We start from the raw sequence: 288,358 nt of genomic DNA, 5'->3' as shown, positions 1-288,358 counted from the left end.
AACTTATAGAATCCACTGAATGACTGGCAGCCCACATTAAATTTGTTGTCTTGAATCAATTGAGAGACCCCACAAGGGATATTATTCTGTTTGGCCTTGAGCCACTCACTGGAAAATGTGCATATTGGAGGTGAAATAGTATTGCATATATTTGTCTTCTAAACATTCACCATATGCTCTCATAAAAATAAGCACCAGCACCATTATAAAAATAAATTGTTTATTGTGTAGCTGTTTTCTTTAGGCTTTGTTTCAAATCCTCAGTATACAACATAAGTTCTATAAACATTTGTCAGATACTAGATGTTAAATGAGTTTATTCCAAATCTTTAGAAAGCAAGCCTTGATAGACTGAATGCTTGTTTGTACATTGATTGTGCTGATTTATGTAATTGCAGTCATGCTCCAGTCCTTCAGCAGTTTCGGTTTCTTTCTGTCTGTCTTAAACTAATTTGTAGTGTCTCAGTTATCATAAACAAAGGTAAGAAGAGACCTCAGTTCTGTTGGCATTAATAAACTTGTAACTCAGAAAAGTAGCACAACCTATTCTCAAGTTAATAACATCTTGTGTGGTCTATAGAAAGCTGGTGAGACAGACTGAGATTGTGAGCTGCACAGAACATATGTACAACTGCTATCTACTAAAACAATGTGAGTGTTTTAGTAGCTCCAGCTGCACTGAGTAGCAACACCAGAAAAACACTTTAATGACCTCAACACCTTGGCTACACAAAGCTAAAAGATGCTGCAGGGTCTCTGTGTGTGAGATGTCAAGGCAAATAGAAAGAACTTTCACTGTGGATAGGCTTGGCTTATGTTAAACTCCTACGTTACTCGTAACCTTGTCTCTGAGTCTTGTTAAAATAAGATTTGTTTGGTTTGCACATAATGTTTGGAGTGAGGGGAGATGTGAATGATAAAGAAACTCCATGGACTAATGGAGCAATGTCTTCCTGAAGCAGCTTGCAGTATGCCCAGCCAGAAGTGAGGAACTGACATCTAAGGGCATAGACAAGGATGACAGGTGCTGAACAGAAAGTCATGGATGCATGTACTTTCAGACAAGAGGTACTTGTATGAAGGAGCAGGCATTGTAGCTATTCTTGGAAGTAGCAGACAGTAGAGATAGTTCACATTTTCATGCAGAAATACAGAATGTCAAAGTTTTCCTTTCTGAAGCACTTCTAAAAGTTATCTACAAAGATTGGTGGGAGGCTGAACCCCAAACATCAGCTCCTGTGAGAATGAAAGGCAATTTTGTCTACCAGATGCCGAACATCTGGGCCACCTTATTACAAAGGATATTGGCTCTCTTTGAAGGAAGCCTCTAATGGACTCTGAGAATGTCTTGCTGCAAGTTTTAAGACATGCTTTGGGTGAAGAGTGGGCAAGGGCCATGTCTTGGGAAAAGAGATGCTGCTTCTTCCCTTCTACCTCTTCCCTTAAGTACAAGTAACAAAGCTTAAGACTTCATAAGTCTTTCTGCATGAAGTCAGACTAGGAATGCTTCCATATTTCAGGGGGAAACTTTCCTTTGCAGGACTTGTAGCCAACCTCTCACATCAAACACATCATATCAGTGTATTGTGCCTTGTGCTTGGCGGTTTTTGTTACTGTGATTCTTGACTTCTGGCACTGTTCTTGGAAGGCATTTCTCCTCCAACACAAGGTAAGAGTTCAGAAGCAGAGAAACAGGTGTTTTTTAATAAAAGAGGGGAGGTTATCCCTTAGAGGAACATTTTGCTTTATTGCACGATGCTTACTCTGCAAATTATTTGATATTTTTCTTCTTTTGTTCACCCCATTACTGAGAAGGTTCCCAGAAAAAAACACTAAGAAGGATGGCTTGGGAACATTATCTTGAGGGGCAAATACTTGCCTACGTTGGTTCTGTTCTCTTTTTATTGTAAAAGATATTTTTGCTTATTATGGATACTAGCCACGTAGTATCTCTTGGTGCATTATTGAGCTAACATGTTTTACTTAGTATTCTCCTAATTCTCTCTTGAGAGCTTAAGTACTTAAAATATTCAACATCAGAAACAAAACAAAAACAAAACAAAAATCCACAACCAACAAAAAGCCCAACAACACTCAGATTTCAGAGCAACATCATTAGTAGAGATCAGATGATTTGCTTTGGGTCATCTGAAATCAGCATATGAATTGTCATATAGTCAAGTCAATTGTTAAAGTTATTGCATGGACTTCAAAATATGATGTTTTCAAACCTAAGCCAGGCAGATGCCTGTCTCCAAAAGGTGCTGTGTAGGTGACTTGATTTCCCAAGTTAGTCATCATTCTTGTGCCCAAAAACAATATTCGATCAGGAAGATTGAATGGTATTCCTGTACTTAAAGGGAGCTTATAAACAGGAGGGAGGCCAACTTTTTACACTGTGTGACAATGACAGGACAAGAGGAATGGCTTTAAAATAAGAGATTTTTCATTCAGAGGGTGGTGAGACGCTGGCACAGCTGCCCAGAGAGGATGTGGTTCCCCCTGGCCCCCCCCCTGGAGGCACTCAAGGCCTGGTTGGATGGGGCCCTGGGCAGCTGAGCTGCTGGGGGCAGCCCTGCCCATGGCATGGGGTGGGACTGGGTGGGCTTTGAGATCCTGAGTATTTCAAGTTCCTGAGTGGTGAAACAGAAGGAAAGAAATGGAGAAAAGATGAAACTAACCCTGGAAGGAAGTACCTTGAGCTATGAAGAGCTGAAGAAATGTTTACTTGATCTTCCTATTTCCTACAGAATGAAGACAAATAGTCTTTACAAATTTACCAGGAATGCAAGAGTGATTCACTGCACCAAACTGCCCTTGTGCAATCATGAAAACAAAATCTCTTTGAAAATGGAGAGAAGAAAAGATAAAGCAAGAATCCGAGGCTGGCACATAGAGCAAGGAGATCATCTCAAAAGACTAGGAAATTTGTGTGCAGCTATATTTATCTTCAATTAAATCTCACTTCTATCCATTTTACTCTGTTGAGAGGAAGGAAAAAACCACAGCTCTGTAACAGACTGAAGTACCTACTCATTTCCAGAAACATCCATGAGGTGAACATTACGTGATGAAATGTTCTCGGCATCAGCGCTGCCTGTATAACAGAAGGTGCACAGGGATTGTTCCAGCAAATTATTCATGGGCAATAAATAATGTATAACATGTCTCAAAGGCAAGGGAAGTGCACCTCTCTGCAATGTACACAAAATTTTGATTCCAGAAGGCGTTCTTACTGTGGTTTGTGTTATTTTTTTCTCAACATTAGCTAAATTTGGATAAGTCTGGCCTTGCATAAGGTTTTCTCCACGTCATCTGACCATTCCCCCATCTACTACATGAGCTGAAAGAAAACACATTTTCTTCTTGATCCCGACTGCGCTAGGATTTATTAAGTTAATATATAACCAGGCTTATTTGTTAGCTCTGTATGTACATGTGTTTTCCTGGGGGTAATATTGTCTCCAATACAATACTTCTGTTGGGATTAGTGGCAGTACTAGTGTTAACAATGTCTGTTATAGAGCAGGCTCCATAGTAGTAAGTACTGTATCAGCCTCATATAAAATATGCTCTCCGACTCTGGGAGCTTATCGACTAAGTTATGATAAGTTGCAGCTGGCTGATGAGGTAACAAGTGAACAAGATATCATATCCTAATTAAAGGAGTTGGCTTGCTTTCCACTTGGCTACTGTAGTAAAGGGAGTTATTCGGAAAGCTGCTCATTTTCCTACCTTGTGTTTATATAATCATTGCTGATTTCTCAGTGCAGTTCTTCCCCCCACACCCCATGAAACATGGGAAGGTCTTTCTCTTTCCCTTTTAGAATGAGGTTGGCAGCCTGGGTAACTCAGGGTGAGTTTTATTCTTCTTCATTTCAGGTGATGTGTTTACCACATTCTGGACTGGTCTGCAGACAGCCCCACCTTTCTTATTCAGAAACATGCTAGACTAAACTAATGGGTACTTTTGTCTAAGATTCCCAAAAGCTATTTCATTTTTATTATCTTTACAGCAGTTGAGAAGTGAGGTGATATAGTTCAGATACTCTTTCAGAGGGACAAACAAACTTACTTTGAAGACATAACTGTCCTGTAAGAAATTTTTCCAGTAGAAAGCCTCTAATCCAATTTTCCATTTCTTTAAGGCTCTCAGATATTAGGATTTATTTTGCCTTTCTGTTTATTTAGTACATCTAGGTAAGGAAGTGGGAGTTCTTTTGTACACCAATCTTAATATATTATAAATCTTGGCACAAGTATTTGAACAGTGTCTGACTACTCTCCAGAATTAAACTGGTAATCATGAGCAGAGCAGGCTTACAATTGTGAATTCTAAACTATGCTTAATCCAAACCTCATAAATGCCAGTGATTCACCTAGTAAAGACACAGCAACAATAATATATAACCAATAGAACGGAACAGAGTACAGATTTTTCATTTGAGAATACATCATCTGAATCACCCCATTTAAGCATTAAGTGGGTTGATTTTACAGGTAATTCCAGAATTTTTCAGCGTAGATGCACTGAAAAGAAAAGGAAAATTTATTTAACAAAAAGACAAAGTGAGTTGATTTGTTTTAACCATGAATTATTTGTTAATATTGAGTCATCAGACTGCAGCTGTAGACATCCAGGGCATTTTTGAGTTTTCAAATTTGTCTTTTATGAGTGTTTTGAAGACCTTTTCTCTTGCTGAAGGGCACACATGCAGTTAATGAGACTGTTGTCTCATGCTATTGTTACCTACTCCATGTTCCAGACTACTCTCCAATTGACTTGTTTTACACTCCAAACTTAGGAAAGTGCAAAGTAATTGTCATGCCTGGTAATATGAAATATCAAACTTAGTGGAATGTAAAAGTTTGAAAGAAAGGTACGCCTTTTATTAGAACAATGAAGTACTTCAGGTAGTTTACTTTGGTGGAACTGCTCTAGGAGAGAGTACTCCCTGGAAGAGCTAGATGGAAAAAGTACCTAATAAGTCGTTATACCTAAAAGTTATCAATGGAAAGTTAGATGGTAACCAGTAAGCATGTGCCTCTCCCACGTTGATAAGACTTTTACCTCTCCAAGACCACAAAATGTGTGACCCATCCTTTGCTTGTTCTAATAAGTCAGCAGATGCAAAAATACTTCCACAGGTTTCAGATATATTTCTAAGACTACATTATGGCAATCTACCATGAACAGGGTCAAAGTAAGAATTTTGATAAGGATCCAGTTTGGTCACTCATAGAATCACAGATATCAGATATCTTCTCAGTTGGCACCAAGTTCATTCCATCTCTGCTGACTGGGTGAAAAAAAGGCATAAAATGCGGCTCTTCGAACCACTGGCACACTGAACAGAAATAGTGAAAAGGCTAAAGATGATGATACTCCACACACAAATTTCAGACTAGGCAGTCCTTGGTCTCATTTTATCTTCTCACTCTCTATGCAAGCCTTGGCACAGCAGAATAGAGAGGCTGTGGGGTCTCCTCTTGGAGATCTTCAGAAGCTACCAGCACATGGGCCTGGGCACCTTGCTCTGGGTGGCCTTGCTGGAGCAGAGGGTAGGTCAGACAGACACAAGCCATGCTGCAGTTCTGGGATTTTGTGAAATGAAACCTCCCACCTCGTATTCTCCCGATTTGATTTTTCTCTCCTGGACTAATTGCCATCACTTAAATCTTGCCATACCTTCAGGCTACAGCATCACACCTACTCATTAAAAAGAGCAATCATATTAAAATCATCTTCTGCAGACGTAAAGACTGTGACTAAGTAACCTCTAATTTAGCACAATACTCCTATTTTTCAAATGACATGACAGCGCTAAAAGAAACTGCTGCTGTAAGCCCTTGATCAAACAAAAAATATTCTTATACCTCCATACTGTTTTTTTTTTGGTCCGTCCTGGTGTATTCCATGAAGAGTTGTCATAACATTACCCAGGTAAAAAATTCACCTGGAAGATTTAACATACTGCATGAAAAACAAGCAGTGTTCAGCTAAAAACTGTCAAACTGGGAAGCTGTTACTCATAATGGTGAGCAGCTGCAGTAACTGCAATGATTCACACGAGTCAGTCACTGCTCATCTATGCTAGTAAAGATTTCACAATTTTGCTCAGAGCCCATGGAGACCTTATAGAAGATTTCCAACTCCTGATGTATGTGGTATGGCATGCTTTCGGAGAACAGATGCATGTGCTGCAGAGAGAATGGCTGGTCACAAACAGACAAACTGCTTTATTCAGTGTGACAGTATCCATGTTCCCGAGTACTCTTCAGCACTTGCCAGATGTTGTCAGTTCTCTCTTCAGAAGATGAAAGGACTAAGAAGATACATAAATCATAGATGATAAGAGGATGCGACTACAACCCTTGGGCCTGACAGTTGATATTAGGCTGCTCCCATGCCTTTGCCATCCTCAGTACATTGCTCTCCACAGGGCCTAATAACAGATCCTCCTGGTTTTCACACTCATAGAACAAATTCAGCTTGGCATGTAATTTACAAAGAAGTAACATACTAGTATGAGAATGAGCTTGTACCTCAGGAAAGTCAAGATTTTGAAATGAATAATATTTTTTCAGATGCCGTTGAGTTTCACAGCGCTTTGAAGTACAGATCAATCTGCCATGTATCAGTGGGCATAGAAGAGTAGCAGGACATGGCTCCCCAGCATGTTTTATCATTTGTTCAGACAGGTTAATTAAAAAATTCTTACTGAAATCTCTTTTGTGTGCTCTGCCTGTTGGTCATAGCCAAGAGCATTAGCATGAAATACATACTTATCTAGAAATATGGAATTTCATTATAAAAATGAAATCTATTTGTCCTGCAAGATCTGAAGCAACATTGGAAAACCTGGATTTCGTGTTCAGCCCTGAAGAAAACTGTGCTGGAGGGTGTGTTCTTCCTGACCATTCCCTCCCTTCCTCCATCCCGTTTAATGTGTCCTTGAAATTCCTTAGAAAAAATGACCTTAAAGCTAAAAGCTCATCATTTCATTTTGAGAATGAAATGCATCAACATAATGATACTACTGTGGCTCCACCAGCGGGTGCTTCTCATTGTCTGAGTGCTAGGGAATCTTATTTGCTATTTGTGAACCAGTAAACCCACTAATAAAGCTATGATCTATGCAAATCCCTTTAGTATACAGCGTTCTCCTCTCCTTTTCCTAATTCTTAAATATGTTTTACAGAGGAAATCAGTGCATGTTATGTATGAAAAAGGAGTATGTCACTCCCCTTATAGAAAGGGACAAACTGAAATTTCAAGAGAACTTGACTATGCTTTTATTTTAAAACAAACTTCGGATTTAATGTACCAAGTTACCTTTTTTTTTTCCCTTTTGTGCACTAGATATCTGAAGCCTGTTGACCTCTGTATGGGAGCTGGTGAATCACAGCCTGAACCTCTGATTGATCACCTGAGGCGAGCAATGAGTCAGCCACGGGAGCACAGGTGAAGGCAATTCTCCTGTGCTGCCGGAAGGGGTGGAGCCTGGCTCCACCTCTCCTGGACCAATTTAAGAGCTGACTGCCAGAGGGGAAGGATCTCTTTCTGGAGATTCCTTCTCTGGAGTTTTATTGTGAGCCCAGGATACAGGTAAGCTTTCTATCTATTCTTTTTAGTATAACAGCTGCTTAGCCAACCTCTCTGGTGTATTTTGTAATTATAACATCTGTACATTTATTGACTATATGGCCTCCTATCGCTTCAACACAGTGTCTCCAAACAGTCCAGCCATAGTCTCCAAATCTTAAACTTACCTTTCTTAGCTGTTTAGAGGTATGGTTCTGCTGATATGTCTGTCAGCTGAAACAGAATTAAGTAGGTAGTCTAGCAGCTCTTTATTTATGTCCTCAAATGTTTGGCATAAACAGAATTTCTCAGTGAAACTAGACAGAGCTAGGAGAATTCACCTCATATAACATCAGATGCAGTATAAAAGGGTGCATCTCACGGAAACAGAAGCTTTCAAGCTTATTTTTCCAAGCACAGAGCTGAGGTAGGGAGAACAGTATCTGATCCATCACCCCAAGGAGTATGGTTGAGGTTTTGCCCTTCACTGGGAACTTCTGATGTAGCAGCGAGATGTCTGGGGGCTGGCTGACTGAGGTGTGTCAAGTGTGTTGAATGTGTTCATGTGTCTCATCTTCAAGTGAGATTTGATGGAAATGTACATAATTCAAAACTAATCCAAGGATAAAAATAATTCACCTGGGGCTCAAGGTATACAATATATCAAGGTACTGTTTCTGAGACGATAGATTAGCCCTACATCAAGTCTAATTCCTCTCATACATCCATTATTTGTGTTAAAGAGACATTTTGCAAGTGAAAAATGAAAACATACACACCTTGTGCAGCAAAAGCTTTTCTCTGCAGGGTACGGTGAGTAGGGAATCTATCTTATTTCAAGGAAAGAAGAATCAGCATGGCTCAGATAGGGACAGATCCATTTTACTTCCCTGAAACTTGAAACAAAGACAAGAAAGAAGTCAGTGGAAGGGAATAAAGAGACACTTCAGGAAACTTAAGCCTACATTTTGTGCACTGTGGTGAGTTCAGAGAAGCAGTGTGCTTATCTCTGTGATGACAAATGACGATTAAATGAAGATATTCACCAGAAAATTCCTTCATGTTCCGTGATCTGAAACACACGCTGAACATTGTGGAAGTTGGCTTAGCACTTCTGGCTCAGTGGAAGGAAAGCCTGCAGCTCTGGCAGCATCAAGGAGCTAAACAAAACTAAGTCTGGAACATCCTCACTCTCATGCTTCCAGATTGGCTGAAGTCTTGCATGGAGCCTGTTCCCATGCTGAGATCTGTGTTTTCCATGGAGAAAGAGGCACATCTGGCATTGGGTGCAATCTGGAGCTTCCCAGCAGCTTCTGAGACTCTCAAACTTTTTGGTGCTCTTATAGCACTTAAAGCTATGGCACTCTGCACAAGTAGAAAACTTGCTTTAATAAAAAATATGGATGATAGGTTTTATTTTCATGGCCAGCCGCTGACTCTAACAAGGCATGCTTTCATTTTTGTGAAATGCATTTTGGTTTTGGGAGAATCCAGGAAATCCTACTATGTAACTCCCCTTTCTAGTTTCTTACCAAGGCCATGCTTCAAGGTAGCTCCAGGTTTAGCTTCAGCTATTCCAGCTGCTGCTTGAAAATTCATCTGTGCACAAATAAGCCTTTGGGGTGATCAGCTGAAAATGGAATACATTAAATAACTGATAATTGAAGTTATTTAAAAGTAGTTTATGCCTGCAGGACTGGATGGGGCAATGGAAAGGAAGTTCAACAGATGGCACCAAATATAATCACTGCTTCTTATAGGTCTAGTTCATGGGAAAACATGGAAGATTTCTTTCAATAGATACTGAAAATTATCCCTTCCTCTCCTCATCCACATCCTTGTTTTGCTCCATATATGAGTTGCACAGGTTTGGGCTTCTCTTCCTCTCGATCTACTCTCCAGCTCCTGCCCATCCCTCTCTCCCAGCAGTGCACAAGGGCTCGAAGTCCCACTGCTGGCCTCTTTAAACAGTTGCCTTTTCATTAATCCAATCTGTGTCTGTGTGTGAGTGCTTGTGCATGAGTCTAGACAGCTGCAACTTGGCAATCTAGCTTTGACATTTTTTTGGAGCAAAGTTTAACTATTGGACATTAGTATCCAATTCTTCCCCATTCAGGTTTAAGGAAACAGGAATTTGGCCTCAGTAACTAAGACTAACATGATGTTAATTACTGAAAGTAAATAATCCCCTGCTTTTGCCCAGGTATCCTTTTTCAATAGGTACTTTTCTTGTGCCATACACGTATACATGTCATTTTCATTAGTATTAAAAATCTGATTTGGCAAAAAGATTGTTTTTGGCCAAACAGGTCACATTATTAGAGATGGTCACCCTTCTTTCTCTACTCATATCTGCTGTCTTCATCTATGCTGGACCTCTACCTGTGGTTTTAATTCCTCAGTGGTTTTCTAAGATAAATCTCACTACTTCTTTCTGGACAATAGATTTTGATCACAATTGTTCTGACATGAGTTCTGATCAGCTGTGCATTGAATGCAGTTAAATGTGGGTATAATGAAACTATCATTTTTCTGATGCACAAAAATAAGGTACCACAGACATCAGAAATGGTGCACTGAGTCAAGCCATTTCTGTGACAAAGAGCAAGCATTAATAACAGAAGTCATTAGTGCTGATTTATGGATCTGTAGTTCTCATTTTCCAAAGGAAAAGCAGCCAGGAAAATGTCACATTTTCCAGCAATCCACATGAAGCCTCAGCATACTCTCTGAAATTTGGTATCTTTTGATTTTCTGATTCATGAGCTCCAGCAATCCCTAGCGCATGCCCACAGCCAAGAAGAAAACAAGCATCAGAAAACACCACTCTTTGCATATGTTAGTTGGCCATGTCTCATCACACTCAAACCCAATTCATCATCTTCCAGACACTATTTCATACCAACCATTTTGCTGTCTCTTTAATGCATCTGTCTGTTTATCTATTCTCAAGCACCATCTGCCTGTCCTGCTCTCTTGCACTGCACATGTTCACAGCTACTACACCTCCAAGGTGACAAATGAGCAGTCGAGCTAATTTCATTGGGATAAACAAGAAAGCAAGAGCCAGATGGAAAGCCATGGAGAGAGCCAATGGCATCGGGGGGAGAAGAGAGAGTGCTGGAGAAGAAATCACCATAACAACGGCAAGTGCAAAGAGAGGGTTCTATTCTGCCTATACCACTAATTGCTATAAATATTTTATTCTTGCCCTGTGGTTTATCCATATCCAGAGCAATGATTTACTGCCATATGGTATAGTTCAAGGCATTTTCTTTTTTCCCAGTGAAGTTTGATTGCCATTATTTTCATTGTTATTTTCATGAGGTTTAGGGGCTTTATTCTTTTTTTGGAGTGTGGACTATTTTCTTCAGACATTCATAGAGAAGCAGGGCTCGGGGGAGTTCAGTGTTATGAATTTGGAAATTACCAGTTTTAATTACTCTAAAGACACAAGCTGATGATTGATAATATTAATCCAGATCCTGCCTCTTGATAAGCTTTTGTGTCTATAACTCATTTTTTTCTATATGGTGCTTTCAGCACTGGCACAGCATAAATATTCTACAGATAACCCTGACTATTGTGGTGGAAGTCCAGTTGATCTCAAAGCAGTGGGATTTCACTGCCTGAAAAGATACAAAGGTTGTACCTGATAAATTAAACTGATTTGAAAAACACTTCAGTTAAACCATCGCAAAACTGAGTGCATGTGTGTGTATAGATTTAAAGCACTTCATATTGCTTTAGCTTACCTCAGCAAATGACATATCCTGAAGTGAGAGAAGATCGCTTAAGATGAACTAAATAGGCCTAAGTAGGTCTCAGCATGAAATGGCTTTCTAAAACATTTTAACTCTGTTCAGTGTAGTTTCATTCAATGTATGTTTATGTAGCAGAAGACAGGTATGCCTTACCTGTTGTATAGGAAGCTAGCTTAGAGCTAGAAGCAAATGCTTTGCCCAGGCTAATAAGCCCCAACTTTGCTTGAAAGGGCATGGTGCAGTGTTCCACAGAGTTGCCTGTGCTAGGTAGGCATTCCAACACAGCAAAAGCCGGAACTCACTGCCAAGGAGAATCTGATTTATAATTCCTAGTGGCAAATGAATACACAGCTAAACCAGTAGACTGGAAAACCTCTCAAGTTCACTGTCATCTCATCCAATAGCAGCTCACTAGTTTTACAGTACAGGCTCTGCAAATATTTTCTTTTACTAATAGGAATAGGCTAGGCACTTTCAAAATGTCTCTCCTTTTCACACATTATCAGTGTCATTCAGTGGTAATTGGTTTGTATTTCTCAACATGCAATATTCAGAGATAAATAAGATGTGAAAGTAACATTATCTAACTGAAAAATCCCTCTCCCCTTGCTTTCCAAAGTCCAATCTCACTGCTGTGTACATTCAGGGATTTCCTCAAAGACCAATCTATCTGCAACAGAAACTCATTTCAGGCTTTTCAGGGTAATGCTTGTCTGAAAAAAAAAGGCTCCATTTCCCAGCGGAGTGTTAAGTTTCACTTTGAAGATACACTTTCAAACCATCTCCCCTACACCTATGAGAGTCGTTCTTGATATAATACAAGTGTTTATTGTACTCATTCCCTTTTAAAATCAGTTTTAGCCTCTGTAAGAATAAGGGGTGCTTTGTTCTCATCAAACCAGAGATATTCCGCCACATGGCACGGAATCTCACTGTATCCTAGAAGGCTTTATGCTTTGTCTGCCTTCTTCTAAACACATGGCTCTCCATTAGCTTGCTTGACCAGCTAGCTTTTGTTATGTTAAACAATCATGGAAACGCTGAGGCTCTGATCCATCCTATAGTCCCTTCCAATTGCACTCAATGCTATTTGCATGAGAAGCAACAGTAGGACACAGTTTGATTAAATTTTGGTCATGGTATTATATGATGCGGTTGCACATTAAAGTGGAGGCCTGTGCTTAATGAACAGAAGGGTCCTTCCTCTTCTGCAGCCTACATTCCATAAAGGAAGGGCACTCATGGGGGGAAAAAAAAAAAAAGAGCTTCTCAATAAAATCCTCATCAATGAGGAAACTGCATCCTTAAATTCTTAGTTAAGACATTTCTAGGAGGTGTGTTGCAATCCACGGACAGCAATGCCATGGTAAATCTTAATGCATGCTCTCCTAATTATAAAGAAAACAAATGTGGTTTGCCTGGAGATCCTACCCAAACCAAGGCCCTTAAATTAATGTTTTTGGGACTGAGAATACTGTGTGTCTATAAATCACTTAATGAAATTCATGTTCTTTGCAGATGGAATTGAAGTGGGAGAAATTTGCCATAAATTTAGCTGCTGTACATAAATGTCTGAATGTGGCCTGATATTGTAAGAAAGAGACTCAAGTTCTCCTTTTTTAAGATGTATCTATAATCTCTGTAGCCATGCTGTTTCAAGAGAAAGGACACTTGCCTATGCACAACTTAGTGAAAACTTTCCCCCTTCCATGAGGTGCCCTAGGCCCTGCAAATGGAAGACCCTGCAGTAAGTCACAACCACTCCTGAGTGAACATCAGAAGCTCCAGAAGATAACATTGGCCATTGCCTGCCTGATGGGGCCTCCTGCAGCCTGCCAGAATGACAGCACGCGAGCCAGACATTTGCATCACACATCTCAAGGTGTTTCTGAGGATCAATTTTGGCCCAGGCAGCCTTGGGTATGTTTATAACCTCTTGACGACTTCTTCCTTTTTTAAGCTCTGTTATTTCTTCTGCAAATAGTCTCCTCTGTCCAGTGATGGATAGACCTACCACTGGTGACCTTCTCTTCATTGCCAAAGTAGAAAAAGTCAGTGTACTCATTAAGCAGGAGAAACTTGCACACACACTGCTTCTAGCAATCAGTGCATATCCCAGATAAAATTACCATAGTCCACCTTCTCCCTCTGAATGTACAAGGCCTTTGGAGGAGCAAGCAGCTCAAGGGTGAAGGGTGAAGAAGCTGCACAAGATGCAGGTGCTCTGGAGAGAACTAGATCTTTCCAGAGATGTCATGACTGCCTGATATACAAAACCCCACGGAAAAAGCATTACGGAGCTTTAAAAATATGCCTGTGCATCCATCTCTTTGTTAATCTACTTTCCTTAATGTTGACTGCACGTCCTTGAGGATATTAGCCAAATTTAACCTGAAACAAGATACATGTCTTTTGGCAAGCTCAAAGACTGAAATTTATGTTATGACAAGAACCAGTGAAAATTCTTGAAGAAGATCTATTTCCAATATAAAAATCAGGTTTTGTTTAACCTTGTCAGAAGGTTTATTTGACTAAGATTTACACGAATACACATTATTTCAAAATTGCTCAGCTCTCAATTCAAAGTACAGTCTTAATAATATCAATCTTCAGCTTTTGCTGCATCTCCAGTCATAGATACTGGAAAATCTACTGTTGTATGTACCAGGTTCTGAAAATGAGCCATGCAAAACAAACAAACCAACAAACAGAAAACCCCAAAAATAAAAAACCCAAGCAAAATTCTGCATTGAAGCTGTGACTGGAAAGAGATGCCTGCTGCTGCACTCATACCATCTTGAGCCACCTTTATTGGAACTCTGTACAAATATTGCCATCCTCCAGCCTACAAAGCTGGGGAAGAAGTTCTGAGCTGGGATTGCCAAACTAAATAAGGTTATTTTTCTAGTGGTCTCAGCATCGCAGCTTTAACTTCACTATTCCTATTCTAAATCCTATAAGACTTTTGGACTTTCTCAGCTTTAATACCTCCAGCTAGAAATACTGCCATTTCTCACAACAGCTTTGCAGGGCAAAACAGGTTAACACAAGCACAGCATTTTTAAGATATGCATTATGCTCAGCTTTATTATTTAAATGCTAGATGTTTGGTTTTCCTAAGAAAAGGTACCAGGTCTCCTAAATAAAATACTTTGATGTACTTTATGGAAATAAAAATTTAAAAATAGGACACTAAAGACTTGCTTTTGACTATCTTTTATCTCTGAATGCTCTCAACAGTTAAGCACAGCTTCATTTAATTATGCATTACCCTAATTGCTGGGTACCTACCACGTCCATCTGTGTGCATTATAATGAATACATGCACCAAGGGCTTAATGAGTCAGACACCTGCTCAGATGAAAAAAACAGCCTAGAATTATCACTGATATAGTCATCCATACATTTAAGCTGCCCTTAATTTTAAAGGAGTGGCAGCACATGTTTACGTAAAAACAAAACGAATGGAACTTATTAGACTATTCCAGTCAGATTACATTAACAAAAAATCATCAAGTGTCCCCAGGACCATCCTCTAGCAACCTAACTGGAATGCATGCACCCCCATTATTTAACTGTGAGAGCCTTCAAAACAGGGCAATCCTGTTGGGAACATTCCTGCTAAACGTGCCTGAAAATTTGGAAAGGAGATGCTAGTTGACCTGGATCACAGTGATGACAGGGACTACTTTAAATGTGTAACCCCATAAAAAAAAAAATCTGCCAAGGTTTAATCTACCAGTCTAATTTCCTAGTGAGCTCAGATCAGCAACAGCATCTGTCTGAAGAGATGTGCAGAGTAAGGAAGCCATTTCAGTTCAGCTCCTGTTACAGAGATATACCATCTTCTTGTTTTTGTATCATCAATACAATTTTCATGCAATTTTCTGTTCTCAGAAAAATTTGACTATTAAGTAGCCTACTTTAAGTAATTGCAGATGCTCGCGAGTCAAGCATCCCAAACAGCCTCCTACGGCCAACAGAGTTGTCATGCTTGTGTATATGGTGACATTTCAGCAAAATACTGCAGGGGAATACTGAACAAAAGCATTGATACAACAGGATCATAAAAGCCTACTTCATAGTCAGTACGTAAACTGGCATTCCCAACCTCATTATCGTTTATGCTACTTGAAGCATTTAGCTGCCATTTCTCTCAAGGCCTTTTTAAAGCTTGAAGGAACACAGCTTCCAATACAGGCCTTTTTCAAAGCCTAGAGCAGATTTTGCAGCAGTCATTTCATACCCTCTTTTCCCCATTGGTGATATCCCTGTTGCCCCAGTCTGCCAGTACTACTAACTGGCATTCTTTAATTTCAGTTCAGCTCTACTACTACACAGCAAGTTCACTGAGCTATCTTCTTTTTCCATAACACCTTCTTCCTTCATCTTTCCTTCCATGTTTGCAGAGGTAGGAGAGTCCTGGTGAGCACTTTCTTCCCACTACTTGAATATTTTATCCTCTTCCTTCGATTAATACCAGCTTTAGATGCTGCACCTATGGGTTCTGACATTTCAGCAGCTCTCATGCTACAATACCAAACTTAAGTCCCTTTTTATCTTAATTCCTACTTGCTCCCATTCTGTCCCACTTGAAAGTCATATCTTTCAATGTGCTGAATCAACCTGCTGGCTTCCTACACCTTTGCACTTATACCAGTCTGATCATTGGTTACTAATGGGAAAAAGAAGCATGCTTTGACCACTCACATCTGGGTATGTTCTTCCACAACTACTGTTCAGACACAACTCCTGCTCTTCCACCAGAAAAGCCCTTAAGTAATTAATAGAAGTGGAAGGACTAACTGGGACTCTTGATATTTGGTAGGTTTTTGATATGAAAATGAGAGAGTACTGTTGAATTCTTGCTGGTACATGCTCAAACACACAGGTTAGAAATGTGTATGTGTGTACTTGATGCATATAAGTGTATCTACCAACCAAAATTATTATTCCTGTATCTTACTTCCCTTTTCACACATTACTCATTGCATTCCATTTTTGCATACTGTAATGCTTCTTTCTTTTATAATCAGAAACAGCATCTGTCTCAATATTACTGAAGTCTCAGAGGGGCTTTTAGATGTTATGTCATCACATTTTGTTTTAAAAGAGGCTGCAGAAATGGCTTACTATAAGATAACATGGGCAAGTGGAATATGCCTAAACAATGTTGTTGTTCCTTGATTTTATCTAGTAAGAGCACCGAAAGGTTCTATCACCATTAGATAAGACATTACTACCAAGAAGATGTATTTCAAGTATATTATTATTAGTAATATATCATCTAAACTTCAAACATTTAAAAAACACACCAAAAAAGTCCCTATTGTATTTATCACAGCACTTTCAAGAGAAAATATCTTGAGACAAAACAATCTGAAAAGCAAAGCCAACTTTTAACACTGAAATTAAACATATGAAAATACTGACAGCTGGTCAAAGATCAGCAGTTTTTACATTTCTATAAAGAAGTCATTCAATAATACCACTGTCTTAATACATGTTAAATAATTCAGACTTCCTCTTTAATGAGTGATTTGTTTTACAGAATGGATTTCCAATATTCAGCCTTTCATTGGCTTTTATGCAGCTATAAAACCATGACATAAATCAGAACACAATCCATCATGCAACATAACATTCTGTAAATAAGAGGCATAGTTTGGTTCTTATTCTTCAAATATAAAACTGGGTTACGAGCACTGAAGTTGGAATGCCAGTAACATACAGCTTTTCTTTTTTTTCTTTTTTTTTCTTTTTTTTTTTTTGTGGCAGAAGAAAAAAACATCCACCTTTACTCAAAATTGAATGAGATTCTAGTCTGACGTAGTGCTTCCAGACTATGTATGCCACTGATAAGCCAGAAAAAATAAATCAATAAACAAATAAAATTTAAACTTTTAACCATATAGTATCATTCAAACATTATTTTTTTTTTAATTCTTGGCAGTCTTCATGTGTTAGAAATCCAACACTGGTTGGACATTGGAAAAGGTTTGACAGTGGGCACTGCAAAGGGCAGTAGATGAAAAGAAAGAATGGGCTGGTGCAGAAAGGACTAGGTTACTCAATGTACAACTGGGTATAACAGAACCTGGTAAGTATGATATTTCCTCTACTAAGGTTTCTATTTGCACTTTTATTTGGGACTGTAAAATGTTATTTACTCTACTGTTGCTCACACCCCTGAACAGCATGAGGAAATGAACTGTATTTCAAGTTGAATGAAGGCATTCTTCTTCCATCCCTACTGGCTCGGGGATTTCTCTCAGATGTGTATATATATCCTCACAAGCGTCCATACTGCTGAGGGACCCAGGCAGCTCAGTGCAAAACAGAGCAGAATACAGTCACTCTGTAAGCCCTTCTAAGCACTACACTAAAGGATAAACTAAGTTTTAGCTGTAACATGCATGCTTTCTGTATTGCATTAGCTTAATGGATAAAATGAGGAGGCAATTTCATCACAATAGCGACAGTCTTCGACACACTGCCTAATCCGAAGCCAGGTTAATTGGAATGAAAATCCTTTTTCTTCTGCCACAGAGGAGAACAGAAATATTTGGGCTTCAGAGTCCAGCATTCAGCCTCCTGTTGCCCTAGAAAGAGAGTTTTTAACTGGAGACTGCAGAACTTGTGGCAGAGAAAAGCTTAGGAACTGTTATGTCTTATCTAAAGAACTGTAAATAAAGTGAAGCTTAGCATAAATGTGCCTCAAGACAAGTCTGGCCCTACTAGAAATCTGAAGAATCAGCACATTTTTATGGAAGGTAAAAATTCCTACAGGACGTGAATGCAACTTCTTTTTATTACATTATATGTATATACTCAGCTGTACTGCTATAGACAGTATATAATGGAATATTTGCTACATGCTCAAGACTGCCAAATGTTTTCCATAACCCCTCTTTTTATTAAAATATTCCAAATACATCTGTACTGCACGAAATCATATGCTGCTATTTGGCATAAACTGTATCTTCAGACTGTTCTGCAGAGTTAAACCATGCCAAGACTGAAGTATTGATTGCTACTTATTGCACACTGCATACTAATAAATCCTATCCCTGTGTCCTAGCCAGCCGCATACATGCAACTCCAGAGAAATCACTTCTACATTTTAAGACTCCTAGCTATCTTCCATAATTATGTGAGATGAAGAAATTCACCAAGATCATTCATGCACAAACATGCAGGAAGCAAACCAACCAGCTCCACATGTCCAGCTCAGCTCACAGTACTACAACAGGGGCACCTGCACCAGACTGGACACTGTGTCCTCCCACAAAGAGAAAGAGAAAATTTTCTCAGTGGTCCATTATGAAAGCTAAACTTTGTACTGCAGTGCTCACACTACATTTTCATATGATTCTTTTTTTTTTTTTCCCTATACTTAAGCAGACATTGTATTCTTCTTTTCTAGATAGTTACTGTTCTAATTGAACAAACAATCCATGGTTCTACGACTCTATTAAACTGTAGGGGACCACTCAGAAGAACAGCTCTTGCATGCTAAACTCTATAGACATACACCTGTGTTTCAGGAGGACTGACTCAGGAATCTGGTAATAAAGAGACTTTACTGTTAGATCACTCTGTCCTGTTAAGCTTAGGACTAAAAGTTGTTATCTTCCTTTAACTTCACTCTAAACATCACTGTTCTCCACCTAATTGTCTGAAGATGTACACCCACTTTGGAGCGACTATTAACATACTTGTATTTTGTCAGAAGTCTGAGATTTTGGTGTGAGTAAATGGAGAACGATGGAGGGATCATTTTCCAGTGTGTTACTGCAATTGACTAAATGTCTGAAGCAGCTCACACAATGGTATTTTTGTAACTATAACAATTGTCAAAGCTCAGCTGAATAATACTCAAGGACTAATTTAACCCATTGTTTCAAAAGCCTGGCTCTAATATTTCGTAAATAACGACATATTGATGTGCATTCTTAAATCCCACTGTGATCAATGGACCATAGCCAGGACCAAGATGGTCAGACCCAAGAGTTTTATTGAGTAATTCCAGCTCAGTTTTTAAGGACAGCTCCAGGTTCAGCCTATTCTAAGCTTCCCACCTGCAAATATATGTCAGTCACATGCACTGTGTCAGCTTTGTCTGCAGAATTTAATGCCTCAAAAGCTTGCTAAAATCCCTTTATCTTCTTTTTAAACTAAAAGCTTAATGCATTTATTCACTTATTTCTTTGGCTACTCACCCTGAGGTACCCCAGAATTCATCAGAAACTCCGATGAAAGTGGTAGAAATGAGAACAGGAGATATCAGAATGATCACCATGAGGAAAATGGTGACCAAGGTGTCACCTAGCATAGAGCTATGGCCCTGAAGTTTTACACTAGCTGCCCCCACACCTGGAGAGACAAAAGCAGGACTGTGGGCCCCAGGCCATAAGATACTATGCAAGGGTACACAGAATCCTGGAATGGCTTTGGTTGGAAGGGACCTCAAAGCCCACCCAGTCCCACCTCGTGCTGTGGGCAGGGCTGCCCCTCAAGCAGCTCAGCTGCCCGGGGCCCCATCCAACCTGGCCTTGAGCACCTCCAGGAGTGCAGCACCACAGCTTCCCTGGGCAGCTGTTCCAGCGCCTCACCACCCTCTGAATAAAGAATTTAATTCTAACATCTAATCTAAACTTCTCTTCTTTTAGTTTAAAGCCATTCCCTCTTGCCCTATCACTACTAGACTATGTAAAAAGTTGCTCTCCCTTGTGCTTACAAGCTCCTTCAAGCACTGGAAGGCCTCAATGTGGTCTCCTTGGAAACTTCTCCAAGCTAAACAAGCCCGGCTCTTTCTACCTTTCTTCATAGGAGAGGTGCTCCAGCCCTCTGAGCATCTTTGCAGCCCTCCTCTGGACCCACTCCAACAGTTCTGCATACTTCCTGTGCTGGGGTCCCCAGGCCTGGACGCAGTACTCCAGATGGGGCAGAGGAAAGTGGGGCAATAACCTCCAGGCAAGAGCACCAGAGATCATCTGTTAAAGCTGAGGGATTACATGTGTTCCACGTGTTCTGGGAATGGAAATGGGTGTAGAAGTAACACGTCACTCTTTATCTGGCTCTTACACCTCTGACAAATAAAAACATAGCAACACATTCTCATCCATTTTGCGTGAAAACTCTGAGTGCTTTTCTACATGTAGCTGCTTAAAATTGCAAATTTGCAAAACTGCTTGTCATGGTGTATTTGACTAAAAAGAAATAAAAGCCTTGGAACTTGTGTAACTGCAGTGCTTTCAATGATTCTCACTATCTGCAATTTGCAGCTCTCTCTGTCATTGCTGATATTTAGTTCGTCTCTTTCAAAGCCCCCAGTGCATTAAATCACTTTGTAAATTAAAAGAAATGTGCTTTGTCCAGCAGACAAATAGCGGATAGGAGATCTTCCAGGGTAACACCAAGCCTGCAAAAAGCTTTTGAAATCTCATTACTCAAGCGCCTAATGGCCAGAGTAACAGTCGCTGTGCGGTCTTCTCTGTTTATTGTGCATTGTAGATGACCGGCACACAACACAACAACACTCACGATGTTAGTGGACAACTTGCCAGGTTTGATTCCCCTCAAATACAATTTTCCATAAACGTAGAAAACCAGTGCTTATGTATTATAAAAATACTGAATGCGGCTTTAGAGGGTTGACATACTGTGTATCACAGTATTTTTAAATACTATGCCCAGAGTCTCATCTCAAACACCTCACCTTGCTCACTGCTTGACATACTGTTTATAACATTTGTAATTTTTCCTTCATGTCTGTCTTGGAAATCTAAAGTAACATAAGCATGACCAAGGCTTGGATTCATTAATGGCTAATAAAGAACGAGTGCCAGCTGTTGCCTTGTGCAAATCAGGATACTGATAATCACTTTCTCCCTCACTCCTCCTTTCCATTCCTCTCTCTCCAAAATGAGGTCTGACTTCACACTAATGTGTTCTTGACAACAGACACTGATAGAACCAAGAACTTCAAGCTGCCTTCTGTAAGATCTGTCTGAAACATAGAACAGATTCAAACTGCATAGCAGATGAAAACATTACAACACATACATAATTCTGACCTCTTGAATTTCGTTTTCTTACCAAGCTGGGTTAAAAATTACTTCAGTATGCCCATTCCAAAATTAATACACTAGCATTTGGCAAAATGTACTGAGATACCACTACATATTTCTTATGCTTCCAGAAATGGAAACCGCAGAAAGACCAGTGGCAGCATTTTCAAAAGCACACATTTATCTACCTGTCCCAACAAGTCAGTAGTGAAGCAGTGAATGATTCCAACAGGGTAACTCCTGAATTTGGTTTGAGTCATTACCAAAAAAAAAAAAAAACAACAATAAAACCAACCACCCAGACTCATTTGCCTTGAGAGGTGTACGAGAGCAGGTGAGGAGCCATGGGCCTATATAGAGAGGAGATGCATTTCAGGCCCGGAGAGCTTTATGCAGAGCAGATGGGATCAGCAGGGATGAGGAAGCACATTTAAAGCCTCTGCTGTAGGGAACTACTAAGGGATGCAAATCTGAGCTCAGCTCTGAAGGCAGAACCAATGAGTCCACTCCCTCTGTTCAGAAAGAAGGGCTCTTTCTGTGTAGGCATATAGAGTGATTAAAACTGGAAACAAACTTTGGAACAAAACCAAACATCAAAAAATAACATTTTTTCTGTGAAGTGTTCTTATTTCAGGGAACTGTGAACAAATGTCTTCACATTCTCCATCCATTATTTATCTTCCAACAAGGAATCCGGCTGCTCCAACAGTCCCAAACACAGATGCTGAACTATTTATGCTGACTGAAGAAAGCGATGAATCAAGAGCTGAATGACATTTGTATAGAGGAGCAGGCTCAGAATCGTGACTTGTGAGCTGTATTATGCTGTAGTCCCCAGTGTCACAATTGAGTCCCATGGTCAGATTTCACTCTAATTAGGAAAGCAGTTTGAACACAGTGGTTTGCATCTTCCTTTGGAACTAACCAAAAGAACATGGAGAACTACCTTTGAAAGGCAAATGCACAGATTTGTTTTACTTCTCAGGTGTCAGATTTCTAGTTCAGCGGAGGACTTAACGTATTTTAAAAATCCACAGTTTAGCTCCCTTTGTTTGCTCCCTTTTTCACATCCAGCTCTTGAGACATTTGGTTCTTTTTACATGCTTTTGAGATTCACATGCATTCTTACTGACAAGAATGACCTTAAATTCCCTAGTGGCTGGGTGGCTCATCAGGACTTCTTTATGACTAATGAATTCTTCTCACTCTCTTAAAGTTTCATCATTTAGGCTATTGTTTCCCCAAGGATATGTCCTTGTGCATTAGAAAACTGCATGAGATCCTTCCCACATGTGCTGTGGCTGATGCAGCTGACCTCCAAGCACGTGGAGAAGCTCAGCAACTTTGTGTCTTGGTATCAGCAGTTAGCTGCTAAGCTCTTATACAGCTATAAGGATAACAACTGCTCAAGAGAGTACCCTGTTATTCCTCCTCTTTTTCTTCCTGTTCTTATTCAGTAGTGTTTATGGCAAAGTTATTGAATTTCCAAAAATAAAAAGCTATGCTTTGCTCTCCAGCTGAGAGCCATTAGATGCAGAGGGGATCTACCTGTGAAACTGTAGGTGGTGACCAATGGGGTTGATCTGCATCCTTGTTCTCACCTTTCTGCTGTTCAGCTGCCTCTGACCTCTATGCTACCTCAGCATTCCCATATATTTTAAAGGGAAAAAAAAAAAGCTTTTTTGAAAAGGAGTGACCATGTTAATAGCAAAGATAATCTTTTCTTCTCAAAAGGCAATCTTTTCTTCTCTGTTCTTCCCAGAAAGTCCATTTGCTCTCAACACAAAAAGCTTTTTGTTTGTAAGTTTGAAAGTTTGTGAGAGTGAGAGTGAGGAAGTCAGGAGATGTTTAGGCTTTTGCAAGTCTTGAGTGATGACAAGTGAGAACAAATATTTTTCCATTCTCCTGGATTTACTTGAAATTCTGTGAAGTTCTTAAGGTTTCCTCTGAAAACATTGGCTGTTCGAAGTGGCTTTAAGTGACAAAATGCAATCCCTTTCACCTTTTTGATGACATAAAATTAAGTAATAGTTACGATTTTTAGAAGTGCCAGAAGAGGACATATCCTCTTTCCCCGTATTTAGCTGTTATACCAGCTTCTCACACTGTCTAGCACCTTGCCGTTGCTATTGTTAGTGGTTTTTAACATGCATTCTTTATGCCTCCTCCCTTCCTACCACAGATCTTCCTCTTTCCAGATGCCAAGCCTTCAGGCTTACACAGATTCACAGCTTAGCACGAGCGACCAGGGTTTGGTACAAATAAATATCGTTCTTCTATCGTTCATCCTGAGAGAGCCCCACTAGGGCAGCCCCGAGGAAGAGCTCAGTGTCTCCCACCACCCAGACCCCCTGCCCACCCAAATCCTGCTCCTGGGCCTGATTGCTGAAAACAACCCCCACCCCTGCTCCTTTCTGCTCTCTGTACACATTTCTGCAAGCCCATCCTCTGCCAGGCAGAAGAGATGCAGCTGACTCTGGGACATAGCCTATTGCTTCACAGGAGGACTGCTTTTCTGATCTAAGCCCACAGGTTTTGGGGCCGGGGGCTATCCAGTGACTTCTCTCTGCTGCTCTCATTAGTGATAAGGGATCAATGCTGTCCTTTGGGAAGGGAAACACAGTCCGTCTTCTCTGAGGAGTTTGCAGAGTAAGATGCTGGCTGATAGCTCAAGGACTTCTTTCAAGACATAACAAAGAGTTTAAAAATGACGGGTGTTTGTGTGGGTTTGGGCGTGGACGGGGAAGAAAGAGGCTTTGTCAGCCTTTATTCTTCATTCCTTCTTGTCTTTATTGCCCAAGCTCTCTAACTACACACAAATAGGAGCAGCATCTTATACACAGCTGCTGTTTGCTTTCTCAGTGCTGCTCGATCTTTGCTTCCAGCCACGGCATATGCAATTCACATCTACAGACCACTGACAACACTACAAAGGATTCTGGGAGAAGTCAAGGTCAAAATTAGCCGAGTCCCTTCAAGTTAGTGGAAGGATAATGAATGCCAGAGTGCTATCTTAGCCGTTCACAAATCGGTGCCATTAGCAGGAGAAAGTGCATACTAATCAATAAGTGTTGGCACTTAATGGCTCTGAAGTATTGGTGGGCTGACATTTACATCTGCTTACAGCATTGTAGGCACCCACATTTACTGTCTTCTATCCTGTTGGAAACCACCTATGTAAACTGTCAGGCAGGCACTACATAATCCTTCCAGTCTCAGAAATGACTCCTATAAAGATCTGTGTTGAAACCAATACATCTTATACAAGGAATAGGTGAAGAGGCGGAGTGCTACTAATTAAAAGGTAACTGTTATAAACTAAAATCATGATGTTTTCCTCATCAGATTTCCTTGTTCCTCAGAATATCACTCGAGGTATACACACGCCCTTCTCAACTTGAAGAGATGAGTTTCCAATCTATTCAGCACCTAAAGTGCTTGTGTTCCCCAGGTCTCCTGAGAAACTGGGTGCATCCTGGCCAGACAACTTGTCTACAAGCTTTCTAGTCTAGAGATGGCAAACCTTGCCTGGAATTCTTTGCCTCACTCAGTATGAGATATAGAGAGAGGGCACAGTGCAGTGGAAGTTCATGGTATTCACACAGCCTAGCATCAACACAGAATCATAGAATTGCAGGGGTTGGAAGGGACCTCAGGAGATCGTTCAGTTCAACTCCTCCCACATCTAGTTCAACCACTCCACACAGAAGCAAAACTCAGGTCGGGATTATTTACTACAGAAACCAACCTGTATTCAACCAGTCCAGAGTGTGCTTGCACAAAAAAAAAAAAAAAAAAAAAACAAACAAACAAAAAAAAACAAACAAAAAAAAACAACCAACAAGTTCTACCCTGGCTACCACTGCAAACAGGCACCTAGTATGGCACTCAGAAGTGCCAACTGGTTTTGTTTGCTTTCCTGTCTCTGAAATTCATCTTTAGCAGAAGAAATACAAGAAATGAGGCACATCACAGAGCCTCTATACACCTACCGCAGGCCATTTACATTTATTTGAGATAAGATATCAATTATTGCCATAGAATTGAGCATTTAGCTTTGGGACTTTCCCTTGGACTATCTTGCTTTCCCATCCATGCACCCATTTTCTAAAATACAACATTTTTTGGGGTTGGTCAAATGAACTCTGGTCGCCAGATCCTAATGGTCACTGTACAGACATGGGCCTGGGCTCCCTGCTCTATGTTGCCTTGCTGAAGTGGGAGTTGGACCAGATGGACCCAGAGGGCCCTTCCTCAACTCTCCTGTGATTGTCTGATTTTGTACTCTAAGTGGAGGTACTCACTGAGTGACACAGTGCAGTAGGCACCAAATGTTTGGCACAGCTCTAGCAGCCGCTCCCTCCAACAGGCACAGAAGTGCTGAGACTGGAGTAGTGGTCGTGCAGCCTCCTGGTAGGAAGCATTTGGTGACTTGAGAAACCTGCACATGAGGAATGTGTACAGTGTTGCTGTGTACCTATGAGAATATGCCCAATGCAGTCAATAATTTGCTTTATTTTTCTCTATTCATATACCGCCTATTCACCCACTAATAAATACTACTTGTCAACTGCATCCAAAATACATCCTCAGTGAATCAAGTTAAGGTGCACTGGAGGTACATTTAATGTTCAGATAAGCTAGTTTAATTGCTACTATAAGCTAGTATAGTTGCTACTATAGCCTCATACTTCACCCTACTAGCAGATTTATACCTAGGGTTTTTGTTCATCCATTATTCCTTGCACTATTCAGCTCTTCTTGCCCTTATTATTAGCAGATCAGTAATGTATACAGATCCTTAGAGCCAAAGACACTTTCAATTTTTCCTACTGCATTAATAACACACACAGACAACTTGTCTTCTGAGGGTTTTCTACGGTATTTTGTTGCCTCATGTTCTAAGAAAAGATATACTGCTCTGAAAAATCTCATTGTAGTTGTTTTCTCCTACTTCACCCTCAGGGTACCGTCACTGTTATCTGTTGCCTACGGAACAGCCTGAGCTTTTCATATGCCTTTACAGTCTTTCTTCTATTACTTACTGCTCCTTTTCCTGGAATATCATCTCATCTCTGCCCTTTGCTATGTACTGGGCTTTAATCATAATTTTGCATTGTTGTTTCACCATCTTCCATAAGAGCACTCAGAGAGGGGAGAACCCACAACCCTTATGGCTGTGGAAAACGCAGTTGAAAATGAGCGGAGTTACCCCAGTGCCAGGGCTGCCGGGCGGTGACTCAGCAGCACGAAACTGATCACAGGGCTGCCTGATCCGTTTGTTTTCTTAATTCCTAATCTACCCGCAGCTACTCCTCTGCGTATCGTTTGTCCTATCTTCTGAACAACCCATTTTCTCCCCGCGTTTAAATCTCAGCAGTGCCCTGACGGACGTTCCATATGCACAGGTATCCATACGCACAGCCCGGCCCAGCGGCGGGAGGAGCGGGTCTAGGCTCCCACACAGGCCCGCCGCACCGAGGCGCTCCCGCGGCGCCATCTTGCGTCGTCCCACCGCGGGCACCGGGCCGGGCCCTAGCGGAGGAGAAGAACTGCTCCCCTCAGGGCCCGCTTTTCTTCCAAGAACACCGCTCAAGGAGCTTGGGTTCCTCTATTATGTGATATCTGGTTGTGATTATCAGGAGCTTCATCTTAAAAAGCTATCAAATGTATTTCATTGATTTTGTTTTAGGGAAGAAGGATCAAAGGCTGCTGGAACAAGACAAGGTTATTTTACATGATGCTCCCTGTATCAGCCATCATCCTTACTCTATGCCAGAATGGCTCTAACCAAACAAAATCCCTAAAGCCTCATTCATTCTCCTAGACTAAACCTGCTGACATGTTCATGTACGTGAAGAAATGTGGATGAAGGTGGTTTCGTTTCCCCACCTATTGCAGGGAACCTGGACTTTCTGATCTCCAGAGGTCCCTTCTTACCTCTACAATTCTGTGATGCTGTGATTTCAGTAGTGGCAGAGATCACAAATGCTCAGCAAATGTGTGATCAGACTATTAATATTTAAAGGACGTAAACAGGAATTTGAGCATCAAATCCTTTACGTGATGTTTTGGAAATTGTAGCCAATTCCTTAACTAATAGCACCTGAAAGGGTTCAGCACCTCTCCTTGAGTCAGATAGGTGAACAGATTATGCCTTGGTGCCTTGGGCAGCAATAGTCCATATCAGCACTGCATTAAATGGGTGCTGAGCACATCACTGAGTGGTAAAAACTGTATTTGCTGTCATAAATCTGTAATTATGTGTTGGTGTAATCAGCATGGCTATTGTGGGTTACAACTTTATGTGGTGGGGGATAGATTATATTTTATTATAACCTTTTGGGAGACTATTTTCTTCTTGGGCTCCTTGACGATAAAACTCCATGGAGATGGACTACATTCTGCTGCTAAATATAGAGAGGGATGGTAGCACTGGCTCAGCTCCACCATCAGCTCTGCATAATTAATAAATATTTTTATTTGCTCTTTTCAGTTTGTACCATTGCTGTTTGGAGCAAGCAGATCCAAATGTACTTTTGATACATGCATTAAGGAAAGAGAGGAAGCAACTCAGTCATAACTCGGGAGTGCTTGTCACCCATAAGATCAATGTTGAAAAACAAAAATAGAAAGAGTAATAAAAGAAATAAAATATACAATAATGGATGTCAGCACTAAACAGGCAAAACAATGAAGGCACTGCTTTACTGTAGATCTGGTGTGAAGCAAAGATCACAAAGATGGACTGTCAATTGGGCAGCACTCTATAATGGTCCTCTGTGCCACCAACATATCCATTAGCATGAAACTATCACACACTCTAAGATGCAGAAAGAAGGAGCTGAATAGGCTAGCTCTGCAATCAGCAATAACTTTGTTATTTTCTGATTTTTTCCAGCAGATGTGGCATTAGAGATCTTTTGTGATGTTTACACCTCCCTGAAGCCTTTTGTGCTGTCATCAGCTTTTTTACTTGGAATTCCTGAGTTTATGGATCATATTACCTTACCAGAGTGAAAAAATTTTATCATGTCTGATTTTCCCCCTTTTCATACTCCCTACATGCAACAGATAGAAGCTCCAGTGTTGATTAATTTGTTATCGAAATACATTGTCAGCTCTTCGGGGGCTCAGGGAGGTTTTTGCTTTATATTCTGAAGTCTGTAGAACCCTACACACAATCTGATTTTAGTGTGAATTTCGCAGTCTTCCAGAGGACATGCTGTCTTCACGAGAGCAAGCCTAAAACATGATCAGGAGTGTGAGCTGGCTGGCTGAAATCCCCAGTTGGCTCAGTGTGTGATAGCACAGGTAGACCTCTGTATGTGTGTCCCTCTGTGTATATGTGTGCATGCATAAGATGTGTTCATAAATAATATGTTCTAACTGTTAGATAAAGCCAAAAGATAGCAGCTGGTAGGAGATGGTAGTTTTATAACTGCTTGCTAATTTTTCCATAGCTTATTACAGAGCATTTTAGAAGAGTGATCTTGCCAGTAAGTGCCAGTTCTTTTCATTCAGTTCCGTTTAATAGCTTAATAATGCATAATTGGAGTTCTTGGGTACTGGTAGTAAAAGGACACTATGCTCCATTAAGTCCAGGATATTTATTTTGAGAAAATGAGTGAGTGCACAATTTTCTGGGAGCACTAATAGACTTAAATGGATTTCAAAAAGCCTTTTACCATTACAGAATAAGCCTCAAATATGGGTCACATGCTCTGCTCACAGGATGCATCCAGGACAGAGTCTGTCACTCACTCCTTCTTCATTAACGAAATTCTGTGGCTCTTGCTGGCAGTGCTCCTGATTTGTCCATCTCTGAGTGGGTTCAGCCTTAGGCCTGCTGCGTTTAGAGCAGACAGTACTCTTAATGTAAAGGACATAAGGTTTTGAAGCAAGTTAATTCAGCATTACGGTTGCAAGACTCCTTGCTACAAGTGCCCCTAGAAATTCTGTTAGTGTCTGAAGATTCATCCATGCAGAGGGATGTTAACCCCAGGGTGTTTTTAGAGCTGTTTTATTGACTATGGGTTTTGCATACAGACTTCCTACACCTTTTCCTCCAGATCACAGCTTCATGCTGCTTCCTATGAGCTCAGCACCATGATTAGGTGGCCAATAAGTTACAGAGGTGCTTACATGGACTGATGGGTATTTGGAAATTGTTTGGTATTTTCCATGTCTGTGAAGCACCACACCCTTCCCACATTTAAGTCTTCTTAGTCTTCAGTCTTCAACACAAACACCAATTCAGCAGTTCTTTCCCAACTTCTGATATTTCTGAGTAGTTGGTATTTTGTGTGGTGCATCATCACAGGCCTCCCAGATTGGCCTAACCTTTTGGTGCGGTAAGTAAAGCAAACTCGCTGGGAACAGGAAGAGAAAATCTGGTCAAAGAAATGTGATGTACACAGTATATCCCATGTGGCACTGTGTAAGTTTTACTTGTCATTCCTTCATGTCACTGGGGGGAAATGGGGAGAATTCCTATTGATCTAACATGGGAACATTATTCCCTTCTGATCAGGTTGGCTCATCATTTATCTCCCCAAAATCTCTTAGTTATATCTTGTTAGATAACTAGATCATCTCCTCTTCTCCTTCCTGATTTCTAAAAATAATGTCCTCCCTGTTGAGGAGATGGAACCTTTTTTTTTCAAAATGCCTTGTATAAATGCCCACATCTATTCCAGACTGTGCATCTTGCTTAAGCAAAACAAACTGTTTTCTCCATTGCTACTAAAATTAGTATATATATATTTATTTAAGATCTACTCATTTTATACCTATATCACTCATCTCATGTCTAAATAAAAACCAGATTAAATTAGAGAGCATGCTGTATATGCTGAGCTGATACTTGGCATATAAACAATATAACTTATAAACAATACTAGGAAGACCTAAAAGCCTTCACATTTCACTTTTTATGACATCTTATTTTCACTTGTAGCATGCATTTGTAATATTGTCCCGCAGCAATATTTTCATTTTCAATTTCATTTTTATTGACTGTTTTTTTTTTAGAAATCCCACGCACATAAATATGGTAATATGAGTTGTCTATGGATTATTCATTTATCCTGCTGACAACTAATCTGTCCAATGAATTAGAAACAATCACAACTGTGTGACATCTAATTATACTTTCCTTCTTTTTTTCTATGCTTTAGAGAAAAGCAAGGTCTTAGTATGCAACATTGCATATAAAAAAAAAATGAGTTAAAATATTTTTCTTTTAATTTTCTAGGCAGATATCATGAAGATACATGATCTTCTGCAAAATTGGAATTGTGACATAGCATAAAGTTAAATTAAACATGTGGATTATTTCTGCCCCTAGCTACAGTTCCTCCATATGTAAAAATGCTTATATCTGAGCAGATTACTTCATCCAGATGAGGATTTGGTCCATAACCCAATCTTTCTACCTTCATGGATTGTATGGATTGTATTTTTCTCTTCTCAGGAAATTTGAACTCCCTCAGCTCTTGGAACTGTTGACCTGGAATCAACCACTTAGAGAAGCATGGGAGCAGCATTCATCATACACATCACCAATGAGAGTTTTTTAAACATGGGCCTGAGGACTGATGGAAAACAAAATTTGAACCTATAGTCCATGACACTTCTGACAGCAGGAAAAGTCCTAAATAGCTTCTTTCATCACTAGCCATATGGGGGACAGGGATGTGACTCCTGGTTCTTGAGTATGCTTCTGGTGCTTATGCCCTCCTACACATCCAAGGGCTACCTCTGAGAAACAGAATTTACAAGTTGGGAGCTGCAGTTTCTATATGAAGAAAGTCAGTAGAAATAATACATGTTACAGAACTTCAATGTGAACTGGAGGATCTCCTCCTTGCAAGCTGTATGGGAACCACTGAATCATGGCCTGAACCTCTGATTGACCACCTGAGGAAAGCAGTGAGTCAGCCACGGAGCACAGGTGAAGGCAATTCTCCTGTGCTGTCGGAAGGGGTGGAGCCTGACTCCACCTCTCCTGGACCCATTTAAGAGCTGTCTGCCAGAGGGGAAGGATCTTTTCTGGAGATCTACTTTGCTGGAGCTTGGTAAGTGAGCCCAGGATACAGGTAAGTGTCCTATCTTCTCTGTTTTGGTGTAATAACTGCATAGCCAAGCTCTCAGTTATACCTCATAACTATAACATCTGTACATTCATTGATTGTATGCTTGGTGAGCCAGGCAGGCTAAATATACTTATGTCCTTTCTGTGGAATTTCTATAAATGGGTCAGAGAGGAGAAGATCATCCTCTTAAATAAAATGATCTCTGGACAGATCCCAGGGTTTCTGAATTTTCCTTATTATCCATTAGCAACCATAGTTGAGAAATAGGGTCCCCTACTTACTATGGGAAATATTTTTCTTTTCCTCATAGTGACTTTCAAGGATTAGACAGAGACATCCTAACTACAAAATAAAGGCAGCTAGCTGCCTCCACACTGGCATGACCACTGTTAAATGCCTTAAATCAAGCTGAGATAAGAGCTGACACCTTAAAAAGTAAAAATCAGCTATTGAAAGATTGTATTGAAAAACTGGAACAGGAACTTAATGTATTAACAGGCAAAAGATCAACTTTACATTCCCTGATAGGTCAGGTCCACAATATTTCAGTAGATAATAACCACACCTCTGAAATAACAGACCTGGTTGAACAGGAAAACAAAAACATTATTACTTTTAACTCCTATTAAGACATTTTGCACTAACTGAACTGTTCAAATATTGGTCTTCATCTAGCTAAGGACAGGGGAGAGAGATGTTTTGTTTAGTTCCACATTCATCCTACAGATCAAGTCCTACAAAATCTTATATTTGCCAGCTGGCAAAAAGCCATGAACCTTATTGTTTTATCATGCCTCCAGTCTTTGTTGAATGCTATTGCTGACACCAAAGTCATTGTGCCCTTGTGCGTGCTATTGCCCCTTTTGCCAGCAGAGCTGTGAGGTGCCTGACAGTCCATCACAGGAAAAGGATGTGATGGAGAGAAGCAGTAGGCAAAGGTAAGTCCTGCTCCCCAGAAGTAGTTTGGGCTTTGGAAGAGGTGTCAACATCATCAGTAATGTTCTTAAAAGCACATGTTCTTTTTCTTGCATGCAGTATCTTTTCCCACTGTCAACTTCATGTAGAGATTTCTGCGCTAGTTTTCACTTGGGTGACTAACAAAAAATTTCACCCACTGATGGGCAAAGCAATGCAAATTGTACTATAATCCATCTGAAGGAAGTCAGGAAGAAAATAACAAGATTGTTGCAAATCTGCATATGTCTTAAACTTAATAAAACACCAAGTTTTATTAACTAGAACTAAGTGTGTTGTTAATAACAGCTCAGAAATTGGAGGCTAAGAGCCATGAAATCAAGATTCACAGTTATGATTTAGCTGCTAAGCCCCAGGATAATTGGTATTGATATATTTGCTGGTCAATCTAAAGCAGATGTTGGAAATTAGAGGCTAAATCATGTAATCCTGGATGTCGAAAGTTTATCCAAAAGCCCTATTTCAGGAATGCCATTGTTTTGTTGTGTTTTTTTTACTTCAGTAATAATTGAAAGATGTGGTTTAGAACCATAACTGACAAAAGCAGATTTTTAATAGCTATTCTGGGCTTATCTCAATGTGTGTATAAGAGCATGCTTATTTGGAGGATTTCTGGCTCTTACATACTCATCTTAAAATGCTTGCTGATTTTTGGCAAACAGCCCTGTAAAGGCAAATATAAAATTTTCCTGTGAGTTTCCCATAATCAGTTATGCTAAAGTTTACAATGTTACATACTTTAAGAGCATGTTTGTTTTCAGAGATATGAGACAAAGATGCAGAATTGTCCCCAGAAGAATCTGAGTAAGGAAGAAAAGCTCTGGGAAAGGATTTGGTCAATTGCTTCAGCCTGCCTCTGGTCACAGTGGTCCTCACTTATATTTTTAGAGGATGATTTCCAAAATTTGGACTGAATACATTAAAGTATTTCAGTGGCCTTACTGGCTTTTGAAACCTAATGTGGCCTAAGATTTCCTCAAGGTCTAAATGAGCACTCTGTCATTTAAACTGGACTTAAAAATATACCTGCAAAAACACTGTCTGACAGCTCTCATAATACTGAAGTGTTCAAGTTTTCATGGAACTTGGAAGAAAAAGAGACAGAAGCTAATTCCTACCAGAAAGTAAAGGACATAGAAGGTCACATTTCTTTGCAAGGTATAATGCGAGAGCAAACGGGCTTCATTGTAACACTAGAGCAAGCAAAGTGTATCAACACCAATTCTCTCTTAAAAGAGTGATCCCAGAGCAGATGCAGCACATCACTCATGCTATGGAATTTGGAAATCTTTTTGCCAGAGACACATCAGCTCCTGGATAGCTCAGTTGGCTTTGAAAGTACGTTTTAAAAAAGTTTCTTCATAAAGTGTTTGTTAATTTTGAAAACAAACTGATTGAATGTGAAACTGTGAGGACTGCATTTTACATCTGTCCTTTGACTTTGTGCACAAAGTTAGTGTAGCAGCTAAGGACCAATTATGTAACCACTAACAAGACAGCTGCTGGTTATAATTTCTTCACTATCCCTGTAAGCTCATTTGTAGTTCAGAAATCGCTCATAGTCAAGGGGCTGATAGAAATCTTCCAAAATCTGTGTGAAAAATACATTAAGCCATGTTCTGTGACAGTCATCTGCACAGCAGCACAAGTAATTCCAAGCGCCTCTTGAAGAACCCTCTTAAAAATAGGGTTTCCCACAAATATTTTGCTGGCTGAATATATGGAGCCTGACTGGGCTTTTCACTTACTGGGAAATAATTCCAGCCCCATCTACTGAGCCATTCTAAATTTGCAACAGATTGTACATTTAGAGAAAACACACAGCAAATGTACAACATTTGTCATCTTATGTAAATTGTAAGTTCTTCAGGGAAGAGGCATTTTCTTGCTGTAATAAAAAGAGCTCCAGTAGCAGTCTTAAAGCATTACAAGGCTCTTAATTAAAGAAAAAAATGTGCTAAAGTTCTGAGGCACACTGAGCCAGTGGTGCCAGTGGTCTTTCACGTTCCTCCAAGCTCATGGGAATGTCTGTAGCAAAATAGCACAAATATTACAAAATGCCTTCTCCTGCTGATTATTGCTTGTCATTTTCTAACCATTTCAAGAACAGTTTCCAATGACTTTATGTTACTTTCAACAGTTGCAACCTTCAAGTACTTCACACTAAGCAGCAACAGGGACATAACCAGCCTTTTCCAGAATTTACTCTTAATCTCAGTTGAGGTAAAGCCTTGGTTTATATGAAGTAGTTCACATCTTGCTGGTGTGCATTTGTGAACTCATAATTGGGGAATACTTAAGAAAACTGAAAGAGGGTGGAGATACAGTTAACTCAGACTAGCAAAAAATATAATTAACTATGCAATCCTTTCACTGGGGCAGCATTATTTTTTACATCTGGAAAAGTCCACAGAAAGGGCTAGATCCCATCCTACACCAAGGACTTGCACTGCTTCCTCCATCAGCACAAAGCTGCTACGAAGACTTTTGGCCACACCTTAACTGGATGCTGCAGAGTTCATCTTACAGCTGTTGTTGGCAGACAGTCCCTGCCTCATTACTGCTGGCCTTCTCCATCTTGGGCAGCATCCTGGTACCTGACATCCACTTGCAGCTATTCCTGGAAGTCACAATCAATTTTAGAGGTAGGTGTCAGACCAGCTGCCAGATATGATAGATCTGGATTTTGAGGACCTTATACCTGGAGGACTCAGAGGCAGAGGGGCAGCTCCTGTGAGATACCATGCGGGAGCAAGCTGTATTTTTGCCAGCTAGACTATGATGTGAAAATTAAAGCTCCTGATGCTAGGAAGTGGGCCTTTTATGGGCCTTTCCCCTCCAGCAGTGGCAGATGAGTTCTTGGTGCCTTGAGTGCCCTTTCCATCAGTGAGAAATGAGTAGCTCCAGCAGCAGAAATAAAAGTTCTGTGAAGCACTGCCTACAGCTTTAAGCTGAAATAGGGTATTGCAGCCACAAGCTGCACATTAATAGCAGAGAATAACTCAAGATTCAATATGTGTCTGCCCAGCAAATCTCTGAGGAAGGAGATACAGCTTGCCAGGTCTGGTACGCACTTGAGTCACATGAGAATAATTATGCTAAGTACCTTCAAAAAAAACTTTCTAGAAGTTAGAAGAAATGTATGCAACAGCCCTTGTTTCAACACAGTACTATACTGCAAGAGAGTTATATGAAGGTGTTCCTATTCATTTGTTTCATAAACTGTGTGAAACAATGCCAGGAAAAGGCTCTTTTTTTTTTTTTTTAACAACCAGAAATATTTCCTGAATTTCTTTGATTGCAACTAGCATTGCTCATACTAGCTCTTGTACTATTTTGAACGCTTTTACATGTGGATATATATGCAGATCTCATGCAGAGTACTATACCAAGGAGTTAACCTGGAGCTTTGCATGATTCGTGTAACATTGGTGCTGTATAGTGAATTGTTTAGACTGAAGAATCATCTCCAGACAGAACAAATCCAGCTCTCTTGGTCTTTTTTCATAGGAGAGATGCTCCAGCACTCTGAGCATCTTTGCAGCCCTCCTCTGGGCCCACTCCAACAGGTCTGCATCCTTCTCATGCTGTGGGCCTCAGACTTGGCTGCAGTACTCCAGATGGGACATCAGGAGGGAGAGAGGGACAATTCCCTCCCTATGCTGGCTGGCCGCCCCTCTTTTGATGCAGCTCAGTTGCTGCTGGCCTTCCAGGTTGCAGGTGCACACTGCTGGCTCATGTCTAGCTTTTCATCGACCAGAATTCCCAAGTCCTTCTCTGTTGGGCTGCTCTCAACGAGTTCTTCTCCTACTCTGTTCTCATATCTGGGATTGCCTGATCTGAATGCAACACCTTGAACATGGCCTTGTTGAACCTCATTAGGTTCTCACTGGCCCACTTTTCATGCAGTGCAGGTTCCTCTGGTTGGTGTCCCTTCCTTCTATTTTATCAGCAGCACCGTGAGCTTGTGTCATCAGCAAACTTGCTGAGGGTACACTCGATCCCACTATCTAATCATTGGTAAAGATGTTGGAGAGCACTGGTCCCAAAGCAGACCCATGGGGGATATCACGCATGACTGGCCTCTGCCTAGACATAGAGCCATTGGCTGTGACCATCCAAGCAATTCTTTATTCACCTAATATTTCAGCTTTCAAGTCCATATCTCTCCAATTTAGAGAGCCTTTTCCATGCCGGTTGAAGCCAGTTCTCCCTCCCAACTTGTCAGAAGGGTTATGTTCTCCTTTGTCTGTCTTCTGACCAATGTACCTACAGAATCCCTTCTTGTTGTTTTTTCCCTTCTTGTTGTTTTTTCCCTTCTTGTTGTTTTTTCCCTTCTTGTTGTTTTTTCCCTTCTTGTTGTTTTTTCCCTTCTTGTTGTTTTTTCACATCCCTTGCCAAATTTTGTTTCAACTCCACCTCGACTTTTCTGATCCCATCTCCAGAAGTCCAGGATGAATCCCTGAATTCTCCCCAGGCCACTCATACCTGTACTTTTCTTTCTTATCCCTCAGTCTGACCAGCAGGTCCTTGTTCAGCCATGCCAGTATCCTGCCTCCTCTGCTTGATTTTTTTCTGATGGTGGATGGAGAGTTCTTATGCTCTCAGAAAGCCATCCTTAAAGAGCTACCAGTTCTGTTCTGTTTCTATGTCCTTAAGGACAGTTTCCCAGGGGATTCCATCTAATAATTCCTTAAACAGCTGGAATATCCCTCTTCTGAAGTTCAGGGTCCTGACTGTTTATTGCCAGGCCCATATTCCTTAAGATCTTGAACTCAACTGGGTCATGGATGCTACAACCCAGAAAAAGAAAGCAGCCTTGGTGCTGTGATTAAACTGCATTTATAAGACATGATTCAGACACCTAAATTTAGGTGCGTACACTGTAGGTGTCTATGACAAGGCAGCTCTCTGTGGCACCATTGTCATAAAGGTGATTAAAAAATTGATTCAGTTTCCTAAATCTTAGGGAGCCTGTGTCATTTGAGATTCTCATTTGACATTCTGTTACTCAGTTCACGTGGAATTTGTGGCCTGCTGCAAGGCAAACATCCCACCAGAGACCAGGCAGGATGTACTTGGGCTGGGACTTAATTCAGCTGCTCACACACAGGCATTTATTACCATCTGAAATCCCTTCAGAAGTCCAAGAAGCACACAAGGCTGGAAGATATGGCACACAGAACCTCTGTGAGCAGTTAGATGTGTCCTGGCCTCCTCAGCTGGATCTAGGTAAGTACATGCCTATGACCAAATGGCTGTGCAGATATCCTTGTCTAGGCATTTGAATCATATCCCTAGTCAATACACTTGGACAAGAGACACTGACATTTGACACGTTCATTAATCTAGACTCAACTGCAATGAAAGGTTCTCAAGGAGGCACAAGCAGGATTCAGAGGATCCAGGACCTTGTATCATCTTTGGAAGCATGAAGCATATTGCTTTGTGTTGAATGTTGCTGATCCAGAAGAGGAGGAGTCCACCACTGCTGGGGCCTTGGTCTCAACTTCTTCTCCTGGCTATGCTGAAACACAAGTAGTAACTAAAACACACTTCAGTTCTGAGAGAAGACCAAACCTATTCCTTTGATGCTGAGCAAATCTAACTTCGGGGAACATGCCTGCCAGCAGATTCCCAGAACTCTGCTAGTTCAAGCCCCCCCAGCACCCAGGATCACAGGGCTGTGTGGAGAGGAGCCCAGGGGACAAAAGAGGACGAATACCTCTCACTTGAGAGCTCACTAGAGAGTATCCTCAGATGGAGTCCTCCAAGTGTTCTTAATTCTATATCTGCTCAGTGTGCCCATGGTATCATCTGATTTTTAATTTTTGCACAGTTTCTGATGGATCTCATTATTACCTTGGCACCTGAGGGCTGTGATTCGCAGTACAGGGTCCGTACTAGACCACACTGAATTATATCAGAATTCCAAGGCATGTTTGGCAGCTGTTAATAGTGGCCGGCTATTTTTAGGTTTATTTTTTATGTACTTCTATCAGTTCAGATCCGTCCTATTTAAACTCTATTTAAAAATACAGACCAATTTCAGACCAGCAATATTTTTCTTTCAATTTTAGGGATATATTTCTACTGCTTACAAAAAAGACCTTTTCAGTTACCTTGCCTCCAATTCAATTTTTCTAAAACTGTGTTGTAATTATTTTGAGCCTCAATCTTTATCTCTGTCTCACCAGGAACTGCGTGAAATTGTCCCTCAGAAAGAGGATTGAATTCCCTCTTGAACCCTTTGCACAAAGGGAAATTTTTTTCGCACATCCAGTGATATCTATTTCTGTAATTTGAACATAAGCAGGTCAGCAGATATCAGATTTTTTATGGCCCTGCCCCTCAGTCTTTGCTGTTTATTTGAGTGCTGTTGGATTTGCACTGCTCTAATTCACAAAGCCAAACTCAGTGACCCCCAGTGCTTGACAACGGCTGGGGCCATTTGCTGCAGAGGGAGTGGGATTTGGCAGCTTCAGTGCCAGTAGCAGCAAGCAGAAGAAAACTTTTTCTGTCTTATCTCAGCTGAACCCACACAGCTATTGCCCTTCATGGACCTAATTTTGTCCAAAACTCATTGTTTTAGACAACGATAGGGGGGAAATATCAAGGGAAAACGTACAGTAGATTTTCCAGAGCAGCTGTCAAAACTGTCACAAACATATACATACAGAGGAAATAATCATACAGTACTAGTGATGCTAGATCCTCTCTGAAGTTGTTTTTAGCATTTTGCTGAGTGATGACATTCCCAAAGGAAGGAGGTGTGCTCTGTAGTCTATCAGCAAAGTATGAAATGTATTAATAGGTCATGCAAAACCGATTTGGCAAAATCTCTGATGTGAACACAGTTATTCCCATTTTTGTTACAGTTTCAAGTTTGTTGTAACATAGGAGCCACTTATAGAAACACTTGACAAAGTGATAGATAACAAAGGAGGATTCTGCAACATGTAGTATTATCACACTTTCTAAAGTACTGTCTCCACAAAATAATTTTCCTAAAACATTTAAAGCCTACTTGATTTCTGACTGCCAGAGGTATCAGCTCCCATTTTCTAATGCTAGATTTCTTTGGAATGTGCAATGGAACATGACAGCAGGTGAAAAATCTGGCCTGTTTAGTGGCATGGCTTGGGGTTGAACATTGGAAAGGGGAACTAGCCTTTTTTCTTAGTAGCTTCACTACTTGAAGCTTCCTCAATACTGTGAAAACACTTATAATGATTACAATTGCAACTATTGCAAATAAATGTACAGAAAGAGAAAAAGAAATCTAGAAAGGCAATTTGAATATAAAGATCTCCAGCTGGAAACATGGGGATAGACTCTTCTCTCTCTCTTTCTTGTATAAATTGGAATTATTCTAAATTTTAAAAGGAAAAGAACTTACCTTGTTACAAATTTGTGAGGTCAAACAGTGGCTTCTGATTTGGAAGTGTGTAAAATATTTGATTTTTTAAAAAAGGAATAACTATTATTTGTCTGTATTTACTTGAAATATTTGTAAAGTGAATGAATGCATTAGCTAGATTATCACAGAATCTCAGCATTGCTGAGGCAGGCAGGGCCCCCAGTCCCAGCCCCGCTGCAGCAGGGCCACCCAGAGCAGGGTGCCCAGGCCCAAAGCCAGGCAGCTCTGGACACCTCCAAGGAGGAGACCCCACAGCCTCTGGGCAGCCTGTGCCAGTGCTCCGTCACCTGCACAGCACAGAACTGCTGCCTGCTGTTCAGATGTGCCTCTTGTCCTGGTACTGGGCACTACTGAAAGAAGCTTGGCTCTGCCTTCCTTGCACCTTTCTTCAGGTACTTACAGACATTGATGAGATTCCCTTAAGTCTCCTCTTCTCCAGCCCGAACTGTCCCAGCTCTTTCAGCCTCTCCTTGTAGTAGGCATGTTCCAGTTCCCATTATCTCTGTGGCACTTCAATGGATTCTGTTCATTAAGTTCATACCTCTCTTGTACTGGGAACCCAGAACTGGAACCAGTACTCCATGTATGGCTGCACCAGTGCTGAGGAAGTAGAAGGAATATATTTATCTTGCAATAAAATCAGAAAATCCACATGACTGAAAGGTTTGTCTTTTCAGTCATGGTCCATATCTGTGGTAATTCAAACAGCTCCCTTTTCTCATCTGCGTGAGAGAGGTCCATATGGGACATAAAAGTTTGTGTGACTCTTTGGCTAGCAAAACAAAAGAAAAAATGGAAAGTTTATTTGTTTGGCTGACACTGCACAGATAGTTGCAACCATTTCCTAGCTATATGTTTGATGTATTTTTGTCTAAAATAAGCACTAATCATGAATAGGCAAAACTGTCAAAACTGCCTCAAGAGTACTGTAAGGACCTCTGTCTAAACGCCTGCAGAGAAAAACCCAAAGTGCTGAAAACCCAACACAGAATTATGCTCACAGCTAGCTTCAAAGGGGTTGAAATTGTTAATAAGAATGTCTGGGGCACTGAAAAAATCATGTAAATGTTTGCTACCATATCAAGACTATTGCAAGAAAGAGATCATCCTTTTTCTGTTTTTTGTTTGTTTGTTCCATTATTATTTCTTGTTTAAGTTATACTCCATCTTCTTAGAGGTAAAGGAACTAAATCTGCACACACTATTCATGGATTGATGCTGGAGCATAGCAACGTTTCCTATTTTGCTACTTCGTCCTTTCTCAGTAATTTCTGTCATTTGATTTGCTCTTTTCTTTCCACTGATGTTTTCAAAGAGCTAAATGCAGAGACTGCAGGATTTCTTTCCCAGTCATAATAGGTAATGACGAATCTATCTCTGTGCAAGTATAGGTAGGATTATTTTTCTCCAATGCATTAGTTTGCATTCCTTAAGTTAATCCAATTTGAATTCATTTCCAGACTTCCTCAGCCCATGGCTCCTGCTTCTCACATACACATCTATCTTTCTCTCCTTCTTCAGACACAACCAAATAATGTTGGCTTCGACAAAACTTACAACAGTGGATGTTTAAAATCTAAGTTTATTTCCAGCAAAGCTGAGACTTGAGCTCCTAAAATTCCTCTGTCAGGTTTCTTCTCTGTGCTATCCACATCGGTGAGGCATAGCCCCTCAGTATCAAACATAAAGCACACAGCTAGTTCTGAGATATTAAGCCAAACCTGCCAAGAGTGCAGACTGGCGGAGAAAAACCTGCAGGGACAAGGCAAGACTGAAGTCAAGCTGGAAAACCAAGTGAGTCAGACAGGGTCAGAACCACCAAGGCATCAGAGTGGTACAGACCTACCTACAGATAGCTCAGGTAAAGACCAAGGGCCTTTAATGCAACTCCCAAGTTAAGGAGGGGAATGTTTTTGAAGAGAGTTATTCCAGTTTTCCACACAACTCTTTTCATAGCAGTTCAGCCCTAGATTAGATGGCTAAGCTATATCAGAGCTGGCCTTTAGCGCAAACAAATGAACCACTTGGGTGGTGGGCAAAGAGGCTGCAGAGCCTCCTACTGTGGTCAGGGCCCCAACACTCATATCTGTCCTTTTGTTCCACAAGAGGCTTGAGATCACTGGTACTGAAAAACTGGTGCCTGGATATCAAATTCCTCAGGAAAGATGGAATTGCATGGGAAGGTCACCAAGTTAGCTCTGGAACAAGTAGCACCAAGCTCCTGGCAGAGCAGATTTCTTGAACCCTCCTGGTCTCCTCTGAGGAAAGAATGCAATTTCTTGCTGCTGTGCATTGCTTATTCATCGAGGCAGCTATGATGATTTTCTCATTCTCTCACAGAAACTTATTACAAAAAAAATTTGGGGGGGTCTGTTGTCAACATCTCAGTCACTATCAGAAGTAACGAAAAACACTGTGTTCCTCTCTGAATAATCTCAAACTGATAGGAGATAACATAAGGTACAGATATAACAGTCATAGCAATAAAATTCTATATTCCTTCATTGGGCAGTTTCTTAAAAAAAAAAAAAGGAAGATTTTTCATTCTGTGTTATCAAGGGTTAGTTCAACTAGCAAGATTTTCTGAGTTTGCACAAAAGGAAAAAGTGCAGTGTATTATTCTTATGAGTAGAATGTTCATTGTACCAGGAAATAAGAGAAATAAGGTTAAATTTATGATTGTGAGACCAAGCTCCTGAACTACAGGTTTGATTTAATTTGCTTTGTTCCCCTCATTTTAGACATAATTCCATTTTAATGTGAACAACACTTTTGAAACCAGAGTGGAAAGGCACTTGAAAGCAAGCTCTCCCTTTCTCCGAGGGAGGCTTCCTTGAGAATCTGAATCATGGTGTTGGAGGTAGTCACTGAATTCTTAATAGCTCCACTCTCAGGCAGAGCTGAGTGGGCTGAGGTCAGGTTGTGTAGGGGCAAATATAACTGCCTACATGAGAGTGATTGTAATTTGAGCTCAATACCTTTAAAAATGGCTGAATTAGGCACAATGTTGGCATAGGCTGTGCTGACTGCAAATCAACACCAGCATTATTGTTGGAAAATAATTATTATCCTATTTGATTTTTTCACATTACCATTACAGTGGGAAAGATTGTGTTTACTGCTTGTGAAGCAGTGCAGAATGTAAGCTGATGATTTTGTTCTTCTTTTTACTTTTCTTCTCCTGTTTCTTTTTTTTTCTGACCAAGTTTATGTCACTCTGTTTTAAATTCCAAAACAAGGTCACAGCAGATTTTCTGCATGTGAGAGCTTCTTCCTTGCTGCTCCAGTTGCCAAGAAACGCAAGCAATTGTAAATTTCCATACAAAGATGAATCCAAAAACAACAGTTCAGATTTTCCATAGCTCCTGTCAGGAAAACAGCTATATCCACTGACTTTAACAAACAAAAAGCTGTAACATGGAGCACTCTACATATTGACTCCAGTCAGAACAGCAGTAAGCCAAGTTTGAGAGGCTCTGACTGTCTCATATAGAAAGGATAAAAATACCAAGGAAAGAGGAACTGTCTGGAAAGACAGAAGTACTTAACAGCAAGGAACTGGGTGCTAAAACTGAAGAAAATCTAGAACAGTCTAAGAGGAAAAATATATATTTTAATCATAAGTGAACCGTAGACTGACAATACATACTGTTAAAATGTAAAAGCCCATTGCCTGGGATGGTTCCAGCTCAGGAAACAATCTTATGCTAGCAGATGACAGTTCATCATAGACTTTCCTGTCTGGCCCATTCACCTCTAGGCATAGAGACTGATTTTTACTCCTTCCGTCCTTCCTTCCTTCCGTCCTTCCTTTCTTCCTTCCTTCCGTCCTTCCTTCCTGTCTGCCTGTCTGTCTGTCTTCTGTTATCTTACAGACGTTCCATTGAAATAAGGGTAGAAAAAAAGATGCTCTGCCATCTCACAAGTGACATAATCTATTTTTAATTCCCTCCTTCTATTTCTTCCTCCTAGTAAATGATTAGACTAACAAGCCTTCTGATTGTTTTCTAAAGGCAGGACATATTTTGATAGCCATATATCTATAGTAGGCAGCTGGCTTTATTCCCAATTGGTCAAGTTAGTACATGTCAAAATTGCTTCAATATTGCCTCATTAGATTCTGACCATTTTTCAGCTGGAGATCCTTCTTAGAAACTACAGTGAAAAAAAAAATCTGAAGAAAATATTGTATATCATCACTGCTTAAGACTTTGTTCTTTTTTTTCTCATCATCATCTTTTTAACCGGTTAAGTGAGACAAAACAGAAGTTACCAAATATGGAAAATAAGATGAGTGACCTTTGCAGTTTTGAATAGATCGCAGATTTTGATAGAATGTCTTATTTAAACATACTCAGGAAACAATATACTCAGAAAAAATACGAAGCATTGTTTCGATACTCATGCTGTCTAGAAACTGTAAGATTTCTTACTATTTAGTCAGAAGCATATCTGAGTTGTGAATACATATCAGATTTTAAAAGGAGCAAACTTCCTCAAAAGATGATTCAGAGCCCATGGATATTGATGGAGAATACTCATTTATATATGTATATTTTCTGATGTATTGTGATCTTTGATTATCTTCCTCCTTTTCTCTAATTTGCATTTTCTTGTATAATTCCATCATTCCTCCTTTTTGCTGTGATACAGTTATCAGTAGATGATAAATGTAGTAGAAACTTTACAAACAACAGATATTATAGCTAAATTCTTATAAAATTCTTACAGATGGGATCCTTGTTATTTCAGTACACAGGCAAAGAATCCAAGGACATGGAAATGAACTGAAAAATGTAATAGACAGATAAATTTTGACTTGCACTTCCTTTGTCCCAGTAGACAGAGGGTTTCAAGTTACAGAAATGTGACTGGTAATAAACGTGACTCTTAATCAACACCAAATTCTTCACTCAGAACTGTTTTTAAAATGCAAAAGTGACCTGAAGCGTTTCCCTTAACATTTTGGTTGTCCCCAGCCCAACTCTTTTGAAAAAAGAAAGGAATCAACAACTCATTTGTTTCTATTGCAGGCTGAGACGTGATGGTATGCTGTATGGGAAATACTGAATCACGGCCTGAAGCTCTGATTGATCACCTGAGGCAAGCAATGAGTCAGCTGCGGGTACACAGGTGAAGGCAATTCACCTGTGTGATCTGAAGGGGCGGAGCCTTGCTCTACCTCTACTAAACCCCACTTAAGGGCTGACTGCTACTGAGGAAGGAACTCTCTTTGGAGATTGCTCTTCTTGGAGTCTTTCTTTGTGAGCCCAGGGTACAGGTAAGCTTTCCATTCATTTCTAATTATTCCACTCTGATGTGATGATCTTTCCAGCTTAACCTCTCTGTTTGCTTGTTGATTATGCATTTCTATACTTGTTGATTATACATATGCCAACACTGTATCACAGACAGGGAAGAAGGTAGTGATGTCTACAACAAAAGCCCAGTAGAGCATCCCAAACAGGTGAGGTTAATGCTAGGTACCTGAATTTTCATGATGTCTCCTAAGAAAATGGAAGGAGGACAATACCAAGGAGTTTTCATGTAGAGATCAAACTGAAGTGAATAGAAACATGTTTATTTGTCTAAACACCTTCATTTGTCTAAATTCCTCTGAAGGATCAGTAAGACACTGGCTGTAAGAATGTGGCTAACACATGTACATCATATCATGCCTCTTGAAAGAAGAGGTGTAGACTGGCTTAAATAAAATAACTTAGCCTGCTATCAGCACAGCAAGTCATAGAATGAACACCCATCCTTCACTCTAGGAAGTCAACAACTCTTTTAATAATCCTGCTTCCCCTTCCTCATGGTGAGATATGTTTGGTCCTAAGTTACACTTATGATTTTTCAGTTAAGTCAACGCAGTCACAGATAAAACCGGGAGCAAGACTTGATCCACTACACTCATTTCACATTTTTGCCTTGATATCACCCCAAGCAGTGATGTTTCCTGATAATAATAGGTTCAAATCTAGTCTAGGATATTAGTTATTTTTAGTTATGTTCTAAGAGGCACAGGAAGCATGTCAGATATCTCAAAGTCCAGGATTCCTCCTCAGAAAATTCCACCACTTTACTTAACTGCAGTAGAAGAATTGGAGGCAGAGAGGATCTTGGGTAGCACTGAGTTAGTGGCACTCCTGTGAGATTTGTGCCCCACAAGTAAAAAGTCCTAATGTTGAAATGCATTAGGAAGATCACTTGTGAGAACCACAGGAATAAATTGTTCATTTAGCTCTGTGATTGTAAATTCATTCATATACTTATTCCCAAAGTGAGCCAGAACACATTCTTTTCCTATCAGAGGCTTACATCCTAAATTTTCCTTGTATATACATGTACTTTACAACTCTGTAAATCTGTCAGAACAACTTACATTTACAGCAGAAGGAATAGGTGGCTAAACTAAACCTGAGATTATTATATTCTGACCAAGAGATCTGCAGTGCAAATCTCTGTGGGTTTATAATGGAAGGGGAAGAAACTACTGCAGCTACTACCCTGGCTTTAGGATGGCACTTCAACTATTGCCTTGCACATAAGTCTTAATTCTCCAGACAGAAGGAACAATCAATTCTTATGTTCCTTGCATGCTGGCAGCCTGAACTGAAGCCTGCAGTCCAAGGATAAAGATCTCATCTGGGTCACCTTTATCTAAAATGAAAACATGAGGACTTCTGCTTCAAAATCTACTAGGGCATTAAGCTAGCAGGGGGGATGGAATACTTGTTCAACACTTGTTGCTAATATTTCAGCACTAACAACTTCATCAAAAACACATTCTGCTTTCAAATCCTTTAGAGGAGAAAACAGGGAAGGTGCCGGGGAGAACTGGAAGCCTATTTTTACCTCCAAGCAAGAACAAAACTCTTCCGTCCTCCTCTGCCAGCTCCTTCATTCCCCATTCCACCTCATATTGTGATTATGGCTATTGAGGCTGCAACACCATACACTCTGCACCGCAGCGTGTTACAGTTGCATCTGCTAATCACTTAAGGACCAGTTCTGTGATTGTGCCAAGCTGTGCAGCAGGCAGTCTTCCAAGTTTCTGGGTTGGAGGTGATAAATGAACATGGCCCAATCTTCTTCAGAACATCTTCTTCAGAATGGCAATAGGATGCCACTACAGCATGTTGTGGCTGCTTTCAAACCTGGTTCTGGGGAGTGGGTTCTGCAGTGTGAGTGTGGACTTTTCTCTGTTTCTTCCTCTCTTGTATATATGTACTTCCCAACTATTAAGAAATTTCCCGAGGGAAATGAAGGAGCACTGTTTCTGAGATACGCCTTGAGAGCAGACAACAGATCTCTCAGAGACAGGAGTTGCAAGTGAAATTGATAGGAAAGAAAGTAAAATCTAGAATGCAGAATCACTCTGACTAGGTTAAAATAGGATGGGGGGGGATTGGGGAAACATACAGAGTCGAATACATGATGCCGTGATTCTACATGATTGAGATGAGTAAAAATAAAAGAAAGAAAGCTGGACTGAACCAAAAATAGGGAGAAGGGAGCATGAGCTCAGATAGAAATCTGACACTTCAGGGAGCTATTTGTTTTTCATATACATATGAGAAAAACACTCAGTGATAAGAATGTTCTAGCATCCTAATGTATAGACTTGCACAAGATAAGTCAACCATACTCTAAACACTGTCCCACTGTCTTTTGCTTTCAATTCCCAGAGCAAATTTGGTTACCAAGCTTTTAACTAATCTGTGGACTTCATTCAGTTTTATCCCCAGAAAAAGGAAAAAGCTTGCTTATTTCAAGTGGTACTCTTCTCAAGAGGAAGCCAATACCTGCTGCTAACTCAAGTGCCAGATGGTGCACTGAGATTTATTTAGACATGACCCACTTCACAAGAAGGAGTGTTGCCCACATTAGATGATACCTGATAAAGGATCAAACTACAGTAGGCTGATGAGACTGAATGTAAAGTGATGCTGGGCCCAGCACCACCTTTCTGGACTAGATTAGGGAAGAAAGGAGTGCTGAACCAGAGTGGGGAAAAAAGAAGCTTTATGTATTTTTGTTTGCTGTGACTATCTGAAAGTGGGTTTTTGCTGGTCTGCCTGAAAAAGATATCATAGATGCTGCCTTTGAAACTTCCTCTTGTCATTTCTTAGCTAAAGGAGCTAGTCTTCTCTTCAAAAGATTGGGATAGCATGTAGCCTTCCATGCTGTATGGGAACTGGTAGGTCAGGGCTTGAGCTGGTGATGGAGCATCCGGTGAAGGGGTGTGCCTGGCCAAAGGGAACACAGGCACATTGTTTGCACCTGTGCTCCCATGTGTCCAGAAGGAGTGGACCCAGGGCAGAGGCATGCTGGGCTCATATAAGGGCAGCCACTGAAGGGAGAGCAACTCTTGGGCCTGGGCTGCTTCTTGAGGGGGAGTGCTGTGTGGCTAGAGGGCCCCTTCACCAATAGGGTGAGTTCAGCTCTTCTTTCTGTATATGATTATTGGCCTATCTGTGAATTCTTTGCCTAATATCTCCAAGGATCTGTCAGAAGCAATGTTGCTTCTTTGTGAGCAGAGTGCATGCACATGATAGATAACCCAGGAATTCGTACCATCTCTCTTACATAGCTGTGTGGAAAGATATATTTGTGAAGCTAATCTGAGCAAGTAGCATCTATTTATTTAGTCACAGCAATAAAGCACAAGCAGTGAGTCAATGTCCATAAGGACAATCAAAATTCTTTGGATTCTTCTTAATTAGAGGTGTTTGCCAAAATGATATTGTCTTACTGTAGTTGTTTTTTGTAGTTGTTTCACTGCTTAGATCTCTTTGGGAAACAGTTAAGAAATTAATATGTCATATCCAGATCAAAATGTCTGACTACCAGGGTGTAAGTATCAGAAGTAGTATCCTCAACTTACTGTGTCTTCAAAGTTATTAATAATCTGTTACTGGGCCCAACCAGAGGGATTTTTTTTATCTTAAAATTCTTTCAGAGTAACCATGCTTCTAATTGAGTAGCAAACCAAATTTCCACAAAACTGGTATTACACCAACTGCTGGAGCTGTCAGCTGATCCAAGCATGGCATCTTACTTGCTTGGGACAGCTGTCTTTTGTCCCTGCCTGCTGTGGCTGCTCTCAGCTGGCCTTTGCTTCCCAGTGCTTTAGAGCTGCTTACCTGTGAGGCTACTTCTCACCCAAGCTGTGCTGCTATACCTGGCTGGGACTACTTAAGTGTTTGAGACCTCAGCAAGTATCAACCCAAAAAGTCAAGTCCTTGTGTCAGGAGATTCTTCATGTGAACATTGAATTTTTGGGTACTATCTGTAAATCAGTTCAAAGTAGCACAGTGCCTAACTTACAACAATATTCTGTCAAGATGCTGTATACTGAGATTTTGTTTGCTGTTCATGCATTTTTAGCTCCTTTGGGATGCTCTGAAGGGCTTGGTTTTCCTTAGGTTGTTTGTTAGGTGGATTCAAACAAAGTGTCTTAACTACTCAGATCCTTTTAGCCAGGGTTTGTTTGCCACACCAGTCAGTGGCAATGAATCATGGAAGAGAAATCTTAGTATTTAGGATGTAATAAGCTGGAGGATCACTAATAATTGTTTCCAAATCATTTTTAAAGACATTTAAAGTCCGGACTCCATGGTGTTCTGCAAATTTGAGTTTAATGACTTAATTATGACCTCCATAGAAAGAGAACTTGCTTTTGTTTGATCTTAAATTTGATACCTAATAATTTCCCTGAGTGTTCTGTAGCTTCCATACTGTGAGAAATAATGATTTGCCACTCCTTAATCACCCTCTTTGCACCACTTATGGTATCATATTTATCACATTTCCTCCTTCCCTCTCACAAATGTTTTCCAAGTTGAAGAGGTCAAGACTGCTTACTCTTTTCATGTGGAAGTTATTCAACTTTTGCATATCAATTGTGCCTTTCTTCTTAGCTTCCTTGCTCAGGCACAATCCTTGTGAAATAAATGTCAAGAACTTAATGAAATGTGAAATCTGATTGTAAAAACAGGACGTTAATTCTTGGCATTTTTTTCCTATCTTTTGACACAGTGTTAATCCCTGAGAGATCTTCTGTCTTAGATTGTGACAGCTTTACATGTCTTCTGCAAGGATTTTTTTTCTGAAAGGTTTTTGAATACCTGTAAGTTTAAACAACTGTAATCATCTGCTCATTGACACCTTCAAACGACCGTAATAAGTTTGTAAATGAAATCTGTGTTGAGTTTCCTCTATCTCATATTTATACTTCAGTCACTGATTTTAGTCTCGGTTATAGTTTCTACAAATTTGCTTGGTACGAAAAATCAGGCTTACTGGCCTCTGAACACACTCTCTAGTTCTTTTTAGGACTCTTGACAACTCTTCTTTTAATATATAGAAGGGCCTATCGTGGATACATCCAGCTCAACCTTTACATTTGTTAAAAGAAGCGTGTAGGTTTAAGAATATAAATAATGAATTAACCAATAAGACACTATACAGTTCATGACTGGAAAAGAGTTTCCGATAAAGATAGCAAGGCATAGTTTTCAGTCAACCATCCATTTTTCTTTTACTTTCCCTTACTTCCTTTATGCTTGAATCTTAGACTTGGTTCTCAAGAAAAGAATATTATTTCCAGGGCAACACTAATAATGCATGTGTTTGGGGATTTATTTTCCCTTTAGCTTGAGTAATTCTGGTCTTGGGGAGAGGTTGCAGGCAGTTCTTTCCACCATAACCTGAAGGCAAATGTCATTCTTCTCCTATGGAAGTAGACAAGAATAATGCGGGGTACAGTCTTAACGTGAAAGTGATGAGATACTCATGTGTCCTTCATTCCACTCACAGAAACCTGCCAACTTCTGGGAATGAACTTCTTTATACAGAAGAAAATACATTTATATACTAAAATCTGATTTTGAAAATAAAGAATTTATTTACTTAGTGATTGATTATGAGATGCTTTCAGACTACTCATAAGTATGTACAAATTATTTATTCCTACTCCAGAACAAAACGCACACAACAGTCTCTAAGCCTGAAACATCTCAGAATTCTTAGTGTTACCAAGAACACTGGTGTCACAGCACTGAATGGATTTCTTTTTTTTCCTAAAGGGATCAACCTTCCTGCTCACAGGCTTCCATGGTCATGCAAAAATCTTTTTTTTTTTTTTTTTTTTTTTAAGATCCTCTTTGAGTTCCATGTGGCAAGAAAAAGGTTAGTAAAGTGACAAGCTGGAGAAAAAAATTGAAGTGAGCTGTTTTTCATGGTTAAATCAACAGCCATATACAAATCAACGTCCTACTTTGCAAAAATGTTTGCAATGATGAGCAAGATCCCTGGGATTAAAAGATCTTAGGACAGTAAGAGGATGAAGATGCTAAAGATGCTCTACTAGTAGTTGGACTCATGTAAGTATAAATAAAACACTGTTCATTTCCTTTTTTTACAGAACACTTTCTCATCTTACTGAAACAGAAATATTATGTTATCCCTAAAATCATCAACTGCAGACTTATGTAACAATAGAAGCTGTTTTCAGGAACAATATTAATTGCAGTCTATTATAAGTCATGGAAAACATTTCTCAGTGTTATGAGTCATGCTTTTTCTCATCAGGCAAAGTGCTGTGAACTGTATTTCCTGAAAACAATACTTTTACTCAGTGCAGGGGCTGTGTTAGCACTGACATCTGATGGCTTTCCAATGTTTTATTCTGAAATAGAATGGGCACTTGTGGAAGGACTGGAATCGTATCATCTTTATTTGGAGTTCTGCAATGGGCATCTGATGCTGCCATAGCAACAGATCCCTGAGTTGTTTGAATTTGGAGCCACTGCATCTATATTCCCTGTTGTGATGGGAAAGAGCTGTATTGATGGCCTGCGTTCACCATAATTTTTGCCACTCCAGATGCCTGCAGCAGTCTTCATTTCTGTCATCAGGGCTGTATTTCCCTAGGGTTTTACATGGAGGCTTGTTCTTCTTTAGTTCTTCCTCTCTCCTGACCTAAAATTTTGCCAATGCCAGATTCTCGGAAGCTAGAGCTTCATGTGCATCTGTATTTACATACCCAGACACCAAAGCTGTCCTTGAAGTCTGATAGTAGTGTCTTGATATTGTTATTATTTGTTTGCAAAGTATTATCACTGGATATATAAATATACATCAAAATACAGAAATACTTATATGTATATATTGCACTCCCAATCACAAATGAGGGACAGTAAAATATGCCTTTTACCAGACATATAGTGATATTCTTCCTGGGCTTAGCAGAAGTCTGATGTAAGAGATTAAAACATTGTAACTTCTAAGTAGAGAAGTAAATTTTCATAGACGAGATATTTAAAATTCAAGGAATCAGATTAGATTATTTTAGTGGTTATTTCTAGTCCAACCATCAGACTTTTTTTTTTTTTGCTAATTTCCAACCTGAATCTCCCCTTTCGCTATTTATTCTCTCTCATCCTACTGCTATCACCTGGCAGAAGAGGTGATTCCCATTTTGCCATGATCTCCTTTCAGGGAGTTGTAGGGTGATAAGGTCTCCCCTCTTTTTCTGCGAACTCCCAGAATTATAAATTATTTGAGTTGGAAGGGACACTTAAGATCACCTAGTTCCAACCTCTCAGCTATATCCAGGGACACCTCCCTCTAGACCAGGTTGCTCAAAGCCCCATCCAACCTGCCCTTGAATGCTTCTAGGGAGAGGGCATCCACAACCTCACTGAGCAATCTGTTCCAGTGTCTCACCACCCTCACAGTAAAGAATTTCTTCCTAATATCTAATTTAAAATTACTCTCTTCCAGTTTAAAGCCTTTTCCCCTTGTCCTGTTGCTACATGCCCTTCAAAAGATTCCTCCCCAGCTTTCCTGTAGGTCCCCTTCAGGTACTGAAAAGCTGCTATAAGGTCCAGCCTTCTCTTCTCCAAGCTGAAGAGCCCTAATTCTCTCAGCCTGTCCTCATAGGGCAGGTGCTCCAGCCCTCTGATCATCTTCATGGCCCTCCTCTGGATGCTCTCCAACAGCTCCACATCCTCCTTGTGCTGGAAGCCCCAGAACTGGACAGAGTACTCCAGGTGGGGTCTTACAAGATCAGAGTAGAGGGGCAGAATCACATCCCTCAACCTGCTGGTCACACTTCTCTTGATGTAAGCTAGGGTATAGTTGGCCTTCTGGGCTGTAAATGTGCATTGCTAGCTCATGATGAATCTTTTATCAACATGATTGAACAATCCTAGTTCCCTCAGATGCTACCAATAAGACTTGTGCTCCAGACCCTTCACAGCTTCACTGCACTTCTCTGGACACACTCCAGATTTTCAATGTCTTTTTTGTAGTGAGGGCACTACATCTGAACACAGCACTCAAGGTGCAGCCTCACCAGTGCAGAGTACAAAATTATTGCCCTTTTCAGCATCCCTTTTCTGTACTGAGTGCAATTCTGGAGTTACATCTTTTCTCAATTGTTAGCACCTTCCCAAGTAATACTGGTTTTTCTCTCTTCATTCACAGCCGTTTCTGTTCTAAACTCAGCTCCATGTGCTCTCAGGTCAATCATGTCACTCTGGTGGAGTAAAGGTCTAAAGGTAAATTATGTTTGCATTTCCTTTTATGAATTTTTGTGCAGAGTAATTGTATTGGGTATCTTTGTGGTGACTGAGAATCAGGTGTCCTAGAGTATTTTCCAGTCCTTCCGTAATTTGCAAATGCTCGCAGTCAGAAGTGGTATTATTACAAAGAGCTGCTGTCTATTAAAATATCACCAGTGGGAATCCATCAGTGAAATTTTACGTTCCATTAGTGAAATTTCCGTTAGTGAAATTAGTTATACAGCCAACATAACCATCTATTACTTGTTGGATCAACACTCCTTTCCCTTCCTGCCTTGGAACAGGCACACAATTCATGGCACTGCTACAACAGGGAAATAAAAAGGGAGTGTTTTTGGATAGAGTCTCTGCTATAAAATAGAAATTTGCCTGTGAAGGGAAATACATCCATAGGAATACTGTTAAACAGCTATTACTGAAACAGTGTGGCAATGTATGTAGGTAGCTTTTCACTGTATTTAGAATATCACTTTTCAGTTTAGCATATGTCTCTTCGAAACCATTTTAAGTCGAAAATGAAAACATGCTTGAAATCATATAGAGGTTCACAAAGGGGCTAAAATTAACTTACTCTCAGTGATATAATTAAACCAGTAGAGATGATAAACTTCCCCGGAGATAAACATCCTTAAATAAACTCCAGTTCTGCAATAGCATATTTTTTTTTTCCCCCACAAACAACAAAACACAAACGCACAATTGAATAAGCTGCTATACCTCATGGCGCCCATTGAAAGAGAAGACTCAACAGTGGGTTAGGCCAGCATCATATTTGGTTATGTTATCAGAACAATTCTGAGTATGAGTATCTCAGAAGAACAGTTACCCCCTAGCAAAAAGCACTGGGGAATATTTCAGTTCTGACACTGAGATCCTAATACCATTCAGAGAGCACTGGGCATATAGGTTGCTGCCTTTTCCCTGTCTGGCACCTCAGTGCAATAGTGTGGAAAGTAGGCTGTGAAGCACAACCTTCAATCATGTTGTTAAAAATAAACACATTTATATTTTGTGACTGGAGGCTAGCACTGGCTTTATTGCTCTCCATAAACTTTCCATCACTCCTGAAGATTAACCAGCTTAGGAGCTTTTAATATAACATCATCATTACATTTGCTTTGGGTAAATTTACCGAAAATGTCTTTCCAGATAAATAAATTGCAAGATAGCAAGTGAGATGAGAAATTACTATTAACAAGCTACTGTTTTGCAAAGCTTAGCTTATAAAAATGTCTGCTGGGTTTGGCAGTACTCTTCATTCTCATTTTGGGGAATGAAGGTTTGGTTACATTAAGATTTCTTACTTGTTCGAAAGTGCCCTCACATATATAAATAAGAGGAGCTGCCAAGTTCTGAAAATAAATCACCGAGTTTGCTTGGAGAAATTTAGGAATCTCTTAGGGTTGTGAAGATTGGAGAAAAAAAAAAAAAACAATGTGTAATATCTATATTTGTCTTAAGAAAAAATATTTTTCAGTAGGTCATTGGATATTCACACAATACTTCATCAGAGCCATCTTCCAAGGACAGGCTATTGCACTGAAGAAATGAGTGCCAGAGTAAAGATTGCTAGTTGTTTGTCAAACTCAATCCTGGAATAATCAAGTATCCAACATCTACACAGAGAGCTTGGCCTGCTGATGAGAGGTTTTTTTTTTTTTTTTTGGAGTAGGAATGACAAAGGAATGCAGCAGCAGGAAACCAGAGTTTCATGAGCCAGGCAAGTAAAAGCAGTGCTGGGGCTCAGTACTCATCTTCCAACGTTTTGCAAGACATCCACTTGCTTACCTACAGGACTGGAGGAGAAGATAGAAAGATCCAGTGCTGAGGTAATTGCTTTGCCGGGACTTTACAGTCTTCCGACCACACTTCAATTCTAAAATGCAAAAATCATGTAGAAAAGAACCTTTACAGATGATTAAGTGACCTGAAGTCTCATGGATGCATTCAGATGTTATGGGAGTCATTAACATGTTAGAATGATAAAGAAAATGTCGTGAATTTCTCCTGGAGATACAGGATTCTAAAATGATGGTAGTATGTTCCTATTATATTGTTTACTTTATATTTTTATTGTGTGAAAATGCACATCCCTAGAATTTTACACGCAAATTGGTGCCTCATGATTCTTCCTTCCATGTGAAAGAAATCAATAACCGAGCCCTATTTTCAGTAAGTTGAGCTCCATAGGTATACATCTGTCCTTATGTGTGCAAATCCCAAAGCTATCCTTGTAGCCAAATGTTTTGATGTCTGTTATTTGAACAAAAAATGTTGCGGACAGGGATAAAAACACAAGTGTGTTTTGTGCCAAATTATAGGTCTCAGTTTCCTGGAGAACTTGAGCATATGAATTCAAATTTATATGAACAATATATCTATTGATATGTTATCTCTCTTTGGGCATATTCAAGTGAGAGACACTGGCTCTGCAGTTGAGAAGCTCCTTATCATTTAAATGATCAGGCACCCGGACATAATTTTCTGTCCTGAAACACTGCGGTGTCATTGCACTCCTTCCTTGAACCACAAAAGACGTGTTGGATTGCTTCAGGCAGCATATTTTGCAGGGACTCTTCAGCATGCTCTTCTTCTTGCAGACCTGTTATACATTATCAGTCTAGTCACAAAGAGGCAATAGGAAAAGAGTAAGCTTTGCAAACAGACGTGTCTGACACACAGCTCTCCCTCCGTTATGTGGACAATTTTATTTACCAGTTTACATTTTGCATAAAGTTCTTCCTCAGCATAAAATCTCTTGCTGCAGCCCTGCAGAGCAAGGGAAATGTGGACACATTCTCTTTAAAGTTAGGAAGTTCTTTCATAGAATCACAGAATCATTTGGGTTGGAAGGGACCCTCAAAGGCCATCTAGTCCAACTGCCCAGAAGCAGGACACCTACAGTTAGGGCACGAGCTTCCCAGAGCTTCTCTTCTTGCCTGTCAGGGCAGGCAGGTACCTCTATATAATATGTCAGCTGGTATGGATTGTGGCAAAAGTTACCTCAGCTCTCTGGCTAAAGAATAAGCAAAAAGCTGTCCGTTTTCCTGGCAAAATTCAAGCTGTGCAAACAGACCTTTTTTCTTGCAGCGATTTCTGCTAACACCTTTCTGACAAAGAAGGATGCCACAGGATGATGAGGAGCATCTGGAGCCTTCTCCATTCTGACTTGCACATTGTCATTAGAGAGTAATTTTATAAACAAAGATTTTTCAGGATGTATTTCAGATTTGCAGAGCAAGGTATTATCTGCATCCTCCTTCTAGTTACATGTTCTGCACTTTGGAAAGACTGCACGTTGTCTACTGCTGACATCTGTTTTGCATTTCAATACATGATCAAAAATGTAAAAAGATGGATTTTTGAACTGGGACGGTTCCCACCTTTAGCTGACTTTCCAGAATGCAGTGGAATTGACCGACTTCATCTCTCAGAGCAGGAGAGAGCACTGCCATCTATCGACTGGGTCGCTGCATAATGCTTCTGACATTTAAAGTGCTTTGGGAGTTTGGCAATGCTTCAGAACCCCCAGTAGCGTTCTCAACTTCCTGTTTTAATGCACCAGGCTTCGATGACACGTTCCCGAGATAGAAAATAGCTACTGCCCATAACTCAAAGTGCGATGCTTTTAAGCGCTGCAATCTAAAACATGGGGCAGGGGAGAAAAAAAAGCCTTTCAGTTATTTCTTCCTAATATTTGACTTAGGTCCCTTCTGGCATTTGACTAAATGCTAAATAAAATGCAGATGCATATAATAAACAGAATTATCTACTCCCACACACACCTTTTGTTTACTAAGCATATAGAAGCAAGGCCCATTTGTTACCTCTTGTACATATCTTCACATTTCATAGAATCATAGAATTGCTCAGATTGGAAAAGACCTTAAAGATCATCAAGTCCATCCACAATCTAGCCATACTACCCTAACTCTAACAACCCTCTGCTAAATCATGTCCCTGAGCACCACATCCAAGCGGTTTTTAAACACATCCAGGGATGGTGATTCAACCACCTCTCCTATTCCAGTGCTTAACAAGTCTTTCTAGAAAGAAGTTTTTCCTGACATCCAACCTAAACTTACCCTGGTGCAACTTGAGGCTGTTTTCCTTCATCCTGTCACCAGTGAGAAGAGACCAGCCCCGCTCTCACTGTAAGCACCTTTCAGATATTGGAAGAGAGCAATAAGGTCTCTCTTCAGCCTCCTCTTCCCCAGACTAAAAAACCCCAGTTCCTTCAGTCACTCCTGGTAGGGCATATTCTCCGAGCCCTTCATAAGCCTTGTTGCCCTTCTCTGGACCTGCTTCAGCACCTCAGTGTCCTTTCTGTACTGAGATGCCCAAAACTGAACGCAGTACTTGAGGTGAGGCCTCACCAGTGCCGAGTACAGGCGCACGATGACTTTCCTAGTCCTACTCACCACACCATTCCTGATACAAGCCAGGATGCCACTGGCCTTCTTGGCCACTTACTGGCTCATATTCAGCCAACTGTCCATCAGTACACCATGCTGCAAAGGTTAAATTAATTCATTTCCAGTAGTTTAAAATCAATGTATCCAACACCAGAATGAACCCCAAACTAGATATCAGTGAAGAATATCAGAAAGGAATGCCAACAGAATTTTTGCGTAGTACACCATTTTGCTGCCGTACACTCTATTCAGGGTACTTCAGATTAAAATCAGGAGTTCTGAGCTGTTTTACTAGGACATTCACAAATTTATGGAAGCTGCATTTTCTTCTATCAGATGTATGATCTAGTATATACATAACAGAAAACCGCAAAATATTCCATGACATCCATTAGGGCAATAAGCATAACTCATGCAACTGCTGTTGGCAAAATAGTCTTTGCAAGTCAAGACCCGTTTGGCCAGTAGTTCATGCTACCATTTATTTCCTATAATTGTGCATGTATTTATTTTTTAATGTAAGACATAAATAATAATTTTAAAAATGTAATATCTGCCATCTCATTAAATATCTCATGAAAAAATCAACTTTCCAACAACCACCAAAGTCAGCTCTACCTGCTCAGTATGCCAATATGGTTTGATTCTGTACTTAGCTACATAGGTCGGTCTCTTTTTCTCTTTCCTCGCCTACAAGAAGTGAGATTCACATTTAGAAAACAGGCATCGCCTTGTCTGGTGAGTTCAAATTCGGCATCTTGTGGAGACCACACACCCGAGCAATTGGCGTAGATGACCACTGGGTGGCACTAGATAACAAGGCTGAGGAGCCATTCCCGCATACACGAACTGGTTGTCAGATATTTTAAATGCTGTATTCACCATAAGGAAACAAAGAAAGGTAAGTGCGTCACCTCTAGGAAGAATTGACATCTGCTACTAGATTATAGTGCAGTCTTAAAGATGTCAGCTTTTGAACCACCATTTTCTTTAACTTTCAGATGATCTTTTAAGAGGCAGTAACTCCAAGGCTTTTAATTTTCCCTCTTGTGGCTTCTGAAGTGAACTGGGCATCTTACAAATATCCTCACTGGGTTTCAGTGTTTACAATTTTGCCTGTTGAGTATGGTATCAGTTTTGTGTTTGTAAGTCAGATGTGAGGCTGCCTAACCAAGCATACTGCTTGTACCAGATGAGATAAAAAGAGCTGAGATTATTTTTTATATACTTTCTGAAGCCAAGTGACCTCATTCCTACAATGACAGCAGCTGTATGGCTCAGCTGTAAAGACTCAGACCTTTAGAACCCAACTAGCATGAAGTTAATCCAATCATAAAAATGCTATGAAGATAAAGCTCAGTATCTCAGGACTTTCCAGACTGAGGAGAAGGTGTTATATTCATAATGACACATGAGAAATGCAGTGATATAAGTGCTGAGGTGAGATGCTGTGCTGTGAGAGAATGATCCTACAGTACCTTTGGATTTTAAGGCAATTTTAAGGGATGTAAGTCTGAGATCTGCCCATAGTTTAAACTGTTTAAATCACCCTGGGACATCCCAAGGTTTATAATACTGTATTTAGAGACAGCACAAGTTTTGGCATCTTTACGCTGACTGTAGATTGATTCCATTAAGAAGGTTTGTGGTTCCTCCTTTCAACAATTAAATCCTTGTGTGTTGCTTCCCCAGGAAGTCAGAGCAATTGGACACCTATGTGGACACCTGCATTGTTAAAAGGATGGGAAAACCTCTTCCTTGGAGATCTTAGCCTAAAAATTGATGGTTGAAAGATTTCATATAGAACATACAACAAAAACCTCAAGATAAGTAGCTGGAAGCTTCCTACACTTATGCAAAAATGCCATATTTTACAAGTGAAAAACAGGCCTTGGCATTTTCCAATCATAAGGTCAGGCAGTCAGAAGCTAGGCACAGATCTGGTTTTAAAAGTATTCCCTAATTTTGAATAAATCTGTAAACAAAATGGACTGGACCAAATTCCTGCTAGCCACAACTAAGAGAAGTCTGCTAAATTACATCAACGGGAAAACAATTTGACGTATCTTGTTTATAAAAAGTTGTACAAATATGACAAATGAATCATGAGGAAATAATTCCAGAAAGAATGCATCATCATCATCCAAAATATGTTCTAGAAGACATAAGGGTAGCTGGAGAAATACTTGCATCATGGGGAAAAAACTAAATGAGGATTAAATTCTGCTCATTTAGCCCTGCTGCTCCTACTTATTTCTCTAGTCCATTTGTTGTGGACAGTAAAAAAAATCAGCTTACCAATCTGAGAGGACCAAATTCACCTCATCCGTCTGTTAACAACTAAAAATCAAGCATTAATTAAAGATACTAGTGAAGCCTTGGGTTTACTATACTGCGGTGCTGCTCTATGGTTTCTGACGGCTGCATCACCTGTCAGTTCTTAGATTCCAAGGCTGAGGTGGATGAGTTTGAAAGCTGTCCACAAAGAGAAGCCAGAACCAGAGAGCTCTCCCTTCTCTAGGCCCTGCTGGGTGTCACTGGTGGATACATACAGTTTTTCTATAGATTGAGGCATATCTGGTCCAAAGCTTTGCTCCCTCTCTCTATAGGTCAGGGCCAGCCTGTTCTAACTTGTCAGGCAGATCTTAAGACTGTTCTGAGCACCATTCCAGTACAGCATTTCAGATGGATGTCAGTGGTTGCAGACTGTGTGCTGGGCGTGTGAATTCCTTTAAGTTTTTGCAGGCCAGGAACAGTTATCTTAGCTCTACTATTTTTGTCTAACTATACCTAGAAAAGAGACATTACACGATATTTCACTTCCTACCCTAGAGCAAACTATCTGGTGCTGTGTCTGGGTACAAGGCAAACAGGATTCCTCACATTTCTGTTTTAAATCAAGCCAGCTTGGGGCATAACTTTTTTTTTGCTTGGGTGCAATGCAAACAAATACATTTTTACCAATTGGTTTTCTTACTGAACAGCTATTCCTGGTGACCCTAGCTTCCTGCCCATGTGGAGGCAAAGTAGCTAATCCTGCTAGTGGGTACAGTCTGACTTTCTTTTGTCAGATCACCTTTTGCTCAGTGTGGCAGTCAGAACCACTACTACACCTGAGGGGAACCTCCACTCATCCTCTACCTGAGCCACTGAAAACTGCCCCCCCCGAACATCAGGAAGAAGAATATATAGTATTCACTGAGTGTGTATTTCACTGAGTTTACTTTTTCTGTTATTTTTTTTTTTTTTTTTTTGGTGGTGGTGGTTGTTATTTTAAAAAGAACGAATTGTTTATGTGCTTAAATATGAGATTGTAATTGCACACTGCTCTAGCTTACAACTTGTTAGCAGTAATGATTATTTGTTTAATGAGGGCTGGATGTAGATACTAGACTGAATATATAATCTTCTGTTCTTCAACTGTGAACCACAGCAGATGGTTTCAGTCTATGCAGATTAAGAGCAAAGTAACACATTTTGTATTTCCAGAATAAATAGGAATATCTTAACACCAATTACAGATCATGCAAAATGGGAAAGACAGCATTGAAAGTGCTGAACAGCTACTGATTTGAGAGATTTTGAGATTATAAATATTACATTTGGCACCTTAGAATCATCCATACCACAAATGGGTGAAAAACTGAGTGAGAAAAGAATGAATCTATAGTAGGACTGGGATTTGGCTTCCCTTCCCTTTACACCATTCTTCCACCTGAGCCTTTACAGCAATTTCCAAAATTTCCAAAATTTTTTTTTTTCAAGGACCTAAATACAGAATTAGAACTATTTTTGTTTCTGGGGTAGTTTCTCTGAATAAAGTCCTTCTTACCTCTTATCTTTTTTCTCAGGAGGTTAAATCTAAATATGAAACAAGAGAGGACAGAAGTACATATGGGACAGATGGGGTAGCACAGGGAAGTGACACAACAGTATGTATCAGCATGGCTGGTATCTGTTCCAGCAGTCTTAACTGTTACTTTTTTTTTTTTTTTTTTTTTTTTTTTTTAAGATCAGTGCAAAGAACCATAACAAAGAATTGAAATGTTGTTTTAGATATTCATACATATAGGAAATTTCTCCTCAGCACAAAGAAACATGAAGGTATTCATCTGAAAATGAAATGAGTGCATAATGCAGACTGGCATCCTAGTGTAACAAGAGAATTAAAATATACACAAGGGATTGAAAGTATCCTGGCAGATCAGCAGTACCTGATGAGCTGATTTTCCATAGAACCACAGCCCTGTCTGCACAAGAATTACACACAAGGCTAACCCATTGGTTCCCATCTGTTTGGCTTTGATGTGTACCTCACCATCCTTCAGCTGAGATGGCTGAATTTGCAGGAAATATGAGATGGCAATTTAAAGCCAAGCAATCTCTTGTTGAGAACGTTGTCCTCTACATGAGGACAACATTCAGGATGAAAAGAGCATTCTTCTATGCCTGCAGTGGAGACAGGCATTTCTGCTGATGCGTAGGTCAAGGTGTGTCCCTGCCTACCACTGGGGAGTATCAGTAGCAGCACAGTGCAGATTGGACCGTGGATTTCATCAGGCAGGGTCTATGTGATAATATGGTACCTGGTGTGTTTGTGGGTCCCATAGTTCCCGTTGTCATTCAGTTTCTGGATGTGCAGTTGAATCATAACAGTTATGGGGATTGAATAGGAGAAATTTAGATGTTACTAACAGCTAGTAACATTTAGGGGAAAGGGACATATAGAACATATAGGGAAAGAAACCTTGAATATGAAGATAAGTCATTGAAATGGGTAAGTCAGCTGCATACAAAAATGCATGAATGGACAGTGTTTTGCTTTATGTTTTGTTCACAACAAGGGTTGTTTTCTGAGGTTTTGGCCACAAATAGTGCTTGAAGTTTTTCCACCTCAGCTCTCAGGAATTAACATTTTGATTCAGGGGCTAGAAATTTCTTCTTGTTGTTGAGGCTGACATTGGGATCAGGATTTACCCAGTACCCTTGTTACCAGCAAGAAGTAAGAAATGTATCTCCTCTCCTTGGCCATATGTGGAAGCTGGCCCACAATAGGGTTATACCATCTCCACGCCCAAACAGCTGTTCATCTTTTGCTTAATGTGCAGAAAAGTGTTCTTGTATAGCAAGATTGCTTTGACTCATTTATCTGGCTATAGTGTTAATTTCAATGCTGTTTTCCCTGATATCATCTGTGTGTTGCAAGGAGAATCACACTCTGATTGCCTGTCAACAAGATATCACTCATTGGCAATTTACTGCATCTCTAATGTGATCTTCTGACTTCCTAAAATACTGAAAAGTTTTCCCTAGGATGGGATCAACACTGCCATTGTACAACTCATGCTTGATAGCTTTATGAATCAGGAAGTACTTATAAGGCTTCATAAGGGAAGCTATCTCTTGAAATAAACAGTTACTATTTTACTGTTGATATTTCTTTGTCCATCTCTAGAGCTAAGAATCTAGATCTTGATTCTTACAGAAAATTATCAAATTGATGTTAGAACCTTGCTTCTACATCATTTTGAGAGACAAAATTCTATCTCAATGAATGAATGACTAAAAGGATGTGACAACTGACAAGGCTCATTATTCAAACATTTTATTTCCAGAACCATTAAACAAATAAATAGATAAATAAATTAAAGGATATGACAATGGAGAAGGTCTAGTACTCGAATATCTTTCCAGAAGCATCTACCTATGACCTCTCAACTTATGAAATTGTATCTATGCTCCTGTCCCCACTGCTTGCCATGGGTCTGGCACTAGGGTGGCATCAGCATGGCTGCTGCCAGCATGACCATTTTAAGGGATGAGGTAAGGAGGGCCCAAAGATCCTGCTGCTCTGATCCTTGTAGGAGCAGGGGAAGGTCCTGCTCTGGTGGGCCAGTGGTAAAACTGGGTACCATGTAAGGTGGAGGAGCAGAAGTGACACCTGAGGTCTGGCTGTTGCTTGGTGGAAGCAGGAAGAGGGACTCTGAGTCTGGTACATTGTTCTTTTTTTTCTGTCCCACTGTGGTGATATTGAGTCACACGACACCATTGGTGGTGAAAGAATGGCACAGGCTCTGGCATAGTCATCCTGTTGTCACCCAGGCTTAGTAATGGATCTTGGAAAGGTGTGAGCCTGCAGGGGACACAGCCATGAGAGGCTTTCATGCAGTAAGCAGAATCTGTGCACCAGGACACTCAGGTGCACAACAGGACAGCCATTTGTTTCAGCACGGGTATCGACGTGTGGAAACAGCTGGATCTAGTGATACACAGAGGTGCCAAATTAGCCTGTCTGTTCCCAGCAGACTTAATTACCTTCAAAGATTTGAATATAAGACCAATGTAATTCCTGTGCTTGTAATTATTATCCATAGAGTTGTGTAGGTAGCTCTGAGAAGATGTACATGCTTTGATTTGCATTATATGAAATAGATACCTTCCATAGGGACGCACTTGGACGCAATAGAAGGCTGATATGACACGGTGATAGCAAGATCTGTGCTAACAGAAGCACTAAGTCCTGGAAGGACCATCCAAGGCAAAAGGAGAAATGAAAAAGATATTCTGCTCTTCCAAAATGAGAACTATGCAAAAGCAAATTATAAAACCAAAAACCCAAACAAACGAAAGATAAAAATGGCAAATACTATTGAAATACAGTGTAACTGCTTGAATAAACAGGATAATAAACAAAGATGGCAGAAACTTATTTGTGCCCTAGGTTACCTTTCAGGGTGAGAATCATCTGTTTTTAGACTAGATACTAACACATTAGAAAGTCAGTGACCTAAAAGTCTGGGCAAAGTAAAAATATCCCTACAGAGCGCATAATAATAACTGCATAATAATAATTTGACTAGGAGTCAGATTCTGCTGGTAGAATTTTGCTGCCTCTAGGGGAGAAATGAAGATGTTGTCTCCTTTCATGCACATGCTCATTGTGTTAGGTTTATTTTGTTATGAGGTTGGTTTTTTTTGTAACCTCAACCCCAAGAGGTTTAATGCATTTTAATTTCTTTTAAGTAGGTCATTGGTTTCCTTTTTTTTGCATTGCCCTCATTCTAAGTCAATTTGTAGTCCAAATCTTTAGTTAGTCTCTTTAGAAGAAAACAAATAAAAAAAAGCACTGCTGAAACTGAAAATCTACTTTAACAATTCTATTATACTCCACTTTAGCCTTACTCTCTCAAAACTCACCAGGATGTTTTCAAGTTCTTGCCTTTCCTTCTGCTAGTCCTTCACAGATAAGGATTCAAGGAGGGAAGCATCTCAGAAAGATGGAAGTTGCATGTTGTAGAATGGATTTCTTTCTTGCAGAGTACAGCAAGGCAAAGCACCCTGTTACTGAAGATGTCACCATTTTGGTCATACATGATTTTTGTGGGAAAAAAAAACAAAAAACCCAAACCTGAAATACACAGGCTCGCAGGAGCTTACAAGAAAACAGCCCCAGACTCTATCCCATTATGTCCTTCCTGCTTTTATCTCCACTGAAAATTATAGCTGCCTTCCTTGCTCCCGAGAAGACCTGAAGAACTTGCTTATAAAACTACCCACAAAATGACAAAAAAAAATAAAAATAAAAATAAAAATTGTCCAGCATGAGGCAGGGAGAGACTGCTGTGAGGCAGTGACAAGAATTACAATACATTCAGGTAGTAACTGTGAACGTGGGGGCTCATTTCTGCTTGACTAAAAGGCAGAGAGAGTGTATTCATAATTTATTTTTCTTGGGATGCTACGGGCTGCAATTTCACTTGCATTTGCTTAGCGCTCTAATCCCAGTTTATGAATCAAGGGTCATGCCACTGTGACTTCTATGTTACCTGGAGCTTGTGGAAGCAAACAGAACACTCAAGCTCCCATTTGTGTCAGCACAAGATGTGAGATTCACAGGCATTGTGGGAAAAGACATAAATAAATAATAAATGAGCTAAATAATGAAGACTGGCTGTACCTAATTACAGTTCTAGCTGTCCTTTTGAATAAAGAAAGTTCAAAGCTGATGCTGAAAGATGTGGATCCCTTTTCCGACTGGTGTTTGCACTTCACAGATGATTAACATGAGAAAGTCAGGAGATGCCAATGGAAGTCAAACCAGTTTTTCATAGTTGTAGAGAAAAGCAGTGTCTCTTAGAACAGTTTACTTATTTACACTTCACAGCGTTCTTCAGTTTAAATTAACCTGAATACAGAAGCAATGGAAAATGTAGAATTGAATTGCGTAGACTATTTGGAGGTTGTTATTCCTTACAGCTTTTGCATGTTCTACACATAAGAGAAACTCAGACAAATACAGGAGGTCATGTTCTTAGCTTGGGTGTTTAAGTATCTAATATAGTGTGTGAACACATTCACCTCCTCATCCCTTTCTATTAATCGTTTAATTGGGAATAATTTGTTCCTAGTGCCCTTTCCATGCCGCAGCCAGGGGCTTATGAATGCCTGATCTCTGGGAACAGAGTTTCTCTCCGACTAGAATAAAAGCATGGTGCATGGACACAGCTCACAGACCAGCAGATTTCTCTGCATTGCCCAGTACCTCATATTTTCCTGTCTGTAAAATAACGATAATAATTCCTAATCGTGTTTGAAAAAATAATTTTTTGAAAGCAAAGTCTTAGTTATATATCAAGTATGATTATTTCATTCCCAGGACAAATAACTACTTGAGCACATTTATATGATTATAATGTTATATGTAATATATGTTACATATTTCTAACTAATATGAGTAGTGGAAATGAAGGTATAAAGTTCAGAGATTCTTTTAAAACTTAAACAACATTTCCACTTTGATACATAGTATAAAATACACTTCCACAGAAAAGTAAAGTTTAAACAGCTGCAGCATATTGAAACAACTGCCCTTGCAATTTGCAGAAAGTATTAATGTAATTGACAGACATAAATGATGGCACAAAGCCTTTGAGCAAATACTAACAGCATTAAGTTATCTTTCATCATCACTTAATCTGCTGGTTGAAGAGTGTTTCAAATTACACTGTGGACTTGCCCAAGAGACCTTAGTAACACTAAAACTACATATAGGAACATATGTATTGTGTAGGCAATTTGTATGTCGTGCAGTGTGCCATTAAAAGCACATCTTAAAATAAAATAAAACATACTGCATGTCATTGCTAATCCTATGAAATGCCGCCTGTATTATGAAGGAAGCCCACTTTGAATTTAAGTACAGATATTATTACTTTTAAATATATCTTAGACTTTATGATATAAAACGAAGTAAATGGCTGCACCATGTATCAGTGTTTCACTGAGTTCATGGCCTCACGGCTAGTGCAAATCTTCCTTGCTCATGCAGAGGGTATTGTATAAAGGATGCAAGCCTTTTACCCACATTAGGTACACAATATTTCTTGACCTTATTTTCATTGTTTTTCTCCACTGTTCACTGGTATTGATACCATTTACTCTGTGTGAACTGTAAAGAGAGAGTTTGCCATCTGTAGCACACAAGCCATGGAAGCAAAGTGATCACGAACAAAAGAACTGAAACATGTCAATGGGCCATGAAAGCTCATATCTTACAAACCAATGAGCGGGTCCTCAGATAAGGAAAATCACTTTAGTTTCTTCTTCTCCAGTGGAACTGTATCACTTTCCACCAGCACAGATATGGCCGGTTATCTGTGGCAGTGTTGTGCCCCTTCTTCAGAAGTGTTTTTTCAGATGCTGTAAGATGCACTACACCTTCCAGGTTCTTATGGTATAGTGAGTGCCATTCTGGACAGCCTCCCTCTACAGCATTAATCTCTGGTGCTCACTTCCAATGTGGTTCTCAATAGTTGTTCAGTGCTGTGGTTAAGCCACTGCATTTGCTGTAGAGTCGTTTCTTTCTTTCTTGTTCTACAATACTTCCCATTTTCTTTCCATTCTCAGTCCTTCCACAGCTGCTTCTCTAACAAAAAATGCTTTGCTGAGTCACCTCCATGAAGGAAACCTTCCCACAACCCATATAGTCATCTTTTGTTGGAAGAGCTCCTTATAATAAATAATAATAATAATTTAATAAACAGATATTCTGATATTTACAGTTCTGAGGCGTATTAAATGGGCAGGCTGCTCATTGTTTGCCTTGCTTCTATTTTGCTTTGGAAATGGGCCTTAGATCGTATTCTGTAGTACATGTGAATTATTAATGAATCAAATCTAAACTATCGCAAGGACAGCAAAATTATTTTCATCCAAAGCACTGTTGGATATACAAGCCAGGTTTTTGCAGAGTGTTGAAATGCGAGGCTTGCAATGGAGAGTGGTTGTTTTCCAGTGCTTTTCAGTCTCCACTACTGAATGTGATCTCTTCTGTTTGCCTCCAAGTTTTCACACTTTCTAAAATAGAACACTGTACTGGTTAAATATATACCTACTAGTGTATGGTGCTGAAGTTTTAGAAAGATCTTAATAGCCTTTTCTTTTCCCATGTTTCTTCCTTTCTCCCTCCCTCCCTTCCTTCCTTCCTTCCTGCCTGCCTTCCTGCCTTCCTTCTTTCCTTCCTGCCTTTTTTTTTCCCACAGTTGACAGTGGAATTGAAGAGTTGATTGAAGTTTTTTTAATGTGGTTAGAAGTCTGTGATACCATTTGATGGTATTTATGTTCTATCCAATAACCTGTTTTCAGGAGAATCTCTTCAAATGGCTTGTTAACATTAACAATCTCCACACTGCAAGTTGCTTACTGTTAATATTATTTAATACTGGACCATTTATCATAAAATAGTTAAAATTTAATGTTTTCAAGGAAGATTGGTCAATACTATTTGCACTGCTATGGCTGGAAGTACTGCTTTTGAGTGCCAGAAATTATACAGCAAACACCTATACTTGAATAATGGTTTGAAGATTAATTAAAGCTGATTTGTTTATTTTTGTATTGCAAGACGCAGAGTAGTATAATAGTCATTAAATGTCCCTACTATGCCTCCATTTGAAACAAAAGCCTAACAGCAATGATTTGGCATAACGCATACACTAATAAAGAAATTCGATGACATGACAAATAATTATTTGACTGCAAGAATAATTATCTAGTCTATATTTGCAGCAAATGATAGCATTCTCCATCTTTTCCGTAACAGCGCATGCAATTGGAGCTTGTGAGGCCGCAGGATGCACACCTGCTGATTTTCCAGACCCTTATCAGAACAGTAAACACAGGGAGTTTTTTTCCCTTCGTGCAGCTTCTCTTATTAACAGGTCATACTGGAAAAGGAGTTGTCTAGCATAGCTGTGGTCCACAGAAGACCTTCATGGGTATTGCTGCCCATGTGAGTAGTTACACGTGCGTGCTTTGTGATGATGCATTAGGGACTGAGTGGACAGTGCTTGGCACTTCACTTCAGTGAGCAGAAGACAGAATGCACACAGCCAGAGGGCAAGTCTGCAGATGCTGGACTCCCCTTCAAGGTCATGCTGTTTCTCATTTATTTTTTTAGTATTGCCATCTGATAAATAGACTGAGTTTAAACTATAAATGCTTCCAGATGCATTTGTTTCTATTCTACTGACGCACTCTTGAAGTCCAGCTGACTTAACGCATGCTGGGTTAACTCTGCTAATTAATAAATGACTGTGATCATGTATTTACAATTTATATTGTACAAGTAAATGTTTATAAATTTATCTGCACAGGAACAGTCCCTGGTTCTAATTATACACAGCCTTCGCTATTCTTAGACCGTATGCCTAGGGCAGATTCTCAACAGGATCTAAAAATTTGGCTTAGCAACAGAATCTGTAATCTGTTCCTGAACATTGCTGCACCGTGATACTTGCTCTATTTCAGCCTGTTTTTGCAGTGTTTTAAGACTTCAACTCAGAGTAAAAGATGAGCAGAGAAATGAGGTTTAAAGCTGACCGAGTAATTAGTGAAAACAAATCAACAAAAATATGAACTACCAGCAGTAGTACTTACATTACAAATGTTGGTAGCAGCTCTTAGCTTTGAGGAAGTGAAGGAGCAGTAAGACAACCACTGATTACAGTAAACCCAAATGTAAAAGGAGGTAATCTCACCAGACAGTACTGCATCTTAGTTGCTTTGTGCAAATGGAAAGTATTCTGTTAAATTACATTAACAGTTGCCAAATATATACATGTATATGTTTATGCCTGTACGTCTGGGTCTTTTAGCAGTACAAATCCATAATGTAATGATTAAACTATTTCAATAAAACTCATTCTATTCTAGTGTAGCTTATCTTGCCTTTCTGAATGCTTATGTGAGTTAAAAAGGGTCATCCTACAGAAATAAGCACATGAAAGAAAGTTCATTAGCATTTTACATGAAGGAAAACGTCATAAAGAACAAATAGAGAATGCTTGATACTCATGTTGTCAACTAGAGATTACAATATTTGCCACAATAAAATATAGGTAGATAGATTTTCACTGGGCAACATACGAGGTAGTGAATTTAATAAGACTGTATCACTGAGCACTACAGTACAGGACAGAGTGAAGAGTGCAGGGGAGTTTCCTCCCCAAAGGGAAGGAGGGTATAGAATCATAGAATCATCTAAGCTGGAAAACAAAGATTACCAAGCCCAAGTGCCAACCTACCCTATAGAGTCCCAACACTAAACCACGTCCCTTAGTGCCATGTCTACATGTCTCTTAAATACCTCCAAGGATGGGGACTCCACCACTTAGTTTGTATTAAATTAGAAGGCTCTGCCACTTTATCTACTAGAAAGCTTTCATGTTTTCATTAGTAAGTAAAAATAATTCTTACATTTCAAATAAAATCTAAATGTTTTTCTTTTTTGAAAGTGACCCAGACGATGTTGTTTCAGTACCATCTGTCCTTAGTCATTTCCTCTGAGGTCAGTGTTTCATTCTCTCCAGGGACAGAATTCTCCAGCCAGACTGCATCTCCCATGACAGGCCATATTTCCCCGGCACCTTGGCTGGAGTCTTTACAAGATTAACAATTTGGGGGAGGGAGGAAAGATGGTGGAATCAATCTTTTCATTTTCCAGCTCAAGGTATTCATAAGTGATGTAAGCACATGCCATCTAATATGATCACTTGATTTTCTATCTATGGAGATTAATGTGTTCACAGAATGCTGTGTAGATATGATATTGTTCATAGAGATGTTCATCTCTATGAACAAAGCAGAAAAGGGGATTTCTGAACATGTAGCTTGGCCATAACTTACATTAGTACCACTCAAAACACAGAAAATGAGCTATCTTTGAAAACTATGCAACTGAAAATACATCTAACATTCAATGGTCATAAGTAATATGTGTACCTTTATCACTATCACAAGCTTAAATAAGCACAGCAGAAGATACGGTAAGAGATGTCAGCACATCGGCTGATGCTTGGCAAATCTACAGCTCTTGAGTACTCAGTGGTATAAAGTACCTTCTTCTGAATTATTATTTGAAATACATGGATTTTCTTTGTAGTGAATAGGAATAATTCTGCATTCTTCACTTGAAGATCTCAACATTACAGAGTCTTCAATGTTTCTAACAACTTGTTTTAACCAAGGAAGAACCAGTTACTTTTTTTTTTTTTCAGTTCCAACATTTGTACTGTATTATACTGTAAAATGAAAATGTTTATTGAAGACCAAGACAAGAAAATGTTTAGTATTGCTTTTTCTGACCAAGGGAGGTCAAAACATAGATACAAATGGTCCTAATATTACATATCCCAATCAACCAAGGTGGGAAGAAAGGAAGTCTGAAGACCAAAAAAACTCATGAGAGATCTTGAAATGTTCCCCTATTTTATTACAGATATGTCTGTAATAATGCCTAAAGGGAGGTGGGAGGCAAATGGATGAGGTCAGGCTCTTCTCAGTGGTGCATAGCAATAGGACAAGGAGTAATGGCCTAAAACTAGAGCATAGGAAGTTCTCTACTAACATGTGGAAGAACATCTTTACAGTAAGAGTGCTGGAGCATTGAAACAGGCTGCCCAGAGGGGCTGTGGAATCTCCCTCTACAGAGATATGCAAGACCTCTCTGGACACCTGCCTGTGCCACCTATGGGTACATGCTTTAGCAGGGAATTTGATCTGTTTGAGGTCATAGAATGGCACAACGATCGCTTAGTTTCAACCCCCCTGCTACGTGCAGGGTGGCCAACCACCAGACCAGGCTGCCCAGAACCACATCCAGCCTTTGAATGCCTCCAGAGATGGGGCATCCACAACCTCTTTGGGCAACCTGTTTCAGTGCGTCACCACCTTCTGAGTGAAAAACTTCCTCCTTAATATCCAACCTAAACTTGTTCTGTCTCAGTTTAAAACCATTGCCCTTCCAACCCCTGTGATTCCGTGAAGTATTAACGAGGGACGGATCTAACACTGAATTCCCGTTTGTACCAGCGAGAAACCCCAAGCAGTGCCTAGGCACTGCCCAGCCCCCCCTTCCCCCCCCAGTCCCGCACCACAGCCGAGATCCACCAAGCCACGGCCGCAACAGGCAGGCGCGCGGAGGCGGGCAGTGCTGGCGCATGCGCAGCATCGCTCCCCTTGTGGCTGCGCGGAGGGCATCGCAGGCTTCAAGGAGAGGACCGGGCCGGGGCCGCCGCCGCCGCCGCCATGTTCCTCTGCACTGCTCTGCGGGCCGCGGCCGCGCGCTCGGTAAGGGGGCGGTTGCAGGGTGCCGCTAGCGGCGGGCCGGCCGGCTGATCGGCCACGCGGTGCGGGAGGCCGCGGGCAGGATCTCGGCGCTGCCCTCGCAGGGGAGAGCGGTGAGGCCTGGCCTTGGGGACGGAGCGCTCAGTGCGAGGGCTGCGCTCCGGGCTGCGGTCCTGTCCTCTTCACTGTGCTCTCCCTTGCTCCCGGAGACTTTTGCTTGAGTATTTCGTGTCATGTGGCTCCCTGTGAGCACTCGGGCTGGTGCAGTTCACTCTGTATGGGATGCAGGGGTGATCTGCAGTACAGTTATTTGTTGATACAAGAGTGCCTTTTGGCCTGTGACAGCAGCAGGAAGCGAGTTGTTTTCCTGCCTGATGCTCTCAGGCGAGCCAGAACTGGAGAGCAAAAGGAAAATGCGTGCATGTTGCAAAGTACCTGTAAGGCTGCACGGCACATCCGCCAACCTGCCAGGAGTGATTGTGTGACGGGGAAACCGCTGCCGTCACATGGCAGGTGGGACCATGTGATGTGTACATTGCTTTTACAGCAGAACAGATCTGTTTCATCATCGCAGATCCAGGCAGAGACTATAAAAAGTGAGAGTGACTTGCATATGGATGTCTCTTCTTGTGTTTAAGGTGCTTAGTTTTCTGTGTCTTCTTTTGTCTGACGTCAGTGTTCAGCAAAGAGAGCTGTAGTAAGGTGTAAATGAGAAAAGCCTCAGTACTGCTGGTACCTTTGCCAGATGTTTGGCTCACCAATGGTACAGAGTAACAAACTGAAAAATTCTTCATAAAGCGTTTGATGAGGATTTGTATTCAAACTGGTGGAACCTTTACCAGTTTGAAGTTCAGCCCTTTAAATTCTCTTGATACCCCTTGATAGTTTCAAGCGATGTAGTAAATATGCTCTCTTGCAGTACAGTAGAGCTCATTGTATTCTTCTCTTGACTTGATTTAAATTGATTAGGGATGACAAAATAACAAACGGCTTACAACTAAAATAGAACTCAAACTCTTTCTGAAAAAGGATATGCAAATTATAGGCTATCAGTACCATCAATTTTGTTTTGTTTGTAGATGAGACAAATCCGATATTTACATGAAACACCAGCATGCAGTTCAAGCGGAGGAGCCTTATTTGTGGTAAGTCATCTTCTACCTTGCTGGAAAGGGGATGTGTAACAAGAGGTTAGCATATGCTTTTCTTAATCCTCCTGGAGGTTTCTGATAGGTGCAACTTAGGGCAGTCTGGTTAGGCTGCAATTGGGCTTGATGATCTTTAAGGTCTTTTCCAACCTGAGCAATTCTATGATTCTGTAATTGTTATTAGAGTTGTGATATGTTGTCAAAAGCTTGTATTGTAGTTCTTGGCATAATGTTTCCTATATTATAGTGAAAACTTCTGTACTAACAATGCTAGCAGCATTTGTATGTGATTACTTATTTGTATAATGTTTGATTTTTTGTTTAAACTTATCACAGAACTGTTGTCTCCTTTTTTTTTTTTCCAATTGAAATTAATTTAATTTGTAACTTGACACTCTAAACTTTCTGTGGGCCCAGTTTCTTGGCTTCTGCAGTTTGCCACAGAATTACCCATAGGTCCGTGTCTGGCCACCTTCACTAGCTGCTGGAAAGTGCAGTTGTTGTTCATGCTTTATGACATACAATAAGTTGAGTAGTGATTCATAATTGAGGCAATTAGACATTACTGTTATACATACAGTAACAGTGATTGCATAAATAAAAGTGTTTGTATACAAACTTGTAAAGCAGGTATATTGTGTGCCTACCTCTGAAGAGAACCTGAAGCATCTCTGAGAGGAGTGTTCTCTCCCACTCTGCTGTATTCAAAGCTGTACCTAGAACTCAGTTCAACAGCTGTTCAAAAGTTCAAATTTACTGTTTTTCCTCTGTTTATTGGAAATCAGCACTGTACTGGAGAATCAACTGATTTGTTGGAAGCAGATGTTCAGTGTTTTTGGACGGATTGTTTTTTCGGTCTTTCTGCAGCTGTCTCCACAGCTTTCACTTTGGATGAAGTTAATGAGGTTACAGTACATGCTTTGTATGCTTTTCCAGAATCCTGAACAGGCATTGGTAATTTATGGTGTGAGAGCTGATACTTAAGAAGTACAGAAAACATGAGTGTAGGCTGACAAGTTAGGAAACCTAAAGAGTAGTCTGAGGTGGGTGAAGAAAGCGAAAGATGTCTTTGGCACACGAATGAATGTTGGTGTTTGGAGTATGATGCTAGATGATTTTGTAAATTTTTCAGCTTTTTGCAAGATTTATCTTACTGTGTTAATGACTTGCTGGAGGGGGGAGCAAGGAAATAGCAAAAGAGAGGTAGAAAAGTTTTGTGCTTTAGTAAGCTTATGATTTGTAACCATTTTATTTAATATTATCTTCCACTCTTCTTATTTTTATTCCCCACCAGATGCATATATTTTTTCTAGAAGAGCATAGAAAATTGTGGGGTGATTGACTTGTTTGTTTGCTTTTGTGATTGAATGTTTGTTCTCTTATAAAGTAAAAGGCTATGGGAGGATGATAGCTGCATGTCATTCTGTGTGAATGTTTGCCCTAAATACAACTAAAATCTTCAGAGCAATTTTTAGTGCAAATTTCAGACGTAATTTAACACAAGAAGTTTCAAGACTTTTTTTTTCCAGATTTTGGGGAGGAGGGAACATAAATACCTTATTTTCTAGAACATCACAAGAAGGCCATAGAATCACAGAATTGTTTGAGTTGGAAGGGACCTTTAAGATCATCTAGTCCAACTGTCCCCAGGGCAGGTACAGGTCCCCAGGACACATACAGGTAGATCATGTTGCTTATAGCCTGGTCCTACCTAACCTTAAATGTCTTCAGGAATGGGGCATCACCCTCTAGGCAACCTGTTCCAGTGCCTTGCCACCCTTATCTTAAAAAACTTCCTTGTATCCAATCTAAATCTCCCCTTTTCCTCTTGTGGTATCACAACAGACCCTGGTAAAGAGCCTGTCCCTTTTGTACTTCTCCTTTCTCTGTTAGTTACTGAAAGATATTGAAGATGTCTGTTGTGATTTCTGCAGTGTCAAAAGTTGTCAAAATGTGATTGTGGAGGAGCAGTGGGTGTACCTGGGAGAAATTCCAACCTCCTGTCGTGATGGTCCTCTTTGTATAACAGTTTACATAGGAGCACCCTGGTTTTGTTTTGCAAAGAGTGCTGATTCTGAAACAGCCAAGGGGAGATTCCTCGGTCATTAAATGCAATCTGGTACCATCACAGGCAGCTGTATCGCACTTCCAGAAAGAATGTCAAATTTTAAACCAGGTGGATTGTTTGCACTTAGCCTAAGAAAGATAATCCAAATCTACCATATTTCTGATGGCAGGGAAAAGGCTACTTTCAAAAATGCTTTTATTTACAATAGTTACCTGTTTTCTTCACATACACCATCTCAGTCCTTGACTTTTACTGTCTTCATCCTCTGTAACAGCTAAATCTTAGCTCTTACGTTTTGTTACTTTCTGGCCATCAGCACAAGGGCCCAGATTTCTCAACACATCAACTGCATTGGTGTAGACTTTGTCACAGGGCTATTCAGTACAGAAGGTTTGAGAACTGCTGTGTTACTGCTTAGCTTGTGTTGATGGTCAGTGAAATACTTAGATTTAAGAGCACTTACACCATTCTTTATTTAGGGGAGGTTTATATCTTGAGTTCTGCTACAATAGTGAATATAGGGTATTCTCTCACTGGAAAAGAAGTGATAAATTGCTTTTTATTGCTGATTTGATACAAACTTATAACAATCTTAAACATCCTCTTGCCTGCAAATGATACAATTTTCTCATTTGGTTCATAGGCACTTAAACCATGTTTACCACAGGGCATACATTGTCAGGTTTCTTTTAGTTAATATACCCACTTTTTTATAGTATACATGAAAACTGAATTATTCTAGTTGCCTTATTAGGAGTAGTCAACATGAATTCACCAAGGGCAAATCACACTTGATCAACCTCATAGCCTCCAATGATGTCATCACTAGTTCAGTAGTTGGCGGAAGAGCAGTGGATGTTGTGTACCGTGGCTTCAGCAAGGTGTTTGACATCATCTCCCACAACTTCCATGTTATGAAACTTAGAAAATGTGGGATAGATGAGTGGGCAGTGAGGTGGATTGAGAATTGGCTGACTTGCAGAGCTCAGAGGGTTGTTCTTAATGGTGCAGAGTTTGCCTGGAGGCCTGTAACTAGTGGTGTCCCCCAGCTGGGTCTGGTCTTCACAGAATCACAGAATTGTAGGGGTTGGAAGGGACCTCTAGAGATCATCGAGACCAACCCCCCTGCCAAAGCAGGTTCCCTACACCAGGTCGCACAGGTAGGCGTCCAGGCGAGACTTGAATATCTCCAGAGATGGAGACTCCACAACCTCCCTGGGCAGCCTGTTCCAGTGCTCCGTCACCCTCACCGTGAAGAAGTTCTTACGCACATTCGTGCGAAACTTCCTATGCTGCAGCTTATGTCCGTTTCCCCTCGTCCTGTCTCCACGTACCACTGAAAAGAGACTGGCCTCTCCACTATGGCCGCCACACCTCAGATATTTATAAACCTGGATCAGGTCCCCTCTCAGTCGTCTTTTCTCAAGGCTAAACAGACCCAGTTCACTTAGCTTTTCTTCATAGGGGAGATGCTCCAGGCCCTTCACCATCTTTGTGGCCCTCCGCTGGACTCTTTCCAAGAGATCCCTGTCTTTTTTGTACTGGGGAGCCCAGAACTGGACACAGTACTCCAGATGAGGCCTTACCAGGGCAGAGTAGAGGGGGAGGATCACCTCCCTCGACCTGCTGGACACGCTCTTCTTAATGCACCCCAGAATGCCATTGGCCTGGGCTCAGGACCACCAGGACGCCCAGGTCCCTCTCTGCAGAGCTCCTCTCCAGCAGCTCATCCCCCAGCCTTTATTATCTTGCTTCAGCATCTTCATCAATGACCAGGATGAAGGGATAGAGTTCACCCTCAGCAAGAGCGCTGATGATACAAAGCTGGGAGGATTTGCTGACACACCTGAAGGCTGTGCTGCCATTCAACAAGACTTGGACAGGCTGGAGAGCTGGGCAGGGAGGAACCTGATGGGGTTCAACAAGAACAAGTGTAGAGTCCTACACCTGGGGAGGAATAACCATATGTATCAGTACAGGTTAGGAGATGATCTGCTGGAAAGGAGCTCTACAGAGAAGGACCTGATGGTCCTGCATAGAGTTTGGCCTTGATTTTCAGGAAATAGCTTTAGCAGATAGTTACGTAATTGTTTGTAATTCTGTGTTTACAGAGGAAGACTTAATATATTTTTTTGAGCATTTATTATATGAGGAAGGGCTTAGAGAGCTGGAACTGTTGAAGACATCTGAGTGTACGTAAATGCCTGACAGGAGAATGTAAGGAAGACAAACCCATGCTCTTTTCAGTGGCACACAAGAGGTTCCCTCTGAACACCAGGAGCACTTCTGTGCTGTGTGGGTGAAGGAGCACTGGCACAGGAGGCTCAGAGGCTCTGATGTCTCCTCCCTGGAGATCTTCAGAAGCTGTCTTGACGTGGGCCTGCTCTGGGTGGTCCTGCTGGAGCCACGGTTGGGCACTGCCAGCCTCAGCTCTTCTGGATTCAATGTAATGTATGTGTTATTAAGTCTGAGTTTGTTTTCCACAGTCTGTATCCTAAAAAAGGCAGGAAAGCACCCTTGTAATTTTGGAGTAATCAGCTGGTGGAAGTTCCAGATAAATAGTGTCATGTGGATAAATTGAAGATGAGGAACGTGTGATTGACAAATTTGTAACAGCTCAGAAGGTCTAGAACTGCAAGCTCTAGCAGACTGTTCACAGTACTGAATTAGGCAAAGCCCATTTTGGAAACTAGCGTGCAAAAAGCTGTGACATTTTGTTTAGTGTTCACCTGCACAGAATCGACACTTGTGGCAGCCTGTAGATTCAGTTTATCAAGCCTTTATTGTACTTATTTGTATGTGGGGCATTTTAGGGATATCAGTTCAGAAAAGATGCACATGAAGTAAATGTTCGAGATAATGAGAGAAGTATTTAATTAATCAAATACACTTATCTGCTAAAAAATTGAGTTTAAGTGCAAATAAGTCCAGTAACTATGGAAGGCAAAACAGCAGCTTGAGATAAAACAGGCATGCACATTTGAGAAGGAAAAGTTAAATTATGGAAGAACTTCTCATGAATCATGGATTATCTGTGCAGCTAAGACCTAGAGCAGATCTGTAAGGGAAAGAAATTATGAGTTGGAGGAAAAAATAGACTGGAAGTACTTTGCATCAGTTTCTTTTTTAAGAATTTTTATTGAAGCTAGTAGAATCACAGCATGGCCCAGGTTGGAAGGGACCTCGAGGATCACGAATCTCCAACCCCCCTGCCACATGCAGGGCCACCAACCTCCCCATTTAATACTAGACCAGGCTGCCCAGGGCCCCATCCAACCCGACCTTGAACTTCTCCAGGATGGGGCATCCACAACCTTTCTGGGCAGCCTGTTCCAGCGCCTCATCACTCTCATAGTAAAGAACTTCCCCCTGACATCCAACCTAAATCTTCCCTCCCCCTACTTAAAACCACTTCCCCTTGTCCTGCTGTTATCTATCTTTCAAAGAGTTGATTCCTCTCCTGTTTGTAGGCTCCCTTTAGGCACTGCAAAGCTGCAATGAGGTCACCTCACAGCCTTCTCTTCTCCAGGCTAAATAAGCCCAGCTCCTTCAGCCTGTCTTCGTAGGGGAGGTGCTCCAGTCCCCTGATCATCTTTGGCTCTCCTCTGGACCCTCTGTTCTCCTCTCCAACAGCTCCCTGTCTTTCTTATACTGGGGGCTCCAGAGCTGGACGCAGTACTCCAGATGGGGCCTCACAAGAGCAGAGTAGAGGGACAATCACCTCCCTGTCCCTGCTGGCCACCCGTCTTCTGATGGAGCCCAGGATACCACTTGCTTTCTGAGCTGCAAGAGCACACTGCTGGCTCATGTTAAGCTTTTCATCCATCAGGACCCCCGGTCCTTCTCTGCAGGACTGCTCTCAAAGACTGTTCTTTCCAGTCTGTATGGATGCCTGGGATAAAAACCCTCATCAACAATACATAAGATGAGTCAAATCCTTTATCTTGAACATTCAGTCTAAAATAGAGGCAACCATCTTCCTAAAAGTTATTATCATGTAGACAACACAAACAGTACATTCATACTTTGTAACAGCTTACACTGTTCAAAGCAAATCAGTTATTGTTTATTAATTCCTGTTATTAAGGGAAGTCATTTGAGATAGAGAAGTACGCACTGACAGCATTTTTTGTAAGGCTCCCAGCTGCAGAAGGGATACCTGTTCTCTAACTTGACAGTGGCAGTAGTACTGTTTGCTTGAGCATATGGACAGGATAAGCCAAGGGAATTAATCACCGGAACACCAGAGAGAAATGGAAGTTGGGTTTGGGGTTTTTCTATGTTTAAATTTCTAAATCCAGGAATAGCTATGAACCATACAGATTCTGACTGCTGATAGATTTTATCAGATTGCCAGTTTATTGCAATGTTAAAACTTTCACAAAATCCTTCAGTTCTTAAAAAGGAACAGAAAAAGTAATGTAGAAATTATAAAAATCAGCCTGGGTTGTTTGAGAATTAAAGTGAATGTCAAAGTAGGTTTCTTTCTTCCTCCTAAATATATTTCCTTAAAGGCTTGAATTGTTAGTTAATTATACATTTCTTTTAGTTATAAAGCTTGAGTATAGCTTGTGTTTTTCTGTACACTTTCCATTTAATTTGAAATGTTTCCAGTTTGAAAATAGTGTAAAGTTTGGAATTAATCTCAGTTATGGGTCTGTCAAGGATACCATAATGAGCACCTTTGTGTTCTGCGCAGGCTTTTCTAGGGAATAAGGCTCAGAACTAAAATTGTACTGTAGTAAAATGTCATTTTTTTCAAGACTTCCAAAATTTGTATTTTCTGAACATACAAATTAGAACTGATTTCAATTTGATGCTTTTTAAGACCACCACCTTAAAGTAATATGATAAAAGGCCATATTTTGGAACTGTGAATTGAAGGTTCTGTTTGTTCCATTCCGATTCACAATTCCTTTTTCACCCAAAGTGTGGTGATGCACTGGAACAGGTTGCCCAAGGAGGCTGTGGATGCCCCATCTCTGGAGGCATTCAAGGCCAGGCTGGATGTGGCTCTGGGCAGCCTGGTCTGGTGGTTGGCAGCCCTGCACACAGCAGGGGGGTTGAAACCAGATGATCATTGTGGTCCTTTTCAACCCAGGCCATTCTATGATTCTATGAAATCTATCTAAGAAGTTGAAATCCATTAAAAAATTTTAAAATGTGAAGCTAGCTTACTAGTACGTGCAACCATTCTATTTATGTAGCAAGGTACTTCGTAATTTTTTAAGTTTTTGGCATTTTGTGTCTTCTGAGAAAAGGAAAATAGGCTATTATTGTTTATTAAGGTACTAACTAAAGAACTTCTAAATCTGCTTGTGATGAGTTTGAACGCAATTGCCAAAATACATCAACTGTTCCAAATGTCTATTTTGAAAGTAACACCACTGTGCTGAAGAAATAATTACTTGAATAGGAAATAACAGGAATAAGTTACTATTTTTTTTTTTTTAAGAGTGATGAAGTAATTATGAATGTTTCTGATGACTTTCTCAGAGATGGTTAGTCATTTATGATTGAGTACTATTAAATTTTTATCTGGAATGTATCAAATGAGTTTTATTGAAGTAACTCCACTGTAACTGTCTAGTAAAATAATTTGCAATGGTAAATCTGTCCTGAATGATTTCCTGACAACACTATTTTTTTTTTCTTCTGAAGCACAGAGATAGTCCTGAGAATAATCCAGATACTCCCTTTGAGTTCACACCTGAAAACAAGAAGGTAGGCAGACAAAAAAAACCAAAAACATAAATATGCAAACTTTGTGTTTAGCTTATCACTGATTCATTTTTATTATTTTTTTTAATCTTTAAAAAGCGAATAGAAGCAATCATAGGCAACTACCCAGGGGGACACAAGTCTGCAGCTGTCATGGCAGTGCTAGATCTGGCCCAGAGACAGCATGGATGGTTGCCCATATCGGCTATGAACAAGGTATTTAGTGCTGAATTATCTTTCAAGCATAAAATCTGACTCGTAATAGTAGAATACAACTGTTTGGTTTTTTTCTAATTGAAGTGTACTAATGCAGGAATTTACACTTGGCACAGAATTGCGAGAATTCCCTCTGAGACTACATTTAAAAAAAAAAAAGGGAAAATAATGCATGAAACTCTTGTATCTGTTTACTTGATGCTGCCTCACTGCTAGAAACTGAACAAAACAAAAATTATATGGGCCTTAATTAGACAGGCTCTTCTCAGAATTATCCTGAAAGTGGGATCAGAAACTTGAAAGACATTCACAGCTGAATTTGGAGGAAAGAGAAGGATGATGATGACAGTGCTTATTCTTGTCTCCTTTACATCAGTGGCACTACGCACGGCCAGGATTGTACTTCATCTCTCGGCCTGCAGAGAGATACATGAAGCATGCAATGATGTAGTGTTTGGAATGCATATTTCATAATGCTTCATAGCAGATATCCTTAAGACTAGTTTCTTATCAAATTATCCATTAATATTGTTTAAAAAAAAGCAAGCAGCTGCAGTGTTCCACAGTGACAGTAAATAGCAATAAATAATTCAGTTTTTCTATTCATACAAATTATTCTCACTTTGTGTTACAAGCTGACATATCAGTTTTCAAGTGAAATGTTTGAAGTTCAGTCAAGATAAGCTAAAAGAGGGTTGTGATCATTACAGAAGTAACTGAGTATGAGTGAAGTACACATATAGAAGGGCAAATTGTCTGCTACTGTTCCTGCTACATAGGATAAAGCCACAAATCTCCATCACTACTGAATGGGATAAGTCTTGTTTGTTAATTTTGTGAGTGGTATTATGTTGGAATGACCTTTTAAACAAGGCTTTAAAGCAACAAAATATTTTCTGTGGCTTGTTACTTGTCTGCTGTAGGTACTGGAATATAAAACAGCTATGCTTTAGGAAATGCAGTCAGTTCTCGACCTGAGCAGTCTGCCAGAGTTCCAGGTTAATGAGATAAGGGATACTTGCATCAGAACTGGCTCATGGAGTAGGGCATCACACTGTATTTGCTAGCTGTGATTCAGTGGTGTTTTTAGGGCCAGGCCTGCTATTGTCACAGTACCCCAGGCAGCCTGCTGTCTCTGAATTAGGTGAGTGTAGTACTGCCTCTATGTGTTTCCTTTGATAAAAAGCTGAAGTGGGTTAGTGTGGGCAGATTCATGTGAGTTCATTCATACAGCAAGAGTGCAAATACGGTACAAGCTGGAGCTGACAATGAAAGCTGGAATCCAGCTGACTCCTTGAAACTAGCTTGTTTATGGTGCTGGAGGAGGACTGACCTGAGTTCCTTACTGTGCTAATCCTTGGCTTAGTGGAGCTTGTGCTCAGACAAAGTTGTCTGCAATCAGAGTAACTCAGGTGTTTTTTCTTAGCACTTAAGAAAAGTGCACAAAGTTATGCTTTGATACACATCCCCATTTTTCTATTTACTTGGAGTACCAAAGCCTCTGTTAAACTGCACATACAGAACAGGTGACCTGACTGAAATGATCTCATAAATGCTTTATTGATGCCCTCTGAGAATTCAATAGTGTCTGTTTTCCCCTTATTGTAGGTTGCAGAAATTTTAGAAATGCCTCCCATGAGAGTGTATGAAGTAGCAACCTTCTATACAATGTATAATCGTAAACCTGTTGGGAAATACCATATCCAGGTCTGCACTACCACGCCTTGTATGCTGCGAGACTCTGATAGCATTTTAGAAGCCATTAAGAAGAAACTTGGTATGATACAAATTTGTAATATCCTTCTTTATATACACACATGTATTTTTTACACTGGTTTAATGATGCGTTGTTTTCTAAGTGAAGCAGAAGTCTCCATGTGGAGGAGGCAGTGCAAAAATATTTAAAATTTGGAGTGAAATTATCATCAAATAAGCACTTGAACACATTCAGAAATGAAGAAGAAATGCCAAATCCAAATACTTCAGTACAGTAGAACAAACAAAGGCCATTGTCAAGAGTGTAAATTAGTGGTCTTAAAGTGGTTTTAAAGGCAGTTTGCTAGGACATGAATTATTCTAAAACGACTCTTGGACTGAGAATTAAGCCCTATCCAATGTACAGAAGGAGACTCTAAAAGCTGTGTCACTTTATATACAAAATGAGATTTTTAAGGTACATGCTATATGAAACTTACTTGAGAGTTTTTTCTCCAACTTAAGAATAGAATTTACAAAAATAGAATTTGTAAATTTCTCATGGGAGAAGTCAGTTGAGAGTTCTGCATCATATAAGATGTAAGGTGAACTCTCGAGTTTGTGTTTTTTCTTTCTCACTGAATGACTATGAGGGAGAGAGAGGGTAAGGTCAGCAACTAACAACTTTTCCCATTCTATACATTTAGAAGCTGTGCTGATCTTTCATGAGAACCACTGTGATAAGAGCTGCAGAACAGTTGCTTGTAATATTACTCCTCCTATGTTGTTGTCTGGAAAAGGCATCTTCAGATTAAATTTGTCCTGGTTTGTTGCTGCATAAATTGTTCAATTTTAATTAAAACTTGGTTTGAAAAATCAAAGGAAGGGCAACTTCTTCTTGTAATTAAGGTTGTTTGTGTAGTTCTTACTGATTTGCAATCACAAACATTTACTAGCTTTTGCTCCTTTCTATTAACTATAGGAGGAAATTTGCAGCTTGGTGTTTGCTTTCCACAGACTATTCTGGCAAGCTCAGACTCAGATGTTATTTTTGGTAACCTGCCCTCTGGCAAAGTCTGTATCTTTAGTGGTGATATCACTAGGACAGAAACACGTCATGGAAGCTAAGCATGTGTACAGAGTTGTTCAGGAAAGAAGCTTCTGTGTAATAACTTGGAAGTTGTTTATGAATTTGTACCAAGTCTTACTGCTTGCATCTTGGTTAACTTGGACATCCAGTAATGAATACAAATGCGTTTAATATCAACAACATATGAAAGCTCTGTCTTCCTTATTTTTCCATTCTAAGTATCAATTCTTCCTGAGTAGAGCTGTTTTGTTTTTCAGAACTGTCATTTTAAGATTATTTTTCAATAAAACAAACCTGTAAGTCTGGTCTCAAAAACGTGTCCAAAGACTGACTTCACAGTTTGTTAGAATCTTTACTTAACAGAAATCTTTTGGACTTGTCTAAGAGGATTTAACTGTATCAGTACTTTGGTAGCTGAAGTACAAGTGAGGAGAAAATTATGATGGAATCAATATGAGTATTTTAATGTTGTTCCATACCCATATGAACCTAATATATATATTTTTTTAGGTATTGAAGTTGGGGAAACAACACCTGATAAACTCTTCACATTGATAGAAGTGGAATGCTTAGGTGCTTGTGTAAATGCACCAATGGTACAAATAAATGACAACTATTACGTAAGTACTATGGGTAGTGTATATAAGTATATGTAAGTGTGTGTATATATAAAGAAACTAAAATGCTTTGGTAGGCTGTTTTCATTCTTTCAGATTCTGGTTTTGTTATTTTAAATTCCTATTGGCACGGACAGCTTTTAACTTAGAATCTTTTACTTTCTTGGCTTCTTCCTAGAATGCTTCATCTGTATGATAATGTATTGGTGCCTGCTGGTTTCTATACAAACACATTGTTAATGCTTCTGTTTTTGTAATGAGATGATGAGATCATGGATATTCTTGTCGAAGTAGTGTTTAGGCATACTTACACAGTAGAATGAACATTCTCACAGGTGGCTTTCAGACTGTTTTTTTTCCTTTGGGATTTTTTTAAGCAGCTGTATATCACAGCCTTGCACTGTAGTTTCCAAATTTTAATTTATATAACTCACTCAACAAGTTACTAAAATGCATCATCTGCTAAAAAGTCAGCTTGTTTTTGCATTTCCACACAGTGAAACCAGCTCTCCTAAAACATACAGATTCAACAAGATTCTGTATATGTTTTGCTGAAGGTTTTCTGTGGTGTAGTTTTGGTCATTTGAAATATTGCAGACAGTTTATACTCTTGATGCACCAACAGCTTGCTTTTGTCATTAAGTAGTCTTATAATGGAAGAAAAAGATTTCTGCTGCATAAGGTTGTATAGACACTGTGGAGAAAGTCCAAAAAGCATTGCATTTGGTGGTATAAAGCAAAATGTTATTTTCTGTTGTGCTTTTTTCCTGCTGCAAAGAAAAACTTTGCATTAGTCATGTTTTTAAAGGCTTTTCAAGAATGGTAAGTTAACAAAAGTCCAAACTACTGTTAAGCAGGATGCTCAGAGCTAAGATAATGGAATGTTAGCATTAATAAATTACTAAAGCTCTAAAACGTAGTGCTTGACAGCATACCATTTCTACTGACAGTCACTTGGGCAGCCAGTTGGTTTTTACTATCCCAAAGTATGAAGCTTATTGTTAGTTCATAGCACGGATTGAACATGTTACCAGTATAGATAACCATGTAGAATGGCAGTTGTGTCTAACTCACTGCATCATACCTAATCACTGATTTGGTATTTCATTTTTTTAAGCGTGAGGTTGTTGTATCGTGTGTGCCCTTTCTCCCATTTAAGAACTACTTATGCTAACATAAATGTTGAATGGAAGTTGCATTGTTTCTCTTCTTCAGAACCCCTCTTTAGGTGTACCACTTTAGAAGTTTTGATCCTCTTCAGAATATCTTATCTATATAAAGAATTGTAAGAGGCAGTAATTTTTACTTCATAGCTTAAGAATAGAAATCACTGAAATCCTACAATATTATCTAGAGGGTTTCTTCCCAATACTCGTTAGCTGGAAGTGATGACTTGTGCTGAAGAATTAAAAAATATTTTAGAAGATGTGTATTTTTGCATTTCTGAAGTATCTGCCATACACAGTACTATTTAGTTACCAAGTGATGGAAAGCAAATTCGGATTTCTCAAGTGCTTCCTTTATTTGCATTTGTAAAGTAATGGCCATACTTATTCTGGGCATCTGTTCAAAGCCAGTTGTGCCAGGGTAGGCTTATGTTGGATATCAGGAAAAGCTTCTCCACAGAAAGGGCTGGTAAGCACTGGAAGAGGCTCCCTAGTGAGGTGGTTGAGCCACCATCCCTGGATGTGTTTAGAAACCATTTGGATGTGGTGCTCGGGGACATGATTTAGCGGAGTGTTGTTAGGGTAGTTTGGTTAGGTTATGGTTGGACTTGACAATCTTTAAGGTCTTTTCCAACCTGAGCAATTCTATGATTCTTTGATTTGGAAGTCTTTTCTTATCAGCCATTTCTTCAAAGCCTTCTGTAGTAGTTTTGGATGACATATCACTGATGCTGTTCACACTGATAGTTATCCCTTCTCTTCTACAATATCTACAATTTCCAGTGTATATGAAGGTTATGTGTTTGCAGAGAACAAAAGCCATGTTTTCTAATAGCTTCATCAGTTCTGAGCAGAGATGAACACTGGGAGTACTGTTACGACATGGCAACAGTCTTTTCATAGGCCATCAATGAATTTGTGGTTAGGTCAGTGTGTTCTTTCCAGTATGTTAAACTACTTTTTTCCTACTTTGGCACAGTAGGAAAAAGGGAACATGTTAATAAGAGTAAAATGAAATCCACATATTTTTCATTTTGGACACTGTCTTGACTTACACAATGATGTGTGAAGTTTAATTTATTTATTTAATTATTTATTTATTTTTAATAGTGGACTACCTCTAAATCTGGGATTTTTAATTAGATATGTGGTAAGTTTAGAATGGTCTGTTGGAAAGTATGGTCCTGGCTTAATGCTGTTTTTGAGCTTTAGACTTCTGAATTATGGCACACTTGGATTCCATCCGACCACAGAAATTTATGCATTCAATAAATACAGCATTTAAATAAGAGTTATTTAATTTCTTTAGAACTGTTCTGTTGTACTGCACCCGGTATTTTTTTTTTTTGTCACAGCCAATGCCAGTTTGCAGTATGTGCAACAACACTGCATATAATGGGTAGCCAAGGATCCAGCTAACTAATATAGTAAGGAAGCCAAAACCTCAAACCCACGTTAGAGATGACCACTGTGAACAGTTTGTTTTAATATAATTTCTGCAACTATACATAATAACAATATTGAAATTTATATTTTATGTCGTAATTACAGTTTTAGCTTTCCTGATTCTTCAAACCAGTACACACATGCTAATGGACAGGATCAAAGTTACCTATGGTAGAATCTCAACTGTGAGAGCCACTAATCTGATTAATTGTAAATGCTGCAATTAATACAATTAACATATTTACTGACCTTTTGTTGTCTTTTTTTTTTTTTCCTTTAACAGGAAGATTTAACACCCAAAGATATCGAAGACATAATTGATGAGCTAAAGGCTGGTAAAGTTCCCAAACCCGGCCCAAGGTACGCCATATTTGTATAACAGTGGCCAACTACTTGCAGGCTTCTCTTCTTGAGAATGAAAACAAAATTCCTGTTAAAGCTATTTGCCTTTGCAGATCTTTTTGACTTAGAATATGTAGAAAGAACAGTGAATGGACAAATGTCATGTTCCTGATGACAGACTACAGGATCATCAAATGGGAATGCATCAGTTCTGACTTATTACCTAATAGGTGAATGGCATTGCCCATTGTTTTCTGTGTTTTTTTTTTTTTTTTTTTTTTCCCTAGATGGTGGAAATCAACAAATACCAGAAAGATCTGACATCTGTGAAAGGCTTATTTTGGAGCTTTACATACTTATTATTTCCTATTGTTCTGTGTTAGTCCAAATACACAGATGTATGAATGACAAAATTAATTAGCACCACTTGACTTGGGTGTCTTTTTTATTCCTATTGTTCCTATAATTTTTTTTGTTTTAGAGTACGAGGATAATCTTGAAGTTATGGTTTCTAAATACAGGGATGCATCTTCAACAAAAATACGACTGATACAATTGGATTTTGCTTTTGGGATTACTGGAACCAACATCACTTTTCTGCATATCTATAAATAAATACAAAATCCTATCTTGCATTTCATTTGCAAAGCTATTTGACACTACTTGAATTTGGAAGCCTTTTGATTTAAGGGTAGCATTCCACATTTCTGAAGTGTGAATAAGAACAAATGAAAAAAGTGGCTTCAGCCTTAAGCCATTTTGTAACTATATTCTGTCCAATGATAAAACAGTATCCAAATACCAGTAATGAATGAATACAATATCATACAATACCAGTAGTGAATGAAACTGCTGTTGTTTTTCAGGAGTGGACGTTTTTCCTGTGAGCCGGCTGGTGGCCTAACATCTCTGACTGAACCACCCAAAGGACCAGGTTTTGGAGTTCGAGCTGACCTCTAAGGAGTTTTGTAATATATGTTAAACTGTCTGGAAATAAAGTAATTTTAATCTCAGTAAAATGACGTACGGTTAATATTTGGTGGGGAAAGGGAAGGAAGCAAAAGGAATTGGTAACCATGATCTAAACTGTTGCGATGCCTAATCATCATTCAGATTATCAAAAAGTGCTTCTGTAGACCATAAAGTAACTCGCTGAATAAGTCCATTTGTGATCAGTGATGCATCAGTCATCTTTTGATTTACCACTGAAAGTTCTTGTAACTACTTTTGAGTGAAAGTTCTTTGGAAAAAGTAAGAAAGCTGACTAAATTTCAAATTTGGCAAACTATTTTTAAGAACTAATATTAAAGTGTGAAATTGAAGTATTTCTCCTGATTAAAAAAATGTTAAAGACAGTTTAAAAAAAAAAAAAAGACTGGTCTGCAAATCATTTGCCTGAAAAAAGATAACTTCTTTATTGCCAGGTGCAAACCCAATACACCACTGTTCAAATTGAATAGTGTAGGGGCAGCTATAGAACTGAAATAATTTGAAGAGGAATAAAGCAAGTAATTACTACTCTGTCACCATCTCAAGTTCAGGTTTTGATGAAATTTAAGCGTTTAAAATTTCAAATATCTCAACTAGAAATATACATGCTACTGCAATACTGGTTATGTGTAATTGCTTACTAAATATAAAATTATTAGAATTTGAATTTTACACTAATCCAATCACGGAATATACTTAGTGAATTTCACAATAATTTGTGCAGGAATGTGAAGATTTTAAAAATGATTGTTGCGGAAGAGCTCTAGAATAGTGCAATAATTAATATATCCATATCCTTGAATAGCTCTAGGTAAATTCGTGTTTGTTTTTGCTAGTAGTGTTAAGGATTTTATATACTACATAAAAAGTATATACTCTATATACTAGACAGTTTCCACTATTCTCAACCCTAAATAGTAGATTACTGCTAATAATTCTGGGCAGCTGACACTAACATGCCTAATAATTAAACACAGCTCTGCAGTTTCAATTCTACTGTTCAGTACCTTGAACTGTAAGTCATGGCTGGTGACTTAAATGAAAAATGAGTTAAATACAGCAACAGCCAGTATGTTCCTTAAGGTGGTAAAGCTGCAGTAACAGAACCGATTACTGTGGGAAAGAGGAAAGAATTTACATGCTCCATTCATTCTGTACAAGTAAAAGCACTTTCGTGGGAAAAATAAGACAACTTAGAGCAAAGAAAGTTTTAAGAAAAAGAGGTTGAGTCTTGTGAAAGAAAACTGGAGTTTTCTAACATCGAAGCAGAAGACAAACAAAGAATCCATTGGGCAGAGTGGGTGGTAGTTTTTTCCTTTGGTAAAGATGGAATAAGTTAGGAGTAATAGGAAACTCCACTAGTTGACACTGGATAATGGAAAGGATTTCCGTGACCTCCATAACTGAAAAATGTTACTTGGAACTATCTTGTCAAATAGGAAGAAGCAATGAAATTCAGTTCTGTCAGTAGAGTAAATTAAAGTGGGCTTATGAGTTGATTTGCTGGTTATCTGCTAGAGGCCAGCACACATCCATTTAGTGGCATGACACTGTTCTAAGAATTTGCAAAAGGTTCCTATCTTTAGATTGTAGTACTGCAGTTTGAGATTTGCAGTCTCTCAGTTACTAGACTGAGTCCAGCCATGACACAGTTTGACCAGCTGCTGCACATGCTTATCTTGATTCTGCCCAGTAGTTTTCACAGCTGATGATAGAAGATGTTTAGCTTGGGAAAGCAGATCAAGGGAAGTACTGCACAAGTTCAGTTCAGCTACAAAGGAACTTTGCAGCTGTGCTATGTAAAAAGGAGAGACTCTGGAGCCAAGAAGAAGAAACAAATGTAGAAGTAGCTACTTTTTATGAGTTCAAACAGAAATTCTTCTAAAAGGCTTAAGAAACTGCATTTTTTTTTTCCAAGTAAGTATTACAAATCTTAGCATCTGCTGCCAAAGATGAAGCTTCCAAGATTCTTCCTGTTACCTCCGCTGCTTGTGAATACCCACAAACTTAGATGGAGCTCTTGGAACTGCATGCTACCTGTGCTAATGTACAAGAAGGAGAATGCAGTATTACAGCATGCACTGCACCTGCAGCCTGTCGTTGCTGGAGGGTGAATCACACTGCCTTATATAGTACTGTGAGAAGAACAAACACTGTCTTGGGAAATACTTACTGCCTTGGGAAATACTCGGGCTGGCAGTCTGTAGCCTGCCTGCACGTAAGCCTGCTTGCACCTCAAGCAATGACCTCTGTAATCAACCAAATATAAAAGAACATGAGGTAAATGCAGCTCCCTTTTATTGCATGGTCACTGGCGTCTGCTTACCTGCTTCTGGTCAGCTGACAGCACATGATGCACTGCTTGCATCAGAGAGGAAAGGATGGCAGCTGTGTTGCAAAACATGACCGGTACAATAAACTCCTGAAAGCAAATTAGATACGTTTACCTAAACAACAACATGACGTGCAGCATGGGAGTATTTGGGCTATGTGATGCCAGCCTCTACCAGCAGCAGGCCATGTAGGGGATGCACAACAATAGTTAGCCTTCATGAAAGTAAGGTATTCCTGCAGAGGCTGTGGAGTCTCCTTCTCTGGAGATATTCAAGGCCCACCTGGAAACTTTCCTGTGGAACCTACTGGAGGGAACCTGCTTTAGCAGGGGATTGGGCTTGAATCCCAGAGGTCCCTCCCAACTCCTATGGCTCTGTGATTACATATAGCACGTTGCACAGAAGGAGGTCAGCACCTGCTTCTTATCTGCCTCTTTATTTGTGCCAGCACTTCTGGCCATCAAAAATGGTGGGCACGAGGAACAGGACACATTCTGATAGCGATAGGACAAGGGGGAATGGCTTTAAACTAAAAGATGAGAGATTTAAGTTAGTATGAAAATCCCCCAGAGGGCAGTGAGGTGCTGGCAGAGCTGCCCAGAGAAGCTGTGGTGCCCCATCCCTGCAGGCACTCAAGGCCAGGTTGGATGGGGCCCTGGGCTGCTGAGCTGCTGGGGGCAGCCCTGCCCATGGCATGGGGTTGGTCCCCTCCAACCTAAGCCATTCTGACACACCTTTGGTTCTAGGAAAGAGCAATAGAACCATATTTTCAATTATTCTTTTTATCACAGCACATTACTAGTCCTTGCTATACCCGATAGATCGCTCAAGTAAAGTAACAGAACACCTGCCCATTCAATTTAAAAACGTTTAAATTTTCAAAACATCCTCTGATTCTGAATAAGTCATATTTGCGGACAGTATACATGAAGGAATTCTTAAGGGATTTTTCTGTTTAAAGACTAGCAGCGGGCTCGAGCTTCACACAGCAGGGGATGCCCGACTCTAGAGCGTAGACCCGTAGCTCCCACACGAGATAAAGACCCGGGGAAAAGGGACAGAAGCGAGGCGAGGCGAGGCACCGGCCAAGTGGCGGTGGGCAGAGGCCCGGCTCCCTCAGGCACCCGCTCTCACAGCCCACCCCATACCCACGAGCTGCCAGCACCGCGCTCCGCACCGCCTCATTTGGATGCGCGGCGCCCTCCGGGTCGCGCATGCGCACTGCGCCGGCTGTTAAAACTCACTGCGCCATCGCCGCCGGAAAGCCCCTCCCTAGAGAAGGAGCGGTCGCGCCGCTGGGGCGACAGGAGGCGGCCGGTGGCGGCTCCTCGTCCTGCGGCCGTGCTTGTGCCCCGTCCGTTCACCCCGTCCCTGCCCGGTACCGGCTGCACCGCCGCCGTTTCTAGAAGGTTCCGCGGCCGCAGCCGCCCAGAACGGCGCGACGCCTGCGCGCCGTTCGCCCCGTCCCTCTCCGCCGCCCTCCCTCGCGTCCCAGCCCCGGGTCCCGTTACTCTGCCGGGCAGCGGAGCGCCGCGCGCCCACCCCCGCCTGCCCAACGGCCGCCCCCGTCCCGTGCCCGGACCGAGGCCACGTGGGCGGGGCGCGGCCAACGGCAGCCGCACGGAGCCGCGCTCCGGGAGCGGCGCTGTGCAAAGGGCGGGCGGGGGAAGGGAGCGGCAGCTCCGGGCGGGAGGGAGGGAGGGAGGGAGCGGGGGGGGAGGTGGAGGAGGAGGAGGAGGAGGAGGAGGGCTGTTTTCAAACCCGACGGCCACAGCGGGGCCGGGGCTGAGCGGCTGCGCGCGGCGGGAGGCGGCGGCGGTGGAGCTGCGGGCCGGGAGGAGGTAAGGCTCGGCCGCGCCCCTCGCTCTCCTCACGGCGGGACACCCTCAGGTGCTGCCCTGCTCGGCGCGGCGGCTGTCAACCCGTCGGCGCCGCGCGGAGCCATGGCTGCCGCTGTCACCCGCCGCCGGGCTGGCCGAGGGCCGGCGGGCGGCGGTTCCCCGGGGGGAAGCAGGCGGGGAGAGGGAGAGAGGCGGCGGGGCGCTGCCCGCCCGGGAAGCGGCGACGGGGCCGCGCCGCACTGCCCGTCTCGGAGCCGGGACTTCCGTTGACGGCGGCCGCGGCGCCCTGCGGGCGGCTGTCAGCGGAGCGCGGCCACGGCGAGGTGGAGCCCGCGCGTGGCGCGGCACAGGTGGCACCGGGCAACAAAGGGAGGGCGAGAGTGGCGGGCACGGCGGCGGGCAGCTTGTGGCACTGCCGGGTTCGGCTCGTGTGCGTGCTTTTGTTCGGTTTTAAGGACTGGGCTGCTGGTAGGGAGCGAAATAATTCCGTTTTATTCCGTTTATTCCATTTATTTTATTCTATTTGATTCCGCTTTACTCCGTTTATTGCCTTTTATTCCGTTTATCTCCCCACACGACCGGCTGAGTGTTTTGTGAAAGCAGCCCGGCAGCTCTTGCCGTATTTCGCACCTTTGTTTTGTGGGTGTGGAAGGAGATGGGAATTTCATGCCTCTGAGTTCCAGGAGAGCCGATGGGATAAAGCAGCACTAATAAAGAGCAGCGAGTGAGTTGTGATGCTCGCAGGAACACAAAGCTATCAGACAGATGTGCGGCAGCCCAAGTGTCACAGCGTTCCAGGAAAAACTGTTTAATCTTGGAACGAGGGGAAAGGGTGAGGTCATCGTGTCTATAAGAAATCATTAATGTTCATTACAATAATCCACCATTATCAATGTGGGAAGATTTGAAGGGAGACATTATCCTGGTTCTGAAGCGCTTGGATGGATTTCAGCATGCAGCTTGATGGCAGCTTGCTCACATCTCAGCCCCTAGGGCTGGATGTGGTGAGCTGCCCACAGGGGGTGTGCAGCTGGGAAGGGCTCAGCCACTCAGCACTGCCAACTCAAGTTCAGTGGGATGGGATCCCTGGAGTAATATGTCTTTAGAACAATGCGAGACTTCAGGGCATCTCACCTGTTGTGACTTCTTCAGGCTTGTGCAGATGTTGGAGGTCACTCGCTGCTCTTGATTCTTTAGTTAAAACCGCACGTTCTCAGTCAACCTTCATCTCATCCTGTGTCATTTCTGTAGGTTGCAGTGCGAGCTTGAAGAACTGTCCAGGTGAAATTGCAGGGTTTGAGCTGTGGCAGAATGCTGCATTGGGAAGGCAGCTCTAAACCCATTCACTGTCCTTTCTTTTTTTTTTTCTTCTCTAAATGCTTTGTCTTTCCTGCACACATCTTGTAAGCTTAAAAAGTCGAGGAGTACAGTTGTTTTTCTCAGTACCCAGAGGACCGTGGTGGCATTCTTGTGGTAGTGTCAGTATCTTGCTGTATGGTGTGTGAGTCCCTTCTGTGATTTGCTTCCTTGTAAGGCTGGCTGGTGTGCCAGAGGGTGGTCAGAGAGCCATTCATCCTTTCAGAAGGATGACATCTGGATCTGAAAGATAGAAGGATTTCTGCATATCCATTGCCGTCTCTTTGTGTGTTCTTCGCCCACTCAGACGGTTATTCAAAATTATTTGTGAACTCTGAATACTACAGAAGCAAAACTTAGGACAGACGCTGTGTAAGAAGGCAAGCTGCATGCAACAAGCGACGTTCATGTAAGGTTTATTCCAACCAGGCTTGTGCAATAGGTAGCTTCTTTGAGAAAAAGGACTTTTAATAAGCAGCCTGAATGAGTGCTTTATGAAGCATCAGGGTTTATTTGGCGTTAGTTGGGAGTGTTACTTTGTTACCACTTAAGTTAGAATTAAAAGCATGTACTGAAAATGAAATGCCCGTCTTTATTAAACACGGATTATCGGTTGTAGGCTCAAGCAGCAGTTCATTTGTGTCACTGGGGGTCTGTTTAAATTGCTACAAAACTCAGAAACCTGCAGCTCTACCTTGCAAGGTAGGGGGGTCCTGGACATCCTCCTGCTGAAGCATTGGCACCTGGGAATAGCTGAGCTAGAGTTTCTTCCTCAGTTTTGAGCTTTCAGATGCCTGACAATAAGTGCTGCTTGTTGAACTCATTTGCCATGTTCAGACTATCTTAGTATGGTGAAATTGCCTGAAAGACCAGTGTCATTGGTCCTCTCTTACGTTTGGAAAGAGCTTCTGATCACCAAATATGTAATGATTAACCTGCTACCAGTGTTAATATTCACATCCAGAACAAATTACTTTTGACTTTTTTTTTTTTTAATCTTATGAAGAAATAAGCTAGATGTGAATGTTTGGCATTTCTTTCTCTTGCATGTTCTTTTGCAGATGGAGGAGTATAAATGTTGATTGGTCATTTAGTCTCCAGACTCTTATGTTTTAGCTACATCATTAGATTCTACTTAGGCTCCAGTGACAGATGGCATGAAATAAATATTAGCACAAACTCTATCTTGCATTTTGCATTATGACACTGAATAGTTTTATTAACAGAATAGCAGAAGTCAGAGCCCAGCTAACATAGTCTTTTTTTTTCCTTATAAGTTAGTTATTGTTCCAGAACCTGGAGAAATCCTGGGAAGTTTCTCAAGCAGATCATTGAGCTGTGCTCGGTAGCTTAGCTATGCAGTTGAGGACCTTTACTGTCACCTTCTATAAAACCTAAACATTAATTTAAAGGGAGGCTGAGATCCATTGAGAGCTGGTATGACTTCATTGTGGCTTATTTTGGGTTATCTCCCTGGGTCTCACAAAGCAGCTGAGCATACAGTGTTGCAAGGCGATGGGTTTCACTCCGTTTTATGCCAAGAAAAGCCATAATCCATACAGAGACACAGTTATGATTTATGTTAGAGGCAAAAGCTAAGGATACTGGAACCATCTTCTTCTTGCCCCATCTTGCATCAGTGAGGCTGGAAAATAATAGAGATAGAAAGCACTTTTCTCCTGCCTTCAGGTTTCAGAAAGTGGGAGTATTGTTTTGGGAGGAATCTGAGTGAGTTCCCATCACTTGATGACAGCAGCAGTGAGCTTGCTTGCATTAAGACACTTCCGGTAGTTTCCCATCTCTTTCTTTTATATCCTACTCCATGGGTATCTGGCCTTTCAAACTATTCAAGCTCTGATTAGACAGGTAGCTTCATGAGCCAGGTTGCAGAAATATCTTTCTCTTGTTTACATTCACTTCAAGATCTTGTTCAACAAAGAATGCTAACTGACAGAAATCAGCTTTCTATGGTGCTCTGTGTTTTTTTAGCAATCTAATTTGGGTTCTTACTGATAGTTTGCAAATTAGAGAAAAAGGGAAAATTTATTTCCTGATATTTTCTTTTGAGAAGAAAAGACTCTAATATGGTATTGATAATCGTATTACTTTTTAAAACTTAAAAAAAATAATAAAATAAAATCTTGTCTTGAAAATAACTTGTTCTGTGTCTTCCAACCCCTTCAACTTCCCAGTGACAGGAACAGTAATGAGGGTTAAGTGGATTACTCACTGTAGTTTTGCAGCTCTGAATAGTTACACTGTATGCGAACGAAGTTCTAGCTATTCTCTGTTCCTCTCCATCTGTTCCACCACTTTCTCTTCCACCAAAGAAAAATTATTTCCGTAAGGAAACTTGTTTTGTTCTGTTGCTTACATGATACATGGTGATGGCCATGAGACGGCAGTAAAGGCTGTTGAAAGTTTTGCCTTCACAAACTAGCCAGGACAAAAACCTCGATTATACAGGGAGAGCTGTAAGTCTAGCCAGAAGATTGATTTTTTTTTTTTTTTTTTTTTTCTTCATCTGCTGTTTGGGATCTCACCAATAATCAGATGCACGTGAACAAGCCATTTCCCATGCTGGATCCTGCTTTAGTTGAAGGACAAGGAATAGCTTGGGCAGTTATCTGCTTTTAGGCCATGAAGGGCTTCTGTGTGCTTTCGGTGGTGTTTCTTCTGGGATGCTGCAGGTCAGTTGTGGGTCTTCCTGTTTCTAGATTAGCTAATTATCAGAGAAGCTAATGGAGGCTTAAATGGAAATTACAGAGATTCTAGGAATATTATGTAGAATGGACCTGAAATCTCTGGGCTTACAGATCTTTACCAAGTTTCTAAAGGGATTGTAGAGCCTTGTAGAGGAAATTTAAACATGGCCATCGACTTGCTTTAAGCTTTTCTTTGGTGAACATTGTACTGATGGAACAGCCTTAGCTGACCAAGACTTATTTTCTTGCATCTTTAGGGAATAAGCAGTAGATCAAAACTGAAGCTTACAACTCCACTTCTCCATTTAGCTTAAAGGGAGTATCATTATGTTCAGCATCTGTGCAGGTGCTTCCTTTGAGCCCGAGCTCATCCTAAAAAAGAGTCAAGAGGAAGCACCTGTGAACATGCAAGTTTTTTAGACTTTGTAGATCAAAAGGCAGGACTCGCCATGATTTTGCAATAAGTGTCTTCAGCTCCTGACACTTGGGCAAGCATGACTCTTTTCTTTTCTCTCCCAGAATAGGTTTCCTCTTTATAGGATCAAGAAACTCCTTTATTTAGAGAGACTGTCTAGAATGAAGAGAAAGCCCATCAGGCACTCTAGAGTTTGTGTATGCCTGCTTCTCAGGGTAAGGAGATGAAGGTTTTTCCACGTAGATGTTTAGTTTGACAGCAAGTATGGGCCTTGATAAAAAAATAGGATGCTTCCCGATGTGTGTTCTACACAGCTGTCTTAATGATATGATTTAACTTGACTCTGCCATCAGTACTCAGAAGCTGCACGGGTTCTTTGTTGGAATAAATGCTGCTCTGACTTCATGGCATAAGTTGCTGGAGAATGTAAAAGACTTAAACCTTTTAATATACTGAGCGTATCAGCAGGAGGAGAGAACTGCCGGTGGACATGCAGCCTCTGAGTTAAAGAACAGCTGTGTTTCTAATTCACGGAACGGAATCGTAGCCTTGCAGAGATTGGAAGGCACTTCTGGAGGGTATCCAGTCCGTCCCCCTGCTCAGAGAAAGGCCAGCAGAGCGGATTGCTCAGAGCTGTGTCCAGTTGAACCTGGAATTCAGCCTGAGTGAATAAAATGCTGCTAGGTTTAGCTAGCCTGTTGGGATTCCTTGCTGAAAGCTTGATAAATTCTAACACTGTCAAGTGGCTTTCTTTCAAATAGAACTCTTCCTCTGTCTCCACCCCCCCCTCACCCAACTGTTATAAGTAATGAAATTAGTCAGGAAAAATACATTTTTAGTCACCAGAGGATGCAGCCTTGTTGTGTTACTTGTTTTGTGGTAGTCTTGTCAAGCTGTGGTGCGTTCTGCTAAGTTCTGCTTCTCAATGAAGTTTTTTTTTTTTTTAATATAAATGACGAAGTGCTTGCATAAGAAAGACTTCTTTGCACTTCATTTTGCTTATTAAACACGCAGTCTGTGGTTTCTCTCTCTCTCCCTCTTTCCCTCCCTCTCCCCCAAGAAGACAAACACCTGTATTTATTCTCTGTGTTGTTTTTATTGGCACGTAACTGAGGAAAGTCTCTTCCAGTGCCTGCAACTCAGACTAAGCTTCTGAGCGGAAAACTGAAAGTGAAAGGACCTTATTTTCTACTGCAGAAGAAGATAAACAATAAATATCTAGAGCATAAATACTGATAAGAGTATTTCTTCTGATATAATCATCCAAATATTGATAACAGCTGAAAAGAAGCTTAGAATGTTTTTGATCCAGCAGAATCCTCTCAAGGAGAAAAACAAGTATTTCTTCCAGCAGTTGTATTTGTGATTCTCATTGTCATCTGCTTTCTTGCCAGCACTTCCTGGCAGAATGATCAGCCATATGTAAAACCAGTAATGCTTGTGTCTTCTGTGAACAGATGTGGGGTTGGTCTTGGAGCAGAGAAATGGGTGTGAGAGTAAGCAGTGCTGACAAGCATCCTTCAGGTTCAGCCGGCTGCTGTTCCCTACTGGCCCACAGGGAGAAATGCTGCAGGGGTGGGTGGTGTCTGTGTCTCAGAAGGAATGATATCCTGTGTCACTAGGTGGGAGCTGCTCCAGCCCGACTGGAATGGGTGTCAGTATCAGTGACTTCTGTTAAGCAGGTTTGTCACTGTTTTGGGGAGAGGGAATGCTTTAGTTGGCTTGTTTCTGTTTTGTTGTTGATGCTGGTAGAGATATCCCTGTTCTTAAATGTATGCTGCTTACCTCTTGTATCTCCTAGGCAGGGAGAGGTCGTGCACCTACCTGTATGCATAAAAAGAAACTTTCACACAAGTCTTTTGAGATCAGGGAGGATATTTTGAATCGTTCCAAGCTGTTCATTGAAGTAAATGTCATCTGGTCGGTGCTATGCAGGTACCATAAACTTTCAGCTTTAGTATTTTAACTTGCTTCACTTAAAATCAGTTTTGCAATAAGGTGTTAACTCAAATACTTTGAATGCAGCACTTTTCTTGGATATTAAAAGTCAATTAAATTAAAAAGGAGAAAAGATAGTGTCAGTAGAGGCATCTGCCTCCTTTATCTCTTTGTTTGTTGTTTTTAGAAAGTGAGACAGTACTGAATTACTGATAATGATTCTGTCATTCTTGGAACTCTCTGGTATGCCATTTTTGTACAAAATATTTCATCCTTTTTATGCTTCTTCAGTTTCTTTGCAAAAATTATACTACTTAAGATTATGATTTTGAAAGTTCATTTGCAGTGTACTTATTCAAGCCTCATGCTTTATTATTAAGCAAACCTACAGCACTACAGAGGCTTGTCTGAAGAATAGATAGCATTATAATCTAATGTTGATAGGACTTACATTCTGGAAGTATGTCCTCAATAGAAATATCTGTAGAATTGAGGTATAAATCAGAGACTACCTGTTGTACAGACGTTTCCTGGCTCTGTAGATTTCTTTTAGTAAACAACTAAGTAGAGTTGTTGAGCATCCAGTCGTTTGAAAATGACACCTTTTTGGATACTTGGGCTGTAACATTTAGTATGCTTTTGTGAGGTGCTAAAGTAGATGTGAACCAACTAGAGTCTAATATGTTTGTTTTCTTTATTTCTTCCATTTTCACTTATCTACGTGGGAGGACATAAAAGATCATTTGTAGATAGCTGGGAACCTTTTCCTGTGTCACACTCTGTTTATAATTTTTGGCTTTTATATGCTAAGCATAGCACCTGTGATGATATTTTGATAATTTTCTGATTTTCAGTGCTTTGACAAGATATAAATAGTGATTAATTCCATGTGAGCTTGGACAGCTGGTATCAACAAATTGCTTTTAGTTTTTCATAACCTTGATGTGCAGAGTGACAGTTTGCAGTGGAAAGACCTCAGAATCTTTTTGATTCTTGGGTTTTTTAAAGAGAGTGAAGGAAGGAAATGGGAGCGTGTTACAAAAGTGAAACAAGTGCTTCTTGTCCTTATCTGGATGTCTTCTTTTTAGTTCAGTATCGCTAACCTCCATGTTACGCTGTGTCAGAAGTGCTGTCTGCCATATGCTGGAATAGCATTGATTGTTTGTCTTTCTGAGATGGTAGGTCATGTTTATGCTTTGACTTTTTTGGTGAGACTCCACATTGTTTGATGAGTAGAGTGGGTCTCTGGGTTAAATCACAAAGGGTCAAGTACTGCTCAAGAGGAGTCCTATTGGAGTAGAGATTGGAAAAATTCTAATTTAGGAAGAGAGGTTGCAGAGAGAGGATCCCTGAAAGTTGGTGGTTTTGTCATCTGTTTTGGAAAAACTATAAGGTACAGGCTTTTTAGGAATATTAATTTGGTAAATGTTCTCCTCATCTGTGGATAACTGCTTGGAGACTCTTCTACCTTTTCTGTTTTGCAGCAGCTGCTTACAGATGTTGAAACTAGTAACTAGTAGCTGGTTTTGTTCTAACCAAGTATCAAGTGCTATATAAGAAGAAATACTCTGAAAAGTCAAGTCTTTGGTATGTGGTGCATGTAACAAGTTACTAAAACTCCTAAATTTTTCTGTGAACTGAAGTTGGTATCTGTAAAATGGAAGAAAGTGTTCTGATGTTCCAGCAGAATAATGGAAATAAGTTAACGCCTGTGAAGGCAGGAGGAGCCTGAAACTTCTTGGTTTCTGTTTTAATTTATGGCTAGTATGTCTGTGGTGCTGTCCAATACAAGATTCCTTCTTGATAAAGGGGATTTTTTTTGTTTGATTTTTTTTGTGCACTTGGGTTTTTTTTTGTTATAGCATTCTTTCCTTCCCCCTAGGAAAGCAGTAGTCAAGGCAATCTGAAATAGCAAGGAATACTCAAAGTATGAGTGACAAATAGGTTATTTTCCTCTAGAAGCAAGTGAAACCTCTTTCTGTGTGTTTCTGGTTGGTGGTTCTTCATCACTTTGTCAACGATTTTTGTATGGCAAAAGAAGCAAGTTTCTTCAGTTGCTGTGACAGTGCTGCAATTGCCAGTAGTAAGAGTGATCACAGAAGGTTGAAGTCCAATTTTTGCCTTGAGTGTTACTTAAAATACTTCAGTGGGGGCACTCGGGGCCAAGCTAGTGTCTCAGTTCAGAGGGAATTTTTAGCAAATGAAAATATTGCTGAAGGCCAAAGACCAACTTAGAGTTATTGGATACTGTAGTGCTGTTTTGTTTCATCTTATCTAGTTTTTTTTGTTGTTGTTTTTGTTGTTTTTGGTTTTGGTTTTTCTTTTTTTTTTTTTTTTTTTTTCTTCCAGAAGCAAATCAGTGTCGATGTGTTGGTTTAATTCTAACAGGTAGATTATGGAAGTAAAAGTGTGATGTGCAGCACTACTGCAATAGGTGTTTCAGTTCTTTCTTGGTTGGTGTTTAAGTGTTGTCCTGTTGACTGAAAGGGTCATAGGCATCTTTCTAATGATGAGATGTGCTATGACAGGAGCAATCTCTTGCTCTGATTCACCTGTTATTGGAGGATGGTATTATCTGTAGTACCTTTAAAATTCTATTAAATCCATCCAACAAATCTCAAAGGCATGTTCATGTGTGGTATTTTGAGTGAGTGAATAAGATGTTGTAAATGAAATTTGGGGCCAGTGCTCTCTGTTTTTCAAGTTATGCTATTCATATAATAACCTTTTTGCATGATTTATAGGTGCCTACAGTTGGTCAAGAACAAGAAGGCTTGTATTTGCCAGGGTTTCGGTTACAAATTTTTTCCTCCTTAGGTAGTAGGCTTAGCCTGCTCTTTGTATGGTCTGAGAGGAGCTGCAAACATCTGACTGACCAGATAACTATAGGACTTAAATGACCTCTCAGTATTTCTTCCAACATCAACTATTCCATAATTACTTAAGTTTTTGTATTTTTCAGTAAGTGTGTATTTCACTTCTCTAAAGTCTGTCTGTGGATACAGTCATGCACTTTAATACAGAGTATTTGTTAGAAAGAGGCTATGAAGCTTAAATGCATTGAAAATAAGTTGTAGGGTATTGTGAAGTGTCTGCAGCTTGAAATTAAGCATAGGTAAACTCAGGCTTTTAAACCACAGAGTTGAAGACGTTCTGGATAGGAATATAACCAAGTGCAACAAAACCTCAGCAGAGATTCTAGTTTCTTTTCTGAATAAGACTGAGTTGTACGTCCTCATTTTTTTGCTCTTCCTAGTAGAAATTCCTAGACTATTAGATACATTCTTTATTTTGGTAGGAAGTAGTGGTTAGTTCCAGCTGAAGTACTGGAAAATCTTTCTTGCTGCCTGAGTGTCAGCTGTTTTAGGGGACTTCATCCTTTCCCTGTGTAGTGCAGTCTGGCGTGCTATGAGTAGGTACTTTAGAGTATATATAAAGTTGTTTTGGAGATAGTGAGTAGTCACTGCCCATTCCTATTTCCCTCTGCAAGGGCACCTTTTTAAAATGAGATTAAAATATTGTGTTTTTCTTAGGAGTTATACAAGTCTTTCTGTAATGTATTTGAATCTCAAATATTTCTGCATTTCAAATTAAAGTGTAGAAATGCACTCTGATAGAATAAAGTCCTTTGATCTGTTCCGTATATTAACTAGGATCTGAGGAGTCTCCAAATACACATTCAAGTCTTCTCACAGCATTTTGGAAAGGTGTGTTTGTGTTAGGTGGTTGCTTTTTCGCTTCTAGTGGCTCATGTAAAACAGAGAGAGAATTGCTCTGGATAGAAGGGAGTAAGGCACTTCTTAGGAGGTTGCAAAATAGTTGTAGTAATGGAGTAAAGCTGATCTCAGTGTTGCATGTTCTAGCCACAGTCATTTCAAGTACTGTGCAAGTCTTAAAGTAAGACTCTAATAATGAAGATTTCCCCATTTCTAGACCAAAAGTGTTTTGTCATTTTGTCATCAAATTCTGCAAAATCTGCCAAATTTGTGACTCATGTCCGTACTGGGTACTGCATTTACAATTAATTCTGCAACAGACTGTTGCCTTAGGCACCGTTAGTTTGTGAATATGTGTTAAATGGCAGTTCTTTCACTGTAACTCTGACATTGGAATCTGCATGGGCTGAACTGTTGTGATTACGTGTGAAAAGAGCTTGTGAATATTTCCAAAATGAGAATGTTCTGCCATCTTTTGTCTGTAAAAGATGCGTGCAGTGACTTTTAGGCGCTGTTCTTTCCAACAAATAGAACTGGTGTGCTGCCTAAAGCCAGTGGTGTTCATCTACTGGTTACTGCTAGAGAGCAGAGTTGCAAGCACAATGAGACACAACACAGTGAAAGTCAAAAAAGTGCCTGGTAAATTGTTCTGTTCATTGTATATGATGGTACTTTAGTACACACCATATACAGGAGGTATATCCAAAATGTGCTTTCCTTTAAGCTCATAAAGGGCAGCTTGCTTCTGGCCTGTAGCCGTAGGCAGGCTTGCCAGGTTGGATGTACGTAAGTGTGTATTTAGTCCATTCTAGCTGCATGTGTCTAACGCATTACATGTTTTTGGAAAAACTCTGTTAGTGTGGAGATCTCATACCTCGTCAGCTTTGACTTCAGCATCTTGGGAGTTTGGTTGTTCAGTAAACCTCCTTGGCAGGAATGTGTGCAGCACATTCAACCTTGGTTGCTGAATGATTGAGAGGAAGTATTTGTGATTCATGTAACTTTGTCTTCACAGAACTTTGCACCAGAGGCCTAGAACTATTTTTGTTCAAGTGAAGCCTGTAATAACCCTTTCATTGTTTCCATTGCAAATATTCAAACTGCTGCAATGACTATAGGATAGCTGTGTTTACACAGACCTCTGCAATGAAAACCTTGATACAAAGGCTAGTACTTTTGTGGCTACTGTTACCATTCACTTTGAAATCACAGAATAGTATTTTGTATAATGTTCTAATGAGGTTTTTAGGTGGGGTAGGCTTACTATTCAAGGCCATTTGTCATAGCAGCTTTGTATCTGATCCTTTTGAAGAAGGAAAGGGCTTGGCCACCTACTGAAGGAATCTTCTTCCTCTTTTCTGAAGTGAGCTGTATTACAGAGCATAATTCAGGAAACCTGTCTGTTTCTTGACTGGCTGACATTGATTTACACCTGCTTTCTGTAGGACTTGTTAATTTCCAGGTGATCAGAGAGTATACAAATTGTGAGAGTGTCACAGTATGCCTTTAAGTGAAATTATCTCAGTAAAAAAAAAAGTGAAAAAACTCTTATCTGGAGGATGTCCCTCCAAACACCCTGTTTTTGGATCTGAGCTTTCTCTACTGTGGCAAAGAGATAAAAAGTGTGAGATAAAGTGGGAGGTGTAGCTGTGCATGTGAAGAAAATGGACAGGGGAGTGGGATAGGAACAGACAGAAAAGGACAGGATGGGTGGAACCAGCAGAATGCTGTGTCTAGGTCCGTTATGCCTCCTCTGCACCTTCTTAAAGCAGTCCTGACTTCCATCATCTTGGTTTTTATGTCATTTCTCACTTGTCTTCCTCCTGGCTTTATTCCAGTGTTATTACTGTCTTCTGATAATGCCACTCACACCTTCTTACAGGACCTGCCTCCTGCTAGCTGCAGTTATTGGTTGTGATATGAAGTCCAGTTGTTATCTTGATGGAGATTAGTAGGTTTGAAACACTGAATCATGCGTAAGTTCCCTTCTTAAGCTCCGAAGTGCAGAGGAGCCCTAGTCCTGCACTTCTGTTGTTGGCACATATGTTACATGCTCTGGGCAACATCCTGTCCTCAGCTTTCATCTTGTCCTTTCCATAAAACACGAGCAGCATCTAAGCCTTCGTTTCTCCATGTCTACGCGAGGAGTTATTGGAAAGCTGATGACAGTGGTTGAGTTGGTCATTCTCCATTAATTAATGGATCAATAAATTAATTAATTAATCAATAATTTGAAAGTGGATGCAATACTTGAGATTTTTTTACAGAGCCACAGGAATGCCACGACATAGGTATTTCTGGCTTGTGTTCCACATTGAGGGGAAAATAATCTTGTGTGCTGATCATGGGGGTGTACTTTGCTCTCCCCCTTACTGGTCCTTTCCTACCTATCCTCTCAGGTTTGTATGTCTTTTATTTCCTCATCACAGCTGTATTCTCTTGTTATGATAGTTGAAGCTTTACTTGCTTACAGGCATACTGTGTGGTGTGTATCAGGTCAGACTACAGCTGTTCCTTTCATAGGTGTGATGCTTAACTTGCTGAGCCAGAAAAGCACAGTTCTGATCTCCTGGGCTTTCCTCTGCTCCTAGTAAATGTTGCATCTTTGCATATTTGGACCTGAATGCTCTCTTTCTCCACTGTCCCATTTTCTTGGTCTTGTTCCTCTTAGCATGTCTCCAAATCCATACTAAAATATCTCAAATAATGTTCTTGTTCTGCCTTCTTACTGGACACCACAGATGACAAAGTAGATGATCTCAGTTAATGCGTGCACTGAAATCTGACTGGAATGTGTTTTGTTGTATAGCAGAGGGTTGTGCTGGAGTAACTGTATAGAGGTAATAATGACTTCTGGAAGAAGAAAACTGACAGTGCTGCTACATGTCCCTACATGATATTTCGTGTATCATTTGCACTGCTAGTTTGTTAACCTCTCCTTTGGAAAGAAAGCACTTCTCTCAATTGTTTGCTTAGAGATGCTTTTACTGTGAAATGAAATGCTTAAGCCATTTGCCCTTTCCTGATGGAAAGTGAGTAGAGAGGAGAGGAGGAGAAACTACAAGAAGCCAGAAGGCGTTCAACTTAGTGAAATTAATATGTTTTGCTAATAACTTTTTGCTTAAATTCTGCTCCTTACATTATGTTTGTGTGTATATATATATATTTAATGCACAATTTTCTGTGGTTTTTGTTCCTTTGTGCTACATCTCTTCCTTTTTTGCCAAATGCAACTGGCCTCCACTGCCTTTGTCACTCCCACCTGCATACTGATAACATTTGGTGTGGCTGGGCTGGGGCTACCAACATGCTTCTTAATTAGTCAATATGTACATACAGATTGGCCTATTGGATTTCTTCAAGCAAAATACTGAATATTGACTTTTTCCTACCATGCCCTGGCTGTTCTTAAGCTTCTCTCTTGCGCTCATCCACCAACTTTTTGTCGTCTTTTCTTTAACAGACTTTCAGTATCACTGAGATCTAGGTCAGACCAGTCATTTTGAAATAAATTTGAAAGAGAGAAAGTCTTGAGGTGTGGGGAGGAGGAGATGATGTCTAAGAAGATATCTATATCAGTGCCTTGGGGTGAATCAGGAGTGTACTTGTAGAGTGACTGTCTTCAGTGTTTCTCCTTGTTGTAGTTCAGTTTGCTTTATGGAGTAGCTTTGGTGCTTGATTTCTCCTAGCCAAAGCTAAACTGAGAGCTGCATTCAGGAATGTGCTGAATGGGCCTCAGCCTTTGAAGTGTGTTTAGTACATGGGATTGCACTAGGCCTTGTCCAGAGCAAAACTGCTACATGTGGCAAATGTTGAATTTTTGCTACTCTACAGATCTGCTCTTGAAATGCAGCACTTCTCAGTAGTGTAGTTGTAGCCTCAGCTGTCATTTTTGAAAGTCTAATTTTAGCAAAACATTCTAGACTACTCCTGTCAAATATTTGTAGCAGAAATTTTGTACAGTTGATTCACTGTTTCCCAGTCCGGAGTAAATCCTTACTGGAAGAAAGGTGGTTTGGTTTTCGTTTTTCTTTCCCTTCTGCAGATAAAAGAAGAGAGATGCAGAAGAGTGAAGGCGCCCTATGGTAGCTTCCTTGTTTTTTTTAATGCACTTGTATTCTAGAGCTCAAGGATAGATGTAGTGTTTGAGTTTGAAAGCCATTGGTGAATCACCCATACTGATGCAGCTCAATCACATGGGCCTCAGTTTCTCAGGAAACTGAGCTGAAGGTAAGAAGCTCTTCAAAGGGTTTCAGCAACAGCAGCAGCTCTGTTGGAGTTCTGCATACATTCCTTGTTTCTCGTGTGTGAAGGCATGCCCTTTCCTTAGTGCTAGGTGTAAGCTTATACAAAACTAATATAGTAACTTGTAGGTATTAGGGATTTAATGTAACTTCAGTTTTCTGTAGCTGGTTATCTGAAAATCTTTTTTAGGTCAAACAATCCTAGATAATCTGTAGATGTGTTAAAATGCATATCCTTGGTACCTGAATGAGAAAAATAGGGATTTTTTTAACTTGCTTTAAGTGGAAAATTAAGAGAAAAATTTAATGTGGTATTACAAGTAATAGGATGCTGGCAGTGGATAATAAATGGGCTGGAAAGACATCCAGACATAAAGACCAAGCAGTCAGAGTATCTGATTTGTTATATGCAGGAAAGTTTATTTAGCAGGAGGAAGTTCTTATCTTTTATTGAAAGCATGAAAAGGATCCATTTGTAAGAGGAAAAACGCAGTTGTGCTCTCTATCTGACCAGTGTTGGAATTGCTTGTTGACAGTGTTGTGACAAAGAAGGATAATTTGGATGTAAAGAATGTAACTCTTAAATGTAGGGTTCTGATGATTTGAAATAGGCCATCGAGACTTCCTTGCTGAACCAGTAATTGCATTAAGAAACATCACTGAAGGAAGCTCAAAGCAGGCAGTTCTAGGTTTCCCTAGAAAAACCTGCTAATGTTCTACATTTTCACTTTGAATGCAAATGCGACTGTGTTCAGAACATGAGTTAAAATGACACTATTTAAAGACAAAACAAATTAAAAAAGAAAGGAAGAAAGAAAAAAAAACAGCAGAGAAAAAAAAACCCTGTGTAGCAAAACTTGAAAGGACACATAGGGATGCCATGCCTTTCATGAAGGTGGAGCTCTTATTCAGTTCATGTGGTTCAGTCCCTTCTGTGAGGCAGACTTTTAAGAGGAATGGAGCCAAGCTTATGTTAATAAATGTTACTAAGCTCTCACTTAGTTGGGCTTCTCACTGTCATAAGCAGAAGGAAGGGAAGGGCATTTCAAGCCAGGAAGGAAGGATAATCAAAGCAGGAATGGAGGTAGCTTCAGAGAGTCAAGTAGTAGGTATAAAGGAAGGAAAAAAAATGCAGTGAAAGGAAGGCAGAATATGCAGTGACAAGTACTTGATTAATATAACAGTTTTTACATATTGAAAAGTTTGAAGGTAGTTGTGGTCATTATGGTATATATAAAAATATTTACAGGAAGGAGGCCCTTTTGTTACATTATCAAAATAAATGGCAGTTTCAGTTTATGAGCAGTATTGTTACTGAAATGATTTTTTTAAAAATTTTATTTGCAAAGTTGTTACTGAAACAGTGATTTTTGGAGGTTTTGCTTTAAGATCACCTAGTTCCAACCTTCCTGCTATGGGCAGGGACACCTCCCTCCAGACCAGGTTGCTCACAGCCCCATCCAGCCTGGCCTTGAATGCTTCCAGGGAAGGGGCATCCACAGCCTCACTGAGCAACCTGTTCCAGTGTCTCACCACCCTCACAGTAAAGAATTTCTTCCTAATATCTAGTCTAAATCTACCCTCTGCCAGCTTAAAGCCATTTCCCATTGTCCTATTGCTACCCGCCCTCTTAAAAGGTCTCTCCCCAGCTTTCCTTACTGTGAGGTCAAGATTCAGGTTATTGTAGGTGTGAGTTTAATTAGAAACTCTTCCTATTTTTTATAAGCTTATGGTTAATATTGAAAGAAAATGCTTAAGTGTGGAGAAAGGGAGGAAAAGAGCAGACTTTACTTAGCATGGCATTTACAGTTTTCTGATATTTGAATTGAGCATTTTGAACTTTTCTTCCTCTCCTGTTACGAAGGAATAAGGAAGTAAGATGATTCTTCATAATGTACTTCGTATTCATCTTAACCAAGTATTCTGCAAGATAATTTCACATACATTTAGGTCTTTTGGAGGGAGTGGAGGGGTAGAAATATGTTTAAATCTGAAAGTTTTGAGTGTCAGGTCTAGCACTAAAGAAGATATACCAGTTAGTTACCTGCATCAAACCAAAATAGCAGCCCTGGTCCTATTACAGCAGCAAATTCTCTTTGTGATGTTCTCAAAAATCTAAGCTGTAAAGCAGCAACAAAGCATCACACCTGAAACAACACCTGGCTGATATTAGCTAAATAATTACTACTAGATTCAGTAATTACTAATTCAGTAAGACTGTGATCCTCAGAATAGTTGTAGCGTGATACGTCAGCTCAAAGCTCGGGGTGTTTCATGGGTCTTTTTAAAATGAAGTCAAATGCAGTTTTAATTTTCACATGACCTTTTCCTCTTGGCACTCCTACAAGTGCAAGTCAGACGAATGAGTTCAGCAAATGACTTTGTAGGGGTTTTTGGTCATGACACTGTTCTTGCTGTAGGACATATTTTTTTCTTAGATCTCTTGGTTTTCACTCGGAGCTGGAATTGGCTTTTGAGTTTTAGCTAAGCCACAAATCTTACCACACTTTGGGATTTATGAGGAGCAGTCCGTAGTGGCTTAGCAACGTGCTTGACTCTTAACAAGCATGTTAACTGAGCAGAGTGAAAGAATCAACAGCACACCTCCAGAGAGTTGAAATGGGTGCTTGTGAGCTTCTCCAAGTCAGATGAGAGTTCTTGATAACGCATTTCTTTAGGTTAGATTTCTAATGTTATTTGCCAGGTTTCCTTTTAGCCTTTTAAGTGGAGAGCTGAGTTTGCCCTGCTTATTCACAGCCCTTTGTAGCTCTTGCCTTGGCAACTACCTTAACCAGAGAACATGAAGAGAAGTGTTAGATCTTCTCTATTTTTTTATTTTTATTTTTTGCAATTCAGAATTCATAGTGTTTGCAGTATTTCTTTTTTTTCATCTTTACTCTCTTTCTTATCATAGTGCTTCATGGCTTGTGTAATAAGAATTCTAGTGTGCTGACAGGATATTTTGGCCCTTCAGCTTATCATAACTTTTTTCTTTGTATTAAAATCTTTATGTATCTTAAAAAGATAATAAATGATACTAGAAAGCACCAGACTAGATTTTGCTGGCAGTGTTGTAAGTGAAAAGCAGTTTTCTGCTATGTTCCTGACATAAGTTTTTAGGACAACTTGACTTTCCCGTCAGGTTTTAAAAGTGCTTAGCTTGTCTTGAAGCAGAAAAATGTAAGAGCAAGTCACATAGAAAATTCAGAATTCCATTATGTGACACTTGGTGTGACACAGAGTTGAAATACTGCAGAGCTCTTAGTTTCGTATGCAGGTACCTATAATGATGGATCATGTAATTAATATGCTAGACAGTGGAAATTAAAGTTTCTACTTTCAGAAAGCATTTTAAAATCATTTTTAACCTTTTAATATTTTGAAACATTTAACATATTTTTCTTCTGATATATCTCTTGTTCCATTAGATGGGATAGCACTTCACCAAGATGGACCACCTTTCTAAAATGTTTTGGATAGACAATATTTCAGTTTCCTGGACTAGAAAGATAAGCTTTTATTGACTGTTTGGCCAGAAATGATTTTATGTGTTCTGTTGGTCTTATAGCCTATAAAACAAAGTGACACATTGAACTGCAATGGGTCAAACAGGTCAAATACCTGAAAGCTTTAAGTCTGTCAGAAGCATAGGTTAGAAGTATGAGGCACTTCAGCATCTAACTTTGTGGTTTTCTGATGCCACTGTCTCCACCAGTAGCTATGTTTCTGGTTTTGGTTTTTGCTCTAGGGTGGGAGCTGTCGATGAACAGGGTACTTGGACTCAGATATGGTTGTTAGTCTAGTTTTTTGGAGTAGTATTTAACTCTGCTACCATTTGCCATAACATTTTTTTCTGGTATGACATTGTAATTTATATAATTATTTATATAATTGGTTTTAGTAGTTTTTTGTTTTTTTTTCCAGACACACAATGAACCCACTGATACAAGATACAGCTAGTAAACAGCTATAAAATGCCCAAATCTGGATCTGCAAAAACAGCTCAAATAGAAAATTCTGACAGTGATAGCACCATGGTGGAAAAACCAACCGCAAGAAAGGTAATAAAATTATATTCATGTCCGTTTAAGTTTGGTGAAATAAAGAACATGTATTGCATCACAGCTTTTCCTGCTGTCACGAAAAATAAATACTTGTCTATATTCTGATTCTGAGTGCAGAGAAAAAAAAATCTAATGCAGTTTTTTACATGCCTTCATGTGTAAATTTGGGAACAGAATATATGCCTTTTGTTGCAGCTTGCAACTTAGTTCAAAAGGAAGCTGAATATGTTTGTTTTTTTTTAATGTAAGTTAACGCATAGTTTTCATATCTTATATCATATGAAGCCTTTATACACTTACAAGAACAAGGATTCATATCTAATTTAAATTTACAATGCTTTACTCTGTAACAAACACATGAAACATTTTTGAAGGGTTGTGACAGTGCAGACCAAAGAGCAAACAAGTGTCTTAGGTTCCTTTGTAACACAGGAACTTGTTCCCTCTGCTAAGATGATTTGAAAGCCAAATGCTGCGGAAGGGTTAAGAGTAACACCTGTACAAGTGAGTTTGTGTTAAGAACTGTACAGTCCATTTTTGAGTGATGGAAAATGAAAGGATATGTGAGGTCTAGTAACACTAGTGAAAATAGTTTGTTCATAAATGTGAAGTATCCTATCACTTTTTAACTTCTTGAATCATGTTGCAAACAACTCAGTTACTGCTATAGTTTAGCTCTAATGTATAACAAAAACAGTTCACAGTACAAAACATTATTCTAAGTTGTGTTTTGCCCAGTGGAGACAATCCATTTGTCTCCAAAGCAATGTTTAAAGCTATGTTTATAAAAGCAGATTGTCTGTATTCATACTTACTATTATGTTGAAGTTCATATTTCCAGTAAGACCATTTGCTGAGTGCATACAAGATAGGGAGATGAAAAAATGGGACAAGATTAGAAGGTCCAGTGTGTGCTTCAAAGTATTTGTCTTCCAAAAGAATTTATACAGAGCATTAGACTTTTTAGTCTCTTCTCAGTTTGTTTTATGGGCCCCAGTAAAGTGAGGCAATGGCAGACATTTCTGCTAACTGTAATAAATTACTTAGATGAAGAGGAAGACTGCAGAGTAACATGCAGAAAGGAAATTGGCTTACTACTAAGCAGGTGGAATAAAAATATTTATTTATTCCGTTCTTGTTCCTGTTTGGCATATGGTCAAGTTAACTGAAATACTGGGAAATTTAACACTTGGAAAAGGAAGGGAATTTTGGGGGCCTAAAGCCAGGAAGAATAGAAAGGCTACTGCAGTCAAATTAGTGGATAATATTGTCTTTTTATTTACTTTCTTGTAAGTCAGATGCATTTTGGCAAGCTCTTAGTTTTTATTAGTTAAATAAATCTAATATAAATATTTTCTGGCATATCTTGTGACTGAAGTATTTCTGAAAAAAACAAAAACCAACCTTCTGACACCCTTGAAAATCTTGATGATACAAGTAACAACTGCAATTGTTAGAAAAACAACTCTCAAGTTTTGTGAGTTTAAGAGAGAAAAAAAAAATCTATAACAGATTAAAATGAGTTTTCGTCTTTTCACTTTCATCTAAGCAAAAATAGAGGGTTTTCTAAATTCCCTTTTTCAGTATTTCTTTGCTAAATGGTTTGAAAAGCTCGGAATGCATTTGCTTATAAAAATGTATAGAAATACATGTATTCATATTTTTATAGTGCATATTGCATTTTTTTCTTCATAAGCTCTGAATTTTGCATACAAACAGCTCTACAGTCTAAGCTAAAAATAGATCGGTTGGTCAAGAGTTTACTTCTCAGGCCCCTTTTCCTCTTCTGTGCTCTATATCTGACTCTCACCTCCTCTCCCTCTTGCATGTTACTGTAGTGGAAAAATGATGCCAGTGTCCTGAAGTGGCCATTGAATCTGCAGCCACTGCCAAAGGAGCTGCCTTAACAGTGACGCTTGCTCCCAGTTCAGTATTTGCTGATTGCCTTGAGACCTTCTTCTCCAGGAATCTCCTGCCTCTGATCCCCATAAACGGTTCCATTTCTGCTACTAACAGTAGCAGTGCACATCTGCTGATTCATTTAACCTCCATATCCCATCAACTCTGTAAAACATAGCTAAGCTTCTGAAACAGAGATATATTCTGGCAAAAGAGAACTATGCATAAGTAACAGACCTTTTAAATGAAGTTGATAATTTTCAGGGGATCAGAAAAATGAACATGGTGTCCTTTATTTGTCAGCAGGTAGTGGAGGTAGAAATATGACAAATTTTTATTTGTTTTAGAAAGGAATAAAGTAACGTTCTATTTTTAGTAGTCATATAAACCCCTTTCACTGTCACTTCAGTTCTGATGAAAGGTTTGCAAAAAAGAAAGGCGTGTTATTAAAGACTACAGTACATAAGTTAGAAATATGCTCAAGTGTGCTGGGTTCAAATTCTACATTCTTCAGTATTTGGGATTAATTTTCTAAGCAATACTACCTTCACTGGCTAGTTAAAGCCCAGGAGGAGATGGGAATCTGACCAAGAATATGGCTATGGAAACATAATGGTGAACTAATTACATTGATACCAAAAAGTAAACTGCTTGCATTTTTACATTCAGTCTTATTATCCATCCTGGAACACTGTAGTATGAGATGAGCAAAATGTAGGATTTAGCTTGGGGTTGTGTGATATAATACTACTACAAATAACACATAATGCGGAAAATGTGAGATGTTAAGTAAAATTACATAAATTTGTGTTGCAGTTAACGTCCTTGTGTCCACATTTTTAGCATAATAAAATGCAGTTTGGTGTTTTTGTCTTTATTTTGAGAGAAATTGAATGTATGGCAAAGATATTAAATAGTCACTTCACAGTCACACGTGCTGTTTAACATATGAATAGACAATTGGCAGAAGTATTTAGCTGGCACTAGAATAATCTGAGGATTTTCACTTATATTAGGAAAAAAAATAGACAAAATATTGCTAAAACATGATTTTTTGGATTCAACCTTTTATGTTATTTGAAATTCAACAAGATAATACTGAAATTTGTGTTTGAACCAGAGAAAATTGTGAAGACAAATCTATATTGTATGAAAACACAAAAGTGGCGAAGGCTGAATTTACAGTGATAATTTTAAGTGAAGTATCTTTAGAAAGTAGTGGGAATTTCTGTAGAACAGATTTTTCCTAGTATGTAAATATTTGCAACTGTTAATTTAAAATCAATGTTTTAAGCATTAAAAACTTCATTAAAATGTTACAGGTTAGTTAACCTAATGAAAGGGAGGGAATGATGATCCAGATATAAAGAATACTAAAGCAAAAGTTTTGCTCTAGTGCAGTATTTTAATAAGGAAGTATCTTGATGAATCTGAACAATTTCTTGTCTGTCTAATATTCTTAGTGCTGTGTGACTAATGAATGACCTTTACACTGCTGTGAGGGATGTCACTGTCTAGCATTAGTATTAAAGGACCCTGAGGTCTTCAAAATTCAGATGATCACAGTGGTCCTTAATACAGGAAGGAAAAAAAAAAAAAGCATTTTAACTACTTTTCATGTAGCTTTGGCTTTTTTTCTTTACATTTTTATAGAATAGTGCAGTCAAGCTACTTCTGCACTTTGGCATTTAAATGTCTTTTTATTTGCTTCTGTGTCCAATTATACATGTTTGTTATTGGTGCAGAAATATCTCTGAGCTACTTCTGGAGCTTAATCTCAGTGACTGTAAATGAACAGAAAATAGGTAGTTCAATTATAGATGTTCTCCTATATGCCCATAAATGCACTGTGGGCAAAGGAGTCCTGATGTGAAATTATTCTCACATGTAACAGTGCATCTCTGAAATGAACAGTAATGTTAAATGACACCACTCCCTGAAAAACTATTATAGAATACCTTTAGTTGGACCCACAAAGACCAACTCCTGGCTCTGCACAGCCCACTCAAAATTCAAACCCTGTGTTTGAGAGCACTGTCCAGATGCCTCTTGAACTCCAGCACTTGGGCCCTGTCGCTGTCACACAGAGCAGAGCTCAGCGCCGCCCCTCCGCTCCCTGTGAGGAGCTGCAGCCGCCATCAGGCCTCCCCTCAGCTCCTCTGCTCTGGGCTGAGCAAACACAGGGACCTAAACTGCTCCACTTATCTGTTGAACTCTAGACCCTTCACTGTTACTGTAGCCCTCCTCTGGATGCCCTTGAATGGCTTGATGTCCTTTTTATACAGCGGGGCCAAACCCGCAGCCAGTGCTGGAGGTGAGGTCACACAGCACAGAGCAGACAACTCCTCCTTTTGCTGGGTGGCGGTGCTGGGCCTGGTGCAGCCCAGGCTGTGGGTGGCCCTTCTGGCAGCCAGGGCACACTGCTGGCTCAGGTCCGAGTTGCTGTCAGCCATAACCCCAGATCCCTTTCTGTGGGGCTGCCTCTTGTCCCCAGGCTGTACATCTATCTGGGGTTGCCCCATCCCGTGTGCGGCATTTGGCACTTCTCTTGTTCAGCTTCACGTGGCTGGTGATTGCCCACTCCTCCCATCTGTCAAGATCTCTCTCCAAGGCCTCTCTGCCCCAAAAGGATTCAACGGCTCCTCCCAGTTTACCATTGTCCACAAACTTACCTAATATAATTTGAAGTCGTACATCCAAGTCATTGATGAAAACGTTAAAGAGAACTGGCTCTAAAATGGGGCCTACAGCACCCCACTGGTGACTGCCCGCCAGCCTGATGTAACCTCATTTACTATAACTTTTTGAGTCTGGCCCATTTGCCAATTGCTCACCCACTGTATTATGTTTTTGTCTTGCTATGTGCTGGCTTTTTTTTTTTTTTTCTTTTTCAGGAAGATACTGTGAGAAGCATTATTAAAAGTTTTGTTGAAATCCAAAATATTATATCAGCTGGTTTCCCCTAGTCAACTAGGTGTGTAACCTTGTCATGAAAGGAGATTATATTTGTTAAACAGGACTTTCCCCTTGTCAACCCATATTGGCAGTGACTAACCTCTCTAAGTAATGGCCAAAAGATATGGTGTAAATGTATTCCAATGGTTAGTATATTAAGACAAAAGAAAAATGCTTTTAGGATTTGTTTTTCCTTTCACAGCTGATAAAATGTTTAGCTTTTATTGGCTGTGAAATTAGCTTAGCTCCTGAACAGAGGAATGTACTGAAGTTTCTGTTGTTACAAGACTTAATCTTTAATACTTGTCCAGTGAAAGTTGATACTATGCTTACTCTGCTGTTCTAACAGCCAGTACATTGCTATGTGAATTAGCTATATTTTCAGGTCTTTTCAGAGCTTAAGAAAGTAATTGAGTAACATCCACGATAATAAAAAAAGCTTATATCAAATATGCTTTAGGGTACATGTATTTCTGTTTTGATTGCTTGTCTTGGGAGCTTAAAAGAAAAACTGGCTAGAGTGTGTACAGCAGGCGTTCCACTCAGTGTTTGCATGAGATACTTTATAAAGGTGAGAACATAAGGAAACTTTAATTTATCTGAATTTGTACTTTAGAACTTAAATGGCTGAAAATCTGGAAGTAAATGGTAGATCAAAGATGGTGGTTCAAAGCAGGAAAACATCATTTTGTAAGAAGCAAATTTCATCTTAGAAGACTCCAACAATATTTGTTCCCAAAACCATTTTAATACCATGCAGAATGTGCTTCAGTATGTAATTATCTTTGAGAGATGAAAAGAAACACTTTCTTCTGAGGCTTAGTGTATGTGCTAGTTTACAGATTATATGGGACTGTGTTGTCTCCTTTTGTGTATTGCCATTGATTGTAGATGTACCAGAAAATAGAGCTGGAATAAGATATCAAGAGATTGTACTGATTGCTGTTAGCCTTCTGAGACTGTTTCTGTTAAACAGATTACAGATGTCCTCTTCGTAGCACTCTAGGATGGTTTTGCTAACACCAAAAATTCTTCTTGTTGCTACACCTTCCAGTGAGGCATGCATTAAATGTTGAGATGTGCAGCTCTAGTTCACCCATTTGCCCCAGAGCAGAGTGCTTGATTCTTGACAAACCTTGGCCAGACCTTTTCTGTAAAGCCTTAACTGGTGGAAATTTCACAGTCTCCTTGGGCAGTTTGTTCTGATACTTAATTATGGTGACTGATGTGGAGTTAGATGCTAAGTGGAAGGACAAATAACCTTTCCTTGTCCCTTGTTGCAGTCTAAAACCATTAGGTATTCTTTAAGTGTAGCTAACATGGAGAATGTACAATGCCTTTCTTTTTGGAGCAATAGTTGATGTATCTCAACATTATTTTGCTTTTATTCCGTATTTTATTTGGTTAGTAGTTTTCTGACCTTCCTTAGAAAATCCACAAATGTTCTAAATCACAGGTAGAAAAGATATAAGTTGTAGTTTCATTTCACAGATCACCTGAAACTAACTAATAGATTTGTTCTGGCTGAATTTTGTACCTTGCTTGAATGCTACAGAAAAGATGTCTGTTCTGTTACAGGACCAGAAGCAGGTGAAACAGTGAATACTCATTCTTTAAGCTGAAGAGCATGTTCTAACCCACAGCACTTGCTACTTCTTCTTGCCTTCCTTTACTGGAAGTTTAATCCAAGAAGCTGTTAAGAACTATTTTTAATGTGCAGTCTTGTGATTGTATAGTAAATTACTTCTAACAGTTTGTGTAACCTTTTTTCAATTCTATTCCTTTTGTTTTGTGCTTAGACTATTATTCAAATTAGACCACTTTTCATATCTGCTAATTATTTTATTTTTCACTTGCTAATTCTCTTTTCTTCTCTCTCTTGCCCAGTTGTGTGGGTTGGAAAGTCAGCCACTGGTTATTACTGTCATTCTCAGAAGCCCTTTAGTCTGTTCAGTAGGCTTTATTACTTGTACATATTCACTGCCAAATGTCTATTACCTGGAGTTGCTTCTAGTTTTCTCTAATCAGAGAAGCAGCAGCCTTTTGTTTTTCAGATTGTCAAGTAAGGGTATGTTCCTTTTCCACCTTTCAAAAATTAATTTACTAGTGTTTTTACTCAATCATCTGTTGACTAATAGAGCTATGGAGTTGTAGTTGATACTGCTAGTACATGGTGAAGAGAAAATGCTATGTCTCTATGTTGTCTCTTGATTAATAAGCAAAAACATTGGGCTTTGCAGAGGTTTCTTTCAAGCAGTTGTCTCACTAAGTTGCTTTTTTTCCTCGTAGTTCAACCTCCTAGATTATGAAATATTTGAAGTTGCTGTTGTGCCCATCCTGTTTTTCTCATAAAGTATGCTTTATAAGTCTAAAATCCTGGAGTTCTGCATCTAAACATTCCAAATAACTTTTACCTATTTTTTTTTCTGAATTTGATACCAGTTTAAATAATTTTCTCGTAGGTTTTCTACAATCTTAGTAAGTTTTGTTTCAGAAGTTGATACACTACGCTATTATCATTGTTGAAATGGAGAGCTTTGTACAGGGATGAATTTGTGGATGGGGTGGAGGCAGGGGAAGGCTCTTAGAGGTTTTTGTTATTGTACTACAGTTCACAGTCTGAGTTGAAGTGTGAGCTTTTAAGGTGTTTTTAATGTGATTACTATGCTATAGCCAGAGTAGCATACTGGGGTGGTCATTAAAGACTGTAAGACTTAGCAAACTCTTATCCAGTTTGTATTGTTCCTTTGCATTTAGTCAAGGCTCTGATAATGAACAGCAGTTCTACAGTGATTTATCTGGAAATGCATATAACACAAAAGATTCTCACTTGAAAAAGAAAGAATTGTCATTGATTATTTTAGTAAAATTACTTTAAAACATTTTGAAATGAGCTACTATGGAATACACACTCTTGCATACACATGCACGTCTCACATAGCACTTTTTGCAGTCTGTATGCATTATGAAACTATTCTGGTATATGCAAAAATTACTTAGTATACTTTTTATTTACATTAGAGCAAGGACAAGATTGCGTCCTACAGCAAATCTCCAAAAGTGGATAGGAGTGATGTGGGGAAGGAGATGAAGGAAAAGTCTTCCATGAAACGTAAACTTCCTTTTACTATTAGTCCATCCAGAAATGAAGATCGCAATTCAGACACAGGTAGAACCTTTTTATTTCTTTGACTAATTATTTGTTGATAAAACACATCTTAATTTAATCAATTGTGTATTATGTTTTTACAGTGATTTTTTTTCCTATAGAAAAGGATAGTAAGTATAAGTGTTGTTTCTGATTGTTCCATCTCTGTCTGATAAGTTTTCCTATCAGGTATTACCAAGAGCTTGTGTGCTAGTGTAGTTTATCTGCATTTTCCAGTTCTTTCCTAACCTCATTCTTTTGTTTCTATTTTATTCATAAGTCTTTCTTTTCATTGTCATCACTGTAAGTCCATTTGCTTAAGCAAGTAAACAGATGAAAATATAATGTAAGTTCTTTCATTTGAAGCCTTCTGTAGCATTTTTGGGAGAGGGAGAATGGGGAAGAAGGGGAGATGCTCTGTCCTCTGTGTAAAAGAAGTTGCTAAGTTTATGGAACTAACTGAACTACCCATGAAGAGCAAATATTTATTTCAGTTTAATCTCCTTTGACCTGTTCAGGATACTTCTTCTGCACAGGCAAATTGTTTTTCCTGACTTTCCTGTATATTCTATTAGAATGGATCTCAGGGCTTCAAAATATGGCACTTTTCTAGTTAAGATGAAAGAATCTGGGTGTTGTAATTCCAAGAGTACCATTACTTCTTAGGTTAGGTGACTAGACATATGCCACAGTCCAGCAAGAATTCCTTTGCCAGCAGGACAGTAACCATGCCCTCTTGTAAGGCCACCAGAAGATATGTTCTCATAGGTTCAGTATGACACTTTCTCATACAGTGCTTGTTATACAATTTTTATTTTTTTTAGAAAAGTTCTGTTAACACACGTAGAATTAAGTAGCAAGGTAGAAATACATACTGATGCACATGCTTAAGTTTTGTCTAGGATTGATTTCATGCAGATGGTTTGGTTCTTAGATGTTACATATACATCTCTGTTAAAGAAAATATGCTATGAAATCCAAATTAAAAATAGCTGCATTAGAAAAACAATACTTCTGGATTTAGAGTTCAGTTTTTAGCGTGTTCATAGAATTCTGAAGTCTTACACTATTCATAATACCACTTGGTTCTGAAAAGACCATATTTAATTTACAAGTACACTTCCAGCATTTGATTTGTTGAATTTATTGCTTGGTATTATACCATAATTCTTTTTCCTCATGGAACTAAATATATTTGGAAGTCATTTTAGCATTTGTCTCATGCTTTGTAAGTTGTAGCAGAGATATTATGAAAACAGTTCAAGCAGGGGCAAGAAATACTTATAGAATAGCAGAGGGCACATAGCTTTAACCACTGTGTAGCAAACATTGCTGCTTGTTCTCTGGTTCTTTGTTGACACATTGCAAATTTCTGAATGCATTGCTGCTGAGATAGGAAGACAAGATAACTGTGCTTTTTGACAGATGAGGAACTTGGTACATAAGCTTTCCACAGGCCATAAGGGCTGGAGCATGATTGTGACAAAAAAAAAACAAAACCCAAAAACAAGAAAGAGCAAAAAAAAAAAAAAGCCCCACAGATCTTTTAGTGCTGATTCTGTACCAAACCAACAGGATTAGAGCAAAGAGCCACTTGTGTTGCTGCCAAGTTTGGCACTGAAGTAAATTACAACTGACATCAATGAGAGTGAAACGCAACACTTCTAAAACAAGCTTGGCTTCAGACATTGGAAAGATTTCCCATCACTGGACCATCTTTTGTCAGATTTTCCTCAGTAGTTTCATCTTTTTTCCGTACCCCCAAATTCCACCCAAATTGCTCCTCTTCCTGTTTTTTTTGTTTTTTTTTTTTTGGTTTGGTGGTGTGATGTGGGCTTTGGTTTTTTTGTTTTCATTTTCTTTATTCCGATACTGTCCAGAAACATTAAGTGGTAGTGAACATGCACAGACAAAGTGAATGTTAACTTCATTTGTAAATGTATTTTTAAATTTTAATTACTACTAAGCTATTTGTAAATTAAATTTTACATCCAGTCATTTCTGGCAAGAATGCAATCACACTCATTGACAGTATCCTGTAGTAGCTGAGACTCTGAAACAATTCCTGTCCTGCTTTTTATCTAGATTTACATTTAAAATTGTGCTTTTGCCTGAGAAACTGCTATAGTAAACTAATGGAAAATACTTTCAAGTCTAGATTTTAGATTACTTCCTTAATAATTTCATACAGGTTAGGACCAAATCTTGCTGTCTAATGCAGTCATGCAGTGCAGTTGAGATGCCTGTGGTGGCTAAGTCTGCCAAGAGCTGACATGTAACACGAGCCATGAGAGATGTGTGGCCTTCTGAAAGGGCCAATGAGACAACTACTGAATGGCACTGTATGCCTATGTTCAGTCAACAGCAATCTAGTCTTAGTTTCTTTTATTGTGCAGGCTGTGTCTATTATGTACCTTGCTATTATTTGTTTGAGCAGATCTATGTTGAATGTACTGTCCTTGTTTGAATCCTAAGCTGATGTCTCTCTTGCTACATCCCTGTTCTGCAATCAAAAGCTGCCACAAAAAGCTAATGCTATGTAGCTAGATAGGTATGATGGATAGATATCAAATTTAATTGCGGTATAGCTTTAGCCCTTATTGAAGCTAATCTCCAATAATCTTACAAAACATTCTACGTGCCAGCTTTGTGTAAAACTGGGGAGATTGATGGTAGAAGAAGAAACATTTTTCATACCTTCTTTAATAAATTCCTTGATCAGAAGTTATCCAATAAAAAATTGTCATTTGACGGAAAGACCATCACTCACAGTGCTTAAATATCATTTTTTAATTTTCAGTAATGTAATTGGTCAGATTATTTTTAGATAACCCATGTTTGCATCAAAGTGAGAACAACAAGCAAATGCTGCTGTTGCAAAGAAGTTTATTTACTCATTCCGTTTTACTAACCTGAAGAGAAAAGAAGTATGTTTCTTACATAATGAACATAACTGCAGATTGGAAAAAATCTTTCCATTGTGAAGATAAGCACAAGTGTTGGTTTTTTTTTATTATTTTTGTAATCTTGTTACATAGTTGGCTATTCACAGATGAGCAAGAGTTACAATTAGAAACTAATTTGTCTGTCTTTCCTTGGAAATTGTCTTCCAGATTTTCTGTTTATAGTAATATGTTGATTTTGTTTTCTGACTATTTCAGTTTCTTTCTCTAAGGTAATCCAGACACAATGCAGTCATGTCTTTGAACTTTAAATGACAACCAGAAAAAACCGTTCTACGTATGTTTCATGTGACTCTCTTATAACAATCTATATACTTACACTTTGTATAGGCACTAGGATTAGAGGAACTATTAAAAGGGCTGTTGCATCTTTATCTGTTGTTTGGGCTAAAGGCAGGAAAGTAGACACGATTTTGTGCATGTTTATGTAAGTTTAAGTGAATATTAATTAGGCATCACAACAGTACCTCGATTTCTCTGAATTATGCCTTATACTATGAGTTCCCTTCATCACCTTTTAATCCTGTTTAACTGAGTATAGGAAGGAGCTGTCCGTCATAATGTGTTACTAAGCAGCAGTCAATCACAGTGTGTTACTAACTGAAGTCAGGTTATTGTGATCAGATGGAGCTCTCTAACTCTTGTTCTTTTAGCTTTATCATCTGCAGATTTATTTGCAGTCTTGAACTGTCTTCTGCTGTTGTCAATAATAAGGATATTTCTTTCTTGATGTATATCACTTAGTCTTTTAACTTCCATTCATTTTTTGCCAAGGTCTTCTTGCTTTATTTCCTTTATCCACCGACGTGGTTATTTTATGAAAAAACATTCTGTTAGCTTGGCATGGTTTGCTAAGAGAAATCTATATATTATGCTATTTACCAATTTATTTTCCTAAAATATTTAGAAATTAGTTGACCCAGAATTTGTAAATTATTTAAATCCAGAAAAATAGGTATATTCGTTATTTTGGGATATCATCTATCATGCTTAAATTGTCCTAAAATAATTGCTGGTGATTCTGATGTTTTTCCTTCCAGTAGAATTAAGCTCGGAGTAAATTTCAGGAAGCTCTTCTGCCAGGAAAAAAAAAGGTGCTTAAAAGCACCTAAAGCCCTGTTCCACATAAATATATTATTTTTAAACTTTATTTTTTAAGCATTGGATTGAAAGGTTACTTTCCTACAAGGAATGTTATCCATGTAGATTTGGCTGCATTTTATGAAGGCTATTTAATAAAGATAGTTAAACATGAATCCATTTGAAGAGTTTTGATTTTGTTTAATAACAAGTAAGAAATTCCCTGCTGTTCTAACCACTGACAAACACCAAAAAGTGACAAGAAAGCAAATATGAAGGAAGATATTTGGGTTATATATAAGGGATATAGGAATATATATTGGGATATAGGGTTTGAAAACAGAAAGTATTCAAAATCTAAATAATGATAATAATAACAATAACCTGTTTTTTTTTTTTAAAAAAAAAAGGCTTCAGCAGTCAATTTTATAGTGAAATTCTCCATAAACTGATAATATCTGCCTGTTAAGGAAGTTATTATTGTTAAAATCGTACAGACATCAAGAAGACAGCTGTGAAACGTTCTCTGCTACAAGATAAAGAGTATCTAAATGATCAGGGCTCCAGTTTAAGTTGGAATTTTCCTGCTGATTGAAGCAAAGCATTCTGTGAGATGACGGTCTTGGAGCAGTGAAAACAAATCTTAAATATATTTTGCAGTAAGTTCAATGGAAGTTCCTGATCATTGAAGAGAATATCTTCTTACAGGATGGACTGTGGCAAATGAATTATCAGGTGCACCTGCTGCAGTCTTGAGACGCTTTTATTTTTGCTTTGTTATTGATTATATTCATTTTGTGTGTTGAGCTTTGCAGCCTTTCTGAAAAGATCTATGAATTCTAATGTAAATTTTAACAATTGTGTCCCTTGGCTGGTAAGGTCCCATAGCTTGGTGAGTACAACTGCATTTTCATTTGGTAGTCGTAATTGGTAACATCTAAAAATGTTTTGCAAAAGGTAATCCATCAGTGAGTTGGATTATTGAGATGGACCTTGAGGTTGTTTGACAAAGCTTAATGTGATACGTGAGTAAATTCCACTTGTAATATTTCTAGAAAATTGATTAAAAAAGAAAAGAAAACAGATACAGACCTGTATAATACCCATATTAAAAAAAAAAAAAAAAAAAACAACCTGAAATATAATCAAAATATTTATTTCACTATTTTTCTGATGTGTTATTTTTCCAAGCTGAATGGACCTATAAAATTATAAGGAGTAATTCAGAAAGAAAATGAATGCATTTTTCTGGAAGAGCATCATGAGCATTCAATAGCATAAGCTATGAAACAGCAAATCATGCCAGATAAACAGAAATGCATTCTTCTGATGGAAGTACTACATTAACTGATGAAGGATACAGATTATGTTGTCCTTAGAGAGGGAATGGTGTAATCACATTGAAAAGCTGAAACTTTTTCATTTCATTGTAGTTTTTTCTTTAAGTTTTCCTATCTGCAGATTTTCTACAAATGGGGTAGCAGTGTTGAATGTATTTTTAGATGTTCAGAAATGTGAAATGCACACAGGTTAGAAAAATCTCAACATTCACATATGTAAAGGGGATGTCATTGTCTCCTTGCATCCTTTTAAACATGATGGATGTATTTTTTAGGGTTTTTTTTTATAGGTCTGTACCTTTCCATTCTTAGAATGATCTTGGTCATAATTGTTTATATTTGGTTACTGTGGAATTTCGGATGTGCATTCCCTACCTGCCTTCCTGTGCCCGAGGAGGATTGCATTACTGTAGCCTTTCTATGTAATCAAGCTTAGAAGATGAGATTTAGAGAGAGAGCAAGGAAGGCGGAAAATGAGTTAAAGGGAAATAAATGAAACAAAGAGAAGCACAGAGAGGGCTGAGGACGGAAGTGCAGAAAAACAGATGATAACAAGGATCAGTTCAGGACTTAATGAAATATGGAATGGCTCATATTTAGGAACCTCAGTGGGACTTAAGCTTCTTATATGCTGTGTCTATTAATTTTTCCTTCTCTGCAGAAAGTTAGCAAAGTCTGCTTCAGAGAGTCTGGCAAGACTTTCATCCTTCGCAGATGGCAGACGTTTAATAAAGCTTTTGTCACACAGGTATTTTAAGGTTGAGATTTAGGACAGGAAGCTGGAAGACCAATATAGATTACAGGGATAGTAATGAAATAAAGCTGCGGCTAGCATCCTCCCCCAACCTTGATATGCCCAAAATACTAACGTTAACTGAAATTGGATGAACAGTACCTACCAAATGGTAATCAGTTACTGCAAGAATAAAATGCAAGGTGTTTTGCTAAGAACTAAAAAGATCAGTGTGGCAGTTGCGCTTATTTAACTAATAGTTAACCATCTACAACCACATTTTAGTATTTAAGTACTGTCAAGCACCTCAGCCAGTCAGAAGAGGAAGTGGACAACAGCAGTTCTTCCTTATTAAGTTCTGCCTATTTCTTTGTGGGTCGTTAGGTATAACTGTAGGGTGTGGAGTCATGTCTGACTTTTTACAGAAGGGGGAAGGCGGGAGATGGAGAATCTACCAGAAGTAGAGGTTATGGCAGAATGAACACAATCTATGGAAAAGCTAATCATGAACCTGGGGTTTTAGAGAAAGCAACCAAGGGAATTATTTACTCAGAATTTTGAGATGATGTTTCTGTTAATTTGAGTCTATTTTAGAAAAATCTTCAGGCTTTTTCTTCTTGACAGTATCAGTTAGACTTTTTAAAAAAACTTTCAAAAGTTGTAATTCCAAATCACCAAGTCTGCTTTTCAAGCAGTAATCTTAGTGGCTCTGAAGAAAAAGTTAGCTATTATAGATCTAACATGTAAGTAATGTAAACTACTTGGAAAATCGAAACAAGAATTTTTCAAGATAGCAAAAGAGCAGTTGCCTGGAAAGCTGAGATAACTGGAAGAAATCAATGGTCTTGACTATAAATAAATGCAAGCTAATATCTGTATCCAGAAAATACAGACAAAAAATACTTACCAGATAAGGAGATGTATGGAATAGTTGTACCAGAAGAAACATGATGGATTGAGATGTATTGTGCTTGTCTTATATTAAGATCATGAGATGTTGTTCCACTTAAAAGCTGTCTAGTCACTACTCACAAATCAGGTATTTTGTTATACTTCAAGCTAAATGTTTCTGATTGGTATAGGAGAAACTGATAAGGAAGAATGAAGGAAGAATATTTGAAAAGGATGGAAGACAGACCAAAGTTTCCAGTTTGCATGAAGTTCTAGTTTCTAAATTTGTTAGAGTAATAAAAAGTTGTCTGATTTCAGAGTACGCTTAACTGATCTGGAGATCAGTGAGAATTCATAGGTACTGAATAGCTTTAGAAGTTATCTGTTTATTAAAACGTGTAATTTTAGCTCCTGGCTGAAAGCTTGGACATGGATTATTGTTAAAGAGCTTTAGTAAGCATTGATAAAATAAAATAAGTTACATATATGAAATACATGAAATTGCCGTATGGTTTTGAAGGATATATATTTTAGAGAAGAAATTGCTCTGACTTCAACTAGCAGAATAAGTTTAAGAAAAACAATGATTTATCCCATTATCTAACAGACATAAGTATGAAGTTTTACTCACTTTTTAACATGGTGTCTTCAGAGAGGAAAACTAAAGGAGAGTGTCAAATCTGTATTTGAGGCTGAAAGTAAACTAGTCGATCTTAAATGTTTTGTTAAGTGTCTGACTTGATACTCTGAAGGTTAGAATTGTGACTTAGACAGTCTTACTGCTGTGAAACAGGTTTTTCATCTTTTATAATTTTTTAATTCATTCCTTCTTTTACCTTGTTAGCTTTTTATCCTGGTATGATTAAAACAGTTAACCAAATGCAATGCAAATGCAGTTCAGAGATGCAGTTTCTGCTTTTTATCAGCTGTCATCAATGTCCAATTCGCATACGTTGAAAGGATGATTTTATTTCTAGAAAAATGTTGTAGTATAACAGCAGTTTGAGTCTTTTAACATTAATATTTCCAGAGAAGGAAGGTCCGGAGAAAAAGAAAGTGAAGAAGGATGCTGGAAATAAGAAATCAGCGCCAGTTAGCATTCTTTTTGGTTATCCTCTGTCAGAGCGCAAACAGATGGCACTTCTTATGCAGATGACAGCAAGAGACAACAGTCCAGGTGATCCTACAAAGCTAACACTTCTTCTTTCTCCTTGTTTAGTTCTCTCCCCATTAAAATACTATGAACCCAGCGTTTTTCTACAGTCTTTGATTTTTATTGGAAGACTTTTGAATTATTACTAATTCTGGTAAAACTCTATCTTCTGTAGAAGAGAAACTTGCTAAAAAATTCTTGACCTCCTGTATTTGTTGTGTGTAAATGTTTGCATTATGATAGCTGTAGAAGCTGAAAATGAGTTTTCTTTCTTTGATTATTTACCTGGATACATTACCATACACTTATTTAAACTGAAATGATATCTATTTTTATTTTCATTTGGAAGGAAGCTCAGTAATCTCTTTAGGATTTAATGGGGGAGGGAGATGCCTTGTTTTTTGACTTGGAATTTCAAGCTATCCATCGTTCAGTTGTAAATAAAAAAAAATCTTTATGCACGATGATGTTTTACAGGTGTTTTTACAAAGTCTGCATTTGAAAGCGAGAGGCTGCATTTAAAAAAAAAAATAAATAATATATATTCATTTTCTTTCAGAAAGAGAGCCAGATAGCTGTGTCCCACTGTATTTAAAACTGTTTATATGTAGAGAAGGGGAAGACAGTTTCATGGCAAGAGGAGGTATCTTTATAAGGCTCCTCTGGAATACTGCAGGGGACAAAGGCATATTCTTTATTCTCTCATGCTGGGAAAGTCTATTCGTACATAAAACACTGGTAATGCTTTGTCCTGTTTTAGAAAAAAATTATGCTGGAGTATGTGAACTTTTGTAGTTTGGATAGGATTGAAATCTATATTTAAAATAGTAAAACTTTGCAAGGCATCCTTTTTTTACATTGCAAGTGGCCATTGTGTTGATACGTGTGAAGTATCAATCACATCCCTTATTATTCACTAATAATTATCATTTTTGAATACAAGCATTAAAATGAAGCAAAAATACTCATGAGTAAGTATGAATGACCATTTAAAAACTTACTTTGTAGATTCCAACTTGAATCATCCTCTGCAAGCAACACCAACACAAAAGAAAACTCCAAGCTCCTCTTCAAGACAGAAGGACAAAGTTAACAAGAGAAATGAACGGGGGGAAACTCCTTTACATATGGCAGCAATTAGAGGGGATGTTAAACAAGTTAAGGAACTTATCAGTTTAGGTGCAAATGTGAATGTAAAAGATTTTGCAGGTAAGTTGATACATGTTTGCCTAACTGTACAAATTCAAAATTAACGCTGAAGCTATTAAAACAGGTTTAAGTTGACATGCTGTTTGCAAATGAAAAAAGTTTTAATTTCTTTTTTTTTGATAGCAGTGGTGATACTTGGATGCTTGTACATGGTTCCTTACTAATATGGTGTTAATATGTGGAGATTTCAGTTGTGGATAGGACCTTTCCATATAAAAATGTGTGCATGCTTGCTGAATTTTGAAGAATTATACTAGGCAAAGTCTGTGACTGATAATGGGATTATAGAACATGTGAAGACAAGCAAAGGCTAACAAAGGGTAGCACATAATGTACATTGTCTTATTGGAACAGCTAATATGCACCAAAGCAGAACCAATGTGAGGTAGATTACAGTTGTCATCGAGGCTTAACTGTAGTTTTGGTATGTAGGTATCTGATTTCATCACTGATTGATAAATGTTGGGATAAGTTGTAACCTGTAATGTATTTTTTTACTGCCCTTTATTTGATACTTTACTTTTTTTTGTATTCTTTTAGTAACCTTTTGATACAGAAATGTCAGTACTGCCTGTCTCTTTGTAAGACCTCCTAAATGATTTTTTAGAACCTGATAGCAAGCTTTTGCATATTTTTCTTTTCACAGTCTCCTGGTAATTATGTCTCTATGTGTTTTTATTAAAACAAAACAAAAACAAACAAAACAAAACAGACAAAAAAAAAACCAACAGCAATAGCAGAGTAAATGTGAGACCCCCAGAGTAATGTCTTCACAGAAGATACAGTCTGTAGTTAGAGTTCAGTAATTGCCAGTTGTTGATTGGACAGATACCAAATGAAAAGCATTTACATACTGAGATAAGTACTTGCTGTTTTACCTTGGCCACTATGAAAAGATGTAAGAAGAAGTGGGGTTATTGGATAGAGATGTATAGCTTTGAAGGGGGTTGAGGTAATTAGGAGGGGTTGAAACAGTGAAGGGAACAAAAGAATAAACCAGGGGATGTGGGATTGGATGAGATGTGAGGGTTATTGTGGGGTTGGGATCTAGGAGGCTTCTGTAAAAGGTAGGTTTCAGTAGTTGCTTTTCTCTTAAATGCAAAGACAACTCCTAAAAAAAATAGAAATACAAATGGTAAGTGCACATTATATAAGCAGCATCATGAACTGCCCCTAATTGTCTGCTTCTCATCTCTAGCCATTAAGTGTTGGGTTTTTTTTTGCATTCACAGGAGGAGTTTAAGTGGATTATGGGAAGGCAGGGAAATAAGAAAAAGAGCAATGTCATTGGTTGTTTTTTGTTTTTTTCCAAAAAGGCTTTGCTCCCAATATGAAGATAAAACTTGAAGGAAATGTGACAAAATTCATGGCATCCCAAGGGAACAAAGAAAATACTGAGAGTACTTGCTGGTATTGTTAACTGGCAGAGCTAGCAGAATAACCAGTTTTTATAGTCATTGCATAATGGAAGCAAAAATACAATGGAAGTCTGAATTAGAATTTTGACTAAATCTGTGGAGCAGCCTGCTACAGATGCTCAGATTGTAAGCCTGAATGGTTCTAAGGAGAGTTATATTCTCTATGGGAATGATGAGATGAGGTAGAGTCACAGGTCTCAGTGAAGTTAAGAATGATGTGATATGATTAGTAACATCAAGAGAAGATATTATTGAGATGGAATGAACTTTTTATTGTAGGTAAGAAACAGATCAGTGATTTCTTGTGGTAACTGAATTTGTATTTGAAGATGAGCTGCCCAGGGCTGCTTTATAGAGGAAGAAGAGAAAGAAAGCAGAAGCAGAATCCAGTGGGATCTTTGGAGAAGCTGAGAGGGGACATGAGGATATTCAGAAGCAGAGCCTAGAGTCATGAGGGGAATAGAAACAGTTCAAAAGGAGATGTTAGGGGTTAACTTTGACCAGCTGCCTGATGCCCACCCAGCCACTCTCTCACTGCCCCTTTTTGAAGAACAATAGAGAAAGATGAGGAAAAAACATCTTGGATCAAGAAGATCCAAGAAGGTAGGAAAAAAGTTTAATAGGAAAAGCAAAAGCTGCATGTGCAGGCAAAGGAAAAAGGAATTCTTTCACTACTTTGTGATGTCCTACAAGTTCCTGAGAATCTGGACCTCAACATATTTGCTTTGGATGATAACTTCTATAGCCACAAATATCCCTAATTTCTTACTCCTTTTGTTGAGGTTTTTATTGCTGACCATTACTTCATAAATACGGAATATCTCTTTGGTCCAGTTGCGTCAGCTGTCCTGGCTGTGTCCCCTCCCAGCTTCTTACCCACTCCCAGTTTGTTTACGTGGGGGAGAAGGGCAAAGAGAGAGAGAAAGCCTTAATACTGCAAGGACTGGTAAGCAGTAGTCAAACCATTGCTGTGTAACCAACATTGTTTACCCACAAATGCAAAGCACAGCACCATATGGGCTGCTGTAAATTAACTTCATTCCAGGCAGACCCAGTACAGACCTATAACTAATTTTAGAAGTAGGAGAGAAGATGAGAATGCTTGAGAGCTTGTTCTGGAAATCAGTTGGGAGCAAATCATTAGGAGTTTCACTCAGAGCACTGGAATAGATGTGAATAGATAACATAATAGATCAAGGAATCATAGAAATAGATCAGGTGAGATCATCTCCATTGGTAATCCAAAGTGAGGAGAAGAGGTGGCTGAGCTTCAAATTCCTGTGTAAAGGAAGAAGTCAAGAAGAAGGGGAAGATTTGAAGAATGAGTCATGAGTGGAGAAAAGTAAGAATTTAGGATGCAGTAAAGTTTAGAGAATTAAGAGTTTTTTAGCTAAGAAGTTGGCGGAACGAAAGGAGGAGAAAATGAATTAGTAATGGAGGAAGTACCCTGCTCATGGAGTATTTGCCAGAACAATATTGCTGTGTGAGAACTGGAGTAAAGGAAACAGATGTTGAGAGAAAGCCAGGACTAGTGTTGGCTGGCTAGATATTTTGATAGGATACAAGGGCAAAGCAGTAAAACACTGAGAAGTATGAACTGTGGAGAGAATTAAGTATGTCATTGTTAGGAGGAAGAAGACAGAGATCAAAAGATTGGGAGCAAAATAATGTTTTCAGTGTGGATGAGTGGAAAAAAGACAAAGGTCAAGAAAATGGAAAGAAAAGGGTTGTAGCCAGGCAGAAGCTAGAAGCAAATGAGCCAAGTGATGATGGAAAAAAAAAATAGTTTTTGAAGATCAGGAAGGTGTGTTTTACTACAGAATAAGTTAGAAGCCTTTTTTGTTGGTGGTGGTTGATTTTTTTTTTGTTGGTTGGTTGTTGGTTTGATTTTTATTTTTTTTGTTTGTTTTTTAAATAAGTATAAGATCAGAAGTTGAGTGAAAGATGAAGATAAGAAATCTCCTTAGTGAAGGACTAGATAAATCATGAGTTTCTGAACAGAGGTATGAGACCATTACTTACAAAATGCAGAGTTGAAGTGAGAATGAACTCTTCCAGACTTGCACTGGCTGTGTTATAAAGTGGAAGTTGAATCCCCTTTCAGAGTTGGACTTTGGAAAGTTAGTGAAGAGCAGCCTGGAAGTTTAAGGTATCTATGATATGGGAGGAATCAAGTTTTGGAGAGGAGGTTGAGATATGGAGTGTAGAAAATGCAGATTTATCATCTTCGGTTGAGGCTCTACTGCAGAAAATGAGAAGCAACTAAATTTAAGATTATTGATGTGGAAATAAAAATCTACAGTTCATTGTGAGGGCTAAGACTGGTAAAGCATGTGCTCACTAGATGGATGGTGTTACCCTTTCCTGAACTACTCTGTGAGTATATTTTGAAGTGTTTCAAGGACATAGAGCTCTACAGTACAGGAGAAAGCAAAACCAAACTAACTCCTAAATTTCAAACTTATATTTACCACTCTTTATTATAGGTTGGACACCACTGCATGAAGCTTGTAATGTTGGTTACTATGATGTTGCTAAAGTCCTGATTGCAGCAGGAGCTGACGTGAACACGCAGGGTTTGGATGATGATACTCCACTTCATGATTCTGCTAGTAGTGGGCATAGAAATGTGAGTGTGCTGTGAGAGTAAGTGAAGCAAAGAAGTGGCTTGAAATGCTGAATCATTAGAACAAATCCTTACTATTCTGACTGGTCTCATGGGGTTTTGTAATACTGTTTCTGCTGTTTTGGGGACATCTTAAAGCGTTTTTGGTTTTCTTTTCCATCCTGCTTTCATCATAACTCTGTTGTGAGGTATTTTCTACCAGTATCTGCTTTGTTAAATGCTTTAAATTTCACTTTTACTTTTTAAATAAATAGATATCTTAATGATTTTTAAGATCAGTAGTAAAATGTCTCCAAACCATATACTGCAAGTTTAAAGAAATATTTTTTATTTCAGGAATGTAAGACATGCTTTTATTTATAATCATCTATCCCTCTATATATCTGATAATAGTATATGATATTTCGCATAATATTATTTCAATCTATATAATATTTGTGAATTATAAACAATTCTATATTTTATGCGTTGTAATAATACTATGTATTTATTATGTTGTTCATTATATGCATAGCTTTACTGTTCATATTCCTTCTGTATAGGTATTAATATAGCTTACATAATATTCATATATTTTAAGTGTTAATCATTTATTTGATTATTATATAATAATAGAGTAATATCATATCTTAATAATGTTATACCTTTAAACATATATAACGTATATATATGTTTTATATATATATATATATAGTTGTACACACACACATGTATATATATATATAAAAAATTAACAGTTATTTTTATATGTTTGTCTGTGGACTTTGAAACAGAACAATGGTATGTATATCCTTACTATTTTTATCAGTACTCATACATGGTGACTTAGAGGAGAAGATAAAGGGAGTATCATAGGCATTCTACATGCTTCTGAATTTGTTCTCTGTAAAGTAGATGCAAGAATGAGTCTTCTATCTTTTTATGTCACCTTCATTTAATTGCTATGCATGATTTGCTTTATAAAATTAAAAGTATAAACTATGTATAAATAAAATGTATCTTTCAAACAAGCTATCCAGTTTGGAAAAGTTTTCTGGAAATGTTAGAGAAGAGAAATATAATAATAAGATTTGTGTAAGTTTTATTAATGACTTAGTAATGGTATCCTACAGATACCAAAACAAAAGTGAGTCTTTAGATAGAGCTTGCTTGAAATAGTAGAGAATGGCCTAGTCTTGGAATCTCTGATTGTCTCAGTGATGTTATGTGTCCAAAAAATGCTGATGTATCTTGCAACCGTATTAATGTCTGCTAAATTTTCACATTCTTAGCCATTCACATTCGTAGACAAAAAAAATGACAAAACAATAAAAAGTAACTGATACTGGATACGTGATGAAGATGCAGCAGTCTTAGTGTCACTGCAACTTTAATAATTCTGCCCTTAATGACAGACACTGATAATTTCACTCTATGATATTCAGCTGGGGACAAGGGATAGTTTATTCCTCCAATGACACACAGATTCTAACAGAACTTTTCTGAAATGCCGTGGAAACTAGTAATATTGTTACTTGAAAAACTTGTCCTGTTAGATTTAAGTGGTATACATCTTGCAGTGAGGAGGTGGATTTAAGTTCAGATGCATAGAGAGCTTGGTAGGTGAGAAACCAGGTGATTTATGTGAAGTGATACCAGAACAGTGAGAATAAAAAGGGTCATGTTGTGTTTCTTTCTGATGTTACTGTATCCGTATAATTACAGACAACTTTCTTTAATCTTCTCCATTAGCTCTTCTAACAAGCTGATTATGGACACTTGGTCTTTGCATTTTAGTTGTTGAAGTCTTCATTTATGTTACCAACTTTACAGATAGAAGTTTGCATTTCAGTTTCCCATTATTCACCTTTTGTGACCAATGGAGGATTTTTATGCTGGTGAATTAATGCTTTTGGAAAACCTAAAGGTTCCTTTATGTAATGCTGCAGATTGTGAAGTTGTTGCTTCGACATGGTGGAAATCCATTTCAGGCCAATAAGCACGGAGAGAGGCCAGTCGATGTAGCTGAAACTGAAGAGCTGGAAATGCTATTGAAAAGGGAAGTACCTATCTCTGATGATGAGGACAGTTGCTCAGGTAACAGTAGCCATTTCACTCCATGCTTCTTCAAGTGCATCAATTAATCTGAAATTTGATGGTTTTAATCTTTTGCATAGTGTTACCTAGGAAGACTTGCTGCAGATAGCAAATGCAATTTTTAAGATTGTTTTCTACTTTTAGAAATAATTTTCAAATCTTTCTATTGAATTGAATTATCCATAATGTATTCGGTTTTTTTTTTTCTTTCCATTAATCCCTTTCCACCCTCCAAATCAACTCTATCTCAATATGATTTTGTTGGAGAAAAATATGAGATAATACTGTATTTATATTATTAGTTTTATTTATTGTATTAATTTTACTTTCTAACTTATTTTATTTGGAGTACAAAGATGTTTTCAAGAAGTCCTATTGGGAAAAATATCCCCAAAGTCACTTTGTATCCTCAGTAGAGGAACTGGGAGCAAGGGTTTCACATGGGTATAACTTCATAATGCTTGCTCAGTAAACAAGTTCTTGCTCATGGAGGAATCACTGACTTGATTGGTGGCCAGATAGTATCTTGTTTAAGTGGAGGCAGAGATTCTTGACCCCTATTTTATTTCTGCCAAATCAGGGAAAGGTATCTCCTCTTGAGGTATGGGAAGAACTGTTGTCTCCTTGAAAACAGAAGACTCTTGACCATGAGTAACTTGCTCGAGTGCTGTGCACAAACTTTTCTTCATCACAGAGGAAAGAATTCATATTTTTTCAAGTAAAGTTATGTAAGGAGTTCCTCATGCCACATGTTTGTTAGAATCATTTTAGTTTTCCCTGACAAACTTTTTTTTTTGTTTAAAAAGCAAGCTTTTTATTCAATATTTTTCTATACTTGAAGCACAGTAGTCATATTGACCTATGTAGTTGTGACTTTTTGCATAGCATTGAAAGAATAGCCTGAAAAGCAAAGCACAGTCATCCTGTTTTAAGGGATAGTCATGGCATTTTGACACAGGATTTATTAAAGCTTGCTCAAACTATTGATCTTAAGAAGAATATTTTTCCACATGCATAATAGAAACTTGCTACTACTTAGCAATTATTTCTTCAATGGTTGTCTGTTCAGGGTGTTTCTTAGTTTCCAAAATCTGTAGGGATATAGTTTCCAGGAGGAACAGAATTTTCTCTGCAGCTTCCTAAAAGTCAGGATTAACAGTAGAGGTGATTTATCTCCTGTACTCCCACTGCTTTACCTTTTGTCATTCAAGAGGAACGAGTAAGCTGTCTGATGTGTTTGGAATGGGAAAATACTGTTCAGAACAAAGTAAATAAGGACAAAGAAAGGAGAAGCAGCAGCCACCTTACAGGAAATGGGTGAAGGGAAGGCACAGTCAAGCTGCAAGGAGTGATTAGAGTTGAGTAGATGATGCCATGCACATATCATATGAATGAAAACAGAGGGGAATAAAAAAAACTGATAGCACAAACAAGTAACGTTCTGAATGCTACAGATAATACGGAAGATAATAGGATCTTCTTAGTTCTGTTTTATTGATGTTGTGAAAACAAACAACAAAGTGATAAATTCAGCTGGAAAGACTTGAGTTGGAAGAACCTTATTTGGAGGGAACAATACATCCAGAAATATTTCTGAAAGATTTTTTAGTACTAATTTTGTCATGATCAAGTGGTGATAACACTGCGTATGTTGTGTAAAATCTAACTTTACAAACAGTTGAGAGATTTCCATTGTTCAGTTGTACAATTCAATTGAATTCAAGTTCAGCTTGAATTGCAAGTTCAGCTTGCAATTTTGAACTTGCAAATCAGGACAGTCAGTACAGCATACTTGCTTCATGCCGTGCACTTACATACTAGAGACCAGTTGCAGTGAATTAAAGCCTAGCAGACTTCAGACTGTCTACACCAGGTGCTTAAAAATTCATAGGGGAATTTCTTTACAATAGGAGCTCTTTGTCTTTTAAAAATCAAAGCTCACCTACTGTTGAAACAAGGTACTTTGACAGTTCATGTGGAGGAGAACATGATTTAGTTGTTGGAAAGCATAAGAGTTGATGAATTCCTAGAGGAATGAGTCATCAGCAGAAAGACGCCCTTAAGAAAGAGGTTATGCAGGTTCTACACATCATAGATGAGGTTTACTAAACTTAAAGAGTGTTACTTTTATTTGGTTGGGATATAAATGGTAATCCATATGCTTATGTACCTGCGTGACATCTGTAAATTGTGAGATCATTGGCTTCTCTTTTGATTTTTTCTTAAAAAGCTTAATTCTAGAGAGAACGTGTATAATGTGTTTTGAGGATTTTTCTTCTTTCAGTTGTAGAGCAGTGTAACTGATGTTTAATGGCCCTTGTGTTTATGTGGTAAACATTTTATGGATACAAGTGAAGATTAAAGTAAGGGTGGTGTTTTTATAAAATGTACAGGAACTTGTGAATTATAAACTTGACATGACTTCTGTTGCCTAAAATTTCGTTATCTATCATTCTGTGTCTTCAATATTAATTGTTTTGCAATTATTTTGAAAAATTAATAATCCTAATTTATAAAAACTAAGAATCTTGCTGCATACAAAAAGCGTTAATGGATTTAAGAATATTCAGGATATTTCAGGGTATTGGTAGGAACTGTACATTATGAAATTTTTGTATTTGTTTGGTTTAGTGTCTGTCAGGGCAATCTGTTATGCGGTAGGGACTAAAGCATTGTTGCTCACTTTTTTAAATAGCCCACATTTCTAATTATATTCTGTTATTTGGTATTTTCTGTAAGTTTGCCAGTTTTGTCCTTTTGTCCTGAACTTAACGAGAGAGAACGTTCCATTGACATTCAACTAATTTCTGGTTTTCTCCATGTAGATTCTGAAGAAGCTCCATCTGTAAATCCTTCCAGTGTAGAGGGGAATGTTGATTCAGAAGTGGAAAAAGACTCTGTAGCCAACGGCAGCAAACAAATTGTTCACAGTAAGGCAGCACATCCACCTGCACTTGATGAATATGAGTTTAAAGATGACGATGAAGATGAAATGAAGAAAATGATTGATGACAGACATATTCTTAGAAAAGATGTAAGGAAAGAGGATGAAACAGAAATTGAAAAGAGCAGCTTACTTGCGAAACAAGAAAAAGTTACACTTTCAAAATCGCTTAAAAACAAGAAACAGAAGCCATCTAGAGTTTTGTATTCAAGTTCCGAAAGCTCAGACGAAGAAATACTCCAGGACAAAAAGATAGTCTCTCCTTGTTCTGTTTCAGAGACCTCAAGTTCTGATGTAAGAGCAAAGAAAGAATGTGTTGTTACAAGTGAACACAAGCAAAAAGGCAAAGTTAAAAAGAAAGTAAAAAATCAAAGTAAAAATAAAGAGAATCAGGAACTAAAACAAGAAAAAGAAAATGCTAGAGTAACAAATATCGCTACTTCTGGGTTAGATTCTTTAGATAAAACTAGAGATGAAGAAACATTTAAGAAGTCTTTCAGCCAAAAAGAAGATTCTTCTTTACAACTATTTCATATTGCTGCTGGCAAATCTCCTAAGCACCCCTGTGGATTAAGTGAAAAGCAAGCAACAGCGTTAAAGCAAGAAAACACCAAAACTTGCTTATCACCGGGAGGCTCTGAAATAGCATTACAGCCCGAATTGGTTCGGTGCGATCACAGTGCGGATTCTGAGTATCTAGTAGAAAGCTCCAGTGGCAAATCTTGTAAGCATAAAGAAAAAAGCAAGCATCATCAGAAAGATTTTCAGTTAGAATTTGGTGAAAAATCTAGCTCTAAAATTAAAGATGAAGATAATAGCCCTACATTTGAGAATTCAGAGTATACTCTGAGAAAGATTGACAAGGAAGGTAAAGCACTTAAAAAGCATAAATTAAAGCACAAAGAAAGAGAAAAAGATAAGGACAAGAAGGAACAGGATGGGGAAAAAGAAAAACATAAACATAATACTAAAGAGTCCCAAAGAAGTATTGAGTTTGACAGAGAATTTTGGAAAGAAAATTTTTTCAAAAGTGATGAAAGTGAAGAAACACTGTTAAATCTAGAACATGAAACTCTTCCTTCAGACAGAAAATCGAAGTTGGAAAAAGCTGTGGCAAAAGAAGACAGGTTAGCTAAGGAGAGACAGCTCCACAAGGAGAGAAATGCTAGAGAGGAGAGAGAGAAGAACAAAAAGGAAAATGAGAAGTTTCTTAAGGATGAAAAAATGAAAGATTCGAAAGAAGAAAAAGAAACTATACTTGCAGATAAAGAAATGGAATTGTTCTGCCTAAGTGTTAAAGATGAGGTAATTAGCATGCACTTAATAGAAAAAGAAACAGATACTGAAAAGCATGAAAAGAATTTAAAGGAAAATAAAGAAAAACGAGCCTCAGCCAAAGAAAAAGATGTTGAAAAGACAGAAAGAAAAAGCGGGGAAAAAGAGAAAAAAATAAAACATGAATATAAGACAGAGAGAGCAGAAGTAAATGAAAATACAGAGAAAGTAAAGGAAAAGACCAATTTCCAGCAAGCTGAAAGATGCCATAAGGAAAATGATAAAATAAAAAGCACAGGTACTCTTAAGAAACTTGATGACAAAGAAAAAAATAAAGAAAAGACAGAAAAGAAGCATGACAAAGAAAAGGTTGATAAAGACAGACATTTGGCTGACAGCAAAGAAAAACACTGTATTGAAAGAAAAGTCAAACAGTTTGAAAAAGAATGTGAATATACTAAGTCTGAAAAAAATAGAACTAAAGACAAGGAAAAGGAACCTGAAAGAAGAGACAAATCCAGAGACAAAGAGAGTTCAACAGTAGTGAACTCAAAACACGTGCAAGAAGAAAGAAGATGCAGCATTACAGACAGTAACAAATCAATGCACGACAAACTGACATCTTTGAAAGAAAAGCAAAAAGATGATTTCTTGAAAACTCCAGACGGTAGAGAGAAGGATAAAAAAGATAAAGATATAGACAGATACAAAGAGAGAGACAAGCATAAACAGCATCAAAGTAGTTTACTTAAACTAAAACTCGAGCATGAGAAACTTAAGCCTAAAACATCTCCTGCACCAAAGGATGCTCGACCTAAAGAAAAAAGGTTAGTCAATGATGATTTAATGCAAACTAGTTTTGAAAGAATGCTTAGCCTTAAAGATCTGGAAATTGAGCAGTGGCATAGAAAACATAAAGAAAAAATAAAACAGAAAGAGAAGGAACGTTTACGAAGTCGCACTTGTTTAGAACTTAGCAAGATAAAAGAAAAACAAAGACAGTCATTACCTGAAGTAAAAAACAAAGAGCTTACTCGTTCAAAAAGCTCAGAGTTGCCAGATTTTTGCATGAAGGAGAAACAGCAAAAAGAAGCTACGAGTAGTAGATCCCAATCGGTAGATACAAGAAATGTAAATGTTATAAAGTCTTTATTGGTTTTGGATAATTCAAATAAATCCCCCAAATCAGAAGGTGAAAAGAGCTCCAGATCAGTATCCATCATTTCAGTAGCAAGTTCTGAGGATTCCTGCCATACCGCAGTAACTACTCCAAGGCCTGCAATGGAATATGACTCAGATTTTGTGCTAGAAGGCGCTGATTCCCAAGTGTCTTTTTCACAATCATCGTTTTTGCCAGCTGCCAAATCACCAGCCCCTCTTGAAAGAGAGACCGATGGTGTTGCCGAATTGCCTGATCGGATGAAGCCACCTTTTGCAAACAGACTTCCACCAGCATACATCAGATCAGCATCTTTTGAAGACTTCAAATTGGTTTTAAATGAGTGTAGACCTGTTGTAGAGGTTCGAAGGTGCAGCATGCCTGCTTCTGTTTCTGAACATAGCAAACCGCCTCGAACATCAGAGGAAAATAATCAGAATGCTCAGATGTCAGTTCAGACTTATCCCAGCACTTCTCCTAAACCAGAACTACCATGTAGCATGGTTGAAAGAGATATTCAAAGCAGTTTTTCTGGTTTGCAGTCATCTCCAACTGGAGCTTTTAGCAACAAGCAGGTAACAGTGGGTACAAGTACCACTAAAAATATTGCTCAGATGAGTCCCTCAGAAGAATACAATATTCATTTGGAACCATGTAGTCAAAGTGGTGTGACTCAGCAAGCCAAACCTTGGGATGTGCCTTTTGACAAACTTAATTCAATAAACAATGAGTGTAGCAGCTCAGGTTATGATGAATCAGAGCAAGATACTAATAATTTTGTAGCAATGCATAATTCTGAAAACCGGACATTAAAAGAGCAAAAAGTACCTGAATATTTGCCTCAGCCTGCTGAGATCAAGGGAAATTCCAGTTCTCAAGAATCTGCATCATTTTTGCCTTCACAGTCACCTTGTTCCTTACCCATCCAGCCACTTCCAGATGGATCTAAACACATTTCTTTACCAGGCATTAGCAATCAAGATTCATTACTTGTACAACAAAATCTAGTTCAAACTGTAAGTTCTGCCTTCAATACAGATGCTAGTAGCACCAGAGAGACAGAAAATGTTTTAATCTCTTCCAACATTAAGAAGGCTGATGCACCTCATGCTGTATATTCTGAGAGCTCTGTGAAGGATATTTCACAGACCTGTGAAAGGGTGAATGATTTACCTGTGGTGTTGTTAGAAAAAGATATTCCTGAATCTGATGGCAGTTCACAGTTAAATGTAAATTCATATGCGTTCAATAAACTTGTTTGCAAGAATACTCAGATTGAAGTGGATGGTAACACAGTGGATACTCCAAACATCAGGAATGAAAAAGACCAGCAAGAAAATTTGATTTCTGTGCATGTTGTTAACAGTAAAACTGACACTGATCTCTGTGATCTACATTCAGCAATGTCAAAGGGAATTATGAACGATTCATCTAATAAAAAGCCCTGCACTGCCGATGGAGAGAATGTGTTGACAGATGAAGCACTGCAGTACTCTTTATCTAATTCAGAAAATAGTTCACAAGAGATTATACAAGAAGAGGTGCATAAATACAGTCAAATAGTTAAACTAGAAGAAGAAATTGCTGAGGACCAGAAGATGGAACAGCAAGAAGTACCTCAAAGAATCACAAGAAATAGAGCAAATGTACTGGCAAACCAGGGCAAACAGAATCCTGTTGGCTGCATGCAGACTTTAGAAAAGGAGTCTGAATTGTTAGCATCTATGAAAGGAAGGATTAGATTAACTGAAGATGATGATGGTCAAGTACATCATCCACGTAAAAGAAAGGTATCTCGTGTACCTCAGCCTGTGCAAGTGAACCCTTCTTTACTGCAGGCTAAAGAGAAAACCCAGCAGTCACTGGCAGCTGTCGTTGATTCTTTGAAACTTGAAGAGATCCAGCCATACTGTTCTGAGAGAGCAAATCCATATTTTGAATACTTGCACATACGAAAAAAAATAGAAGAGAAGCGTAAGTTACTGTGCAGTGTTATTCCTCAGGCACCTCAATATTATGATGAATATGTGACCTTCAACGGATCTTATCTACTGGACGGCAATCCCCTGAGCAAGATATGCATTCCAACTGTAAGTAACGTGTTCTTTAAATGTGCAGTTCAAGGAAAGACACAGGTTTTTTTTTGTTGTTTGTTTTTGTCATTTTCATTTTCTTCCTAGCTTGCTTCTGAATACCTGAGCTGAAAATCTTAAGTTGAAATATGTCAAATTAACATTTACTGGTAATGTCATATTTAAAAGCAGTGTTTGATGGACATAGAAGCAAAGGTGTCAAAGTCATTACAAGACAAACCACCGTGTATAATATCTGTAAAAGACACACAAATATTTCAAAGTATTTGCTACTATAATGCCTATGCTTTTAAAACTGAAGTAGCTCTTTAGAGCTTCTCCAAATTTCTACCAGCAATAGTGTGGTTAAAGCTAATTATTCAAAGCTGTTTTATTTGGAGAGTGGTGGAAGTGCAGTGTTTTAAGATATTAAGTCTATTACTAGTGTTCTAAGCAGGAGAGTGCCTGCTAGCTGTTGCAGCCTCCTTAATACTCACCAAAGCAGCAAATATAATATGCTGTGTCCCAGCTGTTGTCGTCCATCAATTTAAAGTGTTCTGAACTGTAGTTAATGTGAAGTTCTTACTGTTGAAGACCATCTGTAGTTCGGGGACACTTGTTTAGTTCTAAGCTCTCTATAGATCTGCTGGGCATATTCCTAATGACAGCTGTGAAAGAGGCCTGTAATTTGGGAGTCCTCTGTGCAATATAGCACAGAATTGGCTGAAGTGCAGTTAATATCACTTTTTACTGTGACAATACACCTCAACGTATGTAATAGTAGTTTGGTTACTGCTGGTCTCTGTTTGAAGTCAGTGCAATCAGGATAGCTCTTGAATTGTGCTTCCTTTGTTTGTTCCTCAGCACACTTGTGCCTGTTGTTCTAGGTGGAGGGGAGAGAGAAGACCCAATACATTGTGCATTGGGGTTTTTTTGCTAGCCACCTTGGAGTATTGTTGTTCCTGGGAATAGAAGGTGGTTTTCATCTGATGTACTTTAACTGATAGGACACCCAGAGTTAACCTTGTCTAGTTCTGAAGTAAAAAGAGCTTGAACCTGTTTGAATGGTTTCAGTTGATAAACTTAATAGCTGAAATAGTGAGAGATCATTGATTACCTAAAGCAGTTGTTTGGCTGACATACAGTATCTTGATAATGTCAGAATTCAATAGTATTGGATTGTATGTACATTACTTAGGATGTGTCAAGGAAAAGTCCAATTTTAGGAGGAGTAGGGAGAATATTGTAATCCCTTTACAGCAGAAATGCCTGCTAAACTGAATGGTTTGTGCATACAAAATCACTCTCTAAGCACCCTGGTTTTGGGCTCTGTACTTCTGAATGGACCAGCTACTCTCTTGATTCACTGAGGATAATTTCCTACCTGAGATGCAGTATAGCTTTTTCCAGTAGAGTTGAAGGTTCTTTTTGATTGAGCAGTGAACACAAATTTAATGTATAAAAATACATTTTAAAATTTGTGCTTGCTTCATCCCAGAGGTAGTCATTGTTACTGTGGAAGCTCTTTCCTCTCATTTTTTTTTCCCACTATACGCCGCCATGTCTGCATGAGGGAGTACGTATATCCTTTAACATTGAGTTCTTTCTGATAGGAACTGATGGATTTCTTTGAAATTAGCAAGATAGCTGTGAGAAAACTATGGGAGGAAAGATGTGCTTAAGGTTACTATTTTATTTGGTCTGCAGGTGACCTAGGATGTATCCTAAACTTTGCTACAACGTACCAGCCCTTCCTTGGTCTAGAAATCTTTCTCAATAGCTGTTTCAGCTTTCATAGTGTATTTTTATCACCAAAAGCAGAGATGTATTTGTTTTTTTATGGCAACTGCTAGCCAACTACATGCAGTTTCCAAGCTACAACTTACAGATCTGGCACCAAATGTCAATGCTTAATTTGAGATTATTGGGAAATGAAGAAGTGTAGTTTATGTTTGTCAGTGGCCCTTCTACCCTGGCAATAAGCTCATTTCCCCGTCACAAATGGCACTAGAAGGAAGAACTTCTAAGTACTGCCTCATACCTCCGTCCTGTCTCTCTGACTGTGTGTAGTAGGAATTCTTTAGTTCATGAGAATAAGTTTAGATGATTGTGTAGTACAATTTCTTAGCTAACTTATGCCAAATGGAATATTAATCATAGAATCCCAGCATGGCTGAGGCTAGCAGGGCCCTCTGGGTCCCCCAGTCCCACTGCAGCAGGGTCACCCAGAGCAGGGTGTCCAGGCCCGCATCCAGGTGGTTTACAAAGATCCCCAAGGAGGAGACCTCACAGCCTCTGGGCAGCCTGTGCCAATGCTCCATCACCTGCACAGCACAGAAGTGCTCCTGCTGTTCAGAGGGAACCTCCTGTGCTCCAGTCTGTGCCCATGGCCTCTTGTGCTGGCACTGGGTAGCACAGGTAAGAGTGTAGCTCTGTCCTCTTTGCACCCTCCCTTCAGGTATTGCTGAAATTCCCCTTAGCTGTTTCTTCTTCAGGCTGAATAGCTCCATCTCTACAGGCTTCTTCTCATAGTGGAGATGCTCCAGTCCCTTCATCGTCATCATGGCCCTTTGTAAGAATGTCTCTAGTATGTTCATGTTTCTCTTGAGCTAGGGAACGCAGAACTGGACCCAGCACTCCAAATATGGCCCTACTAGTACTGCTGGCAGTACTTGTCCTGATGCAGTCGAGGACACCGTTAGCCTTCTTCCCAGCAAGGGGACTTTGCTGACTCATGTTCAATTTGGTGTTCAACAGGATCCCCAGTTCCCCATGCTGCTTTTCAGCTGGGCAGTTCCCCAGCACATACTGGTGCCTGAGATTGCTCCTCTGTAGGTGTAGGACTCTGCACTTCTCCTTGCTGAATTTCATGAGGGTGCTGCCAGTCCGTTTCTCCAGCCTCTCCCTCTGGATAGCAGCAACACACCTTCTGGCACATCAGCCATCCCCGTAGTTTTGAGTCATTTGAGTGTAAATGACTCGATGCATAATGTAATGTGCAACAATAAAATGACCTTTCTGTTGGAATTGTTTTTATGTTTTTCCTTAAGTAGTTCTTTAATGATTCTCTGTTAACCTGATTTTTGCTTCACTCATAGGTAGGAAGGTAGATATTTGTTCTTAAGTTATTGCTGTATCACTGTGTGAATGTCTACAAGAAGAAAATGTACTTAGCTCTGAGACTCAGAGTAGTTCACGTAATGTGCTGTTCTCCGCATTGAGATTTTAATGATAAGCTGTTGTTTGTCTGAGGAACTTCAAACATCCTGTAGGTGGGAACCAGGAGATGGTGCTTTCAAGTTTGATTTTTCACTGCTTTGTTTATATACTGTAATTTATGATCTGTATCACCTGAGGTTGCAGTAGTAATAGTTAATATGAATTGTGGCCGGTGCAAATATAAGACAGTGACATGAGGTCAATTCAAAATGGAAGGAAATGTCTGAATGTCCTAAGAATAAATTTAAATCATACTTAGCTATAGTGCCTTTGGTTTGCTACATCAGTGTATTCAGTGGGGTTCCGTCGGCTTTGTCTGTACTGCCTCCTGAGGAGAGATGCCAAGATTTCCAGCTTCCTCTGGCTATCTAACAGACCTGTTTCCAACAAATGGAATTCTGTCCAGTCTCTCTGGTATTGCTGGAAAAACTTACGCGGTAAAACTTGTGTTAGTGATGTTATCAGATACTTACTTCCTAAATTAATTAAATGTTAAACACCATAGTGGGCCAGTGTTGATTTGGATAGCAAGAGGGACACACAAAAATAATCTTGGAAATGCTGTGTATGTGTAAATCCGAGTTAGTGCTCTTGTAGCAATGGCAAATGAGAATTACAGGTTTTACGGCATGAAGGGTCAATATTCTTGTTGATCCGAAGGATGCAAAACATGCAGGGAACTTTTAATTTATTTTTATGTGCTGGAGATGTTGCAGATACATCTTGCTCTCTAGCTATTACTGAATGAAACTGTTCAGGATGCTGTCTTCTCATGCAGTGGAGCAGAGTTGAAGGGCTGAGCACCATTGAATTTTTCTTGTAATTTGCTCAGGATTAGAGAACACATGAGAAGGCAGAAGTCACTTGTCCACTCATGCTCTGTATGGAGCCTGGACCCCTTAAGAAACTTGTTTGATAACTTACTCTGGTTGTACAGGAAACTGAGGCCACTTTTTGCTTGTGGCATCCAGTTTTGTGCTCCATTCTTGTGTTTCCAACATACAGGCTCATCTCTTCCCCACACATGCTTAATTGACTCGTTCCAAACAGTCTCTTTGACTCAGAGATGAGTGAGACTCATTCCTCAGTTTCCCTCAAAACCTTTTATTTCAATTTCCCTTCAGGCTGTGAAGGTTTTTTCCTTTGTCCAAATCCAGCATCCCAGATCCCAGTCTGGGATTTCCAGTAGGTGGTGTCAGACTGCTGGGATTCAGTTTGCAGTGCTGGGTAGCTGAGGCTCTTCCAGTCTTTCCAAGAAGACAGGAAAACATACTGTTTGGGAAAATTACAGTAAACAAATTCAGTCCTATGCTTAGCTTAATGTTTTCAAAGACAGAGGCTGTAGTAATCTCTGAGGTCAGAAGAACCTTCTGTTGCTTTTCATACTGCTAATAGTGTTTGCAGTAGTAGCTTTGGGGTATTTGGGATTCAGCCTTTGCTGGAAGGCCACAATTACTGCAGTTTAGAAGCCCTCAATGAGAGGTTGTTTCTTCTAGCATGGTTGAATCTCTAGAACATATACTTAATTCCTGAAAGCAAGAAACAAAATTTTAGTTTTGAAGCAGAATTAAGGCATGGTTAACTAACATCGGAAGCTCTTCAAAAGAAATCTCAGTCAGCGAGAGCTTAACTTCAGTGCATTTTGATTTACAGTTTTAGGCTGCCACCTGCTGCTTGAAACAACTTTTTGTGCCATGGATTTTAGTGACACAGGCTACTGAAAAGCTGCTGATTGCTAGATTGAGTGAAACTTTTAATTTTCTTTTTGAGTATTGGTTAGAAAATATATCTGTTGCTGATCAGTAATGTAATGAAAGAGTTCTGGGACCTGAAAAATGCTTTCACTTTCAATAAAAGCTATTGTATAATAACAGCTTCACAGGTGCAAAGTTCTCTTACATTTATTAATAGAAGTCCTTACAAGTTAGCTGCCTATATAATTAAATTCTTTCCAGTTATTTCCGGTGGTGTTAATTCTTCTTTCTCTTGCAAAATTACATGGTGTTTGAATTCAAAGGAAAAACAGTTGATAATGAAATGTTATATTGTTCAGGTGATACAGATGCTTGTCAACTGTGAAATTTCTATTTCTGGATAACTTTATAGGCAGACTGCTTATGTTGCTTAAGCTGTATGTTTCTCTATTAGCTGAAGCACTGGAGTTTTCTGAAGGATCGATTCACTTTTAGTAATACTAGCTACATCAAAGCTTGGTGTAATTATGACCATCTTATCTTACTTTACTGAAAAAATGGGACAACAGTGTGCTAGCGTGTCATGAATACAAAGTTTCTTGGTAAATCCAGATTGCAAAATACCTCAGACTGAAGTTAAACATACTGAAATTGACTACAGCTGAGGCAGGTTATTGCAAGTCAGTGTGGGGTTTGCTTTTAATAATGATGGCTTGCACAAAGGGGCAAGGGATGTAAAACCCCACTCAGTATTCTGGGAGCCAAACAATTTTCATTAGGAGAGAAGTGAAGTGTGTATTGTTAGCAGTTTGAAACTGGTTGGGTAGGCAGTTTTTGCCTTATTTTCAAAATGAACAGCTGTGCTATAGAAAATTGAAAGCAGGCTGTATCTTCTAATGCATAGACCTTTTAAAAAATAGCTGTGATATGTTGGCAGTGACTGGTTAAAAGCATTAGCAGTTTGAAATGCCACTGCAAGCAGGCGAGTTTATTAAGTTTTTGGTAAAGAAACCTTAAAACTTTTCATTGCATATGGTTTAAAGTCATATAATTAATGTAATGTACAAAACTCTTATTTTTTTCCCTAGGAACCCCTCCCTCCCCTTTTTTTTTTCTTCTTCTTTTTTTTTTTTAAATAAATGCTCAAATCATTCAGGCAGTGTTAAACATACATTAAATACATACTCATTATACTATTTATAAAACATTTTCCATAGATTACACCTCCTCCCTCGCTGTCAGACCCACTTAAGGAACTATTTAAACAGCAGGAGGTTGTAAGGATGAAACTACGTTTGCAGCACAGTATTGAAAGGGTAAGACTGAAGTACTCTTTTCTATTATTTCTCAATCTCAGGTTTTTATTTTTCAGTGAATAGGCTATCCTTTGCTCGGTTGAACAGTGTTTTAGAACTAAACTGCCTTTTAACTAAATTTCTGAATTGGAAAAACTTGTAAATACAAAAAAGAGAAAAAGGTAACGACAAATCCAGTAATAGTTTGAATTCCTGTTAACTGAACACTTGTGCCAGTAAGACAGCAGCTTTTTCTTCTTAATTGCTCTAAGATGTGGCTCAGATTTTTCCTAGGGGCAGCAGAGTGTGGGAAGAAAGCTGTAGACTCTAGTTCTGAAGGCTAAGAAGTGTTAGTGACCTCAGAACCAAGGCATCTGAATTAAAAGAATTTAAGCAACAATAAATGCTGTATTGGTAGAAGACACATAGTTAAAATAATGGAATGGTTTGGGTTGGAAGGGACTTAAAGATCATCTAGTTCCAATCCCCCTGCCATGGGGAGGAACACCTCATATTAGACCAGGTCTCTTAAAGCCCTGTCCAGCCTGGCCCTGAACACCTCTGGGGATGGGGCATCCACACCTCTCTGGGTGACCTGTTCCAGTGTCTTGCCACCCTAATAGTGACAAGTTTATTCCAAATATCTAACCTAAATTGACCCTTTCTTAGTTTAAAGCCATTACTTCATGTCCTGCTGCCACGCTCCTTGATAAATAATCCCTCTCCAGCTTGCTGTAGGTCCCTACAGGAAGTTCTCAATGAGTTTAAACGCAAAAGCATTTTTATGAATCAAACTGAAATGCTTATATGTTGATATATTTGATATGTTATCTTTTTTTTAATTAGGAAAAGCTTATTGTTTCTAATGAGCAAGAAGTCCTCCGTGTTCATTACCGAGCAGCAAGAACTCTAGCTAATCAAACACTACCATTCAGTGCCTGCACTGTTCTGCTGGATGCCGAGGTTTACAATGTGCCCCTGGATGCTCAGGTAAAGAGATGCATTTCAGAATTTCAGACCAACATACCTTTCTAGTCTGACTTAAAACAAGTGTTTGGAGAGAATTCCATTCCCACACTGAAACTGTCATTGATTTGCTTGGGATTAAGATTTTGTATATTGTACATTGTTATTTTGCTTAGGCCTCATTTTGCTCACCGTTGCACACCACATTAGAAGTGCGAAAACAAGAGGACACAGGTACTTACAGTGGTTTTATGTTTTGTACCCTGACTGGTTTTCTTTCATCTCTGCAAATGATGTGAAAGATTAAACCAGGACTCTGCTGTTTTTCGTGAAATCGAATTTAATTTTTAACTTTTAATCTGCATCATTTATGGGCTGTCACTCTGAAGTTTACTGTAGCTATGTCTCTAAGAGAAGATGGTTTCATGGCATCAGTATTTTGTGAACAGGTTTACTAAGAGGAGTAGAAACTGCACTCAGAACCTGTTTTGGTAACTGAGGAGCACGTAATACAAGCAAGAAATCTGCTATTACAGATGTAATAAACATTTGGGTGCATTGAATGCTGAGCATTATACAAAGAAACACCTACGCGTCAGACGTGTGTGGAATTCTGCTTTAGTGCTGTAACTCTTTACATGTTAATTACAACTTCCAGTGTTTCCTCTACCTGTGCCAATACTTTTTTTTCTACCTTTAAAGAACTCAGTAGAAAATACCAGTTTTACGAAGATTGTGATTTTGCCCATTTAAAGCTTTGTACTGCCTAATTTTTAAGTCATCATCTTCAAAAGAGATTTTTCTCTTTTGTTAACAAGCAAAATATCATTATTGGTTCTGGAGTTTAGTGTGTCCTTGGGGTGTATTTTGTCCTTTTTTGGAGGCTCTTTAGAACTTGAGGGCGCATCTGAGCTCTGCATGGATCTGCATTTTTATAGTTATCATTTTGCAATTGATTTTGAAAAAGCTGATTTTTGTATTTGAATTCTGCAGAACAAAAGGGATCTATATGGGAGGTTATTTTTTTTCACCAAGTTTTGCAGCTGTTTTGGCTATTTTTATACACTGCAGTAGTTGTAGTGAAATGCTTCTGCTTACCTCTCACTACCTCTTAATTGTGTTCTGTGATGAAAAAACATTTCTGATTTCAGTTTTCTTTTACTTGAGCAAATAGCTGGCAAAGAATTGTAAGCAAAGATCTGGTTTATTTTGTAGGAAAATGACACTCTCACAACTGCTTCTGAGCGATTTCTTGGTGTTTTGAGGCTTGCTTTTATAACTGCTAACATTACGCAGACCTTAAGGACCATTCCCTGTGGTCATTTGCAGCAGAGCAGAGATGGGGGAGAAAAATGCCCCCATTTCTGGCGAGCAGGCTGGTTACAGCCCAGCAAAACACCTGCAGTTCAGGATCATAAAACCCGTGTTGCTGAGGGCTCCTTCTATTCAGATTTCCTTTGGGGAATATCTGTAATCTCAGCCAGCTGTTTTCTAGAGACGTCAGCGTTTGCAGTTTTTCCCCCTGTTCTTCCTCGTTGCTACTTTCTCCTGCAGCATGCGAAAGGGGAGGCTTTCTTTTCTAAAAATGCAGTAGAGGCCTGTGCTGGTTAGTGATGGTTATTGAAGTATTACATGGACATGAGCTGGCTATGCAGAATCTATACAGAGTCTAGTTTCTCACAATGGACAAATTTGATGTTCCATTAGGTAGCTTTTAAATATATTAATGGATTTAATTGGGCAAGACAAATAAGATATGTCTCCTTGCTTTTTAAAACCCCTTTTGCAGATTTTTGTGGTAATTTTTACTTAAATTGGTTTTGAATACTTGTGTGACCAGTTAACTCTGATTGCTTAAGATTTTCTTGATGAATGTTTTGCTTTTCCCTCAGGGGACACTCGTTTGATTTGTTACTGAATTTTAAAAAGAACAACAAGAGAATGTTGTGGAAGATCTGCCTTCTACTGATTAAGATTTTAAGGCGTAAATCTTGAAGCCTCCTACTCCAGTTTTAAAAATAGAGGCAGCAACTAGTTTTAACCTGAGGGAATCTGGGAATAACCATTTCTGGAGAGCAGCTAGCTGAGGGAAGGGAGATCAAGACATATGCTCGCATGTACCTTGATACATTGACTTGGAGTGTAGTTTTCCAATGAAGCACTGTTTATGAAGGTGCCACAAAGTATGTTTTCATGTTTTAAAGCATGTCTGATACGAATTATCAAATAACTTACAGGTGTTTTTTTTGTTTGCTTTGTTGGTGGTTGTTCTTTTTGCAGACTGATGACAGCAAAACATCAGTGAGGGATCGATTCAACGCGCGACAGTTTATGTCCTGGTTACAGGATGTCGATGATAAGTTTGACAAATTAAAGGTATTCTTCTTTGTCTTTCCCTATCTTTAGGGGAAATAGTGCCTCTGATGTCACTGCAAAGATGACAGGAGTAAACGTGAATCAATATATGAATAAACACATCTGTTTGCAGTATCAGAAGTTATTGTAGATATCCCTGTTTGTTGCCGGGAGGTTGGACTAGATGGCTTTTAAAGGTCCCTTCCAACTCAAATAATTCTATGATTCTACGTTATAAAGGCAACATGAAAGAAGGTCTGCTAATATTAAAAACAAAAACAAAACAAAAAACAAGCTTTGTGATGGAATAATCTGATTATTTGAATAGAGTGCTGGGGCAGTTGCTGCCACTAAAGAGGCTCGTAGATGTCTTTTCTGTTTTGAAGCTCATGTTGCAGTATTTTCTCAGATATTGAAATAACTTCTTTCTACATTCCAAAACAGACGTGCCTTTTGATGAGGCAGCAGCATGAAGCAGCAGCTTTAAATGCAGTACAAAGACTGGAGTGGCAGCTTAAACTACAAGAACTCGATCCTGCTACATACAAATCCATCAGCATTTATGAAATTCAGGAATTCTACGTTCCTCTTGTTGATGTTAATGACGACTTTGAATTGACACCAATATGACAACCAGTACCTATTTGCCTTTGGACAGCTAGAGACTGAGGTGCAGTGATTCACAAAGGTATTTTTTTTTTAAGACAGAACACTTTATTAATAGGCACTTAATGTAGAATGCTGCCTTTCTCAATAATTATTCAGACAAATGTGGCATGGGGTCTTGTTCACAACACAGAGATGGATGCTTATTTTGAAGTCAGTTTCCCAGAAAATAACATTTCAAAATTGCCTATGGCTTCAGGGCTTACTGCTGATAAGGATGATGAAACACGGTGAGTTAACAGCGCTGGCAGCTGTTAGTAACACAGACAGCAACCAAAACAAAATGATACTTAAAATCCACTAGGAAGCTTTGTATTATGGAACTTGGGTAACAGTTGGACTGCTACAGGGGGGAAAAAAGAATAAGATGAAGAGTCTGTAGAAGAAAAATCAGACTTGGAGGAAAATAGTCTATTAATCTTATTGTATTTTGTAAATTACTGTATAGTTTTTTGTTTTTGGAAAAAGATGTAATATTGTCTTCATTTTTAAATAATTTATTTTATACATATTGTGCAAATGTAAATAGTCTTGTAATTAATGTTCAAACCTGTACAAAATAGATATTTTAACTGTAAAACTGTTTTTGTCTAATGTTTTATTGGACCAAAGTTGTCGTTTTTATTAAGTGTAGTGTGTTCCTGGTTGGCAGTTCTTTTACTATGGCATGTGTTTGATTTAGCTGCTTGTTTCATCACCATAACTGTAAAAGAGTTGAAACTGACCCGTATTGCATGCTTCACAGAACCCCGAGCTCCTTGACTTCAATAACCGAAACCTGAACAACTGTAGCATTTACAAAACCATATTTCATGTTAGTCTGCTGTTGTAATGCCATACCTATGACTTACTATGCTGAAAATATTTTTGTGTAAAACAAAGACAAAGCAAACAAAGAAAAAAAAAAAGCAACAACTTTTTTTCTCTTATATGGTGGTCTCGTAATAGAGCCTATTTTTTCCAACAAAATGCCTTTGAATGAAAATTCTTAAATTGTATATTGTCTATTTTAATATTAATCTATGGAAGGATATGTAAATAGTTGTAAATATAATGTTTAATAAATTTTATTGGTCATGTTACTGGTTGGAATTTTTTAATATTGTAATACTTGGTACTATCATCAAGTTTCATCATTCCTGTGATAGGAAATATGTAGGGAGAATCAATTAAAAACTAAAAAAATGAAAAGCTTTTGTTTTAACATTTTTGTATCCCTAGTATTGTTAATGAACAGTTAATTATTTATTGGCAGAAGGTTATAGCTATTCATGAAAAAGATTTGTTACAGCCTAGGCCATCAGTTATTCAAGAGTGCTTGGGATCTGATGTCTGTAAAATTACTTCAGAAAGAAATGGGTCTTTATGCAAGAGGGATGGTTACCTGCAAAAGAGATTAAAGTACTTGCTCTGAACTGATTTTTAAATACCAGGTGAACTGCTGCTCCTTGTGCTTATGTGAACGCCCAGGACTCCTTCATTGTGATGCTGAGCTAGAGGCTGTGGACAACAGACTCCTTCCAGCTGCACGTCACTGCAGGCTGCAGTCAAGAATAAAGTGATAGGAACACGAGCGCAGTAATACTGGATTAAGCACAAATTCACAGGTAGCTCCTGCCCTGTAGCTCTTTTTTTCCCTCCACTTTTAATTTGCTAGATACTGGAGGAAGGGGAAGCTCCTGCTTTTATGCAAGACCACCCTACTGGTACCACAGAACCAAACACAGAGTAAGGGAAATGCAAATATAAGCGTTGGAATTGGCTGGAGTAAGGCAGTTCACAGCATGACAAATGAAAGGATTACACGTTTTTGGTTAATTAAAATGATTTTGACAATTTACCTTAGGAGGTCTGAATCTGGTTATTTGTCAGGCTTAGCCTGCCTTTGTTTCCTGAACAAGGAAATGTTTCACACAGATTGTTTTCAGTTGATGCCGATTACTGAACATCCCACTGTCCAAAGTGTTGGCTCCCACGTTGTGATCCCATACACCACACACTCTCCTGCCCTCTGTGACCTGGATCCAAGCTGTGTCCCAGTTGTGCTTTTCCAGGTTTGTGCTGCGGGATGATCCCCAGAGTGTATTTCCATTATTTCCACCAAGCAATGCAAGTTGGAGCTGAGTGTGAGGGATGGGTACCACGTGGCAGTGCTTCTCCCTCCTGAGGGACAGCTACTTCCAGGAAACCCAGGCTCTGCTGAGTTCCTCCTGGGTTTTCCTCCAGGGATGAAACTCGTTACTTCAGTCTTGCTGCACTTGGGTTGAGGCAGTCACAGATATGTATACAGACTGGGAGAAGAACACAGTGAAAGCAGCCCTGCAGAGTATTTGGGGGTCCTGGTGGATGAAAAGCTAGAGGTGAGCCAGCAGTGTACTCCTGCAGTATCCTGGCCTGCATCAGGAGAGGGGTGGCCAGCAGGTAGAGGGAGGAGATTGTTGCCCTGTGCTCTGCCTTTGTGGGAACCCATCTAGAGTACTGCATCCAGGCTTGGGAACCCCAGCACAGGAAGGATGTGGGAGATGTCGGACGGGTCCAGAAGAGGGCCACAGAAATGATCAGAGGGCTGGAGCACCTGCCTTATGAAGAAAGGCTGAGGAAGCTCGGCTTCTTCAGCTTGGAGAAGGCTCCAGAGAGACCTCATTGTGGCCTTCCAGCACTTAAAGAGATCTTATAAAAAGAAGAGGTCTGACTTTTTACACAGACGCTGATAGCAATAGCACATGGGGAAGGTTTAGGTTAGATGTTGGGAGGAAATTCTCCCCTCAGAGGGCGGTGAGGCACTGGCACAGCTGCCCAGAGAAACTGTGGTGCCCCATCCCTGCAGGCACTCAGGGCCAGGTTGGATGGGGCCCTGAGCAGCTGAGCTGCTGGGGGGCAGCCTTGCCCGTGGCTGGGGTGGGACAGAGTGGGTTTTGAGGTCCCTTTCAACCCAAACCTGTGATTCCTTGAAAACAACAGCTCTGCATTGTGCAGCATTCACTGCGTTTTCATCTTCCAGATCGCTACGTGGGGATAACACCCGCCCGGCAGCCCGGCTGGGTTTCAGGCCCTGCCTAGCGGCTCTTCACAACCACCGCGTGGGGTCGTCGGGCTCGGCGGCCCCGGAGCTCCACAGCCGTTTCTGCGCACCGATACAAAAGCCGAGCTCCTGCCCGGCACTTAAACTAGGCTGCTTCTAAGGGCATCGTCAAAGCGACGGCTCCTCCTGCATCTTTCCAGCACGAGCAGACCGCTCCCTCTCCCCCACGCAGCCCTCTCGCCCGCCGGGGCCGCGCTCGGCTTCCCCTCAGCGGCGGGCGCGGAGCGAGAGGCGGGTCCTGCGGCGCCCCGAGGCGGGGCCCTGCGCCGTGTGCGCGCTGCGAGCCCGCGCTGCTGCCGCCTGCGCGCTGCCCGCGGCCGAGCTGAGGCGCGCGGTCGCCGGAGCCGCCCGCGGAGCAGCCGAGCCGCCGGCGGAGCGGGGCCGCCCGGCCGGTGAGGGGGGCGAAGGGCGGAGGCGCGGCGCCAGAGGATGAAGCCGGCGGGGAGGCGGCGGCTTTGTGAGGAGCGTTCCGCTGCCCGCCGGAGGAGGCCGGGAGGGGCGGCGCAGGGCCCCGCGGGTGCCCCGGAGCCGGGCGGCGCGGCGGGACGCTCCCTGACAGCGGGGCCGGGGCCGGGGCCGGGCGGCCCACCGCGTGCTTCCCCGTCGGGCTGCGGGCTGCACCTGAGGCCCGGGGGGTGTCGACGGCGGGGTGGCGGGGGGCGGCGGCGGCGGCGCCGGGTGCTGCGCGGCGGCCATCCCGTGCCCGTCCGCCTTTCCCTCCTGTGAGAACAATGCGGGCTCGCCGCGAGCTCTGCCCAAACGTGGGCTGCCTGCCGGGCTCCGGCCCTCGGCCCGGGTTCCCGGGGCACGCGCGGGCGGCGGGGGAGCCTCCTGCGGACCCGCGCTCTCCGCTTCTGCCGACCTGAGCCCTTGCGGCGTCGCTCCTGTAAAATGCGCCGCTCGGAGCCCCCGGGAGCTTCGTTTTAATGAATCGACGCTGACGTAGCAGCTTCGTTTTTGTGCGATGGCTCAAGGTGTCTGCCCGGACGATGCCTTCGCGGTTAGGGCTTCGCTGCTGCGTTTTATTTGTCGCTGCTCATAGGCCGTCAGATCTGATGTTACAAACCTGACCTCGTTCACCTGAAATGCAGTGTGGTTTTACCATGTGAGCGCAACAGCAGAGAAGTTTTCAAACGGAGAAGTTTGCCGGCAGAGGAGGAGCGGTCAGGTTTGTTGTCGTGCCTCTTCAATGTTTGACTTTTTTTTTTTTCCTTTTTTTTTTTTTTCGGTGGTCAAAAATGGTTTCAGTGCTGTTTGAGCTCCATCTGCAAACCGCTGGAACGATGAGGTCGCCGTGCGCGGTGCTGAGCGCATCCCTGCTGCTGCTGCTGCTGCTGCTGTGGGCCCGCTCGTCAGTGGGCTGCAACAAGGCACTGTGCGCCAGCGACGTCAGCAAGTGCCTCATCCAGGTATAGCTGCCTCTGCTTGTCTTCAGGTTCTGAAGCTGTCCCTTGGGAAGACCCAGTGATACAAATGAGGGCCGTTTTACCATGGAATCACAGATGGTGTCGGTTGGAAGTTAAAGCCCATCCAGTCCCACCCCATGCCGTGGGCAGGGCTGTCCCCCACCAGCTCAGCTGTCTGGGGACCCATCCAACCTGGCCTTGAGCATCTCCTTGAATGGCACTCCCCATGATAGAGGGTTGTAAAGCTGAAAATGGCTGAAAGCCCCCTGAGAGGACAAATGCTGGTGTAGCTCCAATGTGCCTCACAACCCTGAAGTACCTCTGGCTACTAATGGGGATGAGCAAGCTCGTAAAGTGTGTGAGTCTACCTAAAACGGGCTCTTGAGTTGTGCTTGTGGACAGTGGATGTTCAGCTTGAGCCCAGCTGCTGCTTTTGGCTCACTATGTGCTGTCCATAAGGCTGAAGGAATGGCCAAGCCCCAGCTGCTCTTCCAGCAGTGGTTGGGAGCAGAGCGAGAGGTCCTTTTAGAGGAATTGTGAGCAGTTCCACTGCCTACTGATCAGTAATTGATGGGCAGTGAACTGAGCACACTTTCTGACACCGCAGTGGAAAAAAGGAACCTTTCTGTGGTCAGCTCCAGCTTTCTACTGCCTCTTTGCAGGTTGGAAGTGAAAAATCAGAGAGCACAAATGCTAGTAAATATCCTTCTGACTTCTGCACTGCTATTGCTTTAAATGGAAAAAATAATTGAAAACAGTGCTGCTTCTCAGCCATTGTCTACAGAGCTGTTAAAAAAGGGAGAGAGAGAAAGGCTTTTGACTTATCTTTCCAGTGACTGTGGCACTGTTTTTCAGTGATAATGCTGTGTTTTGCTTGGGCATTGGCATCTTCCTAGCAGCGCAGCCCTAGGGATGTGCTCTCTTGCTTGGTATCAGTGATATGGGAACCCTCTTAAAGCATTTCTCTAAAATCAGGACCGCACATTGCTCTTTGAGACACTACCCGTTAGTGTTGGGGTCATGCATGGTCACAGGTCAATGAGTGATGGAGGCAGATGGATCGGAAGCAGATGGGAAGGCTCCTGAAGGTCTGACCAAGCTGCTGCTATCTCACATCTTGGCTTTTTCCTTCTTTATTCTTAAATCTTCAAGTGTTGTTGCAGCAGAAGCATTGCACTGCTCTCTGAAGTACGTCATACTTCTTGGGTTGGTGTGCAATACGGTATATCTGAGCGTTCTTGTTTCCCTCTAAACCCTTCTGGAGAAATCTGAACTAAAAGTACTTTGGTAAGAGTAAGTATTCTGGACTATCTCATCGTGCAGTTCCCTATCCTGTTTCTATAGCCACTCTAGTTTGGCATGCTTCATGGCTTGAAGCCAAATCGGTGTGGCTCTGAGGTTACTGGGGAGCACGCAAGACATAGTGTTGGCCATCTGCATCTGTGGGAGCAATGGAGCTCTCAAAAACCATACAGTTAACACAAATATTTGTGCCAGCTTCAGTACAGTCATTACTGCCACTCCTTAGGAGCTGCTCAGCTCAAGGGTGGTCCCTACATAAATATTTATTTTGTTAAATCCAGGACAGAGCGTGAGACCAACAACTTGCACGCTTTCCTCTTAGGTCTTGATGGCTGTAGCTCTTCTGGTGCCTCTGTGTTGGGATTTTATGTTTTTTTCCATAAGCAAATAGCTTGAGAAACCCCTCCTTTTTGGCTTCACCGTTGCAGAACTTGGTGGCTCATGCAGTTTTGGAAGAGCTATGGGTGAGACCCAGGAGCAGAGGCAGAGAGGGGCCACGAGCTCAACTCCCTCCCTGGCTTTGGGCACAGCTCATCCTTGAGCCCCTGCGGTGCTGTTGCCCCACTCCCTGGGTAGGCTGCTGGTCTTGGTGGTGCCTGGCACCTCTTCTACAGCATTTCTTCTGCTTTGTGGTTCCCATGCGCAGAGAAGATGAGAACACCGAGTGGGGACACCACGACTTACATCATTTATGCCACCGTTGGTGACACCTGCTGAAGGTTTATCTTCCCCTCCTGTTAATCTTGGGCACGAGCTTCCCAGCTTTCAAGTATTTACAAGACTTTTTTTGGCTAGCAATATGAAATAGCTCTCCCATTTTAACTTCAAGGCTCGCGTATCCAAAAGTTTCTGCTGGTGTGTGTTTTGTAGCTGTAGAATGTAATGCGGTCGGGTTAGCAAAATAATCCCGTCTGGTTTCCTTCCAGGAGATTTGCTGTTATTAAACTGTTCTAGGAAAAAAACTTGAGCTATTTTCTTTCGTTCCCTCCTCCAGTTTGCAGAGAGGTTGCCAATGCCTTCAGGTCCTGTTTCTCGCCATGCTGAGAAAACAGTCTCTGTCACTTCAAGAAAGTTTTGAAAAAATGCAGTTGTTAAATTCCTTGTAAAAGGCTTTATTTGCTCTCTGAAACAGAAATACCTTTATTGTACAAACTTGTCTGCTTCCTACTTAATGCTGTATTTTTAGATGAGGGAGGCTCATTTCTTGCCTAGCAGAATACTGGTGCACCTTCAGTAGTTCAGCCTGGGCAGCTGCCAGGCTCACTTATGAGTAATATTTTCTTCCACTGACGCCTTGCCACCCCCAGCTATCAACAGGGAGCATTTCTCTTTCTGCTTCACTTCACCCACGTCCCATGGAAGCATTCTTTTAGGGAGATGTATCCTGCACAAGTGTCCGGTCTGGGTGAGTCAGTAGGAACTTGAGTGTGGTTAAGGAAACAGTGGACATGCAAACACATGGATGGAAAAACATACGATTACTGCCCTGCAGGGACAGCCCTGGGGAGGAGGGGCTGAAGAGCTGCGCATAAGACCAACGTGACTGCTCTTTCTTCCATCTTCTTTCTCCAAGTTAAAAAAAAAAAAAAGAAAAAAATTTAAAATGTTCCTAAGCCTTTCGTATAAAAATAAACTTGTTAAAATACTGGTAGGTATAGTGATGAGATCCCTAGATAGTCCTTGTGCATATAGACACTAAGAATACAGACACACACTTGCTCAGAGGGCAGTGAGGCGCTGGCACAGCTGCCCAGAGAAGCTGTGGTGCCCCATCCCTGCAGGCACTCAAGGCCAGGTTGGATGGGGCCCTGGGCAGCTGAGCTGCTGGGTGGCAGCCCTGCCCATGGTACGGGGTGGGACTGGGTGGGCTCCCTTCCAATCAGCCATTCTGTTATATTATGTTTGTATTGTAAGTGCAGAAGTTAAGATTACTTTTAATTCTGTGAGAATACTCTTAGACTGCATAATGCAGGCTATAAAATTGAAATAACTCAAATTTAGTGAGTTTTCTGCCTTTGATTCATACGTTGCATTTAATGTTTTATGGAGAGTAGCCTCCACCCACATGCCGGCTTGTTGGTGTTGCAATGTCTTTAATAGGTGTGAAGTTGTCTGCCCAGTTTTACTGTTGAAGAGCGAATGTGTAGGATATGTTTAATGTGAATACATCCCAATAGAGCTCACTGGCCAACACAGCAGTGCTGTACCCTTGGTTGTTTTTAAAAATTGTTTTATTCAGGCTTTTACTCCTCAAGCCTGACACAATCTGTTTATTGAACAGAAAGATAAATATTTTAGAAATGCGTCATTCATTCACATAAGTCATCTTTCTAAGTTTGTGGTGTCTCCTCTTGTGGAAAAGTTTGTATTTCTCAATGACGGGCCTGTTTTTCATCCTTCACTTGGAAACAGCGTAGTAATAGGTGACACAAGTAAACTTTGAGAGTGAAAATGTTGAAAATCTTGGTAGGTTTCCAGTCTGTAAATAAAAATTCAAGACTTACTGTGTATGGCAAAAATGCATGTGGAGAGGAGGAGTTGATGCTCAGCCACTCAAAAGTGCAAACAATTTACATTAAGTAATGCAGGCAATGGCAGCATCTCAGCGCTGTGCGAAGCACAATAGTTTCTGGATTGTGTGGCTTTTTTTGCTGGCTTCGAGAAGGCTTTTAATTCTTAATCTGGGACAAAGCAAATGGAAGAATAGTGGATTGATGAACTGCATTAGTACAGTGTGGCCCATCTGTGGTGGATTTGGGGGTTGGTTCTGTGTTAGTCCCCTGAAAGAGGGGCACGGCTCTGGCCTCGCTCTCCCAGGACCAGGGCGTGAGCCACCCTGCAGGCTGCCATCTGGGAGCTGAGGTCCTTTGGAGCTGCTGGTACGTGTCTGCGAGCTGCAGGGAGGCGGGCCACCTGGTTTTTAGATTTCCTTTGTACGTGCAGGCTGTTCCCATGCTTCAGGATCCTCAACTGTACAGCTTCAGGAGGACTGCCAAACAAACCGGAGCCTTCAGGTTTAGGAAGCAGGAAGTGTTATCTTTGTGCTTCCATGTCTTTTCTGGTTTTCTGTATTAATAACAATTAGAGAAAAGGGTGTATGTGTACCATTTTACTTTCAAGAGACTACAATTTTGAAGTATCCAGGGTGCTGCTCTGGGGATAGATTAAGATCAGAAATGAATCAGCTGGACCTCAGATAAATATATATATACCCACATACAGCCACTAATACGACAAATAGAGAGCAATGCGTAGCAAGCATTCACAGATGTGCAAAATAAGTGTGTTCCAGCAGCTAAACCAAATACATTCCTTTCAAGATCCACAAATAGGTGTGATGGTAGACACTGCACATCTTCTGAGCTTCCTTTTTTTAGCCAAATTATACCTCATCTGCACTATTTATACAAAAAGAAACGTCCTTCTTTGAATTTGGTTTTGCAGTGGGAAAAGCATTCAGGGAACACATAGGTGACCAAAGCTTACCCATGAATAGGACTTTTTCTCTTTTGAACAACTTGTTAGCAAACTGCAGATTTGCGTTCAGAATTTCAGCCTAAAAAACAAAACAGTCTGAAAAGATCCATTTGTAAATTCAGCTTGGTTCCTTGGCTAGAACTCTTTTACTGTTTTCTCACTCGATTAGTGTAGAAAGCTGTTCTAAAACCATAACTTGAGTTGTGGCTAGAGGAAGAATTGCTGTGCCCTGCTGGCATTTCATGTCTGGGATTGCTGGGTGTAACACATTCATGTTGTTTTCAGGAGCTGTGTCAGTGCCGCCCAGGGGAAGGGAACTGTTCCTGCTGCAAGGAGTGCATGCTCTGCCTTGGCACGCTTTGGGATGAGTGCTGTGACTGTGTTGGTAAGTTGGCAATTGTTGGGGATTTCTTTTTATTTATGAAACTTCTTTCCTCTGCCGTGTGTTCAAGTCAGAGCCCTACTGTAGAAGTTAAGCATCAGGACGAAATCTGTGCCTTAATTATCTTGCAACTTGTTCTTGCTAACTCATGCGGTACCCATAGAACGTGCCAGTGGGGACTAACATGCAGAAGGCTACATCTGCTTTGTGAAGTACACAGTAGCAGTCCAAGTTTTGCTTGGGTAGTGTCAACATCTCCAAATAGCAATTTTGCTATCTGTTTGTGGACTTCTTTTTCAATTGTCATCTCAATGAAACTACACAGCACCTTCATTATGGGGTTGGAGTCCACGTAGGGGCAATTGGAAATGTGAGTTCCCCTGTGAGTCCTTGGGACTAGTTGTAATTATGCATGGTCCACATTTTTCGTCACTCTTTTATTTGCAAAAAGATCTGTTTCAGGAGTGTGAGAAGAAGGTATACAAATTCTTTCTGTAAGATGAGATGACAGCCCTAACAAGGACAGCATTATTACCAACAGATCATGTTCACAGTGCCAAGATTTCTGTTAGTGAATGCTGCCTCTGCAAAAGGATGGATATGTTCTTGTTCCTTCTCGTGTTATAAATGTTTTGAAAGATTCATCGCTCTGGGGTTGCTGGGCCCTCCACTGCCACACAAATCCGTCTGGTTCCCATAAATAGGAGACGTGTTGATCACTGTACCTTCTCACAGCTTCTGGCTGGTCGATTCTTTTCTGAGTTCATGAGGATGAGTGCTTCAGAGTGCTCCTTTTCACTGCATTTCATTGCTTCTCACATTCCATCGTGATGTGAATATGCTTTCTGACAACTTGCTTCTTGCTTGGTTCTCAGCAGCTTACCTTTGCTTGTCTGTCCTTCAGTAATTAAGGAGTGAAGCAGAACACTCGGGTGCACGTGAGATTCTTCCCAATGGCATAAAGGATTTTCATCCCATCTACCTGTGCTGGCTATTAATTTTGAAAGAGGTGTTATAGTTTAATTTTTCTATTTGAGCTGAAATACTTTAATGGACTCACTGAAGAGTGAAATAGATTTGTGTATATTTCCCCCCCGTTCCCTTTGCCCTTCCCATGTGTTCTTGCTTTTTCTAATGCAGTACTGAAGTGTACTGTAGACTTATTCAGTCATAGGGGTAGGGAACAGGAGAGCAGGCTACTTGGCTTTTTCAGAAGTGCTGTCTGGTTCAGAAAGCAGGGTTTTTGTGCGCACATATTCTCCTTGAAGAAGAACCTAGCTACTGTGATTGTAAAGAAAAAAGGTCTACACAGTTTATTTTCTAAATCTGAACATTACTCCTTGTTCTGTTGCTGCTTCCCTCAGTGCTATCCAGTAAAGCAGTAAGCAGGGTTTTCGTTTCAGTTTCCCAGTACTGCTGGTACTGCAGATGCCTCAGACCTTGGCTGTATGGCGTCCTCCTATTCTGAAATAATTACTCATTAATGTAGATTTGGAGTGGGAAATTTCACTGTCATTCTGATAGCTCAGTCTCTGTAAACTGATCAAGTCTAACATAAAAGCAGATGGGTTGTGCTGTTCTCCAGGTCATATCTGCTCTGAAGTCAGGAGGTACTTCTACTGTCCAGCACTTACTTTGAAGAGATTGTGTTTTTCTATAAAGTTCTAGTTAAATATGATTTCTGAAACTGGAGTCCTAATGCATCAGCATGGCAGGAGATGCTTTGCTGAGTGTGTAGGGCAGGTGGACTTCAAACATATGTGCTTCGTAGTACTTTGGAAGAAGAGGATTGATTTGCTTTGCAGCTGTAGCTGTCTAAAGGTGTAACTGTAAAACTACCCAAAATGATATCCAGATGTGCATCAGGAAAATCAATTTCTGTGTCTCTTGCCAGGTGACTTCTGATAGCATTTTATGGCTTCTGGTTCTAAATACCTATGCATGTGTAACATTTGCTTTCAGTCTTGGAGGTTTCAATGTTTTGATTAAAAGAAGGTAGTTGCAGATAATAAATGGTTGCATTTAAATGGTTAATGAAAAACTGGCACCTGCATTGCATATTACAGAAACAAAGAGGCAAAGAGGATTACAGTAGTGGACAACAGATTTCAAAAAAGATTCCCCAGGAGATACTGAAAAAAATGTGTAAGGGGTAATGTGGAAATAAGTGTTTTTTGCCTGTAGTGACCTCTCCAACTAAGCAGAAAACCTCGGTTCATCTCAGCCGTGTCTAAGCAGGTAAAGAGAGCAGACTCTTGCTTTCTCCCTGTGCTGATCTTTGTACCTCTGGCAGGTGCCTGGTAAGATCTAACGTACTACTGAAGCAGATGAGATCAAATACTTGAATCGTGATGAAAAGTTTCACAAAGCTCAGGACTTGTCGAGATACTATCTTTGTTCAGTCGTAGGCTCCCATTCCGAATTCATGCCAGTGTCAGTCATGCCGCGCTTTGTCACATTTCCCAGGGGAAACAAACCTTGAGTTGAACTCTGTGTTCTGAAGTGTAATGCTATAGCATAGAAAGGGAAGTGAAAAAGAGGTTTTTCTTTTTGCTCGGATCTCACAAGTTGCAGATGTGTTTTGTGGAATTCTGCAGAGATCTGAAACCTGCCGCTATTGAAAGTTAGCATTGCTGTCTTTGGTGGCACTTCTGCTACTGAGTTAAGAGTGGGAATTATATCAACAGAAGGGTTCTGTGTGTGTGTGAATATATATATATATATATATATATATATATACACACCCACAGATTCTAAGAAGAAAGGATTTTTGTATAACTTAGCTTCTCATTCCTTTGCAGGTATGTGCAACCCTCGCAATTACAGTGACACACCTCCAACATCCAAGAGCACTGTGGAGGAGTTGCATGAACCAATTCCTTCGCTTTTCCGAGCGCTCACAGAAGGGGATACTCAGCTGAACTGGAATATTGTTTCCTTCCCTGTGGCAGAAGAATTGTCTCATCACGAGAACTTAGTTTCCTTTTTAGAAACAGTGAACCAGCCACAGCATCAGAACGTCTCCGTTCCAAGCAACAACATCCACGCACCTTACTCTAGTGACAAAGGTAATAAATACAGTGTCTGAATTCCTTGCGTCTCTTCTGGTCTCTTCCAGCAGCTTTCTCAGTGCAGCTTTCTCAGTGCATCTTCTGTGCTTGTCTGCGCTAGCCTCTTCTTTTTGTGTATAAAAATGGGGGAAAAGTTCAGTCTACTTCTGAGCATGACATAACAGCGTATGAACTTATTGCCATTATTTTATTTATATATATTTTTTTCCACCTTGAGTTTAGAGGTTTTTTTGTTTTGTTTTGTTTTGTTTTTGCTGTGTGGCAGGGTAAAAGTTTGCTGTAGTGACAGCAGTAGCTTAAGAAACATTCTTTTGCTTCTCAATTTCCATACTAAACCTGAAATACTTTTCTGTGTAAATCATTTTAAAGCCTTGAAAGAATCTCATAAGTAGTTCTTAGTAAAGTAGCTGCTTAAAAAGGGAAAAGAGCATCTGATTTGTTTTACTGTAGCGTGATTAATGCTTTGCTTCCTTCCCAACGCTCACTTCAAGTATCAGTAACCACATTTGTTGTTGTTGTGATGGTTCTTTTATCTTATCAAAGTAAGATTCCCTAATTGACGGACGCGCTGCTTTTCCATCTCATCTTGAACTTTTGACCTAGTAATGTTGCTGAGTAGGGCTGCTATTGATTACATGGAACTGTAATGGCAATTTTTCTGACTTCCTTTGGTTAAGGCACACTAGAAAAATAAATTAATTCCAGAACTGGGAAACCAGATGGGCAGAAAACATTTCATTCATATGTCTTTGACATTAATAAAATGCTTGCTTACCATCATGAGAGTGATGCAGAAAGCCATGTTAAATGGCAAGCCACAAAAAGCCATGTGTGCAAACTCTACAGTATTTAAAGACGTAAATTATACTTGGAAAAAAACCTTATGCTTGGAACAACCTTGAATATATCCCACTGTACTTAGGTACTACAGCTGAACTGGCTGTTCCCTGATAGTCCTTTACTACCATGCCAACAGGATGGGCTAATGATAGCTTTGGATTAAACTTGGAATTGGAATTGCATCTCAAGGGTGTGGAGGAGTTCTGAGTATAACAACACAAATACATAGCTACAATTTTTTTCTTCGTCAGAAATCTCCTTCGTTTCGTTTTCTAAGATCGTATTAGAGATTTAGGCTGAGAGGGCTTTCATTGGAATGATGGCATTCCAAAAATAACAGTTATATTTGGAAATACTTACCAAATGCCACTGGATTTTGAGTTTGAGTAGGTACTTAGAAGAAAAATAAATGTCTGAGCTTTTCTTGTAATCATTGGCTATGCCTCCTCCATCTTACTGGCCAGCAAAGAACTGGAAAAAGTAGAAAATGGCTTTCAATTTCCTATACTTCTAAATACTTAAATATGTAATGCTGCTGAGGTGTCTTTTCTTGGCCACAAAGTAGATTGAGATCTGATTTTGCAGAACATCATGTTAAGATTTTCTTATAAAAACTCCAGTGAATTGATCTGTGAGAAAAATAAGTGGAAAGAAAAAACTGATAGCTGGCCTTGGTCAGTTGGTGTTGATTATGGTGGAAGTAAGGGCACGAGGGGAGCTGCAACTCTTGTGTTGGATGTTGTGTGACCCACGGTAGCACAAAAGGTTTCTAAAAGGTTTTGGGTGAATTTACTGAGGAAGCAATAACTGGAAAGTGGAGGAGTAAGAGGTGAAGTGCCAAAGAGCCAAGCCAGCATGGGCACACACAGCGTGCTTCACTTTAGCATGGTGTGCTGGCAGCAGTCGTTTCTTTTGTTGCCCGGAAAGGGAGAGGAGGTAATGAGATGTAGATTTTGGTGAGGGGACAGTAGGCTGCATACTGTCCTACAGACTACTTGCCAAAATTTGGATAGGCTCTGCTTATAAAGACATCTTACCACATCCTGTAACACAGTTCTGATTTTCATTTCAACGCGTGTCCGTGCACAGATCAGTGTGAAGCTGTCAAGGGTGCCAGACTTGCTACGTACAGCCCTGGGTGGGTGCCAGGAAAAGCAGCGCTGGCCCCAGGAACCCGACAGCCTTGTGCCCGACAGTGGGACGGAGCCAGGCCACCAGTTAGTGTGCAGGTGGAATGCAGAGAGACATAAAACATTCCTGTCCTGCCCCTGCCTACTGCAGCCACTAGACCTTGAATTATTATAGTGCATGCCTTCTTAGTGCATGCCTTCCCTTTTCTCCTGTGAGCAGTCTTCTGACACTCCGGTGGCCGAAGCACTTCGAGCTGCTGGATCAAGCTCTTTGTATCGGTGGTTTCTGGTGTTTGAGCAACTGCTTCAAGTGACTTTCACTACTTGCAGTGATTATTAACCTAGAGTTACATTTGTACTTTATTCCTATTTTTTGCTTTGTTTTTAGCTGATACCCTCAGAGCTCTGAACTGCAAGTTCAAATGTATAAATAAGCTTAAGTGCTGCAGATGATGACAGGATGTTGGCAAGAGAGAGAGGGGGGAAGTGGATAATCTTTTGGCAGCTGATGAAACAAAATCTGTGTTGTAGCTGAGTGATTCTGACTTAAACCGCTCAGTGACACAATGGATGGTGTCAGCTCTGCACTTACGCTTCCACTGAGTGCTGGCCAGGTAGAGAAGATCTAGCAGTCCAGTCAAGGGCACCTATTTCTGTAGGTATGCTAGGAACACAATTGAAAAAATGCCTTTTTTTTTTCTTTCTCCCAATAACTTCTGACTAACATCAGACTGGCTGCCAGGCAGACAATTACCTCCTCTTCCACCACGAAACAGACCAACAGGCAACTCACCTTATATAGCACCTTTAATTGTCAAGGTAGCACATGGGGATTTGTGATTAACTAGGAAGGTTCCTTCATCTTGAAGATGAGTGTTTTTCCTTAACTTACAACAGAGCTGTTTTCTCTTCATGGATTTGCCAAATTCTTCAAGTACCAATACAGATCTCACTTGAAACACTAAGAGTATTGTTTGCAAAGTCTAACAGAAATACGAGCCTATTCTAGTCATCTGAATTTAAATCTGATTCTACACTGTTGTTTCTCCCACACATGTGTTCATGTGTTATGAATTGGGGAGAGAAGGAGAAAAATTAATGTTCTGAAAAGAGCTGTGTAGCTGTCAGTCCCCCACTGCTCTCTCTCCTTTCTACCCCATCTGTATTTGATAGTCCTTTCTGTGTGAAAACAGGCAAAATGCTAATGAAAGAGCTACTAATGAAGCAAGTAGCATCCTTTTATCTGCACTGAGGGAGTCAGCATTGCCTGCACAATTACATTTGTGAAACAATTTAAATACTTTTCCAGATCCCTACTGAGCCTGTAGGATATTTTTTTCCTTTGTGACTCTTCTTGTAGCCCATAAAGAGAGATTTAGTGCTCGATGAGAGTAATTTTCCTGCTTTCAAAAATTCTTTATCTGTGTAGAAACACTGACCCTACTGAGCAAGGGACAAGGTTAGCGTGTGGTGAACAAGGTACGCAGTAAAGAAAGAACCAGTTTAGCTGGCATGCCTCTGAATGAGCAAGACTTCAAAATGTGTTTTGTAGCTTTGTCTTCTGCACATTAAATGTGTCCTCTAGTTTCTTACAAGTGCTACTGGGAACCAGCCAGATGTACTGCTGGCTCTGGCCAGGTGTGTACAAGCTGTCCTCCCCATTCTGCAGCATTTCTGGATTGGCCATCTACGACCAAATCTTTTGGCTTCCATGTGCACGTGAAAATAAACTTCCTTCTCCAGTCTGTCGAGATTAATGGTCTTGGTTGTTGCTGCTACCTTAATATGGCTGAGATCTTGCTTCTGTCCCCGCTTTAGTGCTGGGAGGTTGATTTCCTGGACCAGTATCACAAGGCCTCACTGCTCTCACCTGGTTCTACCATGATTATGGTCTTAGGGGTGCAGATCCACTGACCTTCTTCCCACTGACAGAAGTATTCACTTCTGTAGAAGGACATCTCAGCATCTCTGGTAGAGAAAGATCCAGAAAGATTGCTTGTTCTGGGACATGGCCTTCCTGTGCTTGAGGCTGACACCTGAGTGGCTACTGTGAGAAGATAGGGTGGCAGAAACCTGGGGCTGTCTGGGCATCCTGGGACTAGAGGGTGTGTGTATGCTCCTTCCTGGCAATCCCAGCTTTTTGTTGCTGGTGCCAAAAGGTTATGCAGTGCTTGCACATTCTCTGAAGTAAGACAGAGTTGCTAAATGCTGTGAGCCAGAAGTGTGACCTTGTGGCCAAGAAGGCCAGCTGGATCCTGGGTCACAACAGAAGAACGTGGCCAGCAGGTCAAGGGAGATGATCCCTCCCTTCTGCTTTGCTCTGGTGAGTCCACATTTAGACTACTGTGTCCAGTTCTGGGCTCCTTGGGTAAAGAAAGACAGAGAACTTCTAGAAGGAGTCTGGCAGACAAAGATGATCAGTCATGCCTGGAGCAACTCCTGATGAGAAAAGGCTGAGAGACTTGGTTTGGAAAATAGAAGACTGGGGTGGGAAGGGGGTCTGATGAATGCTTATAAATATTTGAAGGGTGAGACTCAGTGGATAGGACCAGGCTCAGCAACAGAACAAGGGGCAATGGGCACAAAGTGGAATACAGGAAGTTCTGTGTAAACATGAGGAAAAACTTCTTTACTTTAAGAATGAGAGAGCACTTCAGCAAGCTGCCCAGAGAGGTTGTGGAGTCCTCTGTGTTCTCTGGACCTGATACAAAATCCACCTGGATTCTTTCCTCTGCAGCCAGTTGTAGGGAACCTGCAGCAGGTTGATTTCCAGAGCTCCCTCACAACTCCCACAATTCTGTGTGGCCCCTGGGAGGATTCTTACCTGAGTGCTTTGGTGGATGCAGCAGTCACTGCCAGTACCATCTCCCTATCACATTTTTGCTTTAACTGAGCCCTTTAGGTGCATATTAGGGAGATCACTCTTTCTGTGTGCTACCATAGAATGTGTGCTTCTGCTTTGCATTTTTCCCCTTCCACCTGTAAAGGAAGCATCCTTAGTGAAGCTCTGGATATGTTGGTGGATTTCAGGTGGAGGTTTTGTTCTGTGAGAACTTTCTATGCTTACTTAAAGGCTTTAGGCTTTATTTTGAAGTGTTAGAGAAAAAAGGCCAAGAATGGGACAGGACTTGCACAACCACTGCATGTTTTGTTGACATTTCAGCAGTACTTCAGGTAATCCAAGATTTCTTAGATGACTGCGGCATTACTCACAGCACAGCTTTCCTGGAAGCAGAAGAATGCTTCGGCGTTGGATCTGCACTTCCTCCTTGAGATCCTTAATGCCTTTTGCATTGTATGTGGTGTCTACAAGAAGTGTATGTCTGCCCAGAGCCTGAATAAAGAATACTGTCTTGTGTTCAGTGAGCTGGCAGCATGTCCTGTGACAATCTTACAATTGTTCAGGCAGCAGTAAAATAATTTGGCAGTTATCAGGTTTCCTTCATCAGCGTTTTGACAGATTCTAATTCTTACACAGGATAGGCAAAGTTTCCAGCTGTCAAGAAGGAGGAAGTATCCATGGAAAACCTAGCAGCTGCATTGTGCTATCCCTTGCCGTGTGCCCAGCAGCATGGGCAGCAAAAAGGTCATCTACTGTTGGTACTGGGGAAACTGAGTGCTTAGATCTGACGTCTTGTAGGGTGCTGGAGCCCCTTGCTGGCCTCAGCTCACCTCTGGCCTTCACCTTAAGAACTTGCCAAGAGACCTGTGTGCTGCTGAGGTTGCTAATCTATGAGGTACCCGTATTTTGAAAAGAGGGGTTGTGCTGCACTTCAGCACAAGGCTTACATTCAAGAGACTGAATAAATGTTGTGGTTCACAATTGAACTGCTCCAAGCCCTTTGGTTACTCATCCTTCTCCATATCTCCATAATCATTTAAAAAATGAAAAATAAACTCTGTCTGACTTACCATCTATGTTTGGATTACATTTTTCTAATCCTCCTTGGAATGTAGGTCAGTACGTTTCTTCTGGATCCGTGCAGTTGAAGCAGGAATAGGCTAGAAAGCCTCTTGACATTTGCAGCTGTCTGCAGATCTGTCTGATGTGTGTTAGTGAGGTGTTCATGTTCGTAGGCAGCTTTCAGTCGTGCTTTCCCCCACAGCGTGCCAAGTTATGCTGGGGGCAGATGTGGTGCAGAGATCCCGTGGAGGACAAACCATGGTGTAATCACTCAGTTGGCAGAGAAAAAAGATGGTGGGATCTATCAGCTTGGGGAATTAGAAGTAGGCAGGGAAGGGTTGTTTTAGATTTATAGATGTGGCTAATGCCTCAGCTCCAGTTTGGGGTTATAGTGCCAAACTTCATGGCGTTTCAAGTAATCGCGTGGTGGTTAGAACAGCAAAGATGATGCTTAGGCAAAAAGGCAGAAAGGATTTCTTAATCTTAGTAGTAAAACTGGTGTTGCTTAAAGTAATAACTAAAAGCGTGCTGTGCTGTTCTCATATTGAGGAAAATGGGATTCTCTAGCTCTAGCAACATGTGGTTTTAATGTGGTTTAAGAATACCGTTGGGGATGAGGAGAAAATGTTTATGCTTAAATAAGTTTTTTAAATAACTGATCTAAAAGTGTTGTTTTTCCTGATAGCATGTAATAACTGCTAGCAACTGTAGTAGTGGTATCTTAATGCTAAGGCTGTATACCTTCAGAGGACGCCTGCTTGTTATTTTGGCGCAGCCCATCTTTACACTTCATAAAGTATCCCTCATGACTTTGCAGAGGACAAAAAAAAAGACACAATTTAGTTTGAAAAAAAAGAAAATCATCCAGAGGGAGAGCAGAGAGTAAAAACTGAAAGTTGATAGATCTCACCTTGGGTCTCTGTCTCTTTTTTCTGCTTCTCTATCACCCTTTTTTTCCTTACGCCTCACGGTCTTAATGATTTGAACTCCTACTTCAAAAGCTGCATGTGTAATTAATTTTTAAGTAACCTTTTAAATACTTGAAGACCTTTTAAACCGTTTTCCCCCTCTTGGTTTAGAACACATGTGTACTGTGGTGTATTTTGATGACTGCATGTCAATACATCAGTGCAAGATCTCTTGCGAGTCCATGGGAGCATCCAAATACCGATGGTTTCACAACGCCTGCTGTGAGTGTATTGGGCCAGAGTGCATCGACTATGGCAGTAAAACTGTAAAATGTATGAACTGTATGTTTTGAAGCAGAAAAATTGTAATACAGTAATATGGAGGCCAAAGTAATCCCTCTCAGTTAAAGAGAAGCGGATTGGAAATCTTGCATTTTGGTGGCGTGCCTAATGGTTGCAATTAAATGGAGCTGGTTGAAAAAAGATGTATAAAATTTGAAACTTGTTTTTTTAAATCCATGCAAGCAAGGCTAACTTGTAGAATTTTCAACATTATGTTTTATTTTTCTTCTGCTCAAATGGTACAGCCGTGCTCATCCTTGCTGTTCTGATTGTTTTCTTTTGATTTGATACTATTGACTATATTGGTTTTCAGAATATAATGCAATATCTTGTAGTTTAGAGTAGGGAAAACTTAAGAATATGGTATTGAGTTTCTCATCATCAAAGTTCAACAAATAAATGAGTGGATACCGAGCTGCAAGGAGAGAGTTCTTGAGGTGCCCGGTCTTCGTGGTTTGCTTGTTTGTTTGTTTTTTAACTTTATTGCCCTCTAGTTTCCAAGCTTAGCCTTCTATTGTGAAAATGTTATTTGAGGAGAAAGAACAATTAATGCTTCAAGTCTAAATCATGGGCTGTCATGGATAAAATCCTGACTTCTTAGAAGGGCTGCCCTACAAAATGCGGAGTGTATTGGGACGCTTCTCCTACCAGTTTTATTTGCCATGTTCTTTCACATACATTAAGAACTGAAAAAATCTTTTCAGTCTTCACTGAGAGACCAAAGCAAGGCTATTAGGTGCAGTTGCATCTCCTCCCTTTTGCACTGTTCTCTAGGTTCACTTAGTCTTTGAACATTCAGTGCAGTAAAGGGAACGTGACGTTTTATTTTGAATATAACAAATAAATGAGAAAACAAAAAAAAGCATGAACTAGCAAGTGCTACAGGGTTATCAGCTGAACAGTTGGCAGCAGATGCGTTCACATTTAGTAGTTTGCTATGAATATTTATTCCAAAACATAAGTCTTACTTTTGTTTTCCCATGAGATGTCATCGCCAAAGAAGGGAAGATGTGCCCCCAGAGGCAGAAATCGGATGTTCTGAGCACAGGACCCTGTCCATTTTTCTAAGAAAGAATTTTAGTATGTTGACAGTTGCGTGGCAATTCTATGCTCCAATTAAGACTCCATTGATAATGGTACTAAGTGCAAAAAATGAAGTGTATGAGTAGTTAATGATCAGCTTTTGGTATTTATAATGATGTGTTTTTTAATGCCTTGACTTTTTTATGCATATATGCATATATCTGTATGCACACACAAAAAAAAGAATTTGCCTATTCATGTTTCTCTCACTGCCCTCCGTCTAGAGGGATTAAACTGTTTTCTAGTCACACCTGAATATCTGTACCATGTACAAATGAAAGCAGTCATTTTAAATATATTTTCTTGAAAGGGTTTCCTGAATGCATTTTTATTTTCTCTCATTATACAGCTCTTTCAACAAGACAAAATAAACATATATATTAAATATACTGTCGTGAAATAATGTTACTTTCTTCAATCTCTTTTCTCAGCTGTAAAGAAGTACTTGAAAGATAAACGTTTATTGTTTTGAGCTAGTAGATAATGGAGTACCTGCATACTTTAAACTTGCAATTAAGTGATAAATCATGGATGTAAACAGAAGAACTTAGTTTTCAATGAAGGAGCTGATCTTTGAATATTTGGTGATACGTATTATCTTTTCCTTGGTTTTCTTAAAATGAATGGAGGGGGAGAGTTTGTTAAAAGTGGCTGTGACTGCTTCTGGTTGGAGAATGATGCATTATTCTTCACCAGGATAGGAAGTAGGCAGTAAGCATTCCTCCAGGTCACTAGCACGGTTAAGATCTTGCAGTTAAATGATTTGAAGCACTGTCTGAATCTTTTGAGAGTAGAAGATGGGCCTGATGTTTCTGGTTAGGTGCCTGCTGTTCTCCATCTGTGACACCATTGACGTCACAGAATTTCAATGGGAGGTCAAGTCAGAGGAGCAGCACGGGTTGAGAGGACTCGCCTGGAACATGCCTGGGGAACAGCATAAAAATGTAAATACACTTGTCTGTGTAATGGCCTGAGAGTAGGTAGCAAGGATGCACACTTTCTGGGGCTTGCCTTAACTTTGTAATTCTTGATGCTGTCTAGAGTTTGCTGTAAGCGTTGCCTGTATGCAAACGTCATACAGTAACAGCAATTGTATTTTATTATGATGAGTGTTTTGAGAGGTATTTTAATAAAAGGACATTACTGTTTCATGTGTTTTTTGTTCTCATGATTTTCTCAGGGCAAATGTTACCAGGAAACACAGTCAAGAAAGTTACTAATTTAAACAGCTGGAATAATACAGAGAATTAACTCTTCAACACTATTCTTCCCAAACTAAAACTGCAGTTTCCTTTTAAGTTTTTTCTTTGTATAAATTAATAAAATAGAATCTTCTCAATAGCCAAAATGTACTTTCTGAGAGAAGACTAATTGTTTTGGATGGTTGCTTACTTCGTCCTATTCTGTTTTGCAAAAAAAGATATTGCAAATTTATTTTTGCAAATTTATTTCCTTTAGCTTTAAATATCAGCAAAGCATCACCTACATATTTTAGGAATATTTCAGAACATGTTTCAAGTCTTTGCTGTGTTAACTTTGATCCTGCCCTTTCTCTGCCTTTGGTCCTTCTACAAATCCCATAGTAGGTCTTCTGTGATCTCAAAACACATTTCCTATACATCCCATAAGGAGTCTTGAACCCCTGCAGGCATCCAACCACAGGCTCAGTTTGGTATCAGACAGCTCTTTTGGTTGTCTTTTCTCTTCCTGTGGGGTACCTGTGATGTATAAGTGATACTTTTTTTTCTGAAGACATTAACTAAAATATTTCTTCTAGGTGTTCTGTTGTGTTCTGGAACAGTACAGCCCTTGTAGCTTCCCCTCCCTTCAAGGGTTTTGAGTGAGCATTTTTTACTTTGAACAGAATGCCCTTCTTTCGAGTTCTGCCACAGTTTTTCTTCACCTTTAAAGGAACAGGTGTTTCATTGCGATATTTCAAATTCAGCTTTCAGTTCAAGTATGTGGTTACTCAAGGAAGATTGATGGTTTCTGTGCTAACATGAATGTGCTTGCTTTGGCCTTTGGTCATGTAAAGGAACTGATTGCTGGAAGATACCTTCTAGTTTCCACTGTATGCACAGCTCTTTTAACTGTATAAGCAAAAAGGACTTCACAGTGCTTCACTGCCTATGGAGTTCATCCATGGAACCAGCGGATCTGGTCACACAGACCAAGTGCCAGTGAAATACTGAACTTGCTTTGCTTATAAACATTTGGCATTTTTAATTGTTCAAAGGAGCAATTTTTTCTAACAGTGGACAAACTTAGAACCCGAAATACTAAAATGGCTTCTGAGGCACTATTTTAGACTGCCAGCCATAAAATGCAGTCATTATCTTTAATAAAAAGGCAAACTCAGCCTCTCTTGAGAAAATAGCAGGGAATTACTCATTTACACAGCTCTGTTTTTCCCCACCTATTTTCTGACAAAAAGGTTTTCTAAAATTCTAGTATTCTCCTTAGTACATTTAAGAGGGTCAGGTACAGCAGAGAGCTTGCCACTTTGCTTGCCATCTTTTCTCGAGTTTGTCCTTAAAACAGTAAGAATTAAGTAAATGCAGGGTGTGTAGGGTAAGAACGTGCCCTCAAGTAAGCTTCAGACCACAGTGAGTTTTGTGGAGTCAGAAGTCATCCAAATGTGTTTCACACGGCAGTAAACTGGTATACTAAGCTCTGTGCACAATCACTCATTTGTCTTTATCAAAAAATGGGAGAAGATTCGTTCTGTGCTCGTTAGCTGATGGACCCATTGTGTGTGAACTTGTGTTGGCAGCAGCCTTGATAATGCTCATTCTTCAAAGCTGAGAGGCTCTAGCGACCGTTGCTTCAAGTAGAGATCCTTACAGGCAATCATCTCAAATTACTACGGATGTTTCTGAAGCAACCTTCCTCTCTTCTTTTGCCAGAAGTAATACAGCCTTTGTACAGCAAAAAACCCCAAGATGTTTGCTGTGATGTTAAGTTAAATACACCAGCAAGTACTTGCTGTTAAACTGTTTCTTCTGGAAGGGAGGAGGTAAATTGGAAATCGCATGGTTATGTAATACGCTGTGGAGACAATATTTCTGTGCTCCAACAATATCTCTGTGCTCCAACACTAATCGGAGTGTTTACAACCCTCCCCTTTGTATTTCCCACTGAATAGCGCAAATTCCTGTGGGGGACCTCTTAGATTACCACAGAAGGTTACACAAAGAGCCCATTTGACAGGGACTAAGAAGCATTGAATCTCAAGTGAATAAATGAAGCAGGTGGCACGCTGCCACTGTATTAATGTGTCCAAAAGCTCAAGGATTATGTCCGAGACTGTGGGAATGAATTGGGCTGCTTCTGACTGAAACAAATTCCCCTGTTGGTTAGGAATCCTGAAAAGGATTCAAGATACGCAGGTGCTTCACGTAACAGAAAAGACGAGGGATACAAAATTCTTTTGAATATCTCTGTAAACAGGATGCGTGTGGAGATGGAGATGTGTTTCTTGGCACAGGTCTCCTCATGCCGCATCCAGCGTTTCTCCATTTTCTCACCCTCCACAGAACGGCAAAGAGGAGCCGGTGACAATTCAAGTTCAAAGCGGTCACAAGGGGATGACGGCTGCTCCCTTCTGAGCTGTCAATGTAAAACTCAGCAGCAAGGCTATCGAGACGGGCTGGATGTAAACATCCATGGAGCTGTGCCAGCTCTTGTATTCACATGCCGTGTATCTCGCCGGTTGTGTCACAAGTTCTAAGGACTGTAGCTCACCAAGGCTTCAGTCAGACATCGCTAATGCTTATGTTTCCTTGTACACCTGCTCAAATGGGGTTGGCTGCCTTCGTCTGCCCCGAGGGTTTCTGTGAACTTGACCCAGCTTTGTGAGTATATCCTGACCAGGAGGCCGCTGGAACAGGACTAGCAGAGGCACGCTGCTCCTCACAGTATCAGCTGCCGCCCCCAGCACGGCCGTTACGGGGCGTTAGAAACGAGACGAGGCGAACGGACTAAAGCGTCACGGCTCCACCCAGCGCCGCCGGCACTGCCGCTCTCCCTTTCCCCGTCGCCGGGAGTTGTAGTCCGGCTGGCAGGAAGCCGGCCCACTCCGCTTCCGGTAGGCGTCCCCGAGAAAACTACAATGCCCATGGTGCTCTGCGCGCGGGAGTCTCCTTCCCCTTCCTGCCTCTCTCTCGCGCCACCGCGCTCGCGCAGAGCGCCTCCCTCCCTCACCCCACCCCTCGCCCCCGAGCGCTCTGCGCATGCGCGGCGGCAGGAGCCGCTGCCCCGAGCGGCGGCGCGAGCGAGGGCGGCGGCGCCTGCGCGGTGCGGAGTTCGCGCCTCTCCTCAGCCGTCCTTGCGGGCCGGGCGGCGGAGGCGGCGGGATGGGGTGCGAGGCGGAGTCGTGTGCGTGAGGCCGAGGCGGAGCCGCTGCGCCAGCGAGCGGGACCCCGACGGTTAGTGCGGACGGCTCCGGTCTCGGACCCTTCGCCTCTGTGAAGGGCGAGGGAGCCGCTTCCGGGGCTGGCACGGGGGAGGGGGGCAGGGATAAGGGGCGGGGGAGGGGCTGACCCGGGGCCTAACCCCTCACTCAGCCCGGCGGCCGGCTGCCCGCCTCAGGCCCCTCCCGCTCACCTGGCCCGTTGGCTGCCGCCGGGCTGAGGGCGGCGTGTGGGGTGGCGGCCGTCCGCCCGTCCGCCCTCCCGCCTTCACCTGGAGGTCCCGTCCGAGCAGCCCTTACGCTATTGGCGTTTTTCCTCGTGTTGGGCAAGTTGTCTGCGTTGAGTTTGTTGTGCGTTTGTCGAGCGCTCGGCACGCTATCGGCGACTTCGTGGTGTTATTTTGAAAATGTGTCTCGGCAGGCGGAGAGTATCAGCTGAGGTGCGTGAGCAGATCTGACTGCGTGTGTTAGGGCACGAGCACACCGATCAAATGAAAGCATCCCTTCGGGAGAGCGCCGTGCTCGTCCACCACCCCCAGTTCATGCAATATCATGGCCATCCTTAAAGAAAAAATAATAAAAAATAGGAAGGTAGGGCCATTTTGTTGGATGCATAAAGCAGATTTGTGTAAATGTTTTGGATCTAGTGCATCAAGACAGCAGCAATTGCATTCTTATACCCACTTCTCTTCTGGAAGGCAGGGTTGGAACTGGATGAGCATTAAGGACCCTTCCGACCCAAACTGCTCTGTGATGATGTGAACTGTGAACCTCAGCTGTAATGCAACCGTTTGAGCGTAACAGTTAGGCTCTGTTGGATATGACCCAGGATTGTAATGGATGTGAGTTTATTAGCAAGCTTAAACAACAACAGCAAAACCAGAAAGGAGTCCCTTTTATTTTATTTTTGATGTCATTTGAAAAGTCATGGACAGATTCTTATGAAGCATGGTGTGCTGTTTGTTCAGTTCATAGTTCTGTACAGTCAGTGTGACACGTGCTCTGTAGGGGCTTTTCTCTACAGAGAAGGAAAATAAGAAAGAATAGGCTGCTTATAAAGGATAAGCAGGGAACTTTGGGTTATCTGTTCTGGGGCTTTTATTTCTAACCTTGAGAAAATCAGTTGTTTTTTACTCTTCTCATGCAAGCAATAGAAGGTAGAAAGAGCTGCCTCTAAGTTAAAATGCAGTGCAATTGCATTGTTCTCTCTTAGTGAAGGTACACTGGGGGAGTGGAGGTGTTGTTACCTTTCTTGGAAAGTAATGATTTCATTGTAGAACCCCATATGTTACTGTAGCCAGGTACTTCTTCTGTACATTGACTTGTTTCCATTTTTCTATGTCTGTATTGTGATATGTTGCCTTGGTATTGCAGTAGCTGCTTTCTTGCTTCCAAGCTGTAGGTGTAGTTGAAACTGATGTGCATATGTACTCTTTAGAGTTCTGATCTCTTTTAGACACTTTCCTAATATGTTCCAGGTATGTTTTCTAACAGCAAGGATTTGAATGGTTTTGGAATACATGCTGCTATTTCTGATGAACTATGTCAGAGTTATATGAAGAAATGCTGTTGTTTAGTAATAAATACCCACAAATGCAAATGTTGTTTCCTTCTACAAAGCTTGGTGTCAGGTAGCTGGCCTCAAAATGTCAAAATAAAGTATAGTATGACACTTATCTTCATTAATTGTATGCCTGGTGTAACATACTAAGCCTTTCTCTGAACTAACACGTCCGATTATTTTAAATCGGTGAATGACTCACCACCCTTAAAAATAGTCAGTTTGCCATATGCCGGCTTCAGATTTTCACCTAAAGGATCTATCAGCTTCCTCTTCTGTTCACCAGTGCCTTGTGGACCGCACCTCACAAACTGCTGGCTTAAAAAACACACCAGTAACAGGAAACCGGAACAACAGAGTGAGCACACAGTCAGGCTGACAGAAGCCTGCAGGCAGCCAGTGCTCAGACAGGATCCCAGACATGGTGATGCTGAGAGGTGACTGTTGTCCAAGTAGCCGGTGTGTCTTCTGTCTGCTGTGGCAGAGATGACAAAGGTGAGGATGCAGATTGATTTGTAGCAAAAGGAAGGCTGTTTGCCCATTCCAACAACCTATCGTAGAGTCATTAGGACTGGAAAAGACCTCTGAGATCATCTAGTCAACCACCGACCCATCCCCACTATGCCCACTAACCACGTCCCTCAGTACCACATCCACACGGTTTGAACACCTCCAGTGATGGTGACTCCACCACCTCCCTGAGCAGCCTGTGCCACTGCCTGAGGTATTTATAGGGCTTGAAAATCCTGCCAAGCCCACCACAACTGCTCGCAGGTAGAGATGCCAACAGGACCTGTCCCTCACCTTTTGGTCTTGACATGAGCAAATACAAAGTTGGGTGAAGCTGTGAGGGTGCTCTGCAGCAAAAGAACCTCTGATATTGGCAGCAGCAAGGAGTCTCCCTTCTGTGGCTGAGTAGCATCAGGGATCTTGCGCTCCCCCCTTCTTCAGGCTGTGTTGTAAGGGGGGTGGCTGCTGGTGGGGGCTGGAATGGGGGTATCACCTGAGTGAGGGTGATGACCCACTGATTCCATTCCTCTGGAACAGATAAAAAAAAAAATTAGTGCTTGTTCCATTTTGTTATGTGAAGGTTGCATACCAGGAACAGTCATGTATTGTTTGACCAAACTGGGGGATGTGAGTGGGGTTCTTAATGTAGCTTATTACTTGTAAATTAAAAAAAAAAAAAAAAGGCTGCTTGTTTTTCCTTATCTAATCTATGAATTCCAAGCTTGTATGAGAGACTGAGATCTGCCAATTCAAAAACATGAGATCACAATGTTCAGTGATTGGCTGAGCAGCCAGCTCACTGCCTGCCAGCAGTATTTCCTGTGATAAGTAAATAAATGTATTTAAGCAGAGAATACAGTTTGATATTTCTTTCCTTGCGTAGTTCCCATGACACAAAGCAAACAGAAATGCAGATCACAGTCCTGTGCACTGCTGAAAACCTTGCCTGAGTGTGTAGAGATGCATTGATTTAGCTTTTGGGGGAAAGGGTTCATTTTTGTGCTCTGTAATCTGAAAATTTCATGTTTCTGTGTGTATGATCTAGAGCAAGTCAGTGCTTGAAACTTAGTTCCTGTTCTGTTGCTCTGATAGCATTCCTGGGCTTTTGTATGTGGTATCACTGAGCTTCTTGCTGGAAAAAAGACATCTGGCAGGAAGGAGGAGCTCCGGGTCTGAGCGTGGATCAGTGGAACAGCCAGGGCTTGAATGGGATGAATGGGTTTAAAGCCACCAGAGCTGATGACAGCGCTGTCTCTGTGACACCTATAAGAAAGGAGATATCAGAGACAAAATCTGCAGCATGCCTTCTTCACAAAAACTTCAGTAAGAATTTTGGAAGCACGTCACTTCTCTTTAAAACCACACCTACCTTTTTAAAACAGGAGTTACATCTGAGTTAGAAACTGTAATTTTAAAATATAATTTCTGTAAGATCTTTTAGTGAAATGTAACATTTAGCTCACCCTGATAACTAGGCTTTCCAGCCTATGTATGTTTTAAATATGAATTTATATTGCTGTTCTGAGTGCAGCGTTTTCTTGAATATTGCAGTGAAAATACATTGTCTCAGATATCTACTAGCATGAAGTACACTGAATGCAAAATATAAATTCTGAAGTTAAGTGTACCACTATCGAAACTCTCATTTCTTGTATTAATAGTGGTCTTCTGCCCTATTGCTATCTGTGGAAATCTAATTATTGGTTGTTTTTCCCTCTAATAGAGCTAATTAATAATAATTATGTTAAAAAATGTTAATAACTTAAAGTTAATAGCTTAATACCACGTGCAAATGTAATATTTCCTGATGTAACATTGTAAATTGGGAGATATTAAAACTACAATAATCAGAAAATATTGTGAACCAACTATTATATAGAAGCATAACACCGATCTGTATAAAGCCTGACATTTTTAAATTGAATGTTGAAAACGTGGTTTTCTATCACCTTCCTCTTTTAGTTCTCACTTATGGTTACTTCAAAAGTGATGCTGTTCTTCTAAGACAATCTAGAGCACTTTTCATATTCAGTGGAGAGTTGTTTTTCTTCTTTTCATTGATTGAATGGACTGAAAGTGCAGGACTCTGGGGAGCAAACAACTGATGAGTAGATTTCCCCATAAACTTCCTGGAGCATTTCAGCCTACTGGTTTTACCTTTTCTTATTCTTCGCGCGTTTTAATCTTTCCAAATTCTGTAGGTGCTCTGTGTGCTAGGCACTTGTAAGCTAACCTTAAATGATCTTTCCCAGGTTATGCTTCTGAAGTTCTTAACCTGAAACTTAGGATTGCAGTTCTCCAGAATCTACATAGCTCGTAGATCAAGTGGTTTTTATCTATCTTATTTTGGAAATGGTTTTAAAAGCTCTTGGAGAAAATGAAATGCAGCTTTTTGGGTGAGAGAGCGACTGAGGCAATTCTTACTTGCCTGGATGGTTCAGTGAATTAACATGGCTGCTATACCTAGATGCAGATTGAGATCCTAATTCTGCAACATCTAGAGTGTGCAAGCATATGTCTGTGAAGTCCATGATTGGTGTGTATCATTAAAGCAGTCAGTTACACAGACATTTGAAACAGGTACTTTACATGAGGTGGTTATTAGCACTTAAAAGCAAGGATTTCACCACTCTTAAAAAAAACTTTATGTTAACTGAGTCTCGATAATTTGGTTTTGACATGGGGGAGTATGATGACATTATTCTGGCCTGTGTATACAGGCTTCCATTAAATTACATGCACTGATTTAATTTGAAGTAGCGTGACTCTTCTTGTGCAGACAGCAGTTGGGAATGGCAGCCAGAGCTTGTGTGGTCCTGTGCTGTGTGATCATCAACTTTTTTAGTTAGAGGTGGAGACTCAGTAGATATGAGCCTGGGGCAGCATACCGTGGCTGGGACGTGTCCAATAGCCCAGCTGAAGTGCATCTATACTAATGTACACAACATGGGCAACAAAGGGGAGCTGGAAGCCATTGCGTGGCAGGAAAACTATGCCTTAATTGCCATCACTGAAACATGGTGGGATCCCTCTTAGGACTCTAGTGCTGCGGTGGATGGCTGTAAGCTCTTCAGAAGGGACAGTTAAGGAAGGAGAGGCAATGGAGTGGCTCAGTGTGTTAGGGAGTGGTTTGGTTTTGTAGAGCTCAGTGCTGGGAATGATTAGATTTATTCCTTATGGGTGAGGATCGGGGGGAAGACCAACAAGCTAACATCCTGGTGGGATGTTATAGACTGTTCTACCAGGGTGAAGAGGCATGTGAAATGTTTTAAAAGCAGCTGGCAGAAGTCACACAATTGCTAGCCCTTGTTCTCATGGGGGACTTCAGCTTACTTGACGTTTGCTGGAAGTACAATCCAGCAGAAGGGAGACAATCAAGGAAGTTTCTGGAGTGTGTGGAAGATAACTTCCTGACACAGCTGGTAAGAGAACCTGCCAGGGGAAACTCCCTGCTAGACCCGCTGTTTCTGAACGGAGAGACTGGTGGGAGATGTGGTTGAGAGCTGGTGGGCGTAGCAACTGTGAAATGATAGAGTTCTCTGTTCTTCATGAAGTCAGAAGTGGATCAGTAAGACTGCCACCTTGGCCTTCAGGAGGGCAGACGTGTGGCTGCTGGGGGCATTGGTTGGGAGAACCCCTTGGGTGGCAGCTGGCTGCAAGGGGCAACTCCTGCCTTACGGCCTCCTTGCCCTGGATATGCTTGTGGGTGTTTCAGTGCTCAAGTGTGGCATTTTGCAACATCTCAGCCCTGGAGGTGTGTTGATGATGATAATCTACTAAGTTTATACATATTTACACTGACTTTCCCCTTGGGTGTTAAGTGAATCTAGGGCAGAGGTGGCAAACTCCCAGCTCCAGATATACTGAACAAAATAACACCATTTATAAATTTGCATAAAGGCCAAGTGTTTCATGTGGCCTTCGTGATGAAGAGTTGTCATTGACCTTAGTGGGAATGTGCCTGAACAGAGGTGATCATATGGTCTTGATTTTTGTGGGGAAACTCATAAAAATTATTGTATTAAAACAAAAATCCTTTTGTATATAGCATTGGTTAGATAGGCATCAACATTACTCCAGCAGGTGTTAATGCTATAGGTTAATGCTATAGGTTAATCCTATAGGCCAGTGAAACCATTACTGTGTTGGTATGACTCGAAATGGATCTCCAAATGAAATGAGCTAGACCAGAAAAAAAATCTCTTGGTGTGTTAAACTGCATCTAAAATAAGACTTTGCTAAAACTGCTGTGACAGAAAAATGTCACTCCTGTCTATTACAGTTCAGTTAGGAAAGCATTTGAGTGCAATCCAATCTCAGCATGGATTTTACTCGTGGACCTAATAAAATGCCTGGTGAAGGCAGGATGGGAGGTTTCTCCTTCTTTGATTTCAAGGTCGTGGCACCAGCGTTAGCTTGATATTATACAAGACTCTTCTGCAACATCTTTGATTTTGGCTGAGGCAGAATTAGTAAATAATCATTAAAAAATGGTCAGAGAAGCTGTTATATGAGCAGTTTCTCTAGATCAAAGTCTTCCTTTGTTTTTCCCTTCTGTTGCCAGTGCGGAATGAGCTCTGTCTCAGCCACCATACTTGTATTTTGGTGTTCACCATTGGTATGATTTGCCTGCATTTTATTGCATTGTGCAGAGTTTTAAACTTGAAAGAAATCATCCATAGAAGCTGATCATCTGTGTCATGTGTCGCGCTGTAAAGACATCCAAGTAAAGCTGTTTTTAGTTTCTCCTTATGTTATAGGGTTGTCAGTTCAAGCAACAGCTTGTAATTTGCAGAACTTTTTGTCTGTTTAGTATGTGGCAAAAAGGGAATATAAAACTCAAGAATCTTAGTTTTCATGGTTTTAACCATAAAGGTTTGTATGGCATTAATTTTACTTCCAACAAATGCTTATTTCTGGGAACTGCAGGCCTTAGAGTTGAATAGTCCATGTAGAAACATAGAATCCTTAGAGTTGGAAGGGACCTCTGAAGGCCATCTAGTCCAACTCCCCTGCAGTGAACAGGGACACCACAGCTACATCAGATTGCCAGGGCCTGATCCTGCCTCACCTTGAAAGTCCCCAAGGGCATCCACCACATCTGTGGGCAGCCTGTTCCAGGTATCTTTGTCGAGGTAACATTAACACCGACCTTCCAGTTCAAGACTGTGAAGTGACTGTTTTAAAATGAACCTAATGCTGTTTGAAAATTAGGGAAATAAAGTAGTGATCAAAATTCAGTCAATTCAGTGATGAAGCACGGTACTTCTGATTTTCCTACATCCAGTCTAAAAGATTGTATCTCAGTAGTGGATTAAGAAGTACTGGCTTGAACTCGTGTAGCGCGTGTGTTTGTTGTTGTTTCCTTTACATGTTAAGCAGATTTCTGTTGCTGACAACGTGTAACTAGACTTTACCAAAGTGAGTGCACTAGTATGTGTAACACAACAGCTTTTGAAGGACAAACCAGCAGATGCAAATCATGAGGTGTGAGTAGGGGAGCATGGATGTTCTGGTTTCCTTGTAATTGGCCTGGATGAAGAGGATGGTGGTGATGGGGTGGCCGTGTGGTCTGCCTGTAGACTGAGTACATTCCCAGGGCTTCTGCGGAGATGCTGTTGCATCCTTATTGCTGGCAAGTTACTGTTGTCACAGTTATGCCAGCATCTTAGCACAGATTGCTGGGGTGCAGGCATGTCCCAAACGTGTTATCAGGGTTAAAGCCAAAGCTTTAATACTCATGTGGAGTATTTTAGCATGTGCTTTAAAATAAAAATAAGGAAAAAAAACAGATTATTGGCACTTAAATAGTTCAATCACTCAGTGGTTTTGTTTTTTTTTTAAACTGACTCCACTAAGTGCACTGCTGTCCTGGAGCTGCTTGAGTTGGGGGAGCAAAGTGTGAGTGAGTGAGTGCAGTAGCTGAAATCTCTGTAATAAAAGAGATTTGTCATCTTGGTCCAGCACCTGGTGGAAGTATAAAAATTAGTTTAAATTCTCTAGGTCATGCTGTGTGACTGGTTGCATTCCTTTGGTGGCCAGAGAGCTCTTCAAAAGAGGTGAGATGAGAATTGTATAAAACTTGTATATAGTCCCGAGGGCAAACAAAACCTGAGGTAATCCCATATTTGTTGAAACTGTTTAAATTTCAGGGCGGTGACACACTGGCACAGGTTGCCCAAGGAGGTTGTGGATGCCCCATCCCTGGAGGCATTCAAGGCCAGGCTGGATGTGGCTCTGGGCAGCCTGGTCTGGTGGTTGGTGACCCTGCACATAGCAGGGGGGTTGAAACCAGATGATCATTGTGGTCCTTTTCCTTTTAGAACCCAGGCTGTTCTGCGGAAAAAAAAAAAAACAAAAAACCCACAACCTTTTACTACATTTTTCTTTATCTGTTATGTGGTAAAACTTCCTGTTCTAAATCTAAAAGGCACAAACCAAATTCTTCAAGCTGTTTCTGAGAATTAAGCTGTCAGGGAAGAAAAATCCCATTTCTGTAATGAATAAATATTTCAGTAATCAGGCTAGCTTTGTTATTGCCATCCGTATTTTAGAGGGACAACTTAAGTCTTACAAGAGATGACCTCCCACATTTCCTTGCACATGGGTGGACTGTACTTCTCAGAAGCCGTACTTAGAATTGAATGTGTGAGAAACAGAAGGTGGCAAGGGAAAACCTGGGAAATGGTGAGCAGCCAGGAGCTGAGATTAGGTGAGGCACTGGGTGTGAAGTGAAATGGTGAAACTGAAGTTGCATGGCTCTCACTGCTGAACACCTGGGTGGTGAGGAGGTTGTGAGAGAGACAAGGTGCAGCTCAGCCTGGGAAAAGGAGACACAAAAGCATTGAATGGGCAATTAGTATGCTGGGTTTGAGCAAGATGAGGGGAGGTGCTGGGATTGGGTTATTTTGTGGCAGCAACACCATGGGAACTGGGAGCGGGATATGCAGAAGGATTGGAAAATCCCAAATGCTGAACCAGCTGTATTCCAAGAAGTTTGAAAAGTGAGGAATTATTCTCTGTGTGGGCAGCAGCAGTTGTGGTGGAGGTATCCAACTAGTCAAGATACTCTGCAAAAGCATGGCCTGGTTACAGCACCGACCTGCCTCGTGAGGCTGTGTCCAGACCTTCTGCTTGTAACTTCATGGAAACACGTTGTGCAGAAAAATTAAACAGCAGCACTTCCTCTTGCCAGTTATTTCCAAGGGTATCTCTTACATATGGCTGTGATTATAATATAACATTCCAGATTGAAGCCATTTTCATGACAGTAGTTTCTGCTGGGGGAGGACATGGGGAAGGGCCTGTCAAAAGGGACCTGGGGGTAGCGGTGGATGGGAAGGTGGACATAAACCAGCAGTGTGACCTTGCAGCACAGAAAACCAACCGTACCCTGGGCTGCATCCAAGGAAGTGCGGCCAGCAGGTCTAGGGAGGTGATCCTGCCCTTCCATTCGGCGCTGGTGAGGCCTCACCTGGAGTGCTGCGATGTGGAGTCCTCAGTACAGGAGAGACACAGACCTGTTGAAGAGTGTGCAGAGAAAGGCCACAGAAATGAGGTATGGGATGGAACACCCTCTTCTATGAGGACAGGCTGAGAGAGATGAGGCTGTTCAGCCTGGAGAAGAAAAGGCTCTGGGGAGACCTGATAGTGGCCTTTCATTATCTAAAGGGAGGCTGTAGGAGGGAAAGGGACAGAGTCTTTAGCAGTGTGTGTTGTGATAGGACAAGGAGAAATGGTTTCAAGCTAAAAGTGAGGTGGTTTAGATTGGATGTAAGGAAGAAATTTTTTGAAGTAAGGGTGATGAGGCACTGGAACAGACTGCCCAGAAAGGTGGTGGATGCTCCAACCCTGGAGACACGCAAGGTCAGGCTGGATGGGGCTCTAAGCAGTCTGATCTGCTGTAGGTGTCACTGTTCGTTGCAGGGGAGTTGGACTACATGACCTTTAAAAGTCCCTTCCCACTCAAACAATTCTGTGTTTCTGTAAGGGACCCGTGAAGAGTGGGAATGAGCAGGGGAGTTTCTTGTGGTTCATGTCGTTTCTGTGAATGGCTTTGATTGTTGCACTCTATGCCTAGGTTTTCCCCATGGCCTACCTGCTTTAGCTGGCTGTGGAACAGGCAGTTGGATGTACATGTCATGGTAGGCTGCAGCAGGGAAGGAGGGTGGTACAGCAGAACAGGCAGTGTGGGCTGCAGGGATATTCTTCACTCCTGGCCAAGGCAGAAGGCCAGAATCACAGAGTGGTCAGGGGCTTTTCCTTATGCAGTTATGCTCCTTCTCTTTGCAGGAAAGCACTTAATTCTCCCCTGGGGATCTCAAGATTTGTTTTCCCCAAGGTTGATATTGAAAGTAGCCTGTAAAGTGCATCCTGATGAGGTCTACAGAATTAGTAGGCTAGAAACTATCATACTGCTTTTCCTGAAGTGAACTAAACTAAAGAGTATATGCTACCACATATCTGGAGATTTCATCATCATGTGATGAGAAACCACGTTTCTGATATTTCTGAAATGTCTAGGATATTGCTTTATTTACTTTAGTGTTTATTTTCAGGTTGTCTCCCTAATGAGTGGAGTAAGGAAGGACTGGAATACTCTCAGTAAAAGGGCTAACTCGGATATTGCTATCTGTTTGGGATATGAGCTGGTCCTGCAGCAGTCCATTCAAATGTGGTTGTGTTGTAGCTCTCTTGGACAGCTGATGTGTTTATATGTCACCACCTTTGAGCTGGTATGGACTCTCAGAGCAGAATTTGAGATGCCTTGCATGGTACTGTGATCACAGCACAGAATGCAATTAAATGAGAAAATGCATACATCTATTTATATTGCTTTCAGAGCTGTTCTGGTGCTGGCGTTGGTTTTGGAAAAAATAGTTTGCTCTTGTGTAACTTGAATTATGCGATTACAAACTCTTACAGTAAATTTTTGATCATTCTTACAGTACCACATATCTTGTAAAGTACTTGTAGGTTTAGGAGTTGAATGATGTTCTACAAAACAAAAACCGACATCCAGACTAAAGACCCTTCTTGAAGCTTTAACTATTAAAATATACCCAATCATGGTAAGTGAATGACTCATGAGAGAGTTGCTTAATGCTGTTTGTGTGGTTACTCCAACTTGTGAAATATTAAACTTGCTTTACCTGTCTACATGATGCACTTCCCTCTCTCTTCTTGTGGCCGCGCTGCCCTGTTCAGCAAAGAAAAGGGCAGTGTTTGTTAAATAGAACAGACGTCAGTTTGCTGTGTGACAGCATGAACTGCAGTAGCTTACTTACATCTATTCTCTAAGTCATCTTTGTTTCTGAAGTGCTTTGACTACAACTGGTAGTTTTTCTTCTTTTCTGGCTCACTACTTTCCAAAATGGAACATTGCTTATTGCTGGGGTGCTTTTGCCCCAGTGCAGCATGCCGCATGTCTTTGGATAACATCACTTTGTCACATATGGCCACATCTTTTGGGCAGAAGACTGATAATGATGAGGCGCTGCCGTGTTGTGGATCTTGCTTTTGTGTAGCTGTGAGAGTGCATTTTGACAGCTGAGTGAGTGTTCACACCTGACCTCCTTCCTCTGATTGCTGACTTCTTGGCACTGTTTTCAGCACATCATCCAGATCTCTCAGTATAGCTGTGTGCAGGGACATGGGATGACCTGGGGGACACCCGCCATGCTTCAGATGTGGTCTTACATATTTCTTATTGCAGCAGAATTCCCAGTGTCCTTTATTCTGCTCAGTAATTTTACAAAACAGCATCCGTGCATGCAATCACCTGCTTTAATTTACTTCAGCTATTGTAATTGGTAACGGGGTACAAAGTCTCAATGTGGACTTGGTACAAAATTGAAATAATGGTTTTATACTTTTATAAGTATACTTATATACTTTTATACTGCATGAAAGAGCTGTGAGTTTGGTCTTCCAACACTGCCTCTCTTAAATGTGTTAATGCCATTTTTTATGTCACACTGTAACAAGTGAGATTGTATTAAAGTTGCCTGTTACGTCTTTCTCTATTTGTTTTTTCTTTCTATGGATTTCTCAAACTTCACTTGTTTAACATTGTTTTTCTTTCTAGGTACATAGCTCAGGCTGATTATTTTATTTTATTTTAGAAGAGAATTGAACTGTTTTCAAGAACAAGGCTGATTTAGCTCTGTAGGCATCTAGGCATCTCTCTTTTTCTCCCTAACCCACATTCTGGTCTTTGTGGTCTTGAAAAAATGGTGGAGTCCTTGTGTTAAGGACATGCCTTTTGCCTCCCAGGTTTAAAACCCTTTTTAATTTGGATTTGACACTTCTTTGGGGAACAGAGGAAAGGTCACAATCCTGTACGTGTTCAGTAACAGCTTTTTGTTTTCACGTGCAGTGATGAATATTCAGATCCGTGCTGAGCAGGAAGATGCTTTCTGAAACTGCATTTTGGGATATTGACAAGAGTAGCTGCGTCTGAGCTGGCACTGGGACTGGGAAAAGTTCTCTGCTGTTGTCATATAACAATTTTATTGGCTTCTTTTGGAAGAAGAATCAAATATCGAGCAAGCAGGAACTGGTGGGAGTCTGCTGTGGGAAGGGAGGTAGGGAAGATGATAATTTCTTGCATTACTTGGGAGAGAGACTGAAGGCTGGTGGGAGGAATGAGAACGAGGTGAGAAGGTCAGTAGTTAGGAGGGAATGAATGACTGCAGCAGAGAGGAGTATCTTGGAGGAAGTGGGAACCAGTAGCTAATGAGAAAAGGAGGAAGAAGTAGAATCTGCAAGCAAGCAGCCTGAACCGACTGAGTGAAGATCAAGGGAGAGGAGTGGGTGAGACTGTGCAAGAAGTGTGGGTCACAGAGGCCAAAGCATGCTGTGTTGTGACGTGCTGAGGATGAAAAAGAAATCAGACTGGAACTGTGGGAGTACTAGCAGTGAGTGGTAAAGAAATCGAAGCTTGTAGTTATGAGGAAAATAGCAAGAATGAGGTGAAATTTGGGTCATGAAGCTGTGCCCGCAGCATCACAAACATGAACTGCGCAAAGAGGGGAGGTTGCCTTTGTTACACCATGGTTCTGCTGCTCCTCTGCTTTCCGTCTACAGTGATTGTTTTGAGCTCTTCCACTGGCCAGTTCAGCAGAAGGAACCTGCTGGAGCAGGTAGAGAGCTGAACTATGCTACAAAGGGCTCTTGTGACACCGATCTACTGCAGTTGGGGTGGGGGAAGGAGAAAGGGTGTTAATGTGTCAGCGGTGGGCTGTTAAACCTTGTGACTGAGTGAGAAAAGAAGCAACTGGAAGCAAAGAGCAGCAGGCCCGGACTGGAGCAGTCACGGACTGGGAAGAAGAGGTCAAGTGTGAGAGAGAACTTGGCAGGAGAATCAGCCCATTAGGAGCATTCCTCCTCAAAATGTAGAGAAGACCTGTGATTTTTCAGTCACGCCACGTCTTGCTGTCAGCAAATATTTGTAAAAGCCAGAGGAGAGGCACAGATCTGTGCAGTAATAGTGCATGAACGTCCATTGGTAGGAGTGGAAGAGATGTTTGTGGTAGGCCTAAGGATCTGCTTCTGATAAGCCGTGGTGTAGTTTGAGCGCAATGGAGTTTTCTCCTTTATTTCAAGGCCTGGGAAGTTACGGTATAGGAGAGTAATGCCTTTTAAAGGCTGTAAAACAATCAAAACATACGAAACAAACACAGTTGCATTGTAATTTTGCATTTACAAATATACATTGTTATTTTTTCTTAGTGTTTCGATGCTAGCAGAAATAAAGAACGAATCATAGAAAAGATCTCGTGACTGCTTTGTTTCTTATCTTAATCCTGTGTCTTACTGTGCCCTATCTGAGTTCTTATCTGAGGAGCTGTTGATTTCCATAAGCACTGTGTGAGTGATCTCCTGCAGCGAGGTACTTCTCTTCAGATGTAATTAATTTTTCACTCTGGTCTTCATACAGATAGTTGAAAGAGGAGAGTTTAGAAACAATTCAAAAGTAACAACAAAAGCCGCTTAGCTGGACACATCTAGATTATTAGCCTGGCAAAATACCATTCCATGTTATGTTTGTCCTTATTCTGCCAATCTGTAAACAAGCCCCCAGGAGCTGAGTAACTGAGGAAAACACAACTGCAGAGTGCTGTGCAACGGATGGGCTAATTCTGACATGTTTTCCAGGTTGCTGTGTGTGCCTTTACAGTGATGTCGTTCTCACCCTCCATCACAGAGTCGTATGAGTTGGAAGGGACCTTTACAGATTGTCTCATCCAACTCCACTGCACAGGGACTCTTTGCACTTACCACTCTTGCCCATGTTAAGCACAGACCCATTTGTAGACGTGGTCTATCCTGTTTGCTACAAAATATGTTTCTAATTTATGTCCCTGAGCTGCTGTTGTCTGCTGTTAACAGCTTCTGGTAGATTTTGGTAGGGCTCCTTTCAGCTCTGGGCTTGTAGGGTTTTTTTGGGTCAAAAACATGATGTAAACACATTTCGCAGATCTGATACTTGGGTGAGACGCAACAGTATTGCCAGTCTGTGTCACTGGTAGTGCTGAATGTGCTTCTGTAGTTGAAAGTCTTTTGGTATGTCTAAGTCTGAAGCTGTAGAGGCTAAGATATTTCTCCTAAAATGTATTCTTACCCGTTAAATGCAGTATCAAATTAGTACAGCAGTGAAATATTCAGTATCCATGAAAAATGTGAAAATAGCCAGGAAGCATGTCAGAAAAGAAAAAGGCTCTATCTTGTGTTAATGCTGTTCTCTTTAAAAGAGGCTTTCTGCTGCAGGTTAGTCCAGTGTCTGTGATGTGTCAGGAGTTCCTGCTTAGCCAGTAGGTATCCCGTTTCCCTAAATATGGGTTTTATAAAATACCGGGTATCTGTGATTGTTTATCTTCCTTAGCAAAGTGTTGACTGGAGTTTACTCAGTATATCTACATTAAGCAGCAGGAGTACGAGAGATGACTGCAGAATCTAATGGCTAGTGCAGAAGCCTGAGCTGTTGTTTCTGGATATGTTGTTACAATAACATAATTCTCGTGGAGATAGGTCTTATGTGGTGTTTGTGTGGAATCTTAACGTGTTTTAATTCTGTTTGAGGCAATGGCTACACCATTGATCCCTTTGTCTGCAGAGCACCTCCCTCCTAATCTCAGCCTTGTGGTTGCTATGGCACTTTGTAAGGCTGCGCAGACAACCAGGTTATGGAGCTGGCAGCTTTAAAAATGATTGTTTTCCCTTCTATCTGTCTTAGAGTAGATTTAGCAGGCTTTTAAGCTGCAGCAAGGCAGCACAGACTTAAGTTGGATTAAAGTTCAAGTTAGCATGTAACTATGACTTGACCTGTCATTCAAGTGTATTAACAGGTGTAGGAAATGACTGTTTTCCCCCTTGGGATTTACTCTATTTTTTCATAGAACCATAAGACCCTCTGGCACCCACAAAGGTCATGAAGTGCGGCTCCTCGCACCAGATAGACCTGTATGGGTGTTCAGTCACAAAAGGCCAAATTCAGAAAGCTGACATTCCATATGGCATCACTTGTCCTGTGGAATTCCTGAAATTCATCTACATTAGGCATTGCTCTTTGCTCATGAGTTCCATTACTGGGAATTCACTTATTGGCTTCTTTTAGCAATCTTCATCTTAGTTTTAATTTTGCCAGAACTCCCCATGAAACAGCACAGAAGGATCTGGGTACAGAGGATCTGGTGTAGCCTCTTCAAAGGTTAAGTTCTGATTGCTGCATACCAGGAAAAAAAAAACAGTTATACTTGTTCTATCTTCTTTACATTTACATAATTAGAAGATGGGTTTGATTTCAGGACTTTTTTTTCCTCTCTCCTACTGCAACAGGTTAGGCAAGTTCTTATTTGCATTTATAAAATATGCCTGAGAAAGATGAAAGTGGTCTTGGTGCAAATGCAGTCCTCACTGATGGTCTGAGCTTCCAAACAATCCTATTTTATTTCAAAGACGCAAAGTTAGCTATTTCATAACATGCAAACTGCCTCTAAATTTTGTAAGAATTTCTCTATATGTAAAATCTATGTTCTGATACTTAATACGTAATGTTTGGCGTGGTGTAAAGCAAAGCTGGCTGAAATAACAGCTCTCCTATTGTGTTAGCTGGCTTGGCAGCTAATGGCTAGATTCTACAAGCACTAAGCTTAGGGCCTGCTGTGTTTTATTGTTGCCTCATGACATCGGGTGGAGCGTTCCTTGTAAAAGGCATTGATGTTTGTTAACATTTCCAAGACGGAGCTCTAAACGAAGTGCTTTGAAAATGACTGCTAACATTTTTTTCATGGTTTCTTTTTTGCCTGCTACAGGTGTGATGGACAGGTAGCAGAAGATTTCACTTTGATATCAGGGAATCAGAATGACCGAGTGCTTCCTGCCTCCCACCAGCAGCCCCAGTGAACACCGTCGGGTAGAACACAGTGGGGGTCTTGCTCGTACTCCCAGCTCTGAAGAGATCAGCCCTACAAAATTCCCTGGGTTGTACCGTACTGGTGAGCCTTCGCCACCTCACGACAGCTTGCATGAGCCTCCAGATATAGTATCTGATGATGAAAAGGAGCATGGGAAGAAGAAAGGAAAATTTAAAAAGAAAGAAAAAAGAAGTGAGTAGGCGACCTCTTATCTCATGTTTAAGTCCTTTTTCTGTCTTTCTCAAAATTGCCTGGTATTCCCAGTGTTGGTTTTTCTGTTATTGTTGTGATTTCTTCCTCTTTAAACCTGTTTAGGTGTGAAGGAAGTGAACAACACGCACTTTGTGCAATACCTGTTTCTCTTCATGAAAAGGACTTTGTTGTTGTTGTACAGGCACCAAGCACATGCCCAGAGTTGCTGATAAACGTATTTATGTAAAGCCTTTAGCAGTGTGTTGGTAATTGCCTGGCGTGATAGTCCTATAGCATTATCAGTTCAGATCCTGAGTGGAGATTTCCAAGTGTATTTCCAAATAGATGCTATTTGAAATTTTAGCTGAAAAACTAGCTAAAGTAAAGCTCTAAGTTTGACCTGAATTTTACACATTTAAATTTGAAAGAGCTGGTTTAAGCAACATTTAACTTGTTTCTTTTTTCATGCCTTGTGTATTCAGTGTTTGTTATTACTTACCATTTCAAGCTTTCATATGCACGCTGTACCACTCATTGAGGCCTAATAACCTCCATTCTTTTTTTCATTAGCTTCTTAGTTTAGTCTAATCTTGCAGTTTTCTCCAATCCAATTCCAGCCCTCTAAAACCTAAGTATCACAGCCACCCAATTGAGTTGTTTTGTTTTTTTTGACAAAGCTTCACAATATTTTTCCATGTTTTACATTGCCTTTGTACATGGCCCAAATGCTGGATGCTATGGATGCCTTTGTGCCTCGCTAATTCCTAGAAGTGAAACTGGGAATACCAAAGCCAATGAGACAGCTCACAAGATTATGGCTTTTTGGAGTGAATACGATGACCATTTGTAATAAGCATGCACACATTCAAATAATTACTCATTAAGAATTTGCAGCCACTACACTACTTTAAATCAAACCCATTTCCTGGATTGCAGAAATTGTTGATTCTACCACAGTTTAGAAGGCCTGTGCCTGAAGGGTACCTTAACTCAAACCCGTGTTATCCTCTAGTTAAAACTAACAACCAAAGTTCCTACAGGTCTTAAGAAAGCTGCTACCTTATTTTTTCTCTTGTAAATAACATTAGCCTAATACTAATACTGAATTGCTGATTCTCTGGGCAGCCTGGTTGGCGACCCTACCTGTGGCAGGGGGGTTGAAACTAGATGATCTTTGAGATCCTTTTCAACCCAGGCCATTTTATGATTCTATGATAAATTCTGTATTAGTTGGTTCTGAAATAAAGCCATTGTCTGTAGGGCTTTTTTCGTCTTTGCAAACCAACTTTGGTAATGCTGCCCTCCTGCCTCTAAATGTATGCCATGGATGCCATGGATGAATTTAGAATTGTGAGAGGTCAGTATTATATACAGCATGGCTGGTTTTCTTTGTTGTGTAATGTGCGTGTCTCATGGCAATAGTCAGACTGAAAGCTGAAGAGGGAAAATGCTACTTCAGCAAGTACCTGCAGATCTGTACACTGCTAGCAACGTAACTGCTCTCTTCCACAAGAGATTATAACGCATTGTACAGCTGATGCAAAGCATTTTTTGTTAGAGGAGTTTAGGGATGAAGTATAAAAATGACATAAATGCAAAATGCAGGAATAGTCACATCTTCTCTTGCAGCTGTAACATAAAAAGCATTCAGCACATCCTGACCCTATTGTATGTATGTCATGTAATCACCAGTCAGATATAGGATTCAGTTGAATACAAACCTTTTGGTATCTCTTGTACCATCCAAACATGGTAATTACTGCAGATACACCCAGAACATTCTACTTATGTAATTGAACAGGGATATCTGGTGGCTTTTCTGCCCGCCTGCTTTGATTTTTTTGGGCAATACACAACCTGCTATGGTTATGTAATTTGGCATTTAAACAATTACTGTCAATCACTTTAATGAGAAACATTTGACACCTTCACCTGTCTTCGACACTAATGATGGGCTCCGTGAGACCCCCAGAGCCCTGAGCTGGAGGACTATGACTACAGTAACAATAAACTCCCAGCCAACTCTCAAGTTGGGCTTGGAGGGTTATAGTAAATGAGGTTACATCAGGCTGGCGGGCAGTCACCAGTGGGGTGCTGTAGGTCCCCATTTTAGAGCCAGTTCTCTTTAACGTTTTCATCAATGACTTGGATGTAGGACTTCAAATTATATTAGGTAAGTTTGTGGACAATGGTAAATTGGGAGGAGCCGTTGAATCCTTTTGGGGCAGAGAGGCCTTGGAGAGAGATCTTGACAGATGGGAGGAGTGGGCAATCACCAGCCACGTGAAGCTGAACAAGAGAAGTGCCAAATGCCGCACACGGGATGGGGCAACCCCAGATAGATGTACAGCCTGGGGACAAGAGGCAGCCCCACAGAAAGGGATCTGGGGTTATGGCTGACAGCAACTCGGACCTGAGCCAGCAGTGTGCCCTGGCTGCCAGAAGGGCCACCCACAGCCTGGGCTGCACCAGGCCCAGCACCGCCACCGAGCAAAAGGAGGAGTTGTCTGCTCCGTGCTGTGCGACCTCACCTCCAGCACTGGCTGCGGGTTTGGCCCCGCTGTATAAAAAGGACATCAAGCCATTCAAGGGCATCCAGAGGAGGGCTACAGTAACAGTGAAGGGTCTAGAGTTCAACAGATAAGTGGAGCAGTTTAGGTCCCTGTGTTTGCTCAGCCCAGAGCAGAGGAGCTGAGGGGAGGCCTGATGGCGGCTGCAGCTCCTCACAGGGAGCGGAGGGGCGGCGCTGAGCTCTGCTCTGTGTGACAGCGACAGGGCCCGAGGGAACGGCATGGGGCTGTGTCAGGGGAGGGCAGCTGGGGGTTGGGGACAGGTGCTTCACCACAGGGCGGTGGGCATGGAACGGGCGGCACAGCCCCGAGTGCTGGAGTTCAAGGGGCATTTGAAGAACAATTCTGGGTGGTCCTTTGTGGAGCTGGAAGTTGTACTCAATCCTTGTGTGTCCCTTCCAAGTTGGGATATTCTATGATGTAATGTAACATGCCACGTTTAAAATTACCTGATTTATCGCGTGCTTTCAATTATTTTTCTTCTGTATAAATTTGGGTTGCTTATATTTCAATGTGTCACTGGTGAAAGAGGTGCTGTAATATTACTACCAGAAGTACAGTTACTTCTAAATAAAATTAGCCTACTCTGGAAGACATAGAAACTCCCGTATGGTATGGGTAAGAGATTCTCAGTGAATCTCTGATGAGTATACATTTGTAAACTTACGTTGCTGAGACAAAGTAGGCTGGTTTTGTATGTGACTTGCTGCTTCATGTCTTCTCATGAAGTCAAGAAATACCAGTTTCAGTAATGTGCTGTTACTGGTGTTACCGAAGGGCTTGAAGAGCATTAAGAATTTGTTTTGCAACACGGAGTGTTGAAATGTGGTGCTTTGCTTATTGCTGGAATCAGCCTCCAAGTGCAGGCTCCTTGTGCTGACTGGCACTGTGGGTGCTGACACTGGGCATGGTACGTGTGTTGGGAGGAACTCCACTTTGTTAGATGGGGCACTGTTACAGCTACCCAGTTGGAAGTGTTGAGGACGGATTGTTCCGGGCTCCCTTTGGTGAAGATTTAGCTTTCTGCTCAGGAGTGACATCTGGGAACCCCATCTTAAATCTGTGCAGCCCCATCTCATTCTGACAGGAAGTGATGGTGAGGTGTACTGCTTTGTCCTGCACCTGCTACATCAGTGCTGTTCTTATCCCAGAACTGAATCCTTAGCTTATGCGTTGCAGATTTCCCTACCCATTTTCATTGTTAGTTTACGAGAAGAGTGAGCAGCGATCTAGCGATATGGGGAGGTCAAGACCTGGTTGCTGCTTATTCTCCAGTAGATCTTTATCCATTCTTCCATGGAATATGTGTTTGGTAGTTCTAGGAAAGAGTCCAGGATGGGAAAACTGGTCAAGTGATTGTAGTTATTTGATTGTAGTCCCACATTTTAATACATTTCATGTTTTTAACTATTAAATATTACTTACAAAGCATATAAGAAGGCTTCAAAATGTAGAGAGCTCTTTGGATGTGCTGAAGTTCTGCTGATAAACTAGTTGCAGCTTTTAGAACAGGTGAATAAAGGTTGTTTTGCACAGAGTGTCTCGCCTGCAGACGTACAACCTCTCATCTTTCCATTAGACTTTCTCACATCACTTAAGGAAGGGTTTAATTTTTCACCAACTAGGTCTGTTCAGTCAGAAACAGCACTTGGCTGTCACTGTGCTTCATTCAGGCAGAGGCACTGTCTACAGGTGGGGGAAGAGTGTCAAGGCATCTGTATAACAGGGGTATCACACTGAGGCAAGAGCTTCTTTTCCACTGCATTGGGGGACGTAGGCGGTGCAGATGACATGCAGGTGAAATGCCTTCTTTGTTGAACAAGTTTCTGGCTTGCTTTCTTTGGGGCACGGTGCGTGTAAAATCACAATGAATTGACATGGAAGTTGCATTGGTTTCTATGTTGTTGGTTTTGGTTGTGGGTTTTTTGTTTAGTTAATGGAGTTTTTTGTTGTTTGGCTGTTCTTTTGTAATCCTCCCTGTTGTTGTTGCCTGAAGGATAGGCAGGGCCAGCTGCGGAGGCGTAGTTAATGAAAATGCTGGTGCAGATGCTTTAAAGGACACTTGGTGTTTTGGTGCTGAAACGGCGTGCTGTGCCACGGACTCGTTTGGAGATCTCACGTACAGTTTTTAAGACAAAAATACAATTTCACTGACAGGTATAGTGGTAGTGCTACTGGAGTTGTTTTATTCTTCCAATGGAAAAGTAAGTTTGCTTGGCTATTTTTTTTTTTTTTTTTTTTTTGACATTTTGTTTGTGACTGTAACTTTATTAATTTCATACTCATCTTAAAATTCATAACGTTTTGGAATGGGGTTGGAGAGTTCAGTGCCTGAAGTTTTGTTTGTTCTTCATTAGAAGGCTTTTTAGGCCTATATGTATGTAGCAGATGATCCTTACCGACTCTTATACTGTTGATTGCAGGAACATAGAGAAGTTGCGAGACGGTTCTTTTTCTTTTGCATTTCCTTGACTATTAAATGGGAAACTAGCACATAAGATGGACATTGCAATTATGAGTAAGTATGTAAAGTATGAATTGTTTAGATCATGCAGGAGGAGTGTGGCTTATCTTTGATGTGACTTGCAATCTCGATTTAGTCTTTGTCCACTTCATTGTGTAACAACTACGAAAAGCCTTCGGAAGAGTGAGGCAGACACTATGTTTTTCCCCATGTAACTTCTCTCTCCTCCTTAGATACTACTTTTTCTCTCCTAGCTGAATATCAGCAAAGCAAACCGACTTACGGTTGTCCTCTTGCCTTTCCCTCCTTTGCCTCCTAGCGGAAGGTTATGCTGCCTTCCAAGAGGACAGTTCTGGCGATGAAGCTGAAAGTCCTTCCAAGTTGAAGCGGTCCAAGGGAATACATGTCTTCAAGAAACCCAGCTTTTCCAAAAAAAAGGAAAAGGATTTTAAAATAAAAGAGAAACCCAAAGATGAAAAACACAAGGAAGACAAGCATAAGGAAGACAAACACAAAGAGAAGAAGTCAAAAGACTTAACTGCGGCAGATGTTGTAAAACAGTGGAAAGAGAAGAAGAAAAAGAAAAAGCCAATTCAGGAGCCAGAGATACCTCAAGTGGATGTTCCAAGTCACAGACCTGTGTTTGGCATTCCGTTGTCTGACGCAGTAGACAGGACCATGATGTATGATGGCATCCGCCTGCCTGCAGTTTTCCGTGAATGTATAGATTACGTCGAGAAGTATGGCATGAAGTGTGAAGGCATCTACAGAGTTTCAGGTATTCTGAGTGTTCTGATGTACACGTTCTTTAGTTTGCATTTGTCTTCTTGTTTTACCACTTTAAACACCTAGAGATGCTATTTAAAGCTGCCTTGATTTTAATTATTGAAAAGATTATCAGGTGGCTAAAGCTAAGCAAACCCTAAAATACCAGAAAAGTTGCTCATGTCATGGTATTGCTTAAAGGCAGTAAAAATATATTTAAATTGACCTGTTGTGATAGGATGATGGTAAGTATGAATTAAATGCGCTGCATTGGCAAGCTTGTATTTTTTTTTTTTAATTTTTATTACTTGTGCATGAGAAATGCTGTGCTTGTTGATGGCAAAAGCAAAGATGAAAAATAACCATTTTACAACTTAAGCTTCCCACTGTTGCTTTTTTCTGTGTATTTTTTTCTTCTTAATAGCTTCTTTTGTTTGGGCAAAGTCACTAATAAGCAGAAAATGCAAGTTTCACATTTAAGCTTAGCCACAGCAGGGTAATTAACCACAGTAGTTGTGTAACACCTGCTTACATAAAGCAGCGTGGTCTGTAGTCGTGTTAAACAAAACAATCCCTTTGTGAGCTCTGTGCAGTGAAACCCAAGCAAGTATTTCAGCGTGCACATTTAAGGGAGCAAAAACAAGTGAGAAAAGGAACCTGGGGGAAAGCACCTGGGACAAGTTACTGTCAGCGCTGCAAAGCAGTAATCAGACAATTGCTAAAGGCTTCATTAAGCTGTCTTTACCTGATGGTCTGCATGGTATTTGGTAGGGATGCTCAGCAGTTTCTTAGTTTCCTCTGTGGGCTCATTCTGGCAGTACATTTTTTTCAGGGCATGCTGCGTTGGGAATGTTCACGGAAGGTTTGTTTTCCGTAAGGTGCTCTTGATGTTTGTACTGTCCAGGTGTTCTCCAGTGCAATAGCACCCTCTGGTGTGCGCGAGAGCACTTAAATTGAGAGCTCTGAAAGACAATGGCCTAGCAGTGTACCAGCACTTGTGGTGCTTTTGGTCTAGTACCAGATCTGGAGGTTGGTGGCCCTGCCTGTGGCAGGGGGGTTGGAATTTGATGATCCTTGGGGTCTCTTCTAACCCAAGCCATTCTATGATTCCCTGAAACATACATTACATTATTCTCTCATTCCTCACCTATTTCATGTTCTTCGATGTAAAGGAACTGCTGGGCCCAGCTGATTTGGAATGTCAGCAGTGCTGGGTTTGGGCCTCATAGCTGTGGTCAGTGCTTTTAGATACAGTGATCAAGTTAATCCTGAATTGCAATTTTAACGTTGTCACATGTGAATAATCTTTAAAAGGTATTTTCAATTAGTTTAATTTGCAAGGAGAAGAGGAATAAGTGCTTCTCAAAAACAAAAACAAACAAACAAAAGACTTATAACTGTTATGCACATAGAGTTGAAGAATTGTGTTCTTTATTTAAATATTTTCAGGAATAAAGTCAAAAGTTGATGAGCTCAAAGCAGCCTATGACCGAGAAGAATCTCCCAACCTGGAAGAATATGAGCCCAACACAGTAGCCAGCTTGCTGAAACAGTACCTACGAGAACTGCCTGAAAACTTGCTTACCAAAGAGCTAATGCCCCGCTTTGAAGATGCTTGTGGAAAGAGCACAGAAGCTGAGAAAGTCCAGGAGTGCCAGAGGCTGCTGAAAGAGCTGCCCGAGTGTAACCATCTCCTCATTTCTTGGCTCATTGTGCACATGGACCACGTTATCGCAAAGGAACTGGAAACAAAAATGAACATCCAGAATATTTCTATAGTGCTCAGCCCTACTGTCCAGGTACGTGCCCCACACAAGTGCTAGAGCAGAGCGTCAGCACAAGAAAGGCTTCTTTATAGGAGTTCTCTTGCAGGTGTGTGTCAGGCACTGTCTGGTTCAGTTAAGCTGAATTAAAGCTCTTCTTTATACTTTGGGAACATAAAATGCAAGAAAGTAGGGGAGGGAAGGCTTTCTGAAGGTGAGTTTGCATAGCATGGGCCTGGTATCAGCTATTATGAAAACACTGCAAAGACTGTTTTTTTACTCTGTGAGCACAAGTAATTCAACATTGAATTAATCTTATAATTCAAGCAAATGAAGAGTTTCTGGGTTTCTGACACAGTGATGACTTAGTGAAGAGTATTTTGTTGCTTAATTTTGCTATCAAGGCACGGAGCCCTGTGCTGCAAACAGATCTTGTGATGATTTGGGTATAATGGCTGTGGTGTCTGCAGTCAGATTGCTGACTAGTTTTCTAGGAAGATTTTGGTGGTTTCTAGACTGGTTAATTCCTTGATGAACAACTTTGTATTAAATGCAGCTCAGAATCAGTCCTATCCATGCCGCTGGAAACATGGCAGTGGGTGTGGGCTTTCTAGAAGAAAGTTCATCTGTCAGAAAAGCACTGCTTTATTAAGAGTCCGGGAGGAGGCCTAGTGGGACAAGGGCTGTTCTTCTCTGCTGTTTTGCTGTGCCAGTTGTTTTCTATGAAACAAAAGCAACTATTAATGTAAAATGATGCAGGCCCAATCGTGCTTCATTGTTGAGTAGATTTTAGCAAGTAAAATACAGGCAGAGACAGAATTCTAATCCTTCTTTCAGGCTGCGTTTTTAAATTTTAATGGAAGGTACAGCATCAGAATAAATATTTGCTTCTATCTCATTTTAAAGCAAGGAATATGGTAGCAGCTCCTTTCAAACAATTTTTTTAACTGTTTTAAATCTGAGAGAGAAGTTGGTGAAAATACTGAAGTTTTGGGAGGAGAGAGGAGGCAGCCATCCATAGCACAGTATGTTTGGTGTTCCTGCTTACCTATTTGCTATCAATTCCACCTTTGCGTGAGCAAAAAGAAAGAGATGGTCATAGAGCTGGAGCATCTCCCCTGTGAGGACAGGCTGAGAGAGTTAGGGCTCTTCAGCCTGGAGAAGGCTCCAGGGGGATCTTATAGAAGCCTTCCAGTACCTGAAGGAGCCTGCAGGAAAGCTGGGGAGGGACTTTTTATAAGGACAGGTAGCGACAGGACAAGGGGAAATGGCTTTAAACTGGCAGAGGGTAGATTTAGATTAGGTACTAGGAAGAAATTCTTTACTGTGAGGGTGGTGAGACATTGCAACAGGTTGCCCAGTGAGGCTGTGAATGCCCCCTCCCTGGAAGCATTCAAGGCCAGGCTGGATGGGGAGGTCTAGAGGGAGGTGTCCCTGCCTATAGCAAGAAGTTTGGAAATAGATGATCATAAAGGTCCTTTCCAATCCAAACCATTCTATGTATTTGCAAGTGATGGAAAGCCCTTGCATTTCTGGAGAAAGATACTGTGCTTCACAGGTGCAGATTATGTGAAGAAATCAACCTAGCCAGTGTTCTCATCTTCCATGCCCTTCCTTTCAGATCAGCAACCGTGTCCTGTATGTATTTTTTACGCATGTTCAAGAGTTCTTTGGGAATGTGACCCTAAAACAGGTAACAAAACCTCTTCGTTGGTCAAACATGGCGACCATGCCAGCACTACCAGAGACACAGGAAAGCATCAAAGAAGAAATCAGACGACAGGTTGGTGAATACTTCAGTTGTTTGGTTTGGTTTTGTCCTGGATTTGATAAATTCAGCAGTAAACTTTCATAAGAGTGTAATTGTATCACAGTTGTCCTGTTGTGGGATGCCACGTGCTTTGAAAAGCAGAACTCCACGCCTTTTGTCATGAAGCCAGTGCTGTATTTTTTCCCCTGCTCTGATGTACTAACGAACTAATTGCCTTGGTTATATTTCTAGGAGTTCCTACTGAACTGTTTACACCGAGACTTGCAGGCAGGGATAAAAGACTTATCCAAAGAAGAGAGACTCTGGGAGGTGCAAAGAATTTTAACAGCTCTTAAGAGGAAGCTAAGAGAAGCCAAGAGACAAGTGAGTAGCTTGCTATTTATTGCCCAAAGGAAGATCATAGATGAAAATGACATTGGAGTATTTCTAACTGCAGCGATTCTTCCCCAAGTCTCATGACTGTCGGTTATTCGCTGCTCATCCCCATTTCTTGGGGTGCATCATTCAGCCTTACTGCCTGGCCCAGTAGTTGAAAGTGCCATGACTGTGAGATGGTTCTATAACCATTGACTGGGGGCTTCTAATGCTCACAGATTGTGACAGGTATGGAATTTTGGCACTCTGGGGGTTATAAGTTGGATTTAGAAAGCGTGGTTGTCACCGAAGCTTTTCATTATGCTTTCCTGCTCTGCTCTGTGAGTTTTAGCATGCAAATTCTAAAGAGAAACATAAAGTTACATTCTAGAATTAAATTTGCAGATTTCTGGTATATTACTTACAGTACTCTTGAGTTGTGAAAGTGTAAAACTACAACTACATTTTTAGGGAAAAGTGGGCCATTAATGAGTTGATAGAGCTGTGACAACTGTGAAAGCATTCCCCAAGGTACACAGAGAGACACAGATAAACCAGGCACTGGGGGGGTGTGGGTGTAGCATGGCTTAACAATGCCTCAATCAAAGGCTCAGTGGAAAAAGAATCATTTGGGCCCTTGGTGGAGCATAAGTTTAGTCTCTTACACTTGTATCCAGGCTGCTATGCTGTAGGTGAAGCAGATATCCCAATTCTTACTTTTCATATGACTCAAAACAAAACATCTGAGCATTCTCACAAACGATGAGAATGCAGGGGAATTAGATCAGCTCCCCCTTTCAATCTTTTCAGTGCAGTTTTTTTTTTCCATCTTAATTCCTAAATGGCTGAGGAGTGGCATCTTCACCCTCCAGCTGTTTTTAAGTGTTTTAACAGTGCATGACTACAACAACGTTTGACAGAGCTCATATCCACTCCATGCTTAACACTGTGTGTTCTGGCCCAACAAAAAGGATGACTGAAGGCTCAAGTGAATGAACTTCCATTTTTTAAACTGTGCTGTGTCCCAGAGCACTGGGTAAGCAGTGAATGCAGCCATTTTGTTTTGCAAATGCTGAAATTAAAAGCATCTTCCTGAAAATTTTTCATAACAAGAGTTATGGTTCTAAATTTGAAAAATAATATGTTGAAAAAAAAACCTCTTCATAACAGTGACTAGTGAGTGGGGCAGGTGGCCTTTTCAGAACTGTCCTCTTTCTCTGGCAGGAGTGTGAAACAAAGATTGCACAAGAAATTGCCAGCCTTTCCAAGGAGGATGTCTCCAAAGAAGAAATGAATGAGAACGAGGAAGTTATAAATATTCTACTTGCTCAGGTAAATGGAAAGCAGTTTGTATGCTGTATTTTCCTGTTCTGCATCATTTAGTCAGAGTTACTAAGCGTGTACTTATTCCTTCTAATATAAACATAAAACATAAGGGGCTTAAATGGGCCTCTCACTCTCTCTGTTAAAATCTGAGGCTTTGTTTGAGCACTAACTAAAGCAGGGAAAGCACGCAGACTGCAGGAGTGTGCCTGAAGCTGAGCAGGCTGCTGTTCAGGCAGGGAGGAGATGGTGTGCAGCAACAACAAGTAGACTTTGTTGTCCACGTGCTTATAAAGCACTGACCACAGTTAGGACTGTTAACTCTTTTCCTGCTGATCAAAGGAAATAAGGCAGCTCTTTTGGCATTCGTGCCTGCCTTGGCTTGCCTCAATAGCTTTGATCTTCCCTCTGCTGCACTTTTCTCTCACTGTAAATCTTCAAAGACCTAGTTTTAGAATTTAGCGTTTGTGGGTTATCCCAGAGCTTTCCCCTGTGATTAAGACAGCAGGCAGCTGCACGTCCAGAACTCGGTGTGTCATCCCCACAGCTGTTCAGCACAGCCATCACCTTGAGGATTCAGAGCAGACATTGTTGGGTTGGAACTTAGAGTTGGGCTGAAGTCTTTGCTGACTCAGTGCCATGCAGGCATGCTAAGTACTTCTGAAAGCAGTTCAGGGAACAGCATCGCCGCGTCCCAGGGCACAGCATTAGAGTAATCCTCAGTGCATGTTCCCACAGAACATAAAGCCAAGGCTGTAAGTGAACTAATTGCTTGTTGCAGGAGAATGAGATTTTAACAGAGCAAGAAGAACTGCTGGCCATGGAGCAGTTTCTGCGGAGACAGATAGCCTCAGAGAAGGAAGAAATTGATCGCCTTCGTGCAGAAATAGCTGAAATACAAAGGTAAAGGGAGACTGCTTGCCTCCGCTCCCCAGCCAGGCATGCGCTCTGGGGAAAAGTAGCAAAACTAAACAACCCTTAGAAGATCACTCTGTGCACATCAGCACGTTTGCAAGATGATTCTTTTTATTGAAATTTCTGCATCTTTTTATCTTTTGGGTTATTTTCTGTTAGTACAGCAATGAAGTTATGATCTAATGGGAGATAGACCTTTGCACCATAAAAAAACATCCCCATAGGAAATCATGGATTTGTTAAATTAAACCAACCCTAATTTTGTTTTCAAAGCCACTTTAGATTATTCAGTGAACGTGAGCAAACTTTATGTTCTCCAGTCCTGACAAACTTGAGCAAGTGTTGTGATCTCAGCTTGTCGTTGCTCTTCCAGTCGCCAGCAACATGGCCGGAGTGAAACAGAGGAATATTCTTCAGAGAGTGAAAGTGAGAGCGAGGATGAGGAGGAGCTGCAGGTCATCCTGGAGGATTTGCAGAGGCAGAATGAGGAGCTGGAGGTAAGACAACTTGAACCTTAGGATTTATGGGCACTCTCCCCCACTGGGGACAGATCATTTTGTGTTGGTTTTGCCCAGGCATGAAACTTGGGCTCCATTTTTCAATTGCTGTTGCATGCAAGCCCATGTTGCTGTATTAGCAGCAAAGCGGTGCTGTGTGCGAGGTACATGCCTGGCTGAGGAGCACTGATGTGTGTTTTCCTTACCTAAAAGATAAAGAACAATCATCTGAACCAAGCAATTCATGAAGAGCGAGAGGCCATCATTGAGCTGCGTGTGCAACTCCGGCTGTTGCAGCGAGCCAAGTCAGAGCAGCAGGCACAGGAGGAGGAGGAAGCGGAAAAGCGTGGGGCTGCTTCTCAGCAGCAAAGGGACGGGGTCCTGGAGACAAAAGCAGCCAAAGAGCAGCCAAAAGCAAGCAAGGAGCAGCAAGTGAAGCCATCTCCAAGCAAAGACAGGAAAGAAACTCCTATTTGATCAGGCTCCTTGGGTATTTATAAGGTAACATCGATCACAGTGTGCAAATAACTGACATTTGGGTCAAACTGCACAACTGGTTGCTGGCTGTGTGCATCCTGTAAAGAACTTTGTCTGCTAAGCCTGGAGACTGTTGTCTCTGCTCTTTGTGGCTTCTGCTCATCAGACTCAGGTGAGTGCAGAGAGGCCAGAAGAGTTCTCCAGCTTCTATCAGATTATTTCAAGACTGGTTTCCTTCAGGTGATTTACAATAATTCAGTAACAGTTTTATTTTAAACCAAACCCATTATTTACATTCATCAGTGCAGAACCGAAGGTCTCATTTTCAGCAAATGAACGCAAACACACCGACACGTACTAATTATTTGCCCTGCAATTCTACTCATTCACCATTATTTCTGCTTATTAACCTCGTCACTTCTTGCTTGTGCCTTTGATACCTTTCTGATGCAGATTATATACATGGGAGCTTTAAATTTATCCTTGGTTGGCTGAAAAGGTGGGAGACTGTGGGGTATCATGTTTACCTGACATGCCCTTAAACTTCTTTTTTTTGTTTTAAGGTGTACTGAATAAATGTAAAACTTGACAGATGTTATTTATGTCTCTGTATGATGGAAGCATTCATCAAGAGCTGTTCATGTGTAGCAGTGCAGCTGATGCATCTGCTCTCTTGCAAACCATCATCACGCCCACTGTGAGACAGGTCTGCGCTGCTGCCCTACAGCCAAGCAGTGCTGTGTTCCTCCCTGAAGGAGCGGCACCAGCTGGAGGCACCGGGCCCAGCAACAGCCTTGGGTTGGCGTTGTAAGTCAGCTTGGTGGCTGCTTTATTTCCTGCCTCCACCCCTCTGAAACCTTTGGCCCTGCGGGCAGCTGAGGGCCATTCCTGTTTCACATGCGACCGCTCCATCAGCCCCCCCCAGGGCAGGCGCAGAGAGCTGCTCTTATTTCTTAATCGGGGTATTTATTTTCAGCACCTGTTGGACATGGTTATAATTCTGTATCTATTGCACTGTTGTGAAGCATTGGCCATGATTTGATTTTGTACAAATAATGCTTTGATATGTTATAGAAAACTGCATAGTATTTTTTTAAAATTTGGAAAGAAGTTTATAAACACAAAAAGCGGTCAGATGACAGATGTTAAATAGAGCATTCTCCCTTGCCTTCGTTACATACATTTTATATATGCTGGCAATATTTAAACTTTTTTTTTGTTGTTTCTTTCACACTAATTCCTATTGAATTGTCACGGATTTTTCTAATGTTCTTCAGAAAAATCTCTTAATCTGGTTAACTTTTATTTTGTTAGGATTGTATTTATCAAGCAAATAAATTCAACAGCCATTTGAAAGGAGTTTGGAGATTATCTGCTTCATAATGTACAATGTCTTTTTCTAATGCAGCCAGTACTTATGCTCCCCACGTAGCACCAGGACCTGTTACTGCCCAGACAGGTGCACAGGATGGCGGTGTTTTGCAGCCAAGAATATCAAAAGAAAAAAACCCACCAATCTGAATCTGTCAGAAAGATTTGACAAGGTTGTCATTTTTCAGCATGCAATTCAGACTCACCCACAGAGGGGAAGATGTCATCTGGAGTGAGCACAATTCACCACCAGCAGCAAAAGCACTCAGTGGTGTCGTTCACAACAGCCTCCAGCAGCTGGAGGCAGAAGCACTGTGAGATGTTGCCAAGCTCACTTACTTGAAGTGGTCTCTCTCAACAAAGGCACAGCAAAATAGCAGTAAGACAGAAATAGCCCAACTCTCCTTTAAGCCTTTGTTGCCATTTGATTCAAACCAAGTCTGCTGGGTTCATTGTTATAGGAAAACCTCAAATGATTAAAACTAACTCCAGTTTCTCTTGACAGTCAAACAGTGCAGCTCTCCTGCTCTTGGCAGCCTCTGCTTTATCACAGTTAGGATTTGCAACCACCTGCAGCTACTCCTTTAGAAATAGCCGGCATACGGAAATATCACTGCCCTTCAGCACAAATAGGTGACAGCATTTAAAGCAAACTATTTATGACTGGAGAGCTGTGATGAGATGGTTAAAAACCTGTTTACTTACCTTCACAATGCAGTTCAGTCAGCTGGAAGTGGTCCTACAGTCAAAACCTACAGCATTTCCATCGCTTCAAGCTCTCATTTCTTCTGATCCAAATTCTGTTTAGTAGAACTGAAAGTTTCAGAGTCTGAAAGCACTGATGGGAGGAGCTGACGTGACAGCCAGATCTACACGCAGACAGGAGGGCTGCCAGACTCATGCAAACACCTCTTTTGGTCAGGCTGAAAGTTGCCCGCTACTCTGCAGCCCTCACGAGAACAGGATCTTACCCACAAGACCAGGAATTTGTACAACAGCCCCTTACTGTTCAAAACAGCAAACACTAATTTGGTATTTGGCTGCTGAAGGCAGTGGCAGAACTATGATCCTCCTTTTGGGAAAGATAGGCTAATAGATGGCAGTTTAGGAGCTACCTCTTTCTGTTCAGTAGTGACTAACAAAAAACAAAAGGAGATATGCAGCCTGACTCTTTATTGAGGGAGAAGCATGGACTTCCACCGGTACTGAAGAAATACAAAGCAAAGAGAAACAGCATCTGAAGACCAATATCACTTTTTCCAACTTACTTAAGCGTATCTTACCTCTAAGAGCTGGAGAATACCTGAAGGCAGCAGAGGTGATGCTTGGCTGTACTGGGTTAGGGCAATACCACATTAGAATGGCAGCAGAACAACCGCACACCAGAAGTACAGGAAAAGTCTAACATAACCAAACCACACCACTGCTATCACAACAAAACCAAGCTTCAAAGCTGACAGAAGTGACTCTTAACCAACTCCATGGTGGCACGCGGGAGTAAAACAGTGGGCTGGTGGGGAATAAATAGCAACTTCCTATTTACTGCAGAGGAAAGTGCCAAAGAATTTTGTTTTCCCAAGAAAACAAGGGGGAAACAGGGAGACACCTCCTTGAGCTTAACCTGTCAGGGGATCAGGCACCCAATTGATAAATGAAAATGTTCTGCCAAAATACATCAAGGACAAGCTGCCACAGCCACCTCCACCTCCTTAGGAAAGTACGCTTCTCACATCTGAGGTTGAGCAGGCTGGAGGAAAAGGTGCCATAAGCAGGTTGCCCCCTGGAAGACAAAGAAGTAGACACTGTAGCTGTCATCTTACAGGAGAGGAAATAAAAGCAGCCGAAGGACAGCATGCACTTTAAGAGCAGTGTGGGCTTACAGCTTTAAGCCTGAACGGAGGAGGCTGTTCAGACTCACCTCGGCAAAGACGTGGTTTCACACCAGAGCAGTGGGCTCCCCAAGCAAACCTGGGCTTCTTGAAAGAACCTAGCAAAACCTCACCTGCATGACCAAAGTGCATCCACACTGCTGCACACATCATCTCAAAGTACAAAATCCTTCCCCATCGTTAAAAAAAATCCCCTTTCCCCATGCAGTCGTCAGTGTAAGGAAAGCGGGGAAAAAATAGACACAAATTTTAAACTTACTCTTTTAATGTCTTAAAAAGGTCACAAGATTGCTTTCAATCTTATTATTAAATTTTATTTGGACAAGTAAAGAACAACTTGTATCACAACAGCTTTAAACAACATGATTAAAGACTGCAGCGCTCCAAGGAGGCTCACAGATATGTACAGTAAATGAAGAAAAACGTTGCACCTCAGAGCTGATCACGATCAAGTTAAAAATACCTGACTTAAAGTATATGTGCTAATAAATTTCCTTTAGGTCATGACCAGCATGAAAATAATTAGGACACAGGTACTCAGCAAAGTTTTCTGCTAATGGGCACAGCAATATGCTGCATTTAAGGATTAAAATCAAATTCTAGTTTAGTGTTAGCACTGAGCCCTTAAGAGAAATCCAAATTTTTACCTTCCCCATTGACACACATGAAAGCTATTCCCACTTAAGGGTGTGCCCAGCTGCACACAGATCGAGTCCTTGAACGATACAATCTCTGGGCACTAATACTGGAGGTCTTACGTCCCGGTACAAATTTGCCTTTCCAGCCATTTCACCTATCAGTTGCTACAGAAAATACTTGCTAAGTTAACTCCTCAGGAGAAACAACGCAGGTCTCTGGAAATCACATCCTTTCTACAATGAAAATGATCTGCCAATTCAAGTTTTATTTGTTCAGGAAGACAGAAGATTTAAGGCTTCGGTGGCAAAAATAATCCTCTGAGCAGTGTTTTTTCTCAAGTCAAGCTGACATAAGTAGGTTTACATTTCCTTGACTTAAAATCCCTGGCATCAGGTTTAGATAACATCCACCTGTTCGTTCTGGCAAGAAATGTCTCCTTCCAAAGAGGTTGTCCTCTATCAACCATTTTAGAAGCACGAGGATATTTTGTTTCAATTTTTTTTTTTTTTTTTAAATTATAGCAACATTCAGGAGATTTTTAATACGTTGATGAAGCAGTGCTCATGGCATCATCCGCTATTTTGGTACTGGCAGGGTGTATGCTTGCAAAGTACTTGACATCGCTGTCATCGTCCATTTGAAGCGCCATGATTGTCTGCTCCACAGCTTCTTGGTGAGAGTTGGCAGAATTTAGAAAATACTCTGTAAGAGAAAATGCAGAAGTCTTAGAGGAGAGAAAGGCAGCAGACACCTCAAGGCAAGCCTCAACATGCAGTCCACAGGGCTCAAAATCCAGGAGACAAACAGCGCACACATATGGTCAAACTGCAGGATCTGAGCAGGCCTGCAACTCCGCTCAGAACAGATCTATACAATCATTTACAAAACAAATATCATTTGTATTTCAAATCAGAGTTTCCTTAACAGCGCTGGTAAAAGTACAAGATTTCTGTGGCCCATCAATAAAAGAAGAACAGATTCCATGGCCAACAAGGGGCAGACAGCACACACACTGGACTTAGAAGGAGCATGCTTGTATTTGTGACATAAGGAAGGTATTACAAACCCACAGTCATGCCATTCCATCTCACTGGTAGACTTGCCAAATAGTTATCAAACAGAATAAAGATAATATTTAATGAGTGGAAGAAGCCCCAGTATTTGACAGTTTTCACAAACTACACAAATCCACATAATTATAGATTGCTTGTAGGAAGGGCAATTTAGATCTGAGATGCAAAGAACTTCTGAATTTACTTTTTTATATCTACCTTTCATAATTTCTCCCCCACCCCTATCACACACGTCTTTGAGGAACGGACTGCCTGCACAACGGGCTTGTGGACAGTGGCAATACAGAATGGAGTTGTACAATCCAGGAGGGGAACACAGAAATATTGAGAAGAAAAGTCTCAACAGAATAGTGTAACAGCAAGAGGAACGGCAGCCTTGGCACAGTTAGCAGAGGATAACAAATCACTGCACATCAGCTGATCCACAGAAACTGCATACGTTTACTCAGAGCCTCCAGCACACACGACAGCTAGTGATAGCCTACTTCTCACTGAGTGGGCATCTTTTGTGCTGTTTTAAACATTTTGCATTTCAGTCACACCACTTCCATCTTCCCAAAAGTCTTCTATGATAGAATGGCAGTCCTCAAGCCAGTGTATGTATTTGGAGGAAGAAAGTGACCAGAAATGAAGTAGTTCAAGTGCAGACTCTACTGTTTTACAAAATCCCTAATGCTATTTTTCACTACAGTACTTAGGAATGTGAGCACTGCTGCCTCTTCTGGCACATGCTATGCACTGGGGATCCTTTCCTAAGCACAGTCTGCAATTTGAACACAGCATGTCCTACTTCCCCTGAACAGACACCAGAGAAACTTCCTTCTCACTGCTACCATAAAAACAAATAGCAGCCATCTCTTCCACCCCAGTGAGAGAACAGATGCTAGATTTGTGTTGAAGGATTTTTTCCTTCAATCACACTTGCACGTTGTTCATGCATACTTTCTGTACCGATTACCCCTATAACCTAACTCATTCAGAAAAAAATGGGGCAGGAAAAACCACGAGCATGATTTCATACTTTCCAGCATTACAGAACTGTGGCTCTGATGACACAACGAGGTTTAAGGTTTATCTCAATTAAGGCAACACCCCACCCCAAGGAGACTGGAAAGGCAACTGTGACCCACATCTCATGCTGTTTCATCTTTCCCACCTGGATATAGGAAAGTGGAGGGACAAAAAGACATGCAGTCAGCCCACTGCAACTATTTCTGACCACTAACCTTTCTCTAAGAGTGTTTGCTTTAACGTTTTTGCAAGCAGGACTCGAACGTTTGGAACCCTGTCAGATGCCAAGTGTAGTAAGTGTGGCAACAGATGCACAGCAAACTGGTCCATGGGTAGGCAGTCATCTTCACTGATAGTCTGGCAAGAAGACAGATGCAATTTCATTAGATTTCAGCACAGTGAAGACCAAATCCCAACACATAATCAGAGCTGACAGATCTTATAACCTTCCTAGCATGAATACAGTGTGCAGTAGTCACTATGTTTTATAATATGATACAATATTTTCTAGCACAAAGCCACACACAATGAACTAATCTAGGGCTGAGAAAACTCAGGCTTAGCTGGAAGCCCCTTTTATTTTGTATGAAGTCTCAATTTTTTTTTATTTCTTATTTTTAAACACTAATATTTGAAATCGGGGGAAAAAAGCAAAAGACTTTCCCCTTTATTTTTTAAGAATGATGTCTTTGTTGGAACTAGGTACCATATTAAGGTGAGAATGGTTCATCACAATTAACATCCACTTATCCCAACACGTCTCTAAATAAGCTCGAATCTCACATTCCTCCAAATGCTTCAAAGAACTGTCCTGTTAAGTAACAGTCACACTGACTCGAAGTCAGTAGCTCTGCTACAGCCCCAGATTTGACCATTTCCTTCCAATATTTGAAGGGAGAGTATAAACAGGAAGGGGAACAACAACTGTTTACATGGGTGGATAGTGATAGGACATGGGGGATTGGTTTTAAAATGAGACAGGGGAGGTTTAGATATTAGGAGGAAGTTTTTCACTCAGAGGGTGGTGATGGACCGGAACAAGTTGCCCAAGGCGGTTGTGGATGCCCCATCCCTGGTCCATTCAAGGCCAGGCTGGATGTGGCTCTGGGCAGCCTGGTCTGGTGGTTGGCAACCCTGCACATAGCAGGGGGGTTGAAACTCGATGATCATGGTGGTCCTTTTCAACCCAGGCCACTCTATGATTTCCTTCTGCATATTTTGCTGAGAATACATTGTTCTCAACCAACTTGCATTAGCTGGCTAAGGAAGTACAGGCAACTCCAAGAACTTCATTTCTCAATGATTATCCCAAAGTGCCAGGCTGCTGCATCATATTAAAAAAATCCCAATTTGTGCCAAGCAAGGAAGAGTCCCAATTCAGGGACTCTTTTATTCAGTGTTCGTTTGACATTCAAACTCACCTAAGCTAAGCTGAAGATACATGCAAGCTCCTGCATGAAGCAGCAGTGAAGGATGCAGCCATAAAAACTATTCCCTTGGCAACAGGATCTCAAACAACCAACACTAATAGATACTTAAATATTTCCAGCTGCTTGTTCCCCCTTAATTCTACCTACCAAAATAATAGTAGTAATAATGATAACTTTAAACAAACAATACAAACAAGAACAAAGAAGTTTCACCTGGCAGATAAAGACAAAAGTTTGCCGGCCAGACCATTTGCGGCATCTACAGAACTTTTCAACAAGTTCATTCATGAGGTCTACCACAAACGTTGACGTTGAGGCCATGTACAGCTTTTTTACCATTTCACTAACCTAGAAGAATACAGAGATAAAAAAATATAAAAATTATTTCTGACCAACTCTGAGGAGTCTGATAACCTGAATTGACTTAGATTGCTTTACCAGCTTGTAAGAAATCCAGCGGACAGAAGACACTTTGTCTGCACAGAGGCTGAAAGCAATAGGTCGCAAGTAGTCATAGATGTCTCTGGCACTGTACAGATCTAGAAGTAAGATCAGCTGCCTACAAGATGGAAGAAAAACGAAAAAGGGTATTAGAATAGTAAGAAAGGCATTGATTGCTTACACTGATTACACTTGCTAGAGTGGTGACGCAATGGATGAGGTTCCCAAGGAGGTTGTGGATGCCCCATCCCTAGAGGCATTCAAGGCCAGGCTGGATGTGGCTCTGGGCAGCCTGTTCTGGTGGTTGGTGACCCTGCACAAAGCAGGGGGATTGAAATTAGATGATCATTGTGGTCCTTTTTCAAGCCAAGCCATTCTATGCCACATAATACAATATAGCCATAATAAAGTTACTCAAAAGTAAAACCTTCTATTCTTCAATGCAGTCAGCTTCACCAGGGGTCACTTGCAAATTTTAAATTGTCATTTGTTCACCATAATAGTAAAATGCTGAATGAGCTCAACAAATGGAAGACTAGGGAGAGGCAAGGGATCTGAAGTTGCATTTCCAAGACAGGGATCCAAACAGCGGCCACAACATACACGCAGCATCACTGTGGATGACAGCACAGTGTGCACAGGCATTCTAGCACCCTGCACAGACAACCTGCAGAGCTACAGAGGAACTCCAGTGACTTCAGTGATTGAGGATACCTATCAAAATAAGTAGACTTCTTAATCAAACTCTGCTTCAAAGCATGCTGGGCAGACAGAGAACTTGTCCGTTTTCTCCAATGTGCATCAAGTTGATAAAGACTTGAGCAGGTGCAGATCCCAGTATGAATGGTAAAAAGCCAAAAGAGGTGTCACATCATGCTACAAGCAGCCAACTGAATGCTGCCATACCAGCAGCAACACATAACTGATCCGTAGAAAACCTCAGGAGGACTTTAGCCCAGATGCCTGCTCAAGCAGGGTCAGCTGTGACATAGATCTGTGTGCTCAAATCTTGAGAACCACCAGGAATGGAGCCAGCACAGCCTCTCTGGATGCCTGTGCCCCTACCTGACCGTCCTTGGAGTGAAATTTTTTCCCTTAATTCCAGTCTGAATCTCTCATTTCACTTTAAATCTACTGTTTCTTACCCTCCCATCACGTACCACTGTGCAGAGTCCAGCTTTGTCTACTCTATAATCTCCCCCTAGGGTTTGAGACTATTCTTAGTGTCCCCAAATTCAAATTAGATCCAGGCTGAACAAGCCACAGTCCCACAGTCTCTTCTCACATGGCAAGTGCTGCAGCCCTAATCATCCTGAGGTCTTCTCTGTCAAACTTGTTCCAGTTTATCAACATCTTTCCTGTACTAGCAGCCCCCTAAAAATGTACATTACTTCAGATGAGATCTAGTGAGTGCTGACCGTAAGAGGTTAATCTGTCCCCTCAATACTCCGACTGCTTTCGTCACAAAATCATCCGCCCTCTTCAGCAACAGCTCTGTATTTTCCTTGTTTATTCTTTCACTGCTCATGTAGCAGTAGAAACTCTTGTTGCCCTTGACAGCACACAAATTTCAGCTCCAGTTCAGTTCTGGCTTTCCTAATACAATCCTGCATGCCTGAGCAATGTTTCCAAACACCTTCTGTGCACCGTGTCCTTGACACTCTGTCTTCACCTCTTCTATAATCATTCTGCGTTCAAGCTCAGTCCTGAGTTTCCTTCTTAGCCAAGCAGAGCTCTCAGTAAATCTTATTCTTCTGAGCACCGAGACAGACCTTCCCTTCATTTGGAGGATGCTGTTCTTAAAAATACCTACTTTCCTGAGCAACTTGGCCTTTTGGAGCTGCCTCCCAAAGGAACCCAGCTACCAATTCCATGAAGAAGCCAAAGTCATCTTACATGGTCTAGTACTCCGCTGCTTGCTTGCTTGTTCTACATCTTGGTTTCACGGTCATGAGCTCTGCCTACTCAGACTCAGCAACATGAATTACCAGAACTCTCCTATGACCAAATCTGGCCCTTTTTTTAAAAAACAAAACACCAGTGTTTTAAACACAGTGATGAGAAGACATTCAGCTTCAAACTACTGTAAGTGATATACAACTACAGGGAATTTTTATGCAAGGGAGACAAGTCGAAGAAGATAAAGACAATCCATTATTTGTAATTAGATGAAGAATAACACTTTAAGACATTGGCTTTTATGATTTTGACATTTTTAGATGCCCTCAACAAACACCCAGAAAACCACATACTCAGCCAGCTCTGCACGGAAACGCCAGTTCCTGCTGTTATCAGTCACTAAGAATTCCTGGAGCTGATAAAGATATTCTCTTCTTTTGTCCAGATGAAGCAGCTGTAAAAATACATACAAATTTATATGAAGAAATATAAGTTACAAACATCCAGAGACGGAACAAGAGCTTTGAAGTACAATTGATTAAACACTTATTTTGATTTTTTAAAATTCATCTTTAGCAATAACGATGCTTTGTTGGGTTAAACTCTATTATGCTTACGTCAATAAAGTCCCAGGGGGCATGATGAAATGCAATATTCTTTCCATACCCCCATAAAGAATTATACTGCTGCTATGTTAAGTAAGTGCACACAAAGAAATAAAGCAAAAATGTGTGATCTCACTGGGCCAAAAATGAACACAGACATACCTTTAGAAAGTCATGCAAGTGTTTAAGCACACCTATCCTGACTTCATCCAGGTCTTTTAAGAAGCCATTGAAGACAGGAACTAAATCCCCAGCTGTAAGTTGGTCTCCAAGGATTACAGCGAGTTCATGTATAGAAAATGCTAGCGTCCGCCGAACTTTCCACTGAAATAAGTTGATAAACAAAAGAATAAATCTTATTGATGGATCAGATGAAGTGCTCTATTTTAATCTGGTGGTCAATATGTTGGCTGGCTCTCCAGAGAACTACAACACTTAAAAATCCCAGACAAATGATGAGGTGTCATTTCTTCCACCTGAATATTCAGGAGCTCAGTTGCAAATCCTTTTGCTTAAATCAGTCCCATACAACTGTTCCTTCACTCAGAACTTATGAAACAGAACATGAAAGACATCCCACAATACTTCAGCTGGGATCTTTCAAAACCACGGAGTGGCTTGGATTGGAAGGGACCCCCAAGGATCATAAAGTTTCAACCCCTTATAGCTTCCTAATAAGTAAAGATTCACCCACAGAGAGCACCTAGAAGTCCAAGAATCAGTGGAGCTTTTACTTAACCTAAATTGAGTAACTATTCACACCACGTGCTTTTAAAAGCTAAATAGCATCTCTTCTTCAGCATCTTCCAGTAAGTATAGGTACTGGGTTTTTTTCACCCTACTTTGGTGATACAGTCTTAATTTGGATTAGAATGGCAATGAAACTCTGAACAGTGTTGAAGACAGGGTAATGTATTTTTATGCACGTTCTAAATTTATTAGCCACTTGTTTTTAAAGGCTACACAACCATTTGGAAAATATGAGCAATGGCCGTGTATAAAATTACTCACTATTTATCACTAAAAACTGCAGTGCTGACATAGCAAGCAGCAAGTTCAAGAGAGGTGAAGTAGTCTGAGAATGCTCAAAAAAAGCAAGCATCTCCAAAAAAGGAAGAAAGGAAGGACTGGGAAACAACTGCAAACCAACAGTAAAATGCACAGAACCACCTCCCCACCACCTAGCAACAAGGAAAACGCTGCTATTTCCAGGGTTTGTTTTTAAAACAGCAATGCTGCACTGCGATAGCGATGTTATCCCCTTAAGACTGAGTGCAGCACCAAAAGGCCTCCAGATCACGGTGTGAGGCTGACTCACTGAGCTCCAGACATGCCTGCAGGGACGTGAGGCTGCTTGCACACAGCAGCACAACCCAAATTCTCTGACCGATGAGAATTCCAAGTATTGCCACGAGATCTCAGAGATCAGAGACCTTTCCTCACATTCCTACTGAAGATCCATCTCCACAAATACACTGTGTCCAACAGCCCCATTTTCTTACTGCTTGAGAACCACACACTCCCGGCTTCACCTGACACAACAGTTATACTTTAACTCGTTACTTGAATAGCTACCATCAGTAACAGAGAGCTCCACTTAAAGAGCAGAGCAACCCAACAACCAGTAAACAAGAGAAACGATCCTTATTCACGTTATTCTTTATTCGGAGCTTACCTGCATGTCAGATGCCAATGTCTCATAGGTATCCTTCAAGCAGTGCCAGTTCTGTCTGCCTAGTGTAAGTGCCACACCTGGTAGGCTGTAGGCACAGTGTTTGGCAATCTCAGTATCAACAGTTTGTGCGCGAGATGGATCAGTCATTGATAAATACTGATCTAGCAAGGCTTGAGGTACAACGTCCTACAGCAAGAAAAGGGTATTTATTTTCAATAGGTCTTCGTAAAGTTTATAAAAATTCCAAGGAACACTGTGAGAACATCATCTTTTCCATGCCTATAGATAATTATTTAATGAAATCTTGCAATAAGGATGCAAAAGTTTTATATTTCATACAGTTTCACCAAAAAGTTCCAAAGAAATGACAACACGTGTGGGGGCCATCAGAAAACACCGACCGCTACAGCAGACGAGCAGCAGGTGGATCACTGTCTACTTAAGCAAAGCAGGAGATTGAACAGACTACCTTTCTCACAAACATTCAGCCTCACAGGCTGGGCAAATTGCTTGTTTTAACTCAACTCATCCATAAAATGAGCAAAGGAGCAAATTACAAGACTTGCTTCAAAAATTGTTTTCCTGTTCCTCTCAACATCTTGTCTTCTGGGGAAGGGAGAGCAGAGAGCCAAGCTAACATGCTGTGGTTGGAGAGAAGTGGAGGCAGAGCGTAGACTCAGTATTGCCTCCCTAAGTAGTCATCACAAAGGAGAAGGCTTTTCCAGAGACCAAAAGATCTCTGGTGAAGACCAATTTTTCTCCTCCCATTGAGAAATTAAACTTTTGCAAACACCTCTTTGTGCTGACTTCAACACTTTGCTGCAGCTGTTACCACTTCATCTCAGGCACCCATTTTGCCCAATGGGGCGTACCAGAATATCTCCCTAGCATATCAACAGCTGTTGAACAGCTCAGCTCAAAGAAGCCATAAAAGGGTTCCACTCAAACGATCGTGGTTCTGCAGGGATGCACGCATTATACTGAACTAAGAAACAATACAAATTCTTCTTCTTTAGGAAAGAAATGACAGAAACAGCTCGAATTTAATGAAACGCTTTTACACTTTTTCTTTTAAAAGCTGTCATGGGGTGAGGGTGGTTCCACTCAAAACGTTTAAAAAATCCTGTTTCCTCAATAACCTTACTTCCATTACAGACTAATTTCCATAGAAAATTCAACTTGAACCTGAAAATCTATGAAAGTTGTTCTCACATCACTGCCATCTCTTATACGTAATTAAAATAGAAGCAAATGCCAAGTTAAGCCATTATCTCTGGAAACACTGAATATTTTAAAATTAGTTGTTTTAGAGGCTTGTCATATTTCAAAGAAATTTTTTTACATCATAAATGGTGAATGAAACAGTGTGCATGAAACTGACAGCATGAAAGAGAACTCTATATTTAGACAAAATTGCCATTTATCTGACTGAATCACAGAATGCCCAGGGTTGGAAGGGACCTCAAGGATCATGAATCTCCAACCCCCTGCCACATGCAGGGCCACCAACCTCCCCATTTAATACTAGACCAGGCTGCCCAGGGCCCCATCCAACCTGGCCTTGAACACCTCCAGGGACGGGGCATCCACAGCCTCTCTGGGCAGCCTGTTCCAGCACCTCACCACTCTCTCTGTAAAGAACTTCCCCCTGACATCCAACCTAAATCTCCCCTCCCTCAACTTAAAACCATTTCCCCTTGTTCTGCTGTTATCAACCCTTTCAAAGAGTTGACTCCCTTCCTGTTTGTAGGCTCCCTTTAGGCACTGTAAGGCTGCAGTGAGGTCACCCCACAGCCTTCTTTTCTCCAGGCTGAACAAGCCCAGCTCCCTCAGAGCTGTCTTCGTAGGGGAGGTGCTCCAGTCCCCTGATCATCTTTGTGGCTCTCCTCTGGACCCTCTCCAACAGCTCCCTGTCTTTCTGACATAGGTAAGAAGAGCAGAAGTAACTCTCGTTTACCTGTACTTTGGATTTTCTTTCTTCTTCGGGACTGAAACTACTATTGGTGCTCAAATCTGAATCGTTATGAATATAGTGAAGCGTGGAATCCATATTCTATTTAAAAATAAAAACAGAAAAAGAAAGAAGTTGCACAAAACACATGCACGGATTGAACAAAAACATCGACACCAGGAAGTGCTGCCCTCACCTCCGGGCCTTTTTCTGAGATTAAAGGAATACACGTCTTAATATCAAATACAATTTTGCTACGGCCTGAAATCAAAAGGCGTATTAGATGAACATTTCTGCTTTAAATTTTAAACAAAAGCTTCTCTTAGTTTGCTCCATTTTGGTTCTTATGGAATGAAAATCACAGGAGCGGAATACTTTTGAGACCGCATTACGGAAAATGTAAGTAACATGTGGGTCACACCACTGGAGTTCTCCAAATACAACAGACTTTGCATCGTCAGCATGTGAATATCAAGAAGCACGTAATGAATAATTGGAAAGGAGATCCAATCTTTTTGCCAGATATGTTCCAAAGTATCTATGTGCAAACACTGCAGGGTGAGCTCTCGGGGTCAACATAAGCTCCAAGAGCATCCTACTTTGTGAACTCTTCAGATCAGTTGGACAATGAAAATTTTCAAGCAAAGAACCGTAAATTTCTCCACAAAAGCCTCTTACATGAGATCTACTTTCCCTACAGAGCAACAAGAGCTCTGTGGTTGTGCTCCAAGAGCCCTGTCCTGTACAATGGGTTGCACACAAAGTCCACGGCACTGGGATGAGCACTGCTGGTGCCATCTAACAGAGCAGGGACCAGCCTAGGTGGTCAGATTTGAGTCCCATCTCCTCCTGGCACCACCCCCACTTCTCTGTTGTGCCAGGCGAAGATGGACAAATTTTATTTCAATTTCCTTTCTGTTTCTTTTCCTCCTCCTCCCTCCAACCAAAAAGAGGGAATTCCCACTGTGAAAATGAGATGAAGGATTTCTTGAAGCTTACATTTGTTTATTGAGCCTTATAGAGGGTATACAACCTAAAGGAAAGCAGAATGGTCATTCCTGAGGAAAAACAGAACAGGCATCTCACACTCAACAAACAGGCTGTACCTATGTACCAAAGACTCATCTGTTCTCCCTTATCACGTCTTTTTGCCTATTTTTAAATAAAAAAAAAACCAACACCCTTTAACACATAGCATTAACCCCTTCAGAAACCCACCCAGCTGCAGAAGGATAAGCAAACTTTGATTTTGCTTTGTGTGAAAAACTGTGACAGCTGCTTTCAAATGCACATTACAGTAGCTTTTCTAAAGCTTCTATTCCCATATTGACTTTTAGCTACAAAAATCAAAATAATAAAAACCAACTACCTGCAAAAAAATCAGAGCTCTCTTCGCTGCTAGAAGCAACAGACCCCTTGCTTAACACATCACAGCTTGATTCCCAAATTCTAGGTCATCTCTTTGATATCCTTGCACTGGTCCTTGATTTGGTGCCAGTAACAAACAAGGAACTGACAGATTAAGAGCATCCTTTTAGAGAGTAAAATTGAAACACATATAAACAACGTGTATAAAAAATGCAATGAGCTTTCTGTCAGCACCATATTTCATAAAGAAATAAAACTTACCCCCAGGTAACACAACTCTCATTATCCCCCAAAATTAGAAGGACAGAAGATTCATTTGCTCTATCATTTTATAAGTTAGCACCAAAAAAAGTGACTACAACAGATGCTACAAATAAAGCACAACATCAGGAGTTGGTGGCAAGTTGATTTTTGTTCTTCTAAGAAACCAAAACACACTTGTAATGTTCCATTATGATTGTGTATAAGTACAAGCAGCAATATCCAAATAAATGCCACATTCCTCCACTCCCTGAATGCTTTTGGGCTTCACAGTCCAACAGCTTAAATAAAACAACCAGCAAAACTAAAAATATCCCAACAAACTCATTTTATTTTAGTAGCTTGGATTTCAATACCAGCCAACAAAACCAAGCATCATCCTAGCCAAAGTAGGAAGCATTTAACTGCAATTACTGCACAAAACCAAAATACAGCTCTATTACTAGAGTCATGGAAATCAGTATCAGGAAGAAAAAAAAAAAACACAAAACTTCTTACCTCAACAGTGTCACCAATTAAAGGCACAATATCACTCAGTATAGGCTTAAAATTTTGTTGGTCACTGCTGGTTAGTTCAGTCTGAGAGTCTGTTCCCTTGCCAATGCTGGCCACTGTCTCTTCCCGAGGATTCAAACTGGATGCTCTGAGTGCAGCAGATAACACCTCCACTTGTGCTGCAGCATATGAAAGAGAAAGGGATGAGAGACTGATCTGCAATAAACCTAGCATGGCCACAGTTAACTGTCAGATGTTGGTTTAATTGAACAGCTGAAGAACCACACAGTAATGCTCAGAGTTCATGGGAAATACGGTCTAAGAGGGAAGAGTGGAAGGGAATCTGCCAGTTAAAAAAACTCAACCCTCTTGTTGAGCAATGTTGGCTGGGTGCAGCTTGATCTAAGCAGACTGGTATCATGATTACCTGAAAGCAGCCCAGCATTCAGTGCTGACCAATGTAGCCTGCCTTCTCTCCTCCACCTCCTGGCCCATTAAATGTACCCAGCTATCCAGAAGCCGTGCTTCTCATAGAGAAATGGTTTTTCCAAGGTTATTTAAACACTATGGCCATTTTGAAATCAAACAACAAACCATACATTTGTATTCAATCTCAGTTTGACCTACCAAGTTACAGAATCTGAATGTTGGATAGCTACAAACAAGAATTAGACAAAGAAAACTGGACTCGTTGGTATAGACAGGACTTATCTCTTCTATGCTGTATATCCATTACAAGAAACAAAATTGTAACTCAATGCAATCTGAGCTAGCAAAAAACTGTAAAACCCACAGACATTCCCTGGTTTGTGAATGAGGTCTGATAAGTAGAAGGCAATTCTTTTCAATATACTCTGTACCTGTGTAAAATTTTATGATAACTGCAAGATTTTCTTACTGTAAAAACTACTCAAATTCACCTCAACAGGAAAAACCCATCATACAACAGAAACTTAAAAACAAAACCACTAATAATGCCACCAAAAGAACAAAACTATTTTCTAACATAGCATTTTACATCCATGATTACAGTACAGTGTTAGGAATTTGACAGTACAATTCCTAAGATTAACAAAAGCTTGCTATGACTTTACTGTTCAATGTCATTTCAATGACGATAAATCTCAGCACTTCAGAGCCCCTGAAGATTAACAAGATCAAGGAGGTTGGTAAATTTCTCCAAAATAAAACAAACAAACCAACCCACTCATTAAAAATATGCAAAATGGGTGATCATTTCAAAGATCACTTCAAATGCCAAACTCCCACAGACTTCACTGATCACCAAGTGCCTTCCTGTTTCTCCAAGTGCTTCTCCATGGCTCCTGTTGCCAAGGGCCTTATCTTGTCTGTTGTGACAGGACAAGAGGAAACGGTTTCAAACTGAAACAAGGGAGGTTGTGAGGTTTAGATCGGATAGAAGGAATGAGGTTTTTGCAACAAGGTTAATGAAGCACCAGAACAGGTTGCCCAGAGAGGCGGTGGATACCTCATCCCTGGAGAGGCACAGGGACAGGCTGGATGGGCCTCTGGGCAACCTGATCTGCTGTAGATGTCCTTTTTCATTGGAAGGTGAATTATCTAAATACAATAAACATCTTAAGGTCTTAGCTAAGAAGAAAAAACTAAATCCAGCCACTATGGAGGACTGGAGAAGGGTGGAGTGCTCAGTACAGCAGGAAGAGAAAGAGTGCATGTGTATGTCTGCACATATGCACAGCTCTAGGTGGCTGCTTGAAGATCCTGAAACACAAATTGTGTCCTGAGGAGTGGCTTTCACTGCTGGGGCGTGTTCTCTAATGATGCCATCACCCACCACTCAGTAAGGCTTCAGAGCTCATGGGAAGTAAGGCCGTAGAGGGGAGAGTGGAGGGGAATGTGCTGGCTAACCGACTTTCACAACTACCTTCAGGAAAAATTTGAGTTCAAAGACCAGCTTTCTGCAAAACACAGGCCCACATACAGCACTGTTCAGACAAAGTCAGTGCTTACAGGATCTTAAACCACCCACCAATCAACTCTTTCTTCCTCTGACTTTTGCTTCAAGCAGGAAGTATTTTTCAGAAGGGAACTGTTTAATCTTGCGTACCGTACCCACACCCTAAAATAATTAGCACAACTCTTACATTCAAAACCACTTTTTACCTGGCCTTATTAATTTCTCAGAACTTTCCACCCCCTCCTACATGCTGTATTGCTGTTTTCTGTTTCTCCTGATGTTTTGCTAAAAGGCCTGGATATTTCTCAGTGGCACACTCCCTTCTTTTTTCTAAAGGATCTGTTTTCCTCACATTCATTTCTTGCTGGCAAGCAAAAGTTACAGGCTGCTCTAGCAGATACAACAATACAAGTAACTAAGGAAACATAGCCTGTAACATCCCAGCAACAGGGACTGAGAGTTGAAGACTGCTATAGTAAATGAAACATTAAAACAAAGAGGAATTTCTTCTCTTCTCCTTACCTTCTGTTCCATCAACAATGTACTTAACTGTCAGCATAGCTGGTAGCCTAACCTATAAGCATAGGTTTTTTTGTATCGGAGTGAAGTCTACTGATGTAACACATATGGGCTGTTCTTTCCATATTAGGTCTCCATTTGGAAAAGCACACTGTAGCTGGCATAAACCACAGCTAGCCCCAGTAACGTGCAAGTCAAGCTCTCCATCACCCACAAATAACAATTAGAAAACCTGATATTACACAATTGAACACTCCCTGTGCAGAGCACAAGGGGATTAGTAGAGCTCAACATAATGTCCCTAGAAAAAGAAAGAAAGATATAAAGTACACGGGGAAAGAAAAGCAGCTTCTGAAGTCACTGAAGACAGCAGACTCAAAGAACTAGAAAAAAAGTGACCCAAATAAAGACCTCACAATGATTTTAAAAAAAGAGCTGCCATGCTCTAGAGGAACGTGCAGGTTTCCATCTCCCAGCCTGTGAGACCTCAGGATGTCTGGCCAGCAGACTGGAGAGGTCACATTAACAGGAATTACATACCATTGCCTTGCACTGCGTATCAGATAGCAGAACTATCCAAGCCGGAGTTTGTCTGCGAGAAAACAGGCTGTCTTATCTCAATTACTGACTGTTCAACTACCTATTGCTCAGATGTAATACTCTGGCAACAATTAGTTCTGGAAAGAAAGCCTCAGGTAAGGATTTGGGGGAGTGAGATTCAGTTAAAGCAGTTCACCATGAGGTTATGGGAAAAAATATATATATATATTAAAAAAAAAAAAATATATATATATATATATATGGTCAGTGGTGGCTGTCGGCCACTGTTAAAAATTGTGTTTGCTAGAGGCCTCATCAGTTTCCAGGGCTCTGAGCAAGGATTTGAAATCTGAAATGGAGTCTGCTCTGATGACAGAGAGGTGCAACTTCAGACCAAACTTCCACACCTGTTCAGCTGTCAGGGGCTGGTGCTGACACCAACCAGCAAACAGGAATCACTGACCTCTGCTGGCTGTTCCGTAACGGACACCCCCTTATTAGCATCACTAGTTACTCTAGAAATAAAAACATCAATGGGATTTTTAAAAACTTTCAAAAACCCTGACAATGAGGCAGGTCAATATGGTTCCCCTCAACAGAAATTCTTTATATTTATAAAGTACTCTCCCAAACCCGACACATTAAAAGAAGGATGCTGAAGTTTCAGTCAAGCACTGACAAGCAACGAAGAGACAGAATTAAGGTTGTCTGGATATTTAACGTTACTGACACACACACAGCATCATATACTACAGTCTTATTCCTACACCACACTTTTGTTAACTCATCCTCATTTCTTTATATGAACTCTCTGGCATTTGCCCAATTTGCTACAAAAATCAGATATGTATGAAGGGGAACTCTGCAGTGAGGCAGTCTCCATTCACACACTGAAGGGAACACTGCACCTTCTGCCCTTGGTGGAAAATGCAGCAATAAAGGCAGGAAAGCTGCACAGAAGCAAGAATCCCTTTGGATTCCTGAGTGGCAGGAATTTGGTGGACTTGAGTGACAACAAAATAAGAAAACTAAGTACAAGAAAGGAAAGAGAGATTTAAAAAGACAAGAATAAACTCAGCTACTAACAGAGTAAGTCTGGGTACCCATCACTTCATAGAATCACAGAATGGCCTGGCTTGAAAAGGACCACAATGACCATCTGGTTTCAACCCCCCTGCTGTGTGCAGGGTCGCCAACCACCAGACCAGGCTGCCCAGAGCCACATCCAGCCTGGCCTTGAATGCCTCCAGGGATGGGGCATCCACAGCCTCCTTGGGCAACCTGTTCCAGTGTGTCGCCACCCTCTCAATGAAAAACTTCCTCTTCCACTTCCATGTATACTATAATGTTTCAGAATTCATTCTATCAGTTTTGGTCTCAATTTCTTTACATCTCAATGCACCTAGTGTAAAAAGAAAATAACAATACCACCAAATCAAAACAGGTGTGCTGTAAGGTTTTGGATTTTGAAGTGTTTAGTTCGAACTGTGAGAGAACACGAAACAGAAAGAAGTGAAATAAGTAGTCTACATTGAGTATATAAAGTTGTGTTCAATGGAGCTTCAGTACACAGACCTGATTAAGTCACTGAGTTATTCCAATTGCAAAATCTTGTAACTGGGTCATTGCAACCACAGCACAAGCTGGGGAATGAAAGAAAAAAAGCGAGGCCTCACCTGGAGTATTGCATCCAGATATGGTGTCCTCAGTACAGGAGATACACGGACCTGTTAGAGTGCATCCAGAGGAGGGCCAGAAAAATGAGGCCAGGACCCCTCCTATGAGGACAGGCTGAGAGAGCTGGGGCTGTTCAGCCTGGAGAATGCTCCAGACAGACCCGATAGTGGGACAGGCTCTTTAGAAGGGTCTGCTGTGATAGGACAAGGAGAAACGATTTCAAACTAAAAGAGGGGACATTTAGACTGGCTATAAGGAAGAAGTTTTTGTTTTGGTTTGTTTTTTGTTTTTTTTTTTTTTTACAGTGGTGGTGAGACACTGGAACAGGTTGCCCAGAGAGGTGGTGGATGCCCCATCCCTGGAGACTCTCAATGTCAGGCTGGAGAGGCTGTGACCTAGCTGTACGTGTCCCTGCTCATTGCAGGGGAGTTGGACTAGATGACTTTTAAAGATCCCTTCCAACTCAAACAGTTCTATGCTTCTATGAACTAAGATCAAAAACAAACAAACAAGTTACAATAAAAAGCCACTGACAACAACAAAAACAACTAGTCAGAAACATACTGTAACCCCAGTTCAAACTTTTCCAAACTTGCACACACTGGCAGCTCATGGTGTTGACAATTTAGTAAGAGTTTTCTTCTGAAATGCCCAAGTTCTTAGTCTACATCTGCACAGAAAACCTCTCGACATCTAGTCAAAAGAGCTACAAGAAACCACTCTGGGACAAAACATGAACACACATGAAATAAACGAACTTGTAACAAGGTAATCCTAGATGTGCAAGCAGATAGGTTACATAAATCTTCATGCAAACTGTCTAAGATATGTTTCTTAACTACCACTTTTTTCCTTCCTACTTTTTCTTTTTTGTATAGACGCATACTTTCATCTAGGGATGCTTCAACTTCAGAGGAACATGGTTCTTTCATAGTGGTAGCTCAAGATTTTCTGGCTGTAACCCTCAAGACTGATGTGCCTTAGGATTTATTCAGCATATATGTACCAAGGAAACCCATCTCTGGTACGTATGTGTGAAACAGTCAAACAGTTTCAGCTGACGAGGTGTCTCTGAAGTGCTGTTCACCCAGATGGCTATACTTGTGAAACCCTTTTCCAACCTTCAAGAGTTTTTTTTTTAAATCAGAAAACACATGCTCATTTCAACAATTCACTTCAGGTTAGTTCTCAGCTTGACACTAAAGCTTTGCAAATTTAAGTAAACAATGTGAGACTGCTGCAATCAAGATTTCATAGGAAAATCAATAAGATTAACTATTTAAAAGTAGATTGGATAGCTCACAAAATGAAAACCACATTTATCATTTTATTGGTAATTAAAAAAAATATTTTATCTGTTTTCTTTCACATTTCTGCTAATTAAAAATTAATATCCTGATTGATAGCTTATACTGTGGATCTGTCTATTTGATTACAACGTCAAGCTGAGCAGTCAGAATTTTATACTGCTATGTGAATTCAGTTTGTGGAAGGAATCATACTGCCTTTAAACATCTTTACACACATGCAAGTTCCCTTTTAGTTTATATCATCACTTTTCCCAATTAAATCCTAGTAGATGCAATTTATTTGAAGATGAGGGGAAAGTAGTACCTCTGACTTCTAAAGATAAGGTTAAAGCCCAAACTGCTAAAGCAACATTAGCACATCTCCAGACACTAAAAATGCTTCAGTACTTTTACCATACCTTTAACATCTGGATCATCTATATGGGGTTCCAAATTTTCTATCATTTCCTCCAACTCTTTCCTTGTTGCCATAGGAATGTTTGGAGATACCGGCATTGTGAGTTCCTGAATTTCTCTATTGAGGATTATCTCAGAAGTCTGCTGAAGCTCCAAATCAATATCTATTTCAGGAAGTGGAGTCCTCCAGAAATGGAAAGAGTTGTACAATTCCTGCTCTGAAAGAGAGGTTTCCTGTGAACTGTGCCCAGTCACCCGTAGTCCTGCTGTACAGCAATGAGAACTTCGCTCGTTCTCATCAGCCATTCCCCCACAAGAATCTGAAGACAAAGTGCAATGAAAGGATGACTCAGTCTGGAATTCACTTTCCCTCTGGGAGTTATTTGACACTGCATTTTGATCTCCCGTGGCATTTTCAAGTTTTGCTGCAAAACTGTCATTGTCGACATGTGAAGACAGGTCTTCTGATCTGTTGTGCTCATCCTCTGTTGTGATGTCTTCTGTAGTTCTGATTTGTTCACTGTTGAGCGACAAAGCAAATGAACCATTTAAAAAACAAAATAAACTTGTCACAAACATATGCTTTTGAAAATACATACAAATACTATTTGTCAAAGTAGACTTACTTACAACAAAGCAAAATAAATCACAGAATCAAAGATTGGTTGAAAAGAGAAGGGACTCTTGGAGGTCACATGGTTCAAAGCCCTCCTTAAGCATGGCCACCCAGGGCCTTGTGCCCAGAGCTTCTTAATGTTCAAAGGAAGCCTCCTACACTCCAGCTTGTGCCCACTGCTTAGTGTCTTGGTGCTAGGCACCAGGTCTGGTTTCAGCATTTTTATAGCTTCCCTTCAGCTATATATCCACATTAATAACATACCCTCCTGAGCCTTCTCATCTCTAGGCTAAACAGTTTCAGCTCTCAGCCTTTTCTTACAGGAAAGACATTACAGTCTATTACCCCTTGTCCCTCTTCTGTACTTTCTCTCATTGCTCAATCTCTCTCTTACATTGGTTTGCCCTGAACTGAACATAGTTCTCTGGGTATGGCCTCAACAGTGCATGGTGACCCTTCCCTGATCTGCTGGCAATACTCCTAATGCAGCCCAGGCATTAACCTTTGCTACAAGTGGTCCTGGTGGACACCAAGTTGAATCCCAGGGTCCTTTCTGCAAAGCTGCTTTCCAGCCCATCAGCTTTCAGCGCACACTGGTGCCTCGGCTTCTTCCCCCTGCAGCTGCAGGACTTTGCATTTCCCCTTGCTGAGCTTCGTGAGGCTCCTGGGAGACTATTTCTCCAAAGCCTTTCAAGGTCCCTCTGGATGTGGCAGCACAGCTCCCTCATGTCACTCCTATCAGATCTGTGTCATTTGCAAACTTGCACTCTGCCCCTCATCCAGATCATTAATGAAGGTGTTTCGTAGAACTGGTCCCAGTACTGATCCCTGTGGTACACAAGTTACTCACCACCAGCGAAGACTTTCTATCAGTGATCACCACCCCCTGGGCTAACTGTTCAGACAGTTTTCAATCCACCTCACCACTTGCTCGTGCAGCCTCATATATCAAGTTGGGTTGTTAGAGTCAGGGTAGTATGGTTAGGTCGTAGTTGGACTCAATGATCTTTAAGGTCTTTTCCAACCTGAGCAATTCTATGATTCTATGATCAACAACAGCTTCTCTACGAGAATCTACGAGAATGCCCAGCAGGACTGTAGATGCCCCCTCCCTGGAAGCATTCAAGGCCAAGCTAGATGGGGCTTTGAGCAACCTGGTCTAGAGGGAGGGTCCCTGCCTATAGCAGGGAGGTTGGAAATAGATGATCTTAAAAGTCCCTTCCAACCCAAGCCATTCTATGATATGATTCTATGATAAACAGTATCCTCATCTACCAAGCTACTTTGTCACAGAAGGTATATGCTAAGGTACCTGAAGATATTTTAAACTATTGAATAGTTCAGTGTTTTTAATAAATAACTGAAAATTCTGGTAGTGGATTAAGACAGGAAGTTACAGATTTTTCCAAGATAAACACTCAGTTTATACAGGAAAGCTATCTTTTTTTTTTAACTTGTAGCTCACATAGGAGAAAACCAAGGAGGAAATTCTTTACCTGTTTTCCTGTGTAGAAGCATGGTCCTCTGAGTTTTTATCATCTTCTTCTTTAAAATACTGACCACTACTGGATGGATTAGCAAAAGTTGATATGAAAGGCCCCAAAGACTGAAAAGCAGCTTGTCGGACCTAATGGAAAAGGTCCAAGGAAAAATAAATTATATAAATATTACATTCTTATGAAACATAAAAGTCTATTGTTAGGAACAGGAATGATCGTAAGTCTACATAGAAAAGTAACAACAGAGTTTCTTAGAAGATTAAACCAGTTGTATACCTAGAGTGCTAAGTGAAAAATGTTAGGAAAAAAAAGTTAAACCACAGGTAACTGTGTTTATGGGCCCACTCCCCACAGCCAAAGAAATCACATGTTTTAAATAGCAGAAGTGGGTGAATTGGTGAATTTGAAAGTTCAGCTGAGATAATGACTTGGAAGGAAAAAAACTTTGCTGTAGTGAACAGACTTCACTATTTTTAATTTGAATGATAACACACTTTGTATTTTCTTGTCCCCTTCCTCATTCTTTATACTTTAATATGTTCCTCCTTTCTCCTACTATTTAATCTTCCTGTCTCACCAATCATCATATCTACCCTTCATTTCTTTTATTTGATTAAATCTGCTGGACTACAACTTGCATGACTTCCAAGGATCCAAGAGCTCATGCCCCTGTGCAAAAGATCTACTTCTGGCTCTTGGAAGTAGCCTGCTCAATAACAAACTTAATCTTTAAAGCATAGACCTTGGAGACAAAAAAGGAAGCAGGTAGGGATCTGAGAAACATAAATAAATTCCAACTAATTTTTTAGATCTGATGACGATCTTTAGCATTGTTCAGTCATAGATACTTCTGTAGCTAAGAAAAGAGATCCTGGTGGCACAGTTTTTATTACATGTTTTGGTGGAAGTAGAAAGAAATTTTTATGCCCACTGGAAAACCAAGCATTCCAACAAGAATCTTCCTCAAGATGCGTGAAACAATTTAAGTTATCCATAGCTATGAGTTCTATGTAGAATATCACAGTCAAATCACTAAACTGTATTGAACAGTTATTCAAGAAATAAGAAGCATTTCTTACCCATCGTGAAGGATCACTAATCAAATTAATAAAAAGCGTTGACAATTTTGTCCGCCGGACTTCTTGTGATGTTGCACAAGAAACTGCCATGAAGCACTCAGCACAGGCTTTCCGAACTCCCCACACATTATCAGAGCAGAGCTGGAAAAACCTCGGCAACTGTTCAGAACACAGCAAGTTGCAAGTCTTAACAGGCAGTACTTGTTTCAAAGTGAGTTCTTTTCCATGCTCATTTCCTCCCATCAAATTCTCTGCCCTCACACTCAACAGATACCTCAGTTTAACGTTCACAAGACAAAACACACATTCAGTAGCACCACCCTTCTAATCACTGGCACTCATGTTACCTGCAGATACAGACAAGGAATATTCACATATCTGAAGAATAACATCAAAAGATTGTATCAGACTTGCCCCTCCTAGCAGCCTACTCTCCTCTTACTCACCTGTATCTGTAATTTCTCATCGCATTACAGACATCAGAAGATACAATCCTGTCTATTTCTTGCCTAATATCTTAAAATTTACTGATATTCTCTCCCTTCACAACCTGAAGTATTTTCTTTAGGCTGCTTTAAACCCTCTCTTAGCTCCAGATTGTGTCTTGTATAAGAGAAGGCTCTGAGTGATCTGATAGAGGCATCTCAGCATCTAAAGGGGAGCTAGAGGAAAGAAGGGGACAGACTCCTTAGTAGGGTCTGTTGTGATAGAACAAAGGGAAACAGCTTCAAGATCAAAGAGAGTAGATTTAGGTTAGATACAAGGAAAAAATCTTTTACAGGGAAGGCGGTTAGGTACTGGAACAGGTTGCCTAGTGATGTGCTTGATGCCCCATCCCTGAAGACTTTCAAGGTGAGACTGTATCAGGCCCTGTGCAATCTGACCTAGCTGTGGTGTCCCTGCTCATTGCAAGGGAGTTGGACTAGATGACTTTTAAAGGTCCTTTCCAACTCTAAGGGTTCTATGATTCTAAGAAGTCTGAATTAACAGTCTTCAAAATTTTATAAATCTCAAACAAAACCTTGTACCAGCCAAACTGAAAAGTCACAGCTGTTACAGACTCTTCTTACTAACAGAACATAGTAGTCGTTGCCTAATTGTTTTATCTGTCCTTCGCTGTCCCACATCTAACTCCACTACTGACTTGTACTAAAAAGAAAAATCCTTTAATAGGTAGCTTACCAGCATTTCTTCAGTGGCCTGCTGCCCAACCACACTGCAGATATCTCCGAAGTTGGCTGCACATACCTTGCAAATGAAATGCAAGAAATAATCACTATGACAATTCTTTAATACAGCATAAAAAGTCAAAAGAAATAACTAAACAGCTTCTAAAACTAAGGGAACAATTTTTGACACTAATTCAAAATCTGCCATTTCTCCATTCTATCTATTTCTGCGGTGTTAAAAAAAAAAGAAAATTAAAATATATTTTTCTTTTTAAGTTCTTCTTTAGCTTTTGTTTAACTTTCTCTTTTTAAACTTGATTAATTATTTAATCCCAAAAGAACCACCCCAAAAGTGAAGCAAAAAGGAAGAATAAAATACATTCAAAGCTGTCAAATGAAATAATACAAGCAATTACAAAGGAGAAGAAGCTATCCAATAGCAAGGTGAAACCAAAACGCAGCCTCAACACCTAAGTTTCACGATGGCATACTCGTCTGCCTCATCTTAATGAGCATCTTTATGTCTACACACAGAGGTATGAGCTCAGGTAGCTGATGCTTTATCAGTTCCAGCTGGTTCACATTTTCATGCCTACCTGCACAATCGTAAGGACAGCTCTTTCTTTGTTTCAAATAATAAAGGTAAGTACTCAGGGAAAAAAAAGTCAGTATCAAATATAAAAATCGGTGGAAATACAAACTACAAAGAAACCCCATAGCTTTCATTTAAGTATGTGACAGATGCAATCGAGCAGGAAGCTGTCATTTAGACAAAGGCGAGTTCCAAACTGATGACACTCCATTCACAGATAATCCAGATGAGGTGCTGATAATACGTACCTTACGAACATGAAACATTCTGCAGTCACAGCACATCTCACAAAACCTAGGAAGAACAAGTCTTTCCGTGATGTCCTTTCCCACCATGGAGGCCATTTTGCACATTATCTAATGGCAAGACAGACAGACACTAGTTAGGAATGCTTGCACAATACACAATTTCATGTCAGTTACGCAGAGCTTTTTTACACTTAATTTTCTGATATAGAAAACTGAAATCATGAAGAACCACTGAAAAAAAGAATCAGTTCTTGAACTGAAAAGATCTGACTGTTCCAGTACTTGAGGAATTTTTTTAACAGAAAATTATTGCTTATTAATATGGTTAAGTGTCTTCTATTATTTTCTCTATGATTAGATAAAAATAATTTAAAATAGTTGATATTGATCACAGAAAAACAGAATATCCTGAGTTGGAAGGGGCCCATAAGGATCATCAAGTCCAACTACCAGCTCCATACAGGGACACTGAAAAAAATCATACCATATGTCTGAGAGCACTGTCCATCTGCAATTCCCTAATATAAAAATACTGTGCATGTGCATTATACCAAAGAAAGTGGCAGCTCTGACTTCTTACATAAAATTCTAAATTTTAAAAGGGAAAGAACATACAGCTTCTGCCATTTTTCCTTTAAAATATTAATTTGCTGACCATTTGGACACAAAAGTTTTAATTATCAAATATGCTTATTATTTTATTAAAAAAAAAAAACACAACAAAAAAATCAGTGAAGAGAACAGAACGGAAAGTAATGACAAAGAGCATTCAAGGATTATAGATTTGCCACAGATAGAAATTTTTCACGTGTGCAATTTAAACCCCTCATAAAACGCCTGCAAAAAACAAGAAGTAGATGCTTTGTAAGCCAATGAAAATTAATCTCCTGTGCTGGTTTGTCCAAATGGGTTTTTCTTCATAGCCTATATAACATATTGAATTTAAATCTAACCTTGACTTGAGTATAAGACGGCACACAAGAAGTTATGGAGTAGTCATGGATAGCAGTATAAATTTTTCTCTCTAATACCATATTGATGCACATCTTGGAAACACAGTAGCATCACAGTAACACCAACAATTCAAGAGACCATTATATCCTCTAGTTTGATACTGCTGTTACTTACAGCCACGGCTTCTGTCTTCACATCATCATTGCTGTCTGGTGCCGTCAGATCTATCAGAACAGGGCATACTTTGGTCTCCACGTCGTATCTCTCTATGAGTTCTTGTTCCAGCAGAACTAACAATGCTGCCTGGCTTGTTTTTCTTACCTAATGTAAGGAGACAAAAATCAAATCAAGGAGTATAAGGAGCTAGGGTGGTTCTTTCTTGAAGTAGGTCCAAGTATTTTGGGAGCTATAGCTACATACCGCTACACACCTATGTTCAAGGTGCTTGGAGAGAGGACAAGGTCTCCAAAAGCACTCTGCAAATACTTCATGATTTAAACACAACATCAGATCCTAGAAATCTGCTTATTGTAAACTAATGAATGCTATTATAGTTAAGTATCCACCTACGTATTTCCCAAGTCAAGACTAGTATGCCAAAAGGAAACAGAACAAAAATGTCACGGAAGAGAAGCAGCACAGCTAACTGGGAATAACAAAGTTCTATGGCCTATGAGTTTTGTTAAACAAATCCTCTTTTTACCAAGTTTGTCTGACATTGGATAACTGCATTTATTCTGAACGAGACAATTTTGCTTAGTTCCATCTAGCAAAAGACTACATAAAAATATGATAACCTTTTAAAACTAACTTAATACTTATTTAATTGGCACTCAAAAATAAATTTCATGGAGGTAATAATCACCAAATGGAATTATTTCTAGGGGAATTAGTTCTCAGTGCTCTTCAGTAGCTGTGTATCTAGCACTGACAAATGTAACACCATATACATTTGCTAGCATCTGGAAAAAAAAGCCCAAAGTTACTGATAAAAGCTTGCAAATGATTCAGAAATCACTGGAGTCAACTGGAATGATCTAGATAAATTGAAAACATGGGCTTATTTATCTTACATGAACATAACACTTGCAAATGCAAGGTCATGTATGTCAGAAGAGAAAACATTACATGAAGTGACAGATTATCTACTGCAATGCAGCAATTACAAGACCTTTTGAGGTCTTTGTTTCAGAGCAAATCAGCCAAATGAGCTGTGCAGTTATCAACAGAGGTTAGGAAGATGAACAGTCATGGAATCTGTGAACGAGAGAATATCAAGCAGATATTGGCTTTATCTGCTTGATAATTTATTTGCTAATATCAAGCAGATATTAGTAAAACCATTACAAAGAAAAATATGCCTGGTTTTGGTACCTGTTCTTAACTATGGAGGATCTGGAAAGGTTTAAAAAATAAAAAATAAATTAAAAGTCACAAAAATTCAGACCTCTTAAATATTTAAACTAACATCACCTAGGACTTACTCTGAAATGGTAGAGAATCCTACAGAAAACGAAAGGCAAGATGATGTATAGATGCAGACATGCAAAATGCTCAGTGCCAACTCAGGTTCCAAGACAGGAGTTATTGGATTTATATGTAAACAACCAGATATGATGGTATGTAACAGTTTAAAGAACTGAATTATAGCAAGGAGATGTTTTTATTGTCTATTATCCTTTTTTTGCCAGAATTTGAACTAGAAAACCTAGAAAAATGATTGATTTTGTCTACAAGAACACAACACGAGGTAAAAGCTCCAAAATCAGAACAGAATATTTAAGGTGAAAAAAACAATCAAAATTTTCTTTAGTAAATTCAGAATGCCATGTATTGCAAGTCATTTTAAATATTTTTCACTCTAAAATTTTACATTTTTAATTCAGCCTAGATTATTTAAGTTGAAAAGTCTCACACAGTGGAAATATTCAACTAGTTAATAAACTGTTTCTGTAAGACACTTACCTGGTTATTCTGGTCTGCAAGGTACCGCACCACAATAGGTAGTAAGTATTTGGAAAAGGCATATGGGATGGAAGGTCTGTTTTCTTGACAAAACATGGCAATATGAGGTACCTGTTCCATCAGTTCTGCCCGCACTGTAGGCTCTGTCAGAGTCAAAATAAAACAAAACAAAAAAGGCACTATTAATGTTAGCAAACACACTGTCAGAACTACCAAAATAAGCTTTTTTACCCTCTTGTACTTACAATCTGTGTGATCTAGTGGTCAAGTCAGTATGTCTACAGCGAGCGTCAATCTGATAAGCACTACCTCTGTGCAAAGCCAGGTGCAAGTACACTCTATACTAATAAACTATTACAAAAGACTTGGCCCACATTCTCTATTATTAAAAAGATAGAACAAGAAGACCCACGAAAACTGTAAGAGAGCAAGTCATCAAACACGAGTATCAGGATCCACCCAAATTCCCTACAAGCATAACCTGCTTCCAAGAAAACTGCTATGCAGAAAGTTAACCCAACTGCAGTGAGAAGAAACAAACTGAGGGTAGCTCCTGGCTGCAGTTTTTCACACAGAAGAGATTTCACCACAGCCACAACCACAGACACTTTTTCATTCTTTGCTTTTTAAGGCTAACGATAAGTTTTGTCAGATAGAAGTAGCTCTACGTTCTCCAAGTTGCTAGTTAAATTTATTAGATACATTTTTCACTGAAGTTGGTGACTTTCAAAAATGTGTAATTCAGTTTTTCAATTAAGAAAGCAGTACACTGCTTGAATGAATCCTAATCACATGCCAAATAGCTCACTTATCCACAGGAAAAAAAAAAAACAATTAATTTCAGACCTAAGTACTAACTATTTCTCACCTTTCAGGATTTCTTAAACTGTAGTTGCTATCAGAGAACGGATGATCTACAAAAACCCAGCAGCTACTCTCAAGAGACAGTGGTTAGATTTATAGCATTTTAAATAATAAAATGTACACTGTACACAGGATACATGTGCCTTCCTAAGCTTTATTTAGGCACGGCAGAACCATCTTCCTTAAGATATTTGGAATGATCACAAAATGTCAGAACTATAACCTTTTGCCAAATAGGAGCATTAGCTTTGTATTTAACATGGATAATGCATGCAGCCCTTAGCTTTCTTGAACACTAGTTAGAAGTGACAACTTCAGATTGAATAAAACAAAACAGAGCAAGTACCACATCTCCTAGTTTGCTTTGCTTCTCTTTCTAAAGCGGTAAGAAGAGCATACACAATAAAAGTCATCTAAACCTTGGATATTCTGAAATATGGGCAGGTTGAACTCCTTAAGCAATATGTCTACATATATATATATGTAAGTTTGTACTGAAGAAGTCAGATTTTGAAGAAGACTACTCAAATACATGCAAGTTTTAGTAAACTTCAATCAGTGACAATGAAATTTTAGTTTGATAAACATTCAATCCTACAGTTGGACAAAATAAGCACCTGTAAATAGGACAGACTTTTAAGGAGATCATTAATTTTGAAAGAGAAATTCTATATATCATATTAATTCAAAGAAAGGAAAAACTAGATTTGCTAGAAACAACTTTTCTTCTGAAAAAGCTTAGAGAATAAAAAGTTACCATCATCAATTTATTTTCTCTATTTTAAGTCTAGTTTTCTATTGAGAGCTTGCAGCACCTCCTACTTTTGAAGTAGCCTAACACTTTGCATCCTAGTAACTCATCATTCACTTACAAAAATCTGCCAAAATAGTCAACAGAACACAAGATTTCTTAAGCTGCAATTCTTTGTTAGGATAAGTAAAACAGCTGTTTTCAGTATTAAAGTCAGCAAAATCATCCAACTTCATCCTATGATGAATTCTGGTCCTCTTAACTGATAAAGCCTAGACTCTTCACTTCTGTCACAGATAACTGTGCAAGAAGGGGAGTCCCTTTACATCAGAAAGTGTTTGCCCATTTGTGAAATCCGCCCAATGTGGCCGAGCTTAGGGCCTTTTATACGCTCTCCGTATGCATCTTCGCAGTACCTGAGAGCACAGGAGCTACCAACTGAAGAGTCCTTCCTGACTGAGCATATTTTGAGATCAAGAAAGCCACCATTGCTGCAGATATCTGCATGAATCCCCTGGCCCGAGAGCTCTTCTGAAACGGCTGATGAACCACATCAGTGATGTGGATGTCTGCAGATGAAGCCAGTCTGTCTTGCAAGCTCTGTAACTCACCGCCTAGCACCTTAACAAAGCAACAGAAGAAAACTTCCAATTCTGAGGCAGACAGCACAAAAGCTGGAAAAAGCACTGAAGCACAACTACAGAGAGCATGGTGAAGAACCAACAGGCTGGGAAAGGAGAGCTGAGAGGTGAATAATGATGAAATAAGGCTAGCAACTAATGGGATGAGAAACTGGAACTTGCTGGACAAGAAACCAAAATCAGGGCCCAATGTAATCATCTCCCTGTACTCAGCACTGGTGAGTACCTTGAGTACTGTGTTCAGTTTTGGGCCCCTCACTACAAAAAAGACATTGAGGCCCTGGAGCGTGTCCAGAGAAGAGCAACAAAACTGGTGAGGGGTCTGGAGCACAAGTCTTAAGAGGAGTAGCTGAGGAAGTTGGGATTGTTTAGTCTGGAGAAGAGGAGGCTCACAGGAGACCTCACGGCACTCCACAACTTCCTGAAGGGAGGCTATAATGAGGAGGGGTTTGGCTGCTTCTTCCAGGCAACAAACAGGACCTGAAGAAATGCAGCAAGTTGTACCAGAGGAGAAGGTTTAGGTTAGACATAAGGAAAAACTTTTTCTCTCAGAGAGTGGTCAGGCACTGGAATGGCTGCCCAGGGAGGTGGTGGAGTCGCTGTCCCTGGCAGTGTTCAAGAGGCACCTGGATGAGGAGCTACAAGATATGGTTTAGTGCTTATGGTAGCAGTGGTACCATGGTAGCTTCATTCCCTGAAGCAAAGAGAAGATGACACTTGTTGGAGATGTGGGAGGTAGCAGGGGAAATTGTGGAGGGTAGTAGGAAAGAGGAAAAGAAATTCAGCTGAGGCTTCATGTTTAGCAGGAGTGCTTTCTGAGCTGTATTTGAATTTGCTTGAGGCAGTTCCCACTCTCCCAAGTCCAAAACTTGCAGCTGGCCCTTCCATTATGCCAATGCAATTGCTCCTGCAGCGAGGCAACAAGCCCTATCAAAAAACAGATCTGGCTGACACAGCTCTTGCCCCACCACAGCAACTTGATTAAACAGTAAGAACTGGCAATTAGATTAGTTTCCCTCTGCAATCACACACTTCTGTAGAACAGCAGAACTTTCTGATAATGGAAGCAAGCAAATAGTCAAAGAGAGTCCATGGACTACTTACTGTGATACTACTAACAGAACAGAGTGAAAGAAGCAAAATACTGCTGAGGAACTTGATTTGTCTTGTGTGAAGATGTGTGAAATGCTTAAGCCAAACTCTTCACTGAGTAATTCTACACTACTGATTTGATTGGAGTCCTAATTCTGGCTTCACAGCTGAAGAAACCACTGTAATCAAACCCAAGAGCTCTGTTTTAAGCGTATCAAGCTTACAATGCTTTAGACACTAAGCACTCAAAGTGGGCAGACTGTATTTATCTTGACACCTTTATAGTTTGCTCAACCACTGATAAAGCAATGGCAACACTTCCCAAATTGATTGGGTTTTCTGTGAAAATGAATCCTTAAATTTCTTTATGAAGCAGTAAGACAGCAATAGTGCCTTTTTTTTTTTTTTCTTCTTTTTTTCTCCTCTTCAGAACAGGATTCATCTATTAATCATCACTTAAGAGAGTGGCCATGTTGTGTGATGATACTGAAGAGCTCACGTCAAGTGAGCCCTTTTCTTCCCGAGCTACTAAGCAAGCTCTGGGTTTGCGGGGAACAGACAGATGGGATAATGCAATTAAAGAGTTGAAAAATTCATGAATTAGAATCATAGAGGCACCTTAGTTCTTACATTTCCTAACTTGTATGCACATGGCTCCACAATCTGAATAAGTTCAATTAAAATCAATAAACAAACCAGCACTGTGTACATCTCTGTAATGCATCACACAATTTATTATCAAAAAAGCCTTTTGTGCTGTTCCAGGGAATTAGTGTTGCTGTGCAAAATCTGATCTTTAGCCTTCCCAATTTAGAGCTTAAGTCTTCCAAATGTTGAAGCATATGTTTCAATTTGTACTGATCAGAGTCTAATCCTGCAGTCTGATGGGGTTACAGTAGTGCAATTTTTGTTGTTTGGTCTTTAGGAAACATAAGGCAATGCCAAAGACTCCCACTAAACATCCAGCACTTCTCATTCCCTTAATTCATTTCTCAGCTTCATCTTTTGCTCCAATAAAGAATGAGTGGCAGCTCCTACTAAGATTGCAGCAGGATTCAACATGTAACAGTGTCTGCCATCTTAAATCTTCTGTAGTTTAAAAGCAAATTTATGGCTTGATCATCAGCACAGCAAAGGGACTGTGGAAGTAAGTATCAGTTAAAATTATTACAGTGCAGTTTCTTAAAGCATAAGCTCAGCACAGCATGGACATTCAAAAAATACAAGCAAAATCTGGATGGAGAATTTCACTTCATGTCCAGATTAAAAGTTTGTATTTTTAGCACTCTGGAAAGTCAAACTTCATGTTTGAAACAGTACTTTTTCTACTTGGCAAAGTAGTACTACCTCCTGAAAGCACAAGTCTATGTTTTGAAGAAGCAGGCTACTAGAAAAGGTGCAACTTGCAAATAAACAAACAAACAAACAAAATTTGAAAAGAAACATTAATATTGGATTTCAGAAGCAAACTCGTAGTTGATTTTCTACTCATTAGCATTTTATGACAGTTTTTCTGTCATTTTATGACAGTTCTTCTGTCAAATAATTTCAAAAAAAGTTGCCACAATAAAATGACAGTTTTACCTCCTTCAATTTCCAGAACACATGAAATCAGCAACATATTCCTCCCAACATCTGAAGAACTTGAGCAGATTTTAATCTGCACCCACTAACCTTCAGTTTTAGTTATTTCACCAGTGTTCCAGAACCATAGAGGTACCTAACTGTTCCTTTCCCACCCATAAAAGATGCTTCAGTTTCCCCTGAAATTTCACACCATCTCTCACGTAGCAAAGTGTCAACATATTAATCTAACTACTTCTGCACATACACTCACCTTTCCTACACAAACGTATAATATTTCCTTCAATTCCTACCAAGGCTTCAGTTCACTCCACATTCTTTAGCTATGAGGAAGCGAAGCACCAAGGTTATCTGTACACTGGAAATTAAAGGAGGATTACTGCAGACCTTCATAGTGTAATACCAGGTAATTGTTCCAGAACAGTTATTTGTAAATGAAGTCATTATTCCAGAATCAACTCACAGCAAGATTTATTTCACAACAGCTTATTCTGCAACACATATGGTGTTAGGAAGAAATTCTGCAAAACTTTCATTATCCCAAACTGACCATTCTGAAATACAAGCAGCAGTCGATCTCCTCTACATCTGTGAGGGGCTGTGAGGTTTTTGTGTGGTTAAAAAATGTGCATGAGGAACAACTACTAGTGATGTCAGTGCTGCTTCGACTGGAAATTTTCTTGAGTTTTTTTTAAGTATATCTCAAAATAGATATTTATTTTCATTGAGAGTTGTGAGTAAGAAGTCACAAAAATGTCCAGCTTTGCATTTACATGTTCAATCTTTTTTTTTTTTTTTTTAAAAAGCAATTAAAGACAACTGAAAATACTGGTTTGCGTGTACTACACAGAAACAAGCAATGTGAAAAACACTTTCCTGCCTATCCTGGAAAATGCTCACTTACCTATTCAGCCTGAGTGTAAGGTCCACAGCATACAGAAGATGAGTCTGTCAACATAATGCCAATAGGTCTGCATTTGCATACTTGTCTATTCTCAAACTGAGTCATCTACATAGTCAAAGTTGAATTCAAGTTTGCAGTTTATCAATTCAAACTTTATTCCCTTCCTTACAAAATATGATTTTCCCTCCCACTTTCTATTCTTTCTGATGTTAACTAAGTTTTTCCCTTTTGATGACTCTCATTCTTGTTTCATCTGTTCCTCCAACATTCTCTCCTTTTTTGAAGGTCAAAGAGAATCTAGACAAGTCAAAATATATTGTGTAGCCAGAACCCAACATTTTAGCTTAGGGATCCATCAGAAAGACTGACGTGTCTGATTCGCATGTTGCTTCACTAGCCAAGCTCTTTCTTTGTATTAATCAGAAATAGACGTTACTGATCGGCAAGTCAGGAGTGAAATACAGAACAACTAATGAGAGAAGGGAAAGTCACCATTAGCAATTAATAGAAGCATAGAGAGACAAAAGAGGATTGCACAAACAAAAATTGTGTAGGAGGAGGTGGGGGAAAAGGTATGAAAGACTGCTGAAATGAAAATTGGGGAAGGAGGAGAAGAGAGTTGGAGCTACTGACAGCTGGGAAAAGGAAATATTAGCCCTATCAGAAATCTCTCTTAAATTTGAAGACTTTGTTAAATGGAAAGCTGAAATACATGCTGTTGGACAGGCCTTGTTGGCACCTCACAGTCTAATAACTGCAATTTGATTGGAATGGTGCTATAATACAAGTTAAACATGCTATTAAGTAATTAAGGTTGCCAGGCCATCTCACTGAGGCTGACTACACAGCTTCGGAACTTAATGACCAATTAGTCTAATAATTGTTTCTAAAAATGAGTTTGCTTTGCAAACTGCATTCACAACTGACTCCATGTGAAAAGAAAGAAAAGTTTGAATACAAATTCATACAAGTGATAGAGAAAGACATAAGGGCCTTGTTCAAGCTCGTGCAAGCCTGTGACCACTCCATATTTGAGAATGAAGAAGATCTAACTGTTTTAACATAGACACAAGCATTTTAACAGTAACAAGGGTTACTGAGTGATAAATAAATATTTGTCATGCAACAAATATGTATGAGTTCAAAGCCACCAGAAAAACATTTAAGGGATGCTAAGTATGTCACTTAAGAATGACAGAAATTGCAAAGCAGTAAAAAAGTAGATTTGAAAGCAATACAAGGTATGGAATTGTTATCACAGCAGTAATTATCCTAGGGACCTCACTATGAAAGATTACAGAGAATTCCAAAGTTAAATCCTTTCAATAAGGATTTAAAATTAAAAATACAGCAAAAATCAGAGGTTGAGCAGGAATACCTGTCTACAGCAATGGAGACAAAAATCAAAGTGAGTAAGACTTCCAAGCAACTGAGATTTGAAGAAAAAGCTTGTGTGGCAAATAAATGGGTTGGAGGTGGTGTACTGTTCCACAGCTACCACTGAAGCAGCTATTCTCTGATGCCATTTACAGTAGGGTGCACCAACTCCCACTCAAAAGTTGGCAGCATTATTTTGAGAGCATCTCATTTTCAGTACCGTCTGAACTAAGTGTTTTTTCACTAGAAATATATTAACGATCTAAAAGCTGCAAAGTTGAATACAATCTAGAACCACTTCATTAGAAAGCATCCAAAATGCCCTGCCAGGAAGAGATCCACGTTGTACAATTTGTACATGTAATTATCAAACTCTTCTTCACAAACCACATTTCATGAGACTCATTGTTCAGCCACAACCCACAAACTGATTGCTGACAGAAAGATGTTGAAACACTGTTTAGTATTCCAGAAGCAATACTTAATTTTTTTAAGCTGGCACAAGCAAAGAAACTTTCCTAAGCAGGACCATTTGAAGATCCAAGTGATTTCTTACCAAAAGCTCTTTGAGAATTATGTACTCCCATCACACACAAATCAAAAGCTCCAACCTAAGTGTCATACCAGCTCTAGGCTCCAAGTAACACTTTTGTTGTTGTAGAGCTGATTTCTGCCCTCGTTATAATACCTCAAAGATTTGGGTCATGGCTAGCCTACTGGTATGTCAAGAGCTGTAGCCAACTGGTGTGACAAGATCTAAGTCAATTATATCAATGCATACAGTTTCTTTCTGTGCCCTCCCTCCTGAAATCATTTATTTGGATCCTGTTCTATTTCCAGTGAAGATTAATTTTTATTTCACATCAATGCAGCATTTAGCACAACAAAGATGTCATTTAGATTCTTCGAGTGTTGTCACAGTGCAGAATAAAAGCAATTATTGTGTTGAAATTCTCTTGCTCGCAAACACAAAACAAAATGACTGCCTCACTGTAGTCCCAACTCATTTAAAAAAAAAAAAAAAAAACAAAAACCAAAAACGTACTGAGTAAAAACCATGTCTGTAAAACATCATTCCAGCTACAGGACTTCATAGGTCTCCAGGGAGACCTTGCTGTGGTCTTCCAGTACTTGAAGGGAGTATATAAACAGGAGGGGGAACAGCTGTTTACATGGGTGGATAGTGATAGGACATGGGAGACTGGTTTCAAACTGAGACACAGGAGATTTAGGTTAGATATTAGAAGGAAGTTTTTCACTGAGAGGGTGGTGACACACTGGAACAGGTTGCCCAAGGAGGTTGTGGATGCCTCATCCCTGAGGCATTCAAGGCCAGGCTGGATGTGGCTCTGGGCAGCCTGGTCTGGTGGTTGGCGACCCTGCACATAGCAGGGGGGTTGAAATTCGATGATCACTGTGGTCCTTTTCAACCCAGGCCATTCTATGATTCTATGATTCCATGATAAGTTACATCGATTATATACACTAAGTATTAGCAGGGCAAAAGACTGCATAGGCATCTTTAGGATGGTTGCTTTTTCAAATTCACCAGGGTACCTCTATTTTAGATAACACCAGCAGTGCAAAGACAACACAGATACTGTGTATGCCAGTTGCATTCCTCAATTCAAACCTCAATATATCAACTACCTTAAAAAAATAAATTAATTAATTAAAAACAAAAAAAAAAAACAAAAAAAAAAAACCAATGTCTCACTTTCTGGGACTTGATCGAACAAGAAAACACCCCCCAAAGAGTTAGAAAACAATTCAGTTATTTTATACTTTACAGTGCATGTTGAAAAAAAATTTGAAAAAAGCATCAGACACAAGAAAAGTGAAAAACAATTCTAGTCACAGCAACCTTAACAAAACAAATTTACACTACCATTTAAATAATTGTGGAAGAACATGTCTTGTAAGAATACAAAACAGACTGAGCTCCCTAAATTAATTTTGGTATGGGTTAAGACATAAGGATATTCTAATTACCTGTCTTACAGAAACAGACTGAGTCCAATGCAGCAACTGCTTGAAGCATGAAGTTAAGTCTGCAGAAATTTAATTTGTGCAGCAGCTGCAGAATCCAGCGCTACTAGTTTTGCAGATCTAAGAACCTCTACAATGCAGGAAAAGCCTGAAATGCTGCTTTTACAGATGCTGAGAAAATATTAACCCTGACTAAAAATGTACTCCACCCCCGTCAAAGGAAACAAATTGATTTGAGCTTGGCTCTTGGCTTTCATTCCATCTCTAGCTATACAAACTTCAGTTTGACACACTTAGATGGTCACCAATGGAAAGTCTACAGCTACAAAACCACTGCACAAGGTCATTTTCCCCTACACAGATCTGTTCTATTTTCCAAAGTCAAAATGAAACTTCAGCAAGTTCCTGGTGCTCAGAGCTGTTAGGACCACCACACAAACAAGCACTGTATATATATGGATTTCAGAAACAGAGCTTAGCTAGGGAAGTGCTGTAGAAACAGTTGCATGCCATTATTCATTATTGAAGGCATTTAATTCCAAATGAACAGTGACTTATTTTTCCTCCTTAAGAATCCTTGGAGAAGTACTCAATACGATTATGTAATGCTTACATTCCTGTAACAAGGCTGAACAAGGACATTAGCTCACAAGAACAAAAATGTGCATTTTAGAAGAAGGAGGTAGGATCTTACAGGATACTTTTTTTTTTTTTTTTTAACCTTTGGAGCTCTATGTTCTGCAGCTCTGGAAGGCAGAACTAACAGATCTTAAACAGAAGAAACAAATTTTCTCCTCATACAAGATTTAATACAAGGTGTTTTTTTTTTTTTTAAACCCTCCATATCATTCACGCAGCAATAAATGAACAAACTTCAGATCTTCTCTGATGTTTTGCTGTTAAAAAACTTTTTTCTTTCTTGAACTGTATCAGCATTGTGTTAAGTTAAATTCAAGTCTTTTAACTTTTCCTAGAGAATCTTCAACCTGTACATTTGTTGCAGCACTGTCCACATCATTTTCCCCCTCAGTTTCCCTCTTCAAAGCATTATTCCTTTCTTTCAAATGTCTTTCAAACACCCAGACCAACCATATCAGCAAAAGCACATCCCTAACTAGAGTCTTTGTATTCATTATTTATACCTACATCTTGTCTATCAATTCATAGAATCACAGAATCCACTAAAGTCCAACTGGCCACCTACCAACAAAATTGCCCACTAATCCACGTCCCTTAGTACAACATCTACATGTTTCTTTAATACTTCCAGGAACTGACTCTATCACATCCTTGGGCAGCCTCTTCCAATGCCTCACTACTCTTCCAGAGAAGAAATTTTTCCTACTGTCCTCCAACCTGAACCTCCCCTGGCACAACTTGGGGCCATTCCTTCTCTTCCTATGGCTAGTTATGTGGGAGAAGAAGCCAAGTCCCACCTCACCAGGTAGTTGTAGAGAGCCATCAGGTCTTCCCTGACTCTCCTCTTCTCCTGACTGATCAATCCCAGTTCCCTCAGCTGCTGTCTAAGACTTGTGCTCCAGACCCTTCATATCTTCTTTGTCTTTCTATGGACATGCTCCAGGGCTTCAATGTCTTTCTTGCAATGAGGGGCCCAAAACCAAACACAGAACTCAAGGTATAGCCTCACCAGAGCTGAGTACAGGGGGCAACAATCACCTTCCTGCTCCTGCTGCCTCTCTTGAGTCTTCACTACTAATTCCTCAAAAGGAAGCAAGGGAATAACTTCAGCATTCAAATTTTGTCAGAACTAATAGGAGTTTTGCACAGATGCTTTGCAAGATTCTTTTCAAAGAAATAAATTCATCTTTATCTACAAATCTAAGATTAACGTGTAGATTTGCTGAGTAGCCAAAGTACACTACAAATTATTTTGAAATATACCAATGGGAAGTGGTAGTTCCACACATTGAAGAAGTTCAATTCTGTTGAAGAGCAAGGAAAAAAGTTGTCTCTGGGGGGATGATTCAGACAAATGCAACTTTACAGCATTTTATTACATTCTACAGAAACCTAGTCTGAATACTGAAGAAGATAGAGAAGACATTGGTCCAACTTCAGCAATTCTGGTATTTCTTCATTAACCCAGTAACATATTTAATGCTACCTACCTGAATCATCAGCTAATCTGCTGATTCTCTCCAACACAGCAATACAATCTCTCTCATCATCACTGACTTCCTTCAAAGTGTCCAGTAAACTTCGTGCCACCATTTGCCTAGTTTACAGGAAAGATTTTAAAAAATAGCATTATTTGTATCCAGAAACATAGCCAAATCATACAGGTTTCTTAAACCAAACAGTAAAATTTCACATAGATTTACTTTCAACTCAATAAATTCAGTTAGCACTGCTTTGGGAATTCTTTATTCCAATATTCAGCATAATCTTTAAGATTTATCTTAAATCTTTAACTTCAACCATAGCATTTATATACACATATATACATCCCTAGAGCTTACAAGGATAAAAGAAACCAGTCACAAATTTAAAAAATGGTAAAATCTGACAAACGAGCAAACCAGATCTTAAGTCAGCAACAACCTTCCATCCTCACCTCTGAATTCCCTCACTTGTTTCTTAAAAAGCGAAACAAAAAGATAGATATTCTTAGAAGTTTTAAACACAATTATGAATTTATCTTCATAAACAAACTGTGAACACTTAAGCTGAAGATTTTCAAAGTAGTGATGGCCTTTAAAGGGTAAACTTGATTCAGATTCAATATAGAGTAGTGGGTATATTCTGTGATGATAAAAAGAACAGAAGCAAATGCCTGGGACATGTGCACTTGGGATAGACGTTAAGAGAGGTCCACAAAGGAAACAAAACCAATCTGAAACATCATTTCAGTTACTTCTAATTCACAAGAAATTTTTCTAAGGGTTATCTTCCAAGCGATGCAGCCAAATTTGAGTGTTCATTCTGGTAGGGGTCTGTTGCAGTCTAGGTTACGAAGTCATACCCTTCAGCTACCTAGAGAGCCCTAAACCCTGAGTTTTTAAACAGTACAGCTGACAGCACAGCAAGTAACCTTCTTTCTCAACAACAGCCTGCAATGGCGTATGACTATCTCTAGCTGGATTTCACTCTGTGTGGCTCTGTGGGTTGAACATCAGAGAGCTAGCAGGATTATTCCAACAATGAAATGGGCCAGGTAACACTGTCCAACATGCTGCTAGCTCTTGTATTGCCCGAGCTGTTTATTAAAATGCTAATGCAGCAAGGGTCAAGTGCCAAATAGTTCCAGAATGGGCCAACAGAAACACTATTAGGATACAGTCTAGATATAAGCACTGTTGAAAAACAGGAGTGTTGTGAACAGGAGCAGAAGCATAGATTTGATCGCAACAAATGGTGAATGTGAACAGTTGCCAGAGATGGTTACATTCCTAGTGTATGGGGAAAACCTGAGAGCTTTTTAGTTCTATGCAATCGAAGAAAAGCAGGAGGCATTCATGAATTCCTAAAGTTAAGTAAACATTTACGTTTTCCCAAATTTAAATGCTTCACATCGGTCACTCGCAAAACTATTTTAAATTAAAACTGTTTTATCAGCAGATGAACAAAATTCCCTAAAGAAAAAATAAAACCAATTGCAAAAATACTCTTTTAAGAAATTTCCTTTTCCTCACTCTTTTCAACTTTCAACTCAGTAGAAGTGCCACATCTCTACACAGAGATCTTGATTTTCAGTTGGAAGTTGAGCTATCAGAATCCTAACAGAGGGAAACACTATGTGACACACTAACCTAGAAGCAGAGTTGACTTGGTCTTTTAAAGGGCTGGACAGCTCTGAAAAGAGAAGAGGAACATATGAAGTAGATTTCATACATCAGCCTGCCTGGATGCATCTCTCTCCCACAAATTAAATGTTATCTCAGAAAGCAAGAGACATGACAAGTGATCCGATGTGTTGGAATTTTGTGCCTACTGATACAGATGCAACAACAATCCAATCAAGTACATTGTCAATATCCTTTTATCCTAGTGATCCAGAAGAGCTATAAAGCTCTTATCACCTAAAGCACCTTCTCTATTCCAGATACAGCTTTCTTGCATATTTTTAATCTATTTAAGACAACATCCAATCTATCTGGTGCAACAACAGACCCTGGATCTTTAACTTGCATTTGCACTTAGAGAATATTCTACCTATCCCAGCAAGGAGGGACAGGACTCAGAAATAGAAAAACAGTTTCAGCAAGTAATGAACCACAGTAAACAGTGCTATATCACACCTGGCTCTTGGAAACTACAGAACGGTTCCTAGCATACTGGGAGATCTGTGAAGACTCATCACCTCATAGAGCTTTGTTAGCAGTATTCTGAACTGTGGTGGCTATAAGCCAGCGCTAGCTCCTGTGAGTTGGATAGATGGTTATGCAGAAGTAGCCACCCTGTAAAGTGAGAGTCACAAATTTTCAGAAGAGATGGAAACACAAATCCTAGCTTGAAACAGATATGACTTACTTATTAAACCCACACAAAATGACATTCAACTTTTTCCATGGACTGAAGGTAGAAGATAACTCCCATCTGCATCCAGGTGGTACGTCTCACTGGAGTTCATAAAAGAATCAATGCATTCATTTTTGGTTTTAGGAGATTCAGGAGAAAAGCATCAGGACAAAAGGCAAAAGGGCAAGCTAGGCTCACTTCTACAAAATGCAATTTGGTTGGCAGCCAATAATAACAGGGTAATCTTCAACTCCATCTGTCCAGTGTTCCGGAAGATGGTATCCACTCACATCCCCTTAAATATCATAGGTTTTGATTTAGTTCTGCCACTACCCTGACAATCTGTCAAAATTATTCATGTGCTTCCAAAGCACAAACTACAGGACATAGAGCTAAACCTACTTCACATTTGTCACAGGCCAAGAGCCAGCATGTTGGCAACTAATGAGGAATGACTGGTGCCCTGCAAACACTTCAACATGCTCTGTTTGCTGGAGAGCAGAGAGTAAGGAAGGGTCCCTGGTGCCCTAGCAGTCCGATTTCCTCCTCGTGCAAACACTGGTAGTCTAGCTACAAAAAGCATACAGCAGACAACTGCAAAGAACTATCAATGCATAGTAACATAACATAGGTCTAGTGGTACCTGCCCAGCAACTGCCAGGTGAGTAGCAGGAGAGCACTTGTGAAACTGGAACAGATGTCTCTGAAGGATAACCAGTCTGGTCTAAATACAGATGCAAAGGCAAAAAACAAGGGAACACATTCCATCTTCAACAAAGGCAAGGAGATACCTTTTGTGACAAGGAAAGGAGGAAGAGTTTTTCTCTAGAGATAATAACAACTCTCCATAGACTGAAATCTAACAGGGAATCAGACTCCTTCAAATATGACACAAATGACTGCACGTACAACAACATAAGGGTTCTCAATGGCATTCTGTTACTACGTGTTAAATCCCTGGTTATCAGGACATGACCTATAGGACTAGCAATAATAATTTTGTGCCATTTCTCTCCTGCTAGGGTTTGGGCAGTGATTACCTCTAATAAGATACCAACGTCCACCAAGAACCCTTTCAAGTTCTCAGTGCCAGCCAAATTTTCTTTACTGCAAAAATTAATAGAATTGCATCTTTCCACTTGTAGTACCTGATTACTCCAGGTGCAGAGACTTACGAGCTGTCCTGCCAAGTTTAGCTTCAGATCATTAACACTACATTGGTAAACTCTCAAAATTTTTTATTCACCATACATTTTTTCATCATATGACTGTCTCCTAGACAGCAGTGTGTCTATTTATTCTTTAAATAGGTTACTGGCCAAAAAAAGGGCAAAGACCAAAGGCACGAAGTACAAGTGCTTTAGCCTTTATGTGCAAAAGTGGAAGACAATCAGCAAAGTTCAACTTCATTTGTTTAAGATTTTTTTTTATCACCAACGTGGGAAGAGCTCTCACAACACTTGAAAAGTTGATGGACTTGCAATTAGAGTATTTGTAGGCACTACTTCTCTGTGACTAGCAGAAGAAAATGGGGATAGATTACACTCTGCCTTTATATCCATGCGCAGGACACAGATTTTTCAAGACTGTGCACAAGGACATAATTGGAATATACAATGATATATTCCAAGAGTAGCTATAAATACTTCTGCACGCCTCATTCAATTCCCTTTCATACACTGACCTTATTTGGAATCCATACTGGGAGTTGTAAGAGGTGTAATTACTGTGTATCAACCACAGTTATTAGCCCTCCAAAACATTTCTACTACAGAATTTAAATGACAAGAGTTCATCTCCATAATAGGTGCACTTAGCTAGTAAGCATACCCTTAAAAAATAAACTCTTTGCCCATTTTCAGACAAGTCCTAAATCAAGATCTGAGGACTTGTCATACATACATGAGTATCGGTAGTAATAACTTAGCTTGGTGCTCTTCCCCCAAGCAATCTCAAAAGCTATTCTGAATCAACTCCTAATTTAAAAATCATCATCTTCGTACTTTTCTTAAAAAGCAAGGATAGACGCACATTTGTTGTTATAAATATCAGGAGTACTGTCGAATTAATTAAGACTTTTCTTAGTGCTTTGAAAAAACTCTGATGCTTGATTGCCAGGTATATAGGATTTTAATGCACACTTCTAAGCTAAGTTAAACTTGAGTAATTTTTCTTTGGTATGTATGTATCTGCAACTCTGTGTTTTGGGGTTTGTTTCTTTCTTACTAAATTTTATTGTGACACATGGTAAGACCAGGAAGACCAAGGAAAGAAGCAGCCAGAAATTAGATGAAATAATCTAATGCATCCCACAATGACAAGCTCTTTGAGAAACAACCTTGTCAAGATGAATGGCATTACAATTTCACCTGCACACCTTTAGCATCAGTTTGGCATTTCCTTATTGTTAGCACTCACCAAAAAAAAGCAGAAAAGAGAAAGTTTACACTGGGCTAGGCTGCAAAGAGAAGAGAGGAAGTGGGTAAGAAAAAAAGAGGGCAGATGTAGATAACCAAGTTCTGAATCAGCTTCTTGACTATCTAAATAAGGCAAGGTAATTGAATCATAGAACAGCTTGTATGAGAAGGGACATTAAAGCCCACCCCGCCCCACCCTCTGCCATGGGCAGGGCTGCCCCCAGCAGCTCAGCTGCCCAGGCCCCATCCAACCTGGCCTTGAGTGCCTCCAGGGATGGGGCACCACAGCTTCTCTGGGCAGCTGTGCCAGCGCCTCACCACTCTCTGAGTAAAGAACATCTGCCTAACATCCAAGCTAAATCTCCCCTCTTTTAGTTTGAAACGACCTCCCCTTGTCTTATGACTATCAGACCACGTTTACCAGGGAGATCTGTCTTAAGCTTATGGAAGGCTCTCTCTTTCAAAGACTTATGATATGTAGAACAGCACCAAGAGATGAAAACAGCTTCCTGTCTCAGTGGGGATACCTCCTGCATGCCAATTGTAATTTTTAAAATACATGATGAAATTATGTTGTTGGCGCTTCAAAAGAGAATTGGAAAGGCTTGCAACATGACTTTGAGATACTGATCTGTAACATTTAACAACTATGCTTAATTCCTTGGAAATAAATTGACTCCTCAGCTCAGAAAAAGCCTCATTCCATAACAGAGCATGTATTCTAAAATTTCTAGATCTCTTGCAGAATCACAAAAATAGAAAATCAAAATGGGCATCGCAGATGTTGGAGTCAGGAACAACATAATCACACTGAAATAATTAATTGCCTTATACAATACAAAAAAAACAAAATCTTTCTGATGCCTATCTCTCTACCACCTGGAGTCTAGAAAGCAAGAAGGCTGCCTTCTACAGACCATATTAGATAATCTAAAAGCATCCTGAAACATCCTAAAGACACTATCACCACTTCTGGGATTTAGATGTGTCACAGATGTCTGCAGAGATGAGACAGAGCATTTCCAGACTTCCACATTCTGTCACAAGCAGTACTGTTCCAATAGAATTTCCATTTTAGTTTGCTTCCATTTAGTTTTTATCTGTGCTGCAAATAATCTTTTATTGAAATCTATCATATATCCTGCTCTTCTGCTCCCTCGTTCCTTCTTGCAGCTGAAATTCCAGCCAGTAGATAGGCTCTGCTAGGACCCCAGTACAAGCACACAACAGAACTCTTTTGCAACTTCTTATGTAATATTCTCTAAGGGAAAAACAAAGAAGTACTTCAGAACAGAAAGCAGCAAGCTAAGAAGATGACTTAACAGTATCTATACCAATAGCCAGGACTGATAATACTGATAAAAGTCTGCTGCCAAAATCTGCTTTGGTTTGAAGAGAAAGAGCAACAGTAATTCTTTAAATTAAGACTAGGCTGATGAAACAAAAAGGATCTGGTCAGGTACCATCTTGCCACTCAAACAGATCTACTGGTGATTGTGGCACAGTTCTGAGCCTTCCTTGAGAAACAAGTTATTGACAACAAACATAGGAAAATCCTTATAAACAGTGGGGATGTAGATCACAACATGCCAAAAATCATTACAGCATCCACTCCCACTGTTGAGAAAGCTGGTAGAGAATTCCCCATCTTACTCTCTTTTTTTCAGGTCATCTTGTAGAAGCTACACATTATTTAAATAAAGAGGCAACTTCTCTTTGCAAATTTAGGTTTTATCTACTAATACGTCTTAGGATCCAAACAGACCAATTTCCATCTTAAAGCAACCACTCTGACCCTCAGACACCAACTAAGAAATCACAAGTGCTCAGAACTGACTCAAAGGAGACGAGGCTTTTGCAGTGATCAGCAAAAACAATTTCAGTTATTCATTCAGTAGCATCATACGCTGCAAATGTGATACATATGCAGATGACTAATCAGACAAAATGACTATAAAAACAAATGAAAAAAGAAAGAATACTTAAAATGGCACAGACAAACTTATTTTTCCTTTTTAAGAACACTAAAAGGGAATTCATCAGTTTAATTGAAGAAAAAAAATCTTATCCAAATTTATCCATGCTCAATCACTAACCTTGGGCATCTACAACTTGAAGCTTGAACACACATGGAAGTTTGTCACAGAAACATGGTTTTATTAACTCAATCATGGTATAACAAAATCTGAACCTACGCTTGGGTAATTGGATGTGATTATACCATTTTAATGAGCCATAAATTAAGCTACATTTAAGCCAATCTTTTGCCTATGAAGCACTCCATTTCACCTCTGTCTAGCAAAAATGTCTCCAATATTTTCTCAGACTGATGCTAAATCATCACAAACTGTCTGTAATCATTCACATTTACCTGCTACTCGGTCTTATCACTATAACATGCAATTTTCTATATTTTCTTGTACCACATAAAGCACCTAGACCTTATGAAGCATCAACCAACATGCTTTTACCAGCAAAAAACAAAAAACAAGAAAAGATTTATTTATTCTACCCATTTTCCCCTGCAGAAAAACTTAAGCAAGCAGAGGATGCACAGAGCTGGACAATATCATCAAAAAGATTTTAAAGTCTTAAGCTTAAGCTTATGCATGCCTCACATCCAGTATAGCATTAAGACTCCTATTCTTGTTTAAAATTGAAGACATAACTTTAGTTTCTGAGTTTGTTCTCCACCCTACCGGCTTTTATTACAGGTATTTAATTTATAGGTGTAAAAGGTTATCTCCTTTTCCTTTCCTCCCCAAGAAACTGGAAAAACAAACATCCCTTGTGCCTGACAATGAAAAATACAACAAACTTGCAATTTCCAAGAAAACAGAAAACTTTAAAAATCAGGCTTTTCAGAACTAATTTATATAAATTTATGCAGGCTATAAGAGAAATCAGAACACATTTGTTAAATTCAGTTAAATCAGAAGGAAAACAAACCAAGATTCCAAACTGGGGTATGTTTACATATGGAGTATGGAATTTTAAGTACACTTCACATGACTGAAGTTAAGAACATGGTTAAATCCTTACAGAACAGGGGTCACAAATAATAAAATAGAGAGGTTAGTCTACAGGGTGGCTGATCATAGAGTTATGTTCCATACATTACTAAATTAGAGAATTCAACATAAAAGTAAGCATGCTTTAATAAAGATGTTCCTGGAGTCCAAACTAAACTCTGTTAAAATAAAACACCAGAAAATGTCAACCTTAGTATATTGTATACATTTCCATGATCTTCTAAGTCTTCAGCTATGATTAAATGTTAGTAAATGTTGATTTTGAACTTCTAGATCCCATGGTAGTGTTTGTGTATGCAGGCTTGTGAAATATTCTACAACACCCGTGCTGCTAAAGTGAAGTATTAGGTTAATGGCATAACCAAAATAAAAAGGGGAAAATAAAACTACAGTATTAGGAGCAAATAGCAAACATTTTTTGTCACCAAGATTATTTTGCTCTAAGTAGAAGGAGCATCAGTAAACTAAAGGAAGAGTGGAAAGTGGAGAATTCTTAGGTATGTTTTTAAAAAATAGTTATTATTTGTATTTCGTGCAAATTAGCTTCAATCAGATTTGAATGAGATGAATGGTTTTGCATATTGTTAGCCAGACAGAACATTAAAAAAGCATACCTGTTAAATATGTTCTCACTTGCAGCGTACTTGTCCAGTCTTCCCAAAGGCGTCAACATTTCATCTTGTGAGACAAAGTCCAGGGCTGAAGGTATAATAATCACATCAGACTCTGAGCTGTAGTCATCCACACCAACTATCAGAGACATCAGAAATACTCCTTATAATCACAGTAGTTTAATACTAAAATGATGTCTGTTGTTGGTCTGAAATACAGAATTCTAGGCTAGGCTCCCATGACAATGCGTTTACTAATCACACTAAATCACTTCCCTAGCTTACCCAAACCCCAGAAGGCTTTTTCTAGACAAAAGTTATTACCTACAAATAGGATTAAATGAATTTTGAGTGATTTTCTCTAAATACCCAAACACGATGTATCACTAAACATTCACGGTTCAGGCTGTTTTAATCTAACCACAAGTATTCTATATACCTCACATTTTTTATCAGGCAAGTGACTTTCAGCTTTTTGAACATATAGCCTAAAATCATAGGTGCAATTAGTCCAGAGATAAGAAGTTAATACAATGTCATCTAACAGAAGAAGTTTTTTTTAAAAAAAAATCAATCAATTAAGCACATTTAAATGTTCAGATGTGTGTTGTTATATCTGACTACCAAAGTTCACCTGCTGCATAATTACTAACCAGCTCATCAAAAAGCAACTTCACATTAACAGAAACCACAATGAAACATAAAAGAGGTCCATGCCTGCTCTGCAGAGCTACTTGAAATTGGGACTTCAAAATGCTACCATTTTTAGCTTCCAAATGCCCTCTAAACTACTCAAACATGCAGTCCTGCAACAAACACACCCTGCAAATACAACACAAATCTGCAAAAACTGCAGCTACAATTGCTTAGTTGCAACAACTACCCCAGGTCACTTTACTCCTGAAAATATAATACTGCAGCACACCACAACTATTCTTCAGTCTGGCCAAGTCTACCTGAAAAGCTTATGGAAAAATCAACAAATATAAACAGATACCATCAATGTAGAAGTCCAACAAACGGAGAAAAGGAGTTTCATACAGTTATACTGCATTATGTAAACTGGTTATCAGATATTGTATGATTAATTTCTGTGTTTGACATTCTGAATATATAAATGGGTACCATTTGCTAAATGCCTTCCTTGTTATATTTCAAATGTCAAAAGATCTAACAACCAAAGTTCTCTACAACAGTAATATTTTTATAGATAAACTGAGTTAATAGCATCACTTTACCAGCAAAACAGTTCTCCCACCTTCTATGCTGAGAATCAACGGACACTGTTCAATTGCTCATAAATAAATCCTTGGATGAAGGCCCTAATTGTGCAGTTGCTGATAGCACATAAAATATTTAATCAAAATGAGACAAAAAAATTGTGGGGAAAAGAGAAGGGTACATTAATGGTACTTCTTAAAGAATCTTACAAATTCAAACTTAAAAAATAGGAGCAAGGAAGAAAGCAAGCTAGGAGCTGTGAAAGGCAAAGTAGACAGCAGGGCAGTCTGGGGACACAAAGTAGTGCTCTTGGATATGCCTAAGGCAAGGGATAACAAACTGCTGAGGCTGGGGGAGGGAGGAGGAGAAGGCTCAAAAAAAGGTCAGTTGCATAAAGCTGTTGCAGCAAAAAAGGAAAGCACTTGGCAACCCAAGGTTTACACAACTGTTTGAACTTCTGTTTGCCCAGACCTTAGGAGACTGAGGCACAGGGTTCAGGTTTGTGGGTTTTGTTTTGTTTCCCATGTGTCAGGGCTTTTTGTTTGGATCGGTTATCACAGGAAAAGGTGAGGCAAGGTAAAAATGCACTCATGCAGCAGGTTAGGTTTTTATAGCAGGTAAGTTAACAAGGAACAGGTTGCACCATTCCACAGATGTAAATTCAACTCATCAATTCAATTGAAAGCAGAAGTTTTCCTGTGTTAGTTAGGCCAAGACAGCTATGCCCACACCTTTCTCACAGAGACCTACCTCACTGCTGAACGTGAGATCCTACTCTCACAGATGGACTTTTGAAGGACAAAACACGTTCTGTGGCATCCATACATGAATTAAGTCAGATGTATATTCCATATTCCCCACTGCAGAAAATGAACTGCATTCTCCTTTTTTTTTTTTTTTAAATCATTATAATTGTATCCTTCACTAGGGAGCCAAACCACTGCACTCTGATCAATTTCTTAACAGACCTAAATGAACACAGTTCAGCTGCGACGTAACCAACTGGTGGGAAGAGCATCACTTTTATAATCAAATGAAAATAATTTTATAACAGGACTTTACATTCCTATTTTAAGGTCTGTAGATCAGACCATACGTTTCAAAGCATAAACTGAGGAAAATATTACAAATATAGTCACCTATGGAATTATTTTGTTAGCTATCAAATGCATCAATGAAAAAAATATGCCAACCCTTATACCAGCCTTCATCAGTTTTAGTTCCTCTGCCCTCAACTTCAACTTTGCATTCAGTGTTTCCTTTTCCCTTCTCATTAATTCTTGTCTAATACTCCTACAGTGGGTTAACAAAGATATCATCTTAGCTGCTACAGAGCATGAAGATGGCTCAATCTGTGTACGTCTTACATAAACATGCAGCACAGCTGGCTGGATATCTGGTGCCTTTTATTTAGTGATCTGAATGTTCTCATACATTTTGCCCGGTGAAACCATCTAAGTCAAACAAACTGCTGAAACCACTCTCTTTCAGAAATATCAATGGTAAACAAATGAGTAATTGTTTCCAATTCATTTCTTTGAGATCTCACACTAGTTCAAACAAAGAACAAGATGTATGGATTTGCCACTGCAGTGTAAAACACAGTTCAGTGCTACAATAGGTCTGATGTGTCTTTGCTACAGATACTGAGCAACATTACTCAGTGCCAGCATCTCAGCTTTTCTTCACAGAGGAGATTGTACAAACAGCAGCATCCTAATAAAAGCAACACTAATATCAACTGGGGAGAAAAGCATCAATCCCTGCATGAACAGACAATAGTTACAAAAAGTACCGTTACCTTATCTTACGTATCCTTTTTCAATCTCACCATCAAGACGCTGATTCAGGCAAGCTAAAAGGAGCATCAGTCCTCTACACTCGAAGGTTAATCCAGTGTATAGGAACTGCTGAGTCATGGCCTGAACCTCTGATTGATCACCTGAGGCGAGCAGTGAGTCAGCCACGGGAGCACAGGTGAAGGCAATTCTCCTGTGCTGCCGGAAGGGGTGGAGCCTGGCTCCACCTCTCCTGGACCCATTTAAGAGCTGACTGCCACCAGGGAAGGATCTCTTCTGGAGATCCACTCTGCTGGAGTTTGGTAAGTGAGCCCAGGATATGGGTAACCTTTCTATCTATTCTCTGTTTGTTATTATAATCTGCTTTGCCTAACTCTTTTATTTCATAATTATAATGTCTTAATATTCATTGATTATAAATACTCATTGATTATACATCCAGAAAGGTGTCTAAAAGGCTTAACCAAATGTTAATACTGCCTCTTCAGCACTCCTCTACTTTCCATGCAACTCTGAGCACTCACCCAAGCACACAGTACCTTTTGTGCTATATACTTCACAAACACACAAAAAACAGCTTGAATACATGTTTTGGCTTGCTCAAATGTTGAACGTTCAGATTCATTGCTACTTCAGAATGCATGCTAAGCAACAGAGCTTTCCATTCCTTATGCAGAGAAACTATAGGTCACAAAACTATAGGTCACTTTTCCATTTTTCTCCACCTTTTCAAGCGAGTACCAGGACACCAAGACCAAATGCTCAGAAGGCCTTCAAGCTACAATCCACCACTGAATCAACTGAAGTTAATGCAAGTTGAGTGCCTAAGTAACTCTGAATCTGGCCTCACGTGTTCCTATTAACTTCTGAAAGCAACAGAACTGAAAGAGATTAGGAGTTTTGAAAAAAAAAAAAAAATCCTGTCCCATTAGTTCAAAGCTACTAATGGTGGTGGGGTAAGGACCGGTGTGAAAATCAATCACAATAATGCTACTTTCTATCTACACAAGAAACGAAGTAGTGCAAAATGTATAAATGCATTAACATATCTGATGGTTTGGGTTTCTAATAAGTACCTTGCAAACTGCTCTTCAAATCAGCACTGGATTTTGTCTCAGTATCTGACTACCACTGAGCTGCTGCATGACACAAGCCAAATAACTTCTCCCTGTTCTTGTTTTCCCAACTGATCATTTCTTTAGAAGTCTTCTGCATACGTTTAAGGCTTGTCTCAGTCTTGCATCTGGTGCATGCTACATCAAGAATACAGTAAGACATAACTGCCTTAAGTTCTCTGGTTTATAGCAGGGACGCAACAATTATTTGCCACAGCTATTACCATGGACCATGAAGCCACTTTGCGAGACAGCTAAGAGGTGCTTTGTCAACCAGTGACAAGTTTGGCTGAGAAGTCAGACACAATGGGAAGTCTCTTTACAACTCGACCCCCTTCAGACTGTGGCCTGTGGGCCTATTTTCAAATGAGGTAATTTCTATTCTGCATCTCATCTTCACAGTACCTATCACAAAGAACTTACATATATACTGCATCTTTACAGACAGACGCAAAAGATCATGTCTGAAAAAATAACTACTTTTTTTATTTAGCAATACATGAATGACTTTCTACTAAAGACTGCTCAGCAGCAAAGTTTCTCATAGTCTTCTGTATCTGCTATGAGCTCCACAGCAGAAACATAACCTCCCTCACTCTGACACAGAAATGCAGGAATGAGAAAACGGGCGCTCTAAAGATGAGCGGTTCTTTACTTCTCAAAGGTGAGCAACAAGCAATTCTAAAGATTCAAGACTTCCATCTAGATCCCTCCTTTTATCATCTGCATTCCCAAAGAATTTTCCAGATCTATTAAAGATTCTGTGGCAATTGTTACAGATGTAGAAAAATTGTAAGTTTTTATTCAAGTGTAGTACAGGTAATTTGTTAGGCCATAAGGATGTTCAGGTCAGTATAGCATTAAATGCAGAAAGGTCTTTGTTCTCGTTCTGCTCAAGCAAGTGATTTTTCTGCTTAACTGTAAAGTAAAAATATTAGTTCTACAAGCCCAAACACAGATATCATACCACAAAACAACTGTAGCAAAGTGTGTTCTAAATCACTGTCTTCTATGAAAGAATAAATTCACCTTGCAGTCAGATTTCTGCAGAATACAAGTAGTATTCTCAGCCCTTCAACATTGTAAATACACTATTTTCCGTCTCATTTTCTGTAAGAATCATTTTGCATCTTGATGTTCTGAAAAGAGAAATCCACCACAGCAAGTGAGATTCTTAGTAGAGCATAGAAGCTAAACATCACTATTTACCTACAGTTAGAAAATTATTACTCTTTTATTATGCACTGTATTCCACCTCCAGTTCTGCAGGCCAAAGCATCAGTCATGCTGTTTCAGCCTCATTTACAAATCTACTGGGCTGCTTCAATAACATTAATTAAATGCTATAGTAAATATTAGCAACTTTGTTTTGCGAGTTCCACCACCTCACCTGCCTGGTACCATTTATAGGTAACCACAGATTCCACTGCCAGAAAGTGAGATCTGACCAGCTCTTGAGGTACCACAGCAGAAAAACATAGCCGATTTCAAGTCCAAGTTTACCCTGAAGTGTTATCAATAGAAAAATACCAGTTTCAACTGTGTATGATTTTACTCAGCAATATACAAGACTGGTGAACGGATAAAAAGGATTTGTGGGTGATAATTCCAGTCTGGCCACCGTATTAGCAGAAATAAGAACCACACTTTGCCTTTTCTGTCTCAGCCCTAGTCTCTCCCTTCAAAAATGAAGGGCTGCCCCCTCTTGAGCTCCTGCTCTATGCATAGTAAATCACACCCATATGCACAGACCTCACTGTCTGCACTCCAGGCAGGGTGGGCTTGGGTTTGAGGGTGGGAAGGAAAGAGAAGAGAGTGAGAACAAGCATGGAAAAAGGTAAGAAGGAATTGCAAAGCAGATCTGACCCAAAGTCACTGTGCTAACTGCAAGGCTTACCACATTAGCCCTCCTACAGCATGTTTATAGTAGCTTGCTAACATCTTGAAGCACAGACAGCAAACCCATCAGAATAGAGCCTGACTACAGGCTTCAGGAGGGGAGCATTCAGCAGATGAAAGAAAGACACAGGAATCAAAACCAACAGCTAAGCTGTTTACACACAGAACTTATGCAAGTATGGCACAGCAAATTTAAGAGCCACTAGACTAAACATAACAGATTGAGAAAATATTTTCATCTAGTAAAAGCCTTTAGAAAAAAAAAGACAGTTATCAAGCATGCCAAAGGAGTTGTCTTTCTCATTAAACATAAGAGAAAACAAAGGGCAATACAAAATCCTTTAAACAACAAGGACAGGTGCAGCTACAAACAGGTTCGTCTCTTTGAGGCAAACACAAGCAGCACTGCAAATTCTGGTTTGCTCTGAAACAAAAGAAAATAAATCTCCATCTCTTATTACTCACTAGTCATTAATTTGCACAGCAGCGGAATATAGCTTCTACCGGTTAACGGTCAGACCTGCAACAAAGGCTAAGCCAGAGGAAACTGACACAAAAAGGAGGACATCCGAGCTACCAGTTAAAACAATCAACAGTTTATATTTTGTCCACAGTTTCCTGTTGGGAGCATGTCACGCCCATCACCACAGTATCCAAGTCTCCTGCTATTTAAGCCCCCATCTATAACTGTTTCCAAAAAGCTGCATGCAATTAAGACTCCTGGAATGACGCTGGAGTGAAGTAAGTCTGGCAATGCAAGCAAGAAAGTTAATCGAAGGTACCTTCTTGTTCCTTTTGCAGTCAAAGCTATCCATCCCCTAAGTATGTAGCACTGCTACTCTGTGGCTGTTTGAGAGCTTTTGCAGCATTATGAAGAGAACCTGCTTTCATCTTCAGCCAAGATGCTCTGCCTCATCCTATACCATAGGATGTACACACTTACTCTGCTTGGAAACAAGCTTAAGTCCTGCCCCTAATGGAATATCTATTACACAGAAAAACATCATGTTCTTACCGGGTATTCTTCAACCTTGGGCTAACAGAAGAATTCAAATGCTCTAACATTATGGCTCAAATACTCTAAAGGTCTGTTCTAGTTCTGCAATACTCTGAAACCATGAATTCTTACACATCGGCTACAAACCCAACTACTCCACTTGATTCAATAGTTTACTTTGGCTGCTTCAAGCAAAGTCACTCAAATATGCTCACTTAGGTTAAGCACTGAGAAGGGAAGCTTTGTGACTTCCATCATAGACAGACAACCACTAGCTATAAAATACAGCTTTGCAACAGATATCACCTTGCACTTCTTAACTGTACTTCTCCTCCCTCCACTAAAATCCTGAACGACATTCTTCAGACTTCTTCTGACAGAATTTGAGACTCTTACTGGGAGAAACTTTTGTGCTTCCCAAGCATTCCAAGGTTGAAATTCTTTCTGCAACTCCTCAGTTTGTTCTTTCTGCAGTTCTTCATAATAAAGGGAGATCTACAGGAAAAGGTTAGGTAGTACTGAATATACTGGAGTCACTCTTAAAAAAAGAAAGAAAAATTTCAATGCTTTCTTTCCCCAATTAATTTCCTCTAATAAAACATGCATACAGGCAAACTTGCACTCCAAGTATCCCTGCAGACTAATCAAGTTGTTTCTCTTGCAGGCTAGAGAGGAAGGAAAAGGTGGTCTCTTTTACATTCAAATATCTGGGAACTATTTAGACACTATGGCAACAAGACAAAAAAATACCTAAACAGGCCTGTTTAGCAGAGAAAAACATTCCAATAGTTTGCATTATCATTCCTATAGCATGAAATTTTTATTAACTAATATTTTTAGATTTTATGAAAATTGCATCCCAGACTGACACATATTTATTGTGCCGTTGGCCTCTTCTTATTCTTGATCTTACAAACAGTCACAGACATACACTGAAGCTTCTTTAAAGCTGTCCATTGGACACAGTTTTAACACCCTATTAACAGAAAGAAGTATAATATCCCACCCAAACCAAGAAAAAGCCACATTAATTTTTCTTATGCTATACCTTCCAAAGCAGACAGAGAAGTCCTACTGGTCTGGTTTCCTCCAGGAGAAGCTGCCCCTGGCTCACTCTTCTATGGGCAGAATTGTTATTCCAGCTCTCAAAGCAAAAGCTGTTTGTTACATCTGTATCTGCTAGTGCAACAAGCCATCTCTTGCAGCAACTACACTCTTTACAGAGAAAACTTTCTGCACATCCGAAGGGGAAGCCTTAACAGGAAAAGACAAAACACATTTCATCCCCATCGCTCTGCAGTCTGCCACCTCCACAATAGGTCAGCAGAAACAAGTCTGTGAACACCAAAGTCTCACTTTATCTTAAGACTTTGATAGCTTTCATCTCTTTCCTGACATTCTCCCTCCTTCCCCGTTGTCAAGCTGGAAAAGAGAGAAGGTGGAGAACACCTATAGCCTTAGGAAAACATCAGGAAGAAACAAACCAAAAGAAAACCCAACACAAACACCCAGGAGCCAGCAACCTTAATTGAGGATTCCTGTCAGAGAAAGGAGCATAAAAGGTGGTTGGTGAAAAGTGTATTTCCACATCAAATGTGATGTGGCTGACCTTGGGAAGCTGAAAGCCTGGAAAATTGCCTCTTCTTCAATCTTCTGCTAGGTGTAATGGAAAAAAAAAGCATATGCAGCTGCACCAGGAAGGTTCATTACCCCGTACTGAATCAAGAACAACCATTTCCTCACATCATCTCCTCCTCTTTAAGATCCTAAGATGCTTCTCCAGAAAAAGAGTCAAGCCGCTACCTACGTGAGTCTGCTAAAACTAATTCCACAGGGACACAGCCATCCACCTGAGTCTCCCACATTCTGTGAGGATCAGTCACCACATTAAAGGGCAGAGAAATAAACTGAAGAGTCAGGAGAATTGAAACACGACCTCCAGGGGAAACAACAGAATTAACACGTATGCCTCATTTGCACTGAAAACTGCTTATTAGATTCCCATTTGAACAGAGCGTCAGTCACACCAGAGAACTGATTCCAAGCAATGCAGAACATCTGCCATTAATTCCTGCTTGTTATTTTTCACAACTGAGAGGTTAAAGATTGCATACTACTGAAACGCCAACACAGTAACTCCGAATATCTTGGCACTCTTTCACCAGAGCTACGCCTCCAAGGAGACCAAGAGGCCAGCACTGCAACACAGCACTTGAATATCACATTGGAAGCTGAACTATATGGAAAGCTGGAACTAAGTCCAAGGAATAACCTGGTGTTCAGTCTACAAAGAACAAGTGACAGCATAACAAAAGTTGGTCATTTTTCTTCTGAGGTAAAGGAACCACAATATAAAAGCTTCTGATATTACTGCAGGAAAGTCATGGTGAATTCTAATATGTAGAATGCATGTTATCTCAGTATACGATGTTTAATCTGCAGCAAGAAAATAGAAGTTAAGACACAGTATCAAGCTGTGATTGTGATCTGACACCAGTTTTCTTGGGAACAAATCTTCTGACATTACCAAAAACAAATCCAAAAATGAAACTGAAATTAAAACACTTCAAATGGAAATAAGATTCTATGTGGGAAAATAGTTGTGCACTTCCTGAAGCCTAATAGAATTATTCAATTAATGCATTCGACCAATACAAACTCACCGCTAACGGCAGCTGATTTGCTGTCTGCCTGGAACAAGAATATATGGTCAGTGATAAACTAGCTTTCGACATCTGCAGATGCTCAGAGAGCACTTACTTCAGCTCAGCTAAATAAGTGGTTCATTCATTCTCTGCATAAAAAGGCTAGAAAGACCCACTATCCTTTTCCAACCAATGCAAAAGAATGGAATACTCAAAGCAGACAGCTATTAAACTTACTGGGTTGTCTTTGTTTTCTTTTCTTCTTTTTCCTGTAATCCTTTAGAAATGTTTTATCCACTAGTAAAATCCAACCACTACACTCTTTTCTACAGTTAACAAAGCTATCTTATTCTCTTTGAACCACTGAACACTAAGATTTCAGAAAACAATAACTACCACTCACTGTTATCCAACATGACAGCAAAGCTTCAGAATTTGAATGTCAAGCTATTATATCACCAAAGCATGTCTATAGTACTTGCAATTGTCAAAAATCCAAAAGCTGAATGTAAATGCAACTCTCAATTATCAATGAGAATAAACTTAAAAAAAAAAAAGCAAAACAATACTAAATACAGCTATTAAATCAGAATTTCTTTCCTCTATCGATTTAAATCACAATTACAACCCTGAATTAAATAAAGCAATCCCATTTCACAATCTGGATTCTAATTACAGATGGTTCTATTTTTCAGCATACACATCCTGCACACATCGATGAGCAGCTTAAAAGAAGCAAGCATCATGGTACACCTGATGGCATCTATCTGAAATGATCGGTTCAGTCTGCAGAAGCATCAACGGGTGGGAGAGAACCTATCCAGGAAGAGTCATAAATAACTTCTTATTCATCAGCAGAAATAAGTAATTCCATTCTCCTCTTGTTTAGTTTTCAATTATTTGTGTAAGGTATTTTATGCTACCTACCTAGCTTACTACGCTGTTCTATTTTGATTTTGTATGCACTAAGCAAGTATTTGAACAAAAGCCAAATTTTCATTTCTTTCTTTGCACATACTACATCAGCTTTCAGATGAAAACAAAGGAAAGCAACAGTCTAAACAACAGCCCAGTTGAAACTGAACCACGGTCTTATTTCGTACATTGGCCAGATGGGATGGGGAATCTTCTTGCAAGCTTGCACTTGGAATCTTCACCCCATTGCCATTATGGATATTTTTTCCCCATTTTTTTTTTACAATAATCTTCACAGATATTACACAAAGGTCTGTGTTACGTTCATTTCTACATGGATGAAATGCAATTGAGTGTTACTAACTGAAGGGTGGGGGAGGGACGGACACTAGAAGGGGAAGACACTAGAGCTAATAACAAAGTAACAAAGCTGCATTTCACAACAAGTACTTACACTTAGGAACTAAATTTCTTTTATAACCCTCTGTAGGTCCAGCCAGCAAACGCTCCCTGAAGATTCTTTTTTTGAAAAACTTCAAACTACCAAACAAGGAAAAGCCACTGGCTGAACACAGGATACAAAGAACATCTTTAATTACTATCATAGCTTTTGACATCAAGAGCTACCTGCATAGAAGCAAAACATTCACTGGAATTGAGGAAATAAAATACTGAAATGCCACTTGCTAAGCTCTGCAAATACTTAAAGGAATTATCAGAGTAATGTACCATCGGGTGTAAAGCATGCATTCACCTGGAGAAATTAAAAAAAAAAAAAGTCAAGAAAAATCAGAGCTTTCCAGTAGTTTCCAAGCAACCAAGAGCAGAAAATACCAAGCTTGCAAAATAGAAATGCAAAGCAAAGATGAAATTAATTATTTAAAAGTCAATCCAGCTGGTTTATCAACCACTCTCTAAAAGCCTTTCTTACAGAAGCTCCTGTTTAATCTCCAACCTCTTAAACAAATAAACCAAATACAATTTTTAAATAGACCCTTTCCACACATATCCAGAAGATCTACTATTCTGCTAGCAAACTTACCACTCTACCAATATGTAGGAATGCTGCAGTTAACATAAATATTCATCAAGATCTCTGTAAGAAAAGGTACACTTTATTTTACAAGCAATTATTAAAACAGCACTTTAAAGATAAAATAACATGCTGTTCTCTATTTCGGGTAAACCAGCATTCAGTGAGCAGGCACAATGACTGAGGGCTGGGACAAATTGTACATTTGTACAAGTTGTTGATTAAATTGCCAGTTTCGAGTAAAACAGAATCACAATATCATTAAAGTTCAAAAAGCACACTAAAATCATCTAGTCCGACCATCAGCCCATCTCCACCATGCCCCTTAACCACGTCCATCAGTGCCACATCCACGGAGTTCTTGAGCACCTCCAGGGTTCCAGTGCTTCACCACTCCTTCTGACAAGTTTCTTCTAATATCCAACCTGAATCTCCCCGGCACAACTTAGGGCCGTTACCTCTTGTCCTATCTCTGTCACCTGGGAGAAGAGGCTGACCCCCTCCTTGCCACAATCTCCTTTCAGGCAGTTGTTGAGAATGTTAAGGGCTCCCCTGAGCCTTCTCTTTCATTCTAGAGACCTTAAAGACAAAGATCATACAACAGCTGTTCTTAGCTCTGAAAAACTATGTTGATGCTTCCTTTATTACTTTTAGCAACAACTGTATATTGTTGTTTCCTCAGCTCCAGGACTTCCTCCTCCTGCTTTACAACATGACCAATAAAAGGTATCTAGAGTCACATCCTCAATACCAATATCACATCCTTATTTTCTGCTGTACTTTTATTGTATTAGAAAATGGTGAATCACATTACTAATTATAACCATCAAAAACACACCTCTGCCATCCAGAATCAAACCTAGACTCACTGATGAGCTACAAAGGAGCACCCACTCTGCTCCAACATATTAAGCCAGACTCCTCACCAGAGGTCCAGCTTCAGACACCCAATCCAGATCCTTACATTCACATCTAGCCTTTATCTTGCCTCCTGCTTTTTCTGCCAGTGTACCTCACAGATGTTTTACTACCTTTCAATACCAGATGAGTTAAAAACCCAAGGATAAAACACCATATTGTTCACTTTGATAAATAGCCATTCAGAGGATATCAGTCTTTTCTTACAAATCACTTACTTTTTTGTGTTCAGTGCATTTAACAGCAGGGCCACAGCTGCCAGCATCACACGTGCATAAAAGCTATAAGAACATCCATTTTTCTTATAATTGCATTCTAGCACATCAGGAATACACCTCTAAACCAATTTCTAACCCCACTGCTCAGAAGAGCTGTGAACAGCTGAAATATTTACGTGTACTACAGGGTGGGGTTCAGCCTCTGTAAAGCCAGGAAAGAAATGTGCCTTTTTGTCTTTCCTTCCTTTTTTTTCCAAGGTGTCTTTAACCTCTGCAGTCATGGAATGCAATCCCAAATAACACACGATTTGGGAAAACTCTCACAAAATGCCTAAGACCAGCTGTTCATGGATAGAAAATGTGGTTATTCCCGAGGTATGAGCCCAGTGCTCTTGCCCAGAGATGCGCAGCCTGTGTAGTTTCTCTTTAGCTCACACCCACCACGTGAGCAGAACAAAACCACGTAGAATCAAGAACCATAAAAGACACACTGTGGCTGAATTACGTCCAGACAGTACACATCGATTCACAGAGATTCCTGTGGAGGTTTTTCTGTTTGTTTTCAATACATTTAAACATCAAGCTATTCACTTTTATCTCCTTCTGCCAAAACCTCAGTCATTTTTAATGAGGTTTCATATTTTCAATTTCTATCCTGCCTCCAGAACGCTCTCAGCTGGACTCAGTCATCTCTCCATGCACACACACAGAATTTCTTCCTTTTTGAAGGCAAACCCATAACATTCACACTGCCACCAGGGAACACACAGACTCAGAATCATCTCTCCCATGATACAGTCACATCTTCCTCCACCTCCTGGCTGACAAGCAAGAAAAATCATCTTCTTCATAGAAACTGAATGCACTTTGGAAGCGTGTCACTCCTAAAGAAGCCCCCATGCAATCACTAAATAATAGCAGGGAAAACTATCTGCATTACCAACGATCAAAGTAAAAAAAAAAAAAAAAAAAAAAAAAAAAAGCAGAGCCTCGCAAAAAGGCTCTTTGTGTGAGGCAGCACGCAACAAAAAGCCTCGAAACACAGGATCCCCACACTGAAAACGAAGACGGAACGTGCTTACAGGTAGACCTGAAAAGCTGAAACGTCACTCCCACGAAATCGTAAGCCAAAGAAAGAAGAATAAAGGAAGGGATCGGTTTTCCTCCTGCCACCTCCCGGCCAGGAGACTGCCGTGAGGCGGCCCAACACCTGCACACAGCGACAAGCGTACCCGGGGGGCGGCTGCCAGGCGGGAGCCGCCTCACAGGGCCCGGCCGCTGCCTCCATCTTCACTTTCCGCGCGGTTTCCCCCGCTGCCCGAGCTTCGGGCTCCGGCGGAGCGGCGGACGCCGCTCACCTGGGCAGCGCCTCACGGCCAGCTCCACACCCCCGAGCCGCGCTTTGAAGCGCGCTCGGCCCCGCGTTCCCTGATAGATCTCCCTCCCGACCCTCTCCGCATCCCTTTCGGGGAGCACAACCCCAACAAAAAGCCACCCACGTGCTCCCGGCTCGGCTCCGGCGCCCTCCTCCCCACCCGCCGCGGCCATCGGAGCGCGGGGCGGTGACCCGCTCTCCCCGCCGCCCTCCCGCCGCCGCCGCCGCCGCCGGCCGAGCGCTGCCACACCTCCCGGCGGGGCGGCCCCCGGCGCCCGTTAACCGCCGCCCCGCCCCGCGCTCCCCCCTTCTCCTCCTCCTCCTCCCCCTCCCGATGCCCAACGCACCCCGCTGCACGCCGCCAACTTTTCCGCGGCGCCCCCGCGGCAGCGCCCGGCGGAGCCCGGCCGGCCCCGCACCCGCCCCGGTGTGCTTCATGTACAGCAGGGAGCGCGGAGCATGGCCTCCGCCTCCTCTCTCCCTCTCCCTCCCTCCTCCTCCCACAATGCACCGTGGGCATCCACGCTCTCAGCCACTTCCTCGCCCGCCCGCAGCCCACCGCCGCCCCCAAGCCCCACTCACATCCGTCGATCTCCTCTTGCAGATCCTCCTGGAGCAGCGACAGATCTGCGGGACACAAGCAGCGTGGGCCGACTCGCCCGCACGCCCCCGCCACGCGCGCCCCGTCCCACCCGCGAGGCGGCCCCCCGCTCCCTGCCCGCACCGTCGGGGCTCAACGCGCCCCGACCCCGCGCCCGGGGCTCCCCGCCGCCTCCCGCGCCCCACAGCCGGACGGGGGAGGAGGGGGAGCCGCCGCGGGAAGAGCTTCCCGAGCCGGGGCGGGGGCGAGGAGGGGGGAGGCGGCGTGAGGCGGGGAGGGGGAGGGGGGTGCTACCTACCCGCCATCTTGCTGCAGCCCCCACGGGGCGCCGGGCTGCATCCAGCCCGCGGCGGGGCGGCGAGCGGGCGGCGGGGCCTGAGGGAGGACGGGGCAGAGCCCGGCGCGGTCCAGGCCCCAGGCCCGGCGACGGCGTCTCCCGCGTCCCCGGGAGAGGCGCGCAGGGAGCGGGCGGGCGGAGGAAGGCGGGAGGAGGGGTCTGAGCCGGACACGCTGCCCCCGCCTCCGCCCGGCAGAGCCGCGCTCGCTCTCACACGGCACGGCCGCGCCGCGCTCCCCGCCCCTCGCACTGACTCACGCCCGGAGCCGCCCGGCCCTGCCCGCCGGCGGCGAGACCGGGGACCGTGAGGGCACGGCCGCGTGTCTCGGCCCGCTCACCTGGCGGGGTGTCTCCGCGCCTGACCTCCCGGCTGCGCAGCCCTGGCTATTGGGGCAGAGAGGGACTGTGAATGGTGCCTTGTTTTGGGCTTTGGGGGTCACTCGGAGAGAAGAGTCTGCGTGAGGTGGTCGCACCACAAAAATCCTCACGATGGGCTTCGTAGTTACCTGGAAGGAGGAACCGAGTTTCCGTGAGGTAGCCAGGTCAATAAAGTCTACGCTGAGAGCTCTGTGCGGTTGGTTACCCATAAGGCAGCCGTGCCACAGAGCCCCCCCCGCTTTGGGTCGATTCCAGAGGACTCGAGACAGCCAGGCCACCCTTTCAGTATCTAAAGAAGGGGATAGATATTAGCAAGGTCTCTTGTGAAAGAACAAGGGGAAATGGTTTCAAACTGAAAAAGAAAAGGTTTACATTGGATATAAGGGGAAAAAAAAAATATGATAAGGGTGGTGAAGCACTGGAACACGTTGTCCAGAGAAGTGGTGGATGCCCCCATCCCTGGAGACACTCAGCGTCAGGCTGGATGGAGCTCTGAGCACCTGACCTAGCTGTAGGTGTCCCTGTTCATTGCAGGGGGATTGGACTAGATGACCCTTAAGGGTCCCTTCCAAGTCAAATAATTCTATGATTCAAAGTTTGCACTTTGGGCTTGGGCTGCTTGGAGAGAAGGGTTCCCCCCCACATGCCACAGAAATCCCTGCTGCAGCCTGGGAGTCTTATCAGTGTTCCATCATCTTGTTATCTCTGTAATGATCAGCGATGGTTCTGATGTGCAGTGATGTTATTGCACAGAGATTTTTTTTTAAAGTTATTTTTGCCCAGTTTTTTTTTTTTTTTTAAAGGATGCCATTTTGGTTGCTCAGTTTTTAATACAATATTTGGTAGCATGTCTTGTAAGCTCCTTTTTAACATCATGCTGCTATTTTCCTTTTATTCTGTAAGTCAGATAAGGAATGAACCTCTACAGTCATTCCTTTTCCATTGTGGCTGAAAATGTGTCATCTTTTAGAATGCATACAACCCTTTCCTTACATTCCTCTGCCTTGATTCACACCTATTCAATCTTCAGTGAAATCAGTGGGTCTACTGGATACCGTTTGTCTGACACTTGCTTTTATTCATATAGATAACCTCAAAATCTGAGTAAATCAAACAAATTCACCATGACTGTGTTATACAAATCATGTTATTCTCTGCCAGAGTAATTGAAGGGAAGTTTCAGTGGAAATATTTGACATCACCAGTACCTAGCAATGCTGAATTTAATAGTAATAGACCTAGAGCCAAAAAAAACTGAAGACCAAAACTTCATCTCGTATTACTGTGAGTTATTTATGGGATGGTTTCTTTCTGCTTTACATTCTTCACCACAGTCCAAGCCTAGTTTTGCTTCCTTTGAAATCAACAGCAGTAGCCTCAAAATGTTCTGTGCTTGGTTTTACTGAAAGAATAGAGAGCTTTGGTTTCTCTTCCCAACTCTTTACAGAGTCACTAATGCATACTAGCTGTAGGTCACAGTGGTCTGAGAGCAGCTATTGACTATTACTGTCAGAATAAGACAGTAAACTGAATGAGATACATAAATAAACTGGGTTTATAATTTGGAATGCATCAGAACTACTTCTCTTAAGAGTATATTAATAGTGTTAGTTACTACTAGCGTACCATTTATGCAATAAAGCAAGGCAAATGATTACAAAAGATCATACTTAACATAAATTCATATAAATTAATTTTGGATCACGCTATGCATATGTGTTTTGCTCAAGCAGTAATTAGTGATGCTCTCTATAGGCAGGAGTGGGTGAGATTTGAAGCACAGATAACGAGGATAAGAGTGATTTAACCTTGGAAGACAAATGAGAATTGTACAAGAATTGCATTTTATTTTGCTACAAGTTAGTCCTAGAATAACGATCTGTTTCTCAGATACAGATGGTCCTGGTACCATTGCTAGCAGTTATCAGGAGAGGTGTCTTCCTCTGCAAACAGAAATACTGTGGCAAAACCTTTGGCTCATACAGTGGTATACACATGGAGAAAAATTACTTTGATTTGGCTTCAAGCCACCATGCAATGCATAAACCCACTTAATGAATAAGTAACCAGATATTTCTAAAGTTGTTGGCCTCAGGAGACCTGTAAATCCCCCGGCACTCTTTGAGTGCCAGATCCAAAGTTCGTATCCATGGTAGGATTGCCCACCACAGGTAACAAACAACCAGGCACCCCAGAAAAGTGCAACATGCTGGTTCTTTCAGACAGCGTGGTGAACTGCCATTTGAAAAGGAGGTACCTAATTATACCTGAAAATTTTCATAACAGGCTTGTTTCATTAACTGGGACGTGTTAAAGAACAAGCAAAACAGCACTTGCCAAAAACGTTCTAACAAATCTTGTGCTGGAGTTCTTGTAATCCAAGTGCCTATGCAAGCACTGGAAAATACAGTATTTAAGAAATGAGTAAGCTGATGTTCACACACTGCATCTTGTGGAAAAACACAGTGTAAATAATGGAAGTGAAAACTCTGGGTGCAAAGGAACAGATGGAAGACTCATTGGCAAGGTGATTTGCATGGGACAGAAGACACCTGTACTGCTACCTACATGGAGTATCTCATAAAGACCCAGAGCAATCAAGGAGGTATTACGACATTTACATAAAGTACTGCATAAATCCTTTAAAATCAGCATAAAAGACCATTATTTGTGAGATACATAAATCCATCCAGAAATGTTTGCAAAATGGGATTCTGTAGTTGGATAGCCATTTATTCAGTCACTACTGCTCCAGGTGTGAGGAGCTCAAGCCCAAGCACTCATACATGAAATACTCTATTTCCTGTCTTTGTTTTGAAAAAGCAAGTCACCGGGTCACCAAGCAATAGTGCCAGCTTTCGCTGTCCACATGTTAAGTAGCTTTGCATTTCTCCCAGCTCCCCTTCCTGTGTGGGATGAGCTTACCATAAATATCTGCAGAACCATCTCACCATCCTCCTCCAGACTCCTCTGCACAGCTATTTTCCTGTAAAACCTACAAAAATGCTTTGGGGTTACACTGCTGGTGCATAATACAAATGCTTATCCTCTTGAGCAATACTGACTCATAGCTTCTTGCCCACCCCCAGGATTCTGTCTGCACACATATGTGACACTTTATGGGTAAGACATACACTCCTTACTTTAAAGCCTATCTTTCTGTTCTTTGTGTAGTGCTTAAGCAAAATTGGCCCACAACTAAGGAGACAGGCTAAGATACATAGATATATACGCATAAGCACATGGGTACCTGAAATATGAAAAGATAAGCATGGAAACATAATGGATGAAGCCTGGAAAACTGTTGATGCGCACTTGAAAGTATATCTCATGGAAGGATTTCTGCTAAGAAGGGATGTTCTTCATAAAGCCTTTCCCTTCTCCGTCCTGTTCTCCCTCCCTTCTCCTGCCCTAGTCCTGTTTTTTCTTATTCCTTTTTCTGATAAAAATACTGGAGGTCTTTTGCTGTTTCTTTTTATTGGAGTGGGGCTTTTTTGGAAACATCCCTGGTGGAGATGAAGGTTTTAGATAGTGCCCCACTCAGTTTTATTTAATCTCACCCATTTCCTGGGTAAAGAGCTGCACCTGTTCGGATCTCTGCTGAGATGCAGGACTTGACAGCCCAAGCAGGCTTTTTACTTTGGTAGCCAAGAATGGATTAACACCAAAATTTGCTGACAAAAAGCTCTGTTAACACAAAGTTAAGTTTGCCTTGTGGGTATCACATGTCATTCCAGTCATTCCACAATAGTGACAAGTTCAAGTGATCAAACATCTCAACAACAGGAAATACACAATCAGATGAGTACTAACGCAATGTTAAGGCTGCACCTGCAGCTTGCAGTGGTTATGGCAATTTACTTGCAAGCAAGGCTGTTACACCAAAGGCACAAGGATGGCAGTGATACTGCATCTGGTCAAAGGAAAGGCATGCATATAGAAGATATTCCAGCTTCTTTATTTTACTGTTAAGACCACTACTAGTGGGAACATCCCTAACTCCTTTGGCTATAGACATTGCATGAAGGTGGTCTTTGTGGTGGGCAAGTGAAAGTCTGTATCTGTATCTGATCCTACTGGCTTTCAAGTTCACTGTGAAAGAGGAACAAAGAAAAAACATCAGGGTCTGCATGAGGGAGTTGGGTCTCAGTGTTGTAGTATCACATATGCACGTAGTTCCTTATTCAGTATCACACACCTGCACGTGAGTTTCCTTCAGCAGGGAGCTGTGCTGCAGTTCTGAGGTACTCTGCTTCAGAGATCATGTGTCATGCTTACATTTGGTGTGGGAAGACTGATTCACTGCTCAAACAGGGCAGAGTTCAGGTGTACTGATGTGCCTTAGCTCCCTGTTTCCTGGTTCTCAGAGGTCTGTGACTCACCACCATATGGTAAGGAAACAAGACTGGGCAATGAGAAACTCTGAATCCTTTCCTTCGTTGAGATCTTTAATTTTTAAATTATTTTTTTATTTTAAAAAGGCTGAATTTGGGCTTGCTATCTCAGGAAATTCCAACAACTACACATACTTGCAGCTGGAATACTGTCATTATTCTTCTCTCTTAGGTAAAGAAACAGAGATCAAAAGAAGTGAAGTGTGCTGCCTAGTACTGCTTCTCAGGAAATAAGCAGTTTTCCCGAAGAAGGAGGTTTCCTGAGATGGAAAATAGGGAAAAAAATATAAACCACAAAAAGATCTTTGCTATTTTTCATTCTCTGATGCCATTACACATATGACAGGTATCAATAGAATGCATGTCCCTGCTCTGAGCTGTATGCCAGGATAGACCCTGCATCCTTGTTGGACTTGCCCTTGAGCCAGATGGGCTTTCCAGCCTTCCCTCAGCCCACGCAGTCTCCCTTCCCCACCCAGTCAGTTCCTACCTGGCACTACCCAACCTGATTTTCGGATGAATATATTTGCATTTGTTTGCTCTTTCATTTCCTGGTCTACCGAGTTTAAATTTGCATTTCTTTAGGTCTGCCCAGATATTGGCGCATATAACAGGCCCACACTCTTCTGCTGAATCAGAGGTGGGTTATTCAGATCCCAGAACACATCTCAGAGAGACAAATGGAACTGAACTACAGCTGTCACCAAACCTGCTTTTCCAAGATTAGTTTCACACCCTTCCAACCAGTCCCTCCCTTTCTGTTCCCATTGCAGCTCTGGCTTTGCCTGCCCTCTTGCTCCTCCATCCTGAAATCTTCTCAGCCAGCTTCTTTTGTACAGGACTTTTAATTCTGATTTTGAATTGTCTGTCTGTTTTCTTGTCCTCACATTGCATTTCTCCAAAGTAGAATGGAAAAAAAAAAAGAAAAAAAAAAAAAACAACAACACCCAAATCGTGGCAAAAGCAGAGTCTGGCAACCATTTTTTTGGATTTCAGATGGATTTAGGTCAGATTCAACAGTGATACCATTTCACAAGCCATGTGAATACTAGCTAACTGGAAGTCTTCTTGGCCACCCTGCTCAGCCAACAACAGTGTAATCCATTTAGTCAGGGAGAATTGGATACATGCCTATGCAGGCAGCTACGCTTTTTTTTTTTTTTTTTTTTTTTTTTTTTTTTTTTTTTTTTTGCTGATACAAAGGATGATAGGTGCCAATATAGGATGCATGTTAAGAGAGTGATTGCTCTGGGACATGGCTTGTTATCTTGGTTTGTGCAATTGCTAGGATCTGTCAATCCTAAAAAATGCCAGGGGTGGAGAAGTCAAGGGGTTATACCCTAAGAGCTCTTTGTTTAGGTAACCTCAGCACATATAGAAAGCTTACTGAATTTCAGGGTCAGTTGCACACATTTCTGAAGACCCTTGGAGGAGCTAGTCTTTGGATGTATGTACTTGCATTATCTTTTAAGGGCAGATACAGACTCATTCTACCCATCTTCCAACTCAGTCATCAGCCATGTAATTACCATTCATGCAGCACTGAGCCAAGATACACATGTAGACAGATAGAGACATCATATTAGGAAACCAGTGAAAAATATGCAAAACATAGAATGGATCAATTCAATTAAAAATAATTGAAATTGTTGTGCCTCTAAAAGCGGAGGCTGAGGATTTTCTAAAAAGAGTCATTTTGTGTCCTGTTTACAGCATTACAAACTGAGTAGAATTTACAGACTATGAGCAAGACTGTATAGCAGAAAACAATCACCAAAAGTTACTCAAAAAATGAGGACAACTGAACAATGGCTCTTGACTTTTGCCAGTAGAACTTTTTAGTTACTGAAGTGGGAGGGAACCCAAAGCATGAGGTGATGTATCTGAAATAAATGCACACAAAACTAGAGAAGATACAAATACAAAAAAAAAAAAAAAAAAAAAAGCATGCATAATCTCTGAGGAAGATGGTGATACAGTATGAGTTATGAAAACCAGCAGTATGTAGGGCAAGATTGTTTGTAATACCAAGTATCAAAAGTTTAAAGAACTGTTGGTCCTAAAACAGTCCCTTTGTTTAATTAATTTGCTGGAGATGTGAATGGGCAATTACACTCCTAAAACAGCTCCTGGCTCATTATCTCAATCATTTCCAAATCAAATCTGTACATCATACAAGGTTTGAACCACCAGGTGTCCAGTTGTGGTTCAAGTGTAAGCTGTAATATTTCTTAACTGTGGGGACTGTTCAGGGCGATCAGGTATATTTTTATTATTAAGAAGGTTTTACATTATTGCATTTTGACTTTTTCTTGGATTTGAGCACTGGTAACATTTTAAGCTCAAAGGGTTTTGTTTAAAATGAGATTTAATGTACGTAGACTGTAACATTGCCAATAATATCTTGAGCTGGATGTGTTTTATTGGGTGGCTCATAAAGAAAGTCAGACAAAGTATGCACAGTGGTATTGGAATGTGGGTGGGATCAAAGTAATGATTTAGTGGAATACGTTTGTCAAGCAGGGCATAGAGGAAATCTTCTTTGTGAATAAAGATGGATCAGTCCCTTGAGAACATTGGTATATTTCCAAGCATCATTTATTCCAGCGAACCCCCATGAAAATATCAAAGTCACAAAGTGAAATAAGAAAGCGGCATCGTTCACCCTCAGATATTTCATTGGCAATGAGACTTGTTGAGAGCAAAGGGCAGGAAAATGAATAAAATGAATAGAAATAACATTGATTTAAAAGGACACTCTGCAATTCCAACACAGAAAAAAAAAAAAAAATTCTATCTGCTCTTTAAGGGTGGCTGCAATTTTTTTATTTAAATAAAATTTTGTCATTAATTGAGCATTCATAAGCCTGCTGAGCTGGATTTGTGACTGCACATTTGCATGCACATACCTTCCTTTCTCTGCACTCTTCCTGTTCACATCTCTTTCCAGGCAGCATTTTAAAAACCACAGAGACTGAAAACCACTGTTTCTAAGACTAAGAAGCTGCTCACGCTGAGCGCAAGGAGCCCTAACAGTGGGGAACTAAGTCCTGCTTGGAGAGTTTCATACTGGTGCAAGTGATAAAGGTTCTCTAAGTTCAGTTATTCAAAGACAAGCTGTTATATTTATTTAAAAAAACTGCTTAGATGTATTATGTTTAATATCTCTTTGGCTTCTCATATTTTGTCCCTTTTTTATCTTGCTTGCTAAGCTGTAGGAGCAAAGCACCCTTATCCCTGTCTTTTCCACTTTGATGCACTCCCATGCATACGTATGCATACATTGGGAAAACAGGGAAGATGCACTTTCTCATAGCTAACTGTTCTGGTGCCACTTTTTGATGCCTCCGTAATGTTCAGTGGCTAACAATAATGCTACTATGTTGGTTTTTAATGCTTCCTTGGGAAACAAACAAACATGGATTTGTCAGGTGAGACAGCTTGCTAGAAAGAAAGAAAAACCAGTTAAAGGACGGTTGTGGATATCCTGTTCCTTGAGGAGTGTTACAGAAGAGAAGTAGCTTGCAGAGTCTCATATTCTAACGAAATAGAGGCAGAATGGGACAAGGTCAACTCCCTGCTATCAGGGATTAAAAGAAAGACAAATCCTAGCACTTATGGTATTGAAAATATCCAATATAGGAAGCAGTGCAGGTATGGTGTTTCCAGGGGACTTCCTTTCACTTGTTCTTCAAACTTGTGCATAGGGAATTAATATTTCACAGATGCTGTCTAGTTCTCAAAATTCCCTATCAACAGTACATTTTTTTTTATGGACATGAATGCCATTAACCCATAGGCTAATGGACCAGCTGTAAATAATACATTACATCCTTTCACTCAAATGTACTTTAGGATTTAAATCAGATTAAATATACTGGGACTATGTTAGTTTGTGACTTGACTCAATGAGAAATAGATGTAATAGGAGGCTGTGTTTGCTTGGTGTATGCCACCTATATAATTCCCAAAACTGTTGAGGAACAAAACTTCAGGGTATTTAGAACTTGATGAGAAGTGAAAAGTCCTTTCACTTTGAAAGCTCTATTTTATATTTTCTGCTTATCTACTGATAACTTCTGGTAAGCAGACACAAAAGCATGCAGTATACAGCATGCCAGTGCAAGTTAGAGGAGAAGCAATGAAAATGTGGCTTATCTTGAAAAAACAAGCTGTTAGACTTATTTTGTTTCTTTGATTCAGAGATAGAGTTTTTGTAAAGATAGAATGGAAAGCAGCACACCTTGCTTTAAGATAAGCTTTGTGCATTCTTATCCTCAAAAATCTCTGCATCCTTTTCTCTTACAATGCCACTAACGTGGCACATGTACAATGAGCATGATTACTTGCATATTTTACTTCTTCTCTTGCACGAGGTAGGCACAGCAGCCAGCCTTCTATTTGTGATTATTTTTCAGGGTCACCCATCCAAGAACAGGATCCCCTCAGAGGGATGCTTACATTCCCATGACCATGTTGGAATAAATCAGATCTTATTAGTTTGCTGATGTCATGAGGTAACACACCCAACCAGCTCTGCACTCTGGATCACATCTTTTATTTGCACAGTGTAGCTCACCTCCCCTTCCTACAGGATGAAGCCATCTGAATCCACTTATCCACCATCCACTGTGCAAGTGTTTGGGACTCCCCTTTACAATTCCTTTGTGAATCGCACAGATCTGTTTCCTTTCTTGCCAAGCTGCTGTTCATCCTGAACGACAAGCCAGCACTGAGATCTAGGTCACCCAAGTGCCCATGGGGAAGATGCTAGGCACCAGCCCAAGGGGGATTCCCACAGGATGCTCTGTTCCTGATCTGCTTGGAAGGGGCGGTAGCCAAAGGCACATATCTAGAAGTCCACTGAACAGAATTAGCTTGAAAGAAGTCTGAATTGTTCATGGAAAGCCCCTGCAGTGCAATGACAACATGACCAGGCCAGAGGTTGGCTTCCATTCTAAGCCTGGGACTCACTGAAGGGAGTAGGCCACTGTAGGACCATCTCAAACTCACACCTCCATCAAGAGTAGAACTTTTAAAATATGTCCTAGTACCAAAATAAAGCTTCTGACTCCTTTCTGGTTTGTAATGAAATGATACCTTCAAGAAAAAAAAAAAAAGTGCTCCGAATGTATAGAGTCTCTCTCACTTCAAATCGTAGAATCATTATAGTTGGAAAAGCCCTCCAAGATCACCTAGTCCAACTGTCAGCCCATCACTACCATGCCCACTAACCATGCCCCTCAGTACCACATCTACACATTTCTTGAACGCCTTCAGGGACGGTGATTCCACTGCTTCTCTGGACAGCAAAGACTACAAGACAAAAAACTACAAGACAAAACATACAGACTTCTCATTTATTTTTAAGTTTGAACAAATGTAGATCATCTGTGTTGGAGGCAAATTCTGAAGTTCATAACCAGGCAGTTCTATCACTGACATATATGGAAACTGAAATAAGGATTACATAAGTAATTCTCCTAAAAAAATAATCACCGATATTATAACAGCAACAATTATAATTTGTGTCAGCATAGCCAAAACTTTGCAAAACTTCAAGTTTCTCTAGGGATTAATTTGTCCTCATAAAGGGGATTCCAAAGGGGATTTGGACTTTAAATCAAATATCCTTCCCATCTCAGGGCCGTTTAAGTTGGTGGCGGAAGGAGAATTTACACTCCCAAACTCAAACTGAAACTCAAACAAACAAAAATTTTGTTAATAGCAGAAACAAACAAAAGAAAAATGATAGGAACTGTACTGTTCATGCTGCAAGGATTTTTTTTTTTTTTTTTTTTTTTTAAATGATGAGATCTCTTTTGGGCCTTCTGTAAAAAGAGGAAGCACCCTATCAACATGCATTCTCTGTTTCAGAATTTCATGGGAAAAATCAATGTGAAGTTCAGATCTCTGGCTGGCAATACCCACATACACACGCACTGGGTATGCTTTAGACAAACCTGATGCCTATTTGGCAGGACAAATTTCTGACTGCATAAGGGCCCCGTTATCTCTACTTGGCAACATGCACAATAGGAGCCTGCTTACTGGACAGTAAAACATTGGCCTTAGTATAATACTCTTTTCATACTTTACAAGGCTAAGCTTAATTAAAAGGAGAATTGTGGATGGCCTCCTTTCATTTGGTAGTAAACACAGGCTCCTTCACCCCATACAAAGCTAATGGTGGTAAATTGGGTGAAGCTAGCCTCTAGATGCCATAGTGTTCTATATGAGACTATTGTACTGTGGAATAGACTGCTGGAAGGAAACAGTGTTCTTATTCATTAAGTCCAGTTGTAATTCACCATGAAACCCTTGCTGGGCTGCTCTCACAATGAGATGGAAGGCAAGAAGTTGTTGCTGTCCTGCTGCGCAGCGTCCCTGCAATCTGGGAGGCTGTGTGCCAGAAAAGCTCCCTCTTCAATTATCATCCCAGCCTGAGAGCATCTCACTGGGAGAAGCTGATTCTTATGTCCCCCTTTTGGGGCAGCATCTAACAAGTATCAGCCATGCCAGAAGCACGAAAAGAATGATGCAAACCGTGGTCAGCACCACGGGAAGTACACTGAGACAGGTCTCATCACCTCGCTGGACTGATCCACAAGTCATCATGATGCCGTTCCCAAACCACTCAAAACTGGCAGCTACAGATTTCACAAAGTGGAGTCCTGGGAGCCTGCAGCTTGTGGAATCCCAGTTTTGAGCTGTGCATTCAGATGTGCAATCACAACAACCTTTGTTGTTTACACTGCAAATACATGCATGTTGAGGCAGATTTTTGTGCAAAATGCAACATGACAAAGTACTCATCCAAAACTATTGGCTTCTATAAATGTTTTTGTAGGGTTCATACAGAAAAAGAGACTGAGATATGGAACTTCCACCAGTAATTGAGAGCATGAATTCAGGTCAAAGCAGTTGGATGGCTTTTGCTGGACTAAATGAAATACTTCAGTGATTTCAGTCTCAGCTGAAAGACCTCTAACTTGATTCATTTATGATCCATCATGCCTGATGTCCAGGCCTGAATAATTGGTGCTGGCTGGCAAATATACTTAGCAATATAGACAAATAATCCATCATATCAGAGACTTGACTTTTGCTATTTCAGGTCATCTCAGAAATTTCTTCTCACACAAATTGTAAACGAATTTGTTTTTCACTTTCATTTGTTGCTCTGACAGGTACTATCAGAATAATTGTCTAAAGCCTTGAAAAGCCCTTCTCCTAACTTCCAGTCTGAATAGATTTAAGTCAATTTGCATCTGTATTTTAATTCATCTACTTCTTACTGCTTTTTGGGACTTATTTGCCTGTAGTATTTGTATTGTTCTCAAGATGTACTCAGTGTTTGTTTTTCAGGTCTAAGAAAAAGCTTTTTTGATTATTTCCCCACAGAACCATCAGAGTGGAGCAATGTAGTACTATGACCAATGTAGTACTCTCATTGGTTTGGGCCATGGCACAGGAATTGCTGAGGATCAAGAAGACTTGTATAAGTTCTCATTAGCATTCTCCAATGATAGGAAATTTCCCTGGGGATTATCAAGAGATCAGCAGAGTGAATTTGACTCTCTTTATAAGTGTGCACTTACATTGCGAGAAACTTTTCCTACTTCATTAGGAACAGCACATCTGTGTGAAGGTCCATCAAGAAAAACATTGGCAAGCTTCATGTAAGCAAACCTCAGTTTTCTCAACAGGAGTAATGCTACTTTTCAACTGTAAGTAGCATCTTGCAGATGTTTAATCCCCTCTAGTCATTTTCAGTGGATTTGCTCTTCAGGAGGGAGTGACTGGACCACATAAGTGCCACAAACAAGAGATGCTGAAATACAAAGCAGCTCTTCAGTACAATGAGTAGCAGGCAGCCGCAGATCCTCGTGGTGTTAGTGCTGGAATCAGTGGGCTATGAAGGGCTTAATTTACTTTTTCGTACATGGAATAAAATGAAATAACACTATGGAGTAAAAAAAAAAATTAAAAAAAAATGCCATTGTTTAAGACCCATGTGACTGAAATCAGAATCAGATTCTGCCAGGCCATTCCCTTTCTTTAGTTTTCATTCTCAACATTCTATGAGTTATTCTATGTCTTGGGTACCTCATGGAGCCTGGCCAGAACAGCCTTTTTCTGACTTTCTAAAATAAACAAACAAAACAGTTAAGCAAACAAACTGAAATTTAAGTAAACAAACAAAGAGAAAGCAGCATCTTCCTGAATTTTAGCCATTTCATAACCACAGGATTTGACAAAAGATGTGGGCTCTCGGCTGGAAACCAGTCCTCCAGCTGCAAGAATTCAGTCAAAGAAGATGCAACAGTGGAACATGTGCTGTTAACACCTTATCCCAGGTTTCCCAGCTGGGCAATGCTGCAGGCAGCAGAATAACCAAGTTTTCCTGAATCCCGTGTCTCACCAGAGGGCTTTCTTTCTTCTGTTCCCCAATGGGTCTATTCACATTAAACCACTGATATTACACTGAAAGAAAGTAGCCTCAGTGACCACAAAGAGAAAGGTGATGCATAGAAACATAGAATGGATTTGGTTGGAAGGGACCTCAAAGCCCAACCTCTTGCTGTGGGCAGGACTGTCACCAATCAGCTCAGCTGCCCAGGGCCCCATCGAACCTGGCCTTGAATGCTTCCAGAGATGGGGAATCAATCCTACCCTCCCACAGCAGCCAGTACTACCTTGTATTTCCAGCCAGAGACAGGCCTGTACAAACCTTGTTGTTATTACACTCGGAAACACCTTGAACTAGACTGTGTCTTCCTGGCTTAAGTCCAGACCTGAGGAGCTCCCTCTTATATTAATCATAAGTCAGCAGTGACTGCTCTGAGATCAGTGCCATTGCATTGTTATAAAACGACAATGAAGCAGAGAATTCCACCGTTTTTGGGAAACAGAAGCAAGTGATTGCCCAGAGAGGAGGTGGATGACCCATCTCTGGAGACACTGGATAGAGTTCTGAGCAACCCAATCTGTTGTAATGATCCTGTTCATAGCAGGGGCATTGGACCAGGTGACCTTTAAAGGTCCCTTCCAACTCAAATGATTCTATGGTTGTATGACTATATTGTCTCTGAGAACAACTTACTTGAAAATAATGCTACTGGAAAACAAAGCTGCTTTGTTTCCCAAACGTTAAACACAGTTGGGTTGAAAGAAGTGAGGCAAATAATTGTTTCAAAACTTAAAATTATTACTTGAAAAAGATGCTATCAAAAAAAAAAAAAAAAAAAGAAGAAAAAGAAGAAGAAAGAAACAAAGAAACAAAGAAAATCTTTGGGATGCAGAGACTTGTTTTCGTTTGCTTTTAACCAGCCATTTGAAAACACTGAAACATGACCAATTCCTCAAAAATGTTTTCCTGACCACAATTTCTTGCATGCAGACAAACACAAGGATGATGCCAGTTCCTGGAAGAAGGAACGTCATTCGCTTTTTTTAAAACTTGAGCACATGTTCTGTTTGTATTGTTGTTTTTCTCTCTTCCTATCTCTCTAATTTTGAGGGATCTTCCTTCTTCCTCTTCCTCCTTCTCTCCCTCTTTCCTTCTTTTTCCTTTTTTTTCTCTTTCTTTCTCTCTCTTTCTTTCTTTCCTTGTTTGTTCCTGAAGTTAGCTCAGTTAGAACAACATCTCACACACACAAAAAAATGCAAAATTCCCAGATTCCAAGAATTACAAAATCTGTGCCAAAGGAAAGAAATAGATAACCATTAGGATATGTGGAACACACCAATGTTTAAAGATGGGACCAAAAAATGAATTGTTGCAAAAGATGATCCTGAATCATTATACTGTATGTGAATTTCAGTCCCAGCAGACAAATCTGAATGAAGGTCACGGGGGCAGCATTTAACCCAGGCCTAAAATTGAAAAAGGGTGGAGCTGGATGGTATAGAGACTTGGAACTTCCTACCTCCTGTCCATGCATCCTCCTCTGCTCGAATGCACTATCCACCACCTCATGGAGTTTTTATCCACTGCTTAGTCTCCATAAATGTTCAGCAAACATTGATGCATGTCCATAGGTTCAATTTTTTCCACATGGAGGAATTCAATTTCTTCCCTTTGCTTCATATGCACTTCCATGTCAGATGACATCATTCCATACTGGTGGGAAGGCTAAACTTCTACTGAGGTACCACTAATATCTGCTTCTGATGTCGTGGGCCAGCATAAGAAAATAGGAGGCATTACTTTTGGAGCAGCCCCTGTAGATAGAACGCTAGGAATATTCTGGAAGGGTTGCTTGAAAATCTGCTGTGTTTTCTTTCTCTTTGCTAAACTCTCCTAAAAACTTAAAGCTCATTAAACATTGAGAACCTCTGTGATGCACCTCTCCTGCTCAGGGAGGTGGTGCAGTCACTGTCCCCCGAGGTGTTCATGAACCGTGTGGATGTGGCACTGAGGGACGTAGTCAGTGGGTACAGTG

At 40.4% G+C, this 288,358-nt stretch overlaps 6 protein-coding genes and 1 long non-coding RNA gene across 22 annotated transcripts; 5 read left to right on the top strand and 2 right to left on the bottom strand.

The window, feature by feature from the left end:
- The first annotated feature begins 51,082 nt into the window (after positions 1-51,082).
- Positions 51,083-55,693, top strand: LOC109366730 (uncharacterized). Its single transcript, XR_002113265.3, has 3 exons — positions 51,083-51,304; positions 53,412-53,485; positions 55,182-55,693. It is a non-coding gene; the product is annotated as an uncharacterized LOC109366730 (long non-coding RNA).
- A 16,701-nt stretch (positions 55,694-72,394) lies between these two features.
- Positions 72,395-89,077, top strand: NDUFV2 (NADH:ubiquinone oxidoreductase core subunit V2). Its single transcript, XM_085220789.1, has 8 exons — positions 72,395-72,552; positions 73,629-73,694; positions 81,427-81,489; positions 81,586-81,702; positions 83,311-83,479; positions 84,998-85,107; positions 88,000-88,076; positions 88,925-89,077. Exons 1-8 carry the CDS (start codon positions 72,511-72,513, stop codon positions 89,016-89,018), a joined length of 738 nt encoding a protein of 245 aa, XP_085076915.1. The 5' UTR covers positions 72,395-72,510; the 3' UTR covers positions 89,019-89,077.
- LOC104910260 (uncharacterized) lies at positions 81,530-96,208 on the bottom strand. Its single transcript, XM_085219972.1, has 6 exons — positions 96,184-96,208; positions 93,342-93,687; positions 92,626-93,247; positions 91,375-91,470; positions 91,222-91,297; positions 81,530-91,090 (listed from the first exon to the last, which is right to left on the bottom strand). Exons 1-6 carry the CDS (start codon positions 96,206-96,208, stop codon positions 91,056-91,058), a joined length of 1,200 nt encoding a protein of 399 aa, XP_085076098.1. The 3' UTR covers positions 81,530-91,055.
- ANKRD12 (ankyrin repeat domain 12) lies at positions 93,088-153,878 on the top strand. 3 transcript variants are annotated; one of them, XM_085220772.1, is made up of 12 exons: positions 93,088-93,222; positions 111,521-111,657; positions 119,536-119,683; positions 127,700-127,846; positions 128,831-129,031; positions 132,936-133,078; positions 135,004-135,151; positions 137,977-142,619; positions 148,732-148,830; positions 149,656-149,799; positions 152,056-152,151; positions 152,575-153,878. In XM_085220772.1, exons 2-12 carry the CDS (start codon positions 111,571-111,573, stop codon positions 152,758-152,760), a joined length of 6,042 nt encoding a protein of 2,013 aa, XP_085076898.1. In that variant the 5' UTR covers positions 93,088-93,222; positions 111,521-111,570; the 3' UTR covers positions 152,761-153,878. The 3 variants fall into 3 exon arrangements, with proteins under 3 accessions (XP_085076898.1, XP_085076899.1, XP_085076900.1); XM_085220773.1 differs by lacking the exon at positions 93,088-93,222 and having other exon boundaries at positions 111,501-111,657; XM_085220774.1 differs by lacking the exons at positions 93,088-93,222; positions 119,536-119,683 and having other exon boundaries at positions 111,519-111,657.
- Positions 153,879-156,107: 2,229 nt separating this feature from the next.
- On the top strand, positions 156,108-174,872 carry TWSG1 (twisted gastrulation BMP signaling modulator 1). 2 transcript variants are annotated; one of them, XM_085220791.1, is made up of 5 exons: positions 156,108-156,270; positions 157,127-157,287; positions 162,349-162,448; positions 165,247-165,513; positions 172,470-174,872. In XM_085220791.1, exons 2-5 carry the CDS (start codon positions 157,162-157,164, stop codon positions 172,649-172,651), a joined length of 675 nt encoding a protein of 224 aa, XP_085076917.1. In that variant the 5' UTR covers positions 156,108-156,270; positions 157,127-157,161; the 3' UTR covers positions 172,652-174,872. The 2 variants fall into 2 exon arrangements, with proteins under 2 accessions (XP_085076917.1, XP_085076916.1); XM_085220790.1 differs by lacking the exon at positions 156,108-156,270 and adding an exon at positions 156,293-156,335.
- Positions 174,873-177,926: 3,054 nt separating this feature from the next.
- RALBP1 (ralA binding protein 1) lies at positions 177,927-209,072 on the top strand. Of its 2 annotated transcripts, none has more exons than XM_085220787.1 (10): positions 177,927-178,150; positions 194,521-194,814; positions 200,168-200,626; positions 202,063-202,412; positions 203,998-204,159; positions 204,379-204,510; positions 205,726-205,833; positions 206,606-206,727; positions 207,113-207,236; positions 207,450-209,072. In XM_085220787.1, the coding sequence occupies exons 2-10, from the start codon at positions 194,571-194,573 to the stop codon at positions 207,711-207,713; spliced, it is 1,965 nt and encodes a 654-aa protein (XP_085076913.1). In that variant the 5' UTR covers positions 177,927-178,150; positions 194,521-194,570; the 3' UTR covers positions 207,714-209,072. The 2 variants fall into 2 exon arrangements, with proteins under 2 accessions (XP_085076913.1, XP_085076914.1); XM_085220788.1 differs by lacking the exon at positions 177,927-178,150 and adding an exon at positions 190,620-190,791.
- A 2,148-nt stretch (positions 209,073-211,220) lies between these two features.
- On the bottom strand, positions 211,221-273,347 carry PPP4R1 (protein phosphatase 4 regulatory subunit 1). Of its 12 annotated transcripts, none has more exons than XM_085220777.1 (20): positions 273,100-273,347; positions 272,783-272,827; positions 258,069-258,204; positions 249,656-249,762; positions 238,325-238,467; positions 236,534-236,680; positions 235,406-235,513; positions 234,579-234,644; positions 233,397-233,555; positions 232,315-232,445; positions 230,205-230,722; positions 223,825-224,000; positions 221,704-221,799; positions 219,747-219,932; positions 218,234-218,395; positions 217,820-217,920; positions 215,565-215,685; positions 215,340-215,474; positions 213,912-214,053; positions 211,221-212,314 (listed from the first exon to the last, which is right to left on the bottom strand). In XM_085220777.1, the coding sequence occupies exons 1-20, from the start codon at positions 273,104-273,106 to the stop codon at positions 212,151-212,153; spliced, it is 2,850 nt and encodes a 949-aa protein (XP_085076903.1). In that variant the 5' UTR covers positions 273,107-273,347; the 3' UTR covers positions 211,221-212,150. The 12 variants fall into 12 exon arrangements, with proteins under 12 accessions (XP_085076903.1, XP_085076906.1, XP_085076909.1 ...); XM_085220780.1 differs by having other exon boundaries at positions 258,069-258,153; XM_085220783.1 differs by lacking the exon at positions 273,100-273,347 and adding an exon at positions 251,297-251,339 and having other exon boundaries at positions 258,069-258,153.
- Positions 273,348-288,358: the final 15,011 nt, after the last annotated feature.

The sequence above is a fragment of the Meleagris gallopavo genome, chromosome 3, assembly GCF_905368555.1.
Source record: "Meleagris gallopavo chromosome 3, MGAL_WU_HG_1.1, whole genome shotgun sequence".
In the NCBI taxonomy this organism is placed as follows: domain Eukaryota; kingdom Metazoa; phylum Chordata; class Aves; order Galliformes; family Phasianidae; genus Meleagris; species Meleagris gallopavo.
Note: the sequence above shows the minus strand (reverse complement) of the source record. Positions and strands in the feature narration are given on the sequence as shown.

What these genes read in the sequence shown, in the direction of transcription:
- LOC104910260 (XM_085219972.1), bottom strand. Translation starts at nt 96,208, where the DNA reads ATGGGGCAAGAAGAAGATGGTTCCA. An exon ending in TTTCCGGCGGCGATGGCGCA is followed by an intron (nt 91,471 to 92,625) that starts GTGAGTTTTAAC and finishes ATTTGCTTTCAG; the next exon opens with GAGTTTATTGTACCGGTCAT. An exon ending in CCCGAGTATTTCCCAAGGCA is followed by an intron (nt 91,091 to 91,221) that starts GTAAGTATTTCC and finishes CTTGTACATTAG; the next exon opens with CACAGGTAGCATGCAGTTCC.
- NDUFV2 (XM_085220789.1), top strand. Translation starts at nt 72,511, where the DNA reads ATGTTCCTCTGCACTGCTCTGCGGGCCGCGGCCGCGCGCTCG. An exon ending in GGGCCGCGGCCGCGCGCTCG is followed by an intron (nt 72,553 to 73,628) that starts GTAAGGGGGCGG and finishes TTTTGTTTGTAG; the next exon opens with ATGAGACAAATCCGATATTT. An exon ending in CCATATCGGCTATGAACAAG is followed by an intron (nt 81,703 to 83,310) that starts GTATTTAGTGCT and finishes CCCTTATTGTAG; the next exon opens with GTTGCAGAAATTTTAGAAAT.
- RALBP1 (XM_085220787.1), top strand. Translation starts at nt 194,571, where the DNA reads ATGACCGAGTGCTTCCTGCCTCCCACCAGCAGCCCCAGTGAACACCGT. An exon ending in TGCTCAGCCCTACTGTCCAG is followed by an intron (nt 202,413 to 203,997) that starts GTACGTGCCCCA and finishes CCTTCCTTTCAG; the next exon opens with ATCAGCAACCGTGTCCTGTA. An exon ending in TAAATATTCTACTTGCTCAG is followed by an intron (nt 205,834 to 206,605) that starts GTAAATGGAAAG and finishes TGCTTGTTGCAG; the next exon opens with GAGAATGAGATTTTAACAGA.
- ANKRD12 (XM_085220772.1), top strand. Translation starts at nt 111,571, where the DNA reads ATGCCCAAATCTGGATCTGCAAAAACAGCTCAAATAGAAAATTCTGAC. An exon ending in GCAAGATATGCATTCCAACT is followed by an intron (nt 142,620 to 148,731) that starts GTAAGTAACGTG and finishes CATTTTCCATAG; the next exon opens with ATTACACCTCCTCCCTCGCT. An exon ending in ATAAGTTTGACAAATTAAAG is followed by an intron (nt 152,152 to 152,574) that starts GTATTCTTCTTT and finishes ATTCCAAAACAG; the next exon opens with ACGTGCCTTTTGATGAGGCA.
- TWSG1 (XM_085220790.1), top strand. Translation starts at nt 156,308, where the DNA reads ATGAAGCCGGCGGGGAGGCGGCGGCTTT. An exon ending in GGCGGGGAGGCGGCGGCTTT is followed by an intron (nt 156,336 to 157,126) that starts GTGAGGAGCGTT and finishes AAATGGTTTCAG; the next exon opens with TGCTGTTTGAGCTCCATCTG. An exon ending in ACCTTACTCTAGTGACAAAG is followed by an intron (nt 165,514 to 172,469) that starts GTAATAAATACA and finishes CTCTTGGTTTAG; the next exon opens with AACACATGTGTACTGTGGTG.
- PPP4R1 (XM_085220775.1), bottom strand. Translation starts at nt 272,638, where the DNA reads ATGAAGCACACCGGGGCGGGTGCGGGGCCGGCCGGGCTCCGCCGGGCG. An exon ending in TGAAGACAGAAGCCGTGGCT is followed by an intron (nt 235,514 to 236,533) that starts GTAAGTAACAGC and finishes TCTTGCCATTAG; the next exon opens with ATAATGTGCAAAATGGCCTC. An exon ending in AGGCCACTGAAGAAATGCTG is followed by an intron (nt 233,556 to 234,578) that starts GTAAGCTACCTA and finishes TGTTCTGAACAG; the next exon opens with TTGCCGAGGTTTTTCCAGCT.